Genomic DNA, 288,358 nt, shown 5'->3' on the forward strand with positions numbered 1-288,358 from the left:
GAATAAGGCTGATTATAATGACCCAACCAACCCATTATTTATGAAATCATATGCCCTAAAATTTATGGACCTAGTAGACTTTAAAACTCTACAAATAATGTTAAGAGCAAAAGAAAGAACACTTTCTCACTGTATCCAAGGTTTCTTTTAGTGAGGGAGAGCAGGTATCCACTCAGGGGTAATTATATATTTGAAAAAATAAGGGTAAGAACAAATGTGAAAAATAGATGTGTGATTGTTAAAGGGGTCAATTTATGGAATAGTTGCAACAATGAATTAAAAGAGTGTAGTAATAAGTGTAAATTCAAGAAAATGTTTAAAACTATTATATTTGAAAGATACAAAATATGTGATCAGCACTGAGAAATGACTGACATGATGGTTCTTGACTATATTTGTGTTTCTTTCTATGTTTTGCTTATCTGTTTTTTAAAAAATTATAGTTTGTTAATAGACAATAGACAATAGACAATAGGTGCAGGAGTAGGCCATTCAGCCCTTCAAGCCAGCACCGCCATTCAATGCGATCATGGCTGATCACTCTCAATCAGTACCCCATGAGTATTAAGGGTAGGCACAATAAGCTTTGGCTTCTGCCTACACCTTTTTTTTTGGTCAGAAAATATCATGTGTGATTATCATATCATATCATATATATACAGCGCGGAAACAGACCTTTTCGGCCCACCAAGTCAGCGCCGCCCAGCGATCCCCGCACATTAACACTATCCTACACCCACTAGGGACAATTTTTACATTTACCCAGTCAATTAACCTACATACCTGTACGTCTTTGGAGTGTGGGAGGAAACCGAAGATCTCGGAGAAAACCCACTCAGGTCACGGGGAGAACGTACAAACTCCTTACAGTGCAGCACCCGTAGTCAGGATCGAACCTGAGTCTCCGGCGCTGCATTCGCTGTAAAGCAGCAACTCTACCGCTGCGCTACCGTGCCGCCTATTGTTTAATTTTTGATACAATGATTTTGCACTATTTAACTTTCACAACTGTATGGTCAATCTGTTGTATTGTATTGACCGGAAAATAAATAAATAAAATAAAAATATTAAATTAAAAAAAATAAGGAGAAAAAACTCCATGGTGCTTCATTGTTAGATGGTGTGTTGTCTTTTGGTCCGTTCACCCCATCAAAAATATTGCATGTCTTGAAAAAAAATAGACAAGTTTAAATTTCCCTGTCTCCTTTCACTGCACTACAGTAACAATAACTTGCTGTTAATTGCAGTTTCCTCCAAAGTTGGGAGAGTGGATTTGGATAGACTCTTTCAAGACATTCCTCCGGGGTTCAGGAAAGAGTTTCATACCTCCATCTAGTGGTGGAAATGTGTAGCTACAGACGAAGAAAGTCCAAATCAGGAACCAGGACTTGAGGGAAATTCATTACTGACTTTGCTTAGGTATACGGACTTTGCTTACGGACTTTGCTTAGATATACAGCATGGAAACGGGTCCTTCAGCCCACCTAGTCCGCGGCGACCAACGATCCCTGCACACTAACACTAACCCACACACACTAGGGTCAATTTACATTTATACTGAAGCCAATTAATCTATAAACCTATACGTCCTTGTATTGTGGGAGGAAACCGGAGCACCCGGAGAAAGCCCATGCAGGATCGAACCCGGGTTTCTGGCACTGTAAGGCAGCAACTCTACTTCTGCGCCACCATTTTAAATGCTTTTTCTGACTATTCATTGTTCTACCCTTGTTGACAATGTGTTGGATGTAGATTTAGTTCTGGATATCAAATTTGCTTGGGATACATTTCTGAAGGTAACATATTCGCAGGACTGAGGAAAGAACAAAGTCTGAAGAAGGGTCTCGACCCAAAATGTCACCCATTCCTTCTCTCCAGAGATACTGCCTGTCCCGTTGAGTTACTCCAGCTTTTTGTGTCTATCCATGCCTTTACTCTGCCCGGCGGGGGCAGAGCAGATTTTCAATGTCGGGGGCCCCGACCGCCCCGATGTGGCAGGTTCCACAGCCTGATCGTGGGAGAAGACGGCAGGGGAACAGAAAAGACATTCTGGCCTTCCATCACAGTGAGGAGGTGACTGGAGGAGACTCATTGTGATGGATGTTTCTTTTTTTGTGTGTTTTGTGTTGGTTTGTGATTGTGTGCGTTATTGCTTATTTTTATTGCTCTTATTGTTGGACTGTGGGTAACGGAATTTCGTCCAAAAGACTTGTTTTTTTGGATGACAATAAAGGTTATTCTGATTCTGAGGAAACCATGATCAATTGTACCAGCGTTGACTTATTGAGGAAGCCATAGAAAAAAGAGTTAGAATAAATTGATCGTTTTCAGATGAGAATTGCAAGGATCAGTTCTTCACTATTTATATTATTGATCCAGAGGAGGAGGCAGAATGGGAGGTATTCCATTGACATAAAATAGGTACAGTGAAAAGCTTTTGTTGCGTGCTATCCAGTTAGCGGAAAGACAATACATGATTACAATCGAGCCATTTACGGTGTACTGATACATGATAAGGGATTAATGTTTTGTGCAAGGTAAAGCCAGCAAAGTCTGATCAAGGATAGTCCGAGGGTTACCAGCGAGGTAGATAATAGCAACTGAATCATCCTACCACAACCAGAGAGCAGTGCTGAACTACTATCTACCACGTGACAATAAACTAAACTGTAACTGTAAAACTGCTATTCATGCAGTTTGCAAACGTCGACCATCAAATTACAACGTTGTCAGCCATAACCATGACGCACTAGAGACCTCGTGGTGACCAGCGTTCACGAAAGGCGTCCAAAGTTTTGATTAATGCAGTATTTTGTAAAACTGTTAATTTGTTCTCCACCTGACCTGCTGAGATATTCTAGCACTTTGCGTTTTACTGCTTCCATTGTTGATTGAGGAAGAAAATTCCAAGCTCGTCATGCTCTTCAGCAGGGAAGTTTCACTAAGAAGTGGCGCTGCGGAAGAGTTACTGCCTTACTGTGCCAGAGACCCAGGTTTGAGACCAAGGGTGTTGTCTATATGGTGTTTATACTTTCTCCCCTTGACCACGTGGGTTTCCTTCGGGTGCTTCAGTTTCCACACACACTCCAAAGATGTACAAGCTTGCAGTTTAATTGGCTGCGGTAAAATTGTAAATAGTGTTAGTGCTCAGGGGTTGCTGGTCAGCGTGGACTCGGTGGAACGAAGGGCCTATTTCTGCGCTGTTATCTCTAAGCTAAACTAAAGAAGCATGTTTTGTCCAGAAGGCATTTTAGTATCCCCTGCTGGGAGCCAACTCCAGGATTACCAGCGAAGGTAGACACAAAATGCTGGAGTAACTCAGCGGGTCAGGCAGCATCTCAGGAGAGCAGGATTGGCCGACGTTTCGGGTCGAGACCCTTCTTCGGGTCGAGACCCGAAACGTCACCATGCCTTCTCTCCTGAGATGCTGCCTGACCCGCTGAGTTACTCCAGCATTTTGTGTCTACCTTCAATTTAAACTAGCATCTGAATTTTTTTTTCCTATCAGGATTACCAGCAACTGGTAAAGAAACCCAGCTGGAACTCTTGTTGATGTTGTAATTGGGGGGAAAACAGGATGCTCTTTTCTACCTCATCTTCAATTGAATACACTGCTCCCAAATGACGTTTGACAAATGGACAATCTCTGGAGATGTGTTCCCTGGTGTTTCAGCCACGTAATCCCAATGTTGCTATAAGTACATTTGGCATGTTCAACAGCCATTGCAAGTCACATTAAACTTCTGCACCATGTTCTTGGCAAATCCTTATCAGTTTGATCCAATTTATTTTAAACTCCCAAAGGCATATTGGCAATGTTCCTGACCTAGCAGGAACCATACAGAAAGGGGGCCAGAATTAGATAATTTGTGGTACAATATTAAACAGATAGGACGGGTTTAGAGGGATATGAGTCAAACGCAGGCAGGGGGGACTAGTGTGGATGGGACATGTTGGTTGGTGTGGCCAAGTTGGGCCGAAGGACCTGTTTCCACACTTTAAGACTGACTATATTATGATCCTCTCTCCAGCTTGTAGTCCTTTAGAAGGTCTGAAGAATGGTCTCGACCCAAAAACGTCACCCATCTCTCCAGAGATGCTGCCTGTCCCGCTGAATTACTCCAGCATTTTCTATCCAATAGTCCTTTAGAACTGTGCTTCGTAGCAGGAGATCTGAAATTTACATTTTAACTATTATTTATAGGTCCAAATTATGCACGTTTGCAATCTTATGTACAGCCAATTTCCGCCCCTCTTCCGTCTAATCATTGCAAAGAGATTGCATTTCTAGTGAACAATCCATATTTTGATTTTTCTTTCCATCACACCAAGCCGTGTTTAAATTAGAGATACAGTGTGGAAACAGGCCCTCCGGTCCACCAAGTCCATCGATCACCCGTACCCTAGTTCTACATTATCCCATTTTCGCGTCCTATGGGGCAATTTACAGAATCCGATTAACCAACAAATCACATCTTTCGGATGCGGAAGGAAACCAGAGCACCTGGAGAAAACCCGTGCGCTCAAAGGGAAAAGGTACAGACTCCACACGTTCAGCAGCCGTAGTCAAGATTGAACCCGGGTTTCCGAAGCTGTGAGGCAGCAGCTCCACTGCTACACTGCTGTTATCTGTATGTGTCAAGAGATATGTGAAAAGAAGTTTCGCCTTTTCAGCTCATAAGTTTCAGAAGAGCAAATGATTATTCCATATCTTGGAGACCCTTGGACTATCTTTAATCGGGCCTTATCTTGCACTAAACATTATTCCCATTATCCTGTATCTGTACACTGTGGGCGGTTTGATTGTTATCATGCATAGTCTATCCACTGAACACAATAAAAAAAGCTTTTCATTGTTCCTGGGTGCATGTAACATTAACCTATATTAACCTAAACTAACAAAACTTTTCATGGAGTTTTATGAGATTCTGTAAGGGTGAATTTCCGTTGCCCAAACTGCCACTACGCAGTGGTCACCTGTACTTACTAACTGTGAAGTGAGTTACTTTTGCTATTGAAATAATAATCCTTCACTTCATTCACACCCTTTTGCATTATCCTTGGAGGCACAGGAGCTCCATTCAGAACTCTATCATCCTGAGGGCAGCACAGCGGCGTAGTCAGTAGAGCTGCTTCCTCACAGCGCCCGAGACCCCGGTTCAATCCTGACCTCGGGTGATATCTGTACGCAGTTTACATGTTCTCCCTGTGGTTCCCTCCGGGTGCACTTGTTTGCTTTCACAATAGACAATAGACAATAGGTGCAGAGGCCATTCGGCCCTTCGAGCCAGCACTGCCATACAATGTGATCATGGCTGATCATTCTCAATCAGTACCCCGTTCCTGCCTTCTCCCCATACCCCCTGACTCCGCTATCCTTAAGAGCTCTATCTAGTCTCTCTTGAATGCATTCAGAGAATTGGCCTCCACTGCCTTCTGAGGCAGAGAATTCCACAGATTCACAACTCTCTGACTGAAAAAGTTCTTCCTCATCTCAGTTCTAAATGGCCTACCCCTTATTCTTAAACTGTGGCCCCTTGTTCTGGACTCCCCCAACATTGGGAACATGCTTCCTGCCTCTAACGTGTCCAACCCCTTAATTATCTTATATGTTTCGATAAGATCTCCTCTCATCCTTCTAAATTCCAGTGTATACAAGCTTAGTCGCTCCAGTCTTTCAACATATGATAGTCCCGCCATTCCGGGAATTAACCTAGTAAACCTACGCTGCACGCCCTCAATAGCAAGAATATCCTTCGTCAACTTTCGAGACCAAAACTGCACACAGTACTCCAGGTGCGGTCTCACTTGGGCCCTGTACAACTGCAGAAGGACCTCTTTGCTCCTATACTCAACTCCTCTGGTTATGAAGGCCAACATTCCATTGGCTTTCGTCACTGCCTGCTGTACCTGCATGCTTCCTTTCAGTGACTGATGCACTAGGACACCCAGATCTCGTTGTACGTCCCCTGTTCCTAACTTGACACCATTCGGATAACATTTAAAGCCGTAAACTTTTCCATATCCCTGAAGTCCCTGACTTTACCTTGAGGGGTAGAAATTACCCTCTTCTTCCCTCCATCTTTTCTTTGCATTCCACCTCCAGAAACGAAGTGGGGACCCGGCAGGAGGCCACTGAGAATGAATGGGAGACCCGGCACGGGACCACTGAGAACGAAGGGGGGACCTAGCGGGGGGCTACCTGCGGCCACGTGTGGCGGCAGGCCTGGTTTTCCGCTGCAATAAGATCAGTATTTGATTAACATTTTGTAACTTTGTGGGTGCCAGACACGTGGCGACTCTTGTGTAGGTTTCCTGTATGATTTTACCGGGTTGTATACAAAATAAAGAATTTCATGGAACCTCGGTACACGTGACAAGTATAGAAGATAGACACAAAAAGTTGGAGTAACTCAGCGGGACAGGTAGCATTTCTGGTGAGAAGGAATGGGTAACGTTTCAGGTCGAGTCCCTTTTTCGACCCGATACGTCATCCATTCCTTCTCCCCAGAGATGCTGCGCGTCCCGCTGAGTTACTCCAGCTTTTTGCGTCTACCTTTAGCTTGAAATTAAAATTACCTCCCATGACTGAAACAAAGTGAGGCAATTAGTTGAAGAGGCGGCGTTGTCAGTGATTATTCTTTGTGAAGATAGAACGCCAAATCTGTTATTGAACTAAAGCATCCATTTTGTATTTGGTGGGACCCAAATCTACTGGACCACTTTTAGTTTAGTTCAGTTTCGAGATACAGCGTGGAAACAGGCCCTTCGGCCCACTGAGTCCTTGCTGACCAGCGATCCCCATTACACTGGCACACACTACACATTAAGGATAATATACAATTTTTACCCAAGCCAATTAACCTACAAACCTGTATGTCTTTGGAGGAAACCAGAGCACTTTGGATAGAGTGGATGTGGAGAAGATGTTTCCACTAGTGGAAGAGTCTGGGACCAGGGGTCATAGCCTCCAAATTAAAGGACATTCCTTTAGGAAGATGAGGAGGAATTTCTTTAGTCAGAGGGTGGTGAATCTGTGGAATTCTTTGCCAAAGAGGCTGTGGAGGTCAAGTCAATGGAACATTTTAAGACAGATAGATAGATTCTTGATCAGTACAGGTGTCAGGGGTTATGGGAGAAGGCAGGAGAATGTGGTTAGAAAGGTGTGGTGATCAACCTTGATTGAATGGCAGAGTAGACGTGATGGGCCGATTGTCCTAATTCTGCTCCTGTCACTTATGACCACCCGGTCACATATGCATAGTGACATTTTTTACTTAGAAACAGTAGAGTATTGCCATACCTAAGCAAATTCCCGATTAGCAAGTGAAGCAATCTGAATTAGCAGACTGAAGAATGATCTCGATCCGAAACATCACTCATTCCTTCTATCCAGAGATGCTGTCTGTCCCGCTGAGTTACTCGAGCATTTTCTGTCTATCTTTTGGTGTCAACCAGCATCTGCCTGTCCTTCCTACACATTTTGATTTTCAGCCGTAGGCTGCGGTATTTAAGTTGCATTGTTTGGCACTGACCAATATCCTTTCTTGAGAATAGGGAATCTTGTTATCAGACGATTTTTGTTGGTAAAACAAATGAATTGGACAGACTTCCTCCGCTTCTGACCCACTTAAATACAAAGTCAGTCGCTTTTGCTCGTCATATTATCTCCAACCCGCAGGACGAGTCTTAAAGGTTTAATGCATTAGCAAAATCCGCACATGCCATCAATATTTAAACTCCCAAGGCGTCTGGCTGGCACATTACCTCATCTGCTGCTTTTTGTACATCAGCAACTTGCCCAGCGGGAGTTGGGTAGATGGCTTCCGACGGTGAACGCTGTCTTCAAATCAGGAAGAAAGGAAGTAATAATCGTGGATTAAAAGGTCTTTACTCCGAAAAAAAAGGGGAAAAAATTAAAAAGTGTTCAATAAATCAATCCATTGTCTGTGCGGGTTTTAAACACTTCTCGGATCCATTAAGTTAAATGAGTGCTGGTGGCTAACTGTGGTCAGGGTTCACTTCCGTCAATAATTGAACTGAATTTATTTTTAATTGAGTTGCGTAGCCTGGGGTTTTAATTTAATTGCACTGCGGTGCGCAGATGTGGCTTTTTTTTCTGATGGCCAACATATTAGAGAGATAATGCAACCTGAAATTAGGATTGGCTATTTTTTAATTTCGTTGTACTCGTTGCAATGACAATAAATGAATATTATTATTATTATTATTATTATTATTATTATTATTACATGGGTTCCAAGGGTTAAAATGGGACAGGGTACATAGGCTAGGTTGGTATTCCCTCTTCTAGAAGGTTCAGGTGGCAACTTAACATGGCCACTGCATTCAACAGGGCAGTAAGAGTCAGACTATTGTCCCTGGGGAGGAAGTGAAAGGTGGGATGGATTTAACAGAATTAGAATTGGGCCCCTCAGAGGTGACCACAGGAAGCACTTCTCCACAAAATGGGTCGAGATCAGGAATTTTTTGGAGTCATAGAGCAATAGAAACAGGGCCCTTCAGTCCAACTTTCCCCATTTACATTAGTCCCACCTGCCTAGGTTTGCCCCATATCATTCTGAACCTATACTATCCATGTATCTGTCCAAATGTTTGTTTTAAAGCTGTGATAGTGCAGGCAGCTCGTACCATCTATTTACCACCCTATATGTAAAAAAGTTGCCCCTTAGGTTCCTATTAAATGTTTCCCTCTCATCTTTCAGTGACACCTTTCCCACCCTCTTTTGTGCCAATGGATGGCTGGTCCTGCCATACGATCTGCTCTTCACCCAATTGCAAAATGGTTGAGTGGTTCTCAAGAGTTGGCACAAGGGGCATAGGGCTGAGTGCCCCTCTTCTGCGCTGTAAGAATCAGTGAACGTTTGTCTCCTTCAACAACCTCCAGCGTTCCTTGGCTCACCTCCCGAGGGTCAGATGATCCCCTTTGGTAACTTCAGTGCCAGAGATGCAAAGGATATGAATCTCTTGAAAGGAGTGATTGGCACAATAGGAGCAGGGAAAGGGGTCTCCGACAGATGGTACAACCTGATTAAAATGTTTGGTACACTCATCACTAACGCACTGCTTTTATTAGGCATACAAAGGATCTCACAGCAACACCTTCGATCCAAGCACAGAACCCCATGTGATGGTGATCAGCCAAATTATTGGTCTGGTCGGCATGGACAAGTTGGGCCAAAGGGCCTGTCTGCATGCTATGCAACAATAGACAATAGGTGCAGGAGTAAGCTATTCGGCCCTTCGAGCCAGCCAGACATGCTATAAAATCATGAGAGGAATAGATCGGGTAGACACACAGAGTCTCCTGGTTTAAGGTGAAGAGGGAAAGATTTAATAGGGATCTAAGGGGTAACTTTTTCCTCACAAAGGGTGGCATGTGGATAGAACAAGTAGTTCAGGTGCCAGATAAAGTAGTTGAGGCAGGTACTATCGCAATGTTTAAGAAACATTTAGACAGGTTCATGGATAGGGCAGGTTTCGAGGGATTTGGGCCAAACGCAGGCAGGTAGGACTAGCGTAGAAGGGACATGGACATCGCCTCATGGACAACTGACGGACTCCCAACAAGCCCAATCTACAGTGCCTGATCGGTATTGAATACCAATGTAATGAGTGCAAGTGAAGACACTTTTGATTCTCGACCAGGACCTTCTCGACCAGGGGGGATGCGAATGACTGCTTACCCCAAGGGTAAAAAATAAATCTACAGGCAACCGATCAGGGCGGCACAGTAACACAGCGGTAAAGTTGCTGCCTTAATAAACTTCCCCCCTCATCTTAAACCTATGTCCTCTGGTTCTTGATTCCCTGGGTAAAAAACTCTGTACATTTACCATATCTATTCCCCTCTTGAGCTTATACACTTTGCAAGACTATGGAAGAGTGTCCAAACAGTGAGAAACATAAAAATCTCAGATGAAGTCCACACTTTGGGCATTTTTCACGACCTCTGGGCACCTTAGGGGCTTGAGGGCAACTTAGACAAGAGTAATACTTACACTTATCTAAGAGCCAAGGTGATTGACCCATCCAGGCCTAGGTTAACTTCCCAGCATCTGTAGCAAAGCTGTTTCGAATAGATGTTCTGAGTTCAGTTTGCAAACCACTGATAATCCTTGGATATCAGAGCATCATGGATATCTAGCCATTCCTGGGATAACCCAGTAATACCATCAAGGGCGATGTCCACACAAGACACCAAGACACAAGACTGCACCAGAATTATAAAAACTGTAGGTGACGGAAATCTAAAATAAAAACAGAAATGCTATAAGTATTCAATGGTTCAGCCTGCATCTGTGGGAAAAGTCATAGTCATGCAGTACGGATACATAGCCTTCGGCCCAACTTGTCCATGATGATCAAGATGCCCCAGCTACCCCTCGCCCTATATGTCTGCAGATAGACACAAAGTGCTGGAGTAACTCAGCGGGTCAGGCAGCATCTCCAGAGAAAATAGGTGACGTTTCGGGTCAGGACCCTTCCTCAGATTGAGTGTCGGCCAAATGCTCAATTTTGGTTCATATCCCTCTAAACCTTGCCAATCCATGTACCTGTTCAAGTGTCTTTTAAATGTTGTTATGGTACCCGCTTCAACTACCGTCTCTGACAGCTCGTACCCATCACCCTCTGTGTGAAAAGGTAGCTCCTCAGGTTCCTTTTAAATCTTTCTACTTTGACCTTAAACCTATGTCCTCTGGTTCCTGATTCCCCTCCACAGGGTAAAAGACTCTGGGCATTCAGCCTATCCATTCTCTTCATAAATCCATTGTTCACAAAAGCTTTCAGATCACAAATAATTACCTCGGAAACAAGTCGAAGACCTTTCAACAACAAATGCGCCTCTGATATTAACACATTTATATCCTGCGACAGGGTCAGATGATTTATTAAACATCTATATATTATTAAGGGGTTGGACACGTTAGAGGCAGGAAACATGTTCCCAATGTTGGGGGAGTCCAGAACAAGGGGCCACAGTTTAACATTAAGGGGTAGAAACATAGAAAATAGGTGCAGGAGTAGGCCATTCGGCCCTTCGAGCCTGCACCGCCATTCAATATGATCATGGCTGATCATCCAACTCAGTATCCCGTACCTGCCTTCTCTCCATACCCCCTGATCCCTTTAGCCACAAGGGCCACATCTAACTCCCTCTTAAATATAGCCAATGAACTGGCCTCAACTACCTTCTGTGGCAGAGAATTCCACAGATTCACCACTCTCTGTGTGAAAAAAAACTTTCTCATCTCGGTCCTAAAAGACTTCCTCCTTATCCTTAAACTGTGACCCCTTGTTTTGGACTTCCCCAACATCGGGAACAATCTTCCTGCATCTAGCCTGTCCAACCCCTTAAGAATTTTGTAAGTTTATATAAGATCCCCCCTCAATCTTCTAAATTCCAGCGAGTACAAGCCGAATGGTAGGCCATTTAGAACTGAGATGAGGAAAAACTTTTTCAGTCAGAGTTGTAAATCTGTGGAATTCTCTGCCTCAGAAGGCAGTGGAGGCCAATTCTCTGAATGCATTCAAGAGAGAGCTAGATAGAGCTCTTAAGGATAGCGGAGTCAGGGAGTATGGGGAGAAGGCAGGAACGGGGTACTGATTGAGAATGATCAGCCATGATCACATTGAATGGCGGTGCTGGCTCGAAGGGCCGAATGGCCTCCTCCTGCACCTATTGTCTATTGTCTATACTAAAACTCTCGTTTGTTTGTTTGTTTGTTCCTGAACTACACCAAAACGGTACACGATAGCGCGACAATTTTAGGCCCACCTTACTCAGCGTCGTCCCTTTGGTGCTAATGGAAGACGTTTCATTGAAATCGGTGTATATTTTTAAAGTTGTTCACATTTTAAAGTTTTAATCTGTCTCCAAGGGAGGGAGGGGGGAGGAGGGGGATGGAGTGCGGGGGAGGGGAAGGGGAGGTGGAGTTGGGTTGAGGGAGGGGGGAGGGGGAGGGGGGAGGAGGGATGGAGGGAGGGGGAGGAGGGAGGGCGGAGGAGGGAGGGAAGGGGAGGGGGTGGGAGGAGAGGGTGCTGCACCAATGCAGGAGAGGGTTGGTTGGGCCCAACGGGTCCACTTGGTCTAGTATAATAGATTTGTGGTATATTTAAAATAACATGACACTGGAAGAGAAAAATAACACAAGAACAACAAATCTCCAAAAAAATGTATTTATATCAATTTCTTCATAAAAAAAGGTATTTTGTTTTGTGTCGAATTGATTAACCAAGAATCTCCAAAACACTTGCCCACCACCAGTCAGCTTTAGGTTGAACAGGACAATAGAAACAACAAACACATTGCCATCAAACCGAGCAGGAACACGGCGAATGGTCATTTTAAGGCAATTGTTGGGCTCTCAAGAATAAGCCCAGGAGAACATTAACAACTGTAAATAATATGTCAGTCTCATAGTAATAAGCCAGCAATCACTGGTTCAGAGGAGTCAGTGTGTGTTGCAGTCAAAGAAACACTCCCTTCTCCCAGGGTCCCACTGATGCCTTTAGTGAACTGGTATTTGTCCCGGGAATAGACACAGAGTGCTGGAGTAACTCAGCAGGTCAGGCAGCATCTCTGGAGAAAAAAGATGGGTGACGTTTCGGGTCGGGAGCCTTCTTCAGACTGAAAGTAGAGGGGGTGGGGTGGTGGGGAGGAATGAACTGGAGATAGGAAATGCTCGTTTGTCCTGAGAATACAGGGAAATGTTCAAGTCCTGGGGGGGGGGGGGGTCGGGTCTCATCAGCTGGAAACACTTCCCTAAACCGAGACAATTTTTTATCCCTTTCAATAACTAGCACCTGGCAACCACAGACAGAGAGCTCAGTGGGGAAAGTGAGCGTGGAATAGACATAGGCTGTGATCTGCACTCAAATCCCTGCTCCTGGGTTAAATCACGGCACCTGTCAGTGTTAATTCACTTTCCTTCCTCATTCCGTCTCCACCAGGACCTGCGGTCTGAAGTGGGCCACAGGCATTGGATAGCGATAATGTACAAGAATGATCCCAGGAATGATTGGGTTAACAGACGATGAGCATTTGGGCCTGCACTCGCTCGACTTTATAAGGATGAGGGGTGGGGACCTCATTGAAACTTACCGAACAGTGAAAGGCCTGGATAGAGTGAATGTGGAGAGGATGATTCCACTTGTGGAAGAGTCTAGGACCAGAGGTCATAGCCTCAGAATTAAAGGAGTAACCATTAGAAAGGAGACGAGGAGGAATTTCTTTAGTCAGAGGGTGGTGAAGCTGCGGAATTCATTGCCACAGACAGCTGTGGAAGCCAAGTCAATGAATATTTTTAAGGCGGAGATTGACAGATTCTTGATTAGTATGGGTGTTAGAGGTTATGGGGAGAAGGCAAGTGAATAGGGTTGCGAGGGAACGATAGATCGGCGATGACAGAATGGCGGAGTAGACTTGATGGGCAAAATGGCCGAATTCTGCTCATAAGAACTTATGAATAGTGAAGAGCAGACTCTACAGTAGACCATCTGTGCATTTCATCGCCTCCTCTCCAGAAGGCAGTGAACAAGGTCTACTGGGTCGGCATGAAATGCTGGAGTAACTCAGCGGGTCAGGCAGCATCCCTGGAGTGCATAGATTGTTGACGTTTCGGGTCATGACTTCTTCAGACTGAGTTTCCAGGGTTTGGGGTGGGGAAGAAAGCTCGAGGGACAGGACAAAACATGGCAGATCACAGGTGAAAGCAGGCATAAGGGCGGGGGTTGGAAGGCTAGAGATGAACCACACAAGGTGTGAGACAAAAGGATTAGAGAGTTGTGAATTGTGGAGCTGGAGGATCGGTGTAAAGTGTTTAAGAATGTAGGTGGAGGCAAGGTCAGCCAGAACTCAGGGGAGGGGTGGGAGGGAAAGAAAGGGGGGTGTTTTGGGGAGAATGGGGGGGGGGGGGGTGTTTTGTTGAGGTTTCTACAAGACATTGGTGAGGCTACATTTAGAGTATTGTGTGCAGTTTTGGTCACCCTATTAAAGGAAAGATGTTATTCAGCTGGAAAGGGTGAATACCCAGAGTAGGACAGTCAAGAACCAGAGGACAGAGGTTTAAGGTGAGGGGAGATGATTTAATAGGAATCTGAGGGGAAACTTTTGTATTACACAAAGGGCAGTACGTGTATGGAATGAGCTACCGGAGGAGGTAGTTGAGGCACATTCCAATACAACGTTTAAAAAACTTTTGGACAAGTATGTGGATAGGATAGCTTTAGTGGGATATGGGCTAAACGTAGGAAGGTGGGTCTAGTGTAGATGGGGCATGTTGGTCGACGTGGGCACGTTGGGCCAAAGGCCCTGTTAGTTAAAGTTAGCTAACGTTGGCAAAATGGAGAATTGGAGGAAGCCGGAGATTCCGCAGAAAACCCACGCGGTCACGGGGAGAACGTAGAAACTATGTACAGACAAGCACCCGAAGTCAGGATCGAACCCGGGACCCTAAGGCTGGAAGGCAGCAACTCTACCGCTCTGCCACTGTCTTGGTTCTTGACCCGAAATGTCACCCGGCCTTATTTTCCAGAGATGCTGCTTGACCTGTTGAGTTACTCTGGCACTTTGTGTCCCATTGGAGAGTTCAATGTTCATAAGGACGGTCGGTATGTTGGAAGGATTGTCAAGGGCGTTTGCCTGCTGTGGGGGTGGGTACATCTCTGCCTGTCGTCATATAATCTTCACATGACAAACTCAGAGAGATGACCAACAATCATTCTTGGGTCGTGTAGGCAAATCGACAGCGTGGGTGTTGAGGCAGGAATCTGCATCGTCCCCACCTGGGCAGAATAACTCCCAGTAAGGCAGCTGTAAACAGCTATTGCAGCTAGGCCGGAAGATGTGTGAGAGGCTGCATAATAAAAACAAAAGAACCTTCAAAAAGCTAGTGTAAATAACATATTTGGCAGGATAACTTGAAATCAGAAAGTTTAAGGCAAAGTGATCTTCACAGTGGAGGGAAGACATTGTTCCTCGTGCTTCGTCAGTGTGACTGCCTGTCACGGGTGCAGACGGTTCCATCCTTCATCCCAAAGTAGACTCTCTCCACCATGTTAATGAATAGGCCTGTCTCCACCACTCCTGCAGGGATAGAGAGTGTTTAGTACCAGTCCACACAAGACACACCGTCACTCCCGTGAAAGCACAAAGTCATACAGGTGTTGAAACAGGCCCCTCACCCCAACTGGCCCACGCCCACCGTCACTAGTCCCATATACCCACCACCCTTTGTGTAAAAAAGTTGCTCCTCAGGTTCCGATTAAATCTTTCCCCCCTCACCTTAAACCCATGTCCTCTGGTTCTTGATTCCCTTACTCTAGGTAAAAGCCTGTGTATCTATCCAAACTAATCCCCCTCATCATCTTACACACCTCTATAAGATCATCCTGTGCTCCAAGGAATAGTTTCTTAGCCTGCTCAACCTCCCCCTATAAGCTCAGACCCACGAGTCCTGGCAACATCCTTCTAAAATGGCAACATCCTCGTAAAAATGCTCATCCTCATAAAAAGATCAGCATTCAAAGTAGATTGACTGCAATATCAAAAAGAAAAACAAATTTGTATTCAAATAAAACCACTTTAAAGGTGATCAAAAGTGGTCCACAAATACCAATTCCCAATTTCATTTAGAAAAGCCTGACAACCAATTGGTAATCAGCCCAAAAAGGTGGAAATTGGCTTTCCTGCTGTGTTGTTGACCCCGTCTTAATTAATTAATTAATAATAGTTATATAATTTTGCACTTAAATTTAATGTTTATTCATTACAGTTCCACCACTCGAAGGTATCACAAAATGCTGGAGTAACTCAGCAGGTCAGGCAGCATCTAGGAGAGAGGGAATGGGTGACGTTTCGGGTCGAGACTGAAGAAGGGTCTCGACCTGAAACGTCACCCATTCCCTCTCTCCTAGATGCTGCCTGACCTGCTGAGTTACTCCAGCATTTTGTGATACCTTCGATTTGTACCAGCATCTGCAGTTATTTTCCTACACAGTTCCACCACTGATTTTCTGGCACTCTTGGTTCCAGAGCTTTGCTGCTTTATTCAGCCGGCCAAGGAAGTCAGCTATGGGGATAGATGAGCTGGCTCCAGCTGGGCTGGAGTTCCAGTGCCCCAACCGCAGGTTGCAAATTCAACCCACCGATCGGCCATGGAAGTTCCGATGAGGTCGAGATTGGCTGCCTTGCCCAGCCTAGGTGCCACATTTTCGGGGAGACTTCCAGGGCGCAGGGGATTTCTCGCGGAACCCCTAGCGGAACCTTTTTGAGGATGTAACTAGGAAAATGGACAAGGGAGAGCGAGTGGATGTAGTGTACCTGGACTTTCAGAAAGCCTTTGATAAGGTCCCACATAGGAGATTAGTGGGCAAGATTAGAGCACATGGTATTGGGGGTAGGGTGCTGACATAGATAGAAAATTGGTTGGCAGACGTGAAACAAAGAGTAGGGATTAACGGGTCCCTTTCAGGAAGGCAAACAGTGACTAGTGGGATAACGCAAGGCTCGGTGCTGGGACCGCAGCTATTTACAATATACATTAATGACTTAGATGAAGGGATTAAAAGTAACATTAGCAAATTTGCGGATGACACAAAGCTGGATGGCAGTGTGAACTGTGAGGAAGATGCTATGAGGATGCAGAGTGACTTGGACAGGTTGTGTGAGTGCGCAGATGCATGGCAGATGCAGTATAATGTGGATAAATGTGAGGTTATCCACTTTGGTGGAAAGAACAGGAAGACAGATTATTATCTGAATGGTGTCAAGTTAGGAAATGGGGAAGTATAAAGATATCTGGGTGTCCTTGTTCATCAGTCACTTAAAGTTAGCGTGCAGGTACAGCAGGCAGTGAAGAAAGCTAATAGCATGTTGGCCTTTATGACAAGAGGAGTTGAGTATAGGGGCAAAAAGGTCCTTCTGCAGTTGTACAGGGCCCTAGTGAGACCGCACCTGGAGTACTTTGTGCAGTTTTGGTCTCCAAACTTGAGGAAAGACATTCTTGCTATTGAGGGCGTGCAGCGTAGGTTCACTAGGTTAATTCCCGGAATGGTGGGACTGTCGTATGTTGAAAGACTGGAGCGACTAGGCTTGTATACGCTGGAATTTAAAAGGATGAGAGGGAATCTTATTGAAACATATAAGATTATTAAGGGATTGAACACATTAGAGGCAGGAAACATGTTCGCAATGTTGGGGGAGTCCAGAACCAGGGCCACAGTTTAAGAATAAGGGGTAGGCCATTTAGAACAGAGATGAGGAAAAACTTTTTCAGTCAGAGTTTAAATCTGTGGAATTCTCTGCCTCAGAAGACAGTGGAGGCCAATTCTCTGGATGCTTTCAAGAGAGAGCAAGATAGAGCTCTTAAAGATAGAGTCAGGGGCTATGGGGAGAAGGCAGGAACGGGGTACAGATTGTGAATGATCAGCCAGGATCAGATTGAATGGCGGAGCTGGCTCGAAGGGCCGAATGACCTACTCCTGCACCTATTGTCTATTGTCCATTGACCTCTGGCGGTCGAATTGACAAATTACAATTACCGACTGCTTTTGTTGAAAAATGTGAGGCAAAATCATAACGACGGAAATGAAATAAGAAAGCGTAAACTTTCTGCCAAATTCGGAAGGGTTGGGAGGGGTGGCTCACCCTTTCCCTGTGGCTCAGGCCCCCGAGTTCTGGCAACATCTTCGCAAATCTTCTCTGCACCTTTCCAGCTTAACAACATCTTTCCTATAACAGGGTGACCTAAACTGAACACAGCACTCCAAACGTGTCCTCATCGATATCTTGTACAACTGTACATAACCTCCCAATTTCTATACTCAGATGTTGCCTTTTGCCTGCATGACACTAATGGGGAGAGGGGTGTCGGGGGGACGGTGGGGGGGACGGGAAGGCAAGAGTTGTTTTTTGGATCACAATAACAGAGGACCCTTGGATCTCAAGGGCCCTTAGATCTCACAAACACGGAAGACCGTGGCTGGTCGTTGGAATTTGGAAGGTTAAGGAGCAATGGAGTGATTGAGATTTCTCCCACTGAGTCTATGCTGACCACTGATCTCCGATTTACGCTAGTTCTGTTACTACAGATTGGATCTTATCGAAACGTATAAGATTATTAAGGGGTTGGACACGTTAGAGGCAGGAAACATATTCCCAATGTTGGGGGAGTCCAGATCCAGGGGCCACAGTTTAAGAATAAGGGGTAGGCCATTTAGAACGGAGATGAGGAAAAACTTTTTCAGTCAGAGAGTTGTGAATCTGTGGAATTCTCTGCCTCAGAAGGCAGTGGAGGCCAATTCTCTGAATGCATTCAAGAGAGAGCTAGATAGAGCTCAAGGATAGCGGAGTCAGGGGGTATGGGGAGAAGGCAGGAACGGGGTACTGATTGAGAATGATCAGCCATGATCACATTGAATGGTGGTGCTGGCTTGAAGGGCCGAATGGCCTACTCTTGCACCTATTGTCTATTGTCTACACTATCCCACCTGCTCGCGTTTTGCACATTATCCACCTAAATCTTTCCTGTCCAAATGTGTTTTAAATGTTGTTATAGTATCCGCATCAACTACCTCACCTGGCAGCTCAGACCATACACCCACCACCCTCTGTGTGAAAAAGGTTGCCCCTTAGATACCTCTTACCTTAAATCTATGTCACCCTGGCTCTTGATTCCAGGGTGATATTATTCATGTTCATACGTGATAGGAGCAGAATAACGCCATTCGGCCCATCGTCTACTCCGCCATTCAATCATGGCTGATCTATTTCTCCCTCCTAACCCCATTCTCCTGCCTACTCCCCATAACCGCCGATACCCGTACTAATCAAATTATTGGTTTGATGTCTGAGATGGATACAATGTCAGATCTTGCAGGGACATGAATGGACCCTCTGTTCCCATAAACGCAGGTGGTAACAATGGACTTTCCTCATTCTTTACTCTCCCAAATTCCCATTATTAGAAGCCTTAAGCAATGAGAATTACTGCAATAACCAAAATTACGGACACAGATACAGTAACCTGTATGGCATGGTGGCGCAGCGGTAGAGTTGCTGCCTTACAGCGAATGCAGCGCCGGAGACTCAGGTTCGATCCTGACTACGGGCGCCGTCTGTACGGAGTTTGTACGTTCTGCCCGTGACCTGCGTGGGTTTTCTCCGAGATCTTCGGTTTCCTCCCACACTCCAAAGACGTACAGGTATGTAGGTTAATTGACTGGGTAAATGTTAAAAAAATTGTCCCTAGTGTGTGTAGGTTAGTGTTAGTGTGCGGGGATCGCTGGGCGGCACGGACTCGGTGGGCCGAAGGGCCTGTTTCCGCACTGTATCTCTAAATCTAAAAAAAAATCTAAAACCTAAAACCAGATTTCCACAGTTCAGCTGTTATCAGGCAACTGAACTATCCTATCACCAACCAGAGAGCAGTCCTGATCCACCATCTACCTCATTGGAGAACCTCAGACTATCTTTAATTGGACTTTACCTTGCACTAAACGTTATTCCCGTTATCCTGTATTCGTACACAGTGGAGGGATTGTTTGTAATCACGTATAGTCTTTTCGCTGACTAAATAGCACGCAACAAAATATTTTTCACTATACTTCGGTACGTGTGACAAGAAGCGACAACGCGGAGGATTGGGTTAACACATGATGGTCGTTTGAAGGGACCGGGCCTGTCCTCATTGGAGTTTAGAAGGATGTGGGAGGTCCTTGTTGAAACTTACCGAATAGTGAAAACCCTGGACAGAATGAATGTGGAGAGAATCTTTCCACGAGTGGGAGAGTCTAGGACCAGAGGCTGTAGCCTCAGAATAAAAGGACGCACTTTCAGAAAGGAGATGAGGAGGAAATTTCTTTAGTCAGAGTGAGGTGAATCCATGGAATTCATCGCCACAGACGGCTTTGGAGGCCAAGTCAATGGAAAATTTTAAGGAGGAAATTGACAGATTTTTGATTGGTAAGGGTGTCAGGGGTTATGGGGAGAATAGACAATAGACAATAGGTGCAGGAGGAGGCCATTCGGCCCTTCGAGCCAGCACCGCCATTCAATGTGATCATGGCTGATCATTCTCAATCAGTACCCTGTTCCTGCCTTCTCCCCATACCCCGTGACTCCGCTATCCTTTAGAGCTCTATCCAGAAGGCAGGAGAATGGGGTTGAGAGGGAATGATAGAACAGCCATGATTGGATGGCGGAGTAGACCTGATGGGCCAAATGGCCTAATTCTGCTCCTAGAACTTATGAGCAAATAAACTAATCATTCCTACCTGGGATCATTTTAATGCCCACATTGACGTCTTTCCAATTGGAAATATTAGAGAACTTCCAGTCCAGGATCAAGTTCCCGTTATCCGTCACCACTGGTCCCTGGAATAAACCAGCATCAGATGGACACAGATTATCATTTGACAAACCACACGGAGCCGGCTCCCAGGCAGGAGGTGTGCAAAAGCCCGTCCGGAGGCATAGACTCGTAGTGTTACTGTCCCACAACCACTGGCCTCACACTCACCTCTCGATGCACAAGGTCGTCGGTTCAAATCTCAACGTACACGCTCCATTTCACAATCTACGCCGTCTCATCATCACTGAAGCAATGTACCGTCAAAGGGGTGGACATGATGTTGAATAGGAGGCTCGTTCTATAAACCCTCAATGAGTCTCCCCTCCACCACCCAGTGACCTAGCCAATATCTGTCCCTCACTCAACATCTCATGGTTGTTGAGAGAACTCAGCCAGCTCTTTTCATGGCGGCACGGTGGCGCAGCGGTAGAGTTTCTGCCTTACAGCGAATGCAGCGCCGGAGACTCAGGTTCGATCCTGACTACGGGTGCTGTACTGTACGGGGTTTGTACGTTCTCCCCATGACTTGCGTGGGTTTTCTCCGAGATCTTCTGTTACCTCCCACACTCCAAAGACGTGCAGGTTTGTAGGTTAATTGGCTGGGCAAATGTAAAAATTGCCCCTGATGGGTGTAGGACAGTGTTAATGTGCGGGGATCGCTGGGCGGCGCGGACCCGGTGGGCTGAAGGGCCTGTTTCTGCGCTGTATTTCTTGATCTAAAAAATCTAAAGTGCAATGGCCCAATGGCATTTTTAATGTCACACATGCACAGTGAAAATCCTTACTTACAAACATTAGAGTATTGCCATACCTAAGCAAATTCCCGATTAGCAAATGATGCAGTCTGAAGTAGCAGACTGAAGAAGGGTCTCGACCCGAAACGTCACTCATTAGTTACTGCAGCATTTTGTGCCTATCTACAGAAATAGTCTACTGATCCCGCATGCAAGAGATGCCATTTTAGGCACCATTTTCAAAGTCCAGTCTGCGCTCTCGTTATTATGAGCGGTGCCCGTTCCAGGCGAGCCCCAGGCTGCTGTGGGCCTCCATCCATCGCCATCCTTGGACGACTGGGCCAACCTGCGAACCGAAGTCCCTCTCCTCCACCTTTGTTTTCCGAGGGTGCCGCCCCCCGCGGCCAAACCCGAGGGTGCCGTAGACCAGATGCCGGTTCCCTAGCCTCTTCCACCGGCCTTGCTTCTCGCTGGTTTGTCGTCGTCACTGGCTCCATCCTCCCGGTCGGTCTCTGGTCTTCGGACGGCGGGCGGGTGAGCGGGGGCCGGCATAGCGGGCTCCCCCTTCCAGGCCGTCAGGACTCCAAGCAATGACTCCATCAACTATGGTAAAGGGAAGCCATAAAAGGCCACCCTGCACCTTGGTAGGCATTAAGGAGACCCACATGGAGGCAGCCGTGTCGTGTAGCAGGAGCCGAGTGGGGCGGCACGGTGGCGCAACGGTAGAGACACTGCCTTACAGCAGCAGAAACCCGGGTTTGATCCCGACTAAGGGTCCTGTCTTGTACGTTCACCCCGTGACCACGTGGGTTTTCTCCGGGTGCTCCGGTTTCCTCCCAAACTCCAACGCCATTGCAATGTTGGCCTTCATAACAAGAGGCGTTGAGTATAGCAGCAAAGAGGTCCTTCTGCAGTTGTACAGGGCCCTAGTGAGACCGCACCTGGAGTACTGTGTGCAGTTTTGGTCTCCAAATTTGAGGAAGGATATTCTTGCTATTGAGGGCGTGCAGCGTAGGTTCACTAGGTTAATTCCCGGAATGGCGGGACTGTCATATGTTCAAAGACTGGAGCGACTAGGCTTGTATACACTGGAATTTAGAAGAATTAGAGGGGATCTTATCGAAACATATAAGATTATTAAGGGGTTGGACACGTTAGAGGCAGGAAACATGTTCCCAATGTTGGGGGAGTCCAGAACCAGGGACCTCCGTTTAAGAATAAGGGGTGGGCCATTTAGAACGGAGATGAGGAAAAACTTTTTCAGTCAGAGAGTTGTAAATCTGTGGAATTCTCTGCCTCAGAAGGCAGTGGAGGCCAGTTCTCTGAATGCATTCAAGAGAGAGCTAGATAGAGCTCTTAAGGATCGCGGAGTCAGGGGGTATGGGGAGAAGGCAGGAACGGGGTACTGATTGAGAATGATCAGCCATGATCACATTGAATGGTGGTGCTGGCTCGAAGGGCCGAATGGCCTACTCCTGCACCTATTGTCTATTGCCATACAAAGCCATGCAGCATGGAAACAGGCCCTTCGGCCCAACTCATCCATGCTAGCCCCATTTAGTTGGGGTATCTTAGTTTAGTTTAGTTTAGAGACACAGCCAGGTCCACTCTGGCCATCGACAACCCATTCCAGCTAGTTCCAACTTATCCTACGTTCCCACTCCCTACACACCAGGGGCAATTTACAGAGGCTTGATTGTAATCAAGTATAGTCACAAGGAATAGGAGTAGAATTAGACCATTCAGCTAATCAAATCTACTCCGCCATTCAATCATGGCTGATCTATCTCTACCTCCTAACCCCATTCTCCTGCCTTCTGCCCATAACCTCTGACACCTGTACTAATCAAGTCTTTTCACTGACTGGATAGCACGCAAGAAAAAAGCTTTTCATTGTACCTCGGCGCACCGACAATAATAAACTATATTAAACTGGACTACAATTTGTAGTCTCGCCCTGGTCACTCCCTCTTCTCCCCTCTCCCAATATGCAACAGACACAGAAGTGTGAAAACGCACACCTCCAGATTCAGGGGGTTTCTTCCCAGCTGTTATCAGGCAACTGAACCATTCTATCAACAACCGGATAGCTGTCCTGACCTACCATCTATCTCAATGGAGAACTTTGGACTATCTTTCATATCATCATATCATATATATACAGCCGGAAACAGGCCTTTTTGGCCCTCCAAGTCCGTGCCGCCCAGCGATCCCCGTACATTAACACTATCCTACACCCACTAGGGACAATTTTTACATTTACCCAGCCAATTAACCTACATACCTGTACGTCTTTGGAGTGTGGGAGGAAACCGAAGATCTCGGAGAAAACCCACGCAGGTCACGGGGAGAACGTACAAACTCCTTACAGTACAGCACCTGTAGTCAGGATCGAACCTGAGTCTCCGGCGCTGCATTCGCTGTAAAGCAGCAACTCTACCGCTGCGCTACCGTGCCGCCCTAAATGGTACTTTACCTTGCACTAAACGTTATTGCCTTTATCCTGCATCTGTACACTGTGGTCGGCTTGATTGTAATCACCTAGTCTTTTCGCCGAATGGATAACACCCGACACAAAAGCTTTTCACTGTACCTTGGCACACGTGACAATAATAAACCAAACTAAACAGGAACTTGTGTAGGAAAGAACTGCAGATGCTGGTTTAAATTGAAGGTGGTGTAGTGGGTCTGGACGCGACAGGAATCAGGCCAGACGCCAGGTAAGAAGTAACAATAACTTTAATACAGTATCTGAACATTTACTCACTCAGTCACCCGCACGAGTAAAACTATCACCCCTTCCAGCAAACCCCGTAGCCCCAGACCAGTCTGTCCCCAGGCGAATGACCCAGGGAGTGGCCTAATCCCCCCTGTCCACTCAGTGCCGAGGGGAATGACCAAGGGAGTGGCCTAGTCCCCGGGCACCGCCACAGTGGACACAAAATGCTGGAGTAACTCAGCGGAACAGGCAGCATCTGTGGATAGAGGAAATAAACAAGACCAGGTGCAGGCTGATGTACCGTTTAAACTCGCATCGCGGCCAGCACAGACCCTGTGGGCCGAAGGGCCTGTTCCTGCCTGGTACCGTTCTATGTGCCAATCAATTCGACACCGCGAGGCAAGGTTGAGAGGTTAAGTCGTGCACTCACAGCTTTGCTGACAGCCATTCGTAGCACGGCATTCCCCCCGTACTTAGCGACGATGGCCCTGGTCACTGGAACACAAGCCATCGGGATGACCTCAATTGGAACGCCTTTCTTCCATTTCTCACCCAGGCTTTTGGAATCCTTCCTTAAAAAGAGAAGAATTGAAAGGAAGCACAGGTCAGCCGGCATTGAATCTTACTGTGGTTTGGCACCATCTGCAGGAACTTGCCACAAGGATCAAACTCAAGTTGCTATGGGTAAACAGTCAGAACTTATTTCCCAGGATGGACACACTTGATATTTCCATTCGGGGGGACGATAGATTAAAGGTATGAGGGGCATGACTTTAATTTAAAGTGAGAGGGCACCTTTTTATTTGTTTGATTGTTTATTTATCCATTTATCCACCTATTCATTTATCTATCCATCTTACCATCTACCTACCTATTTATCTATTTATCCATCTCAACATCTGAAACGTCACCCATTCCTTCTCTCCAGAGATGCTGCCTGTCCCACTGAGTTCCTCCAGCTTTTTGTTTCTATCTTCGGTGTAAGCCAGCATCTGCAGTTCTTTCCTACACTCTACATCTACCTACCTATATCTCTATTTATTTTTTGACTCACACAGAATACGGAAGGTGGTGAGCAAAGATACTAGAGGAACATGATAGACCGCTCGACCCTAAAAACCGTAGTATGTCACGGCGCCATTTTAGAAGGCAGAAACTTGCAGAAACATTTTAAAAGTGAAAATAACAAATACATCTCTTTTAAACTTTGCCCTTCTCACCTTAAAGCTATGCCCTCTGGTATTTGTTTTTCCATCCTGGGAAAAAGATTCTGACTGTCTGCCCTCTGCGTGCCTCTCATATTTCTATCCCTGCAACCTCCAGAGAAAACAATCTAAGTCTGTCCAACACCTCCCAGTAACTGATACGGCACGATAGCGCAGTGGTAGAGTTGCTGCCTTACAGCGAATGCAGCGCCGGAGACTCGGGTTCGATCCTGACTACGGGCGCCATCTCTATGGAGTTTGTACGTTCTCCCCGTGACCTGCGTGGGTTTTCTCCGAGATCTTCGGTTTCCTCCCACACTCCAAAGACGTACAGGTATGTAGGTTAATTGGCTGGGCAAATGTAAAAAATTGTCCTAATTGTGTGTAGGATAGTGTTAATGTGCGGGGATCGCTGGGCGGCGCGGACCCGGTGGGCCGAAGGGCCTGTTTCCGCGCTATATCTCTAAATCTAAATCTAAATCTAAAAAAAAAAATACCCTATCATCTCATCCGTAGATCATTCGAGTAGACCTCCTTTGCACACTTTCCAAAGCGACCACATCCTTCCTGCAATGAGGCGACCAGAACTTAAAGAGTCAAGAGTGTTTAATCGTCACGTGCCCCAGATAGAACAATGAAAATCTTACTTGCAGCACCACAACAGAATATGTAAACATAGTACTCTCTAAACAATATAATTAACGAGAGAAAAAAAAGTTCAGTGTGTGTATATATACACATCCTCACAAATACACACATATACAGATGCTCCTCGACTTACGATGCTTTGACGTACGATATTTCGACTTTACGATGGTGCGCAGCGGCAGAGTTGCTGCCTTACAGCGAATGCAGTGCATTCGATCCGGGTTCCATCCCGCCTGTACGGAGTTTGTACGTTCTCCCCGTGACCTGCGTGGGTTTTCTCGGAGATCTTCAGTTTCCTCCCACACTCCAAAGGCGTAGCAGGTATGTAGGTTAATTGGCTTGGTGAATGTGTAAATTTTCCCTAGTGGGTACAGGATAGTGTTGATGTGCGGGGATCGCTGGTCGGCGCGGACCCGGTGGGCCGAAAGGGCCTGTTTCCGCGCTGTATCTCTAAACTAAACTAAATGGCAGCGATCCGCAGCTCCCAGTCAGCCATGCAATCAGGTGTATTAAATGCATTTTCGACTTACGACATTTTCGATTTACGATGGGTTTATCGGAATGTAACCCCATCGTAAGTTGAGGAGCAACTGTATATAGATTATATAATATATATATATAGTGTAAGAAAATAACTGCAGATGCAGGTATAAATCGAAGGTATTTATTCACAAAATGCTGGAGTAACTCAGCAGGTCAGGCAGCATCTCAGGAGAGAAGGAATGGGTGACGTTTCGGGTCGAGACCCTTCTTCAGTATTTTTTCGTAGACCAGGAGGGCAGGAGAAATCACAGAGGGGGAGCAGCGAGAGAGCATGTTGCTAAACTCTCGTCGAAGAGAGGAGCAGAACTTCTTCAAAGTGGACATACCTTGAGGAGAAATCGCAGTGGAGCAACAGGTAGTGTAAGAAAATAGCTGCAGATGCTGTTACAAATCGAAGGTATTTATTCACAAAATGCTGGAGTAACTCATATATATATTTATATATATACACACACACACACAAAAAACAAACAATAATAGTGCAATAATAACAATAATAATAACTGCACGTGATACTCCAGATACAACCCAAACTAAGTCCTAAAAAGCTGAATCATGTCTACCATAGCTTTACGGTCAGAGGCATAAAGCTGAATCATGTCTACCATAGCTTTACGGTCAGAGGCATAAAGCTGAATCATGTCTACCATAGCTTTACGGTCAGAGGCATAAAGCTGAATCATGTCTACCATAGCTTTACGGTCAGAGGCATAAAGCTGAATCATGTCTACCATAGCTTTACGGTCAGAGGCATAAAGCTGAATCATGTCTACCATAGCTTTACGGTCAGAGGCATAAAGCTGAATCATGTCTACCATAGCTTTACGGTCAGAGGCACAAAGCTGAATCATGTCTACCATAGCTTTACGGTCAGAGGCACAAAGCTGAATCATGTCTACCATAGCTTTACGGTCAGAGGCACAAAGCTGAATCATGTCTACCATAGCTTTACGGTCAGAGGCATAAAGCTGAATCATGTCTACCATAGCTTTACGGTCAGAGGCATAAAGCTGAATCATGTCTACCATCGCTTTACGGTCAGAGGCATAAAGCTGAATCATGTCTACCATCGCTTTACGGTCAGAGGCATAAAGCTGAATCATGTCTACCATAGAGTTACGGTCAGAGGCACAAAGCTGAATCATGTCTACCATAGCTTTACGGTCAGAGGCATAAAGTTTAAGCGAGACATGCAGGGCAATTTGCTTTTATTATGGGTTGGGGGGCATTTGCAAGTTTCTGCCAGCAATGGTTGTGGAAGCAGATACATTAGTGGTATTTAAGAAATGTTTGGGCACATGGATATGCAGGGAATGGACGGATATGAAGCACACGCAGACAGCCGAGATTAGCATCATGTTTGGCACCGACATTAGAAACATAGAAACATAGAAAATAGGTGCAGGAGTAGGCCATTTGGCCCTTCGAGCCTGCACCGCCATTCAATATGATCATGGCTGATCATCCAGCTCAGTATCCCGTACCTGCCTTCTCTCCATACCCCCTGATCCCTTTAGCCATAAGGGCCACATCTAACTCCCTCTTAAATATAGCCAATGAACTGGCCTCAACTACCTTCTGTGGCAGAGAATTCCACAGATTCACCACTCTCTGTGTGAAGAAATGTTTTCTCATCTCGGTCCTAAAAGACTTCCCCCCTTATCCTTGATCTGTGACCCCTGGTTCTGGACTTCCCCAACATCGGGAACAATCTTCCCGCATCTAGCCTCTCCAACCCCTTAAGAATTTTATATGTTTCTATAAGATCCCCCCTCAATCTTCTAAATTCCAGCGAGTATAAGCCTAGTCTATCCAGTCTTTCTTCATATGAAAGTCCTGCCATCCCAGGGATCAATCTGGTGAACCTTCTCTGTACTCCCTCTAAGTTGTTGGACTAGTCTTTAGACTTTAGAAATGCGATGTGTAAACAGGCCCTTTGGCCCATCAAATCCGCGCCAACCAGTACACTAACACTATCCTACGCATCAGGGACAATTTACAATTTTACCGAAGCCAATTAAAGTACAAACCTGTACGTCTTTGAAAACCAGAGCACCCGGAAAAAAACCCCATACAGTCACAGGGGAAACATACAAACTCCATACAGACAGCACCCGTCATCAGATTCAGCAACTCGAGCCTCAGTCTGAAGAAACGTCACCATTCCTTCTCTTCAGAGATGCTGCCTGTCCCGTTGAGATATTCCAGCTCTTTGTGTCTATCTTCAGAAACTCCACTGCAGTGCCACAGTGCCGCCACCTAATGTTCTGAACATGCATGTGCAACCTCAGTTGAGACTTGGCTGCCACCCTGAATACAACAGTCTGCAATGTTTTGGGGCCCATAACAGCAGGTGTATTTCCCCTACCAGGACTGGCTGAGCTGTAGGTGAATGCTCGCTCCAGCCCAGAGTGTGCCCAGTATGGCTTCCTTTGGCAAGAGCATCGCACAACACTGACTCCCATGCAAGTGAATGCTACAAGCTGCAATAGGAAGATGGATGTGGAAATGCATTTCAGAGTGAGATTTATATTTTAGAGATAAGCGTGGAAACAGGGCCTTCGGCCCACCAAGTTCACACTGACCGACGATCCCCGCACACTAACACTATCCTACTCACACTAGGGACAATGTTACATTTACACCAAGCCAATTAACCTACAAACCTGTACGACTTTGGAGCGAGGAAGGAAACTGAAGATCTCGAAGAAAACCCACGCAGGTCACGGGGAGAACGTACAAACTCCATACAGACAGCACCCGTAGTCAGGATCGAACCCGAGTCTCTGGCGCTGTAAGGCAGCAACTCTATCGCTGCGCCACCATGCTGCCCTGGGATGCTTTGGGAGTTCTTCAGCTGAACCCGTCAAATACTTCAACGATGCAGCACCTTTTTCCTTAAGGAGTGACTGGCATTGTTTGGGAGAGGCCTTACCTGTAGTCGGCAATGACAATAAACGTCTTTGCACAGCTGGCAATGATCTTCTCTTGAGTCAAGCAGCCTCTGTTGGAAAAACAGACAGTCATTTTACATCCAACCCCTCAGGGTAGCGCGTGCTTTATCAGCAGAGATGACAGAGGATGACGGAGGAGGAAGGCCGTTTAGTTTAGAGATTAAACACAAAATGCTGGAGTAACTCAGCGGGTCAGGCAGCATCTCTGGAGAAAAGGAATAAGTGAGGTTTCAGGTCGGAACCCTTCTTCAGACTGAAAGATTGTCATCTGCTCCGCCATTCGATCATGGCTGATCTATCTATCCCTCTCAACCCCATTTTCATGTCTTCACCCCGTAACATAGAAACAAAGAAACATAGAAAATAGGTGTAGGAGGAGGCCATTCAGCCCTTCGAGCCAGCACTACCATTCATTGTGATCATGGCTGATCATCCACAATTAGTAACCTGTGCCCAACTTCTCCCCATACCCCTTGATTCCACTAGCCCCCAGAGCTCTATCTAACTCTCTCTTAAATTCATCCAGTGATTTGGCCTCCACTGCCCTCAGTGACAGAGAATTCCACAAATTCACAACTTTCTGAGTGAAAAAGTTCCTTCTCACCTCAGTTTTAAATGGCCTCCCCTTTATTTTAAGACTGTGGTCCCTGGTTCTGGACTTCCCCAACATTGGGACCATTTTTCCTGCATCTAGCTTGTCCAGTCCTTTTATAATTTTATATGTCTCTATAAGATCCCCTCTCATCCTTCTAAACTCCAGTGAATACAAGCCTAGTCTTTTCGATCTTTCCTCCTATGACAGTCCCGCCATCACAGGGATCAATCTCGTGAACCTACACTGCACTACCTCAATTACAAGGATGTTCTTCCTCAAATTAGACCAAAACTGTACACAACACTCTAGATGTGGTCTTACCAGGGTACTGTACAACTGCAGAAGAACCTCTTTACTCCTGTACTGAAATCCTCTCGTTATGAAGGCCAACATGCCATTAGCTATCTTCACTGCCTGCTGTACCTGCATGCCAACTTTCAGTGACTGGTGTACAAGGACACCCAGGTCTCGCTGCACTTCCCCCTTACCTAACCTGACACCATTGAGATAATAATCTGCCTCCTTGTTTTTGCCGTCAAAGTGGATATCCTCACATTTATCTACATTATACTGCATCTGTCACGCATCTGCCCACTCACTCAACCTGTCTAGGTCACCCTGCAACCTCCTAACATCCTCTTCGCAGTTTACACTGCCACCCAGCTTTGTGTCATCTGCAAACGTGTTAGTGTTACTTCTAATTCCTTCATCTAAATCATTTATATGGTAAATATTTGCGGCCCCAACACCGAGCCTTGCGGCACTCCACTCGCCACTGCCTGCCATTCTGAAAAGGACCCGTTTACTCCTACTCTTTGCTTCCTGTCTGCCAATCAATTCTCTATCCATGTCAACACTCTACCCCCAATACCATGTACTCTAATTTTGCTCACCAATCTCCCGTGTGGGACCTTATCAAAGGCTTTCTGAAAGTCTAGATACACTACATCCACTGGCTCCCCTTCATCCATTTTACTTGTCACATCCTCAAAAAATTCCAGAAGATTAGTCAAGCATGATTTCCCTTTCATAAATCCATGCTGACTTGGACTTGTCTTTTTACTGCTATTCAAATGCACCATTATTACAATAGACAATAGACAATAGGTGCAGGAGGAGGCAATTCGGCCCTTCGAGCCAGCACCGCCATTCAATGTGATCATGGCTGATCATTCTCAATCAGTACCCCGTTCCTGCCTTCTCCCCATACCCCCTGCCTCTGCTATTCTTAAGAGCTCTATCCAGCTCTCTCTTGAATGCATTCAGAGAATTGGCCTCCACTGCCTTCTGAGGCAGAGAATTCCACAGATTCACAACTCTCTGACTGAAAAAGTTTTTCCTCATCTCAGTTCTAAATGGCCTACCCCTTATTCTTAAACTGTGGCCCCTTGTTCTGGATTCCCCAAACATTGGGAACATGTTTCCTGCCTCTAACGTGTCCAACCCCTTAATAATCTTATACGTTTCAATAAGATCCCCTCTCATCCTTCTAAATTCCAGTGTATACAAGCCTAGTCGCTCCAGTAGAGGCCAATTCACTGGATGAATTTAAAAAGGAGTTAGATAGAGCTCTAGGGGCTAGTGGAATCAAGGGATACGGGGAGAAGGCAGGCACGGGTTACTGATTGTGGACGATCAGCCATGATCACAATGAATGGCGGTGCTGGCTCGAAGGGCCAAATTGCCTCCTCCTACACCTATTTTCTATGTCCCTATGTTTCTATGTAAATCTACTCCGCCATTCAATCATGGCTGATCTATCTCTCCCTCCTAACCCCATTCTCCTGCCTTCTCCCCATAACCCTTGACGCCTGTACTAATCAAAAATCTATCTATTTCCGCCTTAAAAATATTCAATTACTTCTGTGGCAAAGAATTCCACAGATTCACCACCCTCTGACTAAAGAAATTCCTCGTCTCCTTCCTAAAGGAACTTACTTTAATTCTGATGCTATGACCTCTGGTCCTTGGCTCTCCCAGTGTTTTTGCTTTTGGACCATTGGCCAGGTGGTTTGATAACACTGAGAAACAGCGAACTGCTGATGCTGGTTTATTTTTAAAAAAGAGAGTATCTCAGTGGTGTAAGATTTGAGAAGTTTTCCCTCATTTGGAAAACAACACAATACCAAAAAGCTGCAGTTTGGACATTTTAAACGGGAGACTGGGGCTGATAGCGGAGAAAGGCTGCGGTCAGATTAACAAAGGATGTCACAATCCGTGGGTCCTAAAATGGCCGCAGGACCTCGTGACCAGCCACAAAAGGTAAAAACCTTACATCCCAGTCTCTAGGTTTTCTGCAAAGCCACGGCCAGAACAAAGGATGGGTATTGGCCATGCAGAAACCTACGAAACCAGGTCGGAGTCCAGACACTGGGGCGCTGACATCAGCATACTCACAATGCCTCAAGCCGACCTAAACAGTTCATCTCAGTGAGGGGGCACAATAGCCCATAGAAAACTACCTGGTAGGTGATGGGAAACCAGTTAACACCCATCACCTCACAACGAAATCCCAATTAACACCGTCTGGCCATCCCTGGTATCCCCGAACATAAGCGCAGATCAGAAGAAAACCTCATACATATCTTTTTGAACAAAGAGATTCCAAGATCTGGCGGGAGATAGGACGGGTCAGAAACAGTATAACTGGCCACTACTTTTGGGTGAAAAAGGGAAGTTAAGTTAAGTCAACTCGAGAAGAAAACCTGCAAGGAACGCAAGCAGGCAAGACAGAAGGAAGTCAAACGAATGCAGGAGGAAGAAACGACAGGCAAGGAGAACGGATGCAAGAGAGAGGAACAGGCACGCAACTCGAGAAGAAATACTGCAAAACGAACAGCCAGTAACCCCAGTAATAGCCCCATGGTGAGCATGTACTCCACATCCTACATATCCTGGACATAGTTTAGTGTAGAGGGGAGGGTGGTTGTGAATAAACGTTGGGTGTGTATTAAAATATGTGTTGGTCAAGGTTGCGATGCGTCGTGCGTTCCCCATCTTACAGTCGTGTATGTGTCTTGTAGAACTGTGTGTTTTAAGAATTCATAAGTAAAAGGTATTCGTGTATATGTCTTATAGAACTGTGTGTGTTTTATGATTCATAGTTATAAGTATTCGTGTGATTCGGTATGTGTTTCATAGACATGTATTATAGAACTGTATAAGTATTCATGGACAATAGTCCCAAGTGCTGAATAAAAGCCTTTTTTCATTTAAACCCTGGTTTTAAAATCTGGTCTGGTTGAATTTTTCTGCACTATAAGAGCTCCTGCACCTAAGTCCAGTGTCTAGAACCGTAAGGGGTGAGTGGGTCGAACCACTCACGGGGAACCAGTGTGCACGGCCTGGTCAAGGGATCAGAGCAAGGCACGGGGACCTTAGGTCGGGCGAAAGCTCGGCGCAGAAACCCCTTACAGTGGGTCAGGGAACAACTCCAGCAAAGGGAGAGGGGTCCCGACCCAAAACGTCAACTCCAGAGATGCTGTCGGACCTACTGAGTTACTCCACTTATCATTTATTACACCAAATATAAATAATCTTCCCAATATTGTCATATAGTCCTGCTTTATATTGCTTTAAGAAGGGGTACTTGCTGATATGATAAGCGTGGTTTAGAGTACTGTGGCAAGGACTAGGTAGATTCAGGTAGATAAGGTGGTCAAAAACTATCTTGGTGCATTGGCCTTCATCAGTCAGAGTATTGAGTATGCAAGTTGGGAGGTCATATTGCAATTGTATAAGACGTTGGTGAGACCGCATTTAGAGAATTGTGTTCAGTTCTGGGCACCATGTTGTAGGGAAGATATTGTCAAGCTGGAAAGGGTTCAGAGAAGATTTATGAGGATGTTGCCAGGACTAGAATGTCTGAGCTATTAGGAGAGGTTGAGTAGGCTGGAACTCTATTCCCTGCAGCACAGGAGGATGAGGGGGGATCTTATAGAGGTGTATAAAATCATGAGTGGAATAAATCGGGTAGATGCACAGAGTCTCTTGCCCAGAGTCGGGGAATCGAGGACCAGAGGACATAGGTTTAAGACGAAGGGAAAAAATTTAATAAGAATCTGAGGGGTAACTTTCACACAAAGGGTGGTGGGTGTTTGGAACAAGCTGCTAGAGGAGGTAGTTGAGGCTGAGACTATCCCATCGTTTAAGAAGCAGTTAGACAGATACATGGATAGGACAGATTTGGAGGGATATAGACCAAAATGCAGGCAGGTGAGATTAGTGTAGCTGGGACTTGTTGGCCGTTGTGGGCAAGTTGGGCCGAAGGGCCTGTTTCCACACTGTATGACTCTATGACTCCATTTAACTCCAGCACTTTGTGGCTTGTTAATACTCTTGGTGAAAATACCTCAAGAAACAAGCAGTCTTCTTCCATTTTCCCCCCCAGAGTTATTTTTCTCCCATAAAGTGGACAACTCAAGAAATGGTATGAATGTTGTCAAGAAACACTTACCCTCCACCTTTGATCAGGTTGAGGTTACAGTCCACCTCATCCGCACCATCAATGACGACATCAAGCTGAGAGGGTAGTGGGAGGAGAGGAGAAAAATAACTCGTTGAGTAAACACGCAGCAAGGTGGCCCTCTCCATTGTACATTAGTGTTTTTTTAGTTTAGTTTAGAGATATAGAGCGGAAACAGGCCCTTTGGCCCACAGCACTGACCAGCGATCCTCGCACACCATCACTATCCCACACACACTAGGGACAGTTTACAAATTTTAACCAAAACCAATTAACCTACAAACCTGCACGTCTTTGGAGTGTGGGAAGAAACTGGAACTCCTGGAGAAAACCCACGCAGGTCACGGGGAGAACGTACAAATTCCGTACAGAGAGCACCCGTAGTCGGGATTGAACCCGGGTGTCTGGCGCCGTAAGGCAGCAAATCTACCGCTGCGCCACCGTGTCATGGTCCTCACACTAAACTAGTTATTCTTTTTTGGGGCTACAGATTCACGAGTCCCGTTGGTCATATCTTGGGGGGGAGACCATAATGCTGCAGATAATAGAATTCCAGGTGCTCCAGTTTCCTCCTACATCTCAACCATGAGCTGGTTGTTGGGTTACTAATAATAAGAACCAGCACCGCCATTCAATGTGATCATGGCTATCATCCACAATCTGTACCCCGTTCCTTCTTCTTCTTAAGCCCTTTGCTCCTCTCGGGAGCATAGGCCATTGACAAATGTCCTCCACCTCACTCTGTTGTCCTCCATTGACAAATGTCCTCCACCTCTCTCTGTTCTTTCGAGATCTCCCCAGTTGAGCCCACTCCCAGACATTTCTGTCTGGATACTTCTTCTCCAGCTGTTCCTGGGGCAACCTCTTTTCCTTTTTCTTTGGGGGTTCCATTTTGTTGTTTCCCACATCTCTGATCCATACAGATCTCTGATCCATCCAGAAATCCGGAGGCTGCAACGGATTGTTCGCACAGCTGAGAAGGTTGTTGCCCCATTGACGAACTGTACACTGCAAGGGCCAGGAAGCGAGCGGGCAAGATCATCTCTGACCCCTCTCACCCTGGCCACAAACTCTTTGAAGCACTTCCTTCTGGAAGGCAACTCCGGGCTGTCAAAGCAGCCACAGCCAGACATAAAAACAGTTTTTTCCACGAGTGATAGTTCTACTCAATAACCAAAGTCTGTAGTCTCTTTTTTGCTCTGGTTTATTTTCACCCACATGTTTAGACCGTAATGGTGTATCCTTATTGTTTTGATGTGTTATGCTTTATTCTTAATTGTTAACTGTAAGTTTGTGTTGTCATTTGTGAGCGGAGCATATTCCTTGTATATGCACATACTTGGCTAATAAACATTCATTCGTTCATTCATTCATTCATACAGCATTACCTGCTTCACATTTGAGTTAAGGATGCGTATTTTGGTGTTTACATCGCAACCCCGTTCCTGTCTTCTGCCCATATCCCTTGATTCCGCTAGCCCTATGAGCTCCATCTAAATCTCTTTTGAATGCATCCAGTGAATTGGCCTCCACTGTCTTCTGAGGCAGAGAATTCGGCAGATTCACAACTCTGTGTGAAAAAGTTTTTCCTCATCTCAGTTCTAAATGGCCTACCCCTTATTCTTAAACTGTGGCCCCTGGTTTTGGACTCCTCCAACATAGGAAGCATGTTTCCTGCCTCCAGCTTGTCCAATCCCTTAATAATTTTATATGTTTCTATAAGATCCCCTCTCATCCTTCTAAATTCCAGTGAATACAAGCCCAGTCGCTCCATTCTTTCATCATATGACAGTCCCGCCATCCCGGGAATTAACCTCGTGAACAGACGCTGCACTGCCTCAATAGCAAGAATGTCCTTTCTCAAATTAGGAGACCAAAACTGAACACAATACTCCAGGTGTGGTCTCACCAGGGCCCTATACAACTGCAGAAGGACCTCTTAGCTCCTATACTCAACTCCTCTCGTTATGAAGGCCAATATGCCATTAGCTTTCTTCACTGCCTGCTGTACCTAACATTCCTTTAGGAAGGAGATGAGGAGAAATTTCTTTAAGTAGAGCGTGGCGAATCTGTGGAATTCTTTGCCACAGAAGGCTGTGGAGGCCAAGTCATTGAATATTTTTAAGGCAGAGATAGATAGATTTTTGATTCGTACAAGTGTCAGAGGCTATGGGGACAAGGCAGGAGAATGGGGTTAGAAGGGAGAAATAGATCAACCATGATTGAATAGCGGAGTATACGTGATGGGCCAAATGGCCTAATTCTACTATCACATGACCTTGTGACCTTATATACATGCTATTGATGGCCCAGATGTAGGAATGAAGAATGAGTGTGTGCATGCGAGAGCAACACTTCCTACGGCCACTTCCCCCAACTTGCCCTACTACTTGGCTGAACGCACCCCATGTGTTGATGCTCCAGGCCAAGGCCCCACCTCCCATCCTCCAAAGCAAGCGACGTAAACAAGCGCAGGCTCGGCGATCGCTTCGCTCAACACCTCCGCTCGGTCCGCATTGACCAAACTGATCTCCCGGTGGCCGAGCACTTCAACTCCCCCTCCCATTCCCAGTCTGACATTTCTGTCATGGGCCTCCTCCAGTGCCATAGTGAGGCCCACCGGAAATTGGAGGAACAGCACCTCATATTTCGCCTGGGCAGCTTGCAGCCCAGTGGTATGAACATCGACTTCTCCAACTTTAGATAGTTCCTCTGTCCCTCTCTTCCCCTCCTCCTTCCCAGTTCTCCCTCTATCTTCCTGTCTCCACCTATATCCTTCCTTTGTCCCGCCCCCTGACATCAGTCTGAAGAAGGGTCTCGACCCGAAACGTCACCCATTCCTTCTCTCTTGAGCTTCTGCCTGACCTGCTGAGTTACTCCAGCATTTTATGAATAAATACCTTCAATTTGTACCAGCATCTGCAGTTATTTTCTTATATTATATAACAAGATCATCAAATGTGCTTTACCTCAGGGTGTCTGTCCAGGTCACTGAGATGTAGATGGTGCTGGAGGATTAGTTGGCGAGCCTGCAGGGGGAATGAGAGGGAGATGCCCATTGAGTTGCAACCAGTCAGTTCAGTTTAGTTTATTGTCACGTGTACCGAGGTACAGTGAAAAGCTTTTGTTGCGAGCTAACCAGTCAGCAGAAAGACAATACAGGTGCTCCCCGGCTTACGATGCTTCAACTTGCGATATTTCGACTTTGTGATGGTGCAAACGGCAGCGACCCGTAGCGAGCCAAAGCCAAAGCTCGCTTCCGCCCAAGTGATCGCGTGTATTAAATGCATCTCGGCTTACAATATTTTCGGTGCCGGTGGTTTTCTCGGAATGGAACCCCATCGTAAGCAGAGGAGCATCTGTACATAATTACAATCGAGCCATTTACAGTGTATAGATACATGATAAGGGAATAATGTTTAGTGCAAGGTAAAGCCAGCAAAGTCCGATCAAGGATAATCCAAGGGTCACCAAGGAGTTAGATAGTAGTTCAGCACTGCTCTCTGGTGCCTGATAACAGCTGGGAAGAAACTGTCCCTGAATCTGGAGGTGTGCGTTTCCACACTTCTATAACTATTGGCCGATGGGGGAGGGGAGAAGAGGTTGTGGCCAGGGTGCGACTCGTCCTTGATTATGCTGCTGGCCTTGCCAGGCAGCGTGAGGTGTGAATGGAGTCAATAGAATGGAGGTTGGTTTGTGTGACGGTCTAGGCTGCGTCCACAATTTGCTGCAATTTCTTGCGGTCTTGGATGGAGCTTTTTATGGTTACATTGTAAACACAGCTCCCGTTGTATATACATGGGCACTGGGCAATCACAGGATTTGCAGTCAAAATGCTGGACATCAGGTGTTTAAAACTTATTTTCAGTCAGTCATCCAGAAGAAAGGGAGGGAGAGAGAAAACGGGGAATTACAGACCAGTTAGTCTAACATCGGTAGTGGGGAAAATGCTAGAGTCAGTTATTAAAGATGTGATAGCAGCACATTTGGAAAGTGGTGAAATCATTGGACAAAGTCAGCATGGATTTATGAAAGGTAAATCATGTCTGACGAATCTTATAGAATTTTTCGAGGATGTAACTAGTAGAGTGGATAAGGGAGAACCAGTGGATGTGTTATATCTGGACTTCCAGAAGGCTTTCGATAAGGTCCCACATAAGAGATTAGTATGCAAACATAAAGCACACGGTATTGTGGGTTCAGTATTGATGTGGATAGAGAACTGGCTGGCAGACAGGAAGCAAAGAGTAGGAATAAACGGGTCCTTTTGAGAATGGCAGGCAGTGACTAGTGGGGTACCGCAAGGCTCAGTGCTGGGACCCCAGCTATTTACAATATATATTAATGATTTGGACGAGGGGATTGAATGCAACATCTCCAAGTTTGCGGATGACACGAAGCTGGGGGGCGGTGTTAGCCGTGAGGAGGATGCTAGGAGGCTGCAACGGGACTTGGATAGGTTAGGTGAGTGGGCAAATGCATGGCAGATGCAGTATAATGTGGATAAATGTGAGGTTATCCACTTTGGTGGCAAGAACAGGAAAGCAGACTATTACCTGAATGATGGCCGATTAGGAGAAGGGGAGATGCAATGAGACCTGGGTGTCGAGGTACACCAGTCATTGAAAGTAGGCATGCAGGTGCAGCAGGCAGTGAAGAAAGTGAATGGTATGTTGGCATTCATAGCGAGGGGATTTGAGTATAGGAGCAGGGAGGTTCTGCTGCAGTTGTACAGGGCATTGGTGAGACCACACCTGGAGTATTGCGTACAGTTTTGGTCTCCTAATCTGAGGAAAGACATTCTTGCCATAGAGGGAGTACAGAGAAGGTTCACCAGATTGATTCCTGGGATGGCAGGACTTTCATATGAAGAAAGACTGGATAGACTCGGCTTGTACTCGCTGGAATTTAGAAGATTGAGGGGGGATCTTATAGAAACGTACAAAATTCTTAAGGGGTTGGACAGGCTAGATGCAGGAAGATTGTTCTCGATGTTGGGGAAGTCCAGAACAAGGGGTCACAGTTTAAGGATAAGGGGGAAGTCTTTTAGGACCGAGATGAGAAAGTTTTTTTTCACACAGCGTGGTGAATCAGTGGAATTCTCTGCCACAGAAGGTAGTTGAGGCCAGTTCATTGGCTATATTTAAGAGGGAGTTAGATGTGGCCCTTGTGGCTAAAGGGATCAGGGGGTATGGAGAGAAGGCAGGTACAGGATACTGAGTTGGATGATCAGCCATGATCATATTGAATAGCGGTGCAGGCTCGAAGGGCCGAATGGCCTACTCCTGCACCTATTTTCTATGTTCCTATGTTTCTAAAAGCTTAAGTATTTGTACTTAGTGAAGGAAACTGCTTCATCTTACCTGGAAGGAGGAAGGTACACACACAACTTTCAGATTCTCATCTTGAACCCGCTTCGCTGCAGAAGACAGAAACACAAATTTTTAAAAGGGCAAAAGTAATCATTGTATGGACTAGAAATAAAGAACTGAAGATGCCGGTTAATACACAAAAGGACACAAAGTGCTGGAGTAACTCAGCAGGTCAGGTTCATCTCTGGGTAACGTTTGAGCATCTCTGGAGCGTTTGACGGCACTGGGCCTGCACTGACTGGAGTTTAGAAGAATGAGGGGACCTCAGATAATTGGGAAAGCAACCACTGCATTACAGCACCACTATCTGCACTAGACATCTCCAAACAAATACTTATTGCACAGCTCTGTGAAACCAGCCCCAGCTCTCCCACAGTTAGAGAATCACCATGAATGTCACACAGCTTACTCAGTGGGTTATTGTTTGTTTCTGCTTGCCCAACAATCAGATCAATATTTGCCATCAAGCTTCACGGCCAAGAGGTTTAACTCTGTAGACACGACAGATAAAAGCCCAATACTCCGCGAGGCATCGCCCACTGTGCTGAATTGGGAGGGACACCAATGGCCATGCTTGGCCAGGACGACTCTGCAACGTCGCCAAGACAACAGGCCTTCATGGTCAGATTAAAAACTCGACACCTATACCAACTGAGACTTGGAAATGACCTCAAATCTGGCAACTCTGTATTGTCTCAATGTACTACTGCTATATTCTTGTACTGTTTCCGAGATACTTATCTAAGATGCATTTAAGTGCTTATGTATAACTATACGTGTACTGAACTATTTCCAAAAATGAATTTCACTGTACCTCAGTACATCTGACAAATATAAGACCATTAAATGTAAGAACAAGACCGTATTGTCCCCTCCAGCACCCTCCCAAAGTGATGATACAAAAATAACGTCAGAGGGGTCTATATTGACCAGGTATTGGGAGGGACATAAAAGCACCTTTTTTTCACGAGTAGTAATTCTACTCAATTACCAAAGTCTGTAGTCTCTTTTTTGCTCTGGTTTATTTTCACCCACATTTAGACCGTAATGTTGTATTCTTAGTGTTTTGATGTGGTTATGCTTTATTCTTAATTGTTAACTGTACGTTTGTGTTGTCATTTGTGAGCGGAGCACCAAGGCACATTCCTTGGTATTTATTTCACAAAATGCTGGAGTAACTCAGCAGGTCAGGCAGCATCTCAGGAGAGAAGGAATGGGTGACTGAAGGGTCTCGACCCGAAACGTCACCCATTCCTTCTCTCCTGAGATGCTGCCTGACCTGCTGAGTTACTCCAGCATTTTGTGAAATAAATACCTTCGATTTGTACCAGCATCTGCAGTTATTTTCTTACAAGGCACATTCCTTGTATATGCACATAGTTGGCCAATAAACTTATTCATTCATTCATTCATTCATTCATTACTCCCCTGCTCTTCTTCTAAATATTCTCTAGGGGTCTTTTACATAGACCTGAGAGGACAAACAATTCGTAAAATAATAAAAAGGGACTGCAAATGCTGGTTTAAACCAAAGATGGTAGATAGAGAGTGATCAGCCATGATCGCATTGAATGGCGGTGCTGGCTTGAAGGGCTGAATGGCCTCCTCCTGCACCTATTGCCTATTGTCTATAAAGTGCAGGAGCAGCAGAGTGAGTCAGGCAGCATCTCTGGAGAAAAAGGATGGGTGACCTTTTTCAGGTCGGAACCCTTTCTTTACTTTTTAGGAGAAGATAAAACCGATAAGGGGTTGGGGGATTCCAGAACCAGGGGGTCACAGTTTAAGAATAAGCGGCTGGCCATTTGGGACTGAGATGAGGAAAACAAATTTCACCCAGAGAGTTGTGAATCTGTGGAATTCTCTGCCACAGAAGGGTGTGGAGGCCAATTATCATATCATATCATATATCACTGGGTGTTTTCAAGAGTTAAATGTAGCTCAAACAAAATGCTGGAGTAACTCAGTAGGACGGGCGGCATCTCTGGAGCGTGAAGGAATGGGTGACCTTTTGGGTCAAGACCCTTCTTCAGACATTCTTTAGACATAGCTCATAGGGTTAACCGAAACAAGGGATATGGGGAAAAAGCAGGAACGGGGTACTGATTTTGGATGATCAGCCATAATCACATTGAATGACGGTGCTGGCTCGAAGGGCCGAATGGCCTACCCCTGCACCTATTTTCTAAGTTTCTATGATAAGGTTGGAGGCTGTGGAGGGCAGACAGCCAGAAGTGATAAAATCAGAGGTGGTCTTAGAGATAATGGCCTGGTGCTCATCTGTGGGGTTATGGTTCAGAGGCAAGTAGGAGGTGGTGTCCGAGAGCTGGCGTCTTCCCTCAGCGTGGCTGAGATCAGCTCGCTAGACTACCACGGCACCTTCTGGTCAGCGGGCTTGATGATAATGTCGGGATTGTTGCAGAGTGAGTTGGAGGCCGTACCTTTGGAGTGGGTAAGGGGAATGGAAAAGACGGTTTATATCCCGCCGGTGGATGGAAATGAAAAGGTCTAAAGAGGGTAGAAGGTTGTCTGGAGGAGAATCTCTAAAGCATGTGAAGGAAGGAACTACAGATGCTGGTTTACACCGAAGATAGACACAACTGGTTGAAGTAACTCAGCGGGTCAGGCAGCATGTCTGGAGAGAAGGAATGGGTGGCGTTTTGGGTTGAGACCCTTCTTCAGACTTAGATTTCCCAGTCGACCCGAAACATCACGCATTCCTTCTCTCCAGAAATGTTGCCTGGCCCGCTGAGTTACTCCAGCATTTTGTGTCTATCTTCGGTTTAAACCAGCATCTGCAGTTCCTTCTTACAAGCCTCTTCATTCAATTTAGTTTAGTTTAGTTTCGTTTATTGTCACGAGTACCGAGGTACAGTGAAATGCTTTTGTTGCGTGATAATCGGTCAGCAGAAAGACTATACATGATTACAATCGAGTTATTTACAGCGTAAAGATTCATGATAAGGGAATGACGTTTAGTGCAAGGTAAAGCCAGTAAAGTCTGATCAAGGATAGGGTCAAGACCCTTCTTCGGACTGAGTCAGGGGAGAGGGAACTAGAGATATCAAGAGGTACAAAGAACAAATGAAGAAAGGTGCGCAAATGGACAGCGTCGATGATCAAGGAAAGCAGAAGCCCACAGTGGCCCATTGTTGGCTGAGGGCAAGGTTATAACGAGTGAAACAGTGAAACTCAGCAGGATGACAGTGAAACTAGATGAACGACTTGGATGGGGGAGGAATGGAGAGAGAGGGAAAGCAAGGGTTACTTGAAGTTAGAGAAATCAAACGTCATACCGCTGGGTTGTTAGCTGCCCAAGCGAAATATGAGGTGCTGTTTCTCCATTTTGCATTGGGCCTCGCTCTGACAGTGGAGGAGGCCCAGGACAGAAATATAAATCCCCAGGGCCTGATGGTCTGCATCCCAGAGTACTCAAGGAGGTGGCCCTCGAAATCGTTGGTGCATTGGTGATCATTTTCCAATGTTCTCTCGACTCTGAATCAGTTCCTGTGGACTGGAGGGTAGCCAATGTAACCCCACTTTTTAAGAAAGGAGGGAGATCGAAAACGGGGAATTATAGACAAGTTAGCCTGACATCGGCAGTGGGGAAGATGCTGGAGTCAATTATTAAAGATGTTATAGCAGCCTATTTGGAAAGCAGTGACGGGATCAGTCAAAGTCAGCATGGATTTATGAAGGGGAAATCATGCTTGACTAATCTTTTGAAATTTTTTGAGGATGTAACAAGTAGAATGGTTAAGGGAGAGCCAGTGGATGTGGTGTATTTGGACTTTCAAAAAGCCTTTGACAAGGTCCCACACAAGAGATTAGTGTGCAAAATTAGAGCACATGGTATTGGGGGTAGGGTATTGACATGGATTGAGAACTAGTTGGCAGACTGGAAGCAAAGAGTAGGAATTAATGGGTCCTTTTCAGAATGGCAGGCAGTGACTAGTGGGGTGCCGCAAGTCTCAAAGCTGCGACCTCAGTTGTTTACAATATACATTAATGATTTAGACGAGGGAATTAAATGTAACATCTCGGGATGGCGAGACTAATGTATGATGAAAGAATGGGTCGTCTGGGCTTGTATTTGCTGGGATTTAGAAGGATGAGAGGGGATCTTATGGAAACATTAAAAATTCTTTGAGGATTGGACAGGGTAGATGCAGAAAAAATGTTCCCGATGTTGGTGGAGTCCAGAACCTGAGATCACAGTTTAAGAGGGGTAGGCCATTATTCTCTGCCACAGAAAGCAGTGAAGGCCAATTCACTGGATGTGTTCAAGAGAGAGTTGGATACAGCTCTTAAAGCTAACGGAATTAAGGGATATGGGGAAAAAGCAGGAACGGGGTACTGATTTTGGATGATCAGTCATGATCATATTGAATGGCGGTGCTGGCTCGAAGGGCCGAATGGCCGACTCCTGCACCTATTTTCTATGTATCTATGTCAGTGTGGTAATGGGAAGGAGAGTCAAAGTGTTTGGCAACCGTGATTTTGCATAGGCCAAGGCGGACTGAGCGAAGGCGTTCAACGAAACAATCGCCCAGTCTGCGCTTGTTTAAATCGACAGCATGTTGGATTTAAACAAAAGATTTCCATATCAGCAAAGATGTCACGATCCTTGATTTATAGTTCAGCTACTCACCGGACAAATACACTGAGCGTGGTAGTAGGAAATTTGAGGAAGAGGATAGTCGTACACATTAGACCATTAACTTTATTAATTGTACATCACAAACAAAAATCGTACATGCCACCCACCTAATCGCTCCACTGCGTAGACCACTGTCGATCCACTCCCGATACCCAAAGCTTGGTTATTCTAGGGGATAAACACAATAAACTGGGTCAGTGTTATTCTTGTTGAAATTACACTGTATTTCACGTTGTCAAAGTCATTGGCAGTGTGTTTTCACAGCTTTTCCCATCTTAAACAGTGACTATTTATATCAAATAAACTCCAGGTCATCAGAAAGGTATGGACTAACACATGTTAAGTCTCCCTTTGTACCTATTCACAGGTAAGAACACTTTTTTTTTAGAGATACAGGTCCTTCGGCCCACCAAGTCTGCGCCGCCCAGCGATCCCCGCACATTAACACTATCCTACACACACTAGGGACAATTTTTACATTTACCCAGTCAATTAACCTACATACCTGTACGTCTTTGGAGTGTGGGAGGAAACCGAAGATCTCGGAGAAAACCCACGCAGGTCACGGGGAGAACGTACAAACTCCGTATAGGCGGCGCCCGTAGTCAGGATCGAACCTGAGTCTCCGGCGCTGCATTCGTTGTAAGGCAGCAACTCTACCGCTGCGCCACCGTGCCGTCTGTGTCACCTATTCAGGACAACAGTCTCTCTGTCCTTTCCTTCTTTTGTTGTTTGTTTGTATGTGTCAAATGTATGTTTTTAGAGTTCTTTAACTTGTTTTATGTGGGGGGAGGGAGATGGGGGAAACTTTTTCTAATCTATTACTTCGACGGAGATGCGTTTTTGTTTCTGTGTCGAATCTCCGTCTGCACTGCGGCCTAACATCGAGGAGTTGGCGGCCTTTGCCGGAGACCGACTTCGTGAGCTCCACCGCGGGTGCCTGCGGGACTTAAATGGTGAAGCTCGTGATTCCTTTGCCAGGGATCGACCACTGAGCTTCGATGTGTCGGACTGAAGGACCTGTTTCCACAACATATGACTACAACTACTCCACTATATCAAATCCTACTGGCAACCTCCCTCTCTATCAAAGCCCCATTCCCTCCCTAACCATCTAACTCTTCCTTCCTGCGAAGCAGTCTCCCTTCTATTGACTTCATCTACACCATGTTGCCACGGCAAGGCCACCAGCATAATCAAGGACAAGTCTCACTCCCTCTTCTCCCCTCTCTCATCAGACAAAATGTAACTGCGAATTCACACACCTCCAGATTCAGGGACTGGTTCTACGGTTCAGTTTAGTTTATTGTCAAGTGCATCGAGGTACAGTGAAAAGCTTTTGTTGTGTACGAACCAGCCAGCGGAAAGACAATACATGATTACAATAGACAATAGGTGCAGGAGGAGGCAATTCGGCCCTTCGAGCCAGCGCCGCCATTCAATGTGATCATGGCTGATCATTCTCAATCAGCACCCCGTTCCTGCCTTCTCCCCATACCCCCTGACTCCGCTATCCTTAAGAGCTCTATCTAGCTCTCTCTTGAATGCATTCAGAGAATTTGCCTCCACTGCCATCTGAGGCAGAGAATTCCACAGATTCACAACTCTCTGACTGAAAAAGTTTTTCCTCATCTCCGTTCTAAATGGCCTACCCCTTATTCTTAAACTGTGGCCCCTGGTTCTGGACTCCCCCAACATTGGGAACATGTTTCCTGCCTCTAACGTGTCCAACCCCTTAATAATCTTATATATTTCGTTAAGATCCCCTCTCATTCTTCTAAATTCCAGTGTATACAAGCCTAGCCGCTCCAGTCTTTCAACATACGACAGTCCCGCCATTCCGGGAATTAACTTAGTAAACCTACGCTGCACCCCCTCAATAGCAAGAATATTCTTCCTCAAATTTGGAGACCAAAACTGCACACAGTACTCCAGGTGCGGTTACAATTGAGCCATCCAGTGCACAGACATATGTAAAGGGAATAAGGTTTAGTGCAAGATAAAGCCAGCAAAGTCCGATCAAAGATAGTCCGAGGGTCACTAATGAGATAGATAGTAGTTCAGCACTGCTCTCTGGTTGTGGTAGGATGGTTCAGTTGCCTGATAACAGTTGGGAAGAAACTGTCCCTGAATCTGGAGGTGTGCGTTTTCATACTTCTATACCTTTTGCTCGATGCGAGAGGGGAGAAGAGGGAGTGGCCAGGGTGCGATTCGTCCTTGATTATGCTGCTGGCCTTGCCGAGGCAGCGTGAGGTGTAGATGGAGTCAATGGAAGGGAGGTTGGGGTTTTTTCGGTGTTCTGGCTGCGTCCACAATTTACTGCAGTTTCTCGCGGTCTTGGATGGACCTGTTCCCAAACTATGCTGTGATGCTGCTTCCCAGGTTTTATCCGGCAACTGAACCGTCCTATCACCAACTAGAGCGCATTCATGAGCAACTTCAAACTACCTCAATGGAGATCCTTGGACTATCATGCATCGGATTTTACTTTGCACTAAACGTCATTCCCTTTATCCTATATCTGTACACTGCGGACGGCCTGATTGCAATCGTGCAAAGCTTTTTTCGCTGACTGGATAGCACACAACAACAAAAAAACTTTGCACCTTGCTTATAATAAAACACTAGACCAAGTGGACCCGTTGGGCCCAAACCTCTCCTGCATTGGTGTAGCACCCTCTCCTCCCGCCCTCCCCACCCCCCCTCTCCCTCCTCCCTCCCCACTCCCTCCTTCCCCCCTTTCCCCTCCCCCCCACTCCATCCCCCTCAACCCCCCTTATCCTCCCCCTCCCCCTCCCTCCCTAGGAGATAGATTTAAAGTTTAAAATGTGAATAGCTATAACACCGATTTCAATGAAACTTCTTCCATTAGCACCAAAGGGATGACGGTGAGTAAGGTGGGCCTAAAATTGTCGCACTGTCGTGTACCGTTTTGGCTGAAGTTCAGTCACAAACAAGACAACAAACGAGAGTTTTAGTATATAGATGACAATAATAAACTGAACTCTTCCAAAATACTCCTGCCTTTCCGAATCTCCACTCCTCTCTCTAAAACTGCCTGGTAAAACCCCCTCCCCCACTCCCATTTCCTGTGGCAACTCTCTCTGCGTGCTGTTCCAGAAGAGGGTCCATTGTACTGGCGTGTGGAATGATTTAACTGGATAGCATGCAGAACAAACCTTGCACCATATCCCTGCACATGTGACAATAATAAACTAAACAATCCCTTCCACAATTACACCATCAACGTTCCTCCCCATGAATATAGAAAGAAAGAACTGCAGATGCTGGTTACCACACAAAAGGACACAAAGTGCTTGAGTAACTCAAGAGTGGTTTATTCTCATACGTCCCAGATAGAACTTCTTTACTTGCAGCAGCACAACAGAAGATGTAAACATAGTACACTGTGAACAGTATGATAAACAGGAAATAAAGTTCAGTGTGTATATATACACACATATGTACAGATATATACACATATATACACGTGTGTGTGTATGTCGACATATATAAATTATATATGTGTATATCCCCAGGGCCATAGCTGCTATGAACCAGTCCTGCTGAGCCGGATGGTCACAACGCATAGATCAACTTGCACTTTACCCTGTCTAAAACTGTTACAATTGTTTCGTTGGGTTGCTGTTGTCTAAATTACTTAAATTATTGCATCGTATGGGAGGCGCATTCTCAATCTCGTTGTACCACTGGGTACAATGACAATAAAGATATATTGTATTGTATTGTATTGTATTGTATGTGTGTGTACATATATATATGTGTGTATATATTACACAACTGAAGAACTTCAGTCTGAAGAAGGGTCTCGACCCGAAACGTCACCCATTCCTTCTCTCCCGAAATGCTGCCTGACCTGCTGAGTTACTCCAGCATTTTGTAAATAAATACCTTCGATTTGTACCAGCATCTGCAGTTATTTTCATATATTACACAACTTTTTTCCTGTTTATTATATTTACATTTATTTACACACACATATATAGACATACATACAAAAAAAAACAACCAGCAAATGTGAAAAAAGACGAAACCATTGCCCCCAAGTCTATGTAGTTCAGAACTATGTGGCTCAGCAGGCCAGGCAGCATTTCTGGAGAACTCCATGGTCTCGTCTGAAAACATCATCAACCCGTGTTCTCCAGAGATGCTGACTGACCTGCTGAGTTATGCCAGCACTTTGTGTCCATTTGTGTATTAACCAGCATCTGCAGTTCTTTGTTTTTACATTTTGACTGCTCCACTGCAAATTCTCCTCAAAGTATGCCAACTTTGAACAAGTTATTCTCCTCTCTGACAGTTCTCTCAGTCTGAAGAAGGGTCTCGACCTGAAATGCCACCTGTCCATGTTCTCCAGCAATGCTGCCTGAACATTGCCCCCCTCCCCTCTTCTTCTCCCCATCCTCCTGTCCTCTCCCCTCCTCCTCCTCCTGTCCTCTCCCCTCCTCCTCCTCCTCCTCTTCTCCTCCCCCTCGCCTCTTCTCCCCTCCTCCTCCTCCTCCTCTCCTCTCCCCTTCTTCTCCTCTCCCCCCTTGTCCCCCTCTCTTCACATCTCCCCTCTTCATCTCCTCTCCCCTTTCTCCTCCTCCCCTCTCCCCTTGTCCCCCCTCTCCTCTCCCCTTGTCCTCTCCTCCTCCCCCTTGTCCTCTCCTCCTCCTCTCCCACTTCTCCTCTCCCCCTTCTCCTTCTCCCCCCCTCCTCTCCCCCCCTTGCCCCCCTCTCTTCACCTCTCCCCCCCTTGCCCCCCTCTCTTCACCTCTCCCCCCTTGTCCCCCTCTCTTCACCTCTCCCCCCTTGTCCCCCTCTCTTCACCTCTCCCCCCTTGTCCCCCTCTCTTCACCTCTCCCCCCTTGTCCCCCTCTCTTCACCTCTCCCCCCTTGTCCCCCTCTCTTCACCTCTCCCCCTTGTCCCCCTCTCTTCACCTCTCCCCTCTTCTCATCCTCTCCCCCCTCTCCTCTCCCCCTCTCCTCTCCCCCCTTGTCCTCCTGTCCCCCTTCTCCTCTCCCCCCTCTCCTCTCCCCTCTCCTCACCCCCCTTCTCCTCATCTCCCCCTTCTCCTCTCCCCCTCCTTACCCCCCTTCCCCTCTCCCCTCTCCTCCCCCCTTGCCTTGTACTCCTCTCCCACCCCACCCCCCAGTTCCCTGGCTGGGGCAGCTCACCTGCACATGGTTATCCACAGCCATGTAGCCAGCCTTCTGCTTCGCCTGCTCCTCCTGCTGCTCCATGCCTGCGCTGAACTTCCTGGTGCCTGTCAGCCTGTGCAACTCCACGCCTCCCCCCAGCCTCTGCACCAAGGTTAGCAGCCGCTGCAACATCTCCTCCTCTCTCTCTCCCTCCCTCCCTCCCTCCCTCTCACACACACTCACCCCTTTCACCCTGGGAAATGTAGTCTCTCTCTTTGCACACTACAACTCCCAGCCTGCACCCTCCAAACAACACCAAGCCAAGTGGAGCTCAAGTTAAATGCCTGCAAGTTGAATGCCTGCAAGTTAAATGCCTGCAGTGGACATTGCATTCGCAACATGTGTGGAAAGCAATTTATTTTTATTATTATTATTATCATTATTGTGCAATGCAATCAACATGCTGCAAATGCAGTAAAGCAATATCTTTACTGCATTTGCAACGTGGTGCACTGGAAGGGTAATATTTACTCTGGGGAAATGTGCCACAGGCAATGATGGTCCAATTCTATACTGCCATCGTAGAGTCCGTCCTCACCTTCTCCATCATGGTCTGGTTTGGCTCAGCCACCAAGCACGACATCCGGAGGCTGCAACGGATCGTTCGATCAGCTGAGAAGGTTGTTGGCTGTTGCCTTCCCCCCATTGACGAACTGTACACTGCAAGGGCCAGGAAGCGAGCGGGCAAGATCATCTCTGACCCCTCTCACCCTGGCCACAAACTCTTTGAAGCACTTCCCTCTGGAAGGCGACTCCGGACTGTCAAAGCAGCCACAGCCAGACATAAAAACAGCTTTTTTCCCACGAGTAGTAGATCTACTCAACAACCAAACATCTGTAGTCTCTTTTTGCTCTGGTTTATTTCACTCACATGTTTAAACTGTAATGTTGTATTTTTAATGTTTTAATGTTTTATGCTTTATTCGTAATTGTTTACTGTGTGTTCGTGTCGTTACTTGCGAGCAGAGCACCAAGGCACATTCCTTGTATGTGTACATACTTGGCCAATAAACTTATTCATTCATTCATTCATTCAATCTCTGGTACAGGATAACTTCCAGCCTGCACCAGGTGGATCTCAAGTTAGATTCCTGCAATAGACGTTGCTTTGCTGTATTTGTAACTTGTTGAACGTGAAGCGTGGGAAGGGTGATATTTACTCTGGAAAATGCATAATCTGGTAAACACACAGTCTCTTGCCCAGAGTATGGGATTCAAGAACCAGAGGACATAGGTTTAAAGTCAAGGGAGACCTGAGGATAACATTTTTATACTGTGGGTGTATAGAACAAGCTGCCGGAGGAAGTCGTTAAGGCAGGTACTATCGCAACGTTTAAGAAACATTTAGACAGGTACATGGATAGGCCAGGCTTGAAGGGATGAGGGCCAAACGCAGGCAAACTAGTGTAGATGGGACATGTTGGTCAGAGTGGGCAAGTACTTGCCCTGTTTGCACTCCGTGTGACTTATGACTCAATGACTGAATGTAGTCCACTCTCTGGCACACTATTACTCCCAGCCTGTGTTGTCTAAAATGCCAAGAAACTGTTGCTTTTCCACATTTGCAACCTGTTGATCGTGTTGCACTGGAAGTTTGATATTTACTCTGGGAAATGTAGACCTCTCTCCGACACACTACAACTCCCAACCTGCTTTGCCCAAATAATACCAAGTGGATATCAAGTTAAATTCCTGCAGTAACTACTGCTGATTGGTCAGTGTGAGCTTGGTGGGCCAATTGGCCTGTATCTAAAGAAATTGTACTTGGGTCAAAAAAGACAGGAAATACTGGGAGTATCAGCGGGTCAGGCAGCATCCCTGGAGAACATGGATGGGTGATGTTTCAGGTCTGGACCTTACTTAAGATAGATAAAATACTTCAAAAAATGAGAAACTCCTCAGTCTGTACTTTTTAAGAAGGCTCCACTCCTTCAACATCTGCAGTAAGATGCTAGCAGATGTTCAATCAATCAGTGGTGGCCAGTGCCATCGCCTTCGCTGCCGTGTGCTGGGGGCAGCAGGGCGAAGGCCGCGGACGCCAACAGGATCAACAAACTCATCAGGAAGGCTGGCTCCATCCTGGGGGTGGAGTTGGATTCATGGGAGGTGGTCTTGGAGGGGAGGATGCTCCTCAAACTGTGGAGCATCCTGGATAATCCAGCTCACCCCCTCCATGACACCACTGGTCAACCTGAGGAGCACCTTCAGCAACAGACTGGTTCCACCAAGATGCAGCACAGAATGCCACAGGAGATCCTTCTTTCCTTTGGCTATCAAACTGTACAACTCCTCCCCCTTCAGTCGTGGGGTAGACAGAGACTGAGACTGAGACTGTCTCCCCCCCCCCCCCCGCCCCCTCCCAATCTTTGCACATCCCCAATCCTTTAATGTCATATTTCATGTATTTTGTGTTTTTATGACTGTTGGCAGATCAATTTCCCTCCTGGGATAAATAAAGTTCTATCGTATCGCATCGTAGTCTGAAGAAGGGTCCATCACCTGTCCATGTTCTCCTGGCATGCTGCATGACCTGCTGAGTTACTTCAGCACTTTATGTCATTTTTTTGTAAACCAACATCTGCAGTTACTTGTGTCTACATTGTACTTGGACTATGTTGTGGAATTTGAAACCCTAATGGTTTGCTCAGAACCAGAAAAAGCAGGTTGAATATATTTCTGTATTGTTATAATTTGTTTTTCATTATAATACCTGTTCATCAACAATATGGCATGTAAACCCCTCTGCAGGCAATGATAGATTTTGGAAGAAAAAAGAACAGGAAGACAGATTATTATCTGAATGGTGTAGGAAAGAACTGCAGATGCTGGTTTAAATTGAAGGTAGACACAAAATGCTGGAGTAACTCAGTGGGACAGGCAGCATCTCTGGAGAAAAGGAATGGGTGACGCTTTGGGTCGAGACCCTTCTTCAGTCTGAACAAGGGTCTCGACCCAAAACGTCACCCATTCCTCTTCTCCAGAGATGCTGCCTGTCCTGCTGAGTTACTCCAGTATTATCTGAATGGTAGGAAAGAAAACTGCAGATGCTGGTTTAAATCAAAGGTAGATCCAAGATGCTGGAGTAACTCAGTAACTTATCTGAATGGTGTCAGGTTCGGAAAAGGAGAGGTGCAACGAGACCTGGGTATGCTTGTACATCAGTCACTGAAAGTAAGCATGCAGGTACAGCAGGCAGTGAAGAAAGCTAATGGCATGTTGGCCTTCAATGCGAGAGGATTTAAGATTAGGAGCAAGGAGGTCCTACTGCAGTTGTACAGGGCCCTGGTGAGACCGCACCTGGAGTATTGTGTGCAGTTTGGTCTCCTAATTTGAGGAGGGACATTATTGCTATTGAGGGAGTAGGTTCACCAGGTTAATTCCCGGGATGGCAGGACTGACATATGATGAAAGATTGGGTTGACTGGGCTTGTATTCACTGGAATTTAGAAGGATGAGAGGGGATCTTATAAAAACATATAAAATTCTTAAAGGATTGGACAGGCTAGATGCAGGAAAATTGTTCCCGATGTCGGGGGAGTCCAGAACCAGGGGTCACAGTTTAAGAATAAGGGGTAGGCTATTTAGGACTAAGATGAGGAAAAACTGTTTCACCCAAAGAGTTGTGAATCTGTGGAATTCTCTGCCACAGAAGGCAGTGGAGGCCAATTTACTGGATGTTTTCAAGAGAGAGTTAGATTTAGCTCTTAGGGCTAAAGGAATTAAGGGATACGGGGAAAAAGCAGGAACGGGGTACAGATTTTAGATGATCAGCCATGATCATATTGAATGGCAGTGCTGGCTCAAAGGGCCGAATGGACTACTCCTGCACCTATTTTTCTATGTTTCTATGTTTCTATAGATAAGGAAGTATAAGGTGTGAAAACAGGGCAAAGGGAATAGAGACCAAGGAAAATGTAGAATAAGTCATTGTTTCATCATCAAAGAGCATCTGACGTGGGCAACGCACATTGCCACACTGGTGGGTAAGGCAAAGCAGCGCCTTTACCACCTTAGACAGCTGAGGAAATTCAGAGTGTCTCTGAGGATCCTTCATTGCTTCTACTCTGGGGCTGTAGAGAGCATCCTGTCCGGCAACATTACAGTCTGGTTTGGGAACAGCTCTGCCCAGGACGGGAAGGCCCTGCAGAGAGTAGTGCGTTCGGCAGAACGCACCATGGGAACTACACTTGCCCCCCTGCAGGACCTATACATCAGGAGGTGCAGATCGAGAGCAAGCAAGATTATGAGGGACCCCTACCACCCCAGCAACGGACTGTTCCAGCTGCTACGGTCAGTCAAACGCCTCCGCTGTCACGCTGTGAAAACGGAGAGGATGAGACGGAGTTTCTTCCCACAGGCCATCAGGACTGTTAACGTTTATAACTCCAGGGACTAAATTTTGTCTTCTCTGTATTAATTTTAATTTATATGCTGTAACTGTAATTCTTTTTGTTTTGCACAATCCGCAGGCATTGCCACTTTCATTTCACTGCACATCTTGTATGTGTATATGACAAATAAACTTGACTTGACGACTTGACTTGACTTGCTGGAAGAAGGTAACAACAAAGCAAACAGAGATAAAAAGGTAGTCGGAGACAGTAAGACTGGTTGGAGAACTGGGAAGGGGGAGGGATGGAGAGGGAGGGAAAGCAAGGGTTATTTGAAGTTAGAGAAATTAATGTTCATACCGCTGGGATGTAAGCTGCCCAAGTGAAATATGAGGTGCTGTTCCTCCAATTTGTGCTGGGCCTCTTTCTAACAATGGAGGAGGCCCAGGACAGAAAAGTCAGTGTGGGAATGGGAGGGGGAGTTAAAGTGTCCAGGTAGCTTCAGGCGGACTGAACGGAGGTGTTCAGCGAAACGATCGCCGAGCCTGCACTTGGTCTTGCCGCATAATATTACAGCTTAATGTCCTTTCATTAGAATAGGTCCGTTCTGACGCAAACTGGAAAGGCTTAAAATGACTTGTGGAAAGATGGGATGCCGTTCCTTGAACTTTGCTGGAGCAATGCAGGAGACCAAAGCCAGACGTCAGAGTGGAACTAGGATGGAGAATTAAAGAGACAGGATGAACCTTGAGAACTAAATGTAGGTGCTCTGCAAAATGGACATAAAGTGCAGGCATAACTCAGTTGGACAGGCAGCATCTCTGGAGAAAAAGGGTGGGTGATATTTCCGGTCAGGACTTTTTATTTATCTTTATGCTGGGATAAACCTGCATCTGCAGTTCTTTGTTTCTACATTGTGTTCTGCAAAGTAGTTGCACAATCTATGCTTGGTTTCTTTGGTGTGGAGGAAATAAGTACTCATTATGGTACCACCCCCACCATCAGTCTGAAGAAGGGTCTCGACTCGAAACGTCAACTATCCATGTTCTCCTGAGATGCTGCCTGACTTCCTGAGTTTCTGTGTAGGAACTGCTGGTTTACACTGAAGATAGACACAAAATGCTGGCGTAACTCGGCAGGTCAGGCAGCATCTCTGGTGAAAAGGAATAGGTGATGTCTCGACCAAAAGAGTCACCCATTCCTTTTCTCCAGAGATGTTGCCTGACCTGCTGAGTTACTCCAGCATTTTGTATTTATCTGCTATGTTTCTACTATGCTCTGAAGATAGACATAAAAAAGCTGGAGTAACTCAGCAGGACAGGCAGCATCTCAGGAGAGAAGGAATGGGTGATGTTTCGGGTCGAGACCCTTCTTCAGACTGAGAGTCAGGAGAGAGGGTAACTAGAGATATGGAAGGGTACAAAGAGAATGTAAGGTGTGAAAAGGACAGATCAAAGCAAATGATGGTCTATCTTCGGTGTAAACCAGCATCTGCAGTTCCTTGTGTTGGAAGATTCTGGTTTGCAAAGAAGATAGACACACATTGCTGGAGTAACTCAAGGGGACAGGCAGCATCTTTGGAGAGAAGGAACGAGTGGACACAAATGTTGTGTCTATCTTCGGTGTAAACCAGCATCTGCAGTTATCTTCCTACACATTTCTTCTACTCTGCTCTTTATTTCACAAAATGCTGGAGTAACTCAGCAGGTCAGGCAGCATCTCAGGAGAGAAGGAATGGGTGACGTTTCAGGTCTCGACCCTTCTTCAGACTGAATCGTTTCGGGTCGAGACCCTTCTTCAGTCTGAAGAAAGGTCTCGACCCGAAACGTCACCCATTCCTTCTCTCCCGAGATGCTGCCTGACCTGCTGAGTTACTCCAGCATTTTGTGAATAAATACCTTCGATTTGTACCAGCATCTGCAGTTATTTTTAAACTTCTGCTCAGTTCAATCACATTCTGAACTACAAATCCCACAATGCCATTCGAACGCCAGGACCCCTCTCCCATTCCATGTGACTAAACAGATCGCCCGACAAACAGCAGAAATTAAAGGAAAGAAGAAGGAGCGGGGAATTGAAGGAGGGTGGGCGGAGCGAGGAATTGAAGGAGGGTGGGCGGAGCGAAGCGAGAGATAGTGAGACGTAGAGGTAGGCCTGTGGGTGTCAGGCGTACAGGCGGGTTTCGGGCTGCTGTGGCCGGGGGTCCTGGACTGTCATTGGCGCTGACCCCGAGCAGAGGAGATGGCGGCGCTGGCGGGGAGGCTGGGGGCTGCGGCTCGCCCGTGAGTAACAGCTGTGACCGCTCCGCCATACCGCCCCACACCATCCCACACCACACTACACCCGAGGGGAGAGAGGAGAGAGGGGAGAGGAGAGGAGAGAGAGAGAGAGGAGGGTAGAGAGAGAGGGAGAGAGAGAGAGGAGGGGAGAGAGAGGAGAGAGAGGAGAGAGAGAGAGAGAGAGGAGGGGAGAGAGAGGGAGAGAGAGGAGAGGAGAGAGAGGAGGGAGAGAGAGGGGGAGAGAGAGGGGGGAGAGAGAGGGAGAGGTGAGAGAGAGGAGAGAGAGGAGAGATGAGAAGAGGAGAGAGAGAGGAGAGAGAGAGAGAGAGAGAGAGAGAGAGAGAGAGAGAGAGAGAGAGAGAGGAGAGAGAGAGAGAGAGAGAGAGAGGAGAGAGAGAGAGAGAGAGGAGAGAGAGAGGGGAGAGAGAGAGGAGGGGGGAGAGAGAGGAGGGAGGAGAGAGAGAGGAGGAGAGAGAGGGGAGAGAGAGGAGAGGGAGAGAGAGGAGGGGAGAGAGAGAGAGAGAGAGAGAGAGAGAGGAGGGAGAGAGAGGAGGGAGAGAGAGAGAGGAGGGAGAGAGAGAGGAGGAGAGAGAGGAGAGAGAGAGGAGAGAGAGGAGAGAGAGAGAGAGAGAGAGAGAGAGAGAGAGAGAGAGAGAGAGAGAGAGAGAGAGAGAGAGAGAGATGAGAGAGAGAGAGGAGAGAAGAGGAGGCTATTTCGTGAGTACCAATACCGCTCCACCCCACACTACACACTGCACCCGAGGGGGAGAGAAGAGAGGGGGGGGAGAAAGAGAGGGGGAGAGAAGGGAGAGGGGGGAGGCGAGAGGAGAGGGGGAGGCTGCAGCTCATTCGTGAGTACCAGCACCGCTCCTCCCCGCACCGCCACACAGCGCTCCACCTCACACCGAACTGCTCACACTGTACCCGGGAGGAGGGGTGAGGAGAAAAGAGGGGAGGGGAGGGAGGGGTGAGGAGAAGAGAGAAGAGGGGGAGGAGGGGTGAGGAGAAGAGAGAAGAGGGGGAGGAGAGGAGGGAGAAGAGAGGGGAGGGGGAGGGAGGAGGGGAGGGGAGGGGAGGGGGAGGGGGGAGAAGAGAAGGGAGGGAGGAGGGGGAAGGGAGAGGAGAGAGGAGGGGATGGGAGAATAGGGGAAGGGGAGGGGAGAGGAGAGGGAAGGGAACGGTGAGGAGATGAGGGGAGGGGAGGCTGTGGCACGTCCGTGAGTAACATGCCTCCACCACACCACCCCGCACTGCACTTACTGCACCTGGGGAAGAGTGGAGAGGGCTGATGAGAGAGAGAGACAGTTAGACTTTCAAGAGAGTTAGATTTAACTCTTAGGGCTAACGGAATCAAGGGATATGGGGAGAAGGCAGGAACGGGGTACTGATTTTGGATGATCAGCCATGATCATATTGAATGGCAGTGCTGGCTCAAAGGGCTGAATGGCCTACTCCTACACCTATTTTCTATGTTTCTATGAGATGGTGGTGCTGGCGGGGCGGCTGCGGCTCATCAGTAACACAGTTCCACACCCCCGCATCGTTCCATTCCGCCCCACCCGACCCTGATCCCGGCCAGGAGAGGAGAGGAAATGGCGCTTGTCGGTGAATCTGACTCACTAGCACCTCGCCGGCTGAACCCAATCCACCCCTACTCAGCCCAGCCCATGGGAAAGAGGGAGTGAGAGTGGTTGGATTTGGTGTTTGGGGAGTGCAATCAGAGAGTCATGGAGTGATACAGTGTGGCAACAGGCCCTTCGGCCCAACTTGCCCACACCAGCCAACATGTCCCAGCTACACTAGTCCCACCTGCCCCTGCTTAGTCCATATCCCTCCAAACCTGTCCGATCCACGTACCTGTCTAACTGTCTCTTAAATGATGGGATAGTCCCAGCCTCAACTACCTCCTCTGGCAGCTCGCTCCTTTCTTTCTTCTGGGGGAGAGAGTGGCTTGAGTGTATCATCTGGGGTAAAAGGGGATTGGGTCTATCATTTGGGAGAGAGAGGATTGGGTCTAACGTGGGGAAGAGGGAGTTGGGTCTAATATCTGGAGAAGAGGGGGGTTGAGTATCATTTGGGGTAAAGGGGCTTGGGTCTATCTGCAAGAGAATGGCTTTGCAGTCAATCATTGGGAGAGAGTGGCTTGGGCCTAATATGGGGGAGAGGAGGTTGGATCAAATTTCTGGGTGAGGGAGTGGCTTGGGTCTATTATCTGGGGTAAAAGCGATTGGGTCTATCTTTGGGAGAGAGGGGGTTGGGTCTATCTGGGAGAGAGGGGGTTGGGTCTATCTGGGAGAGAGGGGGTTGGGTCTATCTGGGAGAGAGGGGCTCGGGTATATCCAGGGGTGCAGTGCTGCCAGAGCTCACCATCTCTGAAAAAAAAAATAACCCAAAATAAACCGGGGAATTTTAACTAGCGGGGAATTTAACAGCGGCAGCTCCAGCACCAGTGACAGCTCCAGCATCTAAAAAATTAGCACTGCAACACTTGGTATAACTGGCAGAGTAGCTTAGGTCTATCATTTGGAGAGTGGGCTGTGGGTCTAATATCTGGGGGAAAGGGGCTTGGGTTTACCTCCTGGGAGAGATGGGATTGGGTCATCAAGAGTGTTTTACAAGAATGTTTTACACAAGAGAAGCAACCCATGTGTAGCAAGTTCTGGGCATGGATTGCCAAGAGTTAAGTGAAATTTGTGTCAGCAGGGCCAGGCTATGACCAGCTCAACAAGAGAGAGTATTCATCCATCCATGTTTTTAAACGTCATCGACAAAACAACGTCATGGTGGCGCAACGGTAGAGTTGTTGCCTTAGAGCGCCAGAGATCCAGGTTCGATCGGGTGCTGTCTGTATGGAGTTTGTACGCTCTCCCCGTGACCTGGTGGGTTTTCTCCAGGATCTCCAGTTTCCTCTCACACTCCAACGATGTACAGGTTTGTAGACTGATTGGCTTGGTATAATTGTCAACTGTCCTTAATGTGTGTAGGATAGTGTTAGTGTGCGTGGATCGCTGGTTGGCATGGACTCGGTGGGTTGAAGTGCCTGTTTCCTTGCTGTCTATAAACTAAATTAAATTCTGGCTCTGTCCTTGCTTGATCTAATGTGCAATTCTTGTTTGTGGGTCTGGTTTTAAAAACCCCCCAGATAATTTGGAATTAAGAGAGACCCAAGAAGATACGGATGCTGGAATCTTGAACAAAGCACAAAGTGCTGGAGGTTCTCAGCAGGTCGGGCAGCATCTGAGGAGGGCCAAAGGGCTGATGTTTTGGGTCGGAACCCTTCTTCAGTCTGATTTAATTTGGAATTAAAATAGAAGATGTTGGAGATACTCAGCAGGTCAGGCAGCCTTTGCAGGGAGAGAATTAAAGCTAATGTTTCAGGTTGATGGCTTTTTATCAGAATTGGAAACTGTGAAAATAAGCATGAATAGAGGAGTGTTGTAGAGAACAGAAGTATGCCGGTGATGGGGTGGTCACCAAGTGAATGTTTCGATTAGTTTGGAGATCAGCGTGGTAACAAGTTCTTTAGCCCACCAAGTCCGCACTGGCCAGAGATCCCCGCACACATACACACTACCCTATTGAGGACCATTTACAATTATACCAAGCCAATTAACCTACAAACCTGTACGTCTTTTGAGTGTGGGATGAAACCAGAGATCCTGTAGAAAACCCGCGCAGGTTACTGGGAGAAGATACAAAGTCCATACAGACAAGCACCCAGTCACGATCGAATCGGGTCTCTGGCGTTGCAAGGCAGCAACTCTACCGCTGCGCCACCGTGCCGACCTATGCTGGATACATAAATGCTGTTGGTAAATAGGGAGAGGCAAACTGGAGCTAAGAAGAGTTAAAAGCAATGCTGGAAATATGAGAGGTAAAAGACAGCAGTTGTTGGAAATGTGAAACGAGAGGGAGTGCTGGAGGTATTCAGCAGGTCAAGTAGCATCGGTGAAGAGAGAAAGAACTGACCAAGTTGGATGACCCTGGCCAGTTGTGACGTACATGAGAGGCCAGTTATCTGAACTTGTTGAATGTTCCTGCTTTGTGTCAGAAGTGGCCATTTCTGATGCAAGGTCATCCACCTGCAGCATGAATTCTGTTTTCCTCTCTATCTATGCTACCTGACCTATTGAATTCAATCAGTCTGACGAAGGGTCTCAACTTGAAAAGCAGCCTATCCATTTCCACAACAGATGCTGAGTTGAGTTTGCTCAAGATTCCAGCATCTCCAGTGCCTTGTTTCTCTGCTGGATTTCTTTCTCTAAAATTTTCCTCTTTTTTTCTGGTTTCCACAGCTGCAGTTCTTTCCTTTCTAAATAATTTAGAAATTCATTTTGTTTCAAGCCACATGAACTAACACTGTGCCATCTGAAACATTTTGGTCAGATTGCTCTCAGCTTCTGTGTATCAATCTATTTTTAGTTTAGTTTAGAGATACTGTGCGGAAACCGGCCCTTTGGCACATCGAGTTTGCACCGACCAGCGATCCCTGTGCACTGGCACTATCCTACACACCAGGGACAATTTTCAATTTTTGCTGATGCCAATTAACCTACAATCCTGTATGCCATTGGAGTGTGGGGGGAAACCAGAGCACCTAAAGAAAACCCACTCGGTCACGGGGAAAACGTACAATCTCTGTTTTCAAGAGAGAGTTAGATTTAGCTCTTCGGGCGAAGGGAATCAAGGGATATGGGGGAAAAAGCCAGAACGGGGTACCGATTTTGGATGATCAGCTATTTATTTTCTGCCACAGAAAGCAGTGGAGGCCAATTCACTGGATGAATTTAAAAGAGAGTGAGATAGACCTCTAGGGGCTAGCGGAATCAAGGGGTATGGGGAGAAGGCAGGCACGGGTTACTGATTGTGGATGATCAGCCATGATCACAATGAATGGTGATGCTGGCTTGAAGAGCCGAATGGTCTCCTCCTGCACCTATTTTCTATGTTTCTGTCTAGTTCTGGTCCATTTCTTCCCCTCTCGTTTTCTCTAGCGCTTTGCTTTTGCTTTCTGGACATATTCTTAATTTTATGTCTTTTCTTAAGTATAAAGAAATTAAGTAGGTGCTTTCTCCTCCAGAATTTGTAAAAGTTCCACACTCTTCCATTTAACCTTTGAAGCTTCTTTGTAACGTTGCCCAGTACTTTGACCTTTGACAGGTGGAATTGTTAACTTTTGATCAATCCCCGATCATCCATTAAAATATATTGCCTTGTGTGAAACGTCTGTTTCTGACTTGGTCTTTTGTGAGTTATGTACGAAATTGAAGCTTCTGACTCGTATAATGCCGTGCACCTTTGTTCCCACATGACAACATTTTCTCTGGAAATCATGATAAACGGTCCAAATATTTAGTTTAGTCTTAGTTTAGAAATACAGCATGGAAACAGCTCCTTCGGCTCACCGAGTCCGCACCGACTCGCGATCCCCCTTTATACTAGGCCTATGTTATCCCAGTTTTGTATCCTACACACTTGGTGCAAATTACAGAAGCCAATCAACCTTCAAACCTGCACGTCTTTGAAATGAATGAGGAAACGGTGCGGGCGGCACGGTGGCGCAGCGGTAGAGTTGCTGCTTTACAGCGAATGCAGCGCCGGAGACTCAGGTTCAATCCTGACTACGGACGCTGTACTGTAAGGAGTTTGTACGTTCTCCCCGTGACCTGCGTGAGTTTTCTCTGAGATCTTCGGTTTCCTCCCACACTCCAAAGATGTACAGGTATGTAGGTTAATTGACTGGGTAAATGTAAAAATTGTCCCTAGTGTGTGTAGGATAGTGTTAGTGTGCGGGGATCACTGGGCGGTGCGGACTTGGTGGGCCGAAAAGGCCTGTTTCCGCGCTGTATCTGAAATATGAAAATATGAAAAAAATATGAAACCAAAGCACCCAGAGGAAAGCATCCAGATTTAGAACGGAGATGAGGAAAAACGTTTTCAGTCAGAGAGTTGTGAATCTGTAGAATTCTCTGCCTCAGAAGGCAGTGGAGGCCAATTCTCTGAATGCATTCAAGAGAGAGCTAGATAGAGCTCTTAAGGATAGCAGAGTCAGGGGGTATGGGGAGAAGGCAGGAACGGGGTACTGATTGAGAATGATCAGCCATGATCACATTGAATGGTGGTGCTGGCTCGAAGGGCCGAATGGCCTCCTCCTGCACCTATTGTCTATTGAAACCCACGCTGTTTAGTTTAGTGTTTAGTTTAGTTTAGAGATACAGCACGGAAACAGGCCCTTTGACCCACCGAATCCGCACCGACCAGCGATCCCCGTGCACTAAAACTATCCTACACATTAGGGACAATTTAGAATCTTTATCGAAGCCAATTAATCTACAAGTCAGTGCGTCTTTGGAATGTGGGAGGAAACCGGAGCACCTGGGGAAAACCCACGCTGTCACAGGTAGAACGTACAAACTCCCTACAGACAGCGCCCGTAGCCAGGATGGGACCCAGATCTCTGACGTTGTAAGGCAGTAATTCCACTTCTGCACCACTATGCTGCCCGAATAATAATGTTGATAACGAAGCCATTTGTCTTTCCAGAATAAGAAAATAACTGCAGATGCTGGTACAAATCGATTTATTCACAAAATGCTGGAGTAACTCAGCAGGTCAGGCAGCATCTCGGGAGAGAAGGAATGGTAGACCCCCGAGATGCTGTCTGACCTGCTGAGTTACTCCAGCATTTTGTGAATAAATGTCTTTCCAGAATAATGTGAATATTTTCTGCACCAGCAATCAATTTGTTCTTTGATATTAATATATTTTTTTACAAATTCTGTTCTGACATTGATTTCTTGCTGGATCACTCATTTTGTGTGGATAATTTCCTTCCATCCGTTCTGATTTTCTCTTTGCTAATTTTAAATGAATGTTTTTTTTCCCCCTTTCCTCAATTTATTTTACTATTAGATAATCTCTGTACCACCTCCCACAAATTCAAATGTTGGCACTTTTCTACAGTGCCTTCAGCTACTTTGAATACATGTTGTCAAGTTGGAAAGGGTACGGAGAAGATTTACACGGCGTTGCCAGGAGTCGAGGGTCTGAGCTATAGGGAGAAGTTGAGCAGGCTAGGACTCTTATCGAGGCATATAAAATCATGAGAGGAATAGATCGGGTAGACGCAAAGTCTCTTGCCCACAGTAGAGGAATTGAGAACCAAAGGGCATAGGTTTAAGTTGGGGGGGAAGATTTAATCGGAACCTGAGTGGTAACTTCTTCACACAAATGGTGGTGGGTGTATGGAACAAGCTGTCAGAGGACGTAGTTGAGGCAGGGACTATCGCAACGTTTATGAAACATTTAAACAGGTACATGGATAGGACGGGTTTAGAGGGATATGGGGCAAACGCAGGCAGGTGGGACTGGTGTAGATGGGACGTTGGTCAGTGTGGGCAAGTTGGGCCGAAGGGCCTGTTTCCATGCTATATGTATGACATGTGGATAGATCTAGATTTTTTTGAGTTAGAGCTGCAGATTTATGTAGATGGAAGAAAGCATGTTTACTGTGATGTTTCCAATTATAACATTCTTGTCAATAGTTATGCTGCCCAAATGGCAAACTGCTGGAGGAACTCAGGTATGTGGATAGGAAAGTTTAGTGTAGTGATACAACATGGAAACAGGCCCTTTGTCCCACTGCGCTGACCAGCGATCATTGCACACTAATACTATCCTACATACACTAGGGACAATTTACAATTTTTTACTGAAGCCAATTAACTGACAAACCTGTACGTCTGTGGAGTGTGGGAAGAAACTAGAGCCCCCAGAGAAAGCCCACGCAGGTCACAGGGAGAGCGTACCAACTCCGTACAGACAGCACCATACTCAGGATCGAACCTGGGTCTCTGAATCTGTAAGGCAGCAACTCTACTACTGCGCCACCGTGCCAAAGTTTGGAGGGATATGGGCCAAACACAGGCATCTTAGTTGGCATGGGCAATTTGGGCCGAAGGGCCTAGTTTCCGTGCTGCATGGCTTTATTACTTTTAGGATTTTGATGAAACGATTGCCCAGTCTATGCTTGGTCTCTCCGATGCGAAGGAGATCTATAGGGAGCAGCGAATGCAGTAGATAGGTCTGGAAGAGGGGCACGCGAACCTCTGACACATCTGGCAGGACAGCTGTCGTTGCTGGTGAGAGGTGAGGTGGATATAGGTCAGACTATTATTTCTTACGGAAGAGCTGTCTGAGAAAATAAAGATCGAGTGTAGTTCATATATTACACACACACACACACACACACGCACACATGCATATGTGCGTGTGTGTATGCATATGTGAGTGTGTATGCATATGTTTGTGTGCATATGTGCGTGTGGATGCGCATGTGTGCGCACATGCACGTTTACGTGCGTGTGTATGCGTACAGGTGTGTATATGCGTATGTGGGTGTGTATATGCGTATGTGGGTGTGTATATGCATATGTGGGTGCGTATATGCATATGGGTGTGTATATGCGTGGGTGTGTATATGTATATGTGTATGGGTGTGTATATGCATGTGTGTGCGCGTATTTATGCATTTGTATATGCGTATGTGTATGCGTATATATGCGCGTGTGTATATGTGTGTGTCTGTATGTATATAATATACACACATATATATATATATATGAGTGTATATATATGCATATGTGTGTATGTATGTATGTATGGGCATTCAAAGCCTCGGAAAAAGTTATTCATGGAAATCTAATTAAAGCAAACATTGGCATCTAGCACTGGATTTTAAAAATAATAATATAATAAACAAGTTTGATTGTAGAGATATAATGTAAAACTGAGGAGATGTAGAATGGAGTGTTATCAGCTTCAGTGAATAAGCTCTTGTTAGTTTTGCTTTGTATAATTGACCTTTGTGCTATAACTAATTGTAGTTGCTTTGTTAAATTTGCAGCAATATATTTGGGAGCGGCCCCAGAGCAAGGATGCAGTTAATTATTTTCAAAAGAATTTAAATTGGTTACCAAACTGGCACATTAGAATTTATTAATGGCCCATTCATTATATTCTATAGGGGACAAAAGCATATTTAACCACAACACTGCACAAACGGAATTGGGTTAGCTAATCACCATTTATGGAAAGTCTGAAAATACTAGCATCTTTGCTGCTAAAATCTGAACAATGTGACTGTTCATTGCATAAGAGATTAAACAAATCCAAAGGGATTATGCACCGAGGTTTATAATCCTCCACTTTATAATCCTCGCCAGACTCTCATGACGTTGAGGCCAAGTTCTGCTCTAACAAGTTTGCTGAGTACACCACTGCAGTAGTCGTATCTCACGACAACTATTTTCCCTCTCACCATAAACCCGTGTTCTCTGGCTCTTGATATCCCAGCTCTGCTCATAAGGTCATAAGGAATAGGAGTCGAATTAGGCCATTCGGCCCATCAAGTCTACTCCGCCATTCAATCACAGCTAATCTATCTCTTCCTCCTAACCCCATTCTCCTGCCTTCTCCACATAACCTCTGACACCCGTACAAATGAAGAACCTATCTATCTCTGCTTTAAAAATATTCACTGAAGTCCTCCACAGCCTTCTGTGGCAAAGAATTCCACAGATTCACCACCCTCTGCCTAAAGACATTTCTCCTCATCTCCATCCTAAAAAAAATGTCCCTGGTCATTCTTTCTCCCTGCTGCTCTTAGGCAATTTTTTACATTTGCTCTTAGGCAATTTTTTTACATTAGGGACAATTTTTTACATTTGCCCAGCCAATTGACCTACATGCCTGTACGTCTTTGGAGTGTGGGAGGAAACCGAAGATCTCAGAGAAAACCCACGCAGGTCACGGGGAGAACGTACAAACTCCATACAGATGTGGAGAGGATGTTTCCACTCATGGGAGAGTCTAGGACCAGAGGTCACTGCCTCAGAATTAAAGGATGTTCCTTTAGGAAGGTGATGAGGAGAAATTTATTTAGTCCTAGGGTGATGAATTTGTGGAATTCTTTACCACAGAAGGCTGTGAAGGCCAAGTCAATGGATATTTTTGAGGAGAAAGTCTGAGAATGGGGTTAGGAGGGAGAGGTAGATCAGCCATGATTGATTGGCGGAGTAGACTTGATGGGCCGAATGGCCTAATTCTGTCCCTCTCATGACCTGGTGAACAAGGGATTCCGGTGATATGGGGATAAGGCAGGACAGCAGAGATCGGCAGAGGGTCAGCAACAATTGTTTTGGATGGAGGGGCAGGCTGGAGTGTCGTATGTCCATATTTTGCTCCTGTTATGTTGTTAAAAAATCATGTGATGTGCATATTTTGTGACAAATGGCATCCTGATTGTGTGCTACATACATTGTCACCCTCCTATTGCTCTCATATTGGGCTCAGTCTGAAGAAGGGTCTTGACCCAAAACATCACCCGTTCCTTCTCTTCAGAGGTGCTGCTGCCTGAGTTACTCCAGCATTTTGTGACTCTCATATTGAACCTCGTTCACGGTATGAAGTAACTCATGCAGTGTAGGAACCATTTGCGTTTGTGCTGACTTGACTGTTTTAGCATATTATATTATTTTGCATAGATACCTTGCTGTATTATTTTGGACACGTGGGGGCTGTAGTGACATGAATACATATATTTGTTTTGTGCTGAACTTTTTTTTTGTGCCTGTGTGCTGTGATGTCTGTTTCTTATTGTGTTTTTAGTACCTGCTCTAATGTATAGCACTTTGGGCAACATGGGTTGTTTTTAAATGTGCTTTATAAATTAAAAAATAAATAAATGTATATATATGGGCATAATGGACTGGGAGTGTTAAAGTTCGTTTCTTAAAACAGACAACAACATAAACAGTTAAAGGTAAACCAAGCAAAGCTTTAATTATCGTCAGACGGGAGTGGGGGGATCAGTGCTAAGGGTGTATGACCGTAGTCAGCACTCCCCCAACTTCCACTCAAAGATAAAGCATTTTCGCAGCATTTCTATACAGAATTTGCAGCAAGAATGTTTAACACAACATTTCCTTCAAATCAATCACATTGTATTAGAACAGAATATACTTGTCACCCTAAAGTCATAAATTATTTTACACAATAAGTCATTAGTCGAAGGTAAGGACCCTTATCATACCACAGAAGGCCCTGTTTTCTCACTCCCACAAATAGTCAACAGTTAACCACATCCTAATCTTAACGAGAGCATTGTCCATCGTCTTTCCCGGACATCTTTCCCAGGGATAACAGGATGTACCACTCTAGAGACTTTAAGAATTGCATAGTCTTATCCTGCCTGGTGCAATTTTGCAAACATCAGCTATTCAGGACCCAAAGTTCAGGCTCATCCTGTTCATTCATTCTACCATTTTATTGTTCCTGTGGTTTCCAGGGATTGTAAGTTTCAGCTACCAGACACATCCTTATGAGCAATTAGCAGTCCTTCACCTTCAACAATATAGAAGCCCCAAAAGCATAATGGCCAAGCATCCCATCATGCAAAGTTAATGGCCATTAACTCTTTCAGCAGGAGTCAGAACTAGGTAGTATATCTGGGGATGCGGAGACGGGAGGAGTCAAACACTGGGAGTTTGGTGAGTTACAGTTCTTACCAGACCTGCAACAGACCTGTGACGAGAGCTGAAAGCTTGGGGAGCTGCAGACCTGCAACAGACCTGTTTGTACTACTACTTCAATAAACGACTAATTAAACTGAAAATACGTTTGGAAAATCTCTCTGGTTTGCGTCAAGTTCACTCCCACGCCCTGTGAAGTAATGGCAATCGGTAAGGACTTTATTGGAAAAGACTGAAGTTTCCATTACATGCAGTATTAATTTTACCTTATTTGTTCGTTGCAGTGGAGCGCAGTGGAGTGAGACACTGCTACAACAGTTCAAGGCAAAACCTCTACATAGACAAGACAACAAAGGTCATATGTCAAGGTTTTACTGGAAAACAGGTGCGTCACGTTTGCTTTCTGTCTGAATTTGCTTTCTGTCTGACTACTGTCTGAGTATGGGTTAAATGCAATTTATTTCCATTTTGTAACTTAAATTGTTCACTTGGTCCGAGTTTATATTTTCCTTGAAATCTCGATGTAAGTGTTGAGATACAGTATAGTATACGAACAGTGGCGCCCTCCTGTGGGCTCGGTGCAAATCAGTTTACTTTTATTGAAGTGGAATTAAAATATCAACCTTCTGATTGTAAAGTGTGAATGCCAAGACTGCCTCATTTAATAGCATTGCAGCCGTAACAAGTTCTACTGGAAACTCAGAGAAATTCTTCACCATTTGGTGCAAAAACCCCCCACATTTCCAGAGGATACTCAAGCAGCATCTGTGGAGGCAATGGCATAGTTGGCGTTTCAGGTATTGGATCTTGACCTGAAACATCGCCTATCCCTCTGCCTCCACAGATACTGCTTAATCCTTTGTCTCACTAGTAGTTAAAAAAAAAATCCAGATTACAGCTTCTGCAGTCCCTTATGCCTCTGTTTTCATTTCCAGATGTAGTGCGAGAGGTGGGGGGGGTTGCATTTGATCCAGCTGTGGCGGAGGAAGGCACCTCTGTTCTGTTGGCTGTAGTTGGGGGAGATGGGTTTGGTGCTCTGGCTACAGGTGGGAGGTGGGGTGTGTTGCCATTCCATCTGCGGTATAGGAGGGGATCTGGGAGGTGTCATTCGCCAGACTGAATGGCACATCTTTTAAACTTTTCTCCAGCTGCAATCTAATGCTGATCCCAAATACATCTTCCAGTCTTCTCTCATTTTAGCAATGTGATGCGACTGACTGTCCATTCTACGGATCTGCGATTCACTCTGTTACCAGTACTTTAGTTTATTATTGTCACGTGTATTGAGGTACAGTGAAAAGCTTTTTGTCGCGCGCGAACCAGTCAGCGGAAAGACTAGTCATGATTACATTCAAGCCGTCCACAGTGTACAGATGCAGCTACAGGAGAAAAGGTGCAGCATTTTCCTGTTTCCATGTTGTATGTCACTGTCTCTGACTTGGGGGAAGATTTTAACAAACTCCCATTGGAGCCAACTGTATATTTATTGTTGTCACGCATACGGAGGTACAATGAAAAGCTTTTGTTTGCATGCCAGCCAGTCTTTGGAGACCATGAGAGGAAAAGTTAACGTATGATGAGCGTTTGACTGCACTGGGCCTGTACTCGCTGGAATTTAGACGGATGAGGGGGGGACCTCATTAAAACCCACCGAATAGTGAAGGGCCTGGATAGGGTGGATGTAGAGAGGCTGTTTCCACTAGTGGGAGAGTCCAGAACCATTGGGTATGGCCTCAGAATAAAAGGACTTGCCTTTGGAAAGATGAAGAGGAATTTCTTCAGTCAGAGGAATTCATTGTCACAGACAGCTGTGGAGACCAAGTCATAGGATATTTTTAAGACAGCGATTGACATATTCTTGATTAGGACGCATGTCAAGGGATATGGGGGGAGAAGGCAGGAGAATGGGGTTGAGAGTGAAAGATACAGTAAATCAGCCATGATTGAATGGCGGAACAGACCTGATGGGTCGAATGGCCTATTTCTGCTCCTCTGCTTCTCCTTTATGAACATGAAACCAGACTACCCGGAGGAAACCCACGTGGTCACAGAGAATGTGAAAACTCCACTTATACAGCACCTGAGCTTAGGATCCAACCAGGGTTTCTGGCGCTGTGAGGCAGCAGCACTTCCAGCTGCACCACATTAACTGTTTCTCTTTCTGACTAACCATGAGTTTTTCAGCATTTAAAATTATTTTTTAGTGTTCCCTCGTTGTTTTCAGGTTTGAGTTTGTTAAACTGAGAGAGATATATGCACAGGAACTTCATTGTTAATATTGAGCTGTCCCAGCATATGTTTGAGGAAGCGTTGTGCGTGTAATTTACTACATATATTGAACCTTTTTTGCTCGTGGTGTTTTTCTTTCTTTGTTCATCTTCAGGTGTTTTGTGGCTTCTCTGAAACAAGATTGCCAAATTATGTACCGCAACGCGCTGTCAGCCCATGTCTTGTGGAACTGTTGTGGAGATTGGGTCATTTATCACTGTGAACTTTTGTGGAATTGATGACAATAGGAACTTTTGTTTTAAAAATAGAAAAATAGAGTAAGATTAGCCTTCCATGTGGAACAATTTTTGTCCTAGTTTTTTTTTCTTCCCATTATTGCATCGATTCCCAGTGGCTGTGGGCATCCTAGAATAAAAACAAAAAATAGAGGAAGTACTCAACAGGTCAGGCAGCATCTGTGGGAAACTTAATGAAAACTGTAAATCAACGCATTGGTTAAAAATATCAAACTTACAGAGTTAAAAAAAAAATGGAAGTATTTTCCCCTAAAAAAAAAAAAAGTTATTTGTTTACTATTTCCCCTTGTTTATTGCAGCAATGTTTCTCTGTTGTAGTAGATGGCCTTGCTGTTGGGTTTATTGGATAGATTTCCCCAGCATTGCTTGAGGAGAATTGCAGCGATATATCTTGGCTGGACTTCATGAAGAATTTATTGTTGAAACACAGTTGGGGAAAACTCCAGCTTAAGAGAGGCTATCAGATTTGGACCATCTGTAGTTCTGGCACTAGGGAGAGTATGTGCTTGCAGTTCGGCATGCATCTGCCAAATTTCCCACCATATTCTGGTCTGTTTTTGGTTACAACTGAGTTGAAGGAACTGAGGGAATTTTTTGAGGTTACAAATAAACTGAATAGAAAGTTAAATTATAGATGTTTTCAAACAGAAAAAATATAGAAACATAGAAAATAGGTGCAGGAGTAGGCCATTGTAAAATCGTGGCCACAACCACTTAAAGCCTCGTTACAAAACTCAAGGGCTTTGACTGGATATTTTTGCCCCTCATTTGAGTCAAAAGTTGGGTAGAGCTTTGAATCACATCAGTGACTTAGACCAAATGCTGCCAGCCAATATTTCTAGCCTGTGATATGACTTCAATAGCAACATCCTGAAGAAGGGTGTAGGAATGAACTGCAGATGCTGGATTGAGACAACCAAGAAGCACATGACATAGATTTAAGGTGAGGGTGGGAAGGTAGATAGAGCTCTTAAAGATAGCGGAGTCAGGGTGTATGGGGAGAAGACAGGAACGGGGTACTGATTGTGAATGATCAGCCATGATCACATTGAATGGCGGTGCTGGCTCGAAGGGCCAAATGGCCTACTCCTGCACCTATTGTCTATTTAGCCCTTTGATCCAGCACCGCCATTCAATATGATCATGGCTGATCATCTAAAATCAGTACCCTGCTTTTTCCCCATAACCTTTGATTCCTTTAGCCCAAAGAGCTAAATCTAACTCTCTTGAAACCTAGCTAGCTAGTTAGCTAGCAAGGTAGAGCACAAAATAATCAGTGTAAAAATGGGTAGACACAAAGTGCTGGAGTAACTCAGCAGGTCAGGCAGCATCTCTGGAGAAAAAGGATGGGTAACATTTCATGTCGGAACTGTGTGAAGAAGAGTTGCGATCCGGAAGATCACCCATCCTTTTTCTCCAGAGATGCTGCCTGAACCGCTGAGTTACTCCAGCACTTTGTGTCTATCTTCGGTGTATACCAGCATCCGCAGTCACTTCCTACACACAGTGTAAAAATGGGTCTGTGCAAAGGTTAAAAAAATAATTGCCTTTAATGACGTACAGAGGGATTCGGGGGTCCAGATCCACAACTCATTGAAAAGGGCAACACATGTGCTAGAGTGGTAAAGAAGGCAGATGGCAAGGGTGCCTTCCTGGGTTAAGCCATTGAGTATCAGAGTCAGGAAGTCATGATGCAGCTTTGTGGGATTTTGGTTCGGCCACATCCTCACCTTCTCTATCATGGCCACCAAGCACGACATTCGGAGGCTGCAAATAATCGTTCGATTAGCCGAGAAAGTTGTTGGCTGCCGCCTTCCCCCCAAATTGACGAGCTGGACACTGCAAGGGCCAGGAAGCGAGCGGGCAAGATCATCTCTGACCCCTCTCACCCTGACTACCCAAAGGTATTTATTCACAAAATGCTGGAGTAACTCAGCAGGTCAGGCAGCATCTCTGGAGAGAAGGAATGGGTGACGTTTCGGGTCGAGTCTGAAGAAGGGTCTCGACCCGAAACGTCGCCCCCCAGAAAATATCTGCAGTTATTTTCTTATTTCTTATACACCCTGACTACCATCTCTTTGAAGTACTTCCCTCTGCGAGGCGACTCCGGACTGTCAAAGCCAGACATAAAAACAGCTTCTTCCCAGATGCAGTAGCTCGACTCAACAGCCAAATGTCTGTGACCTCTTTTTACTCTGGTAATTTATTTTCACATGTTTAAATTATAATGTTTTATTTTTTAATTGTCTGCTGTATATCGTGTTTATACCATGCATAGTGCAGTTGAGGGAACTGAGGGAATTTTTTGAGGGTACAAATAAACTGAATGGAAAGTTAAATTATAGATGTTTAGAAACATAGTAAAAATGTAGAAACATAAAAAAATAGGTGCAGGAGTAGGCCATTCGGCCCTTCGAGCTTTTACCATGTGCGAGCAAAGCACCAAGTCAAATTCCTTGTATGTATACATACTTGGCCAATAAATTTATTCTGACTTCTGACTGACTTCTGATTTGGGGTGTTGTGTGCAGTTCTGGTGGCTGCTGCATTACTGGAAAGTTATGGAGGCTTTGGGAAGGTATAGAGGAGGTTTACCAGAAAGATGCCTGGGTTGAGGGGCATTGGCAACAGGGAGAGGTTAGACAGATTGTTTTCCCTGGAGCGCTGGAGGTTGAGGGGGAGACCTGATAGAAATATATAAAATGATGAGAGGCATAGATAGGGCAGACGGCCTGAACCATTTGCCCAAGGCAGAAAAGTCAAAGACTAAATGGCACAGCTTTTAAGTGAGAGGGGCAAAGTTTAAAGGAAATGTGCGGGGCAAGTATTTTATTCAAAGGGTGCCTGGAACATGTTGCCAGGGGTGGTGGGTGGAGGTAGACACGCTAGTGGCATTTAAGGGGTGGTAGTGGAGGTAGACACGCTAGTGGCATTTAATGGACATGAATTTGGAGGGATATGGATTATGTGAAGACAGTTCAGAATTGGTCTTGGCATCATGTTCGGCATGGACTCTGTGGGCTGAATGGCCTGTTCCCGTGCTGTACGCTCCATGTTCTCTCATGTTTGGCACAGACATTGTGGGCCAAGTGCCTGTTCCTGTGCTGAACCCTTCTATGTTCTAATTAGTCGGACAGAGAGCAGCTGAGGTTACTGACATTTCTGCCAACGGATATAGTTTCTTGTACTTTTTTTGAAGCTCTTCAATTCTATTAAATTCAAATTCCTTCCTACTCTTAATCTTCTCTGCTTTAATGAGCACAGTTCTTTGTCATTGCTTTTCCTCCCTGAGCTCGAATCCCTGCTAAGCCTTTTGCCTTGTTATCACTTCCTTGGGTTTAGCTGTTCTGCTCCAGATGCTGACACATTTATGGATCGAGCAGAAAATCGTTTTCTTTGTCGGTTGTTGGGAAAATAAAGGGTGTGTGAATGATGAGGAAATTGCAGTTTGTATGGAGCTGCTTGAGCGCATTATCTATCCAATAACAATCTTATCTTTACGAGTATTAAAAGATTATCCAGATTTGTGCACCTCGAGCATTTGCATCCCTTTCATTTTTCTCGGAGTCGCCTGTACACGCTGGCTTCATCTTTGTAAACTAGGAACTGTTAAATGGTATTATATCTCCATCTTCAGATCAGATTGTCGTGTGCACAAGAGTGCAATGAAATTCTTTTTTCATATGATGATCACAGTGTAAACAGTACGGGGCGGCACAGTGGCAAGGCGGTAGAATTGCTGCCTTGCAGCGCCAGAGATTTTTTTTTTTAGATTTAGATTTTAGATTTCGATTTTAGATTTAGAGATACAGCGCAGAAACAGGCCCTTCGGCCCACCGGGTCTGCGCTGCCCAGCGATCCCCGCACACTAACACTATCCTACACCCACTAGGGACAATTTTTACATTTGCCGAGCCAATTAACCTACATACCTGTACGTCGTTGGAGTGTGGGAGGAAACCGAAGATCTCGGAGAAAACCCACGCAGGTCACGGGGAGAACGTACAAACTCCGTACAGACGGCGCCCGTAGGTTCGATCTACAGGTTCGATCCGTAGTCAGGATCGAACCTGAGTCTCCGGCGCTGCATTCACTGTAAGGCAGCAACTCTACTGCTGCGCCACCGTGCTGCCAATCTGGTTTGATCCTGACTGCGGGTGCTGCCTGAACGGGGTTTGTACGTTCTCCCTGCGATCGCGTAGGCTTCCTCCGAGTGCTCTGCTTTCCTCCGACATTCCAAAGGCGTGCAGGTTTGAAGCTAAATTGGCCTCTGTAAATTGTCCCTGGTGTGTAGGATAAAACTGGTGTACGGTTGATCGTTGGTCGGTGAGGACTCAGTGGGCCAAAAGGCCTGTTTCCACGCTCTATCTCTAAACTGAACTAAAGAGTGCATGGTAATGATCGACACAGAAATAAATACAACACAAATGCAACAAATCAGAATGGTGCAAAGATTGAAGAGCAGTCTGAGTAGTGTGTAAAAAAAAAACCTAAAGTGCAATAACAATAACCAAATGAAGTAGAGTTAAGTGTATGTGGCAGCACTACCGGGAAGGTAGTGTGAAAGAGGTGATTGTTTCAGGAGTCTCATGGCAGTGGGGAAGAAGCTGTTCTTAAATCTGGCATCTGGGCTTTCAACCTCCTGCATCTCCTTGCAGATGGTAAAAGAGAGAAGGGAGTGGCAAGGTGGCGGACATCCTTGATTATATTTCCTGCGCTGCTGATGTAATGCACTGAAGATGGACTGCATGGAAGGAGGTGATGAGCCTAGAAACATAGAAACATAGAAAATAGGTGCAGGAGTAGGCCATTCGGCCCTTCGAGCCTGCACCGCCATTCAATATGATCATGGCTGATCATCCAACTCAGTATCCCGTACCTGCCTTCTCTCCATACCCCCTGATCCCTTTAGCCACAAGGGCCACATCTAACTCCCTCTTAAATATAGCCAATGAAAGGGCCTCAACTACCTTCTGTGGCAGAGAATTCCACAGATTCACCACTCTCTGTGTGAAAAAAAACGTTCTCATCTCGGTCCTAAAAGACTCCCCCCTTATCCTTAAACTGTGACCCCTTGTTCTGGACTTCCCCAACATCGGGAACAATCTTCCTGCATCTAGCCTGTCCAGCCCCTTAAGAATTTTGTAAGTTTCTATAAGATCCCCCCTCAATCTTCTAAATTCCAGCGAGTACAAGCCGAGTCTATCCAGTCTTTCTTCATATGAAAGTCCTGCCATCCCAGGAATCAATCTGGTGAACCTTCTCTGTACTCCCTCTATGGCAAGAATGTATTTCCTCAGATTAGGAGACAAAAACTGTACGCAATACTCCAGGTGTGGTCTCATCAATGCCCTGTACAACTGCAGCAGAACCTCCCTGCTCCTATACTCGAATCCCCTCGCTATGATTGCCAAATCGATGGAGCCTGTGATGGACTGGGCTGTGTTCACCACTCTTTGCAGGTTAAGGTGTTCATGAGCAGAGAAGTGCTGCACCAGGCTGAGATGTCTCTGCCAAAGTACCTTCGAAAGTACATTTGCAGAAGATCAAGAGAATCCTGAAGAAGGGTCTCGACCCAAAACGTCACCCATTCCTTCTCTCCAGAGATGCTGCCTGTCCTGCTGAGTTACTCCTGCTTTTTGTGTCTATCAAGAGAATCCTTGTGGACATGCCAAATCTCAGACGCCCAAGAAACTAAATGTGCTGGAGTAAATCAGTGCATCAGGCAACATTCCAGTCTGAAGAAGGGTCCCAACCCAAAATGTCATCTGTTCATGTTCTCCAGAGAGGCTGCCTGACTGCTGAGTTACACCAGCATTTTGTGCCTTTCCTTGGTAAACCGGCATCTGCTGTTCCTTGTTTCTATATTCTAAAGTAAATATGTTGACGTGCTGTCTTGAAAACCACATCAGTGTGAAAGAACCAGGTTAGTTTGCTGGTGAGAGCTGCCAGAGAACAGTGCTGAACTACTATCTACCTCTTTGGTGACCCTTGGACTATCCTTGATCAGACTTTGCTGGCTTTACCTTGCACTAAACATTATTCCTTGTCTTGTAAATGGATCGATTGTAATCATGTGTTGTCTTTCTGCTGACTAGATAGCATGCAACAAAAGCTTTTCACTGTTCCTTGTTTTTCGTAACAATAAACTAAATTGAGACTGATATGGATGTCGAGGAACCCGAAGGTGAGGACCATCACTTCAAGAGTTTCATAATGAGGGCTGGGTTGTGTTCACCCCGCCACCACCACTCCACACCTTTTTTGGTCATAGAGTCATACAGCATGGAAACAGCCCCTTCGGCCCAACTTTCCCACACCGACCAACTATACTAGTCCCACATGCCTGCGTTTGGCCCATATCCCTCTGAACCTGACCTATCCATGTAGTTGTCTAATTGTTTCTTAAACGCTGTGATAGCACCTACCTCAACTACCTCTTCCGGCAGCTTGTTCCACACACCTACTATCCTTTGTGTAAAAAAAAAAAAGTTACCCCTCAGGTTCCTATTAAATCTTTCCCTCCTCACCATAAATGGATCTCTAAATGTATTCAAGAGAGAGCTAGATAGTGCTCTTAAGGATAGAGGAGTCAGGGGATATGGGGAGAAGGCAGGAACGGGGTACTGATTGAGAATGATCAGCCATGATCACATTGAATGGTGGTGCTGGCTCGAAGGGCCGAATGGCCTACTCCTGCACCTATTGTCTATTGTCTATAAATCTATGTTCTCTGGTTCTCGATTTCCCCTATTGTGGGAAAGAGACTCTGTGTGTTTACCCGATCTATTCCTCTCATGATTTTGGTCACAGCAGGCTCTTTCATCTTGTTGACCTTGAAAGGATATATAATTGTTTAGTTCAGAAAGACAAATCCATGTTCTTGGTGTTGCGAGGCAGCATCTCAACCAATAGTGCCACTGTGCTGCATTATAACACTAGGTTCTTGAGCTCGTCCACATTTGGTGTTATATTCCCCAAAACTTGTGACTCTTTTTATAAGGTAGATAATTGATTCCCTCTGTGACTAGCTTTGCTAATATCTTCATTAATTACACTTTTTGTTGTTGTCTATGCTTCATCAGGTGAAGAAATTGGATTAAAAATCTTCATAAAATTGCAAAAAAGTATATTTACATCAAAGTCTAAAACATTTGATAAAATGCAAGTCAAGAAACTGCACATGCAAGAAATCTGAAACAGCTTGTCCTGTTGAGTGTTTTCAATGCTTTCTGCTCTATTTTAATAAAATGCAAATCTATTTAGTTTGGGCTCCAGAGCGTTAAATCCATCAAATGGTAAATTGTTCTGTGCTCTGCTTAAATACAGCCTGTGCACAGATTTTCTTTTAGCTATTTATTTAGTTTCCTTGGACTTAAAAAAATACTTGATTTGGGGACACAGTTTAACAGTGAGTTTGTGTATAATAATAATAATAATCCATTTATTTTATATAGCGCCTTATCACATGCTCAAAGCGCTTTACAAAAACAATTAACATAGAAACAAACAGACAAACTATCCTGGCGGAAAAGCGGCGAATACTCAACGCCAGCGTCCTCTCACGTCAGGGTCCGGCAGTAGACATTAAAAAGCACAAGACACACAGATATAATTTTTTACACAAAACAGCCATCACAGTGATTGCTCTAGGCATACCCTCACTGTGATGGAAGGCAAAGTCTTATCTAACTGAAGCATTAACTTCCAAGAGGTTTATTCTTTGATTTAATTTTTTAATTTGTGCTTCCTGCACTGTATTCTGTGTTCATTGTTGTCTAGTTAATGGGCTATTTTTTATTATGTGATTGAGCAATAGTGGAGCACATCAAAATTAATTTAATTCTATTAATTCTCTTTAATTTCAGGTTCTGTTGAAATGTCACTTTGCATCCCAATTATCCTTTTGCTCCCACTGAGATGATGTGCTCAGTGGAGGCTCTTGCATAGATGTGAGAAATGGCAGCTCCATTGGAGATGTAGACGGATAAATCAAAGTAACTTGAAGTTGTGGAAGTTAATATTGAGCCCAGAAGGCTACCAAGTCCCTTCGTAAAGGGCGAAGCACTGTTCCTCAAGCTTATTGTAACAGTGCTGTTTTGAATTCTACAACTTCAGTTAATGATTTCTCATTGCTTTAGTTTGGTTTAGTTTAGGGATATATTGTGGATACAGGTCGTTCAGCCCACCAAGTCCACACCGACTAGTGATCACCCTTGTGCTATAAGAAGATAACTGCAGATGCTGGTACAAATCGAAGGTATTTATTCACAAAATGCTGGAGTAACTCAGCAGGTCAGGCAGCATCTCGGGAGAGAAGGAATGGGTGACGTTTCGGGTCGAGACCCTTCTGAAGAAGGATCTCGACCCGAAACGTCACCCATTCCTTCTCTCCCGAGATGCTGCCTGACCTGCTGAGTTACTCCAGCATTTTGTGAATAATCACCCTTGTTCTATCCTATACACATAGGGATGATTTTTCAGAAGCCAATTAACTTACAAGCCTGCACGTTTCTTGGAATGTGCAAGGAAACCAGAGCACCCGGAGAAAATCCATGTACAAGAATGGATGTATGTACATCCAGAAAGAATGTACAAACTCTGCCCACACAGCACACGAGGTCAGGATCGAACCCGGGTCTCCGGCGCCGTGAGGCAGCAACTCTACCGCTGCGCCACTGTGCTCCATTGTCAGGTTATGCAGGTTTCTTCACGAACCTGACACTTGCAGGAAAGTAGCTGTTCCTGAACCAGGTGGTGTGGGACTTCGGGCTTCTGTACCTCCTGCCCAACGGAAGCAGTGAGGAGAGGGCAGGGCCAGGAACATGGAATGGCAATTGTCACTTTCCAGATACTTAATTCACAAACCACTCTTTGAATATTGTCACTGTCTTGCTTCATTGTCTGATGAAATGTGAATGCATCCAAGTGAAATGTTGATAACCCTGCTTATCGTGGGAATAATAAAGCCAAGTAGATGGTGGTGACTGAGTAATTCATCTGAGTCGAGCGTGGTGACCACACGTCACTGGGATTGGATCTATGCACAAATTACAATTTACAGTCCCCCACTTAAGAGGGGGCACAGTGGCGCAGCGGTAGAGTTACTGCCTTGAGGCGCCAGAGACCCGAGTTCGATCCTGTTCTGTCTGTACGGAGTTTGTATGTTCTCTCCGTGACCACGTGGGTTTACTCCAGGTACTCCGGTTTCCTCCCACACTCCAAAGACGTACAGATTTGTAGGTTAATTGACTTTGTTAAAATTGTAAGTTGTCCTTGGTGTGTTGGGTAGCGCTGGTGTACAGGGTTCACTGGTGGGGTCCCCAGTGGGCCAAAGGATCTGTTTCCGTGCTGTATCTCTACACTAAACTTAAATCTTTAATCGAAACCACGCCTCTTTTACAAGGTAAAGTTGCAATGTCTGCCTTTTTTTGTTCAATGGTTTCTGTTTCTGAGTAAAACTCTGCACTGGACCACTTGGACAATCAGAACAGGTACGTAAGGTTGTTGTTGCTCAAAGACGATCGACACAAAAAGCTGGAGTAACAGCGGGTCAGGCAGCATCTCTTGAGAAAAGAGATGCTCCAGATAGTCTCTGGAGATGCTGCCTGATTTTCTCCAGAGACGCTGCCTGACCCACTGAGGTACTCCAGATTTTTGTGTCTATCTTCGGTTTAGACAATAGACAATAGGTGCAGGAGGAGGCCATTCGGCCCTTCGAGCCAGCACCGCCATTCAATGTGATCATGGCTGATCATTCTCAATCAGTACCCCGTTCCTGCCTTCTCCCCATACCCCCTGACTCCGCTATCCTTTAGAGCTGTATCTAGCTCTCTCTTGAATGCATTCAGAGAATTGGTCTCCACTGCCTTCTGAGGCAGAGAATTCCACAGATTCACAACTCTCTGACTGAAAAGGTTTTTCCTCATCTCCGTTCTAAATGGCCTGCCTCATATTCTTAAACTGTGGCCCCTGGTTCTGGACTCCCCCAACATTGGGAACATGTTTCCTGCCTCTAACTTGTCCAACCCCTTAATAATCTTATATGTTTCGATAAGATCCCCTCTCATCCTTCTAAATTCCAGTGTATACAAGCCTAGTCGCTCCAGTCTTTCAACATATGATAGTCCCGCCATTCCTGGAATTAACCTAGTAATTAACCTGGTTTAAACCAGTCTCTGCAGCTATCTGCAGCTCCTTCCGACACATGTTGTTCATCGACTACAGCTCGGCGTTAAACACCATCAGTCTCTCCAAACTCATGGAACCGGGACTCTGCTCATCCACGTGCACCTGGATCCTCGACTTCCTCGTTGACAGACCGCAACCAGTATGAATTGGCAACAACACTTCCTCCTCGATAACCATCAACGCAGGGGCACTTGAGGGATGTGTGTTCAGTCCACTGCACTACCCCCTTCTTTCCACATGACCATGTTGCCGGACACGGTTCCAACTCCATCTTTAAATTTGCTGACAATCCCAACGTTGTTGGGTGAATTACAAGTAATGAAGAGTTAGGATATTGGAGGGACATCAATAATTCTACTGAATGGTGCCAGAACACCAACCTTCCTCAACGTCAGCAAGAACAAGGAGCTGATTGTTGACTTTAGAAGTTGACTTTGACCCTGTCTTCGTCGACGGGTTGGTGGTGGAGAGATTCAACAATTTCAAGTATTTTGGCGTTCTTATGGCAGCCTCGCCAACTGTCTGTCTTTTTCATTATTTTTAGTGTGTTTTAAAAAGTTTGTGTTAATGTTCTCTGGTTTGTTTTACGTGGGGAGTGGGGGTCGGGGGGAAACTTTTTTTCAATCTCTTCCCTTGCTGGAGATGCGATTGTTTTCTGGATCGTATCTCCGGTCGCTCTGCGGCCTAACATGGAGCTGGCGGCCTTGCTCGAGACTGACTTTGAGCCCCACCGCGGGCCCATGGACTTACTATCGGAGCCTGCGATCCCTTGCCTGGGATCAACACTCCAACCGTGGCCTGCGGATTTCAACATCGAGCAGCTCGCAGTCTCGGGTAGAGACGAATGCCGGGAAGCTCCAAAGTCGCAGGCGGTTCGACCAGCCCCGACCTGGGGTCTGATCGCCCCGCACGGGGAGCTGAGATTCCCCCCCGATGCAGGAGCTTGATCGCCCTGACGCGGAGGGCCAGACTGCCGGCTACAGGAGCCAAGATCGCCCCGTCAATGGAAGGTTCGAGTGCCCCGACCGCGGGAGAACAAAGAAGGGAAGAGATTGAACTTTCGTTTGCCTTCCATCACAGTGAGGAATGTGGAGGAGTCACTGTGGTGGATGTTTATGTTTAAATATATTTTGTGTATCTTGCTGCTTTTTATTGGTATGACTGTATGACAAATCAAATTCGTCGTATGCTGCAAAATATACTTGGCTAATAAGGCATAAAGTATGATTATGATATCTCTGAGGTTCTGTCATGCACAGAACATTGATGCAATCATAAAGAAAGCCCATCGACACCTCTACTTCTTAAGAAGATTGAGGTGATAACAGTTGCCGATGCATACGCTCTTGAACCTCTACAGGTGCACAGTAGAGAGCGTATTGACTGGTTGCATCACAGCCTGGTTCGGCAGCGCGAACACCCAGGAAGGAAGGAATTTCTACAAAAGTGGTGAACGCTGCTAAAAAATGATGAACATGAGCGGCCGAGTGGCGCAACAGTAGAGTTGCTGCCTTACAGCGCCAGACACCCGGGTTTAATCCTGACTATGGATGCTTCCTCTACAGAGCTTTACGTTCTCCCCGTGACCTGCGTGTGTTTTATCCAGGAGCTCCGGTTTCCTCCCACACTCCAAAGATGTACATGTTTGTAGGCTCATAAGCGAGTTCGGTATCTCGATAAATGCAAGGAATCATGGGATTTGTCAAAGGTCATTCGGGATTTAAAAAAAGTGAACGCAGCGCTGTATAAACTGTGTATATATTGTTAACTATTCTACCAAGGAATTAATCTAGACTTCTGTCAACTCTTGTTCTGCTCTTCACACACCACTTACACAGTCCCAGTTCTAGTTCAGTTCATTAATCTGCAATTATGAGATATTCAAAAAGTTAAAGGATTTTTCTTATTTTCATTTAATCCTTAATGTGTTTGCTACTGGAATAAGAAAATATTACTTGTGTTTGAAACATTTTCTTATCTTTATTCATAATTTATGTGTAAAAATATATGTAGTCTGAGGCAGGCAGTGACTGCATCAGTGTGATGTGGGCTGATGCTTTATCGACAGGCGGTGTGAATGGACCGTTAATGCAAAGATTCATCTCCAAGGAAAACTGAGTACAGGGTTGGCCCTGTGAAGGAGCTGCCAATCCGATATGAGACATTTAACTGCTGTAATGTCCTCTGTAAGACCCTATTGTGGCTAGCACAATGAATATACGCCCTACATCATGTAAGAAGATTTTATTACTGATCCTTCACCAGGAATCTTCTAGAAGGTCCTCTGACCTCAGTCACAAGGCACAAGCCCATTGGCCCGCTTCTACTCTTGGCCTCAAGGGGGCACTGGCATTTATATTACATATACATCACATCTCCCCCTTTACTTTACTTACATCAAATCTCCCCCTTTACTTTACTTACATCACATCTCCCCCTTCAAAATGCCTGCCCTTTAGTATTGGATAGATTGAGTGGAGGGTCTGTGCTGTTCCAAGTTAAGGTGCGTTTCCCCCAGCCATCTTGCCCAGTGCATGTTGACCAGCACAGCTCGCCAGCCCTTGTTGGCAGAGGCTCTTTGTGCAGGTGTAACCCGAAGCCCAAAGGTTCTGCGTTGGGATCGGGCATGCAGCGAGCTAGCGAGAGGGCCGTCAGATCAGATTAGCCCACGTTGCCGAGTGGCTGAAGGGTGGATTTTAATGGGTCGTTATTAAACTTCCGTCTGTGCGGCATCGCCAGCTCTCTCCCTCCCAGATCCCCCACCCCAACCGTCGACAAAGCCTGACTGAGAAAGTGCTCCCACTCATATTACGGGTTGGCCCCGCGTTTGCCCGCTCGCTGGGCCGGGCGGCACCTCCTTCACAGAGAGCGAGAACAGGTCCCGTCAGCTGGGAGCTGCGACCCACTCCTGAGTGAAGCCTCTAGTTTGGCTGCGGTTCAAATGGCTGCAAATTCTCCATAATTATCACCGCCCGGTCACCCGGACCCGGCTCCCGACTGTGTGCCCTGACAGACTGGAACCGACCGCCCCTGCAGGACCTATACATCAGGAGGTGCAGATCAAGAGCAAGCAAGATTATGGGGGACCCCTACCACCCCAGCAACGGACTGTTCCAGCTGCTATGGTCAGGCAAACGCCTCCGCTGTCACGCTGTGAAAACAGAGAGGATGAGACGGAGTTTCTTCCCACAGGCCATCAGGACTGTTAACTCTTATATCTCCAGGGACAAAAAATATATTCTGTATTAAAAAATTTATGCTGTAATTGTGATTTTTTTTCACAATCCGCAGGCATTGCCACTTTCATTTCACTGCACATCTTGTATGTGTATGTGACAAATAAACTTGACTTGACTTGAGGTTAAAGCGACAGCATCTTTATTTAAGCCAACCCACCTCGAAAGTGTAACCAGCCTGTTCGAATCCACTCTGAATTTTCCAACCTACCCCCCCCCCCCCCCACACAGCACATTCTCCTTGTTTCCTTCAATCCAGGAAGGTTGTTTAGATAGGAATGTAAGGACTGTCTCAAATTAGTTGACCACACAACTTGTAATCTGTGTAAATCAATATCGAATTTGAATGACTGTGACTCACGCTAATGCCAGGGATTTGATCATCGACAGGTTCATTCCAGGCATTCTTGCGTTTTCAAGGCTGGTGCTGCATTGAGTCAATAATTTATATAGATACAGTTGTTGATTTCTGCAGCCCGCAGTACCCTGTGGCCCACTGCAGACATATTTAACGGCTACATTTATTTATAAATCTCATTGAAATGAATACGCAGGTCCGTATACACACAGTAGCTCAGCTGTTGAGAATGTTTATCCCGAATGACCCATGACCTGGGGATGTGCAGTTGTAATACCAAACTCGCTTATTGGCTTGGTAAAATTGTCCTTCGTTGTGTGTCGGGTAGTGTGCGGGGATCAGTGGTCGGCGCTGACTTGGTGGGGTGGCTCCTTCCCAACAACCAAGGATCCAAGGAGAGATAGCTGAATGGCTAGCAAATTGGCTTCATGGAAGGAAGCAGTGGGTGATGGTGGAAGGTTGCCTGTCGGACTGGAGGCCTGTGACTAGTGGTGTGCCTCAGGGTTCGGTGCTGGGCCCGTTACTGTTTGTCATCTACATCAATGATTTGGATGAGAACAGACATATGCGATGGGAGCCTCGGCGGCGGCCTTGACGGCGGTGGGACCTTGACGGCGGAAGGGCCTTGGCGGCGGTGGGGCCTTGACGGCGGTGGGGCCTTGGCGGCGGTGGGGCCTTGGCGGCGGTGGGGCCTTGGCGGCGGTGGGGCCTTGGCGGCGGTGGGGCCTTGGCGGCGGTGGGGCCTTGGCGGCGGTGGGGCCTTGGCGGGAGAACTAGGCGGGGGGGGGGGGCACTCTAGTTTTAGAATCCTCTGCCCAGGGGATAAGTCTGCGTTTGTTTGTTTGTTCATTTGTTCCGGTGAAGGCGCTGTGCCCACGGCAGGCAGCCAACATTGTCTTTTTGTTTTTGTTTTTACTTTTAATTTCAAGTTTTCGTGTACCTTGTGTGTTGTGACTGTTGGCAGACCAGTTTCCCTCCGGGAATGAATAAAGTTGTATCGTATCGTACAGGGCAAGATTAGCAAGTTTGCTGATGATATAAAAGTGGGTGGTTTTGCAGATAGTGAAGATGGATGTGAAAGATTGCAGAAGGATCTGGATCGATTGGCCAGGTGGACTGGGGAATGGTTGATGGAATTTAAGTGTGAGGTGAAGTGTGAGGTGTTGCATTTTGGGACGTCTAACATGGGCAGGATCTACGCACTGAATGGTAGGCCTCTGTGGAGTGGTGTAGAGCAGAGGGATCTAGGAGTGCAGGTGCATGGTTCCTTGAAGGTCGAGTCGCAGGTAGATAAGGTGGTCAAAAAGGCTTTTGGCACATTGGCCTTTATCAGTCAGAGGATTGAGTATAGAAGTTGGGAGGTCATGTTGCAGTTGTATAAGACGTTGGTGCATTTAGAATATTGTGTTCAGTTCTGGGCACCATGTTATAGGAAAGATATTGTCAAGCTTCAAAGGGTTCAGAGAAGATTTACGAGGATGTTGCTAGGACTAGAGGGTGTGAACTATAGGGAGAGGTCGAGTAAGCTACGTCTCTATTCCTTGGAGTGTAGGAGGATGAGGGGGGATCTTATAGAGGTGTATAAAATCATGAGAGGAATAGATCGGGTAGATGCACAGAGTTTCTTGTCCAGAGTAGGGGAATCGAGGACCAGAGGACATAGGTTCAAGGTGAAGGGAAAAAGATTTAATAGGAATCTGAGGGGTAACTTTTTCACACAAAGGGTGTGGGTGTATGGAACAAACTGCTAGAGGAGGTAGTTGAGGCTGGGACTATCCCAACGTTTATGAAACAGCTGGACAGGTAGACACAAAATGCTGGAGTAACTCATCGGGACAGGGAGCATCTCTGGAGAGAAGGAATGGGTGACGTTTCGGGTCGAGACCCTTTTTCAGACTGAAGTTAGACAGGCACCTGGATAGGACAGGTTTGGAGGGATATGGCCCAAGCGCAGGCAGGTGGGACTAGTGTAGCTGGGAAAATGTTGGCCGGTGTGGGCAAGTTGGGCCGAAGGGCCTGTTTCCACACTGTATCACTCAATGACTCTAACCATCAGGCTTTTGAACACTACAAAACATTAATCAAACCATGAATTATGAATTGTCTTTGTTTGCACTAAGGACTGGCCTTTGCTCCAGTATTGGGGCTATTATAATGATTGTTTTGTTTGTTTTTTGTCTCCTATGAGCATTGTGTTTACAAAACCTATGCTGCTGCAGGTAAGAATTTTGTAGTTCTGCTGTCGCTACATATGACAATTAAACACTTTTGACTGTCTTGTGCGGTAGACTTCTTGTGGCAAGTTCAATTCATCGCTTCACGAATATTCTGCCTGATATGCCAGAGGGATGGCAAGTGAGCGATTTGAAGGAGTTAGGAGGCAGAAATAGCGTGCTCAGTACTTCAAGACGGCATTTCATTCTGTGTTGATTCATTCTCTATTTTTATTGTATATTTCTAGGGAACATTTCACAGCCAGCAGGCTTTGGAGTATGGCACTAATTTAGTCGGAGGAGTGTCACCAGGGAAAGGTGGTAAAACCCACATGAATTTGCCTGTCTTCAACACAGTTCAAGAGGTAAATGTTAGTTTAATGTTATCAGTGGTGTGTTTCACACCAAGGGGAACCTTCCTTGGTTAAGTAGATGTGACAAAAGGTTGTACATCAGTGAATCGCCATTTGTACCAGATATCTCCTGGCAACTTCTCACCACGTTGGAATTAGTTTTTAAACTCTATTTTAAAATATTATGTAAATATATTATTGACACCGTGCTTTTTAAATGGCCATTAGTGTTTTGGTGACCAATAACTGCAGAGTTTGTATTTAAACAGCTCTCACATAATCACATTCCACAGGCAATGCAACTACAGGTCCACCACCTAAATAATGGCTTTTAAGAAGTAGCATTGAAAATAAGGCTGAAATTATTGAAAGCAAAGCTCCTTGCAGGGCAAATGCAAGGTAATTGGGCAAGAGGTTCCTGTCAGAAACAGAGTTCTTTGGGGCAAGTTAATGAACTGGGAGAAGAATTCAAACAGGAACTAGAGCTTTGAATTTAACAATCAGGTGGAGTCCAGAGGTACTGACAGTGTACGTTTGGGATTGTAGGCACGGACATGCGAGCACAGTTTTTGATGAGGTGAAACATGGGAAGCCAGCTAGGAAAACGTTGAAATAGTTCATTCTGGTGGCGATGGATAATGGTTTCTTGCTCGCTTCCCTTGCCTTTGCCTATCTACATAGAGCTTTGCTTTCAGCAAATTAAGGCCCATTTTTTGGAAGCTGCTGCTTAAAAACCACCAATACACTTCTCGTTTAGGGTCCTTTATCTCTCCAATCAAGTTTTTGGGCACCTAATGAAATCGATTCATAGAGTCATAGAGTGATACAGTGTGGAAACAGGCCCTTCGGCCCAACTTGCTCACACCGGCCAACAATGTCCCAGCTACCCTACTCCCACTTGCCTGCGCTTGGTTCATATCCCTCCAAACCTGTCCTTTCCATGTACCCATCTAACTGTTTCTTAAACAATGGGATAGTCCCAGCCTCAACTACCTCAGGCAGCTTGTTCCATACACCCACCACCCTCTGCATGAAAAAGTAACCCCTCGGATTCCTATTAAATCTTTTCCCCTTCACCTTGAACCTATGTCCTCTGGTCTTCGATTCCCCTACTCTGGGCAAGAGATTCTGTGCATCTACCCGATCTATTCCACTCATGATTTTGTACACATTCATAGTTAATGCATCAGTAAATGGATGTTATTAATTTCATTATGCTACATGAATTTTTTTTTAAAGAGTTATTCCCTCATTTTAATGCTTGTACTATTTGCATGTGGCGGTGGCATGCATGGTGGCGGCACGGTGGTGCAGCGGTAGAGTCGCTGCCTTTATGGGTGCTTGTTTGTACGTTCTCCCCGTGACCTACGTGGTTTGACTCTGGGATCTCCAGTTTCCTCCCACACTCCAAAGACGTACATGTTTGTAGGTTAATTGGCTTGTTTATAATTGTAAATTGGCCGGAGTGTGAAAGGATAGTGTTGGTGTGGGGGACTCGATGGGCCGAAGGGCCTCTTTCCGCGCTGTGTCTCTAAACTAAACTAAACAAAAAATGTCCAGTTTGAAAAATATTGGAATGGGCTTATGTCCCCTTTGTTTATTACCCTGTGTTAACCAGTGCATCTCGTATAAGTTTCCCAGCTGAGGGCATAGTGTTTGGCTCTTTTCTCAGCTGGGATGTGCATGCTATGAGCAGGGCTGTTTTCTTCCTTGTTTTTTGTTTCTCACCAGCCTGTCCGTAACACTAATAATGTATGAGGGCGGCAGCTTGGTACATAAGCCCTGGGTCACTCTGCTTGCAGCAGCGGGTTTTGTGAAAAGTGAAAAGGGTTAATAGCCCAAGGTTTCCGAGCCCTGCAACGAATAAACTGATCGGATGTCTGTACTTTTAGGCTAAAGAAAGTACAGGAGCCGATGCATCTGTTATCTACGTCCCTCCTCCATTTGCAGCTGCTGCCATCCACGAGTCAATAGATGCTGGGATCCCGCTCGTGGTTTGTATCACGGAAGGCATTCCACAGCAGGACATGGTACGGGTAAAACATCGGCTACTGCGTCAGTCTAAGACTCGCCTCATTGGCCCCAACTGTCCAGGAGTAATCAACGTAAGCATCTTCAAGTATTATCTGCCATTTTAGTAAACCTTTGCCATTTGTGTTATTGCACAGTTATAAATTATTTCACGTTCATAAGTAATTGGAGTCGTAAGTCATGGGCCACTTGACCTATTGAGTCTACCTCGCCATTCAATCATGGCTGACCTATCTTTTCCTCTCAACCCCATTCACCCTATTCCTTGACACCCTTACTAACCAAGGACTTGTCAATCGCCACTTTAAAAATACCCAATGAGTTGGCCTCCACAGCCTTCTGTGGCAATGAATTCCACACATTCCTCTGACGAAAGAAATTCCTCCTCATCTCCTTTCTAAAGAAAGGTCCTTTTATTCTGAAACTGTACCCAGTGGTCCTAGACTCTCCCACTAGTGGAAACATCCTTGCCACGTTCACTCTATCCAGGCCTTTCACTATTCGATACGTTTCAGTTCTCCCCCTCATCCTTTGTTGAGCTTTTATGCACAATAAAACATTGGAATATGAGATCAGATTTAGAAAAATATGTCGGGAAAATGAAAGTCAATTTGTGAGGAAAAATATGTACAAAGGATAGATGTAAAGGGGTGGGGGAGAATTTAGCAGATGAAGTATAGTGTGGCAAACAATGAGGTCGTCTACTTTCGTAGGAAATCAAGAACACCAGGGCACTGTTTAATTGAAGTGAATCTATGTAATGGGGCTGTACAGAGGGATCCAGGTGTTCAAATACTTGAAACACATGGTTGCCATGTGGAGTTGAGATTGCGATCAGACTAGTTATAGACAATAGGTGCAGGAGGAGGCCATTTGGCCCTTCGAGCCAGCACCGCCATTCAATGTGATCATGGCTGATCATTCTCAATCAGTACCCCATTCCTGCCTTCTCCCCATACCCCCTGACTCCGCTATCCATAAGAGCTCTATCTAGCTCGCTCTTGAATGCATTCAGAGAATTGGCCTCCACTGCCTTCTGAGGCAGAGAATTTCAGAGATTCACAACTCTCTGACTGAAAAAGTTTTTCCTCATCTCCATTCTAAATGGCCTACCCCTTATTCTTAAACTGTGGCCTCTGGTTCTGGACTCCTCCAACATTGGGAACAATGTTTCCTGCCTCTAACGTGTCCAACCCCTTAATAATCGTATATGTTTCGATAAGATCCCCTCTCATCCTTCTAAATTCCCGTGTATACAAGCCTAGTCGCTCCAGTCTTTCAACATATGACAGTCCCGCCATTCCGGAAATTAACCTAGTAATTTATTGAAAGATAGAGCAAACTCGAGGAATGGAAAAACCCTAGTCCTAGTGCTTCTAATTGTATATTTGCAAGTACTTAATATGTACACACAGCAATTCAGTGGATAGACGTGGCCTTTATTGGATGATGAAAGTAGGAAAATCGTACCGCAACTCAGGCAGGTGGTGACTAGTGGTGATGGGACATGTTGGTCAATGTGTCAGGTATCACAAAATGCCGGAGTAACTCAGCAGGTCAGGCAGCATATAGGAGAGAGGGAATCGGCGACATTTCGGGTCGAGACCCTTCTTCAGACTGTTGGTCAGTGTGGGCAAGTTGGGCCGATGGGCCTGTTTCCAGCCTGTAAGACTCTTGACTCTATAACTAAGTAAGGCTTGCTGAGCCTACACCTAGAACACTGCGTACAATTTAGGTCTCCTTACTCTGTAGAGCGTGGTACTGCATTAGAAACAGTTCAGAGAAGGTTCACCAGGTAGGTAGGTTCCTGGGATGAAGAGTTTGTTTTAAGAGGAAAGGTTGGGTAGAACGGAAGTGATCTTATTGATGCAAATGAGATACTGAGAAGATGTTATTACTCACCGGGAAATCTTAAGAGGATATAATTTAGTGTATATGTAGTTCACTGTATAGGAGTACAGGAGTTGGGAGGTCATGTTACAGTTATACAAGACATTATTGAGGCTGCATGTTACATGAAAGATGTTTTTTGGGAAAGATGTCGAGTTTGAAAGGGTGCAGAGAGGATTTATGAGGATTTTGCCAGCAATCGAGGGTCTGAGCCATTAGGAGAGGTTGAGGAGGCTGGGACTCTATTCCTTGGAGTGCTGGAAGATGAGGGATGATCTTATAGAGGTGTATAACATCATGAGAGGAATAGATCGGGTAGATGCACAGTCTCTTGCCTAGAGTAGGGGAATCGAGAACCAGAGGACATAGGTTTAAGGTGAAGGGGAAACGGTTTAATAGAAATCGCAAGGGTATCTTTTTCATACAAAGGGTGGTGGTGTATGGAACGAGCTGCCAGAGGAGGTAGTGGAAGCAGGGACTATTGCAACTTTTGAGAAACAATTAAGCAGATACATGGATAGACAATAGACAATAGGTGCAGGAGTAGGCCATTCAGCCCTTCGAGCCAGCACCGCCATTCAATGCGATCATGGCTGATCACTCTCAATCAGTACCCCGTTCCTGCCTTCTCCCCATACCCCCTGACACCGCTATCATTAACAGCTCTTATCTTGCTCTCTCTTGAAAGCATCCAGAGAATTGGCCTCTACTGCCTTCTGAGACAGAGAATTCCACAGGTTTACAACTCTCCAAGCGAAAAAGTTTTTCCTCATCTCCATTCTAAATGGCCTACCCCTTATTCTTAAACTGTGGCCCCTGGTTCTGGACTCCTCCAACATTGGGAAATTGTTTCCTGCCTCTAGCATGTCCAATCCCTTAGTAATCTTATATGTTACAATAAGATCCTTTCTCAAACCATCTAAATTCCAGTGTATACAAGCCTAATCGCTCCAGTCTTTCAACATACGACAGTCCTGCCATTCCGGGAATTAACCGAGTGAACCAACGCTGCACTCCCTCAATAGGAAGAATGTCCTTCCTCAAATTTGGAGACCAAAACTGCACACAGTACTCCAGGTGCTGTCTCGTTAGGGCCCTGTACAACTGCAGAAGGATAAAATCCCTCCTCTTGCTATGCTCCTCTTGTCATAAAGGCCATCATGTCATTAGCTTTCTAAGGGGGAGATGAGGAGGGATTTTTTTCTGGGCTTGTTGAAAGATGACTGAACCCTGGATAGCTGCGGTGGCTAGGTGGCACAGACTTTTGGACTACAAGTTGACAGGATCAGGCAATAAAATGGAGTTGCAGGTGTGATCATATCAGCCGTAATTCTCAGCAGAGCATGCTCGAGAGACTATGCGGTCTGCTGCCAATGTTCTTGACCATTTGTGAGTTCCGGCAGCGTAGGATTGCGATTAATTTTCAATTTTGACATGCTCTATTGCTCTTTATAGGGCAAGGTTTTGTTTTCTCTGATTTCATTAGTGCATGGTTTCATTTTGCTTATTGGAACATTACCAGAGATGATAACAAATTATTCATCATTGTCAGGCCATTGGACCACAAATTCTGAGTTACTGGAGTATGAGGCAAATAATTAGAACGGCAAGTCTCTTTAAATTCTGTGGCAGTGAATTATAAAATAGGTATTAATAAGTTTAATCTTTTTTGCATTCATTTGAGAGTCATACAGTGTGGAAGCAGGCCTTTCATCCCAGTTTGTCCACACCAACCTACATGGCCCATCTGCACTGGTCCCACCTGCCTGCTTTTGGCCCATATCCCATTAAACCTACCCTATCCATGTACCTGTCCAAATTTTCCTTAGACGTTGAAATAGTACCTGCCACAACTACCTGCTCCGGCAGCAAGTTCCATACACCCACAATACTTAGTGTAAAAAAAATGTTACCCCTCAGGTTCCCATTAAATCTTTGAAAAGTATCTGCAAGTAATTGCAATTTAAGAGGGAGAAGCTGAAATTGGATGTGTCTATATTGCAGTTGGGCAAAGGGGACTATAGAGGTATCAGAGAGGAGCTTGGCCAAAGTTGACTGGAAAGGGACCCTAGCAGGAATGAGGGTGGAACAGCAATGGCAGGAATTTCTGGGAATAATCCGGAAGATGCAGGATCTATTCATTCCAAAGGGGAAAAAAGATTCTAGAGAGAGAAAGAGGTGACTGTGGCTGACAAGGGAAGTCAAGGACAGTATAAAACTAAAAGAGTATGAATGAATGAAGGAATAAATTTATTGGCCAAGTATGTGCATATACAAGGAATGTGCCTTGGTGCTCCGCTCACAAATAACACAAACATACAGTTAACAATTAAGAATAAAGCATAAACACATCAAAACAATAAGGAAACAACATTACAGTCTAAACATGTGGGTGAAAATAAACCAGAGCAAAAAAGAGACTGCAGAATTTGGTTCTTGAGTAGAACTACTACTCGTGGAAAAAAGCTGTTTTTATGTCTGGCTGTGGCTGCTTTGACAGTCCGGAGTCGCCTTCCAGAGGGAAGTGCTTCAAAGAGTTTGTGGCCAGGGTGAGAGGGGTCAGAGATGATCTTGCCCGCTCGCTTCCTGGCCCTTGCAGTGTACATAGCAAAGATTAGTGAGATGCCAGAGGATTGGGGAGCTTTTAAAGAACAACAGAGGGTAACCAAAAAGAAAATACGGGGAGAAGAGATGAAATACGAAGGTAAGCTAGCCAATAATATAAAAGAGGATAGCAAGAGTTTCTTCAGTTATGTAAAGAGCAAGAAAGAGGCAAGAGTGGATGTTGGACCGCTGGAGAATGATGCAGGAGAAGTGATAATGCGGAATAAAGAATTGGCAGAGGAGTTGAATAAATCTTTTGCATCAGTCTTCATAGTGGAAGATACCAGCAACGTGCCTGGAATTCAAGAGAGTCAGGGGGTGCAAGTTAGTGGAGTGCCTATTACCAGGGAGAAGGTGGTTGGGAAGCTGAAAGGGCTGAAGGTGGATAAGTCACCTGGGCCGGATGGACTGCACCCTAGGGTTCTGAAAGAGGTAGCGTCAGAGATTGTGGAGGCATTGACAGTGATATTTCAGGAATCACTGGAGTCAGGAGCAATCCCAGATGATTGGAAAAATGCCAATATTACCCCGCTGCACAAAAAGGGACCAAGGCAGAGTAGTGGGAACTATAGGCCGGTTAGCCTGACTACGGTGGTTGGTAAGATCTTAGAGTCCATTATAAAGGATGAGGTTACGGAGTACTTAGAAGTTCACAATAAAATAGGCCGAAGTCAGCATGGCTTTGTGAAGGGAGGTCTTGCTTGACAAATTTGCTGGAGTTCTTTGAAGTAACAAAGCAGAACAGACAAAGGAGAGTCGGTAAATGTTTACTTAGATTTTCAGAAAGCCTTTGATAAGGTGCCACACGTGAGGCTGCTTAGGAGGATGGGAGCCCACGGTATCAAAGGGCAGATACCAGCATGGATAGCAGGTTGGCTGGATGGCAGAAGACAGAGAGTGGCAATAGAGGGAGCTTTTACTGGTTGGCTGCCAGTGACTAGTGGCGTTCCGCAGGGCTCGGTGCTGGGGCCGCTACTCTTCACGTTGTATATTAATAATTTGGACGAGGGGATTGAAGGCTTTGTGGCTAAGTTTGCGGAAGATACGAAAATAGGTGGAGGGGCAGGTTGTGTAGAGAAAGCAGGGACTCTGCAGAAGGGCTTGAACACGTTGGGAGAGTGGGCAGAGAAGTGGCAGATGGAATATAGTGCAGCAAAGTGTGGAGTCATGCATTTTGGTAGTGGGAATAAAGGCATAGACTATTTTCTAAATGGGGTGAGAATCCAAAAATCGGAGGTGCAAAGGGACTTGGGAGTGCTGGCGCAGTAGACTTGATGGGCCAAATGGCCTAATTAGAAACAGAAATGAGATGTAGGAGGAGGCCATTTGGCCCTTCGAGTCAGCACCGCCATTCATTGTGATCATGGAAACGTAGAAAACAGGTGCAGGGGTAGGCCATTCGGCCCTTCGAGCCTGCACCGCCATTCAATATGATCATGGCTGATCATCCAGCTCAGTAGCCTGTACCTGCCTTCTCTCCATACCCCCTGATCCCTTTAGCAAAAAGGGCCACATCTAACTCCCTCTTAAATATAGCCAATGAACTGGCCTCAACTACCTTCTGTGGCAGAGAATTCCACAGACTCGCCACTCTCTGTGTGAAGAAATGTTTTCTCATCTCGGTCCTAAAAGACTTCCCCCTTATCCTTAAGCTGTGACCCCTGGCTGATCATCCACAATCAGTAACCCGTGCCTGCCTTCTCCCCATATCCCTTGATTCCACTAGCCCCTAGAGCTCTATCTAAATCTCTTTTAAATGCATCCAATGAATTGGCCTCCACTGAAATTCTGTGGCAGAGAATTCCACAAATTCACAATTTTCTGGGTGTGGAATTCTACTCCGATTCCTTATGACTGTATGACCTGGTCCTAATTAGAAGCCCAACTGCTTTTCTCTGTACCTCGGTACACGTGACAATAAACTAAACTAGATCAGCCGGAAAAAAAGAAAGAGAAAAATAGTCCCACCCCTGTGCAGATTGGCCCACCTGCAACTTCAGTCCAACATGGAATGTTTAATTCTTAAAGTTGTCAGAAGATTTAAGAATGACAAATGAATATTGCTATTCCCAAATACTGTTTTGCCAGCAGTACCCAGATGCCAAGGAGAAGGCATCGCCATGTACCAAGAACAAACACACAATTGTTTTTCCTGTGTGGTGTCTACACTGTAATGCTTTTCTGAGGCTGCTTTCAATTCCGGTTGTTATAAATAATTTATTTTAATGAGCTTAGCATGAGCTGCAAACATTGACTTGACTCATTTTTTGTTTGTTGTCACGGCATGCTCCCCATAAAATAAATGTTCAAAGCAATTATTACTCTTTGTAATTCTGCTACGTCGACTGCTGAGTGTAAGTTTTGACTTGCATTAATCTCCTGACTTAATTTATTTTTTGGTTAGCCTGGAGAGTGTAAAATTGGAATCATGCCTGGGCATATCCATAAGAAGGGAAGAATTGGTGAGTAACAAACACAAGTTGATTTTTATCTCCCGTGGACTTTTTGCAGGAATGTGTGTAGTGACTTCGCAAGTGCAATGGCTATTAAGCTGGAAAGAGTGCAGAGTACAAGGTCGCAGCCAGGACTTGAGGGGCTGATCTATTGGGAATAGATTGAGCGGACTAGGACTTTATTCCGTAGAGTGTAGGAGGTTGAGGCGCGATCTTATAGAGGTCTACTCCTTTATTCCTACTACGTGGGACGAAGGGTTAGTTCCTGTTCATTTGCGGCACGGTGGCGCAGTGGTAGAGTTGCTGCCTTACAGCGAATGCAGCGCCGGAGACTCAGGTTCGATCCTGACTACGGGCGCCGTCTGTACGGAGTTTGTACGTTCTCCCCGTGACCTGCGTGGGTTTCCTCCGAGATCTTCGGTTTCCTCCCACAGTCCAAAGACGTACAGGTATGTCGGTTAATTGGCTGGGCAAATGTAAAAATTGTCCCTAGTGGGTATAGGATAGTGTTAGTGTGCGGGGATCACTGGTCGGCGCGGACCCGGTGGGCCGAAGGGCCTGTTTCTGCGCTGTATCTCTAAATCTAAATCTACTACCACAATGAAAGGCGGTGCTGACTCAAAGGGCCGAATGGCCTCCTCCTGCACCTATTTTCTATATCTGTGGGGTAGCACAGTGGTGCAGTGGTAGAGTTGTTGCCTTACAACGCCAGAGACCCGGGTTCGATCCTGACTGTGGGTGCTGCCTGTGCAATATTTGCACGTTCTCCCGGTGGCCACCTGGGTTTTCTCCGGATGTTCCGTATTTTTCACATATTCCCAAAGACGTGCAGGTTTGTGGGTTAATGGGCTTCTGTAAATCATCCCCAGTGTGTGGGATAGAACTCGTGTACAGGCTGATCTTTGGCTGGCGTGTGCTGAAGGGCCTGTTTCAATGCTGCGTTCTGCAGCTGCGGCTCACCGGCAGTCTCTGTCTTTTTTTTGTTTTTGTCTTTGTTATCGTTTAAATGTTTCTTTTGATTTATTTTTAACTCTGTATATGTGGGGGGGGTGGGGAAACCTTTTTTTCCAATCTCCTCCTCAACGGAGATGCGACCTTTACCGTGTTGTGTCTCCGTTCGCGCTACGGCCTAACACCGTGGAGTCGGCGGCCTCCAGCTGGGATCGACCTTGAAGACTCCGGTCGCAGGGCCTGGATTTACCATCTCGGAGGCTTCGGCCGTGGGCCCTGCAGATTGCAACATCGGGAGCTCACAGGTCCCTGGCTGGTGACCGGCTTTCGGGAGCTCCAGCCGTAGCAGCTTCGACCGCCACGAAGCGCGAGGTTTGATTGACCCGCTCGCAGGCCCCTCATCGCCCTGCGTGGCCTGGCCGCAGCACTTTCCATCGCCCGGTGGAGGCTCAGGACATTCATCAGCCTGCTCGGCTCGGCCCTGGGACTTTCCATCGCCCGGTGGGGGCTTCAAAAGTCGGGAGCCTCGATCGCCTCGTGGCACCACGGGAGAGGAATGAGGAGGAGATAAGACTTTTCTTTGCCTTCCATCACAGTGAGGGTGTGCCTGGAGCAATCACTGTGATGGCTGTTTGTGTTAAAAATTGTAATTGTGTGTCTTGTGTTCTTTATTGTCTACTGCCGGACCCTGACGTGAGAGGACGCTGGCGCTATTTGTTCGCCACTTCTCCGTCAGGACAGTTTGTCTGTTTGTTTTTATGTCTTGACTGTTTTTGTAAAGCGTCTTTGAGCATTTGGAAAAGCGCTATAAAAAATAAATGTTTATTATTATTATTATTAAAGTAAATCATGAGGGGAATAGATGCGCTGAATGCACAGAGCCTTTTATCCAGGGTGAGGAAGCAAAAACTAGAGAACATAAGGTGAGAGGGACAAGCTTTAAAGCAAGCCTGAGCGGCAACTTTTTCACCCAGAAGGTGGTGAGGTTAAGGAATGAGTTGACAGAGGAGGTAGTTGAGGCAGATACTATCACAACATTTAAAAAACACTTTTACAGATACATGGAAGGAAAGGTTTAAAGATTATGGGCCAAATGCAGGTAGGTAGGACTGGTGTAGATGGGACATATTGGCTGGTGTGGGCAAGTTGGGCAATAGACAATAGGTGCAGGAGTAGGCCATTCGGCCCTTCGAGCCAGCACTGCCATTCAATGTGATCATGGCGTTTCATTCTCAATCAGTACCCCGTTCCTGCCTTCTCCCCATACCCCATGACTCCGCTGTCCTTAAGAGCTCTATCTAGCTCTCTCTTGAATGCATTCAGAGAATTGGCCTCCACTGCCTTCTGAGGCAGAGAATTCCAAACAACTGGTCTCAACAACATATGACTCTATGTGAGAGGAGCTTATTTTTTTAGCCCCCATTTCTGCTAGGCTCCAAATGCGGGCAAATGGGATCATCTTAGATGGGGCCGAAGGGCCTGTTTCCGTGCTGTATGGCTCAGATTCTAAGTGTTAAACCTGGTAGGTGACCAAAGTTTTAATTATGAAAATAAGGAGACATTGAGGTGAAATTTGAAATTGAAAAGGGATCCCAGCTTTTGCGACACAGCATCCGTATAAACCTTTACAAATGGTGGGGCTAGGAGATCTGCAAACTGGTGTTTAAAGTTTGGTGGTGCATCATAGATCTGGGGAAGAAATGATGAGAAGAGAGATCCAGAAGAGAGTTGTGCAGATACACAGATTTAAATTTGGAGCATAGCAGAAATGGGGGCTAAAAAATAAGCTCCTCTCACATAGTCATACAGCTTGGAAAAGGCCCTTCGGCCCAACTTGCCCACACCGGCCAATATGTCCCATCTACACCAGTCCCACCTACCTGCATTTGGCCCATAATCCTCTAAACCTGTCCTATCCATGTACCTGTCTAAATGTTTCTTAAGCGTTGCAAATGTACCTGCGTCAACTACCTCCGCTAATTCAGATGTGAACTGCAGGATGGTTTTTTTTGATAATATTTTTTTCCATGTTCATATTTCCTGACCAGTTGTTTGTGTTTGAACTCTTTAACCCTATCTCTCCATTCCCCTGATGGCTCTGAACTCATGCCAACCATGATTTCACCGATGTGGGCAATCTGCACTTATTTAGTTTGTGGGCATTAATCATGCCTGAATCTCTTGCACTTGGAACAACGGCCAATCTGTCAACGTTCCCTTTCATTACTTTTGGTTTCGATTTATTATTGTCATGTGTAACGAGATACACTAAAAAGCTTTGTTTTGCGTGCAATGCAATCACATCTGATAATACATACGTGAATACAATCAAGTCAAAGTCCAGAGTGAAGAGAAAAATGGTGCAGAATATAGTTTGTGGCATTATAGCATAACAGTTCCAGGGAAAATGTGTAGGAAGGAACTGCAGATGTTGGTTTATACCAGGGGTGGCCAAACCGCGGCTCGCGAGCTACATGCGGCTCTTTGACCTTTAATATGCGGCTCGTGGAAATATGTTGGCTGAGCTCCTTTTTTCATCACAGTTAATATAAAAGGTAAATAAGAAAAAATTTCAAGCTTTATAATTATTTACTGGGTATGAATTGAGACCCCATTGGAATAAAACATAAGTTTAATGTTCATGGTTAGTAAAAATATTTAAGTTCATGTCTTGCGACTCTTTTGTTCATGTCTTGCGGCTCTCAAACATCTGAACTTTATCGTGTGTGGCTCTTACATTAAGCAAGTTTGGCCACCCCTGGTTTATACCAAAGATAGACACAAAATCTGTGGAATTCTCTGCCTCAGAAGGCAGTGGAGGCCAATTCTCTGAATGCATTCAAGAGAGAGCTAGATAGAGCTCTTAAGGATAGCGGAGTCAGGGGGTATGGGGAGAAGGCAGGAACGGGGTACTGATTGAGAATGATCAGTCATGATCACATTGAATAGCAGTGCTGGCTCGAAGGGCCGAATGGCCTCCTCCTGCACCTATTGTCTATTTGAGTTTGTACGTTCTCCCTGTGACCTGCGGGATTTTCCCCGGACGATCCGGTTTCCTCCCACACTCCAAAGACGTAAAGATTTGTAGGTTAATTGGCTTGGTAAAAATTGTAAATTGTCCCTCGAGTGTGTAGGATAGTGTTCACATGCGGGGATCGCTAGCCGGCGCAGACTCGGTGGGCAGAAGGGCCTGCGTCCACGCTGTATTTCTAAACTAAACTAGCAGTACCCAAAGTTGGAAATATTGAAGTATTGCGATGCTGGTCTGAAGTTTGCATAGTGATGGCGAGATTATCATGGGCAACATTTCTTGAAGTCACTGTTGCTTTGCCTCTGGCTGCAGAATCCAGACCTAATTATCAACAGCCCATGCTGTGTGAAGAGCATCAAACCGAGACTAATCCTGCTGTCACCTGACACCCACCATGGACAGTTTCTAATAAATGGCACTAGGTAGCAGTCAGAAGGATTCCAGAACCTATTTTAGTTGAGCATTCAATTTCTTTATTAAGTCTGAAATAATCAAAATGAATGATGGAATTTACTATGGTTCCACAAGTCTATCTGAACTACAGAGATAAGGAAAGTATTAAGCTTTTCCCTTGTATTCATCTGTTGAATTTTTTCTAATAGTAATTACGGTGCTGCTGTTATTTCAGGGACTGGAGATTGAAGAGGGCAAAATAGTACTCCAGATTTCCGCTTTGGCTTCCGAGTTCAGGATTGTGCTCAACCTGCACATATCTAATTAGCTTGAAACCCATTCGGCCAAATCCGGCACGCATCTCGCGTTGACCCTCACATAATCCCTGTGGCCATAAGAACGTGGCTCCATAGATCCAATGGGATTTGAGGCCTTGCTTGTGTAGCCATCCCGTGAAATGGAGCAGTCTGTAAGAAGCTACAAAGCCTCAAGTGACTCTTAACGCCTCACGGGTGGCATGGTGTCTCAGCAGTAGAGTTGTTGCCTTGCAGCGCCGGAGACCCACGTTCGATCCCGACTACGGGTGCTGTCTGCACAGAGTTTGTACGTTCTCCCCATGATTGCGTGGGTTTTCTCTGAGATCTTCAGTTTTCTCCCGCACTCCAAAGATGTGCAGGTTTGTAGGTTAATTGGCTTGGGTTTGTATACTTCGTATAAGTGTAAATTGCCCCTAGTGTGTGCAGCCTTGTATTAATCTGTGGGGATCGCTGGTCGGTGCGGACTCAGTGGGCCGAAGGGCCTGTTTCCGCGCTGTATCTCTAAACTAAACCTCAAGTGACAGATGCCAAGCCTATGCCCAGATCTCCCTTAAAGTCTCCTGATAGCCTTAATCTTGCTTTAAAACTTGTTTAACTCTTAGCCGTTTAATTAAAATGTATTGATGTTAACTGAAACAAGGGAAAATTTCCTCCTGCCTGGGCTGACTTCTTCCGTTCAAGTTGGTAAGCTAGTTGAAGCTTGCAGGCAAAACAGGTCGTCAGGCATGCTCGTATCTGGCTTTAGACTTTAGAGATACTGAGCGGAAACGGGCCCTTCGGCCCACCGAGACCGCACCGACCAGCGATCCTACACACTAGGGCCAATTTACAATTTTTTGCAGAAGGCAGTTAATCTACAAACCTGAACGTCTTTCGAGTGTGGGAGGGAACCAGAGCAACCGGAGATCCCCTGCCATCATCAATTTGAGGGTTACCTTTGAATGGAGATCGGGTGTCTGGCTGAGTGTCTCATGTCCTGACATTTCAAAGTCCTCCCATCACCAGCAGAGTACAAATCTGGAAGGAGCATGATAAAATGGGCTCCACTTACCTGGATGAATGGACCTCCAGCAACACTCATGAAGCTTGGCATCATCTACTTGATTGGGACCTCATTCACCACTCTTAAGTTTTTGCCTCCACCAGCGTGCGCCGTGGTTGGAGTGTGTGCTGCCTACAAAATATACAGTGGTTTCTCACCTCGGCAATGCTGACAGTACCTCCAAAACTTGAGGTGTGACGGACAAGTGCATCAGGTCTATGTGAACACCACCCCTTTCATGTTTCTTTAAGTTTAGTTTGTTTAGATACAGCGTGGAAACAGGCCCTTCGGCCCACCGAGTCTGCGCTGGCAAGACACCCCCACACATTAACGCTATTCCACACGCACTGGGGCCAATTTATACTTTTACCAAGCCAATGAACCTACAGGGGGTATGGGGAGAAGGCAGGAACGGGGTACTGATTGAGAATGATCACCCATGATCACATTGAATGGCGGTGCTGGCTCGAAGGGCCGAATGGCCTCCTCCTGCACCTATTGTCTATTGTCTAAACCTGTGTGTCTTTGGAGTGTGGGAGGAAACCCGAGCTCTTGGGAAAACGCACGCAGGTCACGGGGAGAACGTGCAAACTTCGCACAGACAAGTACCATAGTTAGGATCAAACCCGGATCTCTGGCACCGTAAGGCAGCAACTCTATCGCTGCGCCACCATGCTGCCCTAGATTGCACCTACCTTGACCTGGAAATATGTTGCTGTTCCTTTACTACTACCAAGTCTAAATTCTGGAACTCCCGAAACCAGCATATCTCACCAGAAGAACTTCATTGAGGTTGAAGAGGTGGCTAACCATCATCTCATTTAGAGATAGACAATACATGTCGGCCTTGCCAACAATGTCCCGATCTTGACATAAATAAATAATTTCTCAAGAGGGGCGAACAGTTTAAATGGAATAAGATTAAGAATCGGCCTTCATTTAACTGATATGGGGAACTGGCCAAAGTGGATTAAATCGCTTTCCTTTCTTATAATTTTGTGACCTGAAATATTTTATTTTTAGTTGAGTTTAGTTTAGATTATTGTCGCGTGCACCAATGTACAGTGAAAAGCTGATTTTGCGTGCTACCAGTCAGCGGAAGACAATACATGATTACAATTGAGCCATCCACAGTGAACAGATACATAAGATTCAAGATATCTTTATTTGTCATCCAAAAAACAAGTTTTTTGGACGAAATTCAGTCACCCACAGTCCAGCAATAAAAGCATTAAAATAGGCAAATTACACAATAAAAGCATTAAAATAGGCAAATTACACAACCCCAACCACCACACAAAAAAAGAAACATCCATCACAGTGAGTCTCCTCCAGTCCTCTCCTCACTGTGATGGAAGGCCACAATGTCTTTTCCCTTCCTCTGCCGTCTTCAACCGCGGTCAGGCTGTTGTAGTTGCAGGCCGCGCCGGACGGTGAAAGGTCCGCAGCGGGCTGACCCATAATAAAGGTAATAATGCGAATAACATTTAGTGCAAGATAAAGTCCAGTAAAGTCCGATCAAAGATAGTCCGAGGATCTCCAATCAGGTAGATAGTAGCTCAGGACTGCTCTCTAGTTGTTGGTAGGAGGGTTTAGTTACCTGATAACAGCTGGGAATAAACTGTGTGAATCTGGACGTGTGCGTTTTCACACTTCTATACATTTTGTACATCAAGAGGAAGTGATTGAACTTTTTTTTTAGATTTTTTTAGATTTAGAAATACAGCGCAGAAACAGGCCCTTCGGCCCACCGGATCCGCGACGCCCAGCGATCTCTGCACACTAACACTATCCTACACCCATGAGGGACAATTTTTACATTTGCCCAGCCAATTAACCTACATACCTGTACGTCTTTGGAGTGTGGGAGGAAACCGAAGATCTCGGAGAAAACACACGCAGGTCACGGGGAGAACGTACAAACTCCATACAGACGGCGCCCGTAGTCAGGATCAGACCTGAGTCTCCGGCGCTGCATTCGCTGTAAGGCAGCAACTCTACCGCTGCGCTACCGTGCCACCCTATCTAGTTGTAAACCCACGTGTCCAGTGAATATTGCCTATCACTTAGCAGCCCTTGCCTTAATGTTATTCGTTGTTGCTGATGAAGGCACTGATTGCTTCATTAGCTGAGGAATTAGTTTTGTGTTAAATGTCAGTATTTAAAGCTTCAGTGGCCACCATTTGAGGTCTGCAGCCAATTTTGTTTAGATTGAGGATCTCAACTGCTTTCCTCCTGTGGGTAATGTTCTGGATGCAGAGAGTAATTGAACCAAGGATTTTATTGGAGGGTAATGCATGCTGAACTATTTTAAGACACATTTTGTTACGCATTTAATGAAGAAATGTACTTGCTTCCAGGTATTGTATCAAGATCCGGAACACTAACATATGAAGCTGTTCACCAGACGACGCAGGTTGACTTGGGCCAGTCTCTGTGTGTGGGTAAGTTATGTCCTTCCTTGCCAGAGGACTTGTCCTGCATGCGACTGTTACCGTGCTGCAAACCCACATGAAGGCCGCGCAACGACCATTTCTAATTGAGTGCATTGATTCATGCCCTCTTATGATGAGCATTTGACGGCACTGGGCCTGCTCTCGCTGGAGTTTCGAAGGATGAGGGGGCGACCTCATTGAAGCTTACCGAATAGTGAAACGATTGAATGGAGTGGATGTGGAGAGGATGCTTCTCCTAATGTGAGAGTCTGGGACCAGAGGCCGTAGCCTCAGAATAAAAGGGCGTACCTTTTAGAAAGCACAGTGGCGCAGCGGTAGAGTTGCTGCCTTACAGCGAATGCAGCGCCGGAGACTCAGGTTCGATCCTGACTACGGGCGCCGTCTGTACGGAGTTTGTACGTTTTCCCCGTGACCTGCGTGGGTTTTCTCCGAGATCTTCGGTTTCCTCCCACACTCCAAAGACGTACAGGTATGTAGGTTAATTGACTGGGTAAATGTAAAAATTGTCCCTAGTGTGTGTAGGATAGTGTTAATGTGCGGGGATCGCTGGGCGGCGCGGACTCGGTGGTCCGAAGGGCCTGTTTCCGCGCTGTATCTCTAAATCTAAATCTAAATCTAAAGGAGATGAGGAGCAATTTCTTTAGCCAGTGGGTGGTGAATCTGCCACATCTGCCACGGCTTTGGAGGCCGTTAGTGGATATTTTCCAGATGGCGATTGAAAGATTATTGATTGGTATGGGTGTCAGGGGTTATGGGGCGAAGGCAGGAGAATGGGGTTGAGAGGGAGAGATAGATCAGCCATGACTGAATGGGCCGAATGGCCTCATTCTGCTCCTATTAACTTATGAACTCTTCTGCTGTTCCTGCTGCTGCGAGTGGATCTTGATTTAAGTTGCAGTAAGACTCGCCGTTCCTCTTTTTTTTTTTTGCAAGGCCGATCCGTACTGGACTATCAGGATATTAAACTTCCAGTTTTACAGCTTGTTATCAATGTTGAATAAATTGAATACATTTTATTGGCCAAGTAGGTAGACATACAAGGAATTTGCCTTGGTGCATTGGTCACAAGGTTCAACACGACATACAGTAAACAATTAACAATGTTGCTGGCAGTAACTCAACACCTTGCCTGCTGTAGGCAGCAACACAAATAACTCAAGTGAAGATCTTATATAAAAAAAAACCAGCTCATGCCACCTTTAGAGTCAGTTTTTTTTTCAAACGCTTTTTCCTGAATCTTTCTTGCCCCTTTGCATCCAGCAATCACAGCTGCAGAAATTCTACATTAGTTAAATGGGTAGAAATCACGCTTTGTTTTCATTACTTTTCTCTATCTCGATTGACAGCATTTTAAAAGAAGGTATAATACTTGCCAGCATGTTATTTCTGTGTAGGTGTAAGTTAAAGTGATTCGGCATTACTGTTTTTACATAAAAAGATAGAGTCAAACAGCACGGAAGCTGGCCCTTCGGCCCAACTCGTCCGTGCTGACCAATATACCCATCGAAGCTCATCCCATTTACCTGCATTTGGCCCATATCCCTCTGAACCTTTCCTATCCATGTGCCTGTCCAAATGTCACTTAAATGTTATTATACCTGCCTCACCTACTACCTCTGGTAGCCCATTCCAAATGCCCATCACTTTCTGTGTGGAAAAAATCGATACAAACAGCTTTGTCTATTTGTTTCCCTGCTTTTATTTGTTTTTGATTGGTGTGTTTCCCCGTTCAAAAGCATCAGGGGAACTTAATTCTCACATTTCGGAGGACCTAACATGGTCCAATAACACTGCTGCGCTGGCCAAGAAGGCACAGCAACGACTGTTCTACCTAAGAACACTGAAGAAGTCTGGTCTACCCCAACAGCTGCTGACGACATTCTACCGCTGCACCATAGAGAGCATCCTAACACATGGCATCCCTGTGTGGTATCTCAGCTGCACGGAGGCAGAGAGGAAAGCTCTTCAGCGGGTAGTCCATAGAGCTCAGAGGACCATCGGAACACAGCTACCAGCCTTGGAGGGCATCTACAACACACGATGCCTCAGAAAAGCCACCAGCATTCACAAAGACTCTTCACACCCCTGCAACAGTCTGTTTGAACTTCTACCATCGGGCAGACGATACAAGGCCTTCTACGCCTGCACCTCCAGACTCAGGAACAGCTTCATCCCCAGGGCCATAGCTGCTATGAACCGGTCCCGCTGAGCCGGATGGCCACATCGCACAGTGAACCGGCACAGATCTACTTGCACTTTATTCTGTTTTAAAACTGTTCTAATTTGTTTCATTGGGTTGTTTAAATTAATACTGACTAGCTAATTAAATTATTGCATCATATGGGAGGCGCATTCCCAATCTCGTTGTACCCCTGTACAATGACAATAAAGATATATTGTATTGTATTGTATTGTAGACCACATTGGAATCATATGGCATTGGGAAAATGAGCACTGCAGGATACTAGAGACAGATTGCAGCATCTGAAAATGATGTGCAGGTTTGTCTGATCACTCTGGTTTGGGAGCCTGCTGGATACAGGATGTTGAGGAATGAGTGTTGGGGACCTCTCCTCACGACAGAAACTGGCTCTCTGCAGCTTCCTTCATCTTTGTTCTTTGCACGTTCATCTTGCAGCTGGCATATTGGCTGTCAGCCAAAGCCTTTCATCATGCTTGTCATGATTTTAAAAAGAGAAAATCCTTGTCCTGTGGTCTTTACATCTGGAAAGTGAGAGTTTGCCGGGCTGACAACTTTCGACCAAAACAAAAGGACACATAGTTTTGAAGGAACTCAGCGGGTCAGGCAGCATCCATGGAGAAAGTTAATAGGAGATGTTTTGGGTCGAGACCCTTCTTCACACTGATTGTGTGGGGGGGGGGGGGAAGAAAGCTGGAAAAGGGGAGAGGCTGGATAAAGCGTGGCAGGTGGCAGGTTGGCATGGGAGGGGGGAGACGGTTGATGGGCAGATGGTTGGAACAAAGGCCAGAGATAAGAAAGGAAGGGATGAGAAAGAATTGAAGACGTGAATTATAAAGCCAGAGAGGTAAAAGAGGCGAGAGGAGGAGGGGTGAGTGGAGGGGAAAAATAGGTGGGAGTCCAGGTGGGGCATAGGGGAGGGTATGGGGTAGAATATTTACAGGGGGGGGGGGGGGGGAGGGGGGATTAGAGAGATGACTTAAAATTGGAGAATTCAATCAGTATACCATTGGGTTGTAAACTTCCTGAGTAGAATATGAGATGTTGTTCCTCCAGTTTGCATGTGGCCTCAGTCTGACAATGGAGGAGGCCCAGGACAGAAAGATAAGTGTGGGAATGGGAAGGCGAGTTAAAATGGTTAGCGACTAGGAGATGCAGTTAGTCTTGGCGGACCGAGCGTAGATGTTTAGCAAAACAGTCGCCGAGTTACTTCAGCACCTTGTGTCCTTTTGCGCGTTAAGCAGCATCTGCAATTCTTTGTTTCTACATTTCAACCAAAACAAAGCTGGCAGCACAGTGGCACAGCTGGATTGAGCTGCTGCCTCACGGCGCCAGAGACCTGGGTTCGATCCTCACTTCGGATGCTGTCTGTGTGGGGTTTGCACATCCTCCCTGTGACTGAGTGGGTTTACTCTGGGTGCTCTAATTGCCCCCCCTCACACATCCCAAAGTCGTGTGGGCTTGTAGGTAAATTGATGCATTTAAATAAAGGAAGTGGATGCAAAAGTGGGATAACATCGAACTAGTGTGAACAAATGATTGATAGTAAGTGTGCAGTAGTCGATGGGCAAAAGTGCCTGTTTCCATACTGTATCTTTCAAACTATCAAGACCTGGCAATTGTATAGGACTGAACAGATGCTGGTTTACACCAAACATAGACACAAATTGCTGGAGTAATTCAGCATATCAGGCAGCATCTCTGGAGAAAAGGAAAGGGTGACGTTCCAGGCCGAGACCTTTCCTCAAACCTGGCGATTATTCCTTAAGTCAAGTCAAGTCAAGTTTATTTGTCACATACACATACACGATGTGCAGTGAAATGAAAGTGGCAATGCCTGCGGATTGTGCAAAAAAGAGTTACAATTACAGCATATAAATTAAAATTAATACAGAAAAGAAAATTTAGTCCCTGGAGTTATAATAGTTAACAGTCCTGACGGCCTGTGGGAAGAAACTCCGTCTCATCCTCTCTGTTTTCACAGCGTGACAGCGGAGGCGTTTGCCTGACCGTAGCATCTGGAACAGTCCGTTGCTGGGGTGGTAGGGGTCCTCATGATCTTGCTTGCTCTTGATCTGCACCTCCTGATGTATAGGTCCTGCAGGGGGGCGAGTGTAGTTCCCATGGTGCGTTCAGCCGAACGCACTACTCTACGCAGGGCCATCCTGTCCTGGGTTTGTCAACATGAGGTAATAAAATTGTTGTGCAATCTTAATTTGTAACGATGCAGTCCCCCCTAATTTGGTGATTTTCGTTTCCTATTAAATCCTAGGAATCGGTGGGGATCCCTTCAACGGAACAGACTTCATTGATTGCCTCGAAGTTTTCCTGAAGGACCCTAAAACTGATGGCATCATTTTAATTGGAGAGATTGGAGGAAATGCTGAGGAGAATGCTGCAGAATATTTGCAACAGCACAATATGGTATGTGAAATATTTCCTGCTGTCAGCCTTGGGAGCTTCTGTTAAATGCTTACTTCTGTTGAAAAAGCTGCAAGTTCACGTGTTAATTAGTGCGATAATTAGTCTAACATTGGCGGTGGGAAATTCTGAGGGATCGGATTAATTCATGCTGAGACGGGGATTGATCGGGGGAAGTCGAGGGAATGTCCTGTCTAATTTGATTGAATTTTTTTAAGGAGGTTTGTTGATGACGGGACTTCTGTTGAGGCCTTTAACAAGTCAAAGTCCTACAGCATTGAAACAAGCCCTTTGGCCCAAGTTGTCCATGCTGACTAAGATGCCCCATCTAAGCTAGACTCAGTTGCCTGGATTTCACCCCCTCTCTCTTATCTTAAATCTAAGTTTAGATTTAGGTTTACTGTTGTCACGGGTACCAAAGTACAGTGAAAATATTTTGCTTTCCATTTTGCTATCCATATTACTATACATAAACTATACATAAACACAATCAAGTCAATCTCAAGTACAATCGATAGAGCAAAGGGGCCGATGCAAAGTATGGAGTACAGTTCTCAGCATCAGTTCCATTGACAAAGTCCCATGCCCACAATGGGGTAGAGGTGAATCGGACAGGACCTAAGCTTATGGAAGAAACGTTCAGAAGCCTGATAACAGAGGGCTGGAAGCTGTTCCTAAGACTGGCCTTGCGCACTTTCAAACTTCCGGACCTTCTGCCAGATGGGAGCAGGTAGAAGAAGGAATGAACGAGATGGAACATTTTTTATTATGTTGGCTGCTCTTTCGAGGCAGCGTGAAGTGTAGGTGGGATCAGTGTAAGTATTACTATACATAAGCACCGTCCTAGATCAAGTACGACAATAGACAATAGACAATAGATGCAGGAGGAGGCCATTCGGCCCTTTGAGCCAGCACCTCCATTCAATGTGATCATGGCAGATCATTTTCTCAATCAGTATCCCGTTCCTGCCTTCTCCCCATACCCCCTGACTCCGCTATCCTTAAGAGCTCTATCTAGCTCTCTCTTGAATGCATTCAGAGAATTGGTCTCCACTGCATTCTGAGGCAATACAGTGGCACAGCAGTAGAGTTGCTGCCTTACAGGGCCAGAGACCCAGGTTCAGCTCTGATTACGGATGCTGTCTGTACGGAGTTTGTCCGTTCTCCCCTTGACCTGCGTGGGTTTCTTCCGGGTGCTCCGGTTTCCTCGCACGCTCCAGACGTACAGGTTTGTAGATCAACTGGCTTGGTAAAATTAAAAATTGTCCCATTGTCCATAGTGTGTGTTGAATAGTGTTGGTGTACAGGGATCGTAGGTTGGCACGGACTCTGCGGGCTGAAGGGCCTGTTTCCGTGCTGCATTTCTAAAACGTAAACTAAAAGTACAAAATCTATAGAAGTAGTCTACTTTGACAGTATATAAGAGTTACCAGGTTTTGGCGACATTTCCAAAATAATTGCAAGGTTATATCTGCACAGCACAGTACCTTAGATGAAGGGCATCAAGGAATCGATAGCTACTACATATTGCTTTCTGTTCCTTAGTGTGTTCTTTAGCTGTCTGAGAGTTTTCAGTGCATGAACGTGGTCATTTAAAGAAGATCTGGATAGGATTAGTTAGATTGGCATCATAAATTCATGTTCATTAGTGATCGGAGCAGAATTAGGTCATTCGGCCCATGACGTCCACTCCGCCATTCAATCGTGGCTGTTCTATCTCTCCCTCCTAACCCTCATTCTCCTGCCTTCGCCCCATAACCCCTGACACCCGTACTAATCAATAATCCATCATGCTCAGAGCAGATATAATGGCCTGAGGGACCTGTTCCTGTGGCGTACTGTTCTTTGTTTAATGTATAAATCATTGAACACTTTCACACGGTGGCCCTGGTTTCATCTTTCTTTTCCTATCCCTAGGTGCATATAAGCAATCAAATTAAATGTAGGAGGAATTCTGCTAAAATATTTGCATGCTGCTTGTGGGGTTTATGCTACTGAATTCTGAAACGCTGCCCCTGTGTTTCACCCTCCCGAGAACTTAAGGGTCTTCTTTGTAAACTTTGATTATTCATTTTAAATTCTCTTTTTATGCACGGTACTTCATTAATTTGTGTAGGAAAGAACTGCAGATGCTGGTTTAAATCGGAGGTAAACACAAAATGCTGGAGTAACTCAGCGGGACAGGCAGCATCTCTGGATGGAGAGAAGAAATGGGTGATGTTTCGGGTCGAGACCCTTCTTCGGACTGATGTCAGGGGAGTGGGCAGGACAAAGATAGGATGTCGTCGGAGACAGTACGACTAGTGGGAGAACTTGGAAGGGGGAGGGGATAGAGAGAGAGGGAAAGCAAGGGCTATTTGTAGTTAGAGAAGTCAATGTTCCTACCGCTGGGATGTTAGCTACCCAAGCAAAATATGAGGGGCTGTTCCTCCAATTTGCGCTGGGCCTCACTCTGACAATGGAGTTGACACCTGGAACAGCAGATACAGTGGATGAGGTTGGAGGAGGTGCAAGTGAACCTCTGCCTCAGCTGAAAAGACTGTCGGGGTCCTTGGATGGAGTCGAGGGGGGTGGTAAAGGGACAGGTGTTGCATCTATTCACAAAATGCTGGAGTAACTCAGCAGGTCAGGCAGCATCTCGGGAGAGAAGGAATGGGTGACGTTTCGGGTCGAGACCCTTCTTCTGAACGTCACCCATTCCTTCTCTCCCGAGATGCTGCCTGAGCTGCTGAGTTACTCCAGCATTTTGTGAATAGATACCTTCGATTTGTACCAGCATCTGCAGTTATCTTCTTATACAGGTGTTGCATCTCCTGCGGTTGCTTCATTAATTTGAATGTGTTGTATGTTGAGTTGTTGCTGGCTGGAGATTATATCTGTGTGTGAGTGTGTGTGTATCATTTTTGCTGCATTCTTTTGAAGTTAATCCTGTACATCTTTCTTGTACTCTTCTCTGTCATTTATTTATCCTGGGATTTGGAGACATGTGATTTACTGCGCTTTGCTGCAGATTGTAGCTTGTGGCTTGATCTGTTCACCTGCTGGGTTTGGATTACACTGCTCAGTTGATGTGGGAATTGAGGAAGGGTTGTGGAGTTCGTGGAAACCTGTCCCAATTAAAAGTTTGTGACTCAAATTTATTTTCTTCCTTCCATTGTAACACTGCAATGCTGCGCAGTCGGAATATGTGGAGTTAAAATGTGAGCAATCTGAGCAATCTTATGTACGTAATCCCTCCGAGCTATTGACTGGTGTTGTGTTTATTTGAAGTGTCGCAGGGAACTGCAGAGTGCTGGTTTACAAAAAGAAGGACACAAAATGCTGGAATACTCAATGGATCAGGCAGCATCTCTGGAGAACATGGCTGGGTGACGTTTTGATACTGAAGAAGGGTCCCAACCCGAAACATCACCTATTCATGCTCTTCAGAGATGTTGCCTGACCCATTGAGTTACTCCAGCACTTTGTGTGTGTTTTTTCAGATGTAAATAACAACTCCCTTATCTTGTATTTAAAATGGTGGTGTGTAGTGATTTTATTTTCTTACGGAGAGTGATGGAAATCTGGCATTCTCTGCACTGAATTGGTTGCGATGGCAAAATCAGTGGAGGCATTTAGAGAGGAGGCAGAAGACATTTTGAAAGATTACAAATTTTGGATTGTGGGGAACTGACACAAAAGAGCAGAGGCTTAGGGTAGTTACGCCATGAACATATTGAGTAATGGGGCAAGCTTACACAAGTATTCAGACCCTTTGCTATGACACTCAAAATTGAGCTTAGGTTCATCCTGTTTCCATTGATTATCCTTGAGATGTTTCTACAACTTGATTGGAGTCCACCAGTGGTAAATTAAATTGATTGGACATGATTTGGAAAGGCACACACCTGTCTATATAAGGTCTCACAGTTGACAGCGCATGTCAGAGCAAAAACCAAGCCATGAAGACGAAGGAATTGTCCGTAACCTCCGAGACAGGATTGTATCGAGACACAGATCTGGGGAAGGGTATAAAACAATTTCTGCAGCATTGCAGGTCCCGAAGACCACAGTGGCCTCCATCATTCTTAAATGGAAGAACCTTGGAACCACCAGGACTCTTCATAGAGCTGGCCGCCCGGCCAAACTGAGCAATCGGGGGGAGAAGGACATTGGTCAGGCAGGTGACCAAGAACCCGATGGTCACTCTGACAGAGATCCAGAGTTTCTCTGTGAAGATGGGAGAACATTCCAGAAGGACAACTATATCTGCAGCACTCCACCAATCAGGCCTTTATGGTGGGGTGGCCAGACGGAAGCCACTCCTCAGTAAAAGGCACATGACAGCCCGCTTGGAGTTTGCCAAAAGGCACCTAAAGGAGTCTCAGACCATGAGAAACAAGATTCTCTGGTCTGATGAAACCAAGATTGAACTCTTTGGCCTGAATGCCAAGCGGCACCGCTCATCACCTGGCCAATACCATACCTACGGTGAAGCATGGTGGTGGCAGCATCATGCTGTGGGGATGTTTTTCAGCGGCAGGAACTGGGAGACTAATCAGGATCGAAGGAGAGATGAATGGAGCAAAGTACAGAGAGATCCTTGATGAAAACCTGCTCCAGAGCGTTCTGGACATCAGACTGGACAACGACCCTAAGAACATAGTCAAGACAATGCAGGAGTGGCTTCATGACAACTCTGTGAATGTCCTTGAGTGGCCAGGCCAGAGCCCGGACTTGAACCCGATCGAACATTTCTGGCGGGACCTGAAAATAGCTGTGCACCGACACTCCCCATCTAACCTGACAGAGCTTGAGAGGATCTGCAGAGAAGAATGGGGGAAATTACCCAAATACAGGTGTGCCAAGCTTGTAGCGTCATACCCAAAAAGACTTGAGGCTGCAATCACTGCCAAAGGTGCCTCAACAAAATACTGAGCAAAAGGGTCTAAATGTGATATTTCAGTTATTTATTTTTAATTACTTTGCAAAAATTTCTAAACACCTGTTTTCATTTTTTTATTATGGGGTATTGTGTGTAGATTGATGATAAAAAAAGTTTTTTTTAATCCATTTTAAAATAAGGCTGTAACGTAGCAAAATGTGGAAAAAGTGAAGGGGTCTGAATACTTTCTGAATACACTGTAACCTCTTCCTCCTCCTGTTTGCTGTGTTCTCGTATTCTTGTGAAGTTTGATAAGTAAGTTTAACCTAGATACTGAATCTGAGACCTTCCTCATCAGCTTAATCTTAACCTAATAAATATTATAACCTGTATAATATTATTTGTTAGTATTTTTATTTATTTAATTTTATATACTTAAGAAATATTAAGTGTGTAAAGTTATGACAGGCGTAGATAGAGTAGACAGTGAGAACATTTTTCCTCAGGATGGAAATCTCCAACACTGGAGGGAGTAGCTATCTGATAGGGTGAAAGTTTAAAGTAGAGTTGCGGGGCAAATTTCTTTATGCAGAGTGGGGCTTGGAACGCATTGCCAGGGGAGGTAGACACAATAGTGATGTTAGGAGGCTTTTTGGCACATGGCAGGGAATAGAGGGACATGGATCATGTACAGGCTGAGATCCTTGACCTGGACTATCTCTGACATCTCCCTCCCGTTTCTGGACCTCACCATCTCCATCACAGGAGAAAAATTAGTGACGGACATTTATTACAAGCCCACCGACTCGCACAGCTATCTGGACTACACTTCTTCCCACCCGGTCCCCTGCAAAAAGTCTATCCCCTACTCCCAATTCCTCCGTCTACGCCGCATCTGTGCCCGGGATGAGGTGTTTCAGACTAGGGCTTCCGAGATGTCCTCGTTTTTCAGAAAACGGGGCTTCCCCTCCTCCATTATAGATGAGGCTCTCACTAGGGTCTCTTCTACATCCCGCAGCTCCGCTCTTGCTCCCCATCCCCCCACTCGCAACAAGGACAGGATCCCCCTCGTTCTCACCTTCCACCCCACCAGCCAGCGGATCCAACATATCATCCACCAACATTTCCGTCACCTACAACAGGACCCCACCACTGGCCATATCTTCCCATCCCCTCCCCTCTCTGCATTCCGCAGAGACCGTTCCCTCCGCAACTCCCTGGTCCACTCGTCCCTTCCTACCCAAACCACCCTAACCCCGGGCACTTTCCCTTGCAACCGCACGAGATGCAACACCTGTCCCTTTACCTCCCCCCTCAACTCCATCAAAGGACCCAAAACAGGTGAGACAGAGGTTCACCTGCACCTCCTCCAACCTCATCTATTGCATCCGCTGCGCTAGATGTCAACTCATCTATATCGGCGAAACCAAGCGCAGGCTCGGCGATCGCTTCGCTGAACACCTGCGCTCGGTCCGCATTAACGCCACTGATCTCCCGGTGGCCCAGCACTTCAACTCCCCCTCCCATTCCCAGTCTGACCTCTCTGTCATGGGCCTCCTCCAGTGCCATAGTGAGGCCCGCCGGAAATTGGAGGAGCAGCACCTCATATTTCGCCTGGGCAGTTTGCGGCCCGGTGGTATGAACGTCGACTTCTCCAACTTCAGATAGCTCCTCTGTCCCTCCCTTCCCCTCCTCCTTCCCAGATCTCCCTCTATCTTCCTGTCTCCACCTATATCCTTCCTTTGTCCCACCCCCGACATCAGTCTGAAGAAGGGTCTCGACCCGAAACGTCACCCATTCCTTCTCTCCCGAGATGCTGCCTGACCTGCTGAGTTACTCCAGCATTTTGTGAATAAATCGATTTGTACCAGCATCTGCAGTTATTTTCTTATATCCTTGACATCATGTTCAGCACAAGCATGTTCGGTTTCAGTGCTGTGGTATTCTACATTCTAACCATGAGGGTCGCTCTTCATTCAATATTTTTTTCAGTCTTGACCTATATCCTATGTTTGAGCTGTGATTTTTATTTTTTATTTTATTTTTCTCTGGAGCAATTTTATTTCATGTAAACTTTCTGGGCATTTCAATTCTGGAGAGGGAAAGGAGAATTGAAGTGGTTAATTAATTATTTTTTTCCCCCAACATCTCGGGATCTTAAAGTCTGATTTGATAACAGTGCTGTCTGTAGTAAAACTCGGATTTTTCTTGAATAATTCTGTGTGTTGAAGTGATGTGCATGAGATGGCGAGGATTTGATGCTGATTACACTGAAGATTGTTGTAGGCACTGTGGCCAGATGGTGGTGCTGAGTGTGACATTAATCTTGGTTGCTGCTGTTCCTCTTAATAGACTTGAATTTGAACATAGTCCACAGGAGCAAGATGCTGATTTCTTTAAAGTTTGACAGCCCTTGAGTGGCACCAAAAAAAGAGTGGTTTCAAGCTTTGTCAACACAGCACGTTGGGAAAGATCAAAAGGAGGTGCAGGTTTATCAGATGTTTGTCAGGGGGATTTAGCTCATGACGGGTTAAGTTTAGTTTTAGTTTAGAGATACAGTGCAGAAACCCCCCCTTTGTGGCCCACCGAGACCGCACCGACCAGTGATCCCCACACATTAACACTACCCTACACGCACTAGGGACAATTTACACTTGTACCAATCCAATTTACCTACGTACCTGTCCGTCTTTGAAGTGTGGGAGGAAACCGAAGATCTCGGAGAAAACCCACGCAGGTCACGGGGAGAACGTACAAACTCCGTGCAGACAGCACCTGTAGTCAGGATTGAACCTGAGTCTCGCAGCAACTCTACCGCTGCACCACCACTTCAATTTTGTTGATATTTCCCGTAGTTATCTGTGCACAAAGAATTACTATGCTTTCATGAGTATTTGTTTTAGTTCTGGACGTTTATTGTCTCGATCGATTGTATAATATATTGTCTTTCTGCTGACAGGTTAGCACGCAACAACAGCTTTTCACTGTACCTCGGTACACGTGACAATAAACTAAACAAATAAATGAGCAGAGACATCTTTGTCAACCCCACAACCCCTAGCTTTTTACCAGGGGGCATTGAATTAGATGTCCCTTTTACCTCTGAGATTTTATTCCACTGCTCAATGCTGTGCATTTTAGTTTAGTTTAGAGATAGAGCACGGAAACCCACCGAGTCCGTGCCAACCAGCGATCACCCCGCACACTAACACTATCCTATTCACACGCACACGCACACACACACACACACACACACACACACACACACACACACACACACACACACACACACACACACACACACACACACACACACACACACACACACACACACACACACACACATTAGGGACAATTTACAATTTTATCGAAGCCAATTAATCTACAAACCTGAGGTATTTATTCACAAAATGCTGGAGTAACTCAGCAGGTCAGGCAGCATTTCGGGAGAGAAGGAATGGGTGACGTTTCGGGTCGAGACCCTTCTTCAGACTGATCAGTCTGAAGAAGGGTCTCGACCTGAAACGTCATCCATTCCTTCTCTCCCGAGATGCTGCCTGACCTGCTGAGTTACTCCAGCATTTTGTGAATAAATACCTTCGATTTGTACCAGCATCTGCAGTTATTTTCTTAATCTACAAACCTGTACGTCTTTGGAGTGTGGGAGAAAACCGGATATCCCAGAGAAAACCCACGCAGGTCACAGGGAAAATGTACAAACTCCATACAGACGGCAGCTGTAGTCCGGATCGAACCTGGGTCCCTGGCGCTGTTCGGCAGCAACTCTACCGCTGCGTCTTGCAGCCCATATGGGGGCTATTGGCTTCATCAAACTTCTTCAAATCTGGTGAGGTTACTGAAAGGCAAATGCCAGCGTAAGTTGTCCAAGTCCAGAAATAAGGATTATAAATAAGTTGTCTTCTATCTTCTAGTTGGTTGGTTTAGTTTATTGTCACGTGTACCGTGGTACGGTGAAAATCTTTTTTTGTTGCGTGCTATCCAGTCAGCGGAAAGACAACACATGATTATGATGCTGCCGTTCACATTGTACAAATGCATGATTAAGGGAATAACGTTTAGTGCAAGGTAAAGTCCGATTAAATATAGCCCGAGGTTTTTCCAATGAGGTAGACGGTAGGCCAGGACTGCTCTCTGGTAGGTCCTGGACGTATAGGTATGTAGGTTAATTGACTGGGTAAAATGTAAAAATTGTCCCTAGTGTGTAGGATAGTGTTAATGTGCGGGGATCGCTGGGCGGCGCGGACTCGGTGGGCCGAAGGGCCTGTTTCCGCGCTGTATCTCTAAATCTAAAAAAAATCTAAATCTTGGTGTTGCTGAAGGTTCTCTTCCTCAGGTTGACCAGCGTGTCATGGAGGTGTGAGGGTGAAAATGGTGCCAAACCGGCAGCTCTGTCCACCGTCTCAATGTACTACTGCCATAAACTTGTAGTGTGTCTGAGACGAATATCTAACATGTGTCTGCGCGCTTGTGCAGAGTGAATGTATTTATTTCACAAAATGCTGGAGTAACTCAGCAGGTCAGGCAGCATCTCGGGAGAGAAGGAATGGGTGACGTTTCGGGTCGAGACTGAAGAAGGGTCTCGACCCGAAACGTCATCCATTCCTTCTCTCCCGAGATGCTGCCTGACCTGCTGAGTTACTCCAGCATTTTGTGAATAAATACCTTCGATTTGTACCAGCATCTGCAGTTATCTTCTTATACTACTTGTGCAGAGTGATACTTGCACTGAACTGTAAACACAACAAATTTCACTGTACTTTAGTGCATGTGATAAAGAAAGTACCACACCATAGCAAATTATTTTCAATAATTTAAACGCTGTTTTTTTTCTTCTTCTTTAATAGGGGCCCAACGCTAAGCCGGTCGTGTCGTTCATTGCTGGACTCACCGCTCCACCGGGCCGCAGAATGGGTCATGCCGGTGCCATCATCGCTGGAGGCAAAGGCGGAGCCAAAGAGAAGATTGCTGCCCTTCAGCAGGCCGGTGTGGTGGTCAGCATGTCTCCCGCCCAGCTGGGCAGCACCATGCTGAAGGTAAATATAAATATACGCTCTGGAGTTTACAAAGTGTAAGAATAAAGGGTTGGCGCAGCGGTAGAGTTGCTGCCTTGCCGGTGCCGGAGACCCAGGTTCGATCCTGACCACTGGTGCTGTCGGTACGGAGTTTGTACGTTCTCCCAGTGCATGCGTGAGTTTTCCCTCCGAGATCTTCAGTTTCCTACCACACTCAAAAGACGTGGCTTGGTGTATGTGCAATTGTCCCATGTGTGTGTAGGATAGTGTTAGTGTGCAGGGATCACTGGTCTGTATGATGGGCTCAGTGGGCCGAAGGGCCTGTTTCTGCACTATCTCGAAACTAAACTAAAGTCCGACTGGAAATTCTCTAATGCTGTAGCTGTGAGATCTGCCATTTTAACTCCCCATGTAATGTGAGATTTTGTGCCGTGGAATGAGCTACGTGCACACTGTATCTGTAGTCTGGACCCAGACCCGAAACTTCATGTATTCCTTTTCGCCAGAGATTCTCTCTGACCCGCTGAGCTACTCCAGCTTTTTGCGTCTATCTTTTGTAGAAATAAAAGGCCTTTATTCAGCATAAGCGGGTGTTCAGGAAAGACACTTCTCTGTGGACAATGGTCCTTGTTCAAGCAGCTAACCTCGTTCAGTTTTTTAGTTTAGTTTAAGAGATACAGCACGGAAACAGGCCCTTCAGCCCACCGGGTCTGTACCGACCAGCGATCCCCGTACACTAACACACAGACAGACACACACACAGACAGACACACACAGACAGATTCACAGACAGACAGACTCACAGACAGATAGACACACACAGACACATACAGGCACAGACACACACACACACAGACCAATTTTTATCGAAGCCATTTAACCTACAAACATGTACGTCTCTGGAGTGAGCAAGGAAACCAGAGCACTGGGAGAAAATCCATGCAGGTCACGAGGAGAACATACAAACTCCATACACACAGCAGCCGTAGTCAGGATCGATCCCGGGTCTCTGGCGCTGCAAGGCAGCAACTCTACCGCTGCGCCACCGTGCCGCCCCTAAATGCCGCAGCTACATGGAGTCTGGAGCTGGAGAAGTAAAAGGTCCACATTCAGCTTTAGTGGGCGTTGAGGAAAGACAGCTCTCGATGGACAATGGCCTTTGTTCAAGCAGTTAACCTCATCCTGGATTGAAGATTGAATTTTCTTTGCAATAACCGGCTGCTACCTCCACAAACACTGAAATTAAACAAAGATACTGAAAATTTCCAAACGTAACCACCAACCCTTGCCCCTCTCCCCTTGGCCTTCTGGGCAGAGGTCTCTCCCAGGAAGGTTAACTTGTGGGGGGTTCTGCATAAGTAGGGCTGAAAAGAGCTCTTAAGAATAGAGCTCATAAGGATAGCGGAGTCAGGGGGCACGGGGAGAAGGCAGAACGGGGTACTGATTGCGAATGATCAGCCATGGATTTTCTCCCAGTGCTCTGGTTTCCTTGCTCACTCCAGAGACGTACATGTTTGTAGGTTAAATGGCTTCGATAAAAATTGGTCTGTGTGTGTCTGTGTGTCTATCTGTCTGTGAGTCTGTCTGTGTGTGTGTCGTGGGATTCACATTGAATGGCGGTGCTGGCTCGAAGGGCCGAATGGCCTACTCCTGCACCTATTGTCTATTGTCTATTGACTCCTCACGAAGGGCTATATCCCAAGCCCCCACCCCACTCACCAAAAAATCCCACAACCACTACAAAAACATGTATCTTCACAGTTATACCTAACTGGTCATCTGCAAGAATGTAGGGACTTCAATCTAAGTTTAGAAACGGGGAACTGCTGATGCTGGTTTACGAAAAAAAAGACTGGAGTATCTCAGCAGGTCAGGCAGCATCCCTGGAGACAATGGATAGGTGACTTTATGAATACGAAGAAGGGTCCTGACTCGAAACATCTCCTCTCCATGTTCTCTCAGCTGATCCGCTGAGTTACTCCAGTACTTTATTTTAATTCCAATCTAACATTGATAGTGGTGACCTGTTGCTCCAGATGTTTGATCGCAGCCTCTTCTGGGAGACTTCCTCAATATGTTTCAACCACTCCACGATTTCAGACGCCCTTCGGACAAGTCGCAACCTGGCCCCGTGCCCTCCTCTCCCCTCTCCCATTTGGCAAAAGTTATTGTGGTGTGGAAAAAGCAGACCTCCAGATTCAGGGACACTTTTTTTGTTCCAGCTGTTATCAGGCAACTAAACCATCCAACCAACAACTGGGAAGCAGTCCTGAGCTACTATCTACCTCATTGGAGACTCTCGGACTATCTTTGATTGGGCTTTACTGGTAACAAGGAATAGTTATCTGCCTAGTGCTAGTAGATCCTAACTAGGATCCATCGGAGGCAGCAGTTTTATCAGCCGCACGCGCCACTGTGCTGCCCTAATTCATATTGCTCGTGTAATCTTTCACCCTCCGTACTGGTGCTGAAATGAAAGGAAATATTGCTTTCCTTTTCCCTCTTTCATTTAAAGTCAGAGTCAAACGGCGTGAAAAGAGGCCCTTCGGCACAACTTGCCACGCTGACCAAAATGCCCCGACTACACTGGTCCCACTACACTGCCTGCCTTTGCCCGATATCCCTCTAAACCTGTCCTATCCAGGCACCTGGCTAAGCTTCTTAAACTCTTTTACAGTAGATTAAAGGTCCTCTTAAAAACATAAACATTTCTATTCTTTATGTTCCTTAGCAACTTATTTTAATAAAAAATTACACGGTGGACTGCAATTGAAAGTGCTGAAAATAGCTCCATCGCTTCTGGTATAATCTGTTTTCAGGTTCCAGTATTTCAAGTATAATGTCATTTTTAGAGTTCAATTTAAAATGCAAGGCAATGACTCCAGGACTCGCCGTGCGCTGGTTCGTCTAAGCCTGGCGCTCGGCTGACTTGCTCATCTGGCGGCTTTGTTCTCTTTCTCCAGCTGCTATCCATCTCGCCTTGCGGTAGCACACCTCTTGGCTCAGCGTGGCCTCCTTCTCTGTTGTGTCACTCTCTCCGGCATGTTTCTTCCTCTGCCTGGCAGCTCGGCTCACGGCATCGCTCCGGGCGTTGCGCATGCAAGGCGGGATGCTGCTTTCCTCTCCGCAGTGGCCTTCCACGAAGCTGTCTGATGCACTGTCATCCGTGCCGCCGGGCAGCTTGACATGCAACCACGCTGGCTCTCCCTGCTGTATTGAACTGTGGCGCATGTAGACGGGTGCCTGAGATGACTTGAATGAAGACTTGCTGCTGCTTTAACAAGAAACACCGGAGCTGCTGGAAGTTGCAAATATTAGCATTTATTTATTTTTTGCTCTCTGGTTGCTTCAGCTTCCGTCTTCTTGTGGACGGCAAAAACAATTGACATTGACTCTTTTAGAGTTTTTTTGTCAAGCCTTTTGTTAATTTGTGCTTCTTTTGGATTTTAAAGATCTCGTCAATTGAAACTAAAAATGCAACTCCACTCCATTGCAAGGTGGTGCCGATGCCTGACAACTCTTTGCTGGAGTAACTCAGCAGGTCAGGCAGCATCTCGGGAGAGAAGGAATGGGTGACGTTTCGGGTCGAGACCCTTCTTCAGACTGAAGAAGGGTCTTGACCCGAAACGTCACCCATTCCTTCTCTCCCGAGATGCTGCTTGACCTGCTGAGTTACTCCAGCATTTTGTGAATAAATACCTTCGGTTTGTACCAGCATCTGCAGTTATCTTCTTATACGACTCTTTGCAAGCTATCACTCATTACAGTCACTTCACTCTTAAATTTTTATTCCAGCAGCAGCATTTCTTACTCTAACTATGCTCTTAATGTATTCCCTTTGTCCTGTATCTGCACACTGTGGACGGCTTGATTGTAATCACGTATAGTCTCTTCGCTGATTTTTTTTAGAGATACAGATTTTTTTTAGATTTACAGCGCGGAAACAGGCCCTTCGGCCCACCGAGTCCGTGCCGCCCAGCGATCCCCGCACATTAACACTACCCTACACACACTAGGGACAATTTTTTTACATTTACCCAGTCAATTAACCTACAAACCTGTACGTCTTTGGAGTGTGGGAGGAAACCGAAGATCTCGGAGAAAACCCACGCAGGTCACGGGGAGAACGTGCAAACTCCGTACAGACGGCGCCCGTAGTCAGGATCGAACCTGAGTCTCCGGCGCTGCATTCGCTGTAAGGTGGCAGCGTGCCGTTGACTGGATAGCATTCACCAAAAAAGATTTTTACTATATCTCGGTACGCTTGACAGTAAACTCAATATATCAAAATACATTTCCATTCTCAAATATCTTTAAAGTAATTGGGAAAGGTTGATTTTTTTTTAAAAACCCTTCTCAGTTCAATCTAAAGTGTTGCCCAAGTCACTCATTTGAGGTCACAAGGATGGCAAAATATAAAATTATGAATGGACGAATATTTCCACTTTATAGCACTCTATCACAAAGCTCTGGCTTTAGTATCCAGTCTGTAATCATTTCAGTTGCAATTGTGACCATACCAAGGTGGATGTTGTGTGCACTCTAGTTAGTGCATTTAACTTTAGCCACCCATATGCCAGATCGTGTGGGTTTTCTCCGGGTGTCCCGGTTTCCCCCCACATTCCAAAGACATACAGGTTTGTGGGTTATTCGGCTTCGGTAAAATTGTAAATGGTCCCTCGTAAGTACGGTAGTGTTAGTGTATGGGGTGATCACTGGCTGGCAATGACTCGGTGGGCCGAAGGGCTTGTGTGTGCGCTGGATTGCTAAAGTCTAAAGTAAAGTCTTGTTGTTGTACTTGCCTCAACTACCACCTCTGACAGCTTGGTGCCCCTCGGGTTCCTATTAAATCTTTCCCCAACTCATCTTCCAACCTATGTTCTCTGGTTCTTTAGATTTAGATTTAGAGATACAGCGCGGAAACAGGCCCTTCGGCCCACCGAGTCCGCGCCGCCCAGCGATCCCCGCACGTCCTCTCCACATTCACTCTATCAATTTTTTCGGAAGTTCCCTTTGCGCCTCTGAATTCTCTCCCCATTTAGAAAATAGCCTCGCCCACGCCTTTACTTTATACAGGCGTTTCACTGTTCCTGATTGCAAGATGGGAGTGAAAAATCTGAGTAGTGAAAAAGAATACTAACGTACAACAGAATAACCTCATCAGGGGGAGTTCAGAACAAGCGCAGAAGAAATTCCTCCTCATCTCCTTGCCAGCCAAGCCCCCCCCCCCGAAGAAAATTAGCAGATTGCTGTAAAGACAAGTCAGAAAGAAATTGCTCCCCTGCCAGTCTGGCAATGCGGAAAATAATTCATCTTGTAACCCTGAGGGCCACTGTGGAATGGTTTTAACATCAACTTCATAGCGTTCGACCTGGCTAAGTTCAATGAAAGCCAAGTGGGATTCAGATTGCTGTGGTGCGCTTGGTGGAGGTGCTTCAGGATTATGAGGGCAGCTGTTTCGTCTTTCAGCACTTCTTGTATAAATTGAGCGTTAATTTATAAACCGATCGTCAGCCCACCAGTGCCCGGTTGATTAGAAGGCATCTGCAGGCTCCATATGGCCAGAATTACACGCCACCTGCCTTTATGGTCCTCTGCAGTGCAATAGCTCTTCATGTCACTCTTTCATCCTTTTGGAGATCATTTTCCTTTATTATTTTTAGATAAACACATGTAAGTGCAAGGAATAAAGGGGAATGGATCATGTACAGACAGATGAGATCAGTTTAACTTGGCATTATGTTCGGCACAAACATTGTGGGCCGAGGAGCCCGTTCCTGTGCAGTACTGTCCTATGTTCAACGTTTCCCTCTTTTATTTCTTCCCCACTCCTTCCCGCCTGCCTCTTGAATACTCTTGCATGTGGGCTTGGATAGCAGTAAAAGGATTGGTCCAAGTCAGCATGGATTTATGAAGGAGAAATCCTGCTTGACTAATCTTCTGGAATTTGAGGATGTGACAAGTAAAATAGACAATAGACAATAGGTGCAGGAGGAGGCCTTTTGGCCCTTCGAGCCAACACTGCCATTCAATGTGATCATGGCTGATCATTCTCAATCAGTACCCTGTTCCTGCCTTTTCCCCGTACCCCCTGACTCCGCTATCCTTAAGAGCTCTATCTAGCTCTCTCTTGAATGCATTCAGAGAATTGGCCTCCACTGCCTTCTGAGGCAGAGAATTCCACAGATTCACAACTCTGACTGAAAAGGTTTTTCCTCATCTCAGTTCTAAATGGCCTACCCCTTATTCTTAAACTGTGGTCCCTTGTTCTGGACTCCCCCAACATTGGGAACATGTTTCCTGCCTCTAACGTGTCCAACCCCTTAATGGATGAAGGAGAGCCAGTGGATGTAGTGTATCTGGACTTTCAGAAAACCTTTGATAAGGTCCCACACAGGAGATTTGTGGGCAAAATTAGAGCACATGGTATGGGGGGTAGGGTATTGACATGGATAGAGAGTTGGTCGGCAGACAGGGAGCAAAGAGTCAGAATAAACGGGTCCTTTTCAGAATGGCAGGCAGTGGCGAGTGGAGTGCCGCAAGGCTCAGTGCTGGGGCTGCAATTATTTACAATATATAGTCATGATTTGGGTGATGCAATTAATAGCAACACTTGCAAATTTGCAAAAAGACACAAAGCTGGGTGGCAGTGTGACCTGCGTAGAGGACGTTAGGAGGTTGCAGGGTGACTTGGACAGGTTGAATGAGTGGGCAGATGCAGTATAATGTGGATGAATGTGAGGTTATCCACTTTAGCGGCAAAAACAAGGAGGCAGATTATTATCTCAATGGTGTCAGATTAGGTAAAAGGGAAGTACAACGAGACCTGGGTGTCCTTGTATACCAGTCACTGAAAGTAAACATGCAGGTGCAGCAGGCAATGAAGAAAGCTAATGGCATGTTGGCCTTCTTCATAACAAGAGGATTTGAGTATAGGAGTAAAGAGGCCCTTCTGCTGTTGTATAGGGTCATGGTAAAACCACATCTGGAGTATTATGTGCAGTTTTGGTCTCCTAATTTGAGGAAGGACATCCTTGCTATTAAGGCAGTGCAGCGTAGGTTGACTAGGTTAATCCCTGGGATGGCGTGACTGTCATATGAGGAAAGATTGGAAAGACTGGGCTTGCATTCATTGGAATTTAGAAGGATGAGAGGGGATCTTATAGAAACATATAAAATTATAAAAGGACTGGACAAGCTAGACGCAGGAAAAATGTTCCCAATGTTAGGGGAGTCCAGAACCAGGGGCCACAGTCCAAGAATAAAGGGGAGGCCATTTAAAACTGAGATGAGAAAAAACGTTTTCACCCAGAGAGTTGTGAATTTGTGGAATTCTCTGCCACTGCATTCTTTCCAGCTTAACAACATCTTTCTTACAGCAGTGTGCCCAAAATTGAATACAATGCTCCAAATGTGGCCACACCAGCGTCCTGCACAACTGTCACATAACATCCCCACTTGTACGCTCAATACCCTGACTCATGAATGCCAATATGCCGAAAGCAATCTTAACCACCCTATCTACCTGTAGCACCACTTTCAAGGAACTATGTACCTGCACTCCTAAATTCCTCTGCTCTCAACGCTCCCCAGAGCCCTACCATTCACTGCTAAAAGTCCTGGCCTGCTATAACTTCACAAAATGCAGCACCTTGCATGTAAGTGTATTAAACTCCATTAACCATACCACAGCCAACTTGCCCAACTAATCAAGGTCCTGCTGTAACTTTTGATAACCATCTTCACTATCTACAATACCACCCACTTTAGTGTCATCTGCAAACTTACTAATCAAGCCTCGTACATTCTTATCCAAATTATTGATATAAACCATAAACAGCAATGGGCCCAACACCAATAGTCACAGACCTCCAGTCCAAAAAACAACCTTCCACCATGACCCTCTGCTTCCTTCCATGAAGCCAATTCTCGATCCAGTCTGCAAGCTCTCCCTGAATCCCATGCAATCTAACCTTCCAGAGCAGCCTACCATGTGGAACGAATTTAATTACATTTTTAGAAGAAGTAATCAAAATGGTTGGTGAGGGAAGAGCCGTAAACATTGTCTATATGTGTTGCTGAAATCCATATAGCTCTGCCCTCACCAACCATTTTGATTACTTCTTCTAAAAAATCAATTCAATTTGTGAGACACGATCTCCAGTGCATCAAAGCCACGCTGTCTATTCCTAATCTGAAGAGGTCAGTGTGAAGAAGGGTCTCGACCCGAAACATCACCCATTTCTTCTCTTCACGGGGCGGCACGGTGGTGCTGCGGTAGAGTTGCTGCCTTACAGCGAATGCAGCGCCGGAGACTCGGGTTCGATCCTGACTACGGGCGCCGTCTGTACGGAGTTTGTACGTTCTCCCCGTGACCTGCGTGGGTTTTCTCTGAGATCTTCGGTTTCCTCCCACACTCCAAAGACGTACAGGTATGTAGGTTAATTGGCTGGGCAAATGTAAAAATTGTCCCTAGTGGGTGTAGGATAGTGTTAATGTGCGGGGATTGTTGGGCGGCGCGGACCCGGTGGGCCGAAGGGCCTGTTTCTGCGCTGTATCTCTAAAATCTAAAAAAAGATTAAAAAAATTCAGAGGAGCTGCCTGTCCTGCTGAGTTACTCCAGCATTTTGTGTCTATTTGTAATCTGTCTATCCAAATCATATATATCTTATCCCTCAGAATACGCTCCAGTAACTTGCCTACCATAGATGTTAGGCTCAGCTGGGCTCTATAGCTCCTAGGCTTTTCCTTGCAGCCTTTAAACAGAGGCACAACATTAGCCACCCTCCAGTTTTCCGGCATCTCACCAAATAGTTAATGATGATTCATGTATCTTAGCCGGGGCACCTGCAATTTCCTCTCTAGCTTCCCACAGTCCTTGGATAAATATGATCAGGTCCAGGAGGTTTGTCTATCTTCATACACCTTCAGATGTTGAGCACATCCTCGACCGTGATCCTAGCTGCTCAGAGCAAGCTTTGGCTTTGTTCAGTCATGATAAAATGTGAATGTGATTAATAGATAGCAGCAGCCTCACGATCCAAGATGGCGCCCAGAGCCAGGCGACTCTGTGCTAGTCACAGAAGTGGATCGGCAATCACGCTCCACTCTTTAAAATCTCCACTATTCATGTTATTCCCTTTATCACGTATCTGTACACTGTGGGTGGCTGAATTATAATCATGTATTGTCTTTCCGCTGACTGGTTAGCAGGCAACAAAAAACCTTTCACTGTATCACACATGACAAAATAAACTAAGTTAAACTCATTTTCTAGACCATGGCGAAACTAATTGCCACAGCCCCCAAAAATATCAGACAGAATTGCTTTTTTAAAGCTGGGTTTTAACTTGTTTGGTTAAAATTTGGGCCCAACAACAGATCTGCTGTACTAGGATGTCGAGTCTCCACCCGAAACATCACTTATTCCCTTTCTCCAGAGATGCTGCCTGATCCGCTGAGTTACTCCAGCAGTCCAATAGTTCTACATGCCACTTGGTGGCAGCAGTACACAGTTTATTCAATAGTCTGCTCGGTGAATGCATTGAAGACCAACTTCTTGTTTTGAAGACACGGGGTTATATTAAGCATGGATCCTGATGAAATAACAATGCCATTTCAGCTTAATTCCAGGTTATTTGCATTCTCAGCATTGCTAGGAGGTTAAAGACTTGTTCTGTACTTTTACTTTTACCAAATAGAATTGGAGATGAGCAGTCATGTCACCGTTTGGTGATCAAAGGACTCTTGTAATCTGGCTGTTTCCAGCTCCACATTTTTTTTTAAAGTGCCCTTTATTTGATGCCTTTGAATAGCTTCATAAAAGGCACAAAGTGCAGGGCAGCAAATGCAGTGTTCTTGATATGTTTCCCATTGTTGTATTATAGGGAAATGCAGTTGGCTCATGCACAGTAAAGTCTCGCGCCAGGAACCAAATACATGACCATAATCTGTCTCAGTGATGTTAGTGGAAGGATAAGTCAAGTCAAGTCAAGTCAATTTTATTTGTATAGCACATTTAAAAACAACCCACGTTGACCAAAGTGCTGTACATTTGATTAGGTTCCAATAGAAAAAAAAATGAAAACATACAGTAGCACGCAAACAGTTCACAGCGCCTCCTCAATGAGCCTCAAACGCTAGGGAGTAGAAATATGTTTTGAGCCTGGACTTAAAGGAGTCGATGGAGGGGGCAGTTCTGATCGGGAGAGGGATGCTGTTCCACAGTCTAGGAGCTGCAACCGCAAAAGCGCGGTCACCCCTGAGTTTAAGCCTAGACCGTGGGATAGTGAATAGCCCCAAGTCGGCCGATCTGAGGGACCTGGAGTTAGAGAGGGGGGTTAGAAGATTTTTGATGTAGGGGGGGGAGTGTCCATTTAGGGCTTTATACGTGAATAGGAGGAGCTTGAAGTTGATTCTGTACCGTACAGGGAGCCAGTGGAGAGAGGCCAGAATCGGGGTGATGTGGTCCCTTTTACGGGTACCCGTCAGGAGTCTCGCTGCGGCGTTTTGGACCAGTTGCAGGCGGGACAGGGAAGATTGGCTGATCCCAGTGTATAGGGAGTTGCAGTAGTCTAGGCGGGAGGAAATGAAAGCGTGAATGATTTTTTCTGTGTCGTCGAATTTGAGGAAAGGTTTGATTTTAGCTATGGTTCGAAGTTGGAAGAAGCTGGCTTTTACCACAGCGTTGACTTGCTTATCAAATTTTAATGCAGAGTCAAATATCATGCCGAGGTTTTTGACATGCGGTTTGACTAGGCAGGATAGGCTTCCAAGACTGCCTGTTATCAATTTGATGGAGTCGGGGGGGCCGAATAGGATGACCTCAGACTTGCTCTCATTTAATTGGAGGAAGTTCTGTGCCATCCAACATTTTATGTCCTCAAGGCAGTGTGAGAGGCTGTTTAAATTTGACTGGTTGTTGGGTTTCAGGGGGAGGTAAAGCTGAGTGTCATCGGCATAGCAGTGGAAAGAAATGCCGTGCCTTTGATAAGTATTGACCAGGACTAGAGAATCCTGGCCAATAATTAATATCTTTTAATATCTCAGCCACCACTTAAAGCAAGGTCTCTCAGAGTACTTCACTGCCTTATGTATACAGCCTAGACTACATATTCCTCTCTAGCATGGTTATGTATACAGCCTAGACTAAATATTCCTCTCTAGCATGGTTAGACCTGTGCTTTACTAAAGTTGAGGCTGTTGTTATTAGCTAAGGTGTATTTAATTTCTAATTTTACCTTCTTTATCTGTCATTCAAGCCAGAATTTGAAGAAAAATCAGCCCATTTGATTAGTACGGGTGTCAGGGGTTATGAGGAGAAGGCAAGAGAATGGGGTTGAGAGGGAAAGATAGATCAGCCTTGGTTGAATGGCTGAGTTGACATGATGGGCAGAATGGCCTAATTCTGCTCCTACAACTTATGAAGATTGCGCATTAGTAGCTTCTGGATGAGAAGTGTTTGTTTAAGTTTTAGTGTTAGCGATACAACACGGAAACAGGCCCTTCGGCCTACCGTTTCCACGCCGACCAGCAATCCCCGCACACTAACAATATCCTACACACACTAGGGACAATTTACAATTATACCAAGCTAATTATCATACAAACCTGTACGTCTTTGGAGTGTGGGAGAAAATTGGAGCTTCTCGGAGAAAACACACGCAGATCACGGGGAGAACGTACAAACTCTGTACAGACAGCACTCTTAGTCCGGATCGAAACCAGGTCTCTGGCACTGTAAGGCAGCAACTCTACTGCTGCACCACCGTGCCAATTAAAAAAAAAAAAATTCTGTAGTTCTGTTCAGGAGAGCAGCTGCATTGATCTTTTAACAGACTATTTCTGGCTGGATATTCACTAAATGCACAAATAACGTAAAAACAAAAGTGAGTGAAGGGAGCAGAGGAGAGTAGGAGGACCAAGGGCAGCGAGTTTTGCGTTACTGGTAAATCTCGGCACAGCCAGGGATGAAAGGGGGAGAGAAGACAAGATAGATAAATCAAGCTTGCTATTGTTTACAGAGAATACACAACTTGCAGTAAAATTATTTTAGCATCCAACAAAGTAAATTGAATAAAAGATTTCTGCACTGTCTGTTGCTTTCCCACAGTTTTTTCTGTCGTCCCCATGGGGTCGGTGTCATAAGGGAATTTGCTGGATCATAGAAACATAGAAAATAAGTTCAGGAGTAGGCCATTCGGCCCTTCGAGCTAGCACCGCCATTCAATATGATCATGGCTGATCATCCAAAATCAGTACCCCGTTCCTGCTTTCTCCCCATATCCCCCGATTCCGTTAGCCCTAAGAACTAAATCTAACTCTCTCCTGAAAACATCCAGAGAATTGGCCTCCACAGCCTTCTGTGGCAGAGAATTCCACAGATTCTTTGGCACAGCAAATATTTTCAGTGTGTGGACTAGAATTTATTGAAAAACTGTAGGCAGGCAGCAGCACCTTGAATTTGTGTATATTTGGACATGTGTTTAAATCCTGCAAGAGAAACCAATTTAGATGGAACAACGTTTTTATTGAAAGTGGGATTAATATGTTAAATTAAAAAAACCTCCCGGTTAAATTTATTGCAGTAGATCTTGTCATTTCTCAGAAGCTATTTGCTTTGAGGGTGATTTATGATCAACAGCTGCAAGCTGAGTGCTTAAGAGCTAAGGATGGTAGTTTCACAGCTGTTATTGGAGTCTTTGCTTGCCTTTCCCTTGACTTGTTTGCCCTGACGTGGAGTTGCGGTACGTTACCTGACTTTGGAACAACGTACCTTGCCCAGTCGATCCAGATGTCAGCCCGTATAAAGAAGTGTCATGAAATGGTGATTGGGAGCAAGGATGGTGACCTTAAAACATAAAAAACACAGAACTGCCATTGTACTGCCCATCATGTCTGTGCCGACCGACCATGCCGCTAAATTGAACTAATCTCATTTGCCTGCATGCGCTCTACATCCTTCTATCCTCTGCATGTTTTGCATCTGTCTGAATGCCTTTCAAACGTTGCTACTGTATCTGTTTTTACCACCACCCCTTTTAAGTGCATTCCAGGTACCTACCACCCTCTGAGGGGGAAAAAAACTTGCCCTCCAAATCTTCGTTAAACTTACTCTCACTTAACTTACACCCATGCCCTCTAGAATTTGTAATTTTCATCCTGGGAATATGATTATTTATCCAATCTATGGCTATCATAATTTTATAGACTTCTAGTTCTAGTTTGAGGCTGGGACTATCCCAACGTTTAAGAAACAGTTAGATGGGTAGGACAGGTTTGGAGGGACATGGACCAAACGCGGGCAGGTGGGACTCGTGTAGTTGGGACATGTTGGCCGGTGTGGGCAGGTTCCACCAAAGGTCTTGTTTCCACACTGTGTCACTCTACGCCTCCAATGATTGGGTGCGTTGATTAATCGGCGAAAGGCAAGTCGTTATGTTCTTGTTATTCACATAGATTTCAATGTTTTTATTTTATTTAAAGTGTGATTCAAAGGGGAAAAAATGTTCATATTTTAAATCTATTGATTGTAACTTTGGGTTGCTAAATGATTGTAAATGTCAGAGGGGTTTGATGATTCCAACCACACCTGCGGACCTGACGTTGCCCGGCGTGGGCAAGTTGGGCCGAAAGGGCTGTTTCCACTCTGTATCACTCTATGACTCTATGCGGGCCAAGCTTTCTATATAGAGAGTGGTGGGTGCCTGTAAAGTGCTTTTAAGAGGCTTTTAGTTAGGCACATGGATGGAGAGGGACATGGATCATGTTCAGGCGGGAGATTAGTTTAACTTGGTATCATGTTCAGCACAGGCAATGTGGGGCAAAGAGCCTATTCCTGTGTTCTACTGTTGATTGTTACTCTATTACTGTTTGCCCAGCTGTTTGCTCACCCATTATAGACAGCAATTAACATTGCTCTGTTAACTACCTTTGGCCAGACAAGGTAAGGGTGGCAGGCTTTCTTTCCTGAAGCACACAGTGAACCAGATTATTTTTATAGTAATCCATTAGTTTCACAGTCAACATTAACTGATACAGGCCTTTTCCTCCAGATTTATTAGGCCACTTGAATTTAATTTTCACACCCTCAGCTGGAGAGGCAAGGTGTTTGAATGTGTCGCTGCATTAAGGATTCTGGATACCAGTCCAGTTTCGTTACTGTGCTACCAGACACTATTTTGCCAAACGTCAGCTAACATCTGCCAGCATAACACTGGCACAGCTGGGTGAGCCACTGCCTCACAGCGCCAGAGACCCAGGTTCGATCCTGACCTCGGGTGTTGTCGGTGCGGGGTTCCAACGTTCTCCCCGTGACCGTGTGAGTTTCCTCTGGGTTTCCTCCCACGTCCCAAAGGCATTGTGGGATCTCGGGTTAATTGGCCTCTGTAAACTGCCCTGACTGTCCAAGACATAGAAGCAGAATTAGGCCATTCAGCCCATCGAGCCCACTCTGTCGTTCAGTCACGGCTGATCTATTTTTCCCCTCTCAACCCCATTCTCCTGCCTTCTCCCCATAACCTTTGAGCCCTTTCTAATCAAGAACCTGTCAATCTCCACTTTAAAAATATCTTGTGCTGGCTTCCACAGCTGTCTGTGGCAATGAATTCTACAGGTTCGCCATCCTCTGGCTAAATGGAAATTCCTTTTGTGTAGGGGAGTAGAGAAGTGTAATGAGTAGATGAGAGAGTCAATGGTGCTTTATTTGTACACATGCAACTGAGCACTGAAATTCTCTTAGCATATATCACACATATAGGCAACCACCATTATTGCTGCCATTATTCAAAATCCAAAGTCAATAGACAATAGGTGCAGGAGGAGGCCATTCGGCCCTTCGAGCCAGCACCACCATTCAATGTGATCATGGCTGATCATTCTCAATCAGTACCCTGTTCCTACCTTCTCCCCATACCCCCTGACTCAGCTATCCTTTAGAACTCTATCTAGCTCTCTCTTGAATGCATTCAGAGAATTGGCCTCCACTGCCTTCTGAGGCAGAGAATTCCATAGATTCACAACTCTCTGACTGAAAAAGTTTTTCCTCATCTCAGTTCGAAATGGCCTACCCCTTATTCTTAAACTGCGGCCCCTTGTTCTGGACTCCCCCAACATTGGGAACATGTTTCCTGCCTCTAACGTGTCCAACCCCTTAATAATCTTATACGTTTCGATAAGATCCCCTCTCATCCTTCTAAATTCCAGTATATACAAGCCTAGTCGCTCCAGTCTTTCAACATATGACAGTCCCGCCATTCCGGGAATTAAGTCCGGTCGGCCCACGCTCTCGATGTACTGGAGCAGTTGCCATGAACCGACGTCCCTCTCCTCCCCTCGCCCGGCCATCTTTGTGTCCCGAGGCCGCCACCTTGAAGGCGCTGCAGCCGACCTTGAAGGTGCTGGAGGCATTACCCCGGTTCACCCTCCTACCTGCCCTTGCTCCTCACGTCCAACGTCTTCAGCTCCCTCCCGGTCCAACCGACCAGCGATTATGCCATCCAGTGAGCCTCCGGGTGGGATCCACCGACCCCGCCGACCGACGAACCTTCGTGCAACTTGTGTGGACGGGTGATCAATGGTCAGCATGGACTCGTTGGGCTGAAGTGCTAAAATCTAAACCTCCAAATGTCTGGTGCCTGTTCATGAACAAAGCCTTCCGTGCGCTGAACAGGGATCGCCAGACATGAAAATTGCAGGTGGTGATTTTCAGTTTGGTTAACCAGCTAGATCGTGAGGAGCTCCTTAATGAAGCAGAGAAATACTGGGGAGGGAATTGCAGACTATCATTTTAGTTAATCCATTAGTGGAAAGATATGTTACCAGTGAAGGCCTACTCAGCCGCAGGTGTAGAGTCTAGAGAAAAGCGGCACGGTGGCACAGCGGTAGAGTTGCTGCCTTACAGCGCCGGAGGCCCGGGTTCCATCCTGACCATGGGTGCTTGTCTGTACGGAGTTTGTACTTTCTCGACCGTGACCTGCACTGGTTTTCCCACACCCCAAAGACGTTCAGGTTTGTAGGTTAATTGGCTTGGAAAAGATTGTACATTGTCCCTAGTGTGTCGAACAGTGCTAGTGTACTGTTTGGATCGCTGGTCGGCACAGACTCGGTGGGTCGAAGGACCTGTTTCCACGCTCCACCTCTAATTTTTTTTTTACAAGCACGGATGTTCAGGAGGTCTGGTTTTGGACCTAATGACTGTGACGCGGGTGATAAGTGTACTTCTGCACGGAGTTCCAAATTTTTGAGCAGCAGTTTGGAATTATTTTATTATTATATTTAGAATAAGCAAAAAAATAATTTTGTGGGAATATCGGCGTTGGGACGGGAAATTATATAATCTTTTAATTCTAAATACAAAAGGACAAGATGTGGCAGGTTCAAAATCATTAGTTTAGTTCAGAGGTACAGTGTGGAAACAGGCCTTTGGCCTACCGAATCCGCGCTGATCAGCCATCACCCCTACACACTAGGGACAGTTTACAATTATACCAAGCCAATTAACCTATAAACCTGTGTGTCTTTGGAGTGTTGGAGGAAACTGAAGATCTTGGAGAGAACCCACGGGGCCGTACAGTCAGCACCCGTAGTCGGGATCGAACTCGGGTCTCCGGTGCTGCAAGCGCTGTAAGGCAGTGACTCTACCGCTGCGCCACGGTGTCGCCTACGAAAGAAAGATAAATTTGCTGATCTGGGACTGAAATGCTTCCTTTAACAAGCAAAAAGGATGCAATTCGAAACCCGCTTTGATAAATGAGATTAATCCGTTCTTTATATTTCTTGCTGTATTCCAGGAATTTGAGAAGAAGAAGATGATGTAAATGATCTCCCGAAAAGGTGTTTTTTTTTAAAGAAAAGAAGACGACCAGAGGCTTCTTAAACGGTTCCATACCCTGATCATCTATCTGCCTTACCGTTCAATGGGCTGGATGCAATGATTGATCCTTATTGAAACAGAACAGAGCCATATAGAGAGGTTTTGTCTATTTTGTCTGAATGCGTACGTACACTAGATGAAATACTACCATAAAATAAATAATTTTCAAAACTAAACTTGCTTTTGGATTTAATTGAATAATCTTTCAGTGCAAATGTTTAGCCCAGTTGATTATAGCTGCCTCCAACTTGCACAGTAATCTATATCTCACTATTATCCTTTCTCAAGAATTGTCCACATTTTTTATAGCAGTAGCTGGCAGCCTCTACATCTAAGAAACATAATGATTTGTTTCACTTTTGCAACTCTTTTGCAATGACAAGATCTAATCCTAGCCCATCTCTTACTTTAATCTACGCCTTGCCTGATACTTCTGTTGTTTTTCCCATCCAATCTGTTGGTGAATCTGTGGAATTCTTTGCCACAGAAGGCTGTGGATGCTGTCAATGGATATTTTTAAGGCAGAGATAGATAGATTCTTGATTCCTACGGGTGTCAGGGGTTATGGGGAGAAGGCAGGATAATGGAGGGAGATATAGATTAGCCATGATTGAATGCTGGAGTAGACTTGATGGGCCAAATGGCCTAATTCTGCTCCTATCACTTACGACTATATACTACAGTAAAATCATAACAAGAGGAGTTGAGTATAGGAGCAAAGAGGTCCTTCTGCAGTTGTACAGGGCCCTAGTGAGACCGCACCTGGAGTACTGTGTGCAGTTTTGGTCTCCAAATTTGAGGAAGGATATTCTTGCTATTGAGGGCGTGGAACGTAGGTTTACTAGGTTAATTCCCGGAATGGCAGGACTGTCATATGTTGAAAGACTGGAGCGACTAGGCTTGTATACACTGGAATTTAGAAGGATGAGAGGAGATCTTATCGAAACGTATAAGATTATTAAGGGGTTGGACATGTTAGAGGCAGGAAACATGTTCCCAATATTGGGGGAGTCCAGAACAAGGGGCCACAGTTTAAGAATAAGGGGTAGGCCATTTAGAACTGAGATGAGGCCAATTCTCTGAATGCATTCAAGAGAGAGCTAGATAGAGCTCTTAAGGTTAGCGGAGTCAGGAGGTATGGGGAGAAGGCAGGAACGGGGTACTGATTGAGAATGATCAGCCATGATCACATTGAATGGCGGTGCTGGCTCGACTGGCCGAATGGCCTCCTCCTGCACCTATTGTCTATTGTCTAAATCCCTGCTACCTGCACCAGCCCCTCAGCCATACATTCATATCCCTGATCTCTCTATTCCTGCCCTCACCAGCACGAGGTACAGGTAGCAGTCCAGAGACAACCACCTTCGACGTCCTACTTCGCAGTCTTCTTCCCAACTCTCTAAACTCACGTTGCAGTATCTCCTTCCTCTTCCTCCCGACGTTGTTCGTCCCCACGTGCACAACTACGTCCGGTTGATCGCCTTCCCTCACTAGGATGTTCTGAAGCCGCTCTGTGATGTCTTGAACCCTGGCACCACGGAGGCAACAGAGCAGCCTCGAGTCCCGCCTGCGGCCACAGAATCTACTGTCCGTACCTCGGACAACGGAGTCACCCACTACTATGGCTCTTTCCGACTTCGGTCTCCCTGGTCGAGTCTTAGAACAGGATTAGATCCACCGACCTGTCCGCCACTCGGACTGGAAGCGTCTTCTTCCCCGACAGCTCCCAAGAGGGTGTACCTGTTTGCAATAGGCACAGCCACCGGGGTCTCCTGGGGTTCATGTTTACTCCCCTTTGAAACGGTCTCCCACCTTCGCTCGACCTGGACCCTTGGCGTGACAGCCTCACAGTAGGTCCTGTCCAGGAAACTCGCATTCCCGGATGGCCCTGAGGTCAACCAGCTGCTTTTCCAACTCCGCCACACGTCCAGTCAGGAGCTGCACCTGGACACAGTTCTTGCAGGTGTAGCTCCCAGAAGCTCCAGCGGTGTCCCTCCCTTCTCACATCCTGCAGGAAACACACTGCACCAACTTGTCCGCCATTACTTTAGTGTCAAAAACAAATCAGGCTTAAAAACAAGCGTAACCTCCTCACAAGCGTAGCCTCCTCGCCGAAGACACGCAGCCAAAGACTCGCACTTTTCTCACAGGGTACTAAGACTCGCAGCCAAAGACTCGCACTTCCTTCAACAGGGCCACCCCCCTTGTGCAAGCCTTGTTTATATCAGTCACTAAATTGACTAATTGGCCAATTTACCAAACTTCTAATTTAATTGCTGTAATTCACACTTACTTTTTTTTTCAGCCAACGGTCGTCCTTGCTCCTGCTCCTGCTCTCCCGACCTTTACTGACTGCTAGTGTCCCTTTGGCGCTCTTTTTTAAAACGGACTTTTACCTATAATTCACACTTACTTTCTATCAGCCAACGGTCATCCTTGCTCCTGCTGCTGCTCTCCCGACCTTTACTGACTGACAGTAACAGAGACATTGATTAATATTTCAACTCCACAATTAACCATTGTGTCATGAGGATATAAAAATGTTCCGTACTATGGCTTATCGAAGCAGTTTGGGCTTGCTCACTCTGTTTCGCAATGTACATCGCTAAGGCCTCTTAATAAACCGACTTGTTCGATAGACTCACCACTGATCTATGAGCTGATCTATTTTGTGTCTGCCTATCTGAGTAAAGTCAGATATGGGGTACGGGTAAAGTACAAAATTCCCTCCCACATCACAGTAATATGATGAATAGTTTAGTTTATTTTAGTTTAGAGATACAGTGTGGAAACAGGCCCTTCGGCCCACCGAGTCTGCACCGACCAGCGATCCCCGCACATTAACACTATACCGCACACACGAGCGACAATTTTACATTTTATACCAAACCAATTAACCTACAAACCTGCATGTCTTTGGAGTGCGGGAGAAAACTGAAGATTTTGAAGAAAACCCACGCAGGTCACGGGGAGAACGTACAAACTCCGTACAGACGGCGCCCGTGGTCAGGATTGAACCTGGGTCTCTGACGCAGTAAGGCAGCAACTCTACCGCCACGCTACTATTTTAATGAAACAATTTTGTACATCAAGGTAAAACAAAATAAAACCATTCTATTCACCAACCCGTCACCTCCTTGGCTCCTGACTGCTCTCATCGAGGCCTGGTCCATCATCGAGTCTGACCTGCCTGCCCTCGAAGGGATTTTCCGGAGTCAGTGCCTCAAAAAGGCAGCCAGCATCATCAGAGACCCACACCACCCTGGCCACACACTCATTTCACCCCTGCCAATGGGAACAAGGTACAGGAGCCTGAAAACTGTAACGTCCAGGTTCAGGAACAGCCTCTTCCCTACAGCCATCAGGCTATTAAACACCACAACCTCCATTAAGCTCTGAACTACATAGACTATTATTGCACTATTGTTTGTTTCTTATGTGTACGTATGTGTGCATGTGGATATATATATATATGTGTGTGTGTGCGTGTGAGTATGTGTATATATACACACACTGTAGTAGAAGAAAATAACTGCAGATGCTGGTACAAATCGAAGGTATTTGTTCACAAAATTTATTCACACACAAGGATCCCCCTCGTTCTCACCTTCCACCCCACCAGCCAGCGGATCCAACATATCATCCACCAACATTTCCGTCACCTACAACAGGACCCCACCACTGGCCATATCTTCCCATCCCCTCCCCTCTCTGCGTTCCGCAGAGACCGTTCCCTCCGCAACTCCCTGGTCCACTCGTCCCTTCCTACCCAAACCACCCTAACCCCGGGCACTCTCCCTTGCAACCGCACGAGATGCAACACCTGTCCCTTTACCTCCCCCCTCAACTCCATCAAAGGACCCAAACAGTCTTTCCGGGTGAGACAGAGGTTCACCTGCACCTCCTCCAACCTCATCTATTGCATCCGCTGCTCTAGATGTCAACTTATTTATATCGGCGAAACCAAGCGCAGGCTCGGCGATCGCTTCGTTGAACACCTGCGCTCGGTCCGCATTAACGCAACTGATCTCCCGGTGGCCCAGCACTTTAACTCCCCCTCCCATTCCCAGTCTGACCTCTCTGTCATGGGCCTCCTCCAGTGCCATAGTGAGGCCCGCCGGAAATTGGAGGAGCAGCACCTCATATTTCGCCTGGGCAGTTTGCGGCCCGGTGGTATGAACGTCGACTTCTCCAACTTCAGATAGCTCCTCTGTCCCTCCCTTCCCCTCCTCCTTCCCAGATCTCCCTCTATCTTCCTGTCTCCACCTATATCCTTCCTTTGTCCCACCCCCGACATCAGTCTGAAGAAGGGTCTCGACCCGAAACGTCACCCATTCCTTCTCTCCCGAGATGCTGCCTGACCTGCTGAGTTACTCCAGCATTTTGTGAATAAATTGAAATGAACTTTTTCTTCTTGCTTATATTGTTTAGAGAGTACTATGTTTAAATATTCTGTTGTGCTGCTGCAAGTAAGAATTTCATTGTTCTACCTGGGACACACCACAATAAAACACACTCGTGACTCTCCTGCCTCTTGAATGTTGACCACCAAGAGAAAAGGGATGATACAGGCAGGTGTTGGTGTCTGCTGTCTCAGATATGTAACCAGGAGATGAATCAAAATGGAAGTGGGGAGATAAAATACTGCAGATGTTGCAGGAAGAATATTCCCGATGTTGGGGGAGTCCAGAACCAGGGGTCACAGTGTAAGAATAAGGGGTAGGCCATTTAGGACTGAGATGAGGAAAAACATTTTCACCCAGAGAATTGTGAATCTGTGCAATTCTCAGCCACAGAAGGCAGTGGAGGCCAATTCACTAGATGTTTTCAAGAGAGAGTTAGATTTAGCTCTTAGGGCTAATGGAATCAAGGGATATGGGGAGAAAGCAGGAACGGGGTACTGATTTTGGATGATCAGCCATGATCATATTGAATGGTGGTGCTGGCTCAAAAGGGCCAAATGGCCTCCTCCTGCACCGTTTTTCTGTGTTTCTCTTTCTATGTTTCTATGTTGGAAGCCTGAAATCAAACAAAGTATTCTGGAAGTGCACAGCTGGTGAGGTTGCATTTAGACTTTGGAGATAAAGCGCGGTATAGGCCCTTCGGCCAGCCGAGTCCGTGCCGACCAGCGATCCCGTACACTGGCACTTTCCTACACACACTAGGGACAATTTACTTTTTTTTTACATGGAATCCAATTAACTTACAAACCTGTACGTCTTTGGAGTGTTTGAGGAAACTGGAGCAACCAGAGAAAACGCACCCGGTCACAGGGAGAATGTACAATCTCCGCACAGACAGAACCCGTAGTCAGTATCGAACCTGAGTCCCTGGCGCTGCAAGGCAGCAATTCTACCGCTGCGCCACCGTGCCGCTCTTTGTGAAGGGACAACAGTTCACTGTGGGTTAATAACAAATGGAAACTCTGAAACAGTAAAAAAATTGTATCCGCAGGGGTGTGAGTATATTCAGTTAGTGGACTGAGTCACAGGCAGAGAGTCATAGACAATAGACAATAGACAATAGGTGCAGGAGGAGGCCATTCGGCCCTTCGAGCCAGCACCGCCATTCAATGTGATCATGGCTGATCATTCTCAATCAGTACCCCGTTCCTGCCTTCTAAGATTATAAGATTATTAAGGGGTTGGACACGTTAGAGGCAGGAAACATGTTACCAATGTTGGGGGAGTCCAGAACAAGGGGCTACAGTTTAAGAATAAGGGGTAGGCCATTTAGAACGGAGATGAGGGAAAACCTTTTCAGTCATAGAGTTGTGAATCTGTGGAATTCTCTGCCTCAGAAGGCAGTGGAGGCCAATTCTCTGAATGCATCAAGAGAGAGCTAGATCGAGCTCTTAAGGATAGCGGAGTCAGGGGGTATGGGGAGAAGGCAGGAACGGGGTACTGATTGAGAATGATCAGCCATGATCACATTGAATGGCGGTGCTGGCTCGAAGGGCCGAATGGCCTTCTCCTGCACTAATTGTCTATTGTCTATTCTCCCCATACCCCCTGACTCCGCTATCCTTAAGAGCTCTATCCAGCTCTCTCTTGAATGCATTCGGAGAATTGGCCTCCACTGCCTTCTTAGGCAGAGAATTCCACAGCAGCAAGGAACCAAGCCCTTTGGCCAAACTCGTCCCTGCTGACGAAGATGCCCATCGAAGCTAGTCCCATTCACCTGTTACTTGAGCTTATGGCGGGCTTTGTCGAAACAGATTAAAAGTATAATTTTTGCTTCAGATGCAAGAAAATACAAGTATATCAGGCGACACTGTGGTGCAGCTCGTAAAGCTGTGTGTTTCACAGCGCCAGGGACCTGGGTTTAGCTCTAACCTCGGGCGCTTATGTGCGGGGGAGTTTGCATGTTCTATCTGTGACCACCTGGGCTTTCTCCAGGTGCCCCGGTTTCCCCCTGAACCCCAAAGAAATGTGGGTAGCTAGGTTAATGTGTCAATGTCCCTAATGTGTTGGTGAGTGGTAGGAATGGTGAGTGATAAAATATATACACCAATCAGCCAAAACATTATGACCTGATGAGCCAAAGCATTATGACCGCCTGCCTAATATGCTGTTGGTCCTCCGTGTGCAGCCCCATACACAGCAGGGTGCGATGCACTGTGTATTGTGACACATTCCTCCCGTGACCACCATTAAAATCTTCTGTGACTTGTGCCACAGTCGACCTTCTGTCGGTTCGGTCCAGACGGGATAGCCTTCGTTGCCCTCGCGCATCGAGGAGCCTTGGGCGCCCAACACCCTGTCGCCGGTTTGTGGTTTGTCCCCCCTCGGACCACTGTCGGTAGGTACTCACCACTGCTGACCGGGAGCACCCCACAAGCCTTGCCGTTTCAGAGATGCTCTGACCCAGTTGTCTGGCCATAACAATTTGGCCCTTGTCAAAGTCCCTCAAGTCTTTACTACTGCCCATTTCTCCTGTATTCAACACATCAACTTCAAGAACTGACTGTTCACTTGCTGCCTAATATATCCCACCCCTTGACAGGTGCCATTGTAACAAGATAATTAATGTTATTCACTTCGCCAGTCAGTGGTCCTAATGTTTTGGCTGATCGGTGTATATATATATATATAATATATGTGTAAACAAACGAGCAATAATAGTGCAAAGACAAAAATAGTTCAGGCTCCTGCACCTCCTTCCAAATGGCAGGAGTGAAATGAATGTATGGCCAGGGTGGTGGGGGTCTCTGATGAAGATGGCTGCTTTTTTGAGGCAGTGACTCCTGAAGTTCCCTTCGACGGTGGGGAGGTCAGAACCCCTGATGGACTGGGCAGTGTTCACTACTTTTTCCAGTCTTCTTCGTTCCTTGGAGTTGGAGTTGCTGAACCAGGCCGTGATGTGACCAGTCAACATGCTCTCTAATGCGCACCTGTAGAATTTCAAGAGAGTGTTTGTGAACATATTGAATCTCTTCAATCTCCAATCAACTCTTTTGCACCCTATTCCCAGAGGTGCTACCAGTTGCTCTAGTTCGGAAGCCCCCCTCATCAGGTTATTCTGTTGTACTTTAATATTATTTTTCACTCTTCAGGTTTTGCATTGCAATCTTGCAATCAGGAATAGTGAAAGGCCTGGACAGAATGAATGTGGAGCAGGTGTTTCCACTAGTGGGAGAGTCGAGGACCAGAGGCCATAGCCTCAGAATAAAAGGTACCTTTAGAAAATAGATGAGGAGGAATTTATTTATCCAGAGGGTGGTGAATCTGTGGAATTCATTGTCACGGAAGGCCGAGTCAATGTATATTTTTAAGACGGAGATTGACACATTCTTGATAAGTAATGGTGTCAGCGGTTATGAGGAGAATGGGGTTGAGAGGGAAAGATAGATCAGCCATGATTGGATGGCGGAGTAGACTTGATGGGCCGAATGGCCTCATTCTGCTCCTAGAACTTATCAACTTATGAACCGTCCTGTCGTTGTGCACACATTGTTGTGTTTATCATTACCTTAAGTAGACAGTCGTCTCTGTGAAGTTCATGTGCACAAGGAATTTCATTGCACTCTGGAGGAGATGTAGACAATAAACTAATCTGATCTGATCTGATCTAATATGTTCTATTCTCTCTTGACAACGTCTAACACAACGGCCTTTCGCTGCGAACTTGTTCAATTACCTTTGTGGAGAAACAAATCTGCCAAACTCTTAATTTCATGATATTTCATTGGTGTCCCCTGGCGTTTAATCTGTCAGCTTTCATCAACTTTATCGGTTCTGTTTGCGGGCTTAGATGTTTAAATTTGTTACTGTAGAACCTTTTTTTTCCCCAACAGAAAAGCTTGGCTTTCTAAATTCTTCCTCAGAATCGAGAACGGCCTTAATTAGCACATCGCAGAGGAGCTTTGTTCTGTAAGTTCAATAATGTTGCAATGTGCTTAAGGAATAGCCGCAGTCTTCCAAATGAAGCCTTCGCAAATGAAGCAATCAGCTACCCTCCTACACCCGGGACTTAAGATCACTGCTCCAGACCACTGATCCAGCTCATAATGGCAAGCTTTCTCTCTTTTCTGACCTTCTCACGCAAGGGTTATTGTTATTATTGCACTATTATTGTTTGCTTGTTTTTATGTGTACGTGTGCATGTGTGTGTGTGTGTGTGTGTGTGTATGTGTATATATATACAGTGTGTGTGTGTGTGTGTGTGTATGTGTGTATATATATACACTGTGCGTGTAAGTGTGTGTGTATGTGTATATATATACACTGTGTGTGTGTGTGTGTGTGTGTGTGTGTGTGTGTGTGCGTGTGTGTGTGTGTGCGTGTGTGTGTGCGTGTGTGTGCGCGTGTGTGTACATATGCATGTGTGTGTGCGTGTGTGTGTGTGTGCGCGTGTGCGTGTGTGTGTGTGTGTGCGCGTGTGTGTGTGTGTGCGCGTGTGTGTGGGTGTGTATATATATACACTGAACTTTTTTTTCTCATTTATTTATCATCATCGGCAGTCACTCGAAGCGAGTATGACTGTCCTCTCCATCGACGACGCCTGTGCGTGACTTTGTTTAACGTGGGGAGACTGGTGCACAGACAGCCACTACACACACGGTCCTCGACAGATCTGGGTCAGGATCCAGTGGCGTGGAGTCCAAGACGACCGGGGACCCTTTCCTGCTGCAGCCTTCATCCGCCTTCCCAGCCGTTGTGACACTCCACTAAAGTCAGCCATCATCCTCCGCCTGTTCCACCGTTGAGGTCTTGGTTGGATTGCTCTTTGTCAGGGACCTCCCCCTCGACCTTGCCGCCATGGGTGACCCTACCAGGAGCGTAGCTCCAGACGGCATCGCTCTCAGGATCTCAGGACCACACAAGCATCTCCACCACAACAAGGTGACAATCCACTCCTCGCGCGGTTCACAGACTCGCCGGCCGCCTGCCACTTTTGCGAGTTGGAAGAGTCTGTGTACCACGTGTACATGGAGTGTGTGAGGTTGCAGCCCCTGTTCCAATATCTAAAGGGGCTGCTCCTTGCTTTTTGGCTGCACTTCTCACCCACCATCCTCATCTTTGGACACCCTGTGCGTAGGGGAGAGGGCAGGGCCGAAGATGTCCTGGTTGGGTTGCTCCTGGGCCTGGCCAAGCTGGCCATCCGCGACTCACGGCGCCAGGCGGAAGAGGGCTCTGCCCGAGCCAGCTGCCTACCCCTTTTCCGGGGTTACATCCGTGCCCGGGTGGTGTTGGAGAGGGACTACGTGCTGTCCACGGGCACCCTGGGGGATTTGCGGGACCGCTGGGCACCGCGGGGGGTTGGATGTATCCTGGATGGGGATTGTAATATAATTGTATAATAGTTTCAATTGGTATATTTGCTTGTATAATATTCTGGTGGTGGGTTCTGTTTTGGTTTTATTGTATTGTATATATTATTTTAATATTTGAATAAATATTTTTGATTTAAAAAAAAAAGGTAAGACAGAGAAGTCTTACATTGTTTACAGTGTACTATGTTTATATATTCTGTGGTGCTGCTGCAAGTAAGAATCTCATTGTTCTATCTGTGACCATAAAACACTCTTGACTCTCGTGACGCTTGATGGATGTCTAGTTTGGTTACGTTTAGAGTTGAGAGTTAGTTTAGTTTAGTTTATTTTAGGGATGCGTTTAGAGTTCAGTTTAGAGATACAGCGCGGAAGCAGGCCCTTTGGCCTACCGAGTCAATAGACAATAGACAATAGACAATAGACAATAGGTGCAGGAGGAGGCCATTCGGCCCTTCGAGCCAGCACCACCATTCAATGTGATCACGGCTGATCATTCTCAATCAGTACCCCGTTCCTGCCTTCTCCCCATACCCCCTGACTCCGCTATCCTTAAGAACTCTATCCAGCTCTCTCTTGAATGCATTCAGAGAATTGGCCTCCACTGCCTTCTGAGGCAGAGAATTCCACAGATTCACAACTCTCTGACTGAAAAGGTTTTTCCTCATTTCAGTTCTAAATGGTCTGCTCCTGTAACAAAACACAAAGAGCTAGAGGACCCCAGAAAGGGGTAGGCAGCATCTGGGGAGGGAATGGACTGGCAATATTTCTGGTCGGGTCCTTTCTTCAAATTGATCGGGTGGGAGGAGTGGGGCGGGAGCAAGCTGGAAAATAGACTGTTATCATTCCTGTACCCTGCCTTAAGTATGTCTCTATGTTGATAACAGTGTTGGAGAGTAGAAACTGCGTTTAACATTTATTTGACTTATTTTAGGTTTAGGTTCGTGATCTTCACGTGTGCCGAGGTACAGTGGAAAGCTGTTTCTTGCACGCTAGTCAATCAGATCAGGCAACACTAAGCACAAGTACAATCAGGTCAAACTCAAGTACAATAGGTGGAGTGAAGGAGAAGATTTAGGTTAGTTTATTGTCACCTGTACCGAGATACAGTTAAAAGCTTTTTGTTGCGTGCTACCAAGTCAGCGGAAAGACAACACATGATTACCAACATTGGTATCCAGTGAATATTTCAATCACAGTCTTGCAATCTCTCCTTGGATCACCTTGATTGTAAATTCCCTTCTTTTCTTTCCTTGGTCTGGTGTACTTTGTATTACACATCAGGGTCGGGATACACGAGCTTGCTGAAGGGTGGGAGGGGGGGGGGGGGGAGAAAGCTGGAAAAAAGACTGTTATCATTCCTGTATCCTGACTCACATATGTTTCTATGTTATAAGACAATAACTGCGGATGCTGGTACAAATCGACGGTATTTATTCACACAAGAAGGGTCTTGACCCGAAACGTCACCCATTCCTTCTCTCCTGAGATGCTGCCTGACCTGCTGAGTTACTCCAGCATTTTGTGAATAAATATGTTTCTATGTTGATAACAGTGTTGCACATTAGAAACAGAAAACTGCATTTAAAAATACCTTTGACTTGGTTTAGGTTTAGGTTTATGATTGTCACGTGTACCAAGGTGCAATCAAAAGCTCTGCTTTGCATGTTATTCGTTGCCAGGGCTCAAGGGTCTGAGCTACAGGGAGAGGTTGAGTAGGCTGGGACTCTATTCCCCAGAGTGCAGGTGGATGAGAGGTGATCTTATAGAGGTGTACAAAATCATGAGAGGAATAGATCGGGTAGATGCACAGAGTCTCTTGCCCAGAGTAGGGGAATCGAGGACCAGAGGACATAGGTTTAAAGTGAAGGGGAAAATATTTAATTGGAATGTTTTTCGCACAAAGGGTGATGGGTCGATGGAACGAGCTGCCAGAGGAGATGGTTGAGGCTGGGACTATCCCAAGGTTTAAGAAACAGTTAGAGAGGAACAGGTTTGGAGGGATATGGGACAAACGTGGGCAGGTGGGAGTAGTGTAGCTGGGACATGCTGGCCGGTGTGGGCGAGTTGGGCCGAAGGGCCTGTTTCCACATCGTATCACTCTATGACGCTATGACTCTTTGGCTAGATGACGCTTGCGGCAGTAGCTGTTTGAATTTAGCCATGCAAGGTAATAAGGGCACTTTAATTAATCCTGTGTCTAGGCAGATCAGAAATAACCATCCACAACTTTGCTTTCTCCAGCTGGGTAAGTTTTGTTTTTATAGTGTGTGAGTATTTTTTTTAAAATATAATGGAAACTGGAATACTTAAAGTGCAGTGACATTCACTTGTTAAACTTCTAATCAAGGACCCATACAATGTGCATGAAATTGGATTCACCCTGCATGACAGGCAAAGTTTTCCTGTGCTCTGTTCGTGACTGTTTTAATTACATCGAACCAGTAACCGAATGAATTGAAATCACTAATGAGCTCCTCGGCTGAATGTACAGCGCGATATAATTTTTCCACATCGTGTGAGGGGGATTGGACTCACACCCTCTGTATTTTTTCCGTCTCCTCTCTGACCTGATGAGGAAAAAGTTTTTCAGTCAGAGAGTTGTGAATCTGTGGAATTCTCTGCCTCAGAAGGCAGTGGAGGCCAATTCTCTGAATGCATTCAAGAGAGAGCTAGATAGAGCTCTTAAGGATAGCGGAGTCAGGGGGTATGGGGAGAAGGCAGGAACGGGGTATTGATTGAGAATGATCAGCCATGATCACATTGAATGGCGGTGCTGGCTCGAAGGGCCGAAGGGCCGAATGGCCTCCTCCTGCACCTATTGTCTATTGTCTATTGACCTCCTACAATCCTCCAGAAAAATGCGTTTGGTTCCTGTGAACACGTCTGCCAATGTTACTTTCCTTCGAGTCTTAACAGGCGCAGCGGTAGAGTTGCTGCCTTAAAGCACCGGAGACCCGAGTTCCATCCTGACTATGGGTGCTGTCTGTACGGGGTTTGTACTCTACCTTTTCTCCGTGACTGCATAGGTTTTCTCCGAGATCTTCGGTTTCCTCCCACATTCCAAACACGCACAGCTTTGTAGGTTAATTGGCTTTGGTTGAATTGTAAATTGTCCCTAGTGTGTGCAGGATAGTGTTGGTGTGCGGGGATCACTGGTCGGTGCGGACTCGGTGGGCCGAAGGGCCTGTTTCCACGCTGTATCTCTAAACTAAACTAAACCACCCCTTGATGAAAATGTCCTCAGGACTTATAGACAATAGACAATAGGTGCAGGAGGAGGCCATTCGGCCCTTCGAGCCAGCACCGCCATTCAATGTGATCATGGCTAATCATTCTCAATCAGTACCCCGTTCCTGCCTTCTCCCCATACCCCCTGACTCCGCTATCCTTAAGAGCTCTATCTATCTCTCTCTTAGACAATAGACAATAGACAATAGACAATAGGTGCAGGATTAGACCATTCAGCCCTTCGAGCCAGCACCGCCATTCAATGCGATCATGGCTGATCACTCTCAATCAGTACCCCGTTCCTGCCTTCTCCCCATACCCCCTCACTCCGCTATCCTTAAGAGCTCTATCCAGCTCACTCTTGAATGCATTCAGAGAATTGGCCTCCACTGCCTTCTGAGGCAGAGAATTCCACAGATTCACAACACTCTGACTGAAAAAAGTTTTCCTCATGACTTCACTATGTCTCTTGTACCTTACCCTAAATCTACAGAATATTCTCTGTTCTTTGTCACCGCTTCCATGCAGAACATTTCCTACAATCTAAACCTATCCTATGATTTTGCGTACCATTATCAGGTCTGCACAGCCTCCAATGGTCCAAGGTAACGAGACGATACGATAGAACTTTATTTATTCCAGGAGGAAAACTGGTCTGCCAGCAGTCTTAGAAACCCAACAAGATACATCTATATACTAAAACTCTCATTTGTTTGTTTGTTTGTTCCTGAACTACAGTCAAAATGGTACACGATAGCGTGACAATTTTAGGCCCACCTTACTCACCGTCATCCTTTTGGTGCTAATGGAAGGAGTTTCATTGAAAATTGGTGTTATATTTTTAAAGTTATTCACATTTTAAAGTTTAAATTTATCTCCTAGGGAGGGAGGGGGGAGGAGGGAGGGGGAGGGGAGGGGGAGGGAGGGGGAGGAGAGGAGGGGAGGAGGGAGGGAGGGTGGAGGGGGGAGGGGAAGGGGGAGGGTGGGAGGATGCTGCACCAATGCAGTAGAGGTTTTGGCACAACGGGTCCACTTGGTCTAGTAGAAACATGAAAGTCCAAGATTGGGGATGTGCAAAGAATGAGGGGGAGGGGAGGGGAGTCAGTCTTAGTCTATCGCATGGCAGAAGGGGGAGGAGTTGTACAGTTTGATAGCCACAGGGAAGAAGGATCTCCTGTGGCGTTCTGTGCTGCATCTTGGTGGAACCAGTCTGTTGCTGAAGGTGCTCCTCAGGTTGACCAGTGTGTCATGGAGGGGGGTGAGCTGTATTGTCCAGGATGCTCCGCAGTTTGAGGAGCGTCCTCCCCTCCAAGACCACCTCCCATGACTCCAACTCCGCCCCCAGGATGGGGGTCCCCAACCAACCTTTACCTCATAATTTTGCATCCTATTATCAGCCCCACCTGAATTTAAGAGATTTAAGAGCGACCCCAGACAATCTTTTTTTCACTCAGAAGATAGTCTGCATCTGGAATTAGCTACTTGAGGAACCTATAAAAGCAGGTGTAATTGCAAATCTAAAATACATTTGGAAAGATGTATGGATAGAAAGGGTTTAGGGGGCGATGGGCCAAATGCAGGCAAATGGGACTAGCCCAGCATGGAGACGGTGGGCCGAAGGGCCTGCTTCCGTGCTGTACAGCTCTAGGACTGTATGATTCTGGGCCAAAGTGGGACTGGGATGGAGAATTATAGTGGCAGGTATCAATCTGGTGAGTCTGGTTTATTTAAATAATATAAAGAGCAGATGATCAAAAATGTTGTAGGTAACATGACACTTCTAACATATAATCCAACGCACTCGACTAATTTTATCCTGTTACTGCAACAGGCACGAGTCCCACCTAGTTTAGTTTAGTTTAGTTTAGAGATACAGCATGGAAACATGCCCTTCTGCCCACCGAGTCCGTGCCGACCAGCGATCGTACCTTAGTTCTATGTTTAGGAAGCAACTGCAGATGCTGGTTTACACTGACGAATGCTGGAATAACTCAGCGGGTCAGGCAGCAACTCTGGAGAGAAGGAATCAGGAAAACTTTTCTCCAGAGATGCTGCCTGACCCACTGAGGTACTCCAGCGTTTTGTGTCTATCCTCGTTCTATGTTATCCCAGTTTCACGCCCAACACACGAGGGGCAATGGGAGCCGAGGATAGAGGAACAGAGGATACAGGGAAAGTACCTGGGGAGGGGGATCCTCTCTCCCATCATAGATGAGGCCCTCGCACGTGTCCCCTCGATATCCCGCAGCTCCGCTCTTGCTCCTCTTCCCCCCAGTTGCAACAGAGGCAGAGACTCTCTTCTAGTCTAGTCTAGAAGTCTGGTCTACCCCAACAGCTGTTGACGACATTCTACCGCTGCACCATAGAGAGCATCCTAACACATGGCATCCCTGTGTGGTACCTCAGCTGCACGGAGGCAGAGAGGAAAGCTCTTCAGCGGGTAGTCTATAGAGCTCAGAGGACCATCGGAACACAGCTACCAGCCTTGGAGGGCATCTACAACACACGATGCCTCAGAAAAGCCACCAGCATCCACAAAGACTCTTCACACCCCTGCAACAGTCTGTTCGAACTTCTACCATCGGGCAGACGATACAAGGCCTTCTACGCCCGCACCTCCAGACTCAGGAACAGCTTCATCCCCAGGGCCATAGCTGCTATGAACCGGTCCTGCTGAGCCGGATGGTCACATCACACAGTGATCCGGCACAGATCTATTTGCATTTTATTCTGTTTAAAACTGTTCTAATTTGTTTCATTGGGTTGTTTAAATTAATACTGACTAGCTAATTAATTTATTGCATCATATGGGAGATATATTGTATTGTATTGTCCTCACCTTCCACCCCATCAGCTGTCGCATACAGCACATACTCCACCAACGTTTTCACCACCTCCATCGGGATCCCACCACTGGCCACATCTTCCCATCTCCACCCCTTTCTGCTTTCTGCAGAGACCGTTCCCTCCGCAACTCCCCGATTAACTCATCCCTTCCCACCCAAACCACCCCCTCCCCTCCCCAGGTACTTTCCCCTGCAACCGCAGGAGATGCAACACCTGCCCCCATACCCCCTCCCTCGACTCTGTCCAAGGACCCCGACAGTCCTTTCAGGTGAGACAGAGGTTCACCTGTAGCCTCCTCCAACCTCATCTACCTGTATCCGCTGTTCCAGCTGTGAGCTCCTGTATATCGGTGAGGCTCGGCAATCGTTCTGCTGAACACCTCTGCTCAGTTGGTCTATGCAATCACCCGATTGCTAAACACTTTAACCCCCCCTCCCATTCCCACACTGACCTTTCTGTCCTGGGCCTCCTCCACTGTCAGAGTGAGGCCCAGTGCAAATTGGTGGAACAGCACCTCATATTTCACTTGGAGAGCTTACACCCCAGCGGTATGAACATTGACCTCTCTAACTTCAAGTAACCCTTGCTTCCCCTCTCTCTCCATCCCTCCCCCACCCTAGTTGTCCAACTAGTTTCATTGTTCTGATGAATTTTACTGACCGTATGCGTCATTCTCACCTTCCCCTCAGCTAACAATGAACCATTCTTTATTTTCTTGATCCAACCTGCTTTGATCTGCCCTTTTCACACCTTACCTTTCCATAATCTCTAGTCTCTCTCTCCCCTGACTCTCAGTCTGAAGAAGAGTCTCGACCCGAACCGTCGCCCGTTCCTTCTCTCCAGAGATGCTGCCTGTCCCGCTGAGTTACTCCAGCATTTTGTGTCTGCCTTCAAGTTAAACTCAAGTTAAATGAAAAGGTGAAACCTTATTTTCAGGGATTGTAGCTGACACCTTCTGGGGCTGTGAAACTGCTGCATCCAATACAGAGATCGATCCTCACAATTACATGAAGTCCTATTCATTGTAGAGATTAGAGGCCTGGGTGATGTGCTTGGCTCGAAAAGCTCCCCACTTTCTCAGTCTACTAAACAGCCATACCGGCTGCCTTTCTCAATTTCCAGATCATTACAATTTCCAGATCATTACAGATCGTGGCAGAACTAAGGTTTAGTTTAAGATGGACACAAAATGCTGGAGTAACTCAATGGGTTAGGTAGCATCTCTGGAGAATAGAAAATAGGTGACGTTTCAGGTCGAGACCCTTCTTCAGCCCGGTTTAGTTTAGTTTAGTTAGGTTTAGTTTAGTTTAGTTTAGAAACACAGCGTGGAAACAGGCCCTTCAGCCCACTGAGTCCATGCTGACCATCGATCACCTGTTCACACTAGTTCTATGTTATCCTACTTTCCCATCCATTCCCTACACACGAGGGGGAAAATTACTGAAGCCAATTGGGAGGAGACCGGAGCACCCGGAGCAAACCCACGCAGGTCACGGGGAGAACGCACAAACTCCGTACAGACAAGCACCTGTGGTCAGGATCGAACCTGGGTCTCTGGCTCTGTGGGGCAGCAATTATACCACTAGGCCACTGTTGCTGCCCTTGGTCGATGGACATCTTTAAATTTTGCCCCTCTTCACCTTCTGGCCATGCCCTCTAGTCTTTGACATGTCCACACTGGGAAAAAGGTTCTGACTGTCTACCCTCTCTCTATGCCTCATAATTCCGTCACATCTCCCGAGATCCAGTGATCCTTGATCCTTGGGCCTCCCTCTTTGACTGCGTCCCAAATGGCAGAGCACTGGTTTCTGGAAGGAAGGAAGCCCCCTCAGAAATCGGTCCACTCATGTTCTTTCCCTGGTGTCTGGTATTTAAGTTCTTGTGACTTACCGTTTGGCTGAAGATAAACAATCAGAGATCATTTCATTGTTACAACAGTGATATGTTGAAGAGAAGGAGTCTCTGCTGAATGCTGAGCAAAGAGCAGTGTATGACCATGTGTGCAGCTGCTTGGAAAGGAATGTTCCCACAATGTTTTTCATTGATACACCAGCAGGAATGGGCAAAACAATTCTCACCAATTTGATTCTCTCCAAAGTTCGAGGTCAAGTTGATGTTGCTTTTGCTGTAGCATCCTCTGGTCTAGCAGCTACATTGACGCCTGGTGGAAGAACTGCACATTCTCGATTCAAGATACCCATCGAAGTGACCGATAATACAATGTGCCACATTGAGAAGAACTCCAACATGGTTCATTTGATCAGGAGTGTGAGAATGATTGTTCGGGATGAGTGCCCGAATTTGTAACATTTCATCGTTACAATTCGTTGCATTTATTTTCCCTCATAATGTCTTTAGTAAAGCACGATTCCCTTCTGCCTCTAATCAAATGGGAACATAACCCTCTGGTGTTTTATTGGGGGTGTCATGTATTGTGTTCAGCACTTTGTTAAGATAAGTAAAATTGCCCCGCTGGAGTGTAACGACCGAAGCTATTTTGTGCAAAGCATTTTATTCCGACATCTTAACAAGGAGTTGTCATGCTTCGCAGGTTTAATCAGCTTTTGTTTATGCCTTCTTCTGTAATTGAGAATGCTCTTATAGTGAGCGGATTTGAGTCTTGGTGCAAGGAGTTCCTCCAAGCGGCCGTGGCTCGCTGGGAGCTCCTACTGTGAGTGAAACAGTTCTACGCTAATATTAGCAACATAGAACGGCAACAGAGAACAGGGCGGCACGGTGGCGCAGCGGTAGAGTTGCTGCTTTACAGCGAATGCAGCGCCGGAGACTCAGGTTCGATCCTGACTACGGGTGCTGTACTGTAAGGAGTTTGTACGTTCCGTGACCTGCGTGGGTTTTCTCCGAGATCTTCGGTTTCCTCCCACACTCCAAAGACGTACAGGTATGTAGGTTAATTGACTGGGTAAATGTAAAAATTGTCCCTAGTGTGTGTAGGATAGTGTTAATGTACGGGGATCGCTGGGCGGCACGGACTTGGTGGGCCGAAAAGGCCTGTTTCTGCGCTGTATCTGAAATATGACAAAATATAAAGAACCATAGAAAATAGGTGTAGGAGTAGGTCATTCGGCCCTTCGAGCCATTCAATATGATTATGGCTGCTCATCCAAAGTCAGTACCCCGTTCCTGCTTTTTCCCCATATCCCTTGATTCTGTGCGCCCTACATAGAAACATAGAAAATAGATGCAGGAGGAGGCCATTTGGCCCTTCGAGCCAGCACCGCCATTCATTGTGATCATGGCTGATCATCCACAATCAGTAACCTGTGCCTGCCTTCTCCCCATATCTCTTGATTCCATTAGCCCTAAGAGCTATATCTAACTCTCTTGAAAACATCCAGTGAATTGGCCTCCACTGCCTTCTGTGGCAGAGTATTCCACAAATTCACAACTCTCTGGGTGAAAACGTTTTTTCTCATCTCAGTCCTAAATGGCCCACCCCTTATTCTTAAACTGTGACCCCTGGTTCTGGACTCCCCCAACATCGGAAACATTTTTCCTACATCCAGCCTGTCCAATCCCTTAAGAATTTTATATGTTTCCATAAGATCCCCTCTCATCTTTCTAAATCCCAGTGAATACAAGCCCAGTCGACCCATTCTTTTCCACTTTCTTATCCACCAGAACTACATTCCTGACCTTAATCATTCATCTATTGTAAGTTAAAATCATAACAATATATTTAACATTATATTTTTATTCATAAAACAACCTTATTTAAAATACACCATATATGTTATTTCCATATTAAATAAAGAATCTCTGGCCCTAAAGGGGGAGTAAAGTCCGGCTTTGGTGTCAGACTAATGTTGTAGCCTCAAGATAGACACAAAGTGCTGGAGTAACTCAGCGGGTGAGGCAGCATCTCTGGAGGAATCATCTTACCACAACCAGAGAGCAGTGCTGAACTACTATCTACCTCTTTGATAACCCTCAGACTATCCTTGATCGGACTTTGCTGGCTTTACCTTGCATTAAACGTTGTTCCCTTATTTGGCGCTAATATTTTTTACAATTTTACAATAATCAATGATTTGAAAGTGAAGAATGGAATGTATTGAGGTCTGATGAGGAGGATGCAAAATAATATAAACAGCTTAAGTCAAGGGTCAAGCACAAAGTACTGGAAGAACCCAGTGGGTCAGGCAGCACCTGCCGAAGGGCTGCACAGCCGACCGAAGGAGGGTCCCAACATTGTCTCTCTGTTCCCTCCACAGATGCTGCCTGACCCGTTGAGTTCCTCCAGCTCTTTGTGCTCTGCTCGAGATTCCAGCATCTGCAGGTTCTTGTGTATCCTGTCAAGAATTTGAAGAAGGGTCTCGACCCGAAACATCACCAATTCAATAGACAATAGACAATAGACAGTAGGTGCAGGAGGAGGCCATTCGGCCCTTCGAGCCAGCACCGCCATTCAATGCGATCATGGCTGATCATTCTCAATCAGTACCCCGTTCCTGCCTTCTCCCCATACCCCCTGACTCCGCTGTCCTTAAGAGCTCTATCTAGCTCTCTCTTGAATGCATTCAGAGAATTGGCCTCCACTGCCTTCTGAGGCAGAGAATTCCACAGATTCACAACTCTCTGACTGAAAAAGTTTTTCCCCATCTCAGTTCTAAATGGCCTACCTCTTATTCTTAAACTGTGGCCCCTGGTTCTGGACTCCCCCAACAATGGGAATATTCCTTCTCTCCAGAGGTGTTGCCTGTCCCGCTGAGTGACCCAGCAATTTGTGTCTATCTTCGGTTTAAACCAGCATCTGTAGTTCCCTCCCACACTGTGACAATTGTTTTTGATGCAGGTAAAGCTGTCAATGTGCGTGGGTGGATATTCTCTGCTCCAACAGCTGCCGACGAATGAAAATGACAACGCTGTTTCCATCACCTGTCCGAGCAGTCTGATGTCAGGACCTTGAGCGATTTGTGAGTCTGCTTATTGCGTTCTCCGGCCGTTTTCTGTCAGCGGTATTCTTGTGAGCTCTTCAAGTACCTGACAGTAAGCTGATCTCGTCTGCACATGGAGCCGATGAACTTAAACCACAACTGCTGGCCCTTCAGTCCATCATGCCCGTGCCAGCTGCGAGGGAAACGCTCTGATGAGTCCCACTTGCCTGTAAATCAGCCTCCTTCAATTGGGTCTTTGTTCCTTGTATATTGCCTGTGTGTATTGTGTTTACAGGCCTATGGAATGGAATGGAATACTTTATTCTCATGTGTGACTGGGCACAGTGAGATTCTTTGCTTGCAAACCCAGTGTATACAAATAGCGGCCACCTACAGCACTGACAAAATACACTGGCTCCCCTCTTGGTCTCCCCCCCCCCCCCCCCACCCACAGTGCCCCCCCCCCCCCCCACGCCAGGTCCTCCATTGTTCTTCCTACGGGGGGCGGCACAGTGGGGCGGCGGTAGAGTTGCTGCCTTTATCGTTGCGGAATTAGGCCATTTGGCCCATCAATAGTCTACTCCGACATTCAGTCGTGGCTGACCGAAGGGCCGAATGGCCTGCTCCTGCACCTATTTTCTATCTATCTCTCCCTCCTCACCCCATTCTCCTGCCTTCTCACTATAACCCCTGATACCTGAACTAATCAAGAACCGGTCAATCTCCGCCTTAAAAATATCCATTAACTTGGCCTGTGGCAATGAGTTCCACAGATTCACCACCCTCTCGGACTTAAGAAATTCTTCCTCATCTCCTTTCTAAAGGTACGTCGTTTTATTGGTCTAATATGACTTCTGGTATCAGACTCTCCCACTTGTGCAAACATCCTCTCCATGATCCTGACTACAGGAGCTGTCCGTTCGGAGTTTGCATGCTCTCCCCGTGACCGCGTGGGTTGTCTCCGGGTGCTCCGGATCCCCCCCACACCCCAACAAAGACGTGCAAGTTTATAGCTTAATTGGCTTCTGTTAATTATAAATTGTCCCTGGTGTGTGTAGGGCAGTGCTACTGCATAGGGTGACCACAGGTCAGTGGGCTGGCAGGCCTGTTTCCACGCTGTTTCTCTAAAGTAACACAAAATGATGCTGCTGACGGCACCTGGCCTGTATTCACTGGAGTTTGGAAGGATGAGGGGGGACCTCATTGAAACTTGCCAAACAGTGAAAGGCTTGGAGAGAGTGGATGTGGACAAGATGTCCCCACTTGTAGGCGAGTCTCGGTCCAGAGGCCACAGCCTCAGGATTAAAGGACGTTCTTTTAGGAAGGGGATCTAGCAGAAATTTCTTTAGTCAGGGGGTGGTGAATCTGAGGGATTCTTTGCCACAGAAGGCTGTGGAGGCCGTCAATGGGTACTTTTAAGGCGGAGATAGATAGATTTGTGATTAGTACAGGCGTCAGGGGTTAAGGGGAGGAGGCAGGAGAATGGGGTTAGGAGGGAGAGATAGATCAGCCATGATTGAATGGCGGAGTAGACTTGATGGGCCAAACGGCCTAAATCTACTATCACATGATCTTTTTTTAAAATTAAAAAAAGATATATTATTTTTTAATAGGTGCAGGAGGAGGCCATTCGGCCCTTCGAGCCTGCACCGCCATTCAATGTGATCATGGCTGATCATTCACAATCAGTACCCCGTTCCTGCCTTCTCCCCATACCCCCTGACTCCGCTATCCTTAAGAGCTCTATCTAGCTCTCTCTTGAATGCATTCAGAGACTTGGCCTCCACTGCCTTCTGAGCTGCAATCTTTTGCTGCAAGTAGAATTTCATTGTTCCACTTTCAATGCATGTGACATTTAAACACTCTTGTCTCGTGATTCTCTGATCTAATGTCCCTGTTAATGTTATCACTACCTTCCCCTGCTGGGTGGTGGGGAACCCAAGGCATAAATTATGGTTGAAAAACGTTGATTATTTTATTTAAAAGAAAAACATCTAAAAAACGGCAGATCGCCCTGTTATAAGAAAGACGTCGTTAAGATAGAAAGAGTGCTGAGCAGACTTACGAGGGTGTAGCCACGACTCGAGACCCTGAACGGGAGGGAGAGGCTGAGAGTTAGATTTAGCTCTTAGGGTTAAAGGAATCAAGGGATATGGGGGAAAAGCTAGGAACACGGTACTGATTTTGGATGATCAACCATGATCATATTGAATTTAGGACCTTATAGAAACATATAAAATTCTTAACCAACCAGGTTGGTTAAGGCAGACCGAGCGCAGAGAACACCTACGCTCGGTCCACGTTGGCCAAACTGATCTCCCTGTGGCTGAGCACTTCAACTCCCCCTCTCATTCCCAGTCTGACCTTTCTGTCATGGCCTCCTCCAGGGCCATAGTGAGGCCCACCGGAAATTGGAGGAACAGCACCTCATATTTTGCCTGGGCAGCTTGCAGCCCAGCGGTATGAACATTGACTTCTCCAACTTTAGATAGTTCCTCTGTCCCTCTCTTCCCCTCCCCTTCCCAGATCTCCCTCTATCTTCCTGTCTCCACCTATATCCTTCCTTTGTCCCGCCCCCCTGACATCAGTCTGAAGAAGGGTCTCGACCAGAAACGTCACCCATTCCTTCTCTCCTGAGATGCTGCCTGACCTGCTGAGTTACTCCAGCATTTTGTGAATAAATACTGATTCTAGATGATCAGCCATGATCATATTGAATGGCAGTGCTGGCTTGAAGGGCCAAATGGCCTACACTTGCACCTATTTTCTATGTTTCTATGTTATTATCACAATCATATACAATACAATACAATACAATATATCTTTATTGTCATTGTACCCAGGGGTACAACGAGATTGGGAATGCGCCTCCCATACGATGCACTAATTTAGGTAATTTAGACAGCAGCAACCCAACGAAACGAACAGTTGTAACAGTTTTGGACAGGGTAAAGTGCAAGTTGATCTATGCGTTGTGGCCATCCGGCTCAGCAGGACCGGTTCATAGCAGCTATGGCCCTGGGGATGAAGCTGTTCCTGAGTCTGGAGGTGCGGGCATAGAAGGCCTTGTATCGTCTGCCCGATGGAAGGAGTTCGAACAGACTGTTGCAGGGGTGTGAAGAGTCTTTGTGGATGCTGGTGGCTTTTCTGAGGCATCGTGTGTTGTAGATGCCCTCCAAGTCTGGTAGCTGTGTTCCGATGGCCCTCTGAGCTCTATGGACTACCCGCTGTAGAGCTTTCCTTTCTGCCTCCGTGCAGCTGAGGTACCACACAGGGATGCCATGCGTTAGGATGCTCTCTATGGTGCAGCGGTAGAAGGTCTTCAGCAGCTGTTGGGGTAGACCAGACTTTTTCAGTGTTCTTAAGTAGAACAGTCTTTGTTGTGCCTTCTTGACCAGCGCAGCAGTGTTATTGGACCATGTTAGGTCCTCCGAAATGTGAGTGCCCAGAAACTTGAAGCTGGACACTCTCTCCACACTGACCCCATTGATAGAGATCGGGGCATATTCCCCGTTATGTGACCTACGGAAGTTGATGATCAGCTCCTTGGTCTTGGTGGTATTTAGGGACAGGTTGTTATCCGAGCACCAGTCCGCCAGGTTCTGCACCTCCGCTCTATAGTTTGTTTCATCCCCGTTGGTGATCAGCCCGATCACCGTTGTGTCATCTGCAAACTTGACAATGGTGTTGGTGTCGAATGCAGGAACACAGTCGTGTGTGAAGAGGGAGTAGAGCATGGGGCTCAGAACACAGCCCTGTGGTGTGCCGGTACTCAGGGTGATAGTGGAGGACAGGTGCGGGCCCATTCTCACTGCCTGCGGTCGTTCCAGCAGGAAGTCCAGGATCCAGTCACATAATGACGAGCTAAGGCCTAGCTGGTGGAGTTTGGTGATGAGCTTGGTGGGGATGACCGTGTTGAAGGCGGAGCTATAGTCTATGAATAGCATCCTCACGTACGTGCCCTGTCTCTCTAGGTGAGTCAGGACAGTGTGAAGAGCCAGAGAGATGGCGTCCTCTGTAGATCTATTTGCCCTGTATGCAAATTGATGTGGGTCCAGTGAGTCAGGGATGCTGGATTTGATGTGTGAGAGGACTAGCCTCTCAAAGCACTTCATGACAATCGGCGTTAGGGCAACCGGGCGGTATCATATCATATCATATATATACATCCGGAAACAGGCCTTTTCGGCCCACCAAGTCCGTGCCGCCCAGCGATCCCCGTACACTAACACTATCCTACACCCACTAGGGACAATTTTTACATTTACCCAGCCAATTAACCTACATACCTGTACGTCTTTGGAGTGTGGGAGGAAACCGAAGATCTCGGAGAAAACCCACGCAGGTCACGGGGAGAACGTACAAACTCCTTACAGTGCAGCAATGCACCGAGGTGCAGTGAAATACTTTTTTTGCATATAGATCAGTGAGATTATCGGCATGCGTGAGGTCAACCTCGTATTATAAGGTTGTAAGGTTATGTTATCAGCCTAGTCATACATAAGACACACGTACATACATGAAACAGAACCCTATCTGGAGATGCTGCCTGACCCATATAATATTTCCAACATGTTTTCATTATTTATCCGCTACAGAAGCCAAGATTCCCACGTGCCTCTTTGGAAATGTCTGCTCTTGTCTGGTTTCTTTCAAGTACACATGTAGGCGAATCCCTAGGTATCCCTGTTTCAGATTCACCTTTGATATTGTACCTTGTAATTAATGTTGCCTCTCTACTTTTCCACATTCTAAAATACATCACTTTCAGATAAAGGGTGTGCTTCCTACGTTATCATTGTGAACAAGTCGACTCATTTGTCACTTAGACATATATCAAATATTTCCTTTAGACGTAGAGGGGGGGCCCATTCGGCCCATCACATCTTTGCTAGCTCACAGATTTGCAATCCGAATCCCCCATTTAAATTCTCTGTAACCTATTGCGAAGATAGACACAAAAAGCTGGAGTAACTCAGCGGGTCAGGCGGCATCTCTGGAGAGAAGGAATGGGTGACGTTTCGGGTCGAGAATCTTCTTCGGACTCCGTTGGAGAGCAGGAGGAATCACAGAGGGGGAGCAGCGAGAGAGGATGTTGCAGAGCCCTCGTCCGAGAGAGAAGAACTTCTTCACCATTGGCGTACCTTGAGGCAGTGCAGCAGACGAAATGTGCAGGAAGGAATTGCAGATGCTGGTTTACAGCGAAGACAGACACAAAATGCCGGGGCAACTCAGCGGGTCAGACAGCATCTCCGGAGATAAGGAATAGATGACGTTTCGGGTCGAGACCCTTCTTAGTACTTATTCTCTATTACCTATCAGTTCCTATGTTCCAAAGCAAGCCCATTACAAGGAGGATGTGGAGGTTTTGTATAGGGAGATGAGGTTTACCAGAATGATGCCTGGATTAGACATAGGGATGGGTGGACAAATTTGGAGTGTTTTTTTCTGCGGCACCAGAGAATGCAGGGAGACCAGATAGAAGTATATAACATTATGAGAGGCATAGAGTCATACAGCATGGAACACAGGCCCTTCGGACCAACTTGCCCTTACCGACCAATATGTCCCATCTGCAATGGTCCCACCTGCCTGCATTTGACCCATATCCCTCTAAACCTGTCCTATCCATGCACCTGTCTAACTGTTTCTTAAATGTTGCAATAGTCCCTACATTAACAACCTCCTCAGGCAAAGATAGGGTAGTCAGAATCTTTTCCCCAGGATGGAAGAATCAAGTTTTATAGGTCATATCATTAAGGTGAGAGGGGCAAAGTTTAAAGGAGATGTGTGGGTCAGGTTGTTTTCCACTGAGGGTGGTGAGTGTTTGGAACATAGTACCAGTGTTGATGGTTGATCATGAGTTCAGAAGTCGTAGGAGCAGATTAAGGCAATTCGGCCTACCGAGTCTACTCCGCCATTCCACCATGGTTGATCTATCTCCCCCTCTCAACCCCATTCTCCCCCATTCTCCCGTAACCTTTGACACCCTTACAAACAGGCGGCATGGTGGCGCAGCGGTAGAGTTGCTGCCTTACAGCATCAGAGACCCTGAGAATACGGGTGCCGTCCGTCCTGAGTTTATACGTTCTCCCCCGTGACCTGCGTGGGTTTTCTCCGCGATCTTCGGTTTCCTCCCACTCTCCAAACACGTGCAGGTTTGCAGGTTAATCGGCTTGGTATAAAGGTAAAATTATCCCTAGTGTGTGTGGGATAGTGTGAATGTGCGGGGATCGCTGGTCGGTGAGGACTTGGCGGGCCAAAGGGGCTGTTACCATGCTGTATCTCTAAACTAAACTAAACTAATCAAGCCACTCTTACTAATCTTCCCCTCTGTCCCAAAGGAAACTGGATGTAAGCTGGAAGGGGAATGGATCTGGGGAAACTGCAGAGGGACCGATCGTGTCACTCTTCCAAAGAGCTAGTACAGGGTTAATGGGCTGAAGGGCCTCATTCTGCACCGCGTGACGCCTGGGTATTAGGAGAAGTGTTTGCCACTTATCTTTGCAAGCACGGGCAGAGAACTGCAGTCTGTTTACCGAGCGAATTGAGGATAAATGGTTTCAATCTAAACCAGCTAATCGCACAATGTCTTTTGAATGTTAGGTGTAAGCAATAAAACGCAGAACGATGAGCAAGATAAACAAAAGGTGCAGCATTAATAAGGTGATGCTCTTAGAATGGGCTATAAAAGTAAACTTGCGTTTTCTGGCTGAGAAGGCCAAAGGCTGCAGAGATTAGCTGCAGTTTAATGAATGGAGAAATTGGATAATAAGAGAGAGGGCCATTCCTTAATTGTTAAGTAAAGCTCTCCTTCGGGCTAGGTGCACAACGTGAAGGGAATGACGATAATCCCCACTGAAATAAACTGTGGTCCAGTGTGGTTTGTGTCACGTTCAATTCAGTTTAGTTTAGTTTAGAGATACAGCGCGGAAACAGAGCCTTCGGCCTACCAAGTCCGCACCGACCAGCGATCCCCGCATATTAACACTACACCCGCTGGGGACAATTTTGCATTTATACCAAGCCGATTAACCTACAAACCTGCACGTCTTTGGAGTGTGGGAGGAAACCGAAGATCTCGGAGAAAACCCGCGCAGGTCACGGGGAGAACATACAAACTCCGTACAGGCAGCACCCATTGTCAGGATCGAACCCGGGTCTCTGGCGCTGCATTCGCTGTCAGGCAGTAACTTTACCACCGTGCCGCAAATTCCATTCACCCCAGAGATTTAAAAATAAAAGTAACCAGTGTTTCTGTTTTGGATTTTTTTTGCTTGAAATAAATATGATAGGGGCAGTTAAGAGGTTTTGAGATGGGCATATGAATCTCGAACATGGAACATAAAACGTTACTGCACAAGAACAGGCCCTTCGGCCCACAATGCCTGTGCTGAACATGGCGCACAAATTAACTCTTATCTGCCTGTACATAATCCATATCCCTCCATATCCATGTCACAGAGTCATAGACCTTCTGTATAAGATCACCCCTCATCCTAGATAACAACAAAATGCTGGAGTAACTTAGCGGGTCAGGCAGCATTTCTGGAGAGAAGGAATCAGAAAATCTTTTCCCCAGTGATTCTGCCTGACCCGCTGAGTTACTCCAGCATTTTGTGCCCATCCTCGTTCTATGTTATCCCAGTTTCACATCTGGAGTAGGCGACGTTTCAGGTCGAGACCCTTCATCGGACTCACCCCTCATCCTCCTACGTTCCAAGGAATAAAGCTGAACCTCCCCTGTAGCTCAGTCCCTCAAGTCCTGGTCTCATCCTGGTAAATCCTCTCTGTACCCTTTTAAGTTTGAAAACATCCTTCCTATAACATGATGTCCCAAAACTGAACACAAAAAGCAACAAAAGCTTTTCACTGTACCTCGGGACACATGACAATAAACTAAATTAAACCAATACTCTCAAAACGTGGCCACACCAACGTCTTATATAACTTTAAAATGACCTCATGTTCATAAATTATGGAAACAGAATTAAGCCATTCGGCCCATCGAGTCTACTCTGCTCATGGCTGATCTTTAGATTTAGATTTAGAGATACAGCACGGAAACAGGCCCTTCGGCCCACCGGGTCCGCGCCGCCCAGCGATCCCCGCACATCAACACTATCCTACACACAGGAGGGACAATTTTTTTTAAACATTTGCCCAGCCAATTAACCTACATACCTGTACGTCTTTGGAGTAACCCCTGACACCCGTACTAATCAAGAATCTGTTAATCTCCACCTAAATAAGTTTCAGTTTCAGTTTCAGTTGAGTTTATTGTCACGTGTACTGAGGTACAGTAAAAAGCTTTTGTTGCGTGCTAACCAGTCAGCAGAAAGACAATACATGATTACAATCAATGCATTTACAGTGTACAGATGCATGATAAGGGAATAACATTTAGCGCAAGGTTCGATCAAAGATAGTCCGAGGGTCACCAAAGCGGTAGGTAGTAGTTCAGCACTGCTCTCTGGTTGTGGTGGGATGATTCAGTGAATTCCACAGATTCACAACTCTCTGACTGAAAAAGTTTTTCCTCATCTCCGTTCTAAATGGCCTACCTCTTATTCTTAAACTGTCGCCCCTGGTTCTGGACTCCCCCAACATTGGGAACATATTTCCTGCCTCTAACGTGTCCAACCCCTTAATAATCTTATATGTTTTGATAAGATCCCCTCTCATCCTTCTAAATTCCAGTGTATACAAGCCTAGCCGCTCCAGTCTTTCAACATATGACAGTCCCGCCATTCCGGGAATTAACCTAGTAAACCTACGCTGCACGCCCTTAATAGCAAGAATATCCTTCCTCAAATTTGGAGACCAAAACTGCACACAATACTCCAGATGCGGTCTCTGTAGAAAAGGAATAGAAAAGGACGTTCTTTTAGGACGGAGATGAGGAGAATTTTCTTTAGTCAGAGACAATAGACAATAGACAATAGGTGCAGGAGGATAAGAAAATAACTGCAGATGCTGGTACAAATCGATTTATTCACAAAATGCTGGAGTAACTCAGCAGGTCAGGCAGCATCTTGGGAGAGAAGGAATGGGTGACGTTTCGGGTCGAGACCCTTCTTCAGACTGATGTCGGGGGTGGGACAAAGGAAGGATATAGGTGGAGACAGGAAGATAGAGGGAGATCTGGGAAGGAGGAGGGGAAGGGAGGGACAGAGGAGCTATCTGAAGTTGGAGAAGTCGACGTTCATACCACCGGGCCGCAAACTGCCCAGGCGAAATATGAGGTGCTGCTCCTCCAATTTCCGGCGGGCCTCACTATGGCACTGGAGGAGGCCCATGACAGAGAGGTCAGACTGGGAATGGGAGGGGGAGTTAAAGTGCTGGGCCACCGGGAGATCAGTTGCGTTAATGCGGACCGAGCGCAGGTGTTCAGCGAAGCGATCGCCGAGCCTGCGCTTGGTTTCGCCGATATAGATAAGTTGACATCTAGAGCAGTGGATGCAATAGATGAGGTTGGAGGAGGTGCAGGTGAACCTCTGTCTCACCTGGAAAGACTGTTTGGGTCCTTTGATGGAGTTGAGGGGGGAGGTAAAGGGACAGGTGTTGCATCTCGTGCGGTTGCAAGGGAAAGTGCCCGGGGTTAGGGTGGTTTGGGTAGGAAGGGACGAGTGGACCAGGGAGTTGTGGAGGGAACGGTCTCTGCGGAACGCAGAAAGGGGAGGGGATGGGAAGATATGGCCAGTGGTGGGGTCCTGTTGTAGGTGACGGAAATGTTGGTGGATGATATGTTGGATCCGCTGGCTGGTGGGGTGGAAGGTGAGAACGAGGGGGATCCTGTCCTTGTTGCGAGTGGGGGGATGGGGAGCAAGAGCGGAGCTGCGGGATGTAGAAGAGACCCTAGTGAGAGCCTCATCTGCGTTTGGCCCATATCCCTCCAAACCTGTCCTATCCATGTACCTGTCTAATTGTTTCTGAAACGTTGGGATAGTCCCTGCCTCAACTACCTCCTCTGGCAGCTCATTCCATACACCCACCAGCCTCTGTGTGAAAAAGTTACCCCTCAGATTGCTGTTATATCTTTTCCCCTTCACCTTAAACCTATATCTGGTCCTCGATTCCCCTACTCTGGGCAAGAGACACTGTGCGTTTACCCGATCTATTCCTCTCATTATTTTATACTGCTCTATAAGGTCACCCGTTATCCTCCAGTGCTCCAAGGAATAGAGTCCCAGCCTGCTCAACCTCTGGCTGTAGCTCAGACCCTCGAGTCCTGGCAACATCTTAGATATTTAATGGAAGGACAGGGGAATGCCCTTGATTCTTCTTACGTGTCACTGCGTGTAAATGCGATTTTGACAAGATCTCAAAACGTTTATGCTCGGCTTCCTGCTAAAAATAATTCAAATAAATATTACATACCGTTTTCCACTCTCTGATTGCCACGTGGAAATCTGCCAGCACAGAACGAGGACAGAGAATGAATGTTTATCACAAAACGCTTAAAGTCACCATCGCTTTACTGATGGGTCCATTTTACACCAGGAATATTCTCAAAGTCACTCAATGGCACGATTGACAACGTAAATATGTCGAATATTCTAAATGCAGTGTAAATAAGTCAAATCATCTTCTGTTTCAGTTTAGTTTATCGTCAAGGCCACTGGATAGCAGTCATTTAGGCATGGGGTGCCAGCATTTATTTGTAGAGGGCTAGAATATAAAAACAGTTGTACCTCTTTTCAAGAAGGGCTGCTGTGAAAATGCTGGGAACTTCAGGCCCGTGAGCTTAACATCTGCAGTTGGTAAGTTACTGGAGAGTATTCTGAGGGATAGGTTATACAGGCATTTGGACAGACAAGGACTGATTAGGGACAGTCAGCATGGTTTTGTACGTGGGAGGTCGTGTCTCACAAATCTGATTGATTTTTTTGATGACGTGACCAAAAAGGTGGATGAGGGCAGAGCTGCAGATGTTGTGTACATGGACTTCAGTAAGGCATTCGACAAGGTTCCGCATGGTAGGCTGCTCTGGAAGGTTAGATCACATGGGATCCAAGGAGAGATAGCTGAATAGACAGCAAATTGGCTCCATGGAAGGAAGCAGAGGCTGATGGTGAAAGGTTGCTTCTCAGACTGGAGGCCTGTGACTAGTGGTGTGCCTCAGGGTTCAGTGCTGGGCCCGTTACTGTTTGTCATCTACATCAATAATTTGGATTGGAACATACAGGGCAAGATTAGCAAGTTTGCTGATGATAGAAAAGTTAGTGGTTTTTGCAGATAGTGAAGATGGTTGTGAACGATTGCAGCAGGATCTTGATTGATTGGCCAGGTGGGCGGAGGAATGGTTGATGGAATTTAATACAGAGAAGTGTGAGGTGTTGCATTTTGCCACGTCGAACAAGTGCGGGACATATGCTGTAAATGGTCGGCCTCTGGCAAGCGAGCATAGAAAGCATTGACTTCATCGGGTAGGGTCGCACTGTCACCAGTGATGTTGCCTGACCGTGGTTTGCAGCCAGTGATCTTATTCAGACCTTGTCGTATTCTCCGTGTGTCCGTGTGATTGTACCGGGACTCAGGTTTGTCGTGGTATTGCCTCTTGACATCCCAGTGTGATGTTCGGTGGACCGTGTGGGGTGGGAGGACCCGTTGCTCCTCCCATGCAGCAGGTGGCGCTGCACAGGGAGATGTTTTGTACATAGTTGGCTTGTCTGTACACAGTGTGGTGGGGTTGCAGCCATTTTAGTTGTCTTGCTGCCAGCGTTGAGTTAATGTAATATAGACTTCTGTTGTGTCTTGAAGACTCTCAAGTTTCATACAGACACAGAACAAGAACACGAAACCCAGTATATGGACCTGCTTTTTCAATGTTGCTTTATTTGTCACACATTCAAGTGCGCAGTGAAATTCATTTTGCATATACCACACGTGTTGCTGTCGCCATTTTTGGCGCTGTTATTCAGAGTCCAAAGTCCAGATGTACTGGAGCAGTTCCTGTGAAACAACGTTCCTCCCCTCTCCTCGCCCGGCCATCTTTGTGTCCCAGGAGCTGCCTCCTGCAGCCGACCTTGAAGGCACTGGAGATGTCACCCCGGTTCACCCTTGCTCCTCATGTCTGACGTCCCTGGTGACCTCCCAGTCCCACCGACCAGCGAGCCTTTGGGTCTACTGGGCAGGCACGGTGGTTTTTGTGGACAAAACATTAAACCAGATAAATTTTTCGCAGAACACTTGCGCTCGGTCCACCAAGGCCTACTGGATCGCCCTGTTGCTAAACATTTTATCTCCTCTTCCCACTTCCTTACTGACAGTGTCTGAAGAAGGGTCTCAACCCGAAAGGCCATCCGTCCTTTTTCTCCAGAGATGCTCCAGAGGGTCACGGTTTAAGAATGCCCCAGCTGGACCCACACCTATTTCTCCCCTCTCCTTCCCCTTCCACCTGTATTCATTCCTCTAGCTTCACAATTCGCAACTCCTCAATCCTTTCCTCTCACAGGTGGAACATCGAACATAGAACAGTACAGCACAGGAATGGGCCCTTCGGCCCACAATGTTTGTGCTGAACACGAGGCAAAGTTAAACTGATCTCATTTGCCTGCAATGATCTATATCCCGATAATCCGTGCACTTCCAAGTGCCTATCCAAAAGCCTCTTAAATGCCACTATCGTACCTGCCTCTGTCACCACTCCTGGTAAAGGGTTCACTTCTTGCCGGCTTAGTTTAGTGGTGTAACGGTAGTGGAGTAGTGGCAGTGTCTGGGCGGAGTTTGCACGTCCTCCCTGTGACCGTGTGGGTTTTCTCCAGGTGCTCAGGTATCCACCCATACTCCAAAGACTTGCAGGTTTGTAGATTCATTGTTTTCTGTAAATTGTTCAGGGTGGCTGGTGCAGACAATAGTCTATTGTCTGCACCAGCCACCCCGAACAATTTACAGAAAACAATTAATCTACAAACCTGCAAGTCTTTGGAGTATGGGTGGATACTTGAGCACCTGGAGAAAACCCACACGGTCACAGTAGACAATTGTCTATTGTCTATTTCTTATTGGAACATATAAGATTATTAAGGGATTGGACATGCTAGAGGCAGGAAACACGTTCCCAATGTTGGGGGAGTCCAGAACCAGGGGCCACAGTTTAAGAGTAAGGGGTAGGCCATTTAGAACGGAGATGAGGAAAAACCTTTTCACTCAGAGAGTTGTGAAGCTGTGGAACTCTCTGCCTCAGAAGGCAGTGGAGGCCAATTCTCTGAATGCTTTCAAGAGAGAGCTGGATAGAGCTCTTAATGACAGCGGAGTCAGGGGGTATGGGGAGAAGGCAGGAACGGGTTTACTGATTGTGAATGATCAGCCATGATCACATTGAATGGTGGTGCTGGCTCGAATGGCCTGCTCCTACACCTATTGTCTATTGTCAGACTCGGTGGGCCGAAGCGCCTGTTTCTACGCTTAATATGTTAAGTACTAAAGCAAAGTAAAGTTTAGAGATACAGAGTGGAAACAGGCCCTTCAGCCATTGAGTCCACATCGCCCAGTGAGTCCACATCGCCCAGTGAGTCCGCATCGCCCAGTGAGTCCACATCGCCCAGTGAGTCCACATCGCCCAGTGAGTCCGCATCGACCATCGGGTCCGCATCGCCCAGTGAGTCCGCATCGCCCAGTGAGTCCACATCGCCCAGTGAGTCCGCATCGACCATCGGGTCCGCATCGCCCAGTGAGTCCACATCGCCCAGTGAGTCCGCATCGCCCAGTGAGTCCGCATCGCCCAGTGAGTCCGCATCGCCCAGTGAGTCCGCATCGCCCAGTGAGTCCGCATCGCCCAGTGAGTCTGCATCGCCCAGTGAGTCCACATCGCCCCAGTGAGTCCGCATCGCCCAGTGAGTCCGCATCGCCCAGTGAGTCCACATCGCCCAGTGAGTCCGCATCGACCATCGGGTCCGCATCGACCAGCAGTCACCCAGTACACTAGTTCTATCCTACACACTGAGGATAATTTACAGAAGCAAAATAACCTACAAACCTGCTCGTCTTCGGAAGGAAACCGGGGCACCCAGAGAAAACCCACACGGTCACAGGGAGAATGTGTAAAATCTGTACAGACAGCATCCGTGGTTCGGATCAAACCTGGGTCTCTGGCGCTGTGAGGCAGCAACTCTACCGCTGCGCCACCGTGCCGCCTTGGCAGATTATATCAGACACCCATTGACTTTAAGCGAGGATGTTTTTTTTCTGAAAATCTTCTCAAAATTCACCCGTCTCTAATTTAAATTCCTGGTTTCCGTAAGTGCGATTCAGTTTGAGGTAATTTTTGGATTTACCTTATCTGTAACATTTAATACTTTATATAGCTTAGCACCATTTCAGCTAACCAGCTGCTCTATGTATCCTAGACCCTGTAATCTTTCCATTTATAATTTGTACCATTTTATAGAGTAGACCTCACATTTCTTAAAATGACGGCTATTTTTCAAAAGAAATTTTATTGACAGAATTACAAATGAATAGCTAAAAATACAAGGCATAGGGATCGTTAATGTGTTTACAGAGGTTAGTTTGAATGGTGGTTATATTTTTAAATGAATATCCAGACACTCCAATCATTGAGCTGAACATCTCACCATGGCAGCTAAACAATTAGATAAATTTCATTAAAAAAGCTGTCAGCTTGGATCGGGAACAGCTCCATCCAAGACCGCAATTAATAGCAGCGAATTGTAGACGCAGCCCAGACCATCGCACAAACCAACCTCCCTTCCATTGACTCCATTTACACCTCACGCTGCCTCGGCAAGGCCAGCAGCATAATCAAGGACGAGTCGCACCCTGGCCACTCCCTCTTCTCCCCTCTCCCATCGGGCGAAAGGTATAGAAGTGTGGAAACGCAAACCTCCAGATTCAGTAAGAAAATAACTGCAGATGCTGGTACAAATCGAAGGTATCACAAAATGCTGGAGTAACTCAGCGGGTCAGGCAGCATCTCTGGAGAGAAGGAATGGGTGACTTTTGGGTCGAGACCCGAAACGCCACCCATTCCTTCTCTCCAGAGATGCTGCCTGGCCCGTTGAGTTACTCCAACATTTTGTGATACCTCCTGATTCAGGGACAGTTTCTTCCCAGCTGTTATCAGGCAACTGAATCATCCTACCACAACCAGAGAGCAGTGCTGAACTACCACCTAGCTCATTGGTGACCCTCGGACTATCCTTGATTGGACTTTGTTGGCTTTGCCTTTCACAAAACGTTATTGCCTTATCATGTATCTGCAAATGGCTCGATTGTCATCATGTATTGTCTTTCCACTGACTGGTTAGCACGCAGCAAAAGCTTTTCACTGTACCTCAGTACACGTGACAATAAACAAAAACTGTAAACTAAAACTGATTTAACATGGAACTATTGGATTGTTGGGTTAATCTGTCTGTTTCATTAAAGTCCATCAGGGTGAAAGATCAGCTGTATTTACCCAGTCGAGGCTACTTGTGACTTTAGACATTCAATGCATTTGGCTTTTAAATGTTTTCTCCGCAAGCAGACACTAAAAGCTGGCTGAACACTACTTTAGACTTTAGAGATACAGCACGAAACAGGCCCTTTGGTCCACTGGGCCAATAGACAATAGACAATAGGTGCAGGAGGAGGCTTTCGATAAGATCCCCTCTCATCCTTCTAAATTCCAGTGTATACAAACCTAGTCGCTCCAGTCTTTCAACATATGACAGTCCCGCCATTCCGGGAATTAACCTAGTAAACCTACGCTGCACGCCCTCAATAGCAAGAATATCCTTCCTCAAATTTGGAGACCAAAACTGCACACAGTACTCCAGGTGCGGTCTCACTAGGGCCCTGTACACCTGCAGAAGGACCTCTTTGCTCCTATACTCAACTCCCCTTGTTATGAAGGCCAACATTCCATTGGCTTTTTTCACTGCCTGCTGTACCTGCATGCTTCCTTTCAGTGACTGATGCACCAGGACACCCAGATCTCGTTGTACGTCCCCTTTTCCTAACTTGACACCATTCAGATAATACTCTGCCTTCCTATTCTTACCACCAAAGTGGATAACCTCACACTTATCCACATTAAACTGCATCTGCCATGCATCCGCCCACTCACACAACCTGTCCAAGTCACCCTGCAACCTCATAGCATCTTCCTCACTGTTCACACTTCCACCCAGCTTTGTATCATCTCCAAATTTGCTAATGGTACTTTTAATCTCTTCATCCATGCCGACCAGCGCTCATCCGGAACACTAGCACTATCCTGTACACCAGCGACAATTTACAATTTTCACAAGCCAATTAACCGACAAACCTGTACGTCTTTGGAGTTTGGGAGGAAACCGGAGCACCCGGAGAAAAGCCATGCGTTTACAGGGAGAACATACAAACTCCGTACAGACAGCACCCGTAGTCAGGTTCGAACCCGGGTCTCTGGCGCTGTGAGGCAGCAACTCTACCTCTGCGCCACCGTGCGGCTCCTGTTTCTTATGTTTTAATATTTTTCTATTGCTGTCTTTTTCTATTTCATTTTGCGCATGTTCAATATGTTACTATTCTAAGTGCTGTAAACCCCCCCCTCACCTGTGTTCACCTAATACCTATCACACGTTGTACTACCCCTCCTCTCTTCTAGCTTTTTTTGCGTATATCTCTCCTTCATTTGTTCAATATCTCCCTATATCACCGCCGATATCTCTCGTTTCCCTTTCCCCTGACTCTCAGTCTGAAGAAGGGTCTCGACCCGAAACGTCATCTATTCCTTTTCTCCAGAGATGCCTTCTGACCCTCTGAGTCACTCCAGCTGTTTGTGGCTGTCTTCGGTTTGAACCAAGGAACATGCAGTTCCTTCCTCCACAAGCTGTCTGACCCGCTGAGTTCCTCCAGGCACTTTGTGTCTTTTTTTTCCTCTCAAACCACCATCTGCAGTTCCTGGTCCCCACTGTAAGAAGTCAATGTTTCTTAGGCTGTGGTAAATTCAAAGATAGACACAAAATGCTGGAGTAACTCAGCGGGACAGGTTAGATGGAGACGCAGGCAAGCACGGAGAAAATACGCTTGGCTGTGGTAGCGAGTCTGGGTTAAAATGGTGGTAGAGTCAGAGAGCGGGAGGAATCACAGTCGAGGGGGAGCTGCAAGAGAGCATGTTGCAGAACTCTCGTCGGAGAGAGGAGGAGAACCTCTTCAAGGTAGACATACCTTTAGTAGATTTCGCAGTGGAGCAGACGAGGATGTTGCCAGGACTAGAGTTTATGAGGATGTTGCCAGGGCTAGAGGGTGTGAGCTATTAGGAGAGGTTGAGTAGGCTGGGTCTCTATTCCATGGAGCGCAGGAGGATGAGCGAAGATCTTATAGAGGTGTACAAAACCATGAGAGGAATAGATCGGGTCTCTTGCCCAGAGTCTCTTACCCAGAGTAGGGGAATCGAGGACCAGAGGACATAGGCTCAAGTTGAAGGGGAAAAGATTTAATAAGAATCCAAGGGGTAACTTTTTCACACAGAGCGTGGTGGGCGTATGGAACAAGCTGCCAGAGGAGGTAGTTGAGGCTGGGACTATCCCATTGTTTAAGAAACAGTTAGACAGGTTTGGAGGGTTATGGACCAAGCAGATGCAAGTGGGATTAGGGTAGCTGGGACATTGTTGGCAGGTGTGGGCGAGTTGGGCCGAAGGGCCTGTTTCCACACTGTATCACTCTATGACTCTGTGGTGGCCAATTCTCTGAATGCATTCAAGAGAGAGCTAGATAGAGTTCTTAAGGATAGCGGAGTCAGGGGGCATGGGGAGAAGACAGGAACGGGGTACTGATTGAGAATGATCAGCCATGATCACATTGAATGGCGGTGCTGGCTCGAAGGGCCGAATGGCCTCCTCCTGCACCTATTGTCTATTGTCTATTGTCTATTGACTCTGTGCATGAAGGAACTGCAGATGCTGGTTTAAACCAAAGATAGACACAAAATGCTGTGGTAGCTCGTGGTAAATTCAAATGAGTTGAGTGGCACAAATGATCTCCATTAGCCTACATCTTAATGAGGCCACTGATGGTTCTCAGCTGGAGACCAGGCAGATCCTCTGCTCACAGCCTCGCTGTCCTGTCTGTGGATACTTGTAGAGATTATCCCGCATTTACTGCAAGTGGAGATAATTCATCACACAGCCTGTAGGGCATTAATCTGACACGACACGGCAGACAGATCCTCGGTCCAAGGGGCTCCAGCTTTTAAGGTAATTGGAATGAGAACAAGAGGTGAGAGAAGAAATATCTTTACCCATCCCGGATGGCGCTGTGGGAAAGGGCTGTGGAAGCATGTTCTGCTGTAGGCTTCGAATGTGTAGGAAGGAACCGCAGATGCTGGTTTACACCGAAGACAGACACAAATCGGCAAGAACAGGAAAGCAGAGGGCAAGAACAGGAAAGCAGAGTATTACCTGAATGGTGAACGATTAGGAGAAGGGGAGATGCAACGTGACCTGGGTGTCATGGTGCACCAGTCATTGAAAGCAAGCGTGCAGGTGCAGCAGGCAGTGAAGAAAGCGAATGGTATGTCGGCATTCATAGCAAGAGGATTTGAGTTTAGGAGCAGGGAGGTTCTGCTGCAGTTGTACAGGGCCTTGGTGAGACCGCACCTGGAGTATTGTGTGCAGTTTTGGGATCCTCATCTGAGGAAAGACGTTCTTGCCTTAGAGGGAGTACAGAGAAGGTTCACCAGATTGATCCCTGGGATGGCGGGACTTTCATATGAAGAAAGACTGGATAGACTAGGCTTGTACTCGCTGGAATCTAGAAGACTGAGGGGGGATCTTATAGAAACATATAAAATTCTTAAGGGGTTGGAGAGGCTAGATGCGGGAAGATTGTTCCCGATGTTGGGGGAGTCCAGAACCAGGGGTCACAGCTTAAGGATAAGGGGGAAGTCTTTAAGGACCGAGATGAGAAAACATTTCTTCACACAGAGAGTGGTGAGTCTGTGGAATTCTCTGCCACAGAAGGTAGTTGAGGCCAGTTCATTGGCTATGTTTAAGAGGGAGTTAGATTTGGCCCTTTTTGCTAAAGGGATCAGGGGGTATGGAGAGAAGGCAGGTACAGGTTACTGAGCTGGATGATCAGCCATGATCATATTGAATGGCGGTGCTGGCTCGAAGGGCCGAATGGCCTACTCCTGCACCTATTTTCTATGTTTCTATCTGTTATGGAGAGGTCTGTACAAATGAGGGCTTACTGTACAGGGGGGGATCGCGGAGAGGACAGACAGGGATTAATTTGGAGGTGCAAGAAAACCGTCCGAAGAGAGGTCCCAATTCGAAGCGTCATCTTTCTATTCCCTCCACAGATGCTGCCTGACCCGCTGAGGTTGTGTTTTGCTCGATGTGTAGGAAGGAACTGCAGATGCTGGTTTACACCATAGATAGACACAAAATGCTGGAGTAACTCAGCGGGACAGGCAGCATCTGTGGAGGGAATAGAAAGATGGGCAATGGGCATGGGCAATTTGGGCCGAACGGCCCGTTTCCACACTGTATCACTCTATGGCTCTTTCAGTGCAGAGAACAACGTGCCACTATGCACCTTCCTGCTTGCTCCAACTATAAAAAAAATTAAAAATGACCAAGTTTTTTAGATAAATCACCAAAATTGGGGAATGAACAAGAAAGTGGACAAAAAGGTAAAAGATGGTTTCATTTGACAGTGGAACGGGTTTGATGAACGTTTGGGATCATCCCAGTCCTGTTTCTGAAGACGTTGTGTTCTTGTTTTAATGGTTCAATGGTATTATATTGTCACCTATACAAAGGTACAGTAAAATTCATTTCTGCACACAGATCAATACATCACGATACATAAGCACTTAGATACCTCTTAGATAAGCATCTCAGACATAGTACAAGTACATAGCAGTACTACATGTTCATAAGTTTTAGGAGCAAAAATTAGGCCATTCGGCCCATCAAGTCTACTCCGCCATTCAATCATGGCCGATCTATCTCTTCCTCTCAACCCCATTCTCCTGCCTTCGCCGCATAACCCCTGACACCCGCACTAATCAAGAATCTGTCATTTTCTGCCATAAAAATATCAATTGACTTGGCCTCCACAGCCTTCTGTGAGAACAAATTCCACAGATTCAACACCCTCTGACTAAAGAAATTCCTTTTCATCTCCTTCCTAAAGGAACCTCCTTTTATTCTGAGGCTGTGACCTCTGGTCCTAGACTCTCCCGCTAATGGAAACCTCCACATCCATTCCATCCACTGTGACAGTATGCAGAGTTGCCAGTTTTAGGCGCCATTTTCAAGTCCAGTTTCAGTTTAGATTATTATCACGTGTACCGAGGTACAGTGAAAAGCTTTTGTTGCGTGCTAACCAGTCCACAGAAAGATAAAACATGATTACAATCGAGCCATTTACAGTGTATAGACACATGATAAGGGAATAACGTTTCGTGCAAGGTAAAGCCAGCAAAGTCCGATCAAGGATAGTTTGAGGGCCATCAATAAGGTAGGTCATAGTTAAAGTAAGAAATGTGGGATAATCTAAGACTAGAGGTCATAGCCTTAGAATTAAAGGATGTTCTTTTAGGACTGTAAAAGAAAGATAGAAACATAGAAAATAGGTGCAGGAGTAGACCATTCGGCCCTTCGAGCCAGCACCGCCATTCAACATGATCATGGCTGATCACCAAAATCAGTACCCCGTTCCTGCTTTCTCCCCATATCCTTTGATTCCGTTAGCCTTAAGAGCTCTATCTAACTGTCTCTTGAAAACATCCAGTGAATTGGCCTCCACTGCCTTCTGTGGCAGAGAATTCCACAGGTTCACAACTCTCTGGGTGAAAAAGTTTTTCCTCATCTCAGTCCTAAATGGCCGACCCCTTATTCTTAAACTGTGACCCCTGGTTCTGGCCCAGTTGAGATGAGGAGGTATTTCTTTAGTCAGAGGGTGGTGAATCTGTGGAAATCATTGCCACAAAAGGCTGTAGAGGCCAAGTCAACGGATATATTTAAGGCTGAGATAGATAGATTCTTGATTAGTACGGGTGCCAGAAGTTATGGGGAGAAGGCAGGTGAATGGGGTTCGGAGGGAGAGATAGATCAGCCATGATTGAATGGCGGAGTAGACTTGATGGGCCGAATGGCCTAATTCTATTCCTATCACATGATCTTATGACCTTATGATGTTGCTGTAGGAATAGAGATTTAAGAGCGTGGAGCCATTGTAATCTGTGATTGTAGATCTGCTTCTGTGGCAAGCACGCAAATAGTCGTCTGGCTTGGGCGCCATCTTGGATTTTACTGTTGTCGCTGTGACAACTGGCACCTGGTCCCTCGGTTGCTACGGAACTGGGCTCCTCCAGAACAAACAGATTCATTCGACCATTTATCAGCGTGATCGACTTAAGACTTCGAGCGAGCAATTAAGTTAGCAGCTGAACGCTAAACTTCTGCAGGACTTTTGTACCAAGTAGACCATTTTTTAAAATGATAGATCCGAGGGAAATTTGGACCTGCTGTTCAGAGTATGAAGCGGCAGGATCGCAGCTGTGCTTTTCTGGATTTTATTGCATATTAATCTTTGCAAAAGTGTGTTCTAAAGAGGGAGCATGTTCTACTGAAATGTCATTTACACGGTGCTAAAGGCAGTAAAGAGAGATAAATAACAACTCCCTTGGGTCGCACTCTGTTACTTTCTTATAATTTGTTGGTTGAATAGATGTAATTCAGGAAAGGTGTTTTATGATAAGTATAGAACATAGAGCGAGAATAGGCCCTTCGGCCCGCAATGCCTGTGCTGAACACGGTGCCCAGACCATTGAGAATCTATGCTATTAGTTGATATAGTTAATTAGAGATATTGATATTTTGTTGTCTTAGCTAATATAAAATGAATGCTTATTTTCAGTGGAAAGCAGTAAGATGGATGCTTGTGGCAGAGATGTTATCATTGGGATGGAATGTGTTTGTCCTTCTATGAATGATAGGGAGTAGACAGAGGAGTATTACTCCCTTCGTCTGATAGTGTGAGCTTGTGTCCTAAACAGTAAAGCAAGATCGTGCAGCTGCGAGATTGTTCGTGTATAGAGATAAGTTTCTTTCTCAATAACAACTCCTTATATGGGTGCGTGTGAAAGTAGGAAACGTTTTGAATCCACTCTAGGTAAATTGATGCGTTTCCCCGAAAGCATGTGACTTTTATATTAATGGTTTGGTTTCTGAGCATGTGACCTGTATTAATGATTTTGTTTTCTCTGTAACCATGGAAATTGTATTAGAATTGTAATTGGTCGTTGATTTTATCTGTTACACCCCCTTTTTTTTCTGTATAAAAAAGTAAACAATCGTGGAAATGTTGTTCTTCCTCTTTCCTGAGTTGAGATCTCTTCAGACACTAGTATTGTGTCTGGAGATCCTCATGGGAAGAACCCCACTGTGGAGATGCAACGTGACCTGGGTGTCATGGTGCACTAGTCATTGAAAGCAAGCGTGCAGGTGCAGCAGGCAGTGAAGAAAGCGAATGGTATGTTAGCATTCATAGCAAGAGGATTTGAGTATAGGAGCAGGGAGGTTCTGCTGCAGTTGTACAGGGCCTTGGTGAGACCACACCTGGAGTATTGTGTACAGTTTTGGTCTCCTAATCTGAGGAAAGACATTCTAGCCTTAGAGGGAGTACAGAGAAGGTTCACCAGATTGATCCCTGGGATGGCAGGACTTTCATATGAAGAAAGACTGGATAGACTAGGCTTATACTCGCTGGAATTTAGAAGACTGAGGGGGGATCTTATCGAAACGTATAAGATTATTAAGGGGTTGGACACGTTAGAGGCAGGAAACATGTTCCCAATGTTGGGGGAGTCCAGAACAAGGGGCCACAGTTTAAGAATAAGGGGTAGGCTATTTAGAACTGAGATGAGGGAAAACATTTTCAGTCAGAGAGTTGTGAATCTGTGGAATTCTCTGCCTCAGAAGGCAGTGGATGCCAATTCTCTGAATGCATTCAAGAGAGAGCTGGATAGAGCTCTTAAGGATAGCGGAGTCAGGGGGTATGGGGAGAAGGCAGGAACGGGGTACTGATTGAGAATGATCAGCCATGATCACATTGAATGGCGGTGCTGGCACGAAGGGCCGAATGGCCTCCTCTTGCACCTATTGTCTATTGTCTATTGTCACACTAACCTTTCTGTCCTGGGCCACCTCCATTGTCAGAGTGAGGCCCAGTGCAAATTGGAGGAAGAGACACAAAAAGCTGGAGTAACTCTGCAGGACAAGCAGCATCTCTGGAGTATGAGAATGGGTGACGATTCTTCAGACTGGTATGAATATTCACTTCTCTAACTTCAAGTAACCCTCGGTTTCCCTCTCCCACCATCCCTCCCCCTTCCCAATTCTCCGACCGGTCTGACTGTCCCCGATTATATTTTATCTCTATTTGCTTTGTTGTTACCTTCTCCAAGCTAACAACGATCAATTCTACATTTTCCCTAAACTGCATCTCCTTTGATGTCTCATTTTCACACCTTACGCTTCCTTAACTCTGTGTCTCCCTCTCCCCTGACTCTCAGTCTGAAGAAGGGTCTCGACCAGAATTGTCACTCATTCCTTCTGTCCAGAGATGCTGTTTGTTCCGCTGAGTTACTCCAGCATTTTGTGTCCATCGAGGAACTCCAGATGCTGGTTTAAACCGCAGACAGACACACAAAGCTGGAGTCACTCAGTGGGTCAGGCAGCATCTCTAGACTAAAGGAATAGGTGAGGTTTCGGGTCGAGACCCGAAAGTCCGAAGAAGCGTCTCAACCCGAAACGTAACCTATTCCCTTTCTCCGCAGATGCTGCCTGACCCGCTGAGTTACTCCAGGTTTTTGTGCCTACCATCACTTCTGCGCATTATCCATACCCCTCCATTCCCTGTATATCCATCTGCCTATTCATAAGTCTTTTAAATGCCACTACAGAATCTGCTTCAACTACTACCTCTCACCAGGGCCCTGTACAACTGCAGAAGGACCTCTTTGCTCCTATATTCAACTCCTCTTGTTATGAAGGCCAACATGCCATTCGCTTTCTTCACTGCCTGCACTACCTGCATGCTTACTTTCAGTGATTGATGTGCAAGGACACCCAGATCTCATTGTACGTTCCCTTTTCCTAACTTGACACCATATAACATATATAACAACTACAGCATGGAAACAGGCCTGTCCGGCCCTACCAGTCCACGCCGACCATTCTCCCTGACCTAGTCTCATCTACCTGCACTCAGACCATAACCCTCCAATCCCCTCCTATCCATATACCTATCCAATTTACTCTTAAATAATAAAATCGAGCCAGCCTCCACCACTTCCACCGGAAGCCCATTCCATACAGCCACAACCCTCTGAGTAAAGAAGTTCCCCCTCATGTTACCCCTAAACCTTTGTCCCTCAATTCTGAAGCTATGTCCCCTTGTTGGAATCTTCCCCACTCTCAAAGGGAAAAGCCTACCCACGTCAACTCTGTCCGTCCCTCTCAAAATTGACACCATTCAGATAAATAATCTACCCTCCTGTTCTTGCCACCGAAGTGGATAACCTCACATTTATCCACATTAAACTGCATCTGCCATGCATCTGTCCACTCACCAAACCTGTCCAAGTCACCCTGCAACCTCATAGCATCCTCCTCATAGTTCTCATTGCCACCCAGCTTTGTAGGAAAATAACTGCAGATGCTGGCACAAATGGAAGGTATCACAAAAAGCTGGAGTAACTCAGCAGGTCAGGCAGCATCTCAGGAGAGAAGGAATGGGTGACGTTTCCGGTCGAGACCCTTCTTCAGACCAGCTTTGTGTCATCTGCAAATTTGCTAATGTTACTTTTAACAGACCATCCTGGAGTCTCGCCTGCCACCACAGAATCTCCAGTCCGCACCTCGGACAATGGAGTCACCCACCATTATGGCTCTGCCCGACGTCGGTCTCACGGGTCGAGTCTCATCGCTAAGATTGGACCCTCCGACATGTCCGCCGCTCGGACTGGAAATGTCGTCTGCCCCGACATTGCCCAAGAGGTTGTACCTGTTTTCATTAGGCACAGCCACCGGGGTCTCGTGCACTCCACTCGTACTGGTCTTTCTCACAGTCACCCACCTTCGCTCTTCCTGCATCCTTGGGGTGACAACCTCGCTGTAGGTCCTGTCCAGGAAACTCTCGTCTTCCCAGATGGCCCCGGGGTCATCCAGCTGCTGCTCCAGTTCCACAGCACGTTCACTCAGGAGCTGCACCTGGACACAAATCCTGCATGTGTAGTTGTCAGAAGCTCCAGCGTTGTCCCTGACTTCCCACATCCTGCAGGAAACACACTGCGCCAACTTGCCCGACATTTCTTCAGTGGACAAAACAATCGCAAATTTCAAATCAAGTGTAGCCTCCTTGCCTCAGCCTTCGAGCCGAAGTCTCTCGAGCTAAAGACTCTCGAGCCAAAGACTCTCGAGCCAAAGACTCTCGAGCCAAAGACTCTCGAGCCAAAGACTCTCGAGCCAAAGACTCACACTTTACTCACCAAGGCACTTCACCTCAACAAGGCCGCAACTCTGCAGCTGCACTTCTGGAATTTAGAAGGATGAGAGGAGATCTTATTGAAACGTATAAGATAATTAAGGGGTTGGACATGTTAGAGGCAGGAAACAGTTCAAGAATAAGGGGTAGGCCATTTAGAACAGAGATGAGGAAAAACCTTTTCAGTCAGAGAGTTGTGAATCTGTGGAATTCTCTGCCTCAGAAGGCAGTGGAGGCCGATTCTCTGAATGCATTCAAGAGAGAGCTAGATATAGCTCTTAAGGATAGCGGAGTCAGGGGGTATGGGGAGAAGGCAGGAACGGGGTACTGAGTGAGAATGATCAGCCATGATCACATTGAATGGCGGTGCTGGCTCGAAGGGCCGAATGGCCTCCTCCTGCACCTATTGTCTATTGTCTATTGTCTATTGTCTATTATCTATTACCTAATCAACTACTTTAGGGCTAGTTTGTAAATTACTTGAACCTTTTAAAATCTTCTTTTTAAATCTTCTTTCCCTCTGACTCGCCTACTTCCAGCCAACACTCTCCTTCGCTGCTCCTGGCTGCTGCTTCTCTCCTAGTTCAGTGGTGCCTAGGTCCAGATACTAAAAATCTAAATTTAAATCAGCCAGCATTAAAACCACCTTATTAAGATCGCTCAGATTTTAAGAGCTGAGCCGGCACCAAATTTACGGAAGTAATTCAGAGATAGAGGGAGGATTTACTTAGAGAAGTTTTAAACCGCAAATCCTGCACATCTACAATATCGGAAACCTCTTCTTCAAAGTGCTCATCCAGCCCACGGTACTAGCTGTCTTCTGAGAGTCGTGGAGTGATGCAGTGTGGAAACAGGTCCTACGGACCAACTTGCCCACACCGACCGACATGCCCCATCTACACTAGGTTCACCTGCCTGCCTTTGGCCCGTATCCCTCTAAACCTGTCCTATCCATGTACCTGTCCAAATGTTTTTTAAATGTTGTAATAGTGCCTGCCCCAATTACCTCTATTAACAGCTCGTTCCATGTACCCTTCACACTCTGTGTGAGAAAGATGTCCCTCAGAATCCTATTAAATCATAAAACGGCATGGTGGCGCAATGGTAGAATTGCTGCCTTACAGCGCCAGAGACCCGGGTTCGGTCCTGACTACGGGTGCTGCCTGTACGGAGTCTGTACGTTCTCTCCTTGGGTTTTCTCCGGTTGCTCCGGTTTTCTTCCACACTCCAAAGACGTGCAGGTTTGTAGGCTAATTGGCTTGCGAAAATGTAAACTTTTTTTTAGATTTAGATTTAGAGATACAGCGCAGAAACAGGCCTTGGAAATGGAAAGGCAGAATCGGAAGTGTCGGTATTACAGTATAGCAAAGGGGATTACAGAGGCATGAGGCGGGAGCTGGCCAAAATTGATTGGAAGGAGGCCCTAGCAGGGAAGACGGTAGAACAGCAATGGCAGGTATTCCTGGGAATAATGCAGAGGTTGCAGGATCAATTTATTCCAAAGAGGTGGAAAGACTCTAAGGGGAGTAAGAGACACCTGTGGCTGACAAGGGAAGTCAGGGACAGCATAAAAATTAAGGAGAGGAAGTATAACATAGCAAACTAAAAAGGCAATACGAGGAGAAAAGATGAGGTACGAGGGTAAACTAGCCAATAATATAAAGGAGGATAGCAAAAGTTTTTTTAGGTACGTGAAGAGGAAAAAAATAGTCAAGGCAAATGTGGGTCCCTTGAAGACAGAAGCAGGGGAATTTATTATGGGGAACAAAGAAATGGCAGACGAGTTAAACCGTTACTTTGGATCTGTCTTCACTGAGGAAGATACACACAATCTCCCAAATGTTCTAGGGGCTGGAGAACCTAGGGTGATGGAGGAACTGAAGGAAATCCACATTAGGCAGGAAATGGTTTTGGGTAGACTGATGGGACTGAAGGCTGATAAATCCCCAGGGCCTGATGGTCTGCATCCCAGAGTACTTAAGGAGGTGGCTCTAGAAATAGTGGAAGCATTGGAGATCATTTTTCAATGTTCTATAGATTCAGGATCAGTTCCTGTGGATTGGAGGATAGCAAATGTTATCCCACTTTTTAAGAAAGGAGGGAGAGAGAAAACGGGTAATTATAGACCAGTTAGTCTGACATCAGTGGTGGGGAAAATGCTGGAGTCAATTATAAAAGACGAAATTGCTGAGCATTTGGATAGCAGTAACGGGATCGTTCCGAGTCAGCATGGATTTACGAAGGGGAAATCATGCTTGACAAATCTACTGGAATTTTTTGAGGATGTAACTAGGAAAATTGACAAGGGAGAGTCAGTGGATGTGGTGTACCTCGACTTTCAGAAAGCCTTCGACAAGGTCCCACATAGGAGATTAGTGGGCAAAATTAGGGCACATGGTATTGGGGGTAGGGTACTGACATGGATAGAAAATTGGTTAACAGACAGAAAGCAAAGAGTGGGGATAAATGGGTCCCTTTCGGAATGGCAGGTAGTGACCAGTGGGGTACCGCAAGGTTCGGTGCTGGGACCCCAGCTATTTACGATATACATTAATGACTTAGACGGAGGGATTGAAAGTACCATTAGCAAATTTGCAGATGATACTAAGTTGGGGGGTAGTGTGAACTGTGAGGAAGATGCAATAAGGCTGCAGGGTGACCTGGACAGGTTGTGTGAGTGGGCGGATACATGGCAGATGCAGTTTAATGTAGATAAGTGTGAGGTTATTCACTTTGGAAGTAAGAATAGAAAGGCAGATTATTATCTGAATGGTGTCAAGTTAGGAGGAGGGGGAGTTCAACGAGATCTGGGTGTCCTAGTGCATCAGTCAATGAAAGGAAGCATGCAGGTTCAGCAGGCAGTGAAGAAAGCCAATGGAATGTTGGCCTTCGTAACAAGAGGAGTTGAGTATAGGAGCAAAGAGGTCCTTCTACAGTTGTACCGGGCCCTGGTGAGACCGCACCTGGAGTACTGTGTGCAGTTTTGGTCTCCAAATTTGAGGAAGGATATTCTTGCTATGGAGGGCGTGCAGCGTAGGTTCACTAGATTAATTCCCGGAATGGCGGGACTGTCGTATGTTGAAAGGCTGGAGCGATTGGGCTTGTATACACTGGAATTTAGAAGGATGAGGGGGGATCTTATTGAAACATATAAGATAATTAGGGGATTGGACACATTAGAGGCAGATAACATGTTCCCAATGTTGGGGGAGTCCAGAACAAGGGGCCACAGTTTGAGAATAAGGGGTAGGCCATTTAGAACGGAGATGAGGAAGAACTTTTTCAGTCAGAGGGTGGTGAAGGTGTGGAATTCTCTGCCTCAGAAGGCAGTGGAGGCCAGTTCGTTGGATGCTTTCAAGAGAGAGCTGGATAGAGCTCTTAAGGATAGCGGAGTGAGGGGGTATGGGGAGAAGGCAGGAACGGGGTACTGATTGATAGTGATCAGCCATGATCGCATTGAATGGCGGTGCTGGCTCGAAGGGCTGAATGGCCTACTCCTGCACCTATTGTCTATTGTCTATTGTCTATTGTCTTTCGGCCCACCGGGTCCGCACCGCCCAGCGATCCCCGCACACCAACACCATCCTACACCCACTAGGGACAATTTTTTTTACATTTGCCCAGCCAATTAACCTACAAACCTGTACGTCTTTGGAGTGTGGGAGGAAACCGAAGATTCTCGGAGAAAACCCACGCAGGTCACGGGGAGAACGTACAAACTCCGTACAGACGGCGCCCGTAGTCAGGATCGAACCTGGGTCTCCGGCGCTGCATTCGCTGTAAGGCGGCAACTCTACCGTTGCACCACCGTGCCGCCGTAAACTGTTGCTAATTTGTGCAGGATGGTATTAGTGTGCTGGGATCGCTGGTCGGCGTGGACTCGGTGGGATGAAGGGCCCATTTCTGTGCTGTATCGCTAAACTGAATTAAACTAAATCTTCCCCTCTCACTGTGAACCTATGTCCTCTGGTTCTTGATTCCCCGACTCTGGGGAAAGAACATATTCTACACCGCCCTCGTCATTTTCATTGCTCTTTCAAAAAATCCGTTCCGATGTGTCAGGCAGGATCTGTCTTTGACAAGCCATGCTGGCCATCTTGGATTAACCCCCTGCCTTTGCGAATAACCATTAATCCCCTGCCTCGGAGTTTGTTTTTTAGATTTTTAGATTTAGAGATACAGCGCGGAAACAGGCCCTTCGGCCCACCGGGTCCGTGCCGCCCAGCGATCCCCGCACATTAACACTATCCTACACCCTAGGGACAATTTTTACATTTTGCCAAGCCAATTAACCTACATACCTGTACGTCTTTGGAGTGTGGGAGGAAACCCACACCGCCCGTAGTCAGGATCAAACCTGAGTCTCCGGCGCTGAATTCGCTGTAAGGCAGCAACTCTGCCGCTGTGCCACCGTGACGTTGACTGGATAGCATTCACCAAAAAAGATTTTTACTATATCTCGGCACGCTTGACAGTAAACTGAACTATCAAAATACATTTCCATTCTCAAATATCTTTAGAGTAATTGGGAAAGGTTGATTAAAAAAAAAACCCTTTCTCAGTTCAATCTCAAGTGTTGCCCAAGTCACTCATTTGAGGTCACAAGGATGGCAAAATATAAAAGTATGATAACCTTCCTACTGGCGATGGCGAAATCTACCTCAAAGATGTTTAAAGAAAAAAAAATCAGCTCCCTTGTGCATTGTAGAACACGTTAACCTTATCCCTTGTATTGCTGTGTTTCTGTGACATTTCCTTGCTGCCTGTTTTAATAATTTATTGACTTGTTCACTTTGAACAGCTTCAGCATGATTTTTTTGTTGATGTGTACAGAGGAGGATTTGTACCTGTTCTCTCTCTGTACCTGATCTGAGACAAGGCTTAGTGAGTGGCATTCTCACCCCAGGCTATGCAATCCTGCTCCAAAGCCATGAGTTTACACAACCTAGCTCAAGCATAGTTTACTTTAGTTTAGTTTAGAGATACAGCGTGGAAACAGGCCCTTCGGCCCACCGATTCCGCACCGACAAGTGATGCCCACACACTATCCAACACACACAAATTTACCGAAGCCAATTAACCGACAAACCTGTACTTATTTGGAGTGTGAGAGGAAACTGGAGATCCATGCAGGTCACAGGGACAATAGACAGACAATAGACAATAGACAACAGGTGCAGGAGGAGGCCATTCGGCCCTTCGAGCCAGCACCGCCATTCACTGTGATCATGGCTGATCATCCACAATCAGTACCCCGTTCCTACCTTCTCCCCATATCCCTTGATTTTATCTTTAAGAGCTCAACCTAACTCTCTCTTGAAAGCTTCCAGAGAATTGGCCTCCACTGTCTCTAAGGCAGAGAATTCCACAGATTCACAACTCTGGGTGGAAAAGGGTTTTTTCTCATCTCCGTTCCAAATGGCCTACCCCTTATTCTTAAACTGTGGCCTCTGGTTCTGTACTCCCCAAACATTGGGAACATGTTTCCTGCCTCTTGCATGTCCAATCAATGTCACGACACGGTGGCGCAGCGGTAGAGTTGCTGCCTTACAGCGAATGCAGCGCCTGAGACTCAGGTTCGATCCTGAGTACGGGCGCCATCTGTACGGAGTTTGTACGTTCTCCCTGTGACCTGCGTGGGTTTTCTCCGAGTTCTTCCATTTCTTCCCACACTCCAAAGACGTACAGGTATGTAGGTTAATTGACTGGGTAAAATGTTTTTAAAAAAATTGTCCCTAGTGTGTGTAGGATAGTGTTAATGTGCGGGGATCGCTGGGCGGCGCGGACTCGGTGGGCCGAAGGGCCTGTTTCCGAGCTGTATCTCTAAATCTAAAATCTAAAAATCAATCCCTTAATAATCTTATATGTTTCAATAAGATCCCCTCTCATCCTTCTAAATTCCAGTGTATACAAGCCCAGTCACCCATTCTTTCAACATATGACAGTCCCGCCATCTCGGGAATTAACCTGGTGAATCTACGTTGCACTCCCTCAATAGCAAGGGGAGAACGTACAAACTCCATACAGACAGCACTCATAGTCAGGATCGAATCGTGGTCTCTTGTGCTGTAAGGCAGCAGGTCTACCACTGCGCCACTGTTGTTATAGAGTTATACAACTAGGAACCATGCCCATCGGCGCAACTCATCAATGCCGGCCAAGGTATCTATCTAAGCTCAAAGGACACAAAGCGCTGGAGTAACTCAACGGGCCGGACGGCATCTCTGGAGAACCTGGATCGGTGACTTTTCGGTTTGAGACCCACCCTCAGACTGATTGTGGGGGGGTGGAGCGAAGAAAGGTGGAAAAGTGGAGAGGCAGGACAACGCATGGCAGGTAATAGACCGACACAGGTGAGAGGCAGATTTTTTTGAGAGGTAGATGGTTGGGACTAAGGCCAGAGGTAAGCACATGTTCCAACCATTTGCTCGTCGAAAAATCTCCCTCGCTCTCTCCCTCACCAGCTAGGGTGCAGTCCCGACCTACCATCTACCTCATTGGAGACCTGTGAACTATCTTTAATCGATATTTATCAGACTTTATATTACCCCAAATAATATATCCTTTATCCTGTATCTGTGAACTGTGGATGTTTTGATTGTAATCATATATATTGTTGGCTGGATAGCACAAGCAAAAAAGCTTTTCACTGTACCTTGGTTCAATTAACAATACACTAAACTAAACTAAGCCAAACTAAACCAAATTAATCTAAAATTTACGAGGATGAATGAATGAAAAAGTTTATTGGCCAAGTATGTGCATATACAAGGAATGTGCCTTTGTGCTCCGCTCACAAATGACAACACAAACGTACAGTTAACAATTAAGAATAAAGCTTAAACTCATCAAAACAATAAGGATACAACATTACGATCTAAACATGTGGGTGAAAATAAACCAGAGCAAAAAAGAGACTACAGACTTTGGTTATTGAGTAGAACTACCACTCGTGGAAAAAAGCTGTTTTTATGTCTGGCTGTGGCTGCTTTGACAGTCCGGAGTCGCCTTCCAAAGGGAAGTGCTTCAAAGAGTTTGTGGCCAGGGTGAGAGGGGTCAGAGATGATCTTGCCCGCTCGCTTCCTGGCCCTTGCAGTGTACAGTTCGTCAATGGGGGGAAGGTTGCAGCCAACAACCTTCTCAGCTGTGCGAACGATCCGTTGCAGCCTCCGGATGTCGTGTTTGGTGGCTGAGCCAAACCAGACCATGATGGAGAAGGTGAGGACGGACTCAGTGATAGCAGTATAGAATTGGACCATCATTGCCTGTGGCAGATTGTGTTTCTTCAGTTGCCGCAGGAAGTACATCCTCTGTTGGGCCTTTTTGACTGTGGTGTCGATGGTGGCCCCCCATTTAAGGTCCTTGGAGATGATAGTTCCAAGGAACTTAAATGACTCTGCAGATGTTGTCTGGACGAAAGGGTGTGAGCTATAGGGAGAGGTTGAGTAGGCTGGGACTCTATTCCTTGGAGCGCAGGAGGATTAGGGGTGATCTTCCAGATGTGTATAAAATCATGAGAGGGATAGATCGGGTCGATGCACAGTCTCTTGCCCAGAGTAGGGGAATCGAGGACCAGAGGACTTAGATTTAAGGTGAAGGGGAAAAGATTTAATAGGAATCTGAGGGGTAACATTTTTCACACAAAGGGTGGTGGTTGTATGGAACGAGCTGCCAGATGAGGTAGTTGAGGCTGGGACTATCCCAACGTTTAAGAAAAGCACAGCTGCGATCCTGCCGCTTCATACTCTGAACAGCAGATCCAAATTTCCCTCGGATCTATCATTTAAAAAAATGGTCTACTTGGTATAAAAGTCCTGCAGAAGTTTAGCGTTCAGCTGCTAACTTAATTGCTCGCTCGAAGACTTAAGTCGATCACGCTGATAAATGGTTGAATGAATCTGATTGTTCTGGAGGAGCCCAGTTCCGTAGCAACCGAGGAACCAGGTGCCAGTTGTCACGGCGACAACAGTAAAATCCAAGATGGCGCCTAAGCCAGACGACTATTTGCGTGCTTGCCACAGAAGCAGATCTACAATCATATATTACAATGGCTCCATGCTCTTAAATCTCTATTCCTACAGCAACATCATAAGGTCATAAGATCATAAGTGATAGGAATAGAATTAGGCCATTCGGTCCATCAAGTCTACTCCTCCATTCAATCATGGCTGATCTATCTCTCCCTCCTAACCCCATTCTCCTGCCTTCTCCCCATAACTTCTGGCACCCGTAAAAAATCAAGAATCTATCTATCTCAGCCTTAAATATATCCGTTGACTTGGCCTCTACAGCCTTCTGCGGCAAAGAATTCCACAGATTCACCACCCTCTGACTAAAGAAATACCTCCTCATCTCAACAGGGCCAGAACCAGGGGTCACAGTTTAAGAATAAGGGGTCGGCCATTTAGGACTGAGATGATGAAAAACCTTTTCACCCAGAAAGTTGTGAATCTGTGGAATTCTCTGCCACAGAAGGCTGTATAGGCCAATTCACTGGATGTTTTCAAGAGACAGTTAGATATAGCTCTTACGGCTAACGGAATCAAGGGATATGGGGAAAAAGCAGGAACGGGGTACTGATTTTGGATGATCAGCCATGATCATATTGAATGGCGGTGCTGGCTCAAAGGGCCGAATGGCCTACTCCTGCACTTATTTTTTGATGTTTCTATGGCTGATCTATCTATTCCTCTCAACCCCATTCTCCTGCCTTCTCTCTATAACTCCTGACTAATCATGAATCTATCTATCTCTGCCTTAAACATATCTATTGACTTGGCCTCCACAGCCATCTGTGACAATGAATTCCACAGATTCACTACCCTCTGACAATAAATTCCTCCTCATCTCCTTCCTAAAGGAACTTCTTTCAATTCTGAGGCTATGCCTTCTGATCCTAGACTCTCCCACTAGTGGAAACATCCTCTCCACATCCACTTTATCCGTGTCCATCTACACTAGTCCCACCTGCTCGCGGTTTTGCCCATATCTCTCTAAACCTGTCCTATCCATGTACCTGTCTAAATGTTTCTTAAGCGTTGCGATAGTAAATATAGGAACAGGGCAGAGAACAGTGGAGGTATAGACGAGGACATGAAAGCTCTGACGCTGAGGAGATCTAGCAATCAATTGATTCATTGGTTGAAAGAGTTGCCATGGCATCCGGGCCTTGGGCCCACCGAGTCCACACCGACCATCCGGTAACACGAGTTAGAGTCATAGAGTCATAGAGTCATACAACATGGAAACAGGCCCTTCGACCCAACTTGCCTACACCAGCCAACATGTCCCAGCTACACTGGTCCCACCTGCCTGCGTTTGGCCAATATCCCTCCAAACCTGTGCTACCTATGTAGCTGGCCAAACTTTCCTTTAGTACCTGCCTCAACCACCTCCTCTGGTAGTTTGTTCCATACACCCACCACCCTCCTCGTGAAAACGTTGCCCCTCAGGTTCCTATTAAATCTTTCCCCCCTCACCTTAAACCTATGTCCTCTGGTTCTCGATTCACCTACTGTGGGCAAGAGACTCTGTGCGTCTACCTGATTTATTCCTCACCTCATCAGATGCGGCAATTAATGGATTGTTTGGCATGAAAGCAGGCCCTTCGGCCCACCGAGTCCACACTGGCCATCGATCACCTATGTCATCCCCACTACTGCATTCGCTCCCGACTCAATCGCGGCGATCTACAGAGGCCAATCAACCTACGAATCAGGAGGTTTGGGATGTGCGTGGAAACCGGAGCACCCGGAGGAAACCCACACGGAGAACCTGCAAACTCCACACAGACAGCACCCGAGGTCAGGATCGAGCCCGAGTCTCTGGTGTTGAGAGGCATCAGCCCCAAAAGCCAAAGACGTACAGGTTGTAAATTATCCCTTGTGTGTAGGACAGTGCTAGTGTACGGGGATCGCTGGTCGACTCGGTGGGCTGAAGGACCTGTTCCTGCGCTGTATCTCCAAACTACTAAACTAAACTAAACTAAGATGAGGGTTCAATATTTGATATTTTATAAATTGCTGTTACAGCTGTTAAGCCTTTAATGTTTTGGAATGTTATCTATTAATGAGGGGATTTGAAATCTCTTCAGTCAAACCCTCAGCAGCAGCGTTAAATAGAACTGATCAATCTTTGAGTGTTGCTTTGTCAATGGAGAACACTATCTCCTCGATACTTGTCTAAGCACAGATAATGCACTCCATTCAGTGTGAAAATCCTTTCAGAATGGACAATTGAGTGGCTTAGAAGGAGCCATCACTAAAACCAACGCAATACCAACGTTATGTTTAGGTTTATTATTGTTACGTGGTGAGAGGTACAGTGAAAAGCTTTGTTTTGCATGCTATCCAAAGAGATCAGATGTACCATTGTGTAGGAAGGAATTGCTGATGCTGGTTATAACCGAAGATAGACACAAAAAGCTGGAGTAACTCAGCGGGACGGGCAGCATCTCTGGAGAAAAGGAATGGGTGATGTTTCGGGTCTTCTCGACTTTCTCTCCAGAGATGTTGCCCGTCGTGCGGCACGGTAGCGCAGCGGTAGAGTTGCTGCCTTACAGCGAATACAGCGCCGGAGACTCAGGTTCGATCCTGACTACGGGCGCCGTCTGTACGGAGTTTGTACGTTCTCCCCGTGACCCGCGTGGGTTTTCTCCGAGATCTTCGGTTTCCTCCCGCACTCCAAAGACGTACAGGTATGTAGGTTAATTGACTGGGTAATATGTAAAAATTGTCCCTAGTGTTAATGTGCGGGGATCGCTGGGCGGCGCGGACTCGGTGGGCAGAAGGGCCTGTTTCCGCGCTGTATCTCTAAATCTAAAAATCTAAAATCTGTCCCTCTGAGTTACTCCAGCTTTTGTGTGTCTCTCTTCAGATACACCATTGCTGTTTGTCAATAGGCATCCATGATTTGAATGAGAACGTACGTAGCTAGTTTGCAGACGACACAAAAGTGGGTGGTGTTGTAGATAGTGAAGCTGGTTGTGAAAAATCCACCTCAAATGCTTGTGAGTCTTCAGGACTTTATGCTCCCAGAGGCTAAGTGACTGAGCCTACCTTACACCTTCATGAAGCCGTGGACCTGGACACCAAGATCCCTCTGTACATCAATGCCGTTAAGGGTCATGCTGTTAACTGGAGGACCCGGCGTGGGAGGACCACCATGAGGGGGAGGGGAAGCACAATGGTGGACTGGCGCGGGGGGACTTTGTAATTCTTTTTAAGCGCCCTTGATGGGCGACTATTTGCATACCTTGCGTACACAAGCAAAGAATATCACCGTGAATTGTCACATGTATTCACTGGAGTTTAGAAGGATGAGAGGGGATCTTATAGAGACGTATAAAATTATAAAAGGATTGGACAAGCTAGATGCAGGGGGAGTCCAGAACATTCCCAATGTTGGGGGAGTCCAGAACCAGGGGCCCCAGTCTTAGAGCAAAGGGGAGGCCATTTAAAACTGAGGTGAGAAGGAACTTTTTCACCCTGAGAGTTGTGAATTTGTGGAATTCTCTGCCACAGAGGGCAGTGGAGGCCAATTCACTGGATGAATTTAAGAGAGAGTTAGATAGAGCTCTGGGGGCTAGTGGAATCAAGGGATATGGGGAGAAGGCAGGCACGGGTTACTGATTGTAGATGATCAGCCATGATCACAATGAATGGCGATGCTTGGTCGAAGGGCCGAATGGCCTCCTCCTGCACCTATTTTCTATGTTTTTATGTTTCTATGTGACAATAAAGTATTCATTCATTCATTCATTCATTCGTCCACTTTCCCCTTACTTTTTTCTTCACTACCCTTGTTCATAATCAAACTTTGTCAAATGCCTTACTAAAATCCTTGTGGACAACATCTGGGGTTCCAAGGGGTGACTTGTGGAGACCAAGTCAGTGGACGTTTTTAAGGCAGAGATAGATAGAGTCTTGGTTAGTGCGGGTGTCGGAGGTTAATAGATAATAATAGACAATAGGTGCAGGAGGAGGCCATTCGGCCCTTCGAGCCAGCACCGCCATTCAATGTGATCATGGCCGATCATTCTCAATCAGTACCCCGTTCCTGCCTTCTCCCCATACCCCCTGACTCCGCTATCCTTAAGAGCTCTATCTAGCTCTCTCTTGAATGCATTCAGAGAATTTGCCTCCACTGCCTTCTGAGGCAGAGAATTCCACAGATTCACAACTCTCTGACTGAAAAGGTTTATCCTCATCTCAGTTCTAATGGTTGTGGGGAGAAGGCATGAGAATGGGGTTAGGAGGGAGAGGTAAATCAGCTATGGCGGAGTAGATTTGATGGGACGAATGGCCTAACTCTACTATCACTTGTGAGCTGATGATTATAGTTTAAACTTCTGCGCATGAGACAGTTCGCAGTCAGTTAACTTAAACCATCCACGAACCATTACCCTTTAGACCAGATTACCCACTTTCCCAGTAAGGGATAAAGATTGCACCTATATCCTCATCATCTGCAGCCTAAGTACTGGAAATTTGTCTATTACATATATATTGGTCTTTAATTTTCTACTTATTACAAGAAGTGGCAAAGCAAAAAAAATTTTTTTTTAATATCGATGAGCAATTCTTCAGTGGAATTGAAATTTATTGGAAAATTTAATATTGTGCTTTTCCTTTGAAAAAAGTCATTAAAATGATTAGATTAAATTAAATCCAATCCATTGATGAAATTTAATGATAGCAAATTCATTTTATTACAATTTTGGATTTATTTTAGCTCCATCACTTTCTGGTTTATCTCTTCTTTTCGTTGTACATGACTGGTTTATTCATTGCTCCTTCTCATCGGCCCCATTGTAGTCACTTTATTCAGCCTTGCCTTCGCTGTTTAACTGTTTGTTCTGTCGAAAGATCGTTCCAGTCACTTTTAGAGAACCGCTCTCCCACTCGGTCAAATGATTACAGAAACGTAGATAGAAACACAGAAAAATAGACAAGCGCCCGTGGTCAGGATGGAACCGGGGTCTCTGGCGATGCAAGGCGGCAACTCTACCGCTGCACCACCGCGCAACTGTAGCTCGGGAACGCGAGTATGTTGAACATACGCATTTGAACTAACGATGCAATAAGTCATTGCAACCAACCGACAGAAGCCGACTTTGATCTTATCTTCTGTGATGAAATGAGGTTTACTAGGTTAATTCCCGGGAATGGCGGGACTGTCATATGTTGAAAGACTGGAGCGACTAGGCTTGTATACACTGGAATTTGGAAGGATGAGAGGGGATCTTATCGAAACGTATAAGATTATTAAGGGGTTGGACACGTTAGAGGCAGGAAACATGTTCCCAATGTTGGGGGAGTCCAGAACAAGGGGCCACAGTTTAAGAATAAGGGGTAGGCCATTTAGAACTGAGATGAGGAAAAACCTTTTCAGTCGGAGCGTTGTGAATCTGTGGAATTCTCTGCCTCAGAAGGCAGTGGAGACCAATTCTCTGAATGCATTCAAGAGAGAGCGAGATACAGCTCTAAAGGATAGCGGAGTCAGGGGGTATGGGGAGAAGGCAGGAACGGGGTACTGATTGAGAATGATCAGCCATGATCACATTGAATGGCGGTGCTGGCTCGAAGGGCCGAATGGCCTCCTCCTGCACCTATTGTCTATTGTCTATTGTCTATCTTAAAGCCAGGCAGCCTCTGCAGAAAAGAAAATGACCGTAGCACGATAAACCAAATTTTACTGTAACCTTCCGAAGTATAAGTCCTAACCCACAGTCCTAGCCAGCCACAAGATATGAAGATGTGTTGGATAAATAAACTGGGAAAATAAATTGAAAGGCATCAGAGTAGATAAGCAACAGCACACATTAAAAAAAATATATTTCAAAATTCTGGCCAAGAACGAAAACATTGAAGTGAAAAGTAAATACTTCATTGGGTAAGTGGCCAGGCAGAGAGATTAAGGATAGTGTTAGATTAAAAGAGTGTTATTATGTAGCCAAAAGCAAAGTGATCGAGGAAAGTTTTGAGGAAAATCATATGATGTTAGAATGGGTCGACTGGGTTTGTATTCATTGGAATTTAGAAGGATGAGAGGGGATCTTATAGAAACATATAAAATTCTTAAAGCATTGGACAGGCTAGATGCAGGAAAAATGTTTCCGATGTTGGGGGAGTCCAGAACCAGGGGTCACAGTTTAAGAATAACGGGTAGGCCATTTAGGACTGAGATGAGGAAAAACTTCTTCACCCAAAGAGTTGTGAATCTGTGGAATTCTCTGCCACAGAAGGCAGTGGAGACCAATTCACTGGATGTTTTCAAGAGAAAGCTAGATGTAGCTCTTAGGACTAAGGTAATCAAGGGATATGGGGAAAAAGCAGGAACAGGGCACTGATGTTAGATCTCCTAACCCCATTCTCCTGCCTTCTCCCCGTAAACCCCTGACACCCGTACTAATCAAGAATCTATCTATCTCTACCTTAAAAATATCCATTGATTTGGCCTCCACAACCTTCTGCGGCAATGAATTCCACAGATTCACCACTCTCTGTCTAATGAAATTTCTCCTCACACAATCCTTCCTAAAGGAACGTCCTTATAATTCTGAGGCTGTGACCTCTGGTCCTAGACTCTCCCACTTGTGGAAACATCCTCTCCACATCCACTCTATCCAGGCCTTTCACTATTTGGTAAGTTTCAATGAGGTCCCTCTCTCATCCTCCTAAACTCCAGCGAGTACAGGCCCAGTGCTGTGAAACGCTCATCATATATTAACCCTTTTATCCCCTACAAATCCATGTGCCTATCTAAAAGCTTCTTGAATACCACTAAACCCTGCCTCCACCACCACCCCTGGAAATGCATTCCATGCCCCCAGCGCTCCCTGTGTGAACAAACTTGCCCCGCACAACTGCATTAAACTTCCCCCCTCTCACCTTGCAGCTACGCCCTGTGCTGGTGGATATTTCCACCCTGGGAAAAACGTTCTGACATATCGCATCATATCTAAGCCTCTCATAATTTTAGTTACTTTCTATCAAAAGGCCCCTCAACCTTTGACGTTCCAGAGGAAACAATACAAGTCAATCCAACCTCTCTCCCTGCAGCTGAAACCCTCTAATCCAGGCATCATTCTGGACAACCTCCTCTGCACCCTCTACAAAGCTGCCACGTCCTTCCTGCAATGGGGTGTCCAGAACGGCACGCAATACCCCAAATGTGGCCCAACCAAAGTCCTGTGGAACTGCATCATGACTTCCTGACTCTTATATTCAATGCCTCTAGCAATATAGAAACATAGGAACATAGAAAATAGGTGCAGGAGGAGGCCATTCGGCCCTTCGAGCCAGCACCGCCATTCATTGTGATCATGGCTGATCGTCCACAGTCAATAACACGTGCCTGCCTTCTCCCCATATCCCTTGATTCCACTAGCCCCTAGAGCTCTATCTAACTCTCTTAAATCCATCCAGTGATTTGGTCTCCACTGCCCTCTGTGGCAGAGAATTCCACAAATTCACAACTCTCTGGGTGAAAAAGTTTCTTCTCACCTCAGTTTTAAATGAGGCCTCCCCTTTATTCTAAGACTGTGGCCCCTGGTTCTGGACTCGCCCAATATTGGGAACATTTTTCCTGCATCTAGCTTGTCCAGTCCTTTTTTAATTTCTGTAAGATCCCCTCTCATCCTTCTAAACTCCAGTGAATACAAGCCTAGTCTCTTCAACCTTTCCTCATATGACAGTCCCACCATCCCAGGGATCAATCTCGTGAACCTACTCTGCACTGCCTCAATTACAAGGATGTCCTTCCTCAAATTAGGAGACCAAAACTGTACACAATACTCCAATGAAGGCAAGGGCATCATATGCCTTCTTCACCCCAGCCTAACTACTTGTGATACCACCCTATCTGAGAGATTAGGATGCCTAAATAAATCATATTGGCAAAGAACGTACAGGAGAAGTTAATGCATTTAAAAATAGAACAACTCTGCCCAAACTGGTGATTTACAAATAACTGTGACCCTCATCGGTGGTCTTCTAATATTAACATATGAGGGCCGTTTGATGGCTCTGGGCCTGTACCTGCTGGAGTTTAGAAGGATGAGGAGGGAATCTCATTGAAATCTACTGAATAACAAAAGGCCTAGATAGAGTGGATGTGGAGAGGATGTTTCTAGCAGTGGGAGAGTCTCGGAGCAGGGGGGCACAGTGTCAGAATTAAACGGAGTACCTTTGGAATGGAGATGGAATTTCTTTAGCCAGAGGGTGGTGAATCTGTGGAATTCATTGCCACAGTTGGCCGAGGAGGCCAAATCATTGGGTATTTTTAAAGTGGAGATTGATATGGTTCTTGATTAGTAAGGGTTATGGGGAGAAGGCAGGAGAATGGGGTTGAAAGGGAAAGATCGATCAGCCATAATGGAAGGGCTTGGCGGACTTGACGGGCCGAATGGCCCAGTTCTGTTCCTGTGTCTTGTGAATGTTTGGTTCCCTTGAATCAAAAGCAGTTCCAGTTCCAGAGCATAGAACGGTAATGAATAGAACGAGCCACAGCATTAGAATAAAGGGGAGGCCATTTAAAACTGAGGTGAAAAGGAACTTTTTCCCCCAGAGAGTTGTGAATTTGTGGAATTATCTGCCGCAGAGGGCAGTGGAGGCCAAATCACTGGATGGATTTAAGAGAGAGTTAGATAGAGCTCTAGGGGCTTGTGGAATCAAGGGATATGGGGAGAAGGCAGGCACGGGCTATTGATTGTGGACGATCAGCCATGATCACAATGAATGGCGGTGCTGGCTCGAAGGGCCGAATGGCCTCCTCCTGCACCTATTGTCTATGTTTCTATGTTTCTATGAACACGACACCCCTATTAAAAAAGAAGTGAGGGAGAAAATGGGGAATTCGTGTCAATTAGGTCTGATATCGGTTGTCAGGAAAATGCTGCAATCTTTCATTACGGAAGTGGTGGCAGGGTACTTAGAGAATCATAATACGATTAGGCAGAGTCAACATGCTTTTATGAACAGGAAATTGGGTATGATAAATCTAATAAGAGTGTTTTGAGATTGTAACTATCACGATGAGTAAGTGGATAAGGCAAGAATCAAACTAATGAATGTGGTGCATCTGGATTCTCAAACAACCATTTAATGAAGTATCATAGATAAGGTATTATACTAATTGAGGCCTTTTGGGATTGGAACATTTCTTGAAACAGATAGAAGATTAAAGGACTGAAACAGAACATGGGAGGGAACACAGTTCCCTGGCAGGAGCTGGTGCAACTCAGGTTGTTGCAGAGTATTTGTGATCTTATAGTGGTGTGAAAATCCATGAGAGGAACAGATCGGGTATCTGCACAAGAGTCTCTTGCCCAGAGTCGGGGAATCGAGGACCAGAGGACATAGGTTTAAGGTGAAGGGGATAAGATTTAACAGGAATTTGAGGGGTAACATTTTCACACAAAGGGTGGTTGGTGTATGGAGCAAGCTGCCAGAGGAGGTAGTTGAGGCTGGGACTATCCCAACGTATAAGAAGCGGTTGGACAGGTACATGGATAGGACAGGTTCGGAGGGATATGGACCAAGCGCGGGCAGTTGGGAGTAGTGTAGCTGGAACATGTTGGCCGGTGTGGGCTAGTTGGGCCAAAGGGCCTGTTTTCACGCGATATCACTCTATGACACTAATGGAATGATGAAGGATAGGGCCTGGTACTTGATTCCAAACTCATGTTACAGAGTCCCACAGCTCGGAAACAGGCACTTCAGCCCAAATCGTCCATGCCGACCAAGATCCCCCATCTAAGCTAATCTCATTTGCCCGTGTTCGACCCATAACCCTCTCAACCTCCCGTATCCAGGTACCTGTCCAAATGTCTGTTAAATGCTGTTATAGCACTTGCCTCAACTTGCCTGGCAGCTCTCCATCTCCTCGATACCACCTACCTCGGCTCCATCCTATCCCCCCTGGTCAAATCCCTCCCCACCTACGTCCAAGACACCTCACACGCTCTCCATCTCCTCGATACTGTCGCTCCCCTGGCAGCTTGTTCCATACGTCAATCACCCTCTGAGTGAAAAGGTTGCTCCTCTGTGGGGGGAAACCGGAGCACCCGGAGGAAACCCACAAGGTCGCAGGGAGAACGTGCTAACTCCGCGCAGACAGCGCCCCAGGTCTGGATCAAACCCATATTTATTGTGCTGTCAGGCAGCGGCTCCAGCAGCGATGCCTCTTTACCATCTTTGTTACACAGCTGCAACAAGACATCCCAACTCTGATCTTCAGTACATAGGCCAAGGAGGTAATCGTACTGAACACCCTTTCTCACTTCCCTGCCCACCCAAGCTGCCACTTCTGGGGAACTATGGACTTGAAAGCTTTTCACTGTACCTCAGTACACGTGACAATAAAGCGCCATTGAACCAATAAACCATTGAACCATTAAAACAAGAACACAACAACTTAAGAACCAGGTGTGGGATGATCTCCAGTGTCCATTGTGCCTGCTCGGTTTGGTTTATTGTCACGTGTACCGAGGTACAGTGAAAAGCTTTTGTTGCGTGCGAACCAGTCAGCAGAAAGGCAACACATGATTACAATCGATCCATTTACAGTGTATAGATACATGATAAGAGAATAACGTTCAGTGCAAGGTAAAGCCAGCAAAGTCTGACCAAGGATAGTCCGAGGGTTATCAAAGAGGTAGAAAGTAGTTCAGCACTGCTCTCTGGTTGTGGTAGGATGATTCAGTTGCCTGACAGCAGCCGGGAAGAAACCGTCCCTGAATCTGGAGGTGTGCGTTTTCACACTTCTATACCTTTTTCCTGATGGGAGAGAGGGGAGACGAGGGAGTGGCCAGGGTGCGACCCGCCCTTGATTATGGTCCACTTGATTATGATCAACCCATGGATGATCTTTTACCTTCAACTACCAACTGATTACTCGCAAGATCTTTCCTTTTAAGTCCTTCCCATTTACTGGGAAAAAATCGTGAAGTTGGGAAAGGGCTGTTAGTTCGATGGCCTCAAGCTTAGTGGGCAAAGCGGACAGAGCAAAGAGGATTAAGAAAGTGATTTGCAGCGTGGGGAAGAAGCCAACGTTTATCTTTATAATCCAGGGGCGATCATGCGATGCTGAGCTCTTTCAGCGGCCAAGAGCAGGGACGATTGCCCGCCTTTGTGCTCCACCGAGAACTGTAATTGCTTATATTTTAAGTGATAAAGGAGAACGAAAAGTATATTTCAAAGCATTAGCGCACTCAATTGGCTTTGATAAAGCACTCGAATGTTACTCTCGCCGTTTATGATGTTATCCGATCCCTTTGATGTGTCGCGGGCTTCTAATGCACTCCCTTGCTGCTGCTGCTGCTGTGGTTATAAAACGTAGCTATTTGTTATCCAATATTTTTTTTTGCTCAGAAATGCTTATCAAAGTTTCACAGTATGAACTTTTCTGCAGCTACGAATTGAACATCTTGTGCCATTTAGAAGAAGAAAAAAAAAATCACTCTACAATTTTTATGTCGAGCAGTGTTACGAGAAAGCCTTCCTCATTTTATTGAAATGCATAATATTGGTATTCAAGGAAGGTCACAACATGATGAATAGCATTTAACTTGTTCTAATTTATCCTCTGCGCTTACATCTTACAAAGGGGCTCAGCACAGAAACAGTTATTTGGCCAATTGTGTCTGCATTGGTTTTAAGGTCAAACCAGCACTAATCCCATTGCCTGACACTGCCGCATTGCTTTGTACCTTGGTCTTCTCTTTGAATCAGCTCACGGGATTCTTACTTATTTCGAAAGGGTGTCATGGTAGTGCAGTGGCAAAGCTACTTCCTTGCAGCGCCAGAGGCCCGGGTTCGATCCCGACCACGTGTGCTGCCTGCACGGAGTTTGTACGTTCTCTCCCCGTGACCTGCATGGGTTTTCTCCGGGATCTTTGGTTTCCTCCCACGCTCCAAAGACGTACTGGTTTGTCGGTTAATTGGCTTGGTGTAAATGTAAAATTGTCCCCAGTGTGCAGGATAGTGCTAGGATAGTGTTAGTGTGCGGGAATCGCTGACTGGCACGGAATCGGTGGGCTAAACTAAAAGACTCCCAACAACTTTCAGAAACCTGTGCCTCCTCTGTTTCCCATAGATCAATGGTCAATATTACTTTATTTGTCACATGTACAATGAAATTCATTTTTGTATACAGTTCAGTACAAGTATCACTCTACATCAGCACTTAGATGCATCTTAGATAAGCATCTCACATACAGTGCAGTATATTTAGTTTAGAGATACAGCGCGGAAACAGGCCCTTCGGCCCACCGAGTCCGCACTGACAAGTGATCCCCACACTTCAGCAGGGAAATTGTTCTCGATGTGGAATTCTCTGCCTCAGAAGGCAGTGGAGGCCAATTCTCTGAATGCATTCAAGAGAGAGCTAGATAGAGCTCTTAAGGATAGCGGAGTCAGGGGGTATGGGGAGAAGGCAGGAACGGGGTACTGATTGAGAATGATCAGCCATGATCACATTGAATGGTGGTGCTGGCTCGAAGGGCCGAATGGCCTCCTCCTGCACCTATTGTCTATTATCTATTGTCTACCCGCTCCCCCGTCGAGGCCATGCACTCCCTCCCACAGCCGGTCCACACACCGGCCCTTTGTTCCGCCCCCCAGGGGCTGGCTTCTCGGTTTCCATGGCAGCGAGCCAGGCCTGCTGTCGGACTTGGTCGCGGCACCTCGGGATGACCTTCTGCCGCGCGGCACTGCAGGATTCTGCTCTCCCTCCCCCTCCTTCCCAGATGGAACACGGATAGAGATGAGGAGAAGATGAGACAAGAATGAAGACGAGGAGGAAATCGATTTAGCCAGATGGTGGTGAATCCGTGGTCGTCGTGGCTACCCCTCGAGGTCGAGGGCGATGGTCTACGTTCCGATGTCAGAACGAAGACGCCGGTGCGTGTGTTTGTTTAACGTGTACTTGATGTTGCACTCCAAGAGGCACACGGTCCTTCACAAATCAATCAACTAATTCCAATGGCAAGGGATTGGAGCTGATAGATCTTCATCCGCCTACACAGCCGTTGAGTTCAAGATAACTTCGTCCGTGTGGTCCGCCATTGCGGTCTTGTACGTTGGATCGTTCTTGGTCTGGGCCCTCATCCTCGACCTTACCGCCATGGGTGGCCCTACCAGAAACGAGTGCTTCCCACGGCATCGCTCTCAGAATCATGGGGGCACGCAAGCCTCTTCACCACAACAAGGTGAACGATCCGAAGAGGAATCCGTGGTACTCACTGCAAAACAGACGGCTGTGGTGGCCAAGACATTGGGTATTTTTTAAAGCGGGGGTTGATAGGTTCTGGATGAGGAAGGGCGTCAAAGTTTACGGGGAAAAGGCAGGAGAATGTGGTTGAGAGGTTAAGTTTTAAGATGCCTGCAAGAGAGAGTGAAATATAGGCTGAAGGTGGACACACAATGCTGGAGTAACTCAGCGGGTCAGGCAGCATCTCTGGAGAGAAGGAATGGGTGACGTTTTGGGTCGAGACCCTTCTTCAGACTAAATATAGCTCTTATTAGGCTTCAAGGAATCAAGGGATATGGGGAGAAAGCAGGAATGGGGTACTGATTTTGGATGATCGGCCACGATCATATTGAATGGCGGTGCAGGCTCGAAGGGCCGAATTGCCTACTCCTGCACCTATTTTCCATGTTTCTGTGTTTCTGTGTTTGAATGGCGGAGTAGAGTCGATGGGATGACTGGCCTAATTCTGGTCCTATTTCGTGGTCATAGAGATCTCCTGGTCTGTATCTTTCACCCCACTTCCATCACATCATTCTCCGACAATTCTGCTGTGATCCCACCACTAGTCATATATTCCCATCTCCACCCCTTCCTGCTTTCGGCAGAGACGATTCCCTCTGCAAATCTTTGCCATAGTGAGGCCCACCGGAAATTGGAGGAACAGCACCTCATATTTCGCCTGGGCAGCTTGCAGCCCAGTGGTATGAACATCGACTTCTCCAATTTTAGATAGTTCCTCTGTCCCTCTCTTCCCCTCCCCCTTCCCAGTTCTCCCTCTATCTTCCTGTCTCCACCTATATCCTTCCTTTGTCCCGCCCCCCCCCCCCCGACATCAGTCTGAAGAAGGGTCTCGACCCGAAACGTCACCCATTCCTTCTCTCCTGAGATGCTGCCTGACCTGCTGAGTTACTCCAGCATTTTGTGAATAAATACCCTCTGCAAATCTTTGGTTCATTCATCCCTTCCCACCCGACCACCCTTTGCCCAGGGACCTGTACCGTGCATCTGTAGGAGATGTAACACGTGCGCCTACAACTTTAGACTTTAGAGACCCAGCGCAGAAACAGGCCTGTCGGCCCACTGAGTCCACACTGACCAGAGTGGGAGATCAGCCCGCACACTAGCATTATCCTACACACACTAAGGACAATTTACAATTTCACTGAAGCCAATTAACTTACAAACCCGCACGTCTTTGGAGTATGGGAGGAAACCGGAGTACCCGGAGAAAACCGGAGTACCCGGAGAAAACCCACGTGGCAACGGGGAAAACGTGCAATCTCCCAGAAATACTAAGGATCTAGTCCTGAGGGAGGGAGGAACTGAAGGGGATCCACATTAGTCAGGAAATTGTGTTCGGTAAACTGTTGGGACTGAAGGCTGATAAATCCCCAGGGCCTGATGTTCTGCATCCCAGAGTACTCAAGGAGGTGGCCCTAGAAATTGTGGATGCATTGGGGTAAGGAAATAACTGCAGATGCTGGTACAAATCGAAGGTATTTATTCACAAAATGCTGGAGTAACTCAGCAGGTCAGGCAGCATCTCAGGAGAGAAGGAATGGGTGACGTTTCAGACTGAAGAAGGGTCTCGACCCGAAACGTCTCCCATTCCTTCTCTCCTGAGAGGCTGCCTGACCTGCTGAGTTACTCCAGCATTTTGTGGATGCATTGGTGATCATTTTCCAATGTTCTCTCAACTCTGGATCAGTTCCTGTGGACTGGAGGGTAGCCAATGTATGCCCACTTTTTACGAATGGAGGGAGAGAGAAAACAGGGAATTATAGACCAGTTAGCCTTTTACATTGGTAGTGGGGAAGATGCTCGAGTCGATTGTTAAAGATGTTATAGCAGCGCATTTGGAAAGTAGTGACAGGATCGGTCAAAGTCAGCATGGATTTATGAAGGGGAAATCCTGCTTGACTAATCTTCTGGAATTTTTGGAGGATGCGACAAGTGGAAAGGATAAGGGAGAGCCGGTGGATGTGGTGTATCTGGACTTTCAGAAAGCCTTTCACAAGGTCCAGACGGACACCGCCCGTAGTCAGGATAGAACTCTGGTCCCTGGCACTGTGAGGCAACAGCTCTACCGTTGTGCCAATGTGCTCCCCCCTCACCTCTATCCAGGGAGTTCCATCAGCATTTCCAGGAGAGATAGAGGTTCCCGTGCCCCTCCTCTAACCTCATCTACTGCATCCAGTGGTCCCGGTGTTGCCTCCTTTACATCGGCGAGTCCATCAGCGAATTCTTGCTATTGAGGGCGTGCAGCGTAGGTTCACTATGTTAACTCCCGGAATGGCGGGACTGTCATATGTTGAAAGACTGGAGCAGCTAGGCTTGGATACACTGGAATTTAGAAAGATGAGAGGGGATCTTATCAAAACATATAAGATTATTAAGGGGTTGGACACGTTAGAGGCAGGAAACATGTTCCCAATATTGGAGGAGTCCAGAACCAGGGGCCACAGTTTAAGAATAAGGGGTAGGCCATTTAGAACGGAGATGCGGAAAAACATTTTCAGTCATGGAGTTGTGAATCTGTGCAAATCTCTGCCTCAGAAGGCAGTGGAGGCCAATTCTCTGAATGCATTCAAGAGCGAGCTGGATAGAGCTCTTAAGGATAGCGGAGTCAGGGGGTATGGGGAGAAGGCAGGAACGGGGTACTGATTGAGAATGATCAGCCATGATCATATTGAATGGCGGTGCTGGCTCGAAGGGCCGAATGGCCTACTCCTGCACCTATTGTCTATTGTCTATTGTCTATTGTCTATTGTCAAACCTAGACCATTAGACTGAATGCATGCTCTGTCGGCCAAGGCCTGCTGGATCTCCTGGTCGCTAACCATTTTACCTCCCCTTCCCATCCCACGGTGTCCCTTCAGTCCTGGGCCTCATCATTGGCAGTGTGAAGCCACACGCAAACTGGAGGAACAACGCCTTGTATCCGCTTGATTAGTTTCAACCCTCTGGTATGAACATTGAATTCTCAAATGAGGTAACTGACCTACAAATACCCTACTCCTTTACTCTCCTCCTCTGTCCCTCAACTGGGTGAGCACCTATTTAAGGTCATAAGGTCATAGGGAATAGGAACAGAATTAGGCCATTCGGCCCATCAAGTCCACTCCGCCATTCAATCATGGCTGATCTATCTCACCCTCCTAAGCCCATTCTCCTGCCTTCTCCCCATAACCTCTGACATCTTTCTTCCATTATCCTGCCCACTCGTTCCCCTTCCTCTCACATTCTGTTCCAGCATCCTTACTCTGGCTTCGCAATTCTTGCCTCTTCCCTCCTTAAATCCTCACCCCGTAGCTTTTTGTCCTTTCATCTCTGGCCTTTGTCCAACCGTTTTCTAATCAACGCCCCTCATCTGTATCCAGCCAGCACTTGACAGGCTTTGACCTGCCCCCACCTCTCTTCCAGCTTTCTCCCTCTTAATGCCATCAGACTCAAGAAGGGTCCCACACGTAAGGTGGCTGAGGAGAATGGGGTGAAGAGGGAGAGATAGATCAGCCATGATTGAATGGCGGAGTGGACGATGGGCCGAATGGCCTAATTCTGCGCATATCACTTGTGAACTTATGACTCGAAACCTTTTCATTTTCTCCAGAGATGTTGCCTGGCCCGTTGAGTTACTCCAGCACTTTGTGTCTTTTACTGGATCATGAATTGGCTTCGACATTTATCCCCGGAGAAAGTTCTAACTACTTGACTATCATAGCACGTTAAGTTTCATTATCCAGTTTTTACAGCTTCCTTCATTATTTTGCTTTGAAGAGGCCCTTGTGCAGATGACGTTTGTGTGATGAACTATCGGGAAATAGGTAGGAAGGAACTGCAGATGCTGGTTTACACTGAAGATAGGCACAAAATGCAGGAGTAACTCAGCGGGACAGGCAGCATCTCTGGAGAAAAGGAAAATAGGTGACGTTTCGGGTCGAGACAGGCCTGAAAAAGGGTCTCGACCCAAAACGTCGCCTATTCCTTTTCTCCAATTCAGAAAATAGAGCCTGCATTAATAAAATACCTCAGCAACATCATAGAACTAGAAGCTGATTAAACAGCTGAAGTGGTGTAATGTTAGGAACACATCAGTATATTTGTGCACAGCAAGCCTTTGATGTCAGGATAATCTGTTTTTAGCAACAGTTGATTTTATACTGGAGACCCTAGAGACTGCAGATGCTGGAATCTAGGTTAACAAAGCAACTGATGGAACTCAGTTGTGAACTGTGATCATATCATATCATATCATATATATATACAGCCGGAAACAGGCCTTTTCGGCCCACCAAGTCCGTGCCGCCCAACGATCCCCGTACATTAACACTATCCTACACCCACTAGGGACAATTTTTACATTTACCCAGCCAATTAACCTACATACCTGTACGTCTTTGGAGTGTGGGAGGAAACCGAAGATCTCGGAGAAAACCCACGCAGGTCACGGGGAGAACGTACAAACTCCTTACAGTGCAGCACCCGTAGTCAGGATCGAACCTGAGTCTCCGGCGCTGCATTCGCTGTAAAGCAGCAACTCTACCGCTGCGCTACCGTGCCGCCCTGGCTCGAAGGGCCAAATGGCCTTCTCCTGCACCTATTTTCTATGTTTCTATGTTTCTAAGTCAGCGGGTCAGGCAGTATATGTGGAGGCAAAGGGGTGTTTGATGTTTCTGGAGGGCGTTGGCAATCAATGCCCTTCCTGCTGTTCATGTTAATAGGTTCTAGAGCAGAATTAAGCCATTCGGCCCATCAGGTTTACTCTGCCATTCAATCATTGCTGATCCAATCATTGCACAGAAGTGTGCCAAGGTCATAAGATCATGTGATAGGAGTAGAATTAGCTAATTCGGCCCATCATGTCCACTCCGCCATTCAATCATGGCTGGTCTATCTCTCCATCCTAACCCCATTCTCCTGCCTTCTCCCCAAAACCCCTGACACTTGTAGGGTGAGTGGAACGCAAAGGATGGTTCAAGTACTAACACAGCGAAATTCTTTTCAATACAAACAGTGCAGTAGAGTATTGCCATACCCCTGATCCTCGATTAGCAAGTGTTGCAGACATAGCCTACTGAGCCAACATGCAAGAGGCACCATGTTTTGGCCCCATTTCCAAAGTCCATGTTCCAGTTCTTCTGACAATTAATTTCAGATACTAAATGCTCTGTGTAAAAAATTACCCCTCGGATACCATTTAAATCTCCTCACTCTTAACAAGTCTATGTCCTGTAATTTTACACACTACTATTTTTTTTTCCGATTTTTTTTCTCCGATTTTTAGAGATACAGCGCGGAAACAGGCCCTTCGGCCCACCGAGTCCGCGCCGCCCAGCGATCCCCGCACACTAACACCATCCTACACATACTAGGGACAATTTTTTTAACATTTACCCAGTCAATTAACCTACATACCTGTACGTCTTTGGAGTGTGGGAGGAAACCGAAGATCTCGGAGAAAACCCAAGCAGGTCACGGGGAGAACGTGCAAACTCCGTACAGACGGCGCCCTTAGTCAGGATCGAACCTGAGTCGCCGGCGCTGCATTCGCTGTAAGGCAGCAACTCTACCGCTGCGCCACCGTGCCGCCCTATGATAGGAAAAAGACTGTCCTCTCTACCATATCAATGGTTTATTTACCCTTCTCTGTCTCCCACCAGCCTCTTTTGCTCCGAGACAAATAGAAAATAGCTTATCTATTCGTTTTTTAGATCTCAGGCCTTCCATGGTGGCATAGTGGTGAAACTACTGCCTTATGGCCCCAGGGACCTGTCCTGACTATGGGGGCTGTCTGTACGGAGTTTGTACGTTCTCCCCGTGACCTGCGTGGGGATTTCTTCGAGATCTTTGGTTTCCTCCCACACTCCAAAGACGTACAAGTTTGTAGGTTAACAGGCTTGGTCCAAATGTAAAATTTGTGCGGGGCAGTGTTAATGTGCGGGGATCATTGGTCGGTGTGGGCTCGGTGGGCTGAAGGGCCTGTTTCTGTGCTGTGACTCTAAACCAAACAAAAAAAATCCTGAACCTGAGGCATTGTGGGAAGGTTGGCCAAATGCACAGGGTAACCTGTGTAGAAAGGAACTGCAGATGCTGGTTTATAGACACAAAGTGCTGGAGTGGCTCAGCGGGTCAGACAGCATCCCTGGAGATAAAAAATGGGTGACTTTTCGGGATACTGACCTTTCTGTCCTGGGCCTCCTCCACTTTCGGAGTGAGGCCACACACAAATTAGATGAACAGTACCTCACATTTCGCTTGGGCAGCTTACAACCCAATGGTATGAACGTTGATTTCTCTAATTTCATGTAACCCTTGCATTCCATCCCTCCCCCACGCTAGGCATCCTACTAGTTCCACTGTACGCATCCTTGTATCCTTTCATTGTCACCTCTACCCCAGCCAACAATGGGACATTATGGGCTCCACCCTTCCTTGGCCATCAGTTACCGGCCCTGATTAGACAATAGACAATAGATGCAGGAGTAGGCCATTCGGCCCTTCGAGCCAGCACCGCCATTCAATGTGATCATGGCTGATCATTCTCAATCGGTACCCCGTTCCTGCCTTCTCCCCATACCCACTGACTCCGCTATCCTTAAGAGCTCTATCTAGCTCTCTCTTGAATGCATTCAGAGAACTGGCCTCCATTGCCTTCTGAGGCAGAGAATTCCACAGATTTGACTGAAAATGTTTTTCCTCATCTCCGTTCTAAATGGCCTACCCTTTATTCTTAAACTGTGGCCCCTGGTTCTGGACTCCCCCAACATGTTTCCTGCCTCTAACGTGTCCAACCCCTTAATAATCTTATACGTTTCGATAAGATCCCCTCTCATCCTTCTAAATTCCAGTGTATACAAGCCTAGTCGCTCCAGTCTTTCAACATTTGACAGTCCCGCCATTCCGCTAGTAAACCTACGTTGCACGCCCTCAATAGCCTTTTCCTACCTGTAGTTCCCTCCCCTTTACTTTTAGTCTGAAGAAGGGTTCCAATCCGAAACGTCATGCATCCTTTTTCTCCATAGTTGCTGCCTGGCCCGCTGAGTTACTCCAGCACTTTGTGTATGGTGGCATGGTATGGTACTTTATATGTCACATGTACTGAAGGTACAGTGAAATTAATTTTTGTATACAGTTCAGTACAAGTATCACTATACATGTACACTAGTCATTGGGTTAGATATAGCTCTTAGGGCTAAGGGAATCAAGGGATATGGGGAGAAAGCAGGAACTGGATGGATGATACTGATACTGGATGATCAGCCATGATCATATTGAATGGCGGTGCTGGCTTGAAGGGCAAAATGGCCTCCTCCTGCGTCTATTTTCTATGTTTCTACGTTTCTATAAGCACGTGAGATACATATTAGATAAGCGTCTCAGATATAGTCCAAGTCTACTGCATCTGAGATTATTGTACCTATGCACAGGTAACTTAATGGGTCACGTGGGGACAGTTAAAAACAAGGGGTTGTTGGTGAAGATTTCAATGAATTTCTTTGGAAGATGTAGCAAAAATCCAATCCAGGGCACACTGATGGGATCAGAATATCCCTGTCTTTTTTGGGGGTGTAATTTTGATGCTTATTTAATGCTTTTGTTGTTGGACTGTGGGTGATTGAATTAACATTTTGTTCAAGATGGCCGCGCCGTTGTGTTTGGCTGCCTGCCACTGTATGTTTCTTTTTTTTTCCTAGTCAGATGTGCAGCACTTTGGTCAACGTGGGTTGTTTTTAAATGTGCTATACAAATAAATTGACTTGACTTGACTTGACTTGACTTATCCAAGGACCTGTCTAACTGTTTCTTAAACGTTGGGATAGTCCCTGCCTCAACAACCTCCTCTGGCAGCTCGTTCCATACAACCACCACCCTTTGTGTGAAAAAGCAACTCCTCAGATTCCTATTAAATCTTTTCCCCTTCATCGTAATCCTATGTCCTCTGGTCCTCGATTCACCCTCTCTGAGCAAGAGACTCTGTGCATCGACCTGACCTATCCAGCTCATGATTTAGTTTAGTTTAGTTTAGTATCACATGTGCAGTGAAAATGTTTTTGTTGCTTGCTTATCCAGTCAGCGGAAAGACAATACCTGAATCTAATTCAAGCTGTCCACAGTGTACAGATACAGGGCAAAGGGAATCAATTCTAAACTTCCAACATTTGGAGATTGGCTTGTGATTGTGTATTTATTGTTTAGTTTACTATTGGCACGTGTACCAAGGTAGAGTGAAAACCTTTCTGCGGTGTGTTATCCAGTCAAAGAAAAAGACTATACATGATTGCAATCAAGCCATCCACAGAGTACAGATACAGGATAAAGGGAATAACGTTTAGTGCAAGTGCAGGAAAGTCCGATTACAGATAGTCTGAGGATCTGGGAGGTCATGGAGAATTTCCTGGATCACCAAAAATAGCCATGCTGTCACCTGTCATTTCGGTCATTATATTTAGTTGATTTTAGTTTAGTTTAGAGATGCAAAACGGAACCAGGCCCTTCGACCCACCGAGTCCGTGCCGACCAGCGATCCCCGTACAATCGCACCAGCGCCAATTTACAAATGTTACCAAAGCCAGTGAACCTACGAACCTGAGATAGACGCAAAAAGCTGCAATAACTCAGCGGGACAGGCATTCGGTGTCTATCTTCGGTTTAAAAACCAGCATCTGCAGTTCCTTCCTACACAAGAGACAAGAGTGCTTAATTATCATCTGCTCTGGGACTGGAACACTGAAATAATGACTTGCTTCTCTTTACAGGCATATGAAATGCAACAACACAGCAATCGATTATAGAGGTGTACAAAATCGTGAGAGGAATATATCGGGTAAATGTACAGTCTTTTGCCCAGAGCAGGGGAATCAAGAATCAAGAGGACATAGGTTTAAGACGGGGGGGGGGGGGGGGGGGGGAAGATTGAATGGGAACTCTGAATGATGGGACGAGCTGCTGGGGGAGGTAGTTGAGGCAGGTACCGTCATAGTGATTGAGAGTGATCAGCCATGATCGCATTGAATGGCGGTGCTGGCTCGAAGGGCTGAATGGCCTACTCCTGCACCTATTGTCTATTGTCTATTGTCTATAACATTTAAAAGACATTTGGACAGGTACATGGATAGGACAGTTTTAGAGGGCTAGGGGCCAAGCACGGGCAGGTGGGACCAGCGTAGATGGGAGAAAGACACAAAATACTGGGACTCAGCGGGACTGGCCCCATCACTGGAGAGAAGGAACGGGTGATGCTTCGGGTCGGGAATCTTCCATTTTGTTCGGCATAGGCAAATTGAGCGGCAGGGCCTGTTTCCATGCTCTGTGACTCTCTGATGGTGAACGCAGAACATGTACTGCAACCTTGGTTGTGCAACGTCCACGGTAGTTCGCTGCTGAGGTAGGGTTGTGGTTAGTGGTGTGCAGGAAGGTTCATGGGCCTGATGGTTGATCAGAAGAAGAAGTTCCTGAACCTGAAGGTAACAGTTCTTAGGTGCCTTCTTGCCCATGGTGGCAAAGAGATGAGAGTAGGGTGGGTAGAGTGGGAGATGAGAGTAGAGAGTCCCCAGGGTAGAGTGGGTCGATGATGATATTAGAGTCATAAATTGATACAATGTGGAAACAGGCCCCTCGGCCCAACTCCCCACACCAACCAACATCTCCAGCTACACGTCTCAACTTGGTCCATATCCCTCCAAAACTTGTCCGATCAATATTAGCTGCCTTCTTGAGGCAGCCCTCCCTGTAGATCCCCCCCCCCCCCCCCCAATGGTGGGGAGGTCATTCCTGCAGGTGGACCAGGCAATGTCTATCAGTCTGTGGTGCAGACTCGATGGGACGAATGGCCTAATTCTGCTCTTGCTTCTAATGGTCTTTCTGCAGCCTCCTTTGTTCTTGAACGTTTGAGTCGGAAATAAGGGAGCAAAATGAGAACGTGTTCAATTTTGGAGAACAGTAAAGCTGCTATTGAGGGCGTGCAGCGTAGGTTTACTAGGTTAATTCCCGGAATGGCGGGACTGTCATATGTTGAAAGACTGGAGCGACTAGGTTTGTATACACTGGAATTTAGAAGGATGAGAGGGGATCTTATCGAAACGTATAAGATTATTAAGGGGTTGGACATGTTAGAGGCAGGAAACATGTTCCCAATGTTGGGGGAGTCCAGAACCAGGGGCCACAGTTTAAGAATAAGGGGTAGGCCATTTAGAACAGAGATGAGGAAAAACTTTTTTAGTCAGAGAGTTGTGAAACCTGTGGAATTCTCTGCCTCAGAGGGCAGTGGAGGCCAATTATCTGAATAAATTCAAGAGAGAGCTAGATAGAGCTCTTAAGGATAGCGGAGTCAGGGGGTATGGGGAGAAAGCAGGAACGGGGTACTGATTGAGAATGATCAGCCATGATCACATTGAATGGCAGTGCTGGCTCAAAGGGCCGAATGGCCTCCTCCTGCACCTATTGTCTATTGTCTATTGTCTATTGAATAATATAATAGAAGCTGAGTAGCGAGTCAATATTAGGATGCGGAGGAATTTCAGAATGTACACACACACAGAATGTCAACATGCGGTTAAGCAAGCAATTAGGAAGGCAAATGGCATTACTTGCACCTCCTCTAACCTTTCAGGTGAGGCAGAGGTTTACGTACTTCCTCAAAAGATGTGCAATATTGTAGGTTAATTGGCTTCTGTAAATTATCCCTGGTGTGTAGGATAGATCGCTGGTCAGCATGGGCTTGGTGGACTGAAGAGCCTGTTTCCATGCTGTATTTCTAAACTAAACTGAACTAAGGTGAGCTAACTGAACTAAACTAAACCAAACTAAACTAAACTGTGTATATATATTTGTAATCCTTTTTTTTTGATGGCCTGACATTGCCAGCAAAGCCAAAATTGATTTCTCATCCCTAAATGGCCTTGGAAAATTGGTAGGATGTTACCTTCTGAAGCCATTATAATCCTTGTCAAATGTTCTTCCACAGTGCTGTTGAGCTGAGACGAGTTTAGCTCATTGTCACATGCACCGAGGTACAGTGTAAAGCTTTTGTTGCATGCTAACTAGTCAGCGGAAACACAACGCATGATTACAATCGAGCCATCCACCGTGTACAGATACAGATGCTCCCCGACTAACGATGCTTCGACTTCTGATATTTCGACTTTATAACGGTGCAAACGCTGGGCAACGGCTTCGTGCAACGAAGCTCACGTCCGGCCATGTGATCAGGTCTATTAAATGCATCTCCACGTACAATATTTTTGGTTTACGATGGGTTTATCAGAACGTAAACCCCATTGTAAGTTGAGGAGCACCTGTACACGACAAAGGGAATAGCATGAATAACGTTTAGTGCAAGGTAAAGTCCGATCAAGGATAGTCCGAGGGTCTCCGGTGAGGTAGATAGTAGCTCAGGACTGCTCTCGAGTCGTTGGTGGAATGGTTCAGTTGCCTGATAACAGCTGGGAAGAAACTGTCCCTGAATCTGGAAAGTTGGGTGAGGAGTTCTAGTCGATAGAACATTAAACTTAGAACAGTATAACACAGGAACAAGCCCACTGGCCCATAATGTCTGTGCTTAACCCAATGCCAAGCCCATCACTTATCTACCTGCACATAATCCATATCCGTTCATTCCCTGTTTATCCGTGTGCTTATCCAATGGGAAGGGGAGGTAAAATGGTTAACGACCGGGAGATCCAGCAGGCCTTGGCCGAAAGAGCACGCATTCAGTCTAATGGTCTAGGTTTGACAATAGACAACAGACAATAGGTGCAGGAGTAGGCCATTCGGCCCTTCGAGCCAGCACCGCCATTCAATGTGATCATGGCTGATCATTCTCAGTAGGGTCTCGACCCAAAACGTCAACAATTTCCTTTTGTCCAGAGACGCTCTCTGACCCGCTGAGTTATTCCAGTTTTTTGTGTCTCTTTTAGTTTAGTTTAGTTTAGTTTGGAGATGCAGCACAGAAAAAAGGCCCTTCGGTCCACCGGGTCCGCGCCGACATGCGATCCCCGCACATTAACACTATCCTACACCCACCAGGGACATTTTTTACATTTACCAAGCCAATTAACCTACAAACCTGTACGTCTTTCGAGTGTGGGAGGAAACCGAAGTTCTCGGAGAAAACCCACGCAGATCACGGGGAGAACGTACAAACTCCGTACAGACAGCACCCGTAGTCAGGATCGAACCCGGGTCTCCGGCGCTGCATTCGCTGTAAGGCTGCAATTCTACCGCTGCGCACAATTCTACCGTGACTGCCCTTTTTGGTTTAACCCAGCATCTGCATTTCCATCCGACATAAAAGGCATACTGTCGGGTTGCATCACAGTTTGGTGTGGGAACAGCTCTTCCCAAGACCACAAGAAATTGCAGAGTCGTGGATGTTGCCCAGTCCATCACACGGACCAGACTCCCCATCATTGACTCCATCTACACTTCACTTTGCCTTGGGAAAGTAGCTAACATGATCAAAGACCTTTGGCACCCTGATCATTCTTTCTTCTCCCCACTCCCACCGGGCACAAGGGCAGCATGGTGGCGCAGTGGTAGAGTTGCTGCCTTACAGAGCCAGTGGTGAGACCTGCATGGGTTTTCTGCGGGAGCTCTGGTTTTCATTTAAAACTGAGGTGAGAAGAAACGTTTTCACCCAGAGAGTTGTGAATTTGTGGAATTCTCTGCCACAGAAGGCAGTGGAAGCCAATTCACTGGATGAATTTAAAAGAGAGTTAGATAGAGCTCCAGGTGCTGGCATCAAGGGATATGAGGAGAAGACAGGCACGGGTTACTGATTGTAGATGATCAGCCATGATCACAATGATTGGCGGAGCTGGCTCAAAATGGCCAAATGGCCTCCTCCTGCTCCTATGTTTTATGTTTCTATGTTTCTATGTTTCTCCCACACTCCAAAGACATACAGGTTTGTAGGTGAATTTGGCTTTGGTAAAATAATAAATTGTCCCCAGTGTGTGCAGGATAGTGTTAACGTTCGGGGATCACTGGTTGGTGGGCCGAAGGGCCTGTTTCCGCGCCGTGTCTCTAGAATGAAAAACTAAAAGATACAGAAGCTTGAAAACACACCTACAGACTCTGGAACAGCTTCTACCCTTCTGAATCGTCCTTCCATAAGCTGGGGTGCTACTCAGTTCACATCTACCCCATTGCAGACATTGGACCCTGTTACTGGAGTTACAGTACTGAGAACTATATTCTGCACTCTATATCTCCCCTTTTGCTCTACCTATTGTACCTGAGTTTGGCTTGGTTGTAGGGCATGGTGGCGCAGCGGTAGAGTTGCTGCCTTACAGCGCCAGAGACCTAGGTTCGATCCTGACTATGGGTGCCGTCTGCATGGAGATTGTACGCTGTCCCCATGACCTGCGTTGGTTCTACATATATACAGAGACAATAGGTGCAGGAGTAGACCATTCGGCCCTTCGAGCCGGCACCGCCATTCAATGTGATCATGGCTGATCATCCACAATCAGTACCCCGTTCCTGCCTCCTCCCCGTACCCCTTGATTCCATGATCCCTAAGAGCTCTATCTAACTCTCTTTTGAATGCATCCAGTGAATTGGCCTCCACTGTCTTCTGAGGTAGAGAATTCCCCAAATTCACAACTCTGTGTGAAAAAGTTTTTCCTCATCTCAGTTCCAAATGACCTACCCCTTATTCTTAAACTGTGATCCCTGGTTCTGGACTACCCCAACATCAGGAACATGTTTCCTGCATCTAGCGTGTCCAATCCCTTAATAATTTTATATGTTTCTCTCAGATCCCCTCTCATCCGTCTAAATTCCAGTGAATAGAAGCCCAGTCGACCCATTCATTCATCATCTGACAGTCCCACCATCCCGGGAATTTACCTCGTGAACCTACACTGCACTCCCTCAATAGCAAGAATGTCCTTCCTCAAATTTGGAGACCAAAACTGCACACAGTACTCCAGGTGCGGTCTCACTAGGGCCCTGTACAACTGCAGAAGGACCTCTTTGCTCCTATACTCAACTCCTCTCGTTTTGAAGGCCAACATGCCATTAGCTTTCTTCACTGCCTGTTGTATATGTATGCTTACTTTCAGTGACTGATGAACTAGGACACCCAGGTCTCATTGTACTTCCCCTTTTCCTAATCTGACACCATTCAGATAATAATCTGCCTTCTCGTTCTTGCCTCCAAAGTGGATAACCTCACATTTATCCACATTATACTGCATCTGCCATGCATCCGCCCACTCACACAACCTGTCCAAGTCACTCTGCATCCTCATAGCATCCTCTTCACAGTTCCCACTGCCACCCAGCTTTGTGCCATCTGCAAATTTGGTAATGTTACTTTTAACTATTGTTACTTTTCTCCAAGATCTTCGGTTTCCTCCCTCACTCCAAAGACGTTGGTTTGTAGGTTGATTGGCTTGGTATAATTGTAAATTGTCTCTAGTGTATGTAGGATAGTGTTGGTGTTCGGGGATCGCTGGTCGGAGAGGACTCGGTGGGCCAAAGTGCCTGTTTTCGTGCTGTATCTCTACACTAAACGAAGCAGAGGTCAGAAAAAAAAGGACTTACCTTTAGAAAGGAGACGAGTAGGAAACTAAACAAAACTAAACAAAACTAAATTATATACAGTATTATTTGATTTCATTGGATAGCATCTGAAACAATGCTTATTTGTTACAGTACCTTGGTTCACGTGACAACAATAAACTTAAACCTAAACCTCTTTAGGTGCAGTGATGATAAATACATTGTATTTATTCACAAAATGCTGGAGTAACTCAGCAAGTCAGGCAGCGTCTCAAGAGAGAAGGAATGGGTGACGTTTCGGGTCGAGACCCTTCTTCAGACTGATGTCAGGGGGGCGGGACAAAGGAATGATATAGGTGGAGACAGGAGGATAGAGGGAGATCTGGGAAGGAGGAAGGGAAGAGAGGGACAGAGGAACTATCTAAAGTGGGAGAAGTCGATGTTCATACCACTGGGTTGCAAGCTGCCCAGGCGAAATTTTGTCGTGGTTACCGGTGTTCAAAATGAAGCAGATGACACGGAGAATTCTTCAAGAAGTTAAAAGCCTTTATTTGCAAACAACGGCTGGAACAATCAGGATGTCAACCATCTGACTGCCCACTTAGTACATCGGGCAGCCTATTTTTATAGGATTCTTTCAGCCTTATCTTCTTTTCCTTATCTCGCCCTCATACTCCTCTTTACAGTTATTCATCTCTTTGTAGTCATCCTGTTTACCCTACCACCATTAAACCCCACTCATTGATGAATGTCTGTATTTCTTAAAATGTTTCCTTCCACTCTGCGACCATTAAACTTTCAAGTAATCCCCCACTCATTGATGGATGTCTGTATTTCCTAAAATGTTTCCTTCCACCCTTATCTTCTATCCTGGTTCATCCATTAATGTTTCTCCTCCTCCTGAGCAGCAGTTACAGACTCGTGTCAAGGAATGTCTAGAGTGCCTTAATTAGTTACAGAGAGGCACCTAATGCCTAAGTAGTTACAAACCTTAAACAACAATGTCTAATGTATAAAATAATATCGTATTATCTCCCATAATATGAGGTGCTGTTCCTCCAATTTCCGGTGGGCCTCACTATGGCACTGGAGGAGGCCCATGACAGAAAGGTCAGACTGGGAGTGGGAGGGGGAGTTGAAGCGCTCGGCCACCGGGAGATCAGGTTAGTCAATGCGGACCGAGCGCAGGTGTTGAGCGAAGCGATCGCCGAGCCTGCGTTTGGTTCGCCAATGTAAATAAGTTGACATCTAGAGCAGCGGATGCAATAGATGAGGTTGCAGGAGGTGCAGGTGCACAAAATACATTGTGATCGCTTTCCAAATCCCACTTGTGAGTGACTTAGAAGGGAACACATTGGTGGTGGCATCCCGAAAAACCCCGGAATCCTCAGGAATATTCATAACAATAGTATAGACCCATCGAGATATCGAGGCTATTGCTATTTATTAATGAAGCTTTCATGCTCATAATATACAGATACTGATAACACAAACACTGGAACACACAGACACAAATATAATAGAGTTTCAAAGTTGTTTATAATAAACTTCATTCTGACTGAAAATAACAATTTAGATAATGAAAATTGCATTCCAGAAGCTCAAAAGAAATTAAATCTATTTTAAATGTTAACTTCTGAAGTAATGCATCACCATTAATTTTTGCTGTCAGCCCAACAGAATTTACTGGGATCTAATGATGTTTGGTTGGCTCTTAAATAAAATAAAATATATTTAGAGTTTTGTGTTTGCAGCTGGTCTCAGACTGCGAGAGGAAAGATTGAGTGTTCTTTATTCTAACTTTGCTTCACATCTCTGTCTCCCTGGGTCTAATGTAAAGATGGTTGGAGGCCTGGGGCTTGCCTGAACCGGGCACTGCTCCGAACATCTGGAGCGTGGACTGGACTTGCCAAACATGCCGCCTCTGGCATGCCAACATCTGGAGAGTGGACTGGACATGCCAAACATGCCGCCTCTGGCATGCCAACATCTGGAGCGTGGACTGAACACTCCAAACATGCCGCCTCTCGCATGCCAACATCTGGAGAGTGGACTGGACTCACCAAACATGCCGCCTCTGGCATGCCAACATCTGGAGTGTGGATTGGACTCGCCAAACATGCCGCCTCTCGCATGCCAACATCTGGAGCGTGGACTGGACTCGCCAAACATGCCACCTCTGGCATGCCAACATCTGGAGCGTGGACTGGACATGCCAAACATGCCACCTCTCGCATGCCAACATCTGGAGCGTGGACTCGCCAAACATGCCGCCTCTGGCATGCCAACATCTGGAGCGTGGCCTGGACTCGCCAAACATGCTGCCTCTCGCCTGCCAACATCTGGAGCGTGGCCTGGACTCGCCAAACATGCTGCCTCTCGCCTGCCAGGCAACATCTCCGGAGAAAAGGAGTAGGTGACGTTTCGGGCTGAGACCTTTCTTCAGACCGAGATTCAGGGAAAAGGGGAACCGAGAGATTTGGACGGTACTTAGGATCAATGAATGGAAGATATGCAGAAAAGGAATGATAATCAAAGAAATGTGTAGCCCACAACGGCCCATTGTTGGCCGTGGGATAGGTGATAGCGAATTAATACAGAGAGTGAAACTCAACAGGACGACAGTGAAACTAGTACGATGACTAGGGTGGGGGAGGGATGGAGAGAGAGAGGATGCAAGGGTTACTTGAAGTTACAGAAATCAAAAGTCATACAGCTGGGTTGTAAGGTCTGAAGAAGGGTCTCGACCCGAAACGTCACCCATTCCTTCACTCCAGAGACGCTGCCTGTCCCGCTGAGCTACTCCAGCTTTTTGTGTCCATCTTCAGCTAGGTTGTAATGTGCCCAAAGAAAATATGAGGTGCTGTTCCTCCAGATTTGCTAACCCCCCTCTCTCTCTGAACCAGAAACGTTGTCTGTCCATTCCATCCACGGATGCTGCCTGACCCACTGAGTTCCTCCAGCACTTTTCCTTTTAGAACAGGATGGCAGAGGAACGGGCCCTTCACCCTTCAATGTTGGAGTCGAATCATGATACCATGTCTCATCTGCCTGTGCATGATCCATATCCCTCTATTCCCTGCTCTACCATGTGACCATCTAAAAGCCTCGAAAACACCACTATCATATCTGTCTGCACCACCACCCTGGGCAATGTGTTCCAGGCCTCCACCGCTCTCTGTGTGAAAAACTTGACCAGCCCACCTCCGTTAAACTTTCCCCCTCTCACCTTCTAGCTATGCCCTATATTTGATATCTCCCCTGGAAATATTTTACCCTGGGAAAATGCTTCTGACTGCGTACCTTATCAGTGCCTCCCATACCTTTATGTACTTGTATCAAGTCTCCCCACCACCCCCAACATTCCAGAGGAAACAATCCAAGATGGCTGAAACCTTCTAATCCAGACACCATTCTGGTTTGCTTGAGATTATTAAGTGATTGGACAAGCTAGAGGCAGGAAACATGTTCCCAATGTTGGGGGGGGGGGGGGGGGGGGGTCCAGAACAAGGGGCCACAGTTTAAGAATAAGGGGTAGGCTATTTAGAACAGAGATGAGAAAAAACTTTTTCAGTCAGAGAGTTGTAAATCTGTGGAATTGTCTGCCTCAGAAGGCAGTGGAGGCCAATTCTCTGAATGCATTCAAGAGAGAGCTAGATAGAGCTCTTAAAGATAGTGGAGTCAGGTGGTATGGGGAGAAGGCAGGAACGGGGTACTGATTGAGAATGATCAGCCATGATCACATTGAATGGCGGTGCTGGCTCGAAGGGCCGAATGGCCTCCTCCTGCACCTATTGGCTATTGTCTCCAGCGGCTCCCTCCTGGTCCGGCCGACCGACGAGCCTTCAGGTCTTCCGGGCAGGCACCTCGAACTCCCCGGGACTGTGGTTGCCCCCCACCACCACCACCTCCATCTTGTCCCTCTCAGTCTTGCTTGTAGCAGTAACAAAGTGAAACTTGCCCAATCTTGCTTCGTGCGGAGAATTATAACGAGCAATGTTCTGCAGGTGCACGAGACGACTTTTTGGCACGGGGATGACCTGGCAGTTGGCCAGTTTCAGGATTGGGAAGCGGTGCCAGTCAGGAAATGGAATATCGGATAATGCGGTCAAATCCCCAGTGAGCTCCAGAGCTTCGGGAAGTGTAGTGGGATTGCCAGTCACGGCCAGTTCATCGTTGGTACACGGTGATGTTGGCAGTGAAGAGGAGGCAAGGAAGAGCATTGTGTTCAAAACTTAAACCTGACCTTTGATTTTCAAGTTGGCGTGTAAAAGGAATAATTTCTGACAACTTCTTCAAAGCCCAGAGGACCGGATGACTCTGAGAAATTACTAGATTGCTGCCCTGACTTTTTATTCACTGCCGTAAAAGTTCGACACTTAGCTATTCGATATCAAAGTCATTCAAAATATGTACATTTGCCGTTTTATGGCTCCATTAGTGCCAGATGTGGGGTTTATGGCAATGGTTTATGCAGGTGCTTTATGGCTTTTATTGCAGCTCTGCCAATACCGCCCGACACAGTTACAGATGATTCAGTCTGCACCCTAAAGCAGCCATGGATACGGCACCTTCAGAGATGCACCGAGGTCTCATGTTCTGTTTTAGTTTTAGTTTAGTTTAGAGATACAGCGCGGAAACAGACCCTTTCGGCACACCGGGTCCGCGCCGACCAGCGATTCCCCGCGTATTAACACTATCTTATACCCACCGGGGACAATCTCAGCCTCAATTACCTCCTCAGGCTGCTTGTTCCATACACCCACCACCCTTTGCATGATAAAGTTATCTCAACGATATGATACGATAGAACTTTATTTGTCCCAGGAGGGAAATTGATCTGCCAGACTTCATACACGATAGTACCTTCAGTACTTCTTCGACGGTAACCCTGACCGCTCTCAAGACACTTCCATTGACTTCCCCAAGTTCCTCCGTCCTCCTGTCTTTCTCCTCGGTAAATGCAGAGGAGAAATACTCACTGAGGACCTTGCCCATCTCCTGTGGCTCCACACAGAGGCGACCGCTTTGATTCCTGAGAGGTCCCATTCTGTCTCTCGTTACCCTTTTCCCCCCTTAAGTATTTATATATTTTTTGGGGATTGCAGATGGTTCACTTGCCTGATAATAGCTGGGAAGAAACGTACCCCTCATATTCTGTTACCTTTCTTTGCTCCTCTCTTCAAGATACTTAACGGCATGGTGGCACGGTAGCAGAGTTGCTGCCTGATGTACCTTTAGGAAGGAAATGAGGAGGAATTTCTTTAGTCAGAGGGTGGTGAATCTATGGAATTCATTGCCGCAAAAAGGCTGAGGTGGCCAAGTCAATGGATATTTGTAAGGCAGAGGTTGATAAATTCTTAATTATTACGGGTGTCAGGGCTTATGGGCAGAAAGCAGGAGAATTGGGTTGAGAGGGAGCGATAGATCAGCCATGATTGAATGGCGGAGTAGACCTGATGGGCCAAATGGCCTCATTCTGCTCCTATCACATGTGAACCTATGAACTACAGCGCCAGAGAGAGACCCGGGTTCGATCCTGACTACGGGTGCTGTCTGTACAGAGTTTGTACGTTCTCCCCGTGACCTGCGTGGGTTTTCTCCGGGTGCTCCGGTTTCCTCCCACACTCCAAAGACGCGCAGGTTTGTAGGTCTCAGTAAAAAGTGACCCATGCAGGGATAGGACAGGTTTGGAGGGATATGGACCATACGCAGGCAGGTGGGACTAGTGTAGCTGGGACATGTAGACCCATGTGGGCAAGTTGGGCCGAAGGGCCTGTTTCCATGCTGTACCACTCTATGCCTCTAAAAAACTCAATCATTTTCTCAGATTGGGTGGCTGACAGCTTTGATAAAAGAAGGATCTTGGAGTCCAAGTACAGAACTCCCAGAAAATGGCAACATAAGTAGATCAGGTGGTAAAGAAGGCACATGGTCTGTTTGCTTACATATGTGGGGCATTGAGTGTAAGAGTTGGGAAGTTGTGATGCAGCTTTGTTTAGGCTGCATTTGGAGTATTGCGTGCAGTTCTAGTCACCACCTTACATGAAGGATGTGGAGGCGTTGGAAAGGGTTTAGTTTAGTTTAGTTTAGTTTAGAGATACAGTTCGGAAACAGGCCCTTCGGACCACCGAGTCCGCACCGACCAGCGATCCCCGCACACTAACACTACCTTACACACACTCGGGACAACTAGCGTTAGAGAGAGCTCTTAAGGATAGCGGAGTCAGGGGGTATGGGGAGAAGGCAGGAACGGGGTACTGATTGTGAATGATCAGCCATGATCACATTGAATGGTGGTGCTGGCTCGAAGGGCCGAATGGCCTACTCCTGCACCTATTGTTTATTGTCTAACTCTTTTTATATTTACACCAAGCCAATTAACCTGCGAACCTGTACGCCTTTGGAGTGTGGGAGAAAACCGAAGATCATGGAGAAAGCCCATGCAGGTCACGGGGGAGGACGTATAAACTCCGTACAGACAAGCACCCACAGTCAGGATGGAACCCGGGTCTCTCACGCCACTGTGCTGCCCAGGTGCAGAGGAGATGTTGCCTGGGTTAGGTGGCATTAGCTGCAGGGAAAGATTGGACAGACTTGGCTTGTTTTCTCTGTGACCCAGGAGGTTGTGGGGAGAACTGATAGAAGCGTACAAAAATTATGAGAGGCGTCGTTAGGTCGGACATTTGGAACCTTTTGGAACCAGGTTAGAAAAATCAAATAATGGAGGGCATGGCTTGAAGGCGAGAGATGCAATGTTAAAGGAGATGTGTGGGACATGTTTTTTGCACAATGGGTGGTTTATTGCACAACGAGAGCATCCTAACACATGACATCCCTGTGTGGTATCTCAGCTGCACGGAGGCAGAGAGGTGAGCTCTTCAGCGGGTAGTCCATAGAGCTCAGAGGACCATCGGAACACAGCTACCAGCCTTGGAGGGCATCTACAACATACGATGCCTCAGAAAAGCCACCAGCATCCACAAAGACTCCTCACACCCCTGCAACAGTCTGTTCGAACTTCTACCATCGGGCAGACGATACAAGGCCTTCTACGCCCGTACCTCCAGACTCAGGAACAGCTTCATCCCCAGGGCCATAGCTGCCATGAACCGGTCCTGCTGAGCCGGATGGTCACATCGCACAGTGAACCGGCACAGATCTACTTGAACTTTATACTGTTTCAAACTGTTTCTAATTTGTTTCACTGGGTTGTATAAATTTATGCTGATTAGCTAATTGATTTATTGCATCGTATGGGAGGCACATTCCCAATCTCGTTGTACCCCTGTACAATGACAATAAAGATATATTGTATTGTATTGTATTATGTTCCTGGAACACACTGCCCGGGTGGTGGTGGAGGCAAATACGATAATGTCATTTAACATATAACATATAACATATAACAACTACAGCATGGAAACAGGCCTGTCCGGCCCTACCAGTCCACGCCGACCATTCTCCCTGACCTAGTCTCATCTACCTGCACTCAGACCATAACCCTCTAATCCCCTCCTATCCATATACCTATCCAATTTACTCTTAAATAATAAAATCGAGCCAGCCTCCACCACTTCCACCGGAAGCCCATTCCATACAGCCACCACCCTCTGAGTAAAGAAGTTCCCCCTCATGTTACCCCTAAACCTTTGTCCCTCAATTCTGAAGCTATGTCCCCTTGTTGGAATCTTCCCCACTCTCAAAGGGAAAAGCCTACCCACGTCAACTCTGTCCGTCCCTCTCAAAATTTTAAAAACCTCTATCAAGTCCCCCCTCAACCTTCTACGCTCCAAAGAATAAAGACCCAACCTGTTCAACCTCTCTCTGTAGCCTAAGTGCTGAAACCCAGGCAACATTCTAGTAAATCTCCTCTGTACCCTCTCCATTTTGTCGACATCCTTCCTATAATTTGGCGACCAGAACTGCACACCATACTCCAGATTCGGCCTCACCAATGCCCTGTACAATTTTAACATTACATCCCAACTTCTATACTCGATGCTCTGATTTATAAAGGCAAGCATACCAAACGCCTTCTTCACCACCCTATCCACATGAGATTCCACCTTCATGGAACAATGCACAGTTATTCCCAGATCCCTCTGTTCCACTGCATTCCTCAATTCCCTACCATTTACCCTGCACGTCCTATTTTGATTTGTCCTACCAAAATGCAGCACCTCACACTTATCAGCATTAAACTCCATCTGCCATCTTTCAGCCCACCCTTCCAAAAGGCCCAAGTCTCTCTGTAGACTTTGAAAATCTACCTCACTATCAACTACTCCACCTATCTTAGTATCATCTGCATATTTACTAATCCAATTTGCCACACCATCATCCAGATCATTAATGTAAATGACAAACAACAGTGGACCCAACACAGATCCTTGGGGTACTCCACTAGACACTGGCCTCCAACCTGACATACAATTGTCAACCGTTACCCTCTGGTATCTCCCATTCAGCCATTGTTGAATCCATCTTGCAACCTCACTATTAATACCCAACGATTTAACCTTCTTAATCAACCTTCCATGTGGAACCTTGTCAAATGCCTTACTGAAGTCCATATAGACAACATCCACAGCCTTGCCCTTATCAATTTCCCTGGTAACCTCTTCAAAAAATTCAAGAAGATTAGTCAAACATGACCTTCCAGGCACAAATCCATGTTGACTGTTTCTAATCAGGCCTTGATTATCCAAATAATTATATATATTGTCCCTAAGTATCTTTTCCATTAATTTTCCCACCACAGACGTCAAACTAATAGGTCTATAATTGCTAGGTTTACTTTTAGAACCTTTTTTAAACAAGGGCACAACATGCGCAATGCGCCAATCTTCCGGCACCATCCCCGTTTCTAATGACGTTTGAAATATTTCCGTCATAGCCCCTGCTATTTCTGCACTAACTTCCCTCAATGTCCTAGGGAATATCCTATCAGGACCTGGAGACTTATCCACTTTTATATTTTTCAAAAGTGTCCGTACCTCCTCTTCTTTAATCCTCCTAATTTCCATCACTACTCTACTTGTTTCGCTTACCTCACATAATTCAATATCCTTCTCCTCGGTAAATACCGAAGAAAAGAAATTGTTTAATATCTCCCCCATTTCTTCCGGCTCAGCACATAGCTGACCACTCTGACTCTCTAATGGACCAATTTTATCCCTCACTATCCTTTTGCTATTGACATATCTGTAGAACCCCTTGGGGTTTACTTTTACATTACTTGCCAAAGCAGCCTCATATCTTTTTTTCGCTTTTCTAATTTCCTTCTTAAGATTCCTTTTACATTCTTTATATTCCTCAAGAACCTCATTTACTCCCTGCCGCTTATATTTATTGTATATCTCCCTCTTTTTCCGAACCAAGTGTCCAATTTCCCTGGAAAACCACGGCTCTTTCAAATTATTATTCTTTCCTTTCCACCGAACAGGGACATAAAGACTCTGTACTCTCAAAATTTCACCTTTAAATATCCTCCATTTCTCTATTATATCCTTTTCATAAAACAAAAATTTCCATTTCACTCCTTTTAAATCCTTTCTCATCTCCTCAAAATTATCCTTTCTCCAATCCAAAATCTCAACCCTTGGTCCAGATTTGACCTTCTCCATAATGATATTAAAACTAATGGCATTGTGATCACTAGACCCAAAGTGCTCCTCAACACATACCTCCGTCACCTGACCCATCTCATTTCCCAACAGGAGGTCCAACACTGCCCCTTCTCTGGTAGGCACCTCTACGTATTGCTGCAAAAAACTATCCTGCACACATTTTACAAACTCCAAACCATCCAGCCCTTTAACAGAATGTGATTCCCAGTCTATATACGGAAAATTGAAATCACCCACAATCACCACTCTGTGCTTACTACTAATATCTGCTATCTCCTTACATATTTGCTCTTCCAATTCTCGTTCCCTATTTGGCGGTCTATAATACACCCCTATAAGTGTTGCTAAACCTTTCTCATTTCTGAGTTCCACCCAAACAGCCTCCCTAATTGAGCCTTCTAGTCTGTCCTGCCAAAGCACTGCTGTGATATCCTCCCTGACAAGCAATGCAACACCCCCACCTCTTGCCCCTCCGATTCTATCACATCTGAAACAATGAAATCCTGGAATATTTAATTGCCAATCGCAACCCTCCTGCAACCACGTTTCACTGATCGCCACAACATCATACTTCCAGATGTCAATCCAGGCTCTAAGCTCATCCACCTTTCTTACAATGCTCCTAGCATTAAAATATACACATTTAAGGGACCCATCATTTCTTATTCTCAGTTTATTTCTTTTCCCTTCTTTCTCTCCAACATATTGGGTCTGAGTGTTTCCCTTTTCTGCCTCCTGCCTCACACACTGCCTGTTAGCTATCTGTGTTTGAGTCCCTCCCCCCAACCGTACTAGTTTAAAGTCTCCGCAATTATTTTAGCAAATCTCCCCGCCAGGATATTGGTTCCCCTCAGGTTCAGATGCAACCCGTCCTTTTTGTACAGGTCATACTTCCCCCAGAAGAGGTCCCAATGATCCAGAAACTTGAATCCCTGCTCCCTGCACCAGTTCCTCAGCCACGTATTTATCCTCCACCTCACTCCATTCCTATTCTCACTATCGCGTGGCACAGGCAGTAAGCCTGAGATTATTGCTTTGGAAGTCCTTTTTTTTAACTCTCTTCCTAGCCCCCTAAATTCTCCTTTCAGGACCTCTTCCCTTATCCTACCTATATTGTTGGTACCTATATGTACCACGACCTCTGGCTCCTCTCCCTCCCCTTTCAGGATATCCTGGACACGCTCAGACACATCCTGGACACCGGCACCAGGGAGGCAAACCACCATCCGGGTCTCCCGACTGCGTCCACAGAAATGCCTATCTGACCCCCTCACTATAGAGTCCCCTATTACTATCGCTCTCCTCTTCCTTTCCCTACCCTTCTGAGCAACAGGGCCGGACTCCTTGCCAGAGGCCCGGGCACCGTCGCTGCCCTCAGGTAGGCTGTCCCCCCCAACAGTACTTAAACAGGAGTACTTATTTCCAAGGGGTACAGCCACCGGGGTACTCCCTAGTCCCTGCCTCTGCTCCTTGCCCCCCCTAACAGTGACCCACTTGTCTACCTCCCGTGGTCTAGGAGTGACCACCTCTCTGTAACTCCTATCTATAACCTCCTCACTCTCCCTGACCAGACGGAGGTCATCAATCTGCCGCTCCAGGTTCCTAATACGGTCCCTTAGGAGCCCCATCTCGTCGCACCTGGCGCAGATGTGGATGTCTGGAAGACTATCAGACTCCCAGATTCCCCACATCCGACACCCAGAACAAAAAACTGCCCTGGCACTCATACTCTCCAAACAAAGCCCCGTGCTCGGTTACTAAACCTACCGCCCGGCCGCTGCTCCAACCGCTCCAACCGCCCACCCAAAAGAACTGAGTGATCTCCTGGGAGAGGCGAAAAACCGGATAAAAAACCCAGGCCAATTTGGGAAAAAATCCGGGAAATTCCTCTCCGACCCCAAGCTGGGCGATCGAAACTTGTCCGGGAGATCACACGGGTCTTACTCCTTACTATCCCCACCCAATCCCCACACAATCCCCACACACTACTTCCCAAGCAACACAGCTTGAGACATTTATGAGACTTTTGAATAGGTGTATGGATATGGAGGCAATGGAAGGATATGGATTATATGTATTCCATATAATTGGGAGCACTGCGAGCGCAATATCTGAGGAAGGATGTGCTGGCTCTGGAGAGGGTCCAGAGGAGGTTTACAAGAATGATCCCAGGAATGAGTGGGTTGACATATAATGAGCGTTTGACAGCACTGGGCCTGCTGTACTGGCTGGAGTTTAGAAGGTTGAGGGGGGACCTCAGTGAAACTTACAGAATAATGAAAGGCATAGATAGAGTGGATGTGGAAAGGATGTTTCCACTGGTGGAAGAGTCTAGGACCAGGGGTCACAGCCTCAGAATTAAAGGACGTTCTTTTAGAAAGGAGGTGAGGAGGAACTTCTTTAGTCAGAGGGTAATTAATCTGTGGAACTCATTGCCACAGAGGGCTGTGGAGGCCGTCAGTTGATATTTTTCAGGCAGAGATAGACAAATTCTTGCTTAGAACCGGTGTAAAAAGTTATGGGGAGAAGGCAGGAAAATGGGATTAGGAGGCAGAGATCGGCCATGATGGAATGGCGGAGTGGACCCAATGGGCCGAATGGCCTAATTCTACTCCTATAACTTATGAACTTGTGGCATGGATTAAGACAATAACAAACCAAACTAATTTAAACAGTGGATTGACACAAAAAGCTGGAGTAACTCAGCGGGACATGCAGCGAATGGGTGGCGTTTCGGGTCGAGATCCTTCTTCAGAGTAATCGAAGCAGTGGACAAGGTTGACATTGTTACTCCTGCCTGCTAGATTCTCACCTGCGCCGCCACCCGTCCTCCTGTCAAGTATCAACAGGCAAACCTTTCATCGCTAGAACAATAGACAATAGACAATAGGTGCAGGAGGAGGCCATTCGGCCCTTCAAGCCAGCACCGCCATTCAATGTGATCATGGCTGATCACTCTCAACCAGTACCCCGTTCCTGCCTTCTCCCCATACCCCCTGACTCCACTATCCTTAAGAGCTCTATCTATCTCTCTCTTGAATGCATTCAGAGAATTGACCTCCACTGCCTTCTGAGGCAGAGAATTCCACAGATTTACAACTCTCTGACTGAAAAAGTCTTAAACTGTGGCCCCTTGTTCTGGTCTCCTCCAACATTGGGAACATGTTTCTTGCCTCTAACGTGTCCAACCCCTTAATAATTTTATATGTTTTGTGATGTCTTGAGAGGTCGGGAGCTTTTCTCTTGAAGGTTGGGAGGTGTGGGTGCCGGGAAATGAAGACAGAAAAGTTCTTGTTTTCAAACTTAAATTCCATATATTTAGTCTTTTCCAAAAACAGGTAAACTTAATTGTTTGCAGACAGGTACACAAAACCAAAACAGGTAGTTAAATCAAAACTGTAGCTTGCTGCCTTCTTACAAAATTAAAACTCAAACACTGCTTCTCTCCCCGTCTGCTCCAGTCGTTGTCTCTCTTTTTAAATACATTGCTTCCCTTCCCTTTTAGCTCTCTCACTGAGGCAATCAGCTCATCTGGTTCAGCTGGGTAGCTATCAGTGTCAGCAGCAATCAGTGTCAGCAGCAATCAGTGTCAGCAGCAATCAGTGTCAGCAGGGCAGGCAGCCCTGCTGACTATGGGTTTTGTAGTCTTTTGCTGGCAGCCATGATGGTTTGTAGTCCCTGTTGCATCCACCGGGAGGAATTGTATCTCCCCACTATGACTCTACCTCTCATGATATCACAGTTTCCATAAGATCCCCTCTCATCCCTCTAAATTCCAGTGTATACAAGCCTAGCCACTCCAGTCTTTCAACATATGACAGTCCTGCCATTCTGGGAATTAACCTGACTTTTTCAGTCAGAGAGTTGTAAATCTGTGGAATTCCACCCTGCACCACCTTTCCGCCCTGAAAGCTAAATCTAAAGTCTGAGGTCTAAAACTCCAGAGAAAAAAAACTTGGGGTTTTTCCGAACCACTGCTTTTTCACGTCGCTTGATCTGAGCTGTGCTTTATGTCGTGGCCTGGAATGCCTTGAAGAATAAAAACCTTTCGTCACCACATCACACCAATTCAAAATGGAGGCGAGAGATGGCAGCCCTGAGCCGTGACTTATTGAAGCTGCGAAGAGCACTGCAAATAACAACAGATTGGTTTGCCAGGTTCCCACGGCAACCGTCAGTCAATCGCAGTCATTGCCAAGAAGATTGGAGAGAGTCAATCAGAAAGTAGCAATCATCGATTAAATTACAGAACCTCCGGGAGTCCATGGTGGGGGACTATTCGGCCCATCGTGACAATACTAGCCAGCTGTTTTGGCACATTGGGCTTCATCAGTTAGAGTTCACAAGAATGATCCCAGGAATGAGTAGGTTAGCCTATGATGAGCGTTAGTCAGCACTGGGCCTGTACTCGCTGGAGTTTAGAAGAATGAGGGGGAACCTTATTGAAATGTACAGAATAGTGAAAGACGAGGATGTGGAGAGAATGTGGTGCCATCAGCGATGGCAGCCTCGCCAACGGTCTGTATGTCTTTTTTGTTATTTTTAGTGTGTTTTAAAAGTTTGTGTTAATATTCTCTGATTTGTTTTATGTGGGGGGTGGGGGGAGGGGGAGGGGAAACTTGTTTTCAATCTCTTCGCTTGCCGGAGATGCGATTGTTTTCCGGATCGTATCTCCGGTCGCTCTGCGGCCTAACATCATGGAGCTGGCGGCCTTGCTCGAGACTGACTTTGAGCCCCACCGCGGGGCCGTGGGCTTACCATTGGAGCCTGCGATCCCTTGCCTGGGGTCGACGCTCCAACCGCGGCCTGTGGATTTCAACATCGAGGAGCTCGCAGTCTCGGGTAGAGGCTGATGTCGGGAAGCTCCAAAGTCGCAGGAGGTTCGACCTGCCCCGACCCGGGGCCCGATCGCCCGGCGCGGGGTTCTGAGATGCGGGAGCTTGATCGCCCCGACGTGGAGGGCCCGACCACCGGCTACGGGGGCCAAGATTGTCCCGTCAACGGAAGGCTCGAGGCCCCCGACCGCGGGAGAACAAAGAAGGGAAGACGATTGAACTTTTTTTCCCCCTTCCATCACAGTGTGGAATGTAGAGGAGTCACTGTGCTGGATATTCGTGTTAAAATGTATTTGTGTGTTTTGTTGGTGTGACTGTATGTCAAATCAAATTCCTCGTATGTTACATAGAAACATAGAAACATAGAAAATAGGTTCAGGAGTAGGCCATTCGGCCCTTCGAGCCTGCACCGCCATTCAATATGATCATGGCTGATCATCCAGCTCAGTAACCCGTACCTGCCTTGTCTCCATACCCCCTGATCCCTTTAGCCACAAGGGCCACATCTAACTCCCTCTTAAATATAGCCAATGAACTGGCCTCAACTACCTTCTGTGGCAGAGAATTCCACAGACTCACCACTCTCTGTGTGAAAAAATGTTTTCTCATCTTGGTCCTAAAAGACTTCCCCCTTATCCTTAAGCTGTGACCCCTGGTTCTGGACTTCCCCAACATCGGGAACAATCATCCCGCATCTAGCCTCTCCAACCCCTTAAGAAATTTATATGTTTCAATAAGATGCCCCCTCAGTCTTCTAAATTCCAGCGAGTACAAGCCGAGTCTATCCAGCCTTTCTTCATATGAAAGTCCTGCCATCCCAGGGATCAATCTGGTGAACCTTCTCTGTACTCCCTCTAAGGCTAGAATGTCTTTCCTCAGATTAGGAGACCAAAACGTTGTTGCAAAACATACTTGGCTAATAAAGTATAATTATGATTATGTTGATGATGATTATGACTATGACTAATGGGAGAGTCTAGGACTATAGGTTATAGCCTCAGAATTAAAGGACGTTCTTTTAGGAAGGAAATGAGGAAAACATTATTTATGTATGACACTTATGGTTTCATGATCTTATGATCTATTCATGAACCTGTCCAAATGTCTTTTAAACATCTTAATTGCACCTACGTCTACCATTCCCAGATCAGTCCACCATGAGGATCCTTATCAAATGCCAAAAAGCTGCAGTAACTCAGTGTGGACAGGCAGCATCTCTAGAGAAAAGGAATAGGTGATGTTTCGGGTCGAGACCCTTCTTCAGGCTGAGAGTCAAGGGAAAGGGAAAAGACAGATATAGACAGTGATTTAGGGAGATATAGAACAAAGCAATTAAACACTTGTGCTAAAAGTAACAATGATCAAGGAAAAGTGGAGCCCACAATGGTCCATTGTTGGCTATGGGCTCTTAAAACGTTGGGATAGTCCCAGCCTTAACTACCTCCTCTGGCAGCTTGTTCCACACACCCACCACCCTTTGTGTGAGAAGGTTACCCCTCAGATTCCTATTAAATCTTTTCCTCTTTTTAGATTTTAGATTTAGAGATACAGCGCAGAAACAGGCCCTTCGGCCCACCGGGTCCGCGCCGCCCAGCGATCCCCGCACATTAACACTATCCTACACCCACTAGGGACAATTTTTACATTTTCCCAGCCAATTAACTTACAAACCTATACGTCTTTGGAGTATGGGAGGAAACCGAAGATCTCGGAGAAAACCCACGCAGGTCACGGGGAGAACGTACAAACTCCGTACAGATGGCGCCCGTAGTCAGGATCGAACCTGAGTCTCCGGCGCTGCATTCGCTGTAAGGCAGCAACTCTACCGCTGCGTCACCGTGCCGCCCTCTTCATCTTAAGCCTATGTCCCCATGTCCTCTTCACCTACTCTGGGCAAGAGACTCTGTGTATCTACCCGATCTATTCCTCTCATGATTTTATACACCTCTATGAGATCACCCCTCATCCTCCTGAGTTCTAAGGAGTAGAGCCCCAGCCTACTCAACCTGTCCCGATAGCTCAGACCCTCTAGTCCTGGCAACATCCTCGTAAAATCTTCTCTGTACCCTTTCCAGCTTGGATCGCGTAGGCCAACGTGGACTGAGCTCCTCAAGGTTTCCTCCATTTGACTGAAATCCATGTAGGCCCATCCACCTCCCTACCCTCATCAATCACCTTCGCCTCCTCTTGCGGTGGATTCCGATTTTGAACCAGGTTAAGGTGCAGCGGGCAGAATCCTTCAGGTTATTTGTTGTAGCTGGAACCGGGGGATGAAAAATGGGCAGGAGAGACCTGCAAATTTGTAATGAAAGTGAAATCCTGTCAGTTCTGGCTACTGATGCTGACTGACCTGCAAGAGAGAGCATTCTACGGTGATTTATGGTATCATGTCACAAGCCCTTTATGGATAAGGAAGTTATAGCAACCTGCAATTGAAACAAAACATGTTATTTTTAGCATCTCTGTCACTGTCCTGGGTTCATTCCTGACCTCGGGTCTTGCCTGTGCACACTTTATTCTAACTCGAACAGTGAAAGGCCCGAATAGAGTGGATGTGGAGAGGATGTTTCCACTAGTGGGAGAGTCTAGGACCAGAGGCCAAAGCCTCAAAATTATAGGACGTTCCTTTAGGAAGGAGATGAGGAGTGATTTCTTCAGTGGTGAATCTGTGGAATTCTTTGCCACAGACGGCTGTGGAGGTCAAGTCAGTGGATATTTTTAAGGCAGAGATAGAGGGATTCTTGATTAGTTTAGTTTAGAGATACAGCGCGGAAACAGGCCCTTCAGCCCACTGGGTCCACGCCGACCAGCGATCCCCGCACATTAACACTATCCTACACGCACCAGGGACAATTTCTATATTTACCATGCCAATTATCCTACATATCTGTACGTCTTTGGAGTGTGGGGAGGAAACCGAAGATCTCGGAGAAAACCCACGCAGATCACGGGGAGAACGTACAAACTCTGTACAGACAGCACCCATAGTCGGAATCGAACCCGGGTCTCCGGCGCTGCATTCGCTGTAAGGCAGCAACTCTGCCGCTGTGCCACCGTGCCGCCCATTATTTTTAGTACCGGTGTCAGGGGTTACGGGGAGAAGGCAGGTGAATGGGGTTAGGAGGGAAAGATAGATCAGCCACGGATGAATGGCGGAGTGGACTTGATGCGCCAAATAGCTTAATCCTGCTCCTATCACTTATGAATTTATGACGTTACTAGACCAAGTGGACCCATTGGGCCCAAACCTCTCCTGCATTGGTGCAGCACCCTCTCCTCCCCTCTTCCCCCCACCCCCTCCCCCTCCCCCTCCCTCCTCCCCCTCCCTCCTCCCCTCCCCCCCTCCCTCCCCCTCCCCCTCCCTCCTCCCCCTCCCATCTCCCCACCCCCTCCCCTCCCCCTTCCTCTTCCCCCTGCCTCCCCCCTCCTCCCCTCCCTCCCCGTCCCCCTCCCCCCCACTCCATCCCCCTCAACCGTCCTTATCCTCCCTCCTCCCCCCCATCCTCCCTCCTCCCTCCTCCCCCCTCCCTCCCTCTTCCCTCCCTCCCCTAGGAGACAGATTTAAACTTTAAAATGTGAATAGCTTTAAAAATGTAACACCGATTTCGATGAAACCTCTTCTATTAGCACCAAAGGGACGACGGTGAGTAAGGTGGGCCTAAAATTGTCGCGCTGTCGTGTACTGTTTTGGCTGTAGTTCAGGAACAAACAAAGAAACAAACGAGAGATTTAGTGTATAGATGAACCCAGGTAAGGCAGCAGCTCTGCCGCTGTGCCGCTGTGCCGCCCCGCGGTCAGTGGCAGGTCTGGGTGCTTTCGGCCCGGTGTTACGGGGGCACTGATGGTTACCTGTGTAGTACCTGTGTCAGTGCGGTGAAAGACCGCCACCGAGGAGATGAACGCTGACAGTATCAGGATGATGGTATCACACGCGGCATCATTCTCACCGCACTTTGTGCTGCCATCAAAGCACTGGAAAACTCAACTACATCATGGTATCACGTTGATAATATAGTGCACGTTGCAGTGGCAGTATCTACCAGATTAAAGATTCAAGGCCCCAAGAGTGTTTATTTAACAAATGCACCAGCTGTAAATCGGAACAACAAAATTCTCACTTGCTATGACTTTGCAGTCAGTGGGACAGTGAGCAGCTGGCAGCGCTGTGTAGGAAGGAACTGCTGATGCTGGTTTACAGAGAGATAAGACACAAAATGCTGGAGTAACTCAGCGGGACAGGCAGCATCTCTGGAGAAAGGAGTCAGGTGACGTTTCGGGTCAAGATCCTTCTTCCGACTGAAGAAGGGCCTCGACCCGAAAAGTCACCCGTTCCTTCTCACCAATAGACAACAGACAATAGGTAATAGGTGCAGGAGGAGGCCATTCGGCCCTTCGAGCCAGCACCGCCATTTAATGTGATCATGGCTGATCATTCTCAGGGTTGCTGCCTGTCCCGCTGAGTTACTCCAGCATTTTGTGTCTATCTCCTCTCCCCTTCCATCTTTATGGAAACTTTCCTCTGGCTTCACTGCACACACTTTATCTATCCTTACCTCACGTCTTTTGGCTTCGCGTCTCTGGCTTTTGTCCAACCATCTGCCTGTCAAAACCCCCCAATTGCCTGCATCTCACCAGGTCATTGAACCATAAGACTTGGCGACATTTTGCAATCTCCCGGCAAGACCTCAAACACCCCTGTTGTTACATTGGCCACAACGCAGGGTCTTACTCACGCCTTAACCTGTGCTGATCGATCCATTGCTACTAATGTGAGCACTCTAGGTCTGAGACATGATTCATAGAAACATAGAAACATAGAAAAATAGAAAAGAGGTGCAGGAGTAGGCCATTCGGCCCTTCGAGCCTGCACCGCCATTCAATATGATCATGGCTGATCATCCAACTCAGTATACCGTACCTGCCTTCTCTCCATACCCCCTGATCCCTTTAGCCACAAGGGCCACATCTAAATCCCTCTTAAATATAGTCAATGAACTGGCCTCAACTACCTTCTGTGGCAGAGAATTCCACAGACTCACCACTCTCTGTGTGAAACAAAACTTTCTCATCTCGGTCCTAAAAGACTTCCCCCTTATCCTTAAACTGTGACCCCTTGTTCTGAACTTCCCCAACATCGGGACAATCTTCCTGCATCTAGCCTGTCCAACCCCTTAAGAATTTTGTAAGTTTCTATAAGATCCCCCCTCAATCTTCTAAATTCCAGCGAGTACAAGCCGAGGCAATCCAGTCTTTCTTCATATGAAAGTCCTGCCATCCCAGGAATCAATCTGGTGAACCTTCTCTGTACTCCCTCTATGGCAAGAATGTCTTTCCTCAGATTAGGAGACCAAAACTGTACGCAATACTCCAGGTGCGGTCTCACCAATGCCCTGTACAACTGCAGCAGAACCTCCCTGCTCCTATACTCAAATCCCCTCGCTATGAATGCCAACATACCATTCGCTTTCTTCACTGCCTGCTGCACCTGCATGCCTACTTTCAATGACTGGTGCACCATGACACCCAGGTCTCGTTGCATCTCCCCTTTCCCTAATCGGCCACCATTCAGATAATAGTCTGCTTTCCTGTTCTTGCCACCAAAGTGGATAACCTCACATTTATCCACATTATACTGCATCTGCTATGCATTTGCCCACTCACCTAACCTATCCAAGTCACGTTTGTAAGGGGTTTTCTGCGCCGAGCTTTCGCCCGACCTAAGGTCCCCGTGCCTTGCTCTGGTCCCTCGACCAGGCCGCGCACACTGGTTCCCCGTGAGTGGTTCGACCCACTCACCCCCTACGGTTCTAGACACTGGACTTAGATGCAGGAGCGTTGATAGTGCAGAAAAATTCAACCAGACCAGATTTGAAGACCAGGGTTTAAACGGAATAAGGCTTTTATAGTGCATTTGGGACTATTGTACATGAATGCTTTTACACAGTTCTATCAGACATATACTGAATTACATGAATACTTTGACTCTGAATTATAAACGCACAGTTCTATAAGACATATACTGAATTACATGAATACTTTGACTCTGAATTATAAACGCACAGTTCTATAAGACATATACTGAATTACATGAATACTTTGACTCTGAATTATAAACGCACAGTTCTATAAGACATATACTGAATTACATGAATACTTTGACTCTGAATTATAAACGCACAGTTCTATAAGACATATACTGAATTACATGAATACTTTGACTCTGAATTATAAACGCACAGTTCTATAAGACATATACTGACTGTAAGATGGGGAACGTACGACACATCGCAAAATTGGCCAACACATATTTACTTATACACCCACGTTAATTAAGCCACCCTCCCCTCTACACTAAAACTATGTCCAGGATGTGCAGGATCGGGGTACATGCTCACCATGGGGCTATTACTGGGGTTACTGGCTGTTCGTGCTGCTTCTCCGCTGTTTTCCGTGAGGGTCGTGCTTGTTCCATGAGTTTCTTCCTTCCGTTCTTCTCGGTGAGTCTCCGTTCTCCGTGCCGTTTGTTGCGTCCTCTGACTTCTGCCTTGCATGAGTTTAAAACCCAAAAGTCGTGGCCAGTTATACTAATCCTGACCCGTCCTATCTCCCGCCAGATCTCGGGATCTCTTTGTTTCAAAGATAGGTTTCGAGATTTCTCTTTGATCTGCGTTATGTCCGGGGGTACCGGTGATTTCTAGACGGTCAGTTAATCTGTTTCTCGTTGAGAGGTGATGGGTTTAACTGGTTTCCCATCACCTGCCAGGTAGGTTTCTATGGGCTATTGTGCCCCCTTAACGGGATTAACTGTGTAGGTCGGCTTGGGGCATTGTGAGTATGCTAATGTCAGTGCCCCAGTGTCTGGACTTCGACTAGTTTCGCGGGTTTCTGCGCGGCCAATATCCATCCATTGTTCTGGCCGTGGCTTTGCAGAAACCTAGGGACTGGGCTGTGGGGTTTTTTGCTTTTGTGGCTGGTCACGAGGTCCCGCGGCCATCTTGGGACCCACGGATTGTGACATCCCTTGGTAAACTGACCGCAGCCTTTCTCCGCTATCAGCCCCAGTCTCCCGTGTAAAATGTCCAAACTGCAGCTCTTTGGTTTGGTGTTGATTGCAGAATGAGGGAAAACTTCTCAAATCTTACACGTTGCAGCCTCCTAGCATCCTCCTCACAGCTAACACTGCCCCCCAGCTTCGTGTCATCCGCAAACTTGGAGATGTTGCATTCAATTCCCTCGTCCAAATCATTAATAGTCAGTAATGGTTCGGGCAACTATCTGGTATCTCGTGTAGTAACAGCACTGGGCAGCACTCTGTTTAATCGGCTTCATCCTCAAGCTCCAGCACTGTGCTTTATCATCCACGCTGCGTGCGTTTAGCTGATTGAAATCCTGCCTATTCCAGGTCCTTCATGGTCCTTAAATCTTAGTTCTTGTCAACCTGTTCTCTGAGAACGGATATTATTTTTGTTTATGATTTACATGGGGTTTGCAGGCTTTATTTATCATTTACGGGCGGCACGGTGGCACAGCGGTAGAGTTGCTGCCTTACGGCACCGGTGACTTGGGTTCGATCCTGACCACGGGTGCTTGTCTGTACGGAGTTTGCTCGTTCTCCCCGTGACCTTTTCTCCGAGATCTTCAGTTTCTTCCCACACTCCAAAGACGTGTAAGTTTGTAGGTTAATTGACTGGGTAAATGTAAAAAATTGTCCCTAGTGGGTGTAGGATAGTGTTAATGTGCGGGGATCGCTGGGCGGCGCGGACTTGGTGGGCCGAAAAGGCCTGTTTCCGCGCTGTATATATATGATATGATGATGATATTAAATATATAAGAAAATAACTGCAGATGCTGGTACAAATCGATTTATTCACAAAATGCTGGAGTAACTCAGCAGGTCAGGCAGCATCTCGGGAGAGAAGGAATGGGTGACGTTTCGGGTCGAGACCCTTCTTCAGACTGTAGATTAAATGGCTTGCTATTAAAAAAAAAATGTAAATTATTCCTTGTGTAAATGATGGTGTTAATGTATGGTGATTGCTGGTCGGTGTGGACTCGGTGGGCTGAAGGGCCTGATTCCATGCTATATCTCCATGCTATTGGATGAGAGGGGATCTTATCGAAACGAATATGATTATTAAGGGGTTGGACACGTTAGAGGCAGGAAACATGTTCCCAATGTTGGGGGAGTCCAGAACCAGGGGCCACAGTTTAAGAATAAGTGGTAGGCCATTTAGAACGGAGATGAGGAAAATCTTTTTCAGTCAGAGAGTTGTGAATCTGTGGAATTCTCTGCCTCAGAAGGCAGTGGAGGCTTCTTTATGTTCCATTTCGTGGTCGTAGTTGGTACCAACTTTACAATATTGCCCGAGTTGTGCACTCTCGCTCCAGTTAAGATACTTGTTTTGTTATCATTTAATTATGGATATGATCATATGGTATTTCTGATGTAAAATTGTTCTTACATTTAGAAAATGTTTAGAATTATTTTCATATGTTCATCAGTGATTGGAGCAGAATTAGGCCACTCGGCCCATCAAGTCTACTCCGCCATTCAATCGTGGCTGATCTATCTCTCCCTCCTAACCCCCATTCAAGAGAGAGCTAGATAGAGCTCTTAAGGATAGCGGAGTCAGGGGGTATGGGGAGAAGGCAGGAACGGGGTACTGATTGAGAATGATCAGTCATGATCACATTGAATGGTGGTGCTGGCTCGAAGGGCTGAATGGCCTCCTCCTGCACCTATTGTCTATTGTCTTATCTCGAAACCATACTAAAATATCTCAGGTTTCTAGGTAAAGATGTGTCGGTGTCGAGTCTGTACAGCAGGAGTTTGAAGTTTCTTATAGAAACTTACAAAAATTTTAAGGGGTTGGACAGGCTAGATGCAGGAAGATTGTTCCCGATGTTGGGGAAGTCCAGAACAAGGGGTCACAGTTTAAGGATAAGGGGGAAGTCTTTTAGGACCGAGATGAGAAAGTTTTTTTTCACACAGAGAGTGGTGAATCTGTGGAATTCTCTGCCACATAAGGTAGTTGAGGCCAGTTCATTGGCTATATTTAAGAGGGAGTTAGATGTGGCCCTTGTGGCTAAAGGGATCAGGGGGTATGGAGAGAAGGCAGGTACATGTTACTGAGCTGGATGATCAGCCATGCTCATGTTGAATGGCGGTGCAGGCTCGAAGGGCCGAATGGCCTACTCCTGCACCTATTTTCTATGTTTCTATGTTTCTATGTTGCTTTTGTTCAGTAGGCACTTAACCACAGGGTATGGTGCATTTTGATCTGCAGGGTTTTTCCGCTCGTGTGTCAGACGATGTTCTGCCATCGCTTTGCCACAGTCAGTGCCACATCTGTGCCTTTGCGGAGATCGTCCGCAGTGCATACCTCTGCAGCGTTATCACAGGGGTTTCACAGTGAACTTACCTGGTCCTTTTTACTTTTATGCTGCCCTTGACTTCCCTTGTCAGCCACGCGTGCCTCTTACTCCCCTTGGAATCTTTCCTCCTCTTTGGGATAAATTGATCCTGCAACTTCTGCATGATTCCCAGGAATACCTGCCATTGCTGTTACACCATCTTCCCTGCTAGGGCCTCCTTCCAGTCAATTCTGGCCAGCTCCTGCCTCATGCCTCTGTAATCCCCTTTGCTATACTGTAATACTGACACTTCCGATTTTCCCTTCTCCCTCTCAATTTGTAGAACTTATCTTATTGTGATCACTGCTCTTTTACCTCGAGTCCCCTTATCAGACCTTGGTGATACAAGGAACTGCAGATGCTAGTTTGCAAAAAAAAAGATACGAAGTGCTAGAGTAACTCAGAGAGACAGGCAGACTCCCTGGAGATCTGGAGACAAATTTCACTCCTGCCATCGGGAAGAAGGTACAGCAGCCTGTAAACTGTTAGGTCCAGCATCAGGAACAGCTTCATCCCTGCAGCCATCAGGCTGTTAAATACTACATTCTCCAAATAAGCTCACATCTCCAGAGATGCTGCCCGATCCACAAAGGGGCGAGTTTCCTTCCTCCCATAATCACAGCTTGGTTTGGGAACAGCTCCATCCAAGACCGCAAGAAATTGCAGAGAATTGTGGACGCAGCCCAGACCATCGCACAAACCAACCTCCCTTCCATTGACTCCATCTACACCTCACGCTGCCTCGGCAAGGCCAGCCGCATAATCAAGGATGAGTCACACCCTGGCCACTCCCTCTTCTCCCCTCTCCTATCAGGCAAAAGGTATAGACGTATGAAAACGCACACCTCCAGATTCAGGGACAGTTTCTTCCTATAGATCAATCCCCTAGGCGGATTGATCCATGCCTGACTTTCGTATTGCTGACCAGATCTATGATCCATGCCTGGTTTTGGTATTGTTACCTGTATTATGCTGCTGATTAAATTCGTCTCACTTTGTAACCATGAGGTATGTGTGCAGAGGTTTTCTCACTTGCTCTCTGCATTGTATTTGTAATAAAAAAAACGCTTATATAGAAGTTAAATGATTTGTGGAAATCTACACTTCTTACACTTCCCAGCTGTTATCAGGCAACTGAATCATCCTACCACAACCAGGGAGTCCTGAATTACGATCTACCTCTTCGGGGACCCTCAGACTATCTTTGATCGGACTTTGCTGGCTTTACCTTGCACTAAACGTTATTCCCGCATCATGTATCTGTACACTCTAAATGGCCCGATTGTAATTATGTATTGTCTTTCCGCTGATTGGTTAGCACGCAACAAAAGCTTTTCACTGTACCACAGGTAGTATAAGAAAATAACTGCAGATGCTGGTACAAATCGAAGGTATTTATTCACAAAATGCTGGAGTAACTCAGCAGGTCAGGCAGGTCAGTCTGAAGAAGGGTCTCGACCCGAAATGTCACCCATTCCTTCTCTCCTGAGAAATACCTTCACTGTACCATGGTACACGTGACAATAAACTAAATTGAAACTGAAAGTGGCTCAGGGTGGCTTGCACGTCTATGTTTTAGAAACATAGAAAATAGGTGCAGGAGGAGGCCATTTGGCCCTTCGAACCAGCACCGCCATTCGTTGTGATCATGGCTGATCATCTGCAATCAGTAACCCGTGCCTGCCTTCTCCCCATATCCCTTGATTCCGCTAGCCCCTGGAGCTCTAAACCAACTCTCTTTTAAATTCATCCAGTGAATTGGCCTCCACTGCCCTCTGTGGCAGAGAATTCCACATGGGAGGAATCAACACGGCACTGCTGGAGACTGTGTACTGGCACAGTGGGTCAATGCACACGACATGCGTCTCGTGACTCGGTCTTGTTGGGATTTGTGATTCCACCAAGCAAATCCCAGTTTGGTGGGACGCTCCTCAAACTGTGGAGCATCCTGGACCATACAGCTCACCCCCTCCATGACACTCTGGTCAACCTGAGGAGCACCTTCAGCAACAGGCTGGTTCCACCAAGATGCAGCACAGAACGCCACAGGAGATCCTTCTTCCCTGCGGCTATCAAACTGTACAACTCCTCCCCCTTCGGGTAGACTGACTCCCCTTAACCCCTCCCCCTCCCCCTCACCCCCCCCCCCCCAATCTTTGCACATCTTTGCACATCCCCAATCCTTTCCACTCGTCACTTTAGTTTCATGTTTCATGTATTTTGTGTTTTATGACTGTTGGCAGATCAATTTCCCTCCTGGGATGAATAAAGTTCCATCGTGACGGGGAAAATGGAATCTCTGTTCAAGTGGATCTTTCGGATACCTTCATAAATCACAGGAGGAGAACCAAGCCATTTGGTTATCGCGTCCACACCACCATTCAATCACGGCTGATCTATCTTTCCCTCTCAACCCCATTCTCCTGCCTTCTCCCCACATCCCTCGTTTCCCTTTCACCTGACTCTCAGTGCGAAGAAGGGTCTCGACCTGAAACGTCACCTATTTCCATTTTCTCCAGAGATGCTGCCTGACTGACCCGCTGAGTTACTCCAGCTTTTTTGCATCTATCTTTGAGATCTTATTGAAACGTATAAGATTATTAAGGGGTTGGACACATTAGAGGCAGGAAACGTTCCAAATGTTGGGGGAGTCCAGAACAAGGGGGCACAGTTTAAGAATAAAGGGTAGGCCATTTAGAACTGAGATGAGGAAAAACTTTTTCAGTCAGAGAGTTGTGAATCTGTGGAATTCTCTACCTCAGAAGGCAGTGGAGGCCAATTCTCTGAATGCATTCAAGAGAGAGCTAGATAGAGCTCTTAAGGATAGCGGAGTCAGGGGGTATGGGGAGAAGGCAGGAACGGGGTACTGATTGAGAATGATCAGCCATGATCACATTGAATGGCGGTGCTGACTCGAAGAGCCGAATGGCCTCCTCCTGCACCTATTGTCTATTGTCTATTTTCTATTGATATGAGGAACTATTTCCTTGTTTCCTTCCTTATCTCCAGCAAAATCAGTCACAAGAATGGAGGATAAAAGTAAAGACACCTTGGATGAAGACTTACCTCCCCTCTCATCTTATCATGTTAGGGTATCTTGTAGCTGTTTGCGTCTCACAATTGTCCATCCTTCCTCCCTAGTGGGGGCGCTGTTGTACAGCTGATACAGAACAACACACCGCACACACCCACATCATTCTGTTTGCTATGGGAAAACAAACATGTTTTCAGGGGTTGTTCCGTATATCTTTAGACCACATGGATTATGCATAATTTCCCTTTGTTTCAATTATATGCCTGTTTTGAAATGGGAGGAATCACACAGGGGAATAAAAGCGGAGATAGAGTTCGGGGATAGGGCCAGTGTACGCCTGGAACAGGGATTGTTCGACGTGCCCTACGAAGAGGCAGGCGTAGCTGGGGCCCCCATGCGAGTGCCCATAGCTACGCCTTGGATTTGGAGGAAGTGGGTGGAGTCAAAGGAGACGTTGTTGAGGGTGAGGACCAGCTCCGCTAGGCGGAGGAGAAGAAGGGTCTCGACCCGAAACGTCACCCATTCCTTCTATCTAGTGATGCTGCCTGTCCCGCTGAGTTACTCCAGCATTTTATGTTTACCTTCTATGGACAATAGACAATAGACAATAGGTGCAGGAGGAGGCCATTCGGCCCTTCGAGCCAGCACCGCCATTCAATGTGATCATGGCTGATCATTCTCAATCAGTACCCCGTTCCTGCCTTCTCCCCATACCCCCTGACTCCGCTATCCTTAAGAGCTCTATCCAGCTCTCTCTTGAATACATTCAGAGAATTGGCCTCCACTGCTTTCTAAGGCAGAGAATTCCACAGATTCACAACTCTCTGACTGAAAACGTTTTTCCTCATCTCAGTTCTATATGGCCTACCCCTTATTCTTAAATCAATCAATAGTCATTTATTTGTCACATACACATAAATGTGTAGTGAAATGAAAAATTACCCGCAGTTCAACAAAAAGACCAATAAGAATAATCAATAAAAATGCAATAACACATACAAACTGTGGCCCCTTGTTCTGGACTCCCCCAAGATTGGGAACATGTTGTTCCCAATTTCTGTTTTGAAATGGGAGTGTGCTTTCATTTATGCAGTTCCTTTTATTATTCCAGGCCTCCAAAAGTCAACGTAGACACAAGGATCTGCAGATGCTGCTTTACAAAAAAAAAATGCTGGAGTAACTCAGCGGGTCAGCACTTTAACTCCCCCTCCCATTCCCAATCTGACCTTTCTGTCCTGGGCCTCCTCCATTGTCAGAGTGAGGCCCGGCTCAAATTGGAGGAGCAGCACCTCATATTTCGTTTGGGTAGCTTACACCCCAGCGGTATGAACATTGACTTCTCTAACTTCAAATAGTCCTTGCTTTCCCTCTCTCTCCATCCCCTCCCCCTTCCCAGTTCTCCCACCAGTCTTACTGTCTCCGACTACTTTCAATGTCTGTCCCGCCCACTCCCCTGACATCAGTCTGAAGAAGGGTCTCGACCCAAAACGTCACCCATTCCTTCTCTCCAGAGATGCTGCCTGTCCCGCTGAGTTACTCCAGCATTTTATTGTGTACCTTCGATTTAAACCAGCATCTGCAGTTCTTTCCTACACCTCCAGAGTCTTACTACATGAACTTATAAAACTTGCTGCATCCCCTTTAAAGTTGGCCCCTCCGACATGAAATCTAATGTCTCTATAGTTTGACATTTTCACCCTGGGAAAAAGGTTCTGACCATTTATGGGATCTAAGTCTCCCATACTTTATCTCTGCCAGGTCTCCCCTCAACTTCCACGTTTCAGAGAAAACAGTCGATGTTTCTTCAACTTCTCCTTGCAGTTAATGCCTCATAATCTGGGCAGCATTCCAGTAAACCTCTTCTGCCCCCTTTCCAAAGTCTACATCCTTCTTATAATAGGGCGACCAGGACGACGTGCAAGAGTTCTCCATGTTACATTTTGTCCTTTGGCCAGTGACTTACATTTTTTGGTCCCCTCATTCTTGACATCTCCACTAATGAGAAGAGTCTGTATCCTTCGAGATTTTAAATCTTGGAAGCTTTTGGAAGGGGATGTTGCATGGATTATAAATTCATAAGTTCTAGGAGCAGAATAAGGCCATTGGGTCCATCAAGTCTACTCCGCCATTCAATCATGGCTGATCTATCTTTCCCTCTCAACCCCATTCTCCTGCTTTTGCTCCATAACCCCTGACACCCGTACCAATCAAGAGTCTGTCAATCTCCGCCTGAAAAATATATCCATTGACTTGGCCTCCACAGTCGTCTGTGGCAATGAATTCCACAAATTCACCACCCTCTGACTAAAGAATTCCTCCTCATCTCTTTTCTAAAGGTACATTCTTTTAATCTGAGGCTGTGGCCTCTGGTCCTAGACTCTCCCACTAGTGAAAACATCATCTCCACATCCACTCTATCCAGACCTTTCACTATTCGGTAAGTTTCAGAGGTCCCCCCCCTCATCCTTCTAAACTCCAGCCCAGTGCTGTCAAACACTCATCATATATTAACCCAATCATTCCTGGGATCATTCTCGTAAGCCTCCTCTGGACCCTCTCCAGAGCCAGCACATCCTTCCTCAGATGAGGAGCCCAAAATTGCTCGCAATATTCCAAATGCGGCCTTACCAGCGCCTTACAGAGCCTCAGCATAACATCCCTGTTTTTGTATACAAGCCCTCTCGAAATAAATGCTAGTATTGCATTTGCCTTTCTTACCATCGATTCCCCTTGCAAATGAACTTTTTAGGTAACCTGCACCAGTTAGGGGATTTATTATTTAAAAAATTTATTTAGAGATACAGCGCGGAAACAGGCCCTTCGGCCCACCGAGTCCGCGCCGCCCAGCGATCCCCGCACATTAACACTATCCTACACACACTAGGGACATTTTTTTTACATTTACCCAGTCAATTAACCTACATACCTGTACGTCTTTGGAGTGTGGGAGGAAACCGAAGATCCCGGAGAAAACCCACGCAGGTCACGGGAGAACGTACAAACTCCGCACAGAGGGCGACCGTAGCCAGGATCGAACCTGCGTCTCCGGCGCTGCATTCGCTGTAAGGGAGCAACACTACCGCTGCGCCACCGTGCCGCCTGTGTACCTATTATTAGGTACAGGACAGTTGTACAGACTTGGATTGTTTTCTCTGGAATGCGGTGAGACCTGATAGAAGTACATAAATCTATGAGAGGCTTAGACAGGGTAGACAGTCAGAACCTTTTTCCCAGGGTGGGAAAATCAAATACTCGAGGGCGTAAAAGTGATAGGCGCAAAAAGGTCCTCGTGCTGTACTGTTAGAGTCATAGAGCGATACAGTGTGGATACAGGCCCGTCGGCCCAACTTGCCCACCCCGGCCAACATGCCCCAGCAACACTAGTCCCACCTGCCTGCACTTGGTCCATATCCCTCCAAACTTGTCCTGTCCATGTACCTGTCTAACTGCTTCTTAATCATTGGGATAGTCCCTGCCTCAACTACCTCCTCTGGCAGTTTGTTCCATACACCCGCCGCCTTTTGTGTGAAAAAGTTGCCCCTCAGTTTCCTATTAAATCTTTTCCCCTTCACCTTAAACCTATGTGCTCTTGTCCTCGATTCCCCTACTCTGGGCAAGAGATTCTGTGCATCTACCCGATCTATTCCTCTCATGATTTTATACACCTCAAAAAGTTCACCCCTCATCCTCCTGCGCTCCAAGGAATAGAGACCCAGCCTGCTCAACCTCTCCCAATAGCTCAGACCATCTAGTCCTGGCAACATCCTCGTAAATGTTCCATGTTCTATTTTCGAACTACCCATATTCGATTTAAACCAGCATCTGCAGTTCTTTCCTACACATAATGTGAAGTGAAAATAATGTAGATTGACAATACAGCATGAAAACGGGCCCTTTGTAGATTTGAAAATCTCTCTTCCATTTATCTAACAACTAGATACCATGGATGTCAATATCCCGATTGGGAGAATTGATGGGACCTACTCATTAAAAAAGGCCGTCCGTTAACTTTTCGGAGACTTACCTGCTAAACACAGTGACAAAGAGCAGCTTTAATCTCAAGGTTGCAACGGAGACAGAAGTGTGAATGACTATCCCCCTTCAATAGCTAAGGAAGCCTGCTTCTCAACAGAATGTATTAGTTTTAGCTATTTTAATTAAGGTGTGTTGTGAAGGCTAAATACATCGACACGTCTATTTATTACCATCCTAACATTCTATGTTGTCCATTTTTCCCACCATGCTTCCCCAGTATGTGAGCTCTAGGGTTGACCAGATTATAACCTACTCATCTTCCTTATAATTTTCGAAATTCCCCACCACGCTGGTGCTTGGCAGTCATAGCCCTGTGCTATCCACAAAGTGCTCCATGGCTACTCTCCCAGATTGCCCTGAAAGAGCTTCCCGAAACTGCAATGTAGAAATAAAGAACTGCAGATGCTAGTTTATGCCAAAGTTCGGTACAAAGTGCTGGAGTAACTCAGTAGGCCAGGCAGCATCTCCGGAGAAAAAGAATGGGTAACGTTTTGGGTTGAGACCCTTCTTCAGACTGAGAAAAGAGTCTGAAGAAGGGTCCCCATGCGAAACGTCACCCATTCATTTTCTCCAGAGATGCTGCCTGACTTACTGAGTTACTCCAACACGAAAGGGCCTGTCCCACTTTAGGCGATTTTAAGGCGACTGTCAAAGTCGTAGCAGATCGCCGAACTTTTCTTTTACCCGACGACAATGACCACGACAATGCCGAGTCAGGTCGAGATTACACCGTCTTCGGAAACATCGCGACATTCCCACGCTGTCAATGCTTCTCCGGCGTCCTAATTTTCGCTGAAATCACTGACAAGTCGGTAAGTACTTGAGAGCTTTGAACTATAACATCTTGTATGGGTAACTTAAAAACCAAGCTTTACTGTAACAAGGAATAAACTGGATTTACTTCCAGTTTACTAACAGCAGTATTAAAAAATTTTTTTTTTAAAGTGGTTAAGTGGATTTTTGTGAAAAGTGTGTGGACATTCTTTGAAAATGTACGGGAGATGCATATCTGGTTTCTGGGTTGCATATCTGGGTTGGGAGCCCACTTTAAATGTAATGGCTGAATGCCATAAACATCGTGAAATTCCCATGCTTACCTGACCGTCAAACTGTCGCCTCCAATCTACCTGTCAAATGTCCTGACGGTAAATAAATTGGTTAAACACAAGCATTTTATGGTATTTTGAAATCTTTACTTATTTTAATATAATGTGCTTCTAAGTGCATCTAAGAGAACCTAGCAAACCTGGGGACAGCATGTGACAGCGCCCGCAATAAGCAACGATACCTGGCGACAAGCCAGCTGTCGCCGACAAATTTCCAACCGGATGATTTCTCAGCGACGCACCGAGATCCACTACGATTCCTGGAAGACTCCTCACGCGACACCCCGGCGAACTGTTGGCGACAGCCTAGTCACCGGCAGTCGCCTTAAAATCTCCTAAAGTGGGACAGGCCCTTAAGAGTCATAGAGTCACAGAGTCACACAGCGTGGAATCAGGCCCTTCGGCCCAACTTGCTCATACCGAATAACATGTCCCATCTACATTGGTACCTGACTGCATTTGGTCCATGTGCCTTTAAACCTATCCTACGCATGTACCTGTCTAAATGTTTCTTTAACATCGTGACAGTACCTGCAACTTGTGTCTATCTTTGCCAATCTGTGTCAAAAGATAGCACTTTATGTCTATCTTTCCTGAACCCACAACCTCTACTACAAACGGCAAGGAGAGCAGGTGCTGAACACCACCACCATCAGCTTCTGATCAAATTGTGGGAAATGTATAGCTAGTCCTTCATTGAGCAAGGTCTCGACCCGAAACGTCACCCATTCCTTTTCTCCAGACATGCTGCCTGTTCCACTGAGTTACTCCAGTTTTTGTGTCTATCTTTGGTTTAGTGATGCTGGGTCTAAATCCTGAATCACCCCATCCAAGAGCCCCAGCACCCTCAATGATAGGACCACCGTTTAGTTTTTTGTCATGCATACTGAGGTACAGTGAAAAGCTTTTGTTGCGTGCTAACCAGTCAGCAGAAAGACAATGCATGGTTACAATCGAGCCATTCACAGTGTACAGATACAAGATGAGGGGATAACGTTCAGTGCAAGGTAAAGCCAGCAAAGTCAGATCAAGGATAGTCTAGAGGTTCACCAATGTGGTAGACAGTAGTTCAGCATTGCTCTGTCCCGCTGAATTACTCCAGCCTTTTAGACAATAGACAATAGACAATAGGTGCAGGAGTAGGTCATTCGGCCCTTCCAGCCAGCACCGCCATTCAATATGATTATTCTCAATCAGTACACCGTTCCTGCCTTCTCCCCATACCCCCTGACTCTGCTATCCTTAAGAGCTCTATCTAGCTCTCTCTTGAATGCATTCAGAGAATTGGCCTCCACTGCCTTCTGAGGCAGAGAATTCCACAGATTTACAACTCTCTGACTGAAAAAGTTTTCCCTCATCTCAGTTCTAAATGGCCTACCCCTTATTCTTAAACTGTGGCCCCTGGTTCTGGACTCCCCCAACATTGGGAACATGTTTCCTGACTCTAACGTGTCCAACCCCTTAATAATCTTATATGTTTCTATCAGCAGTTCGGGGCCACTCTCTGGTTGTGGTAGGATGGTTCAGTTGCCTGATAACAACTGGGAAGAAACTGTCCCTGAATCTGGGGGGTGATGCGTTTTCACACTTCTATACGGAGGTTCAAGGAGATGCCTCTCCACCTTCTCAAGGACAATAAAGGATGGGCAATAAACACTGGCCTTGCCACCAACGTTCAGATCCAAGATATTGCTAAACATATAACATTGGACATAGATAATAGACAATAGACAATAGGTGCAGGAGGAGGCCATTCGGCCCTTCGAGCCAGCACCGCCATTCAATGTGATCATGGCTGATCATTCTCAATCAGTACCCCGTTCCTGCCTTCTCCCCATACCCCCTGACTCCACTATCCTTAAGAGCTCTATCTAGCTCTCTGTTGAATGCATTCAGAGAATTGGCCTCCACTGCCTTCTGAGGCAGAGAATTCCACAGATTCACAACTCTCTGACTGAAAAAGTTTTTCCTCATCTCCGTTCTAAATGGCCTACCCCTTATTCTTAAACAGTGGTTCTGGATTCCCCTAACATTGGGAACATGCTTCCTGCCTCTAACGTGTCCAACCCCTTAATAATCTTATATGTTTCGATAAGATCCCCTCTCATCCAATAGCATAGAGATATAGCATGAAATCAGGCCCTTCGGCCCACCTAGGCCAATCCACTGGATGTGTTCAAGAGAGAGTTAGATATGACTCTGGGCTAATGGAATGAAGGGATATGGGGAAAAAGAAGGAACAGGGTACTGATTGTGGATGATCTGCCATGATCTTATTGGATGGCGGTGTTGGCTCGAAGGGCCGAATGGCCTGCTCCTGCACCTACTTTCTATGTTTCTACATGCTTTCAAACGTTTGTATCTTCTGCTTGTTGGGAGAAGGGAGAGGAGTTGCAATAGTACCTGGCTCAACAACCTCCTTCAGCAGTTTGTTCCATAGACGCACCACCCTTTGTGTAAAATAGTTATCCCTCATATCCCTATTAAATCTTACCCCCTCACCTTAAACCTATGTCCTCTGGTCCTCGATTCCCTTAGTCTGGGCAAGAGACTCTGTGCTTCTACCTGATCTATTCCTCTCATGATTTTATACAGCTCTATAAGATCACCCCTCATCCTCCTGCGCTCCAAGAAATAGAGTCCCAGCCTACTCAAACTATCAATAGACAATAGACAATAGACAATAGGTGCAGGAGGAGGCCATTCGGCCCTTCGAGCCAGCACCGCCATTCAATGTGATCATTGCTGATCATTCTCAATCAGTACCCCGTTCCTGCCTTCTCCCCAAACCCCTGACCCCCGAACTCTATCTATCTCTCTCTTGAATGCATTCAGAGAATTGGCCTCCACTGCCTTCTGAGGCAGAGAATTCCACAGATTCACAACTCTCTGACTGAAAAAGTTTTTCCTCATCTCCGTTCTAAATGGCCTACCCCTTATTCTTAAACTGTGGCCCCTTGTTCTGGACTCCCCCAACATTGGAAACATGTTTCCTGCCTCTAACGTGTCCAACCCCTTAATAATCTTATACGTTTCGATAAGATCCCCTCTCATCCTTCTAAATTCCAGTGTATACAAGCCTAGTCGCTCCAGTCATAGTCATAGAGTCATAGAGTCCTACAGCACAGAAAGAGGCCCTTCAGCCCATCGTGTCCGTGCCGCCCGTTACCAAACACAGTCTAATTTCAATCCCATTTTCCCGCATTTGGACCGTAGCCCTGAATGATGTAGCATTTCAAGTGCCCATCCAAATGCCTCTTTCAACATATGACAGTCCCGCCATTCCGGGAATTAACCTAGTAAACCTACGCTGCACGCCCTCAATAGAAAGAATATCCTTCCTCAAATTTGGAGACCAAAACTGCACACAGTACTCTAGGTGCGGTCTCACTAGGGCCCTGTACAACTGCAGAAGGACCTCTTTGCTCCTATACACAACTCCTCTTGTTATGAAGGCCAACATTGCACAGTTTAAGACATAGAATGGTACAGCACAACAACAGGCTGTTCAGCCCACAATGTCTGTGCCGAACACCATGCTAAGACGTGTAGGAAAGAACTGCAGAAGGCTGGTTTAAATCAAAGGTATACACAAAATGCTGGAGTAAGTCGGCGGGACTGGCAGCATCTCTGGAGAGAAGGAAAGGATGACGTTTCGGGTCGAGACCCTTCTTCAGATTGAAGATACCAAGGTGAAGGGCATAAGATGCCAAGACCATCACTTATCTGCCTGCACAGAACCCATAATCGTCCATTCCCTGCGCGTATGTACTGTATGCCGATCCTGAAATCTTATAAAATGCCGATACTTCAATGCAACTTCAAATCCACTTCAACCACCACACTCGGGACATTGTGGGTCAAAAGGCCAGATCCTGTGCTGTGCTGTTATAGAGTCATCCAGGCCCTTCAGCCCAACTTGCCCATGCTGTCCAAGATGCCCCATCTGCACAGTGCCACCTCCCTACATGTTGGTTCCTATCCCTCTTAACCTTTCCTTTCCATGGACCTGCACCAATATCTTTTAAATGATGTTATAGTACCTGCCTGAACTACCCTTTCAAGCAGCTCGTTCCATGTCTCCACCACCCTCTGTGTGAAAAAAATGCCCCTCAGGTTCCTATTAAATCCTACCCCTGCCACCTTAAACCTATGTCTTCTGGTTATTTAGATTTTTTTTTGAGATTTAGAGATACAGCACGGAAACAGACCCTTCGGCCCACCGGGTCCACGCCGCCTAGGGACAATTTTTTATAAACATTTGCCCAGCCAATTAACCTACATACCTGTACATCTTTGGAGTGTGGGAGGAAACCGAAGATCTAGGAGAAAACCCACGCAGGTCACTCCATACAGACGGCGCCCGTAGTCAGGACCGAACCTGAGTCTCCGGCGCTGCATTCGCTGTAAGGCAGCAAATCTACCGCTGCGCCACTGTGCCGCCCTTATTATTCCCTTCCTCTGAGTAAGTGACTGTGCATTAATCCTATCAATTCCCCCTCATGAACTTATACACTTCTATAAGATTCCCCCTCCCTCCCCCATCCTCCTACACTCCAAGCAATAGAGTTCTAGCCTGTCCATCCTGTTCAGACCCTCAATTCCTGGCAACATCCATGGCATGCTGGTGCAGCAGTCGAGTTGCTGCCTTCGAGTCCTTTCAGCACCAGAGACCCGGGTTCGATCCCTGCTAGGGGTGATGTCTGTACGGAGTTTGAACGTTCTCCCCGTGACCGCGTGGGTTTTCTCTGAGATCTTCGGTTTCCACACGGTCAAAACAAGAGTCAATAGCAACAGCAGAATAAGCTGTTTGGCATTGGCAGAGAAGATTTGGCAAATCACGGTGAGAACGTTCAAACTCCACACAGACAGCACCTGTAGCAGGGATCGATCCTGGGTCTCCAAAGACATACATGGTTGCCGCTTAATTGGCTTGGTATAAATGTAAATTGTCCCTGGTGTGTGTAGGATAGTGTTAATATGTGGCGATCGCTGGTCGGTGCGGACTCGGTGAAAATGTAAGGGTGATGCATATCTAGTTTCTGGGTTGCATATCTGGGTTGGGAGCCCACTTTACATGTAATGGCTGATGGCCATAAACATCGCAAAATTCCCACGCTTACCTGACCGTCAAACTGTCGCCTCCAATCTACCTGTCAAATGTCCTGTCGGTAAATAAATTGGTTAAAGCATTTTATGGTATTTTGAAATGACTTTACTTATTTTAATAAACATAGCACAAAAAGTAAGGAAATTTGTGTTTGGTAGATTATTTCTTTGTTGTAACAATGCTTCTTGGCAATAAATCTTATACCGTTGGAAAGCCTGTTTATTTCCCTTTTAAATGGTGCCACATTGTAAGGAACATGCATTTGTGGGATGAGCAGCAGAGCTGAGTATGTGGGTTGCGCCCATGAAAAATCTGCCAAATCTTCTCTGCCAATGCCCAACAGCTTATTCTGCCATTGACTCTTGTTCGGTGTTGTTTGGTGGATTGGATGATTGAAGTCTGAAGAAACAAGACATATTGGCAATTTAACAATTTATTGTAGGGACACAGGGATTGGTCCAGACCATCGAACCCTCTGATTCGTAGAATCACGGGGAGAACGTTCAAACTCCGCACAGACAGCACCCGTAGCAGGGATCGATCCTGGGTCTCCAAAGACGTACATGGTTGCGCTTAATTGGCTTGGTATAAATGTAAATTGTCCCTGGTGTGTGTGCCAAACAGCTTATTCTGCTGTTGCTATTGACTCTTACTTTGAACTTCTGGTTGGCACCTGATTGGCAGCATCTGTGAGCATGGGTCCTGCTACAGTGGTCAGCAGGTGTCTGCTCCAAGAATCGGCATGCCACGTTTGACTGATTTGGATAGAGCCCGTGCGATAGGGCAACTTCAAGCTGGTGTTCCGCAAAACCAAGTTGCGGCATTATTTGGAGTGAGCCCTAGTACCATCTCCAAAGTGAAGGACAAGTTCCATATAACGGGGGATGTCAGAGACAGGCCGCGAAGTGGGCGTCCCAAGAAGACGACACCCGAAGAAGACCGTTTCCTCACCCTGTCAGTACTTAGGAACCATAGGCTGTCTTCTACAGATTTGCAGTCAAGGTTTGCAGGACGATATGGCCGACGGCTCGCTGCCCAGACAATTTGGAACAGACTGCACGCAGCAGATCTCCGGTCTCATAGGGCTGCCAGGAGGCCTGCCATGACTGCCCTTCACCGTCAGGCCCGTTTGCGCTGGTGTCGGCAACATGTGCACTGGAACCTGAACATGTGGAGGAACGTTATGTTCAGCGATGAGTCCAGATTCTGCCTACGGCAGTTGGATCATAGGGTCAAAGTGTGGAGAAGACGCGGAGAACTCTATGCTGATAGCTGCACCGATAGAGCAACATCTTTTGGTGGAGGCAGTGTGATGGTGTGGGGCGGCATCTTCCTCACTGGAAAAACGAGGCTTGTCATCATTGGAGGCAATCTCAATGCAGAGAGATATCGAGATGAGATTCTGCAACCAGTGGCAATCCCATATCTCCACAGTCTGGGACTGAACTCTATCCTCCAAGATGACAATGCTCGCCCCCACAGAGCAGGGTTTCTCAGAGACTATCTCCAGAATTTGGGAGTGGAGAGGATGGAATGGCCTGCCAGCAGTCCTGACCTCAACCCTATTGAACACTTGTGGGATCAGCTTGGGCATGCTGTTCGTGCCAGAGTGACCAACACAACCACGTTGGCTGACTTGCGACAAATGCTGGTTGAAGAATGGGATGCCATCCCACAACAGTGTGTGACCAGGCTGGTGACCAGCATGAGGAGGAGGTGCCAGGCTGTTGTGGCTGTGTATGGTTCTTCCACACGCTACTGAGGCTCCTGTTTATTAAATGAATAAATTGTTAAATTGCCAATATGTCTTGTTTCTTCAGACTTCAATCATCCAATCCACCAAACAACACCGAACAAGAGTCGATGGCAGAATAAGCTGTTTGGCATTGGCAGAGAAGATTTGGTAGATTTTTCATGGGCGCAACCCACATACTCAGCTCTGCTGCTCATCCCACAAATGCATGTTCCTTACAAATGTGGCACCATTTAAAAGGGAAATAAACAGGCTTTCCAACGGTATAAGATTTATTGTCAAGAAGCATTGTTACAACAAAGAAATAATCTACCAAACACAAATTTCCTTACTTTTTGTGCTATGTTTTATTACGTGCTTCTAAATGCATCTAAGATAACCTAGCAAACCTGGGGACAGCATGTGACAGAGCCCGCAATAAGCAACGATACCTGGCGACAAGCCAGCTGTCGCCGAGAGATTTCCAACCGACAGAAATTTCTCAGCGACACGCTGAGATCCACTACGATTCTTGGAAGACTCCTCACGAGTGGCAGGCAGTGACTAGTGGGGTACCTCAAGGCTCGGTGCTGGGACCGCAGCTATTTACAACATACATCAATGACTTGGATGAAGGGATTAAAAGTACCATTAGCAAATTTGCAGATGATACAAAGCTGGGTGGCAGTGTGAACTGTGAGGAAGATGCTATGAGGTTGCAGGGTGACTTGGATAGGTTGTGTGAGTGGGCGGATGCATGGCAGATGCAGTTTAATGTGGATAAGTGTGAGGTTATCCACTTTGGTGGTATGAATAGGAAGGCAGATTATTATCTGAATGGTGTCAAGTTAGGAGAAGGGGTCGTACAACGAGATCTGGGTGTCCTAATGCATCAGTCACTGAAAGAAAGCATGCAGGTACAGCAGGCAGTGAAGAAAGCCAATGGAATGTTGACCTTCATAACAAGAGGAGTTGAGTATAGGAGCAAAGAGGTCCTTCTGCAGTTGTACAGGGCCCTAGTGAGACCGCATCTGGAGTACTGTGTGCAGTTTTGGTCTCCAAATTTGAGGAAGGATATTCTTGCTATTGAGGACGTGCAGCGTAGGTTTACTAGGTTAATTCCCGGAATGGCGGGACTGTCATATGTTGAAAGACTGGAACGACTAGGCTTGTATACTGGAATTTAGAAGGATGAGAGGGGATCTTATCGAAACGTATAAGATTATTAAGGGGTTGGACACATTAGAGGCAGGAAACATGTTCCCAATGTTGGGGGAGTCCAGAACCAGGGGCCACAGTTTAAGAATAAGGGGTAGGCCATTTAGAACGGAGATGAGGAAAAACGTTTTCGGTCAGAGAGTTGTGAATCTGTGGAATTCTCTGCCTCAGAAGGCAGTGGAGGCCAATTCTCTGAATGCATTCAAGAGAGAGCTAGATAGAGCTCTTAAGGATAGTGGAGTCAGGGGGTATGGGGAGAAGGCAGGAACGGGGTACTGATTGAGAATGATCAGCCATGATCACATTGAATGGCGGTGCTGGCTCGAAGGGCCGAATGGCCTACTCCTGCACCTATTGTCTATTGTCTATTGTCTATTGTCTATTGAAGCTTGGGCATAAGCACCATGGATGAATCAGTCCAGTACAGAGGAAGTGCATTCCCATCAGAAACAGTCCCCAACAAAATAAAGTCACCGATTCAGAAAATTAACCTCAATATTATTGGTTTGTTTAACGTGCTTGGCTAATGCTCAGTGTAGCTAATGGCTGAGTTCACATCAATTCATCATGATTCATACAACAGAGACCGTCTATTATTGTTGTATTGGTTAATTAGTACTGAGATACAGTGAAAAGCCTTGCATGCTATTCAGGCAAGTACCACACAGGAATAGATCAGGTAGTGCAAGATGGAAAATGAAAATGCAGAGTATAATGTTATAACTACAGGGAAAGTGCAGATAAGAACAAAAAGTACACTGGCCGCAAAGAGGTAGATTGGGAGATCGGGAATTTAGAATGGATATAGAATGGCCCAGCACAACAACAGGCTGTTCAGCCCACAATGGACATGATGGGGCTGCTCCTTGCCTTCTGGCTGCACCTCTCACCCACCATCCTCATCTTTGGACACCCTGTGCGTAGGGGGGAGGGTTAGGTCCGAGGATGTCCTTGTTGGGTTGCTCCTGGGCCTGGCCAAGCTGGCCATCCGCGACTCACGGCGCCAGGTGGAAGAGGGCTCTGCCCGAGCCGGCTGCCTGCCCCTTTTCCGGGGTTACATCCGCGCCCAGGTGGTGTTGGAGAGGGATCACGCGCTGTCCACGGGCACCCTGGGGGATTTCCGGGACCGCTGGGGGTTGAATGCATCCTTGGCAAGGATTGTAACATAGTTGTATAGTGGTTTATTTAGTACATTTGTTTGTCTTGTATTATGGTGGTGGGTTCCGTTTTGTTTTAAGGTATTGTAAATATTATTTTTAATAGTTGAATAAATTTTTTGATAAAAACAAAACAAAAAAACAATGGACACGAGGAGGAATTTCCGCTGTCAGAGGATGGTGAGTGTAGAATTCATTGTCACAGACGGCTGTGGAGGCCAAGACATGGGGAATTTTTAGAGTGGAGATTGATAGGTTCTTGATTTATTCACAAAATGCTGGAGTAACTCAGCAGGTCAGGCAGCATCTCGGGAGAGAAGGAATGGGTGACATTTCGGGTCGAGACCCTTCTTGATAGGTTCTTGATTAGTACGGGCGTCATAGGTTTCCGGGGAGAAGGCAGGGGAATGGGGTTGAGAGGGAGAGATTCTTCTTCTTGCGTTTGAGGCAGCAGAAGTTATGTAACGCCCTCCAGGCGCTGTAGCCAGTGCAATGTGCTGTTGTCGAGGGCCGTGAGGTCTACCCCTCCACCAGGGGGGCGGAGGACAGCACAGTCGAACATGCCGTGCTGCGCTGTTTGCTGGTCTGCTCCACACACGCAGGCTGCTGATGGACGCAACCCCCAACGATGCATGTTGGCGTTGAACCGGCCGACCCCTGTGCGGAGCCGGTTCAGGGCAACCCACTCTTTGCGGGGCGTGTCCGAGCCGGGTGGGGCCATGGTGTTCGGTGCGACAGTGAATTGAGGAGGTCGTGATGTCTGTTCCCAGCTGGTTCTCCGTGCTCCTGGTATGTTGAAACCGGAGCCACAGAGGGTCTCTGCATGACGGGAGAAAGGGCGACGAGATGACAGGCGTTGAGGTCCCAGTTGCTGTGAATCCTGGGCGAGGTGGTGCAAAGGATGTTTGGCGTCCGATGGGGCCTTGCACACCAGCCTATGAGTGGAGAACTCTCTGCGAAGCTTGGCGGAAACGATACCTGCGAGCACCGGCAGTAGATCCGTCGGAGTAGGGCGTAGGCAGCCAGTGATGATCCGCATGGTGTCGTTGTGGGTGGCGTCTAGCTTGCTGGTATGAGCGCTGCGGCACCATGCTGGGGCGGCGTACTCAGCGGCGCTGTACACGAGTGCAAGAGCACTGGTTCGAAGAGTAGATGCCCTGGCGCCCCATGATGATCCGGCCAAGCAACGCAGGAGGTTGTTCCGTGCCGAGACATTAGCACGGAGAGCTTCAAGGTGTTGCCTGTAGGTCAGCTGCCGATCTACATTCACCCCGAGGTATGTAGGAAATGGGTTGTAGGGTAGGGGTGACCCATTGAGAGTGACGGTTAGCTGGCGTTGAGCTTCCTTGTTGTTCAGGTGAAAGGCCGTTGTGGTGGTTTTTGCCATAATCAGGGAGAGATTGATCAGCCATGACTGAATGGCGGAGTAGACTCGATGGGCCGAATGGCCTAATTCTGCTCCTCAGTCTTATTGTCTTATGGTCTTGAGGTCTAATTCATCCTTGGCAGGTGAGAGGTCCGTTCAAGAGAACCTCTGATACCAGTGCATAAGCAGCTGAAACGTCCCGAAACGTCACCCATTCCTTCTCTCCTGAGATGCTGCCTGACCCGCTGCGTTACTCCAGCATTTTGTGAATAAATACCTTCGAGCTGAATCTGGTGCTACATATTCACTGGAGTTTAGAAGGATGAGAGGGGATCTTATAGAAACATCTAAAATTCATAAGGGAATTCTGTAGGAAAAATGTTCCCGATATTGGGGGAGTCCAAATGTTACCCCCTCACCTGAAACCTATGCCCTCTGGTCCTCGATTCCCTTAGTCTGGGCAAGAGACTCTGTGCTTCTACCTGATCTATTCCTCTCATGATTTTATACAGCTCTATAAGATCACCCCTCAGTCTCCTGCGCTCCAAGGAATAGAGTCCCAGCCTACTCAAACTATCAATAGACAATAGACAATAGACAATAGGTGCAGGAGGAGGCCATTCGGCCCTTCAAGCCAGCACCGCCATTCAATGTGATCATGGCTGATCATTCTCAATCAGTACCCCATTCCTGCCTTCTCCCCATACCCCCTGACTCCGCTATCCTTAAGAGCTCTATCTAGCTCTCTTTTGAATGCATTCAGAGAATTGTCCTCCACTGCCTTCTGAGGCAGAGAATTCCACAGATTCACAACTCTCTGACTGAAAACATTTTTCCTCATCTCAGTTCTAAATGGCCTACCCCTTATTCTTAAACTGTGGCCCCTTGTTTTGGACTTCCCCAACATTGGCAACATGTTGTATGCCTCTAATGTGTCCAACCCCTTAATAATCTTAAACGTTTCGATAAGATCCCCTCTCATCCTTCTAAATTCCAGTGTATACAAGCATAGTCACTCCAGTCTTTCAACAAATGACAGTCCCGCCACTCCGGGACTCCATCTCCCCATAGCTCAGGCCCTCAAGTCCTGGCAACATCCTCGTAAATCGTCTCTGCACCCTTTTCAGCTTGGCAACATCTTTCCTATAACATGGTGACCGAAACCTTGAAATCCTGAAGTCAATGACTACCTCCTTCATTTTGCTGATTTAGAGGGACCAGGTTGTTGTCTTGACACCATGTCACTCAGCGTAGGGAAATAAAACCTGCAGTTCCTGGTTAAAATCGAAGGTAGACACAAAATGCTGGAGTAACTCAGCGGGTCAGGCAGCATCTCAGGAGGGAAGGAATGGGTGACGTTTCGGGTTGGGACCCTTCTTCGGTCTGAAGAAGGGTCTCGACCCAAAGTATCACCCGTTCCTTTTCTCCCGAGATGCTGCCTGACCCGCTGAGTTACTCCAGCATTTTGTGTCTACCATGTCGCGAAGCTATCTACCACCTTCCTATCCACTGTCTCATCATTGACTGAGATCCAGCCTGACAGGAGACTTTCTATGGTGCATCAGTAGAGGTTTGGAAGAGTAAAATGCCACATTTCCCCAGTCTCATCAGGTGGCCCTCTGGTAGAGTTGCTGCCTTACAGCGCCATAGACCCGGATGCCAGAGAATCCAGAGATCGGAGGTGCAAAGGGGCGCGGGAGTGCTGGTGCAGGATTCCCAAACAGTTAATCTGCAAGTGGAATCGGTAGTAAAGAAAGCAAACTCAATGCTGGCAGTTATTTCAAGAGGGCTCGTATACAAAAACAGGGATGTAATGCTGAGGCTCTATAAGGCGCTGGTCAGGCCGCATTTGGAATACTGTGAGCAATTCTGTGCACCATATCTGAGGAAGGATGTGCTGGCTCTGGAGAGGGTCCAGAGGAGGTTTACAAGAACGATCCCAGGAATGTGTAGGTTAACCTATGATGAGCGTTTGACAACACTGGGCCTGTACTCACTGGATATTAGAAGAATGAGGGGGGACCTCATTGAAATATACAGAATAGTGAAAGGCTTGGATAGAGTGGATGTGGAGAGGATGTTTCCACTAGTGGGAGAGTTTAGGACTAGAGGTCACAGCCTCAGAATTAAAGCATGTTCTTTTTGGAAGGAGATGAGAAATTTCTTTAGTCAGAGGGTGGTGAATCTGTGGAATTCTTTGCCACAGAAGGCTGTAGAGGCCGTCAGTGAATTTTTTTAAGGCAGAGATAAATAGATTCTTGATTTGTACGGGTGTCAGAGGGTATGTGGAGAAGGCAGGAGAATGGGGTTAGGAGGGAGAGATAGATCAGCCATGACTGAATGGCGGAGTAGACTTGATGGGCTGAATGGCCTAATTCTACCACTATCACTTATGGCCTTCTGATCTTCTGACCTTATGACCCAGGTTTGATCCTGACTACGGGAGGTTGTCTGTAAGGAGTTTGTACTTTCTCCCCGTGACCTGTGTGTATTTTCTCTGGGTTCTCCATTTCCTCCCACACTCCAAAGACGTACAGGTTTGTAGGTCAATTAACTTCGGTAACATTGTAAATGGTCCCTGGTGTGTGTAGGATAGTGTTAGTGTGCGGGGATCACTGGTCGGCGCGGAACCGGTGGGCCGAAGGTCCACCATGCAGTATCTCTAAACTGAATAGTTGAGAGCACATTGACTCATTGCATCAATGCCTGGTTCGGTGATTTGAACGCCCAGGCACAAAGAAGATGGCAAAACGTGGTGAACACTGCCCAGTCCATCACGGGTACCCACCACCGAACGGATCTACAAGAGTCACTGCGTTAAAATGGCAGCCAGCTTCATCAGAGACACACAACACCATCATCAGAGACACACACTCATTCACACACTTCCCATCGGGAAGAACGTATTGTATGTATTGTCTTTTTGCTGACTGGATTGCACTGTACCTCGGTACACGTGACAATAAAGTAAAGTAAAGTCAAGTAAAGTAAAGTAAAGTAAAGTCAAGTAAAGTCAAGTAAAGTCAAGTAAAGTCAAGTAAAGTCAAGTAAACTAAACTAAACTAAACTAAACTAAACTAAACTCTATCCAGGCCTTTCGCTATTTAGTGAAGGAAGTTGTTATAGTGTCCATCTCATCAAAGATATGAGGTTCTGCGGATTATGGATTTATTGGGCTGCATCTTATGGATATGACTGTATGGCATATGAAATTCCTTGTATGTTGCAAAACATACTTGGCTAATAAAGTTTGATAATGATTATAAAGTATAATCAGGGAGGATTTAATCGGGGAGGATTTAAACTAATGTGGCAGGGGGATGGGAGCTGGAGCAGAGAGACAGAGGGGTGTAAAATGAGGGTAGAAGCAACAGGTAGCAAGGTGAAAAGTAAAAGTGGCAGGCAGACAAATCCAGGGCAAAAATCAAAAAGGGCCACTTTTCAACATAATCGTACATATCATATCATATATATACAGCCGGAAACAGGCCTTTTCGGCCCACCAAGTCCGTGCCGCCCAGCGATCCCCGTACATTAACACTATCCTACACCCAACTAGGGACAATTTTTACATTTTTACCCAGCCAATTAACCTACATACCTGTACGTCTTTGGAGTGTGGGAGGAAACCGAAGATCTCGGAGAAAACCCACGCAGGTCACGGGGAGAACGTACAAACTCCTTACAGTGCAGCACCCGTAGTCAGGATCGAACCTGAGTCTCCGGCGCTGCATTCGCTGTAAAGCAGCAACTCTACCGCTGCGCTACCGTAAGAGAGCCTGAAGGCTTTGTGTCTCAATGCAAGGATTATACGTAATAAGGTGGATGAATTAAATGTGGAGATAGTTATTAATGATTATGATATAGTTGGGATTACGGAGACATGGCTGCCGTCGCAGCTGCGGCTTGCCTGCAGTCCGTCTGTCTTTTGTGTTTTTTGTTGTTTTTGTATGAATTGTGGTTTTAATATGGTGTAGTGTTTGTATGTTATGTTTGGGGGTTTTGGGGGAGGGGGTGGGAGGGAATGGGAACTGTAAAATTCTCTCTCCCGAACGGAGACGCGACCTTTGTTCTGTGCCGTGTCTCCGTTCCCGTTGCGGCCTACCACCGGCCATGCACCTGGGACCGGCGGGCTCCACCTACCACCGGCCATTCACCTGGGACCACCTGGGGCTCTGGTTCGCAGAGCCCGCGGCGCGGACTCACCACCTGCGGCGCTGGCTGCCTGCGGATGTTGCGGGCGCGGCTGCGACTCGTCTCCGGAGGCTCCGGCGCGGGCCGCGTGGACGTCGGAAGCCCGCAGGCCCCTGGATGGGGGCCGATATCGGGAGCTCCGGCAGCGGCAGAGACAGCGTGTTCGCCCGCCCCGAATCGCGGGGCTTGGGTCGGCCCGCCGCGGACCTTTCACCATCCGGCGGGGCCTGAAATAGGCCGTTGACCTTTCACCGCCCAGCGGGGGCTTCAATATCGGGAGCCCCGACCGCCCCGACGTGGCAACTCCAACAGCCTGACCGCGGGACAAGACGGCAGGGAAGAGAAAAAGACATTTTTGGCCTTCCATCACAGTGAGGAGGGACTGGAGGAGACTCACTGTGATGGATGTTTATTTTTGTTTGGTGTTGGTTGTGATTGTATGTGTTATTGCATTTTTATTGATTAATCTTATTGGTCTTATTGTTTAACTGCGGGTAATGTTTCATTTTACTACACATTTATGTGTATGTAACAAATAAACGACTATTGACTATTGAGGGTGACCAAGGCTGGGAGCTCAACATCCAGGGATATTCTATATTCAGGCGGGATAGACAGAAAGGAAAAGGAGGTGGGGTAGCGTTACTGGTTAGAGAGGAGATTAAAGCAGTGGAAAGGAAGGACATTAGCTTGGAGGAAGTGGAATCAATATGGTAGAGCTACGAAACACTAAGGGGCAGAAAATGCTAGTGGGAGTTGTGTACAGGCCACCTAACAGCAGTAGGGAGGTTGGGGATGGCATCAAGCAGGAAATTAGAAATGCATGCACTAAAGGCGCAGCAGTTATAATGGGTGACTTCAATCTACATATAGATTGGGTGAACCAAACTGGCAGGGGTGCTGAGGAAGAGGATTTATTGGAATGTTTGAGAGATGGTTTTCTAAACCAACATGTCGAGGAACCAATGAGAGAACAGGCCATTCTAGACTGGGTATTGAGTAATGAGGAAGGGTTAGTTAGCAGTCTTGTTGTGCGAGGCCCCTTGGGCAAGAGTGATCATAATATGGTACAGTTCTTCATTAGGATGGAGAGTGACAAAGTCGATACAGAAACAAGTGTTCTGAACTTAAAGAAAGGTAACTTTGAGGGTATGAGGCGTGAATTGTCCAAGATAGACTGGCGATTGATGCTGAAAGGATTGATGGTGGACATGCAATGGAAGGCATTTAAAGGTCGCATGGATGAACTACAACAAGTGTTCATCCCAGTTTGGCAAAAGAACAAACCAGGAAAGGTAGTGCATCCGTGGCTAACAAGGGAAATCAAGGATAGTATTAAAACAAAAGATGAAGCATACAGATTAGCCAGAAAAAGTAGCATACCAGAGGACTGGGAGAAATTCAGAGTCCAGCAGAGGAGGACAAAAGGCTTAATTAGGAAAGGGAAAATAGATTATGAGGGAAAACTGGCAAGGGACATAAAAACAGACTGCAAAAGCTTTTATAGATATGTCAAGAGAAAAAGATTAGTTAAGGCAAATGTAGGTCCCTTGCAGTCGGAAACAGGTGAATTGATCATAGGGAACAAGGAGATGGCAGACCAATTGAACAAATACTTTGGTTCTGTCTTCACTAAGGAAGACATAAACCGTCTGCCGGAAATAGCGGGGGACCGGGGGTCTAAAGAGATGGAGGAACTGAGGGAAATCCAGGTTAGTCGGGAAGTGGTGTTAGGTAAATTAAATGGATTAAAGGCAGATAAATCCCCAGGGCCAGATAGGCTGCATCCCAGAGTGCTTAAGGAGGTAGCCTCAGAAATAGTGGATGCATTAGTGATAATTTTTCAAAACTCTTTAGATTCTGGAGTAGTTCCTGAGGACTGGAGGGTAGCTAATGTAATCCCACTTTTTAAAAAGGGAGGGAGAGAGAAAACGGGGAATTATAGACCAGTTAGCCTAACATCGGTAGTGGGGAAAATGCTAGAGTCAGTTATTAAAGATGTGATAGCATCACATTTGGAAAGTGGTGAAATCATCGGACAAAGTCAGCATGGATTTACCAAAGGCAAATCATGTCTGACGAATCTTATAGAATTTTTCAAGGATGTAACTAGTAGAGTGGATAAGGGAGAACCAGTCGATGTGTTATATCTGGACTTTCAGAAGGCCTTCGACAAGGTCCCACATAGGAGATTGGTGTACAAACTTAAAGCACACGGTATTGAGGGTTCAGTGTTGAGGTGGATAGAAAATTGGTTGGCGGACAGGAAGCAAAGAGTAGGAATAAACGGCTCCTTTTCGGAATGGCAGGCAGTAACTAGTGGGGTACCGCAAGGCTCAGTGCTGGGACCCCAGTTATTTACAGTGTATATTAATTATTTGGACGAGGGAATTGAATGCAACATCTCTAAGTTTGCGGATGACACGAAGCTGGGTGGCAGTGTTAGCTGCGAGGAGGATGCTAGGAGGCTGCAGAGTGACTTGGATAGATTAGGCGAGTGGGCAAATGCATGGCAGATGCAATATAATGTGGATAAATGTGAGGTTATCCACTTTGGCGGCAAGAACAGGAAAGCAGAGTATTACCTGAATGGTGACCGATTGGGAGAAGGGGAGATGCAACGTGACCTGGGTGTCATGGTGCACCAGTCATTGAAAGCAAGCATGCAGGTGCAGCAGGCAGTGAAGAAAGCGAATGGTATTTTGGCATTCATAGCAAGAGGATTTGAGTTTAGGAGCAGGGAGGTTCTGCTGCAGTTGTACAGGGCCTTGGTGAGACCGCACCTGGAGTATTGTGTGCAGTTTTGGTCTCCTAACCTGAGGAAAGACGTTCTTGCCTTAGAGGGAGTACAGAGAAGGTTCACCAGATTGATCCCTGGGATGGCGGGACTTACATATGAGGAAAGACTAGATAGACTGGGCTTGTACTCGCTGGAATTTAGAAGACTGAGGGGGGATCTTGTAGAAACATATAAAATTCTTAAGGGGTTGGAGAGGCTAGATGCGGGAAGATTGTTCCCGATGTTGGGGGAGTCCAGAACCAGGGGTCACAGCTTAAGGATAAGGGGGAAGTCTTTTAGGACCGAGATGAGAAAACATTTCTTCACACAGAGAGTGGTGAGTCTGTGGAATTCTCTGCCACAGAAGGTAGTTGAGGCCAGTTCATTGGCTATATTTAAGAGGGAGTTAGATGGGGCCCATTTTGCTAAAGGGATCAGGGGGTATGGAGAGAAGGCAGGTGCAGGCTACTGAGCTGAATGATCAGCCATGATCATATTGAATGGCGGTGCAGGCTCGAAGGGCCGAATGGCCTACTCCTGCACGTATTTTCTATTTTTCTATGTTTCTAATTATGATTTTGATTAACAATGCAAGGTTGAATTTATTGCAAATTGGTCACGATCAATAAATAATGCTGCAAACCATAATTTTCAAGAGCACTTGATATATCCATAATTTATTGCAATTTTAGTACAGAATCCAGTGCAGATTCATTTGAAGAGTGTAGCCTTGATTTTTTTTGTTGCTAGCCTGCTGGAAATATTTGCTTCAATTAAGAGTTACTAATTTTGGGAAGGGGAGATTAATTTTCACAAATTCTGCTTGGACTTTACAAATCTGCTAAATAATTAATTTCCATTGGGAAACATGATTCATACTGAATTAATTTTAGCACTTCCAAGCATTTACATCAAACTGCTCGACGCCTAAGACCATGCGAGTTGAACTAATGTACGTTCAACTGTGATTTATAGTTACTAACCAATCACACCCGCATTGCAAGAAGTGTTTTATCAAGTTTCCAATCTGGAAAGGGTGGCAGAGAAGATCAAGCTAGAAAGAGGACAGAGAAGATTTACGAACATGTTGCCAGGACTCGAGGGCCTGAGCTACAGGGAGAGATTGAGCAGGTTAGGACTCTTAAAAGTACCATTAGCAAATTTGCAGATGATACAAAGCTGGGTGGCAGTGTGAACTGTGAGGAAGATGCTACGAGGTTGCAGGGTGACTTGGACAGGTTGTGTGAGTGGGCGGATGCATGGCAGATGCAGCTTAATGTGGATAAGTATGAGGTTATCCATTTTGGTGGTAAGAATAGGAAGGCAGAGTATTATCTGAATGGTGTCAAGTTAGGAAAAGGGGATGTACAATGAGATCTGGGTGTCCTAGTGCATCAGTCACTGAAAGGAAGCATGCAGGTACAGCAGGCAGTGAAGAAATCCAATGGAATGTTGTCCTCCATAACAAGAGGAGTTGAGTATAGGAGCAAAGAGGTCCTTCTGCATTTGCACAGGGCCCTAGTGAGACTGCACCTGGAGTACTGTGTGCAGTTTTGGTCTCCAAATTTGAGGAAGGATATTCTTACTATTGAGGGCGTGCAGCGTAGGTTTACTAGGTTAATTCCCGGAATGGCGGGACTGTCATATGTTGAAAGACTGGAGCGACTAGGCTTGTATACACTGGAATTTAGAAGGATGAGAGGGGATCTTATCAAAACGTATAAGATTATTAAGGGGTTGGACACGTTAGAGGCAGGAAACATGTTCCCAATGTTGGGGGAGTCCAGAACAAGGGGGCACAGTTTAAGAATAAGGGGTAGGCCATTTAGAACTGAGATGAGGAAAAATGTTTTCAGTCAGAGAGTTGTGAATCTGTGGAATTCACTGCCTCAGAAGGCAGTGGAGGCCAATTCTCTGAATGCATTCAAGAGAGAGCTAGATAGAGCTCTTAAGGATAGCGGAGTTAGGGGGTATGGGGAGAAGGCAGGAATGGGGTACTGATTGAGAATGATCAGCCATGATCACATTGAATGGCGGTGCTGGCTTGAAGGGCCGAATGGCCTCCTCCTGCACCTATTGTCTATTGTCTATTGTCTATTGATAGTTTGAATAGGCTGGGACTCTATTTCTTGGAGCGCAGGAGACTGAGGGGTGATCTTATATAGCTGTATAAAATCATGAGAGGAATAGATCAGGTAGAAGCACAGAGTCTCTTGCCCAGACTAAGGGAATCGAGGACCAGAGGGCATAGGTTTGGCGGTGCTGGCTCGAATGGCCTACTCCTGCACCTATTGTCTATTGTCTATTCCTTGGAGCGCATGAGGAAGAGGGGCTGATCTTACAGAGATGTACAAAATCATGAGAGGAGTAGAGCGGGTAGACGCACAGAGTCTCTTGCCCAGAGTAGCGGAATTAGCAACCAAATCCTCCCACCTTGTAAGAAATGTTTTTCAAGATTCCAAGTTGGAAAGGGTGCAGAGAAGATCAAAATGGGAAGGGTGCAGAGAAGATTTACGAGAATGTTGCCAGGATTCGAGGGTCTGAGCTATCGAGAGAGGTTGAGCAGGCTGGGACTCCATTCCTTGGAATGCAGGAGGATGAGGGGGTAATCTTATAGAGGTGTACTAAATCATGGGAGGAATAGGTCGGGTGGACGCACAAAGTCTCTTGCCCAGTGTAGTGAATCGAGAACCAGGGGACAAAGTTTAAGATGGGGAGGGGGAAAGATTTAATAGGTGGCGTAGTGGTAGAGCTACTGCTTTACAGCGTGAAAGACCCAGGTTCAGGGGGGATGGGGAGAAGGCAGGAACGGGGTACTGATTGAGAATGATCAGCCATGATCACATTGAATGGCGGTGCTGGCTCGAAGGGCCGAATGGCCTCCTCCTGCACCTATTGTCTATTGTCTACTGTCTATTGTCCTCAGCCATCATTAAATTTCACAGACGTTGGTAGACACAAAATGCTGGAGTAAATCAGCAGAACAGGCAGCAGCATCTCTGGAGAGAAGGAATGGGTGACGTCTCGGGGCGAGACCCTTCTTCAGATTGAGAGTCGTGGGGAAAAGGAAAAGAGAGATATGGACGGTGATGTAGAGAGATATAGAACAAACAAATGAAAGATATGCCTTGAAACCTTGAAACGTGCAGCCCACAATGGTCCATCTTTGGCTGTGGGCTGGGTGATAACGAGTTATACACCATTACTTTTTTGCATATAGACAATAGACAATAGGTGCAGGAGGAGGCCATTCGGCCCTTCGAGCCAGCACCACCATTCAATGTGATCATGGCTGATCATTCTCAATCAGTACCCCGTTCCTGCCTTCTCCCCATACCCACTTACTCCGCTATCCTTAAGAGCTCTATCTAGCTCTCTCTTGAATGCATTCAGAGAATTGGCCTCCACTGCCTTCTGAGGCAGAGAATTCCACAGAATTCCATATATTTCATTCATTTGTTCTATTTCTCTCTATATCTGGGTGTTTTCATGCGAGAGTTAGATTTAGCTCTATAGGAGCAGAATTAGGCCATTCCGTCCATCAAGTCTACTCCGCCATTCAATCGTGGCGCAGGAGAAATGTTCCCGATGTTGGGGGAGTCCAGAACCAGGGGTCACAGTTTAAGAATAAGGGGGTAGGCCACTTAGGACTGAGATGAGGAAACACTTTTTCACCCAGAGAGTAGTGAATCTGTGGAATTCTCTGCCACAGAAGACAGTGGAAGCCAATTCACTGGATGTTTTCAAGAGAGAGTTAGAATTATCTCTTAGGGCTAAAGGAATCAAGGGATATGGGGAGAAAGCAGGGGTACTCGCTGGAATTTAGATTGAGGGGGGATCTTATAGAAACTTACAAAATTCTTAAGGGGTTGGACAGGCTGGATGCAGGAAGATTGTTCCCGATGTTGGGGAAGTCCAGAACAAGAGGTCACAGTTTAAGGATAAGGGGGAAGTCTTTTAGGACCGAGATGAGAACGTTTTCTTTCACACAGAGAGTGGTGAATCTGTGGAATTCTCTGCCACAGAAGGTAGTTGAGGCCATTTCATTGGCTATATTTAAGAGGGAGTTAGATGTGGCCCTTGTGGCTAAAGGGATCAGGGGGTATGGAGAGAAGGCAGGTATGGGATACTGAGTTGGATGATCAGCCATGATCATATTGAATGGCAGTGCTAGCTCGAAGGGCCGAATGATCTAGCTCTCTCTTGAATGCATTCAGAGAATTGGCCTCCACTGCCTTCTGAGGCAGAGAATTCCACAGATTTACATCTCTCTGACTGAAAAGGTTTTCCTCATCTCCGTTCTAAATGGCCTACCCCTTATTCTTAAACTGTGGCCCCTTGTCCTGGACTCCCCCAACATTGGGAACATGTTTCCTGCCTCTAACGTGTCCAACCCCTTAATAATCTTATATGTTTTGATAAGATCCCCTCTCATCCTTTTAAATTGCAGTGTATACAAGCCTAGTCGCTCCAGCCTTTCAACATACGAAGTCCCACCAATCCAGGAATTAACCTAGTAAACCTACGCTGCACGCCCTCAATAGCAAGAATATCCTTCCTCAAATTTGGAGACCAAATTTAATACCTCCCTCCAAGTGGGCAAAGCAAAGGTACCAAAGGCAACATTTATTAACCAAAGTTATTAGCAAAGCGCAGTACAGCACAAGACCAAGAACTTCATCCCACAATGTCTATGCTGAACATGATACCAAGGTTATCTCTTAGAGAGATAAGCCAAGGTTATCTATATGGAGAGATCTCCATATCCCTCCATTCCCTGCATATCCATGTGCCTATCCATCATCCCATCATCTCCATGTTGGCCAAGGCAGAAATATGGGACTATAGCGTTATGTTCACTTAGAGTCACAGTCAGAGTCCTACAGCGTGGAAACAGGCCTTTCAGCCCAGCTTGCCCTCACCGACCCATCTATACTAGTCCTACCTGCCTGCTTTTGCCTCGTATCCCTCTAAACCTACCCCATCCACGTATAGACACAAAATGCTGGAGTAACTCAGCGGGACCGGCAGCATCTCTGGAGAGAAGGAATGGGTGATGTTTCGGGTCGAAACCCATCTTCAGACTCCGAGATGCTGCCTGTCCAGATGAGTTACTCCAGCATTTTGTGCGTATCTTCAGTTTAAACCAGCATCTACAGTTCCTTCCTACCCTAGCCATGTACCTGTCTTAATATTTCTTAAACGTTGTGATAGTACATGCCTCAACTACCTCCTCTGGCAGGTTGTTCCATACACCCACCACCTGGTGTGTGCCTAGAACGCATTTCCAGGGTTGGTGGTGGAGCTAGATGTGATAGTGGTATTTAAGAGACTGGATAGGCATATGGATATGTGGGACATAGAGGGATATGGGTTATGTGCAGGTAGATAAGTAATAGTCTTGGCATCATGTTCAACACAGACATTGTGGTCCCAAGAGCCCATTCTTCTGCTCGGTATATTGTATGTTCAATGTTAAAAGTTTAACAACAATTTAATATGTTCTAGGGTCTATGTTCTATGTGACTGCTTTAATGTAAAGTGTTAAAGTATCTAATGTAAAAGAATAAAAGGACGCACCTTTAGAAAAGTGATGAGGAGGAATTTCTTTAGTCAAGGGTGGTGAATCTATGGGATTCATTGCCACAGACGTTGGTGGAGGCCAAGTCAATGGATATTTTAAGATGGAGATTGATAGGTTCTTGATTAGTATGGCTGTCAGGGGTTATGGGGAGAAGGCAGGAGAATAGACAATAGACAATAGACAATAGGTGCAGGAGGAGGCCATTCGGCCCTTCGAGCCAGCACCGCCATTCAATGTGATCATGGCTGATCATTCTCAATCAGTACCCCGTTCCTGCCTTCTCCCCATACCCCCCTGACTCCGCTATCCTTACGAGCTCTCTCTAGCTCTCTCTTGAATGGGGGTTAGGAGGGAGAGATAGATCAGCCACGATTGAATGGGGGAGTAGACTTGATGGGCCGAGTGGCCTAATTCTGCTCCAATCACTGATGAACATATGAAAATAATTCTAAACATTTTCTAAATGTAAGAACAATTTTACATCAGAAATACCATATGATCATATCCATAATTAAATGATAACAAAACAGGTATCTTAACTGGAGCGAGAGTGCACAATTCGGGTAGTATTGTAAAGTTGGTACCAACTACGACCACGAAATGGAACATAAAGAAGCCGTGCGTAAAAGAGGATAAGCCTGCTTGCAGGTTGCACTCTCAGCGAAATCCATTAACAGCAAGATAAAAAGCCAATTAAACCACAGCCATCTTGCCTGAAAAGAGGCAGCCTGGCTGGTCACGAACAATTAAGTCACAATAAAATCCTCACCAATCTCCCTCCACAACTAATATTAACGAGGAAGCTAATATAAGCAGCGTGGTGAAGGTTGTTAAAATAACTCCAACATTCATCAGGAACCAAACAGAGAAAGAAATAATAACAGAGGAAAATAAAGATGGGGTGGTATATCAGAGTTATGTAGCATGAAAACAGGCACTTCGAGCCAGCACCGCCATTCAATGTGATCATGGCTGATCATTCTCAATCAGTACCCCGTTCCTGCCTTCTCCTCATACCCCCTGACTCCACTATCCTTAAGAGCTCTATCTAGCTCTCTCTTGAATGTATTCAGAGACTTGGCCTCCACTGCCTTCTGAGGCAGAGAATTCCACAGATTCACAACTCTCTGACTGAAAAAGTTTTTCCTCATCTCCGTTCTAAATGGCCTACCCCTTATTCTTAAACTGTGGCCCCTTGTTCTGGACTCCCCCAACATTGGGAACATGTTTCCTGCCTCTAACGTGTCCAACCCCTTAATAATCTTATAAGTTTCAGTAAGATCCCCTCTCATCCTTCTAAATTCCAGTGTATACAAGCCTAGTCGCTCCAGTCTTTCAACATACGACAGTCCCGCCATTCCGGGAATTAACCTAGTAAACCTACGCTGCATGCCCTCAATAGCAAGAATATCCTTCCTCAAATTTGTTTCGATAAGATAACATGTTTCGATAAGAAGTTGAACAGACTTGGATCATCTTCTCTGGAGTGCCGGAGGTTGGGGGGAGACCAGTTAGAAGTATATCAAATTATGAGAAGTATAGATATGGTAGACGATCAGAACCTTTTTTTCCAAGAGTGGAGATAGGATAGACAGTCAAAACGTTTTTCCCAAGGGAGGACATATCAAAGATTTGACTGTATAATTTTAAGGTGAAAGGGATAAAAATTCAAAGGAGATGTGTGGGCCGAGTCTTTTTACGGGTGCCTGGAATGTGCTGCCAGAGGCAGTGGTGGCGGAGGCAGGTACGATAATGATGTTTAAGAGGCTTTTAGTGGGCACTGAGTGCTGTGTTTACAAACTGGTTGTGCTGCTGCAAGTAATCATTTAATTGTCCCATTTCATTACATATGACAATAAAACACTCTTGTCTCTCTTGACAAGGAACGGAGAGATGTGAATCACGTGAAACCAGATGACATTAGTTTAAATTGCAGAGCTGACTCAATGGGCAAAATGGCCCAACAATGCTCTTAGGTCTCATGAATTGATGTCATGTTCGGCATGGCTATTATGGGCCGAAGTGCCTGGTCCTGTGCTGTACTTTAGTTTAGTTTAGATATACAGAGTGGAAAACAGGCCCTTCGGCCCAACGAGTCATTAGTTCATAAGTTACAGGAACAGAATTAGACCATTCGGCCCATCAACCATTCAATCATGGCTGATCTATCTCTCCCTCTCAACCCCATTCTCCTGCCTTCACCCCTAACCCCTAACACCCGCACTGACAGTCCACGCCGAACAATGATCGCCCATATGCTAGTTCTATTCCACACGCCAGCCACTTAACCTATGAACAATGATCACCCATACGCCCCTGGTTCTGGACCCCCCCAACATCGAGAACATGTTTCCTGCCTCTAACGTGTCCAAACCCATAATAATCTTATATGTTTCGATAAGATCCCCTCTCATCCTTCTAAATTCCAGTGTATACAAGCCTAGTCGCTCCAGTCTTTCAAGGACACCCAGAATCGGGCATTATCATATCATATCATATATATACAGCCGGAAACAGGCCTTTTCGGCCCTCCAAGTCCGTGCCGCCCAGCGATCCCCGTACATTAACACTATCCTACACCCACTAGGGACAATTTTCACATTTACCCAGCCAATTAACCTACATACCTGTACGTCTTTGGAGTACATGGGCCTTGGCACCAACACTCATGTGTAGAACACGGATCGAAAATTTTAAAAAGCTGGAAGCTTTTCATCGTCACTCAAAATGCATGATTCATTCATTGTTAAATTTGGACCCAGTGAAATCTTGTCGGATGGAAAGTTAATATTTTCTGCCCCACGAAACCCATAAATAACGCTGCCTTCTCCCTGCCCATAACTCGGCCCACTCCAGCCTGTCCATGGCACATAGAAACATAGAAACATAGAAAATAGGTGCAGGAGTAGGCCATTCGGCCCTTCGAGCCTGCACCGCCATTCAATATGATCATGGCTGATCATCCAACTCAGTATCCCGTACCTGCCTTCTCTCCATATCCCCTGATCCCTTTAGCCACAAGGGCCACATCTAACTCCCTCTTAAATATAGCCAATGAACTGGCCTCGACTACCTTCTGTGGCAGAGAATTCCACAGATTCACCACTCTCTGTGTGAAAAAAAACTTTCTCATCTCAATGAACGCAGCGATCAATCCGCCATCTCAAACAGGGAGCCTCAACTCTCTCTCCCACTCCTCGGGATGTTGGATGAATGAGTCATTTCGCTCCGTCAAAGAAAATAAATTAATAGGAAAGATAAATATCGTGCCTGACGTGTGAAGCGGCCGGCAGAATCAAAGGCTTTGACCCACCTCGGTCATTCCTTCTTCTCCCCGCTCCCGCCCGGCGCAAGTTACAGAAGCTTGTCAGCGCGCACCACCAGACTCTGGAACAGCTTACTAACTGAGCAACTGACTTACCAAATAGTGAAAGGCTTGGATGGAGTGGATGTGGAGAGGATGTTTCCACTAGTGGGAGAGTCTAGAACCAGAGGTCATAGCCTCAGAATTAAAGGACGTTACTTTAGGAAGGATACGAGGAGGAATTTCTTTAGTCAGAAGGCGGGGAATCTGTGGAATTCACTGCCACAGAAGGAGGCTACGTCAATGGAAATTTATAAGGCAGAGATAGATAGATTCTTGATTAGTACGGGTGGTCAGAGGTTATGGGGAGAAGGCAGGAGAATGGGGCTAGGAGGGAGAGATAGATCTGCCATGATTGAATGGTGGAGTAGACTTGATGGGCCGAATGGCCCAATTCTGCTCCTATCACTTAGTCATTCAGTACGCCTAGAGATACAGCGTGGAGACTGCCCATCGAGTCCACGCCGCCCACCAATCACACATGCACTGGTTTATCACTTAAGCAGGGACAATTTACGAGAAGCCGAATAACTTACAAACCTGCACATCTATGGAATGTGGGAGGATACTGGAGTGGACCACGTGGGTTTTCTCTGAGATCTTTGGTTTCCTACCACACTCCAAAGACGTACAGGTATGTAGATTAACTGGCTTGGTGTAAGTGTGAATTGTCCCTAGTGTGTGTAGGATAGTGTTAATGTGCAAGGATCGCTGGTCGGTGCGGACTCGGTGGGCCGAAGGGCCTGTTTTTGTGCTGTATCTCGAAAACTAAAAAAAAAAAAAAACTCCAGTAATGTCTCGCCATTGCACACTTCCCCATTGCCTTAAGAACTCGGAGTGGTGACCAGGCTTCATTGTCATAGACTCATGGAGTCACACAGCACAGAAACAGGCCCTTCGGCCCGACTTGTCCACACTGACCCAACCTGCTCCATCGACACCAGTCCCACCTGCCTGCATTTGTCCCATATCCCTCTCAAACCGTTCCTACCCATGTACCTGCCCGAATGCCTTTTAGATGTTGCGATAGTCCCTGCCTCAGCTACCTCCTCTGGCAACTCGTTCCATACACCCTCCACCATTTGTGTGAAAATGTTGCTTCTCAGGTTCCTATTAAATCTTTCCCCCTCTCACCTTTAACCGATGTCCTCTAGTTCTTGATTGCACCACTCTAGACAAACGGCTCTGTGCATTTATCCTCCGAATGCCCCTCATGATCTTATTCGCCTCAAAAAGATCACCCCTCATCCTCCTCATTGACTGATGAATTGAATGGTGGAGTAAACTTGATGGGCCCTTGGGCTCTCTAAATCCATGCTGTCCTTTGCCCACCCATTCACACTAGTTCTATGACGAAGGTTTATATGACAAGGAATTCCACACACTGTTGTACATTCATATGACCTCTGCACCTTCCAAAGGGGTAGGCCATTTAGAACGGAGATGAAGAAAACCTTTTTCAGTCAGAGAGTTGTGAATCTGTGGAATTCTCTGCCTCAGAAGGCAGTGGAGGCCAATTCTCTGAATGCATTCAAGAGAGAGCTGGATAGAACTCTTAAGGATAGCGGAGTCAGGGGGTATGGGGAGAAGGCAGGAACGGGGTACTGATTGAGAATGATCAGCCATGATCACATTGAATGGCGGTGCTGGCTTGAAGGGCCGAATGGCCTCCTCCTGCACCTATTGTTTATTGTCTATTGTCTATTGTCTATTGTCTATTGTCTATTGTTTATTGTCTATTGCCTATACCCCTGAACTGTACGGTCGAGGCACTTCTCTCTGACTCCATTCAATCAACACCATTAAAAAAATTCTTGCAGGCTATTCTTTAATTTTTAAGATTACTCAGTCTTTACTTCAGACTTTAGAGATTCAGGAACAGAAACAAGCCCTTCAACCCACCGAGTCCGCGCCGACCTGCGATCACCCCGTACACTAACACCATCCTGCACACTCGAGACAGTCTTACAATTTTTTATCGAATCCCAATTAACCTACAAGCCTGTACGTCTTTGGAGTGTGGGAGGAAACCGGAGCACCCGGAGAAAACCCACGCAGGTCACAGGGAAAAACTCCATACAGACAGCACCCATTGTCAGGATCGGGTTACTGATTGAGAATGATTAGCCATGGTTACATTGAATGGTGGTGCTGGCTCGAAGCGCCGAATGGCCTCCTCCTGCACCTATTGTCTATTGTCTATTAGACAATAGACAATAGACAATAGGTGCAGGAGTAGGCCATTCAGCCCTTCGAGCCAGCACCGCTATTCAATGCGATCATGGCTGATCACTCTCAATCAGTACCCCGTTCCTGCCTTCTCCCCATACCCCCTCACTCCGCTATCCTTAAGAGCTCTATCCAGCTCTCTCTTGAAAGCATCCAACGAACTGGCCTCCACTGCCTTCTGAGGCAGAGAATTCCACACCTTCACCACTCTCTGACTGAAAAAGTTCTTCCTCATCTCTGTTCTAAATGGACTACCCCTTATTCTTAAACTGTGGCCCCTTGTTCCGGACTCCCCCAACATTGGGAACATGTTTCCTGCCTCTAATGTGTCCAATCCCCTAATTATCTTATATGTTTCAATAAGATCCCCCCTCATCCTTCTAAATTCCAGTGTATACAAGCCCAATCGCTCCAGCCTTTCAACATACGACAGTCCCGCCATTCCGGGAATTAACCTAGTGAACCTACGCTGCACGCCCTCCATAGCAACAATATCCTTCCTCAAATTTGGAGACCAAAACTGCACACAGTACTCCAGGTGCGGTCTCACCAGGGCCCGGTACAACTGTAGAAGGACCTCTTTGCTCCTATACTCAACTCCTCTTGTTACGAAGGCCAACATTCCATTGGCGTTCTTCACTACCTGCTGTACCTGCATGCTTCCTTTCATTGACCGATGCACTAGGACACCCAGATCTCGTTGAACTCCCCCTGCTCCTCACTTGACACCGTTCAGATAATAATCTGCCTTTCTACTCTTACTTCCAAAGTGAATAACCTCACACTTATCCACATTAAACTGCATCTGCCATGTATCCGCCCACTCACACAACCTGTCCAAGTCACCCTGCAGCCTTATTGCATCTTCCTCACAATTCACACTACCCCCCCAGCTTAGTATCATCTGCAAATTTGCTATTGATCGAACCCGGGTCTCTGGCGCTAGAAGGCAGCAACTCTACCGCTGCACCATTGCAGTCCCCTTTCAAGTTGCCCTAAGTCTGTCTTCAGCCTTCTTTTCAATTTATGATAGAGAAATCACATCAATGACAATATGACTAGCACATTCCTCCCCCTTTGATTGATCCGTATTCATCCTGTTCGGCTGCAGCAAAACCTCTGATGTAGAAATGTCTGATATTCATTCATTCATTAGCACAGCAAAGATGCTTTGATGGAGAAAAGGTTTGAGCTCATCAGCATTCCGAAAGGTTATCAGGTGAGTTTCACTCAAGTGATGGTTCTGGTATTTACAATTTTGAAAGATTAAATGAGGCACTTTTATGCGTAAACTTGCAATTCTCTCATGACTGCCTAGGGTCCGAAATTGAACGATTATTTCGTTTAGTTTAGTTTAGAGATGCAGTGCAGAAACACGCCCTTCGGCCCACCGAATTTGCATCGACCGGCCATCCCCACACACAAACACTATCTTACACACTAGGGACGATTTACAATTTTACCGAAGCCAATTAGCCCACAAACCTGCAAGCGTTTGGAGTGCAGGAGGAAACTGGAGCACCCGGAGAAAACCCAGGCAGTAAAAAATGTAAATTGTCATAGTGTGTGTGGGATAGTGTTAGTGTGCGGGGATCGCTGGTCGGTGCGGACTCGGTGGGCCAAAGAGCCCAGTTTCTATGCTGTATCTCAAAACTAAACTAAACTAAACTAAACATTATCTGTATAAATAACAGAGCTCAGTTTCCAGACCATTTATTGTTTTGTCACCCGCGGTCTAGGCTTAAGCTCAGGGGTGACCGCGCTTTTGCGATTGCAGCTCCTAGACTGTGGAACAGCATCCCTCTCCTCATCAGAACTGCCCCCTCCATCGACTCCTTTAAGTCCAGGCTCAAATGGCTCCAGGCTCTACTCCCTAGCGTTTGAGGCCCTCTGAGGGGGCGCTGTGAACTGTTTATGTATGTGCTGTTATGTTTGTGTGCCATTGTATGTTCGTTTTCTTAGTACCTGAACTGATGTTCAGCACTTTGGTCAACGTGGGTTGTTTTTAAATGTGCTATACAAATAAAATTGACTTGACTTGACAATGAATTGTAAATTGTTCCCAGTGTGGTAGATACAGCGCAGAAACAGGCCTTTCGGCCCACCACGTCCACGCTGACCAGTGATCTCCCCGTGCATTAGGATAGAGCTAGTGTACGGGGTGATCGCTGGTCGGCGTGGTCTCGATGGGCTGAAGGGCCTGTATCTCTACAGTCTAAACACTAAAGTTATTCCGGTTCACCAATGTGCTTCAGAGAAGTATGTTTGCCACCTTCAAGTGTTCTGGTTTATAGAAACATAGAAACATAGAAAATAGGCGCAGGAGTAGGACATTCGGCCCTTCGAGCCTGCACCGCCATTCAATATGATCATGGCTGATCATCCAACTCAGTATCCCTTACCTGCCTTCTCTCCATACTCCCTGATCCCTTTAGCCACAAGGGCCACATCTAACTCCCTCTTAAATATAGCCAATGAACTGGCCTCAACTACCCTCTGTGGCAGAGAATTCCACAGATTCACCACTCTGTGCGAAAAAATAAACAAATAAAATAAAATAAAATAAATTATATGCAATAGAAAAACCAACCATTTTTCTTGAGTTTAGTTCAGTTTATTATCGTCACGCTTACCAAGGTACAGTGAAAAGCTTTTGTTGCGTGATATCCAGTCAAAGAAAAAGACTAGACATGATTACAATCCTCCTGCGCTCCAAAGAATAGAGTCATAGCCTACCCTTAGCCTACTCAACCTCTCTTTGTAGCTCAGACCCTCAAGTCCACGCCAACCAGCGATCCCTGTACATTAACACCTTGGCACACAAACCAGTGACCCTTGGATTATCCTTCATCGGACTTTGCCGGCTTTGCCTTGCACTAAATGTTAATCCCTTATCTTGTATCAATACACAGTAAATGGCTCGATTGTAATCATGTACGGCAATCATGTATTGTTCTGCTGAATCGATAACACGCAACAAAAGCTTTTCACTGTACCTCAGTACGCGTGACAATAAACTAAACCGAAACTAAAATGAACTGAACTGACTGAACTATCCTGCACACCAATTTGCAATTTCACTGAAGCCAATTAACCCGTGCGTCTTTGGAGTGTGGGAGAAAACTGGAGCACTTGGAGAAAAGACACGCAGGTCACAGGGAGAAAGTATAAACACCGTACCATAGACAATAGACAATAGACAATAGGTGCAGGAGGAGGCCATTTGGCCCTTTGGGCCAGCACCGCCATTCAATGTGATCATGGCTGATCATTCTCAATCAGTACCCCGTTCCTGCCTTCTCCCCATCCCCCCTGACTCCGCTATCCTTAAGAGCTCTATCCAGCTCTCTCTTGAATGCATTCAGAGAATTGGCCTCCACTGCCTTCTGAGGCAGAGAATTCCACAGATTCACAACTCTCTGACTGAAAAAGTTTTTCCTCATCTCAGTTCTAAATGGCCTACCCCTTATTCTTAAACTGTGGCCCCTTGTTCTGGACTCCCCCAACATTGGGAACATGTTTCCTGCCTCTAACATATCCAACCCATATACGTTTCGATAAGATATATCTGTGAGACTGGACTGTGTAGGAAAGGTACTGGGAGACAATTGGAGGCAGAAACTCAATGGTGTGGATGCAGGTTTGATAATCAATCAATCCGCCCACTCAGCCGGTTGAACAGGCCTGATCTCCCGGTTGCTAAACACTTGAATTTTCCTTCCCATCCCCACACTGACCTTTCTAGTTCTCTTGTTTCCCTTATCCCTAACCAGTCTGAAGAAGGGTCTCGACCCGAGAGGTCACCCGTTCCTTGTCTCCAGAGATGCTGCTGCCTGTCCCGGCTGAGTTACTCCAGCTTTTAGTGTCTATCTTCGGTGTAAACCAGCATCTGCAGTTCCTTCCTACACACTGATGTTCGATGACTGTTCTGGAGCTCTGCCTGGTAACCTTGGAGACAAGTGAGTATTTATTTTGAAGTAACAACCTTAAAGCCAGCATCGACACGGAGGGCATGTCTGCAACTACAGGGAACAAAGACAACTTAACATTTTGGTCACATGCTGGAACATCAGCTTTGCCTTGTTCTTTTCAGCGTTAATGGGCCTTTTATTTCTGTCTGGTGTTTTCAGAGTTTTATTTCCACCTCGCAAAATTAATCTTCTTTTCTTTGAGCAAATGTCATCTCAAAAGGCCGTACAATCTGTAAGGACGGAATAAATGTTAACGGTTGAATAGGAATTAGTTTAGTTTAGTTTAGTTCAGAGATACAGCACGGAAACAGGCCCTTCGGCCCACCGAGTCCGCGCCGACCAGCGATCCCCGCACATTAACACTATCCTACGCACACACACTGGGGACAATTTACAATTTTTACCGAAGCCAATTAACCTACAAACCTGGACGTCTTTAGAATGTTGGAGGAAACCGGAGCACCCGGGGAAAACCCACACAGTCACGGGGAGAACGTACAAACTCCGTACAGGCAGCACCCTTAGTCAGAATCCAACCCGGGACTCTGGTGCTGTAAGGCAGCAACTCTACCGCTGCACCACCAGGCTTCCCAGGCATTCAAAAATATATTATTTGGGGAGAAAATCTGATACAGAGTGCATAAACAATTTGCAGTCAAATTAATTTTTGTACGTTGAGGAGAGAATGGAAATTAAACATGACTTGCTAATGATTTTTTGTATCAGATAGCATTGATTGTATTGGTATTAACATCTGTGGGTATAATAGAACAGTGATGAAATACTGAAATACTAATCTGCACTACCTGTAGAGGTCTATTGGCAGCACGGTGGCGCAGCGGTAGAGTTGCTGCCATACAGCGAATGCAGGCCAGGGGACCCGGGTTCGATCCTGACTACGGGCGCCGTCTGTACAGAGTTTGTACGTTCTCCCTGTGACCGGCGTGGGTTTTCTCCGAGATCTTCGGTTTCCTCCCACACTCCAACGACGTACAGGTTTGTAGGTAAATTGGCTTGGTAAATGTAAAAATTGTCCCCAGTGGGTTTAGGATGGTGTTAATGTGCGGGGATCGCTGGTCGGCGTGGACCCGGTGGGCCGGAAGGGCCTGTTTCCGTGCTGTATCTCTAAACTAAATAACGCTACATTGCTGAGAACTATATTCTGTACTCTGTATCTTCCCCTTTGCTCTTCCTTTAGACTTCAGGCTTTAGAGACACAGTGCGATAACAGTCCCTTTGGCCCAACATTTCCGTACTGACCAGCGATCACCCCATACACTAGCATTTACCTGCGGACTTGGGACAATTTACGATTTGTACCAAAGCCAATTAACCTACAAACCTGTACATCTTTGGAGTGTGGAAGGAAACCGGAGGGAACCTGAGGGAAACCCACGCATGTCACGGGGAGAACGTACATCTGAGGAAGGACGTGCTGGCATTGTAGAGATTCTTGATTAGTGCGGGTGTCAGGGGTTATGGGGAGAAGGCAGGAGAATGGGTTTGGGAAGGATAGATAGATCAGCCATGTTAAATGGCAGAGTAGACTTGATGGGCCGAATGGCCTAATCTGCTCCTAGAACTTATGAACATGAATCCCAACGCACGAATGGAGGTATTTAAACATTTTAAAAAAAAGTTGGATTAAAAAGCTAATTATCATCGGTGGCAGTGATTGCTTTAAAAATATACCAGGTACACGAATAACATGAAGGGAAGGAAAACCTAATGTGATTTCACATTCACCGGCGTGGTTGCTGACTTATTATTTTCTGAACAGAGGCCAATTTGAAGACGTGAAATAAATGTCAACTTTGCCATCCTGTTAATGAGTAAATAACAGAGCTGGTTCACTAATGGGAGAATCTTTAAACAGCTCTGAAACGTGAAACACTGAAAATAATTGGCTGTTAAAGTTAGTTACAGCAAAACATAACTGAGGATGGATAAATTCAGGTATGTCACGTTAATACACCGCTGATTATATTACAGCTAACATGCGTGTTTGAAGTCGAGATAAATTTACTTGATTAATTTGGAATTTGCCTCCTTTGATCACTGATGTGTTTGTGGAAATAAATTGCCAGCTTATTGAAGATAGAGTCTCATAGAGTCATGCAGCGTGGAAACAGACCATTTAGCCCAACTTGCCCACGCTGACCAACATGCCCCAACTACTCCAGTCCCACCTGCCTCCATTTGGCCCATATCCCTCTAAACCTGTCCGAACCATGTACCTCCAGTTTGTGCTGGGCCCCACTCTGACAATGGAGGAGGCCCAGGACAGCAAACAACTCTGCTCAGTCCGCCTAAACCTACCTGATCTCCTGGTTGCTAAACACTTTAACTGCACCTCCCATTCCCACACTGACCTTTCCGTCCATTATCAGAGTGAGGCCTAACTAAAATTGGAGGAACAGCACATCATAGACAATAGACAATAGGTGCAGGAAGAGGCCATTCGGCCCTTCGAGCCAGCACCGCCATTCATTGTGATCATGGCTGATCATTCTCAATCAGTACCCCGTTCCTGCCTTCTCCCCATACCCCCTGACTCCGCTATCCTTAAGAGCTCTATCCAGCTCTCTCTTGAATGCATTCAGAGAATTGGCCTCCACTGCCTTCTGAGGCAGAGAATTCCACAGATTCACAACTCCCTGACTGAAAAAGTTTTTCCTCATCTCAGTTCCAAATGGCCTACCCCTTATTCTTAAACTGTGGCCCCTTGTTCTGGACTCCCCCAACATTGGGAACATGTTTCCTGCCTCTAACATGTCCAACCCCTTAATAATCTTATACGTTTCGATAAGATCTCCTCTCATCCTTCCTATACTCAACTCCTCTTGTTATGAAGGCCAACATTCCATTGGCTTTCTTCACTGCCTGCTGTACCTGCATGCTTCCTTTCAGTGACTGATGCACTAAGGCACACAGATCTCGTTGTACGTCCCCTGTTCCTAACTTGACACCGTTCAGATAATACTCTGCCTTCCTATTCTACCACCAAAGTGGATAACCTCACACTTATCCACATTAAACTGCATCTGCCATGCATCCGCCCACTCACACAACCTGTCCAAGTCACCCTGCAACCTCATAGCATCTTCCTCGCAGTTTACACTACCACCCAGCTTTGTATCATCTGCAAATTTGCTAATGGTACTTTTAATCCCTTCATCATATTTCACTTGGGCAGCTTACACCCCACCGGTATGAATATTGACTTCTCTAACTTCAAGTAACCCTTGTTTTCCCTCTCTTTCCATCATTCCCCCTTCCCAGTTCTCCGACCAGTCTGATTACATTGTCCCCCTGATTACATTGTCCCCCTGATTACATTGTAATGTAATGTTTTTTGCTTTGTTGTCACCTCCAAGATAACAATGGTCGAATCTACATTTTCCTTGAACCGCATCTCCTTTGATCTCTTACACTTCCTTATCTCTGTAACTCCATCTCCCCTGACGCTCAGTCTGAAGAAGGGTCTCGACCCGAAACACCACCTATTCCTTTTCTCCAGAGATGCTGCCTGTCCCGCTGTGTTACTCCAGCATTTTGTGTCTCTTCGGTGTAAACCAGCATCTGCAGTTCTTTCCTCCATTAAATGTTTTTTATACATTGTGATAGTACCTGCCCCAACCAACTCCTCTGGAAGCTCGTTCCTTGCACTCACCATCTTTTGTCTAAAACTGTAAGGCAGCAACTCTACCGCTGCACCACCGTGCCATTTTAGAGTCATACAGCACAGAAGCAGGCCCTTCAAAATGCTGACCAAAATGCTATCTAGTCCCAGTTGCTCACTATTGGCCTATACACCTCTAAACCTTTACTATCCATAAACCTGTCCAAATGTCTTTTAAATCTTGTTATTGTACCTGGCTCAACTACCTCCTCCGGCAACTCGTTCCATCCATCCACCACCCTTTGTGTATTATTGGACTATCTATCATTGGACTTTACTGGCTTTATCTTGCACTCATTTATTCATGATATTCCCTTTATCGTACATCTGTGCACTGTGGACGGCTCGACTGTAATCATGTATAGTCGTTCCACTTACTGGTTAGCACGCAACAAAAGCTTTTCAGTCCCTCGGTACACGTGACAATAAGCTAAACTCATACTCAGTATAGACAGCTCCTGTAGTCAGATCCCAGATCAAACCCTGGTCTCTGACGCTGTAAGGCAGCAACTCTACCGCTGCGCCACTGTGCCGCCCTATCTAACCACATCAATGAGATGCAGAAATTTCCTGAAAGTAAAGAGATTTAAACCAACTGCTTCAATTACGGGTACCAGAACAGAAGGCCATCTCTCCCAGGAGCATGTCTTACAGGAGTGGATTTCATCTTCAAGATAGAGGAGCATCACGCTGACATCCAATGTGGTAGACAGCAGCTCAGGACTGCTCTCCAGTTGTTGGTCAAAGGGTTCAGTTGCCTGATAACAGCTGGGAAGAGACTGTCCCCGATTGATCACTTCACATGGCTCTTTCAGTATTCCTGCTGACCACTGCTCAATGAAATACTCTCATTTGCTCATGTTTCATAAGTTCATAAGTTCTAGGAGCAGAATAAGGCCATTCGGCCCATCAAGTCTACTCCGACATTCAATCATGGCTGATCTATCTTTCCCTCACAATCCCAGTCTCCTGCCTTCTCCCCATAACCACTGACACCAATCAACAATCTGCCAAAATCTGGCTTAAAAATATCCATTAACTTGGCCTCCACACCCTTCTGTGGCAATGAATTCCACAGATTCACCACCCTCTGACCAAAGAAATTCCTGCTCACCTCCTTTCTAAAGGTACGTCCTTTTACTCTGAGACCTAAAGGAAATCCTTTTCACAAAGGCAATTTTTTTACACAGAATGTGGTGGGAGCCTGGAATGCCAGGGGCCCCTGTAGGCCCGGACACTGTAGGCCCAGGGGCCGCTGTAGGCCCGGACAGTGTAGGCCTGGACACTGTAGGCCCGGAATAGGACTGGGTGCCGCTGTAGGCCGGGAACAGTGTAGGCCCGGAGGCCCGGGCGTCGCCTAACGGAGGTTGCGTAGCATTACAGTTGCCAACTTTCCCGTATTAGCCGGGACATCTTGGATTTTGGACTAAATTGGTTTGTCCCATACGGGACCGCCCTTGGCCCAGAGGGCGCTGTAGGCCCGGACACTGTAGGCCCAGGGACCGCTGTCGACACGGAGAGTGTAGGCTAATGGAGTGTGTTCGGGGAGCGGGGCCGAGTGTGTTCGCCGAAAGGAGGTTGCGTAGCAACCCGCCTTCCGGCCCGGGCGGCCGCCATTGGTGGAGGGGGAGCACATGGTCGCTGGCTGGGTGAGGTCACGTGGAGGCGGGGCGGTGACGTCACCTTTTGTCCCTTATTTGGGAGTGAGAAAGTTGGCAACCCTACGTGTGGGCAGAACCCAAACGCCCTTTCCTGTGCTGTATTGTTCTATGTTCTAAACAGACACTTAATTAGGGAAGGCATACAGCGCAAAAGACCTAATGTGGGCAAAGAGGTTTTGTGTGGATGGGTAAAAAAGTCAGTGATGTTGCAGTGGGTTGAAGGGATCATTTCTTGGCTGCGCAACTCAGTCTTATAATTCGCTCCCTTGTGGATGAGAGGAAGAGATCGGGTGGATGCACAGAGTCCCTTGCCCAGAGTAGGGGAATCGAGGACTGGAGGACATGGGTTTAAGGTGAAGGGGAAAACATGTAATGGGAATCTGAGGGGGTAACTTTTTCACACTAGTTGCACCAGTCATAGAGTGATACAGTGCAGATTTTCTTGATTAGAATGGGTGTCAGAGGTTATGGGGAGTAGGCAGGAGAATGGGGTTAGGAGAGAGAGGTAGATCAGCCACGATCTGCAATCTGTAGTGCAGAGTGGATGGAATTGAAGGAGAAGCCGGTCAGTGTAAAATTGTTGAAAAACTTCTTCGTTAACGCACTTGGGCAGGTACATGGATACAGAAGGTTGAGATGGACATGGGCTAAACTCAGGCAAATTGGACCAGCTTAGATAAGACATCTCGATCAGCATGGACACGGTGGAACAAAGAGCCTGTTTCCACGCTGTGTGTCTCTATGAGACAATGGATCTTGCCAGGAATAGAGGGTCTGAGCTATAGAGCTCTTAAGGATAGCGGAGTGAGGGGGATATGGGGAGAAGGCAGGAACGGGGCACTGATTGAGAGTGATCAGCCATGATCGCATTGAATGGCGGTGCTGGCTCGATGGGCTGAATGGCCTACTCCTGCACCTATTGTCTATTGTCTATTGTTTAATGGGAATCTAAGGGGTAACCTTTTCACACTAGTTTTTTTTTTGTGTTGGTTTGTGGTTGTGTAATTGCTTATTTTATTGCTCTTACTGTTGGACTGCGGGTAACGAAATCTCGTCCAAAAGACTTGTTTTTTGGATGACAATAAAGGTAATTCTGATTCTGATTCTGATTCTGATTCTGACTAGCCAAAGAGTGATACAGTGCAGATTTTCTTGATTAGAATGGGTGTTAGAGGTTATGGGGAGAAGGCAGGAGAATGTGATTAGGATAG

General features: G+C 46.4%; 2 protein-coding genes across 2 annotated transcripts; one reads left to right on the top strand and one right to left on the bottom strand.

The window, feature by feature from the left end:
• Positions 1–12,219: 12,219 nt before the first annotated feature.
• Positions 12,220–49,604, bottom strand: rpia (ribose 5-phosphate isomerase A (ribose 5-phosphate epimerase)). The gene is made up of 9 exons (XM_078408894.1): positions 49,449–49,604; positions 44,375–44,435; positions 39,602–39,657; positions 37,208–37,267; positions 34,230–34,294; positions 29,160–29,228; positions 24,259–24,400; positions 20,299–20,398; positions 12,220–15,109 (listed from the first exon to the last, which is right to left on the bottom strand). The coding sequence occupies exons 1-9, from the start codon at positions 49,602–49,604 to the stop codon at positions 15,012–15,014; spliced, it is 807 nt and encodes a 268-aa protein (XP_078265020.1). The 3' UTR covers positions 12,220–15,011.
• A 1,036-nt stretch (positions 49,605–50,640) lies between these two features.
• Positions 50,641–135,224, top strand: suclg1 (succinate-CoA ligase GDP/ADP-forming subunit alph). Its single transcript, XM_078408459.1, has 10 exons — positions 50,641–50,652; positions 55,971–56,085; positions 67,898–67,998; positions 86,385–86,501; positions 88,382–88,594; positions 95,419–95,476; positions 103,562–103,645; positions 108,130–108,281; positions 118,008–118,196; positions 134,966–135,224. Exons 1-10 carry the CDS (start codon positions 50,641–50,643, stop codon positions 134,990–134,992), a joined length of 1,068 nt encoding a protein of 355 aa, XP_078264585.1. The 3' UTR covers positions 134,993–135,224.
• The last annotated feature ends 153,134 nt before the right edge of the window (positions 135,225–288,358 follow it).

This window comes from Rhinoraja longicauda, chromosome 1 (assembly GCF_053455715.1).
Source record: "Rhinoraja longicauda isolate Sanriku21f chromosome 1, sRhiLon1.1, whole genome shotgun sequence".
Classification (NCBI taxonomy): domain Eukaryota; kingdom Metazoa; phylum Chordata; class Chondrichthyes; order Rajiformes; family Arhynchobatidae; genus Rhinoraja; species Rhinoraja longicauda.

Bases quoted from the DNA above. Each gene is read 5' to 3' on its own strand.
- suclg1 (XM_078408459.1), top strand. The intron at 86,502-88,381 runs GTAAATGTTAGT...CTGTACTTTTAG, and splicing joins TCTTCAACACAGTTCAAGAG to GCTAAAGAAAGTACAGGAGC. The intron at 118,197-134,965 runs GTAAATATAAAT...GCTGTATTCCAG, and splicing joins TGGGCAGCACCATGCTGAAG to GAATTTGAGAAGAAGAAGAT.
- rpia (XM_078408894.1), bottom strand. From the start codon at position 49,604: ATGTTGCAGCGGCTGCTAACCTTGGTGCAGAGGCTGGGGGGAGGCGTG. The intron at 29,229-34,229 runs GTAAGTGTTTCT...TTTTTCCAACAG, and splicing joins AACCTGATCAAAGGTGGAGG to AGGCTGCTTGACTCAAGAGA. The intron at 20,399-24,258 runs GTGAGTGCACGA...GGTTTATTCCAG, and splicing joins GAATGGCTGTCAGCAAAGCT to GGACCAGTGGTGACGGATAA.